At 47.2% G+C, this 284,690-nt stretch overlaps 7 protein-coding genes and 1 long non-coding RNA gene across 20 annotated transcripts; 3 read left to right on the top strand and 5 right to left on the bottom strand.

Annotated features, from left to right (window-relative positions):
• Window positions 1-13,314: 13,314 nt before the first annotated feature.
• LOC141992986 (uncharacterized) lies at window positions 13,315-44,854 on the top strand. Its single transcript, XM_074962327.1, has 5 exons — window positions 13,315-13,409; window positions 33,656-34,099; window positions 35,716-36,045; window positions 36,270-36,436; window positions 42,265-44,854. The coding sequence occupies exons 1-5, from the start codon at window positions 13,331-13,333 to the stop codon at window positions 42,307-42,309; spliced, it is 1,065 nt and encodes a 354-aa protein (XP_074818428.1). The 5' UTR covers window positions 13,315-13,330; the 3' UTR covers window positions 42,310-44,854.
• A 12,906-nt stretch (window positions 44,855-57,760) lies between these two features.
• Window positions 57,761-76,551, bottom strand: LOC141992985 (uncharacterized). 2 transcript variants are annotated; one of them, XM_074962326.1, is made up of 12 exons: window positions 76,457-76,551; window positions 73,905-74,091; window positions 71,700-71,730; window positions 71,067-71,227; window positions 70,352-70,433; window positions 69,590-69,770; window positions 69,336-69,403; window positions 67,723-67,799; window positions 65,582-65,682; window positions 62,318-62,412; window positions 61,368-61,502; window positions 57,761-58,476 (listed from the first exon to the last, which is right to left on the bottom strand). In XM_074962326.1, exons 2-12 carry the CDS (start codon window positions 73,968-73,970, stop codon window positions 58,340-58,342), a joined length of 1,134 nt encoding a protein of 377 aa, XP_074818427.1. In that variant the 5' UTR covers window positions 73,971-74,091; window positions 76,457-76,551; the 3' UTR covers window positions 57,761-58,339. The 2 variants fall into 2 exon arrangements, with proteins under 2 accessions (XP_074818427.1, XP_074818426.1); XM_074962325.1 differs by having other exon boundaries at window positions 57,762-58,476; window positions 71,700-71,733.
• Window positions 76,552-76,868: 317 nt separating this feature from the next.
• Window positions 76,869-183,902, top strand: LOC141992584 (aldo-keto reductase family 1 member A1). 4 transcript variants are annotated; one of them, XM_074961854.1, is made up of 11 exons: window positions 76,869-77,008; window positions 91,552-91,746; window positions 94,173-94,325; window positions 155,840-155,935; window positions 166,613-166,732; window positions 168,680-168,831; window positions 173,221-173,416; window positions 174,761-174,960; window positions 176,105-176,177; window positions 177,795-177,881; window positions 183,732-183,902. In XM_074961854.1, the coding sequence occupies exons 1-11, from the start codon at window positions 76,919-76,921 to the stop codon at window positions 183,795-183,797; spliced, it is 1,428 nt and encodes a 475-aa protein (XP_074817955.1). In that variant the 5' UTR covers window positions 76,869-76,918; the 3' UTR covers window positions 183,798-183,902. The 4 variants fall into 4 exon arrangements, with proteins under 4 accessions (XP_074817955.1, XP_074817958.1, XP_074817956.1 ...); XM_074961857.1 differs by lacking the exons at window positions 76,869-77,008; window positions 91,552-91,746; window positions 94,173-94,325 and adding an exon at window positions 139,635-139,654; XM_074961855.1 differs by lacking the exons at window positions 76,869-77,008; window positions 91,552-91,746; window positions 94,173-94,325 and adding an exon at window positions 149,149-149,455.
• Window positions 101,530-108,190, bottom strand: LOC141992984 (uncharacterized). Its single transcript, XR_012640715.1, has 4 exons — window positions 108,045-108,190; window positions 106,686-106,719; window positions 105,067-105,116; window positions 101,530-101,634 (listed from the first exon to the last, which is right to left on the bottom strand). It is a non-coding gene; the product is annotated as an uncharacterized LOC141992984 (long non-coding RNA).
• On the bottom strand, window positions 132,037-139,410 carry PRDX1 (peroxiredoxin 1). Its single transcript, XM_074962324.1, has 6 exons — window positions 139,280-139,410; window positions 136,322-136,438; window positions 135,329-135,482; window positions 134,847-134,969; window positions 134,302-134,432; window positions 132,037-132,421 (listed from the first exon to the last, which is right to left on the bottom strand). Exons 2-6 carry the CDS (start codon window positions 136,425-136,427, stop codon window positions 132,336-132,338), a joined length of 600 nt encoding a protein of 199 aa, XP_074818425.1. The 5' UTR covers window positions 136,428-136,438; window positions 139,280-139,410; the 3' UTR covers window positions 132,037-132,335.
• A 1,592-nt stretch (window positions 183,903-185,494) lies between the features above and the next one.
• Window positions 185,495-205,721, top strand: NASP (nuclear autoantigenic sperm protein). 8 transcript variants are annotated; one of them, XM_074961850.1, is made up of 15 exons: window positions 185,495-185,767; window positions 191,693-191,749; window positions 192,761-192,871; window positions 193,528-193,608; window positions 194,261-194,370; window positions 195,128-196,102; window positions 198,537-198,619; window positions 200,574-200,659; window positions 200,817-200,890; window positions 202,029-202,217; window positions 202,676-202,842; window positions 203,757-203,813; window positions 203,917-203,988; window positions 204,956-205,084; window positions 205,567-205,719. In XM_074961850.1, the coding sequence occupies exons 2-15, from the start codon at window positions 191,700-191,702 to the stop codon at window positions 205,618-205,620; spliced, it is 2,238 nt and encodes a 745-aa protein (XP_074817951.1). In that variant the 5' UTR covers window positions 185,495-185,767; window positions 191,693-191,699; the 3' UTR covers window positions 205,621-205,719. The 8 variants fall into 8 exon arrangements, with proteins under 8 accessions (XP_074817951.1, XP_074817952.1, XP_074817949.1 ...); XM_074961848.1 differs by lacking the exon at window positions 185,495-185,767 and adding an exon at window positions 187,503-187,639 and having other exon boundaries at window positions 205,567-205,720; XM_074961846.1 differs by lacking the exon at window positions 185,495-185,767 and adding an exon at window positions 188,644-188,753 and having other exon boundaries at window positions 200,583-200,659; window positions 205,567-205,721.
• Window positions 205,033-245,747, bottom strand: CCDC17 (coiled-coil domain containing 17). Its single transcript, XM_074961844.1, has 29 exons — window positions 245,676-245,747; window positions 244,666-244,958; window positions 240,863-241,015; window positions 239,881-239,943; window positions 238,988-239,117; window positions 237,775-237,931; window positions 236,569-236,691; window positions 236,096-236,229; window positions 235,687-235,797; window positions 233,833-234,032; window positions 231,915-231,997; window positions 229,897-230,112; window positions 228,970-229,192; window positions 228,503-228,613; window positions 227,784-227,941; window positions 224,091-224,280; window positions 223,448-223,540; window positions 221,802-221,988; window positions 221,592-221,698; window positions 220,251-220,391; window positions 219,223-219,377; window positions 218,534-218,654; window positions 218,150-218,266; window positions 217,450-217,547; window positions 217,118-217,330; window positions 216,302-216,482; window positions 210,425-210,508; window positions 208,882-208,992; window positions 205,033-205,972 (listed from the first exon to the last, which is right to left on the bottom strand). The coding sequence occupies exons 2-29, from the start codon at window positions 244,864-244,866 to the stop codon at window positions 205,943-205,945; spliced, it is 3,891 nt and encodes a 1,296-aa protein (XP_074817945.1). The 5' UTR covers window positions 244,867-244,958; window positions 245,676-245,747; the 3' UTR covers window positions 205,033-205,942.
• A 10,285-nt stretch (window positions 245,748-256,032) lies between these two features.
• Window positions 256,033-281,944, bottom strand: GPBP1L1 (GC-rich promoter binding protein 1 like 1). 2 transcript variants are annotated; one of them, XM_074961842.1, is made up of 11 exons: window positions 281,503-281,944; window positions 280,422-280,536; window positions 279,178-279,307; window positions 278,521-278,804; window positions 276,970-277,042; window positions 275,410-275,603; window positions 267,044-267,184; window positions 260,634-260,792; window positions 258,189-258,313; window positions 257,199-257,301; window positions 256,034-256,931 (listed from the first exon to the last, which is right to left on the bottom strand). In XM_074961842.1, the coding sequence occupies exons 2-11, from the start codon at window positions 280,479-280,481 to the stop codon at window positions 256,785-256,787; spliced, it is 1,416 nt and encodes a 471-aa protein (XP_074817943.1). In that variant the 5' UTR covers window positions 280,482-280,536; window positions 281,503-281,944; the 3' UTR covers window positions 256,034-256,784. The 2 variants fall into 2 exon arrangements, with proteins under 2 accessions (XP_074817944.1, XP_074817943.1); XM_074961843.1 differs by lacking the exon at window positions 267,044-267,184 and having other exon boundaries at window positions 256,033-256,931.
• Between the last annotated feature and the right edge of the window lie 2,746 nt (window positions 281,945-284,690).

Here is a 284,690-nt window from a genome sequence, read left to right as displayed (position 1 = left end):
GGGGTGGAGCAGTGAGTACCCCCTGGCCCATTGGAAAGTTGGTGCCTGGAGCTCCAGCCCCGGAGTCGGTGCCTGTACAAGGAGCCGCATGTTAACGTCTGAAGAGCCGCATGTGGCTCCAGGGCACAGGTTGGCCACCCCTGCTCTATCTAACTATTTTCAATGTGCCCATCACATGTGACATTATGCTCATCATTACATGAGGAAATGATCCACATTTGTGAGAGGACTTAAAAAGGGGATATTACAGAGCCCCAAGACTGCTGACACATAAAGGAAACTCTTCTTTACCTCAAGTGCTAGAGGCCTGGAGCAGAAGAGTGTGGGTTTAGCTGATGACCACATGTGTACATAAATCAACAGCGACAGCCTTGTCTGAAACCAAAGTTACATGCTGACTATTTGCAGCTCCCCTGGTGAACAGGTCTGAGCGACACTTTTAAAACTCTGGCACTAAAGTCTGCAGAAGGTGAATGGCTTATAGAGCTTTCCATTGTTTCCTGGAAGGAGGAAAACTAAGGTTGGATGGAAAGAGATCAAAGAGAAAGGTCTGCAGAGATCACAGTGCTGCTTTACTTGTAATGATCTTTTGTTTGCATTCAGGAAGAGCAGGCAAGAGTTACACATCCTGAACACACCACTACAGGAAGCTCTGTTCACTATGGGTGCTCCCCCTTCTCCCCCGCCTGCCACCCTTGTGCAGATTGTCCTACTTAAAGATCAAATACTCCAGAACACAGTTCTGTGGTTTGTGGTTTAGGTCTTTCTTCTTTCAGTATGACTGCCTTCCCCAGAGAGATCCCTGTATCTGTCTGAGTGTCACAGCCTTGCAAAGAGCAGGCAACGGTTAACGCACCCAGTGGCACTAAAAACAGACATAAAAAGAACTCTGGTAATAGGAGACAGGAGAGGAACTCCCTGCCTCAGAGCATATGAAATGCACCTGGGAGAGGGGGATGAAAGAAGGACGTTTCTTCATTACAAAATAATCAAATCTCTGACTACCCATAAATTCCAGATGGCTGTTAATATGAATGCATAAGCGGGGGGTATACTAAGCCGGAGTAGGGAAGTGTTATTACTGCTGTCTAAGTGAGACCATTCCTGGAATATTGTGTTCAGTTCTGGTGTCCACAATTCGTAAAGAATGTTGACAAATTGGAAAAGGTTCCAAAAAGAGCAACAAGAATGATTTGAGGTCTGGGAACTGTGCTTTCATTCGTGAGAAATGAAAGAAGCTTAGCAAAGCGAAGATTAAGAGCTGACTTGATCCCAGTACCTAAATGAGAAGAAAATTTCTGATAGTAAAGGGCACTTTTCATCTAGCAGACGAAGGCAGAACAAGCTCCAATGGCCAGAAGCTGAAGCCAGACAAATTAAAGCAAGAGATAAGGTGCACATTTTTAACAGTGAGGGAGTTAACCTTTGGAATAACTTACCTAGGGATGTGGTGATGGATTTCCCATCAGCTGAAATCTTTGCATGGAAATTGGATGTCTTTCTAAAAAGATCAGCGCTAGCTCAACCAGAAGTGATGGGCATGATATGGGACCCACTGGGTTAGGATCTCTTGTAGTGGTCCCTTCTAGGCCTTGAAAATCTCTTAATAGAAGGAGATCACTTCTGGTAATCATAACAGCTACACTCTGTGTATCCTGGAGTGATACCACAACATCCTAATCACTGTAGATGTGATCACAAACCCACTTGCATTAAATTATGCTGCCATGCCTGACCCAGCAAAGCTCTTAAGATGTACTTGAAGTTAAACAGCTGCATAAGTGCCTTGCTGGACGGGGGCCAGAGCACTCAGCACATTGTAGGATCACGTCTATAATAAACTCACTAATTATTATTATTATATTTGATTTGTTTTATCGTAATGCCCAGGAGCCACGGCTCTCCACTCCTGTCTTCTTGCACAAACAGCTCTGACACCTCTGGTTTGTAACCACTGCTGGGTACTTTATTTGTGTTTTACCAACCACTCCCCTCTCACAGTCCCGTGACGCAATTCTATTTACAGAGTCATACAAGCATCCTTACTTTTTGCCTGAGCTCTCACTTTAGCCCACCCCTGCTAGCCTCTCTCTCCTGCATGGCCTTCCTGTGCTCCTTTTCTACTCTTCAGTTAATGGGTTAATTCTTTCCTTAGCTCTCCCCGGGTCAGGCTGACCTAGTAATTAACCATCCTTCAATCAGGAGCTCTGGGAGAAACTAATTGGATTTACAGTGACCAGTGTGCTTCAGCTGTTGGTTCTCAGTACTCTGTCACATAGCCTGTCATGGACCAGGACCCCAGTGTGCTAGGTGCTGTACAAATACAGAACACAAAGACAGTCTTTGCCCCAAAGAGCTGATAAGTATAAGACGAGACAATGGATGGATACAGACCGACAGGGGAGTAACAAGGAAAAAATAAGTGTCTGTCAGAATTACTCTGTACTGGATAGACCTACTCAGCTTGTATCATAGATCCTATACTACTAACAGCTAATGCACTTTCCCTTTAGCTCAAATGATAGGGGCCTACGCTGTTGTACCAGGAAACTCTGAGTTCTATTCCTGCTGTTGCCACAAAATCACCAATGACCACAGTAGTAACTAGTCATCAGTAGCCATGGAGTTGTTAAAATAATGATTATTTTGCATTCATATAACACCTTTTATATAAATATCTGGAATGTATTCCAAAGGTAGGTATGTATTCCCATTTGTCTGGTAGGGAAACTGAGGCACAAAGCGAGGCCATGACTTGCTATCACACAGCCGAGGGGTGGCAGAGCTGGAAATAGAATCCAGGAGTGTTGACTCCCAGCCCCTGCTCTGGACACGAGACCACCTCACCTCCCTTTGATCTCAAGCCTTACTTCAAAAACAGTGTCTCTGTAGCTACCTATATGATGGAATAGTGGCAGCTGAACCTAAAAGGTTGGAGGTTCTGTTTGGGTAAGTTCAGGTGCTTTGCCAGCCTCTCAGGTTTGCAAAGCCAGACCAGGATTCTCCCAAGGACACAGGATTTCCATGGTGGTTCCTGGTTCCAGCTGGGCTGGAAGTACCATGAGAACAAACCTGAGTCCAGGCATTTTGGACCTTCCACTTCCCTGCAGATAGAGAAATCTCACGGTCCCTGCCCTGGTACCAGAAACTGGGGAGATGCACAAAAATGACAATGAATGATGTGAAAAGTTAAGAGAACGTGTTCAGATCCTGAAAAAGGGGAATGTTTGTACTGAAGGCCGGGGTGAGGGTGTCATATTTAATTTGAATTGGTTGCTTGAATGCTTCTCATTCAGATTAAATTCTGCCATCACTCCCCAAAAATGAGGTGTCTGTTTATGTCTGACATAACTGCACCACTAGCTAGGGCTTATCTACATAGGAAAGGTTTACCGGTTTAACTGGTACAATTATACCAGTATAGTTATACCAACATAACTCCCTGTGTAGACATTTTTAGTCCAGTTTAAGAGAGTTCTATTTTTTCAGTTTAGCTTGAGCCAAAGCAACCTAAACGACACCAAAAAAAGCACTTGTAAATGGGAATAAGAATGTCTGCATGGAGACTTACACTTTAAATTCACACCCTACCTTATACTGGGATAACCTCCCCATGTAGACAAGCTAGGAATGAAAACTCATAGAGTTACCTGTGGAATTTGTTCCTGGACTTCTCCACAGAAGGGGACAATACGGCACTCAGATGTCTCAAAAATTCTCCGCAGGTAAACAGGCCCAATTCAATGGAAAAATGTTAAACAGACATTGTAAAGTAATTTAGAACCAACATATATTGCTCTTTGTTATTTCTATTTGGGTAGGCCCTAAGGATCCCAAACAGGGACCAGAATCATTGTACTAAGCAACTTAAAAATGTAATATTTATAAATTCTAATAAGACCAGACACATTTTAATGAAAATTGTTTCTTCCCCCGCAGTGGAAACATATTTTTGGGGAGAAAGAGGTTTTTAAATATCCCCATAGGATGTTTGCAACCAGCACACCACAGCACTGTGTTAGTGAGTGTGCATCACAAAATGAAACTGACTAAAAACAGACTAATCTGGTTTCCATATGACCAAGCTGAGGGAAGTGTAAATAGCAAACAAAAGGTGAAAATCACCTCGTTCCTGTGCAGAGACCTGTAGTGGGACATAAGAGGTGCAGAGGCATCATGGCCTTCAGTGATGAAAATCAACATTTTAACATGATTTTATTATGGGATAATCTTCTGTGTAAGAAACACTGTTAAGGAATATTTTGTTTTTAAATGTAATGGGTCAGATTCCACTCTTATTTACACCAATGTAAATCTGGAGTAATTAAATTGAAGCCAATAGATTTACACCCGGACATCTGTGAAGAATTTGGTCCATGTGATGTGTTGATTGTTTTGTTCGTTTGTTTTGACATTGTCCTTTTACTGTCTGCTGTCCTTGCTGAATATCAAATAGGACAGCATGGGGAATTAAGCCTCCAGGGTTTCAGCAACAGATCAAACTCTCAGGATTTGAAAAGCCTTCTTCATGAGTTCCTCTGGAAGATATTTTTATGTATTCCACATCCCTTGATGTGATTCCAGGTGAGCTTTTCAGATGAGATGAGATTCATTTGCAGACAAAGAAGAATTCCCACTCTGCTTTCAAGTGGTAGACCTCAGAGCTGATGCAACACTTGGTCCTCCTTACCCTGCCTAGTTATCTTGATGTTTGCATGTTTCTAGTTACATGAACAATTCTGAGTTTGTTTGGCAGTTGGAGTTCTTTCCTCTATGGGCCTTCTATAGACTTGGATTTACAGCTCTGATGATAGAAGGTGTAAGCTACCATTTGTTAATTAACATGTTTGAAAAGTCCAGTGTGGGGAAGGCAGCATAGCACATGCTAAGGGTGTATCTACACTTAAAACCAGTGCAGCTGCTCTGCTGTAACCCTTCAGTGAATGCTACCTATGCTGATTGCAGGAGTTCTCCCGTTGGCATAGGTAATCCACCTCCCCAAGAGGTGGTAGCTAGGTTGATGGGAGAATTCTCCTGTCAACATAACGCTGTCGACACCAGGGGCTAGGTCATTTTATTGCCTCACTCAGGGTTGTGGATTTTTCACACCCCTGAGCCATGTATTTATACCAGCCTAATTTCCTAGTGTAGACCACTGTCCCCTCTAAGCTGTGTGCGTGTGCGCATGCACACAGATCCTAAATCCTGCGCACACGGCAAAACACCGCGCGCACAAAAATTTGCACAGAAGCACAACAATTTGCACAGAATTTTTTTTGCGCACACGGCCTGTAAAAAATTAGAGGGAACATTGGTATAGACCAGGCCTAAAGTAGACTTTAACTCAACTGGTTTAGCACATGTTAAAGGCAATGCACCTTGTCTACACTAGACTTTTCACACATATTACTAGTTAGAACATCTTCTAACAACGCTCCTTTTCCCCTAGTTTAGACAAAGCCTAAGATCTGGTCTACATTAGAATTTATATCAGCATAGCTACTTCTGTCAGGGATGTGAAAAACCCACACGCCTGAGGAACGTAGTTATACCAACCTAACCCTGGTGTAGACAGCAATAGGTCAATGGACGAATTCATCCGTCAACCTCACTACTGTCTCCTGGGGAGGTGGATTACCCACGTTGACGGGAGAACCCCTCCTGTCAACGCAGGCAGTGTCTACACTCAAGGGCTACAGCAACGCAGCTGTGCCACTGTAGCATTTTTAGTGTGGACAAGCCCTAAGCATATGTCTACACAGCAAAAAAAAACCCACCTTGCATTAGCGAGTCTCAGAGCCCAGGTCAGCTGACTCGGGCTGGGGCTGGCGTCTGGGCTCTGAAACCCGGTGAGGGGGAGAGGCTCAGAGCCCAGACTCCAGCCCAGGCCCAGACATCTACACTGGTATTTTTAGCCCCGCAAGCCGAGTCAGTTGACCCAGGCTCTGAGATTTGCTGCTGCAGGCCTTTTTTTTTTTCTATTTGCAGACCTGCCCTGGGTAGCTAGAGGTTTGTGGCAGTGTGAGGAAAGCCTGGATTAGAAACAAACAAAGAACTAACTGGGCAGATATATATTAATGGCTAGAAGAACAGGAGTACTTGTGGCACCTTAGAGACTAACAAATTTATTAGTAAATTGGTTAGTCTCTAAGGTGCCACAAGTACTCCTGTTCTTTTTGCGGATACAGACTAACACGGCTGCTACTCTGAAACCTGTCATTAATGGCTAGGCAAGTGGTGTGTTGTGAGCACGGCTTTTTGCTCATTGTTTCCTGGTGTTCCCCCTGGGTGTTTTGTCAGACCCATCTGGTGTCTCTTGTCTTATACTTGTAAGGTCTTTGAGGCAAGGACCACCTGTCTGTGCAGTCCCTAGCACAAGGGGGTTCTGGTCTATGGGTGGGGGTCCTAGGAGTTGCCACAATACAAATAATACATTAAAATGCAATAACATCAGCTGGGTTGAGACAATGTATTCTTGATAGGGGTTAGGATCACTGTATTTCTCCCCCACCCCATTTTATGGGACATGTTCAGGTTAGAAGTCTGAAATGTTGTTACCAATAACACCCAAGATGATCTCGACTGAAGGAGTTTGAAAAAGCAGATATCATTTTGCACCACTTATGTGGTTTATGGTCTGCGCTTTGCTCAGCTTGGGGCAGTGAAATGTCACAGCAGGAGAGTGATATCCATGAGCCAGCTTTGGTGCAACCTCATGGCGTACGTGAGGGCACAAAAACCTCACCCTCTATTTTGAGCTCCTGTTCAGGGGCTAGCCAGAGTCCCAGAGACTCATGTGTTTGCTAACGCTTCCACTGTAAGCAGTGAGGGAAGGATGGTGGCAGGGGGGCATGGCCCCAACCCCTTCCATTAGCCTGCAGAAGAGGCCAGGCACAAGAGTAGGAGCATTCTTCACCCTTCCCAAGGTGGACCTGCCATACCACGTGCACGTTCCAAGAGGAATTCTCGCTGACTCAAAGCCCCCGAGGCTTGGGGCAGAATCTTTCTCCCGTGCAGGGGTCAAACTGGAGGGAAAACGGCAGCGGAAACAGACTTCTCCAAGCTCCACCCATGCTCTGCCATATGAGTCGCCATAGATTGTGCGGATGTTCCAAGGATGGTCACGCAGCTTCTTGAGCTCCACTGGGCTCCCCGAGCCTGGGAGGCCTGAATGTGCCCATGGATTCGGCAGAGCTCCTTGGGCTTGGCAGCGTTTCGATTGGAGGAAAGACAGTAAGTGCTATTATCTCCCCAGCGCCACGTGGCACCACGCTGAGAGGGGAGTTGTAGTGTATGGTGTGGTCTGGGCGCCTGCTCCTCCTTTCGCACACGAGGAATGAAATCGTTAACAGTGTTGACATTTAAACTCTCCCCAGGGATCAGCTGAATTAACACTTCTCTGAGACGAAGGGGGCAGCTCCCACCTCTCAGAGTTAGGGTTACAGGCCCACCTTGATTATCATACACATTGCAATTAGATAAGCTATTACCAACAGGAGAGTGGGTTTGTGGGGAGTTAACCTGGATTTGTGCTGGAAATGGCCCACCTTGATTATCATACACATTGTAAGGAGAGTGATCACTTTAGATAAGCTATTACCAGCAGGAGAGTGGGGGGGGGGGGAGAAGAGAAAACCTTTTGTAGTGATAAACACCCATTTTTTCATGGTTTGTGTGTATAAAAACATCTTCTATATTTTCCACAGTATGCATCCGATGAAGTGAGCTGTAGCTCACGAAAGCTTATGCTCAAATAAGTTGGTTAGTCTCTAAGGTGCCACAAGTACTCCTTTTCTTTTTGCGAATACAGACTAACACGGCTGTTACTCTGAAAGGCTGTCTGTAGACTCATGTCTGCTTTCCTTGCACTCTGTTCACATTCGGTACATTTTCTTTGCAGCTAGGGACTTTTTTTTTCCAGTTGAAAGCTGAGGTTCTTTAGAACAAGAGAGCAGTTTGCAAGAGGGGCCAGTAGGCCGCACTGCCACAAGTCGCTCGAATCCAAACCCTGACCCGATGTTAGTTGCCTCAAACACGTTCAGTTGTTGTCTGTCTCTAGGGTCTGCTGCTGGTGGATTCCTCCATAGCTCTGTGCAGTTGAGGAGGAAAAGCACCACACAGCGGTTCCTCAACTGAACTCCCTTGCTCTTCCTCCCAAAGGGTAGGAGGAAAAGGATACCCTGTCCTGTGGCTGAGCTCCCAGACCTCCTGTTCCCCCAGCCTGCCAGCTGCTTAGCCCAGGTCCAATCCCCTGAGTCATCAGAGCCCTCCAAGTATTACTCTGGAGCTATTCTGTCTGATCTCTTTTATTTAACTGCTTTTATCCATTCTTCCTTTCCCCCTAGGTTACGCAGCCATGAAGAGTCCTTGTGGGGACAAAGATGCATGAAGAGAGATAGACAGAGGCCTTGTAGCCAGGCTCACTGCTTGCGTCACAGTTATCAAAAATAGATTAATGGCATCTCTCTCCACATCAGAGGCAATGACAGAGGAGATGTAATAGTCTGGGAAAATGCAGAGGAAATGCTCTCTTTTGCTCTTCTGTTAGTGACCTGGGAGCATCTTCCCTTCTCTGACAAATTCCTCTCCCTGGGTTGTGATTTGCCATTTATCAAAACTTGCTTGTCTTATGCACTGACCCTGCAAAAAATAATCACCTGGGCTATCTTTTCTGCTTTTGTTATTCTGCTACCAGCAATGTTCCCTTTGCTAACAGAATCCCCCACCTGCGGAGGGTTTATAACTCAGCCATAAACAGTCCCACTTTTGAGTAGCACCCCAGGTTGAAAGCACCTCCAGAAGGGATATGTAGTGCACACAGTTTGGGTGCCACGTCGTTATGTCTGTCTGATCAAAGATGAATCCTGATTGCCACCAACCATTCTGCGATCAGAATGGAGCTAGTAATTTTACTGAGGGCACATGAGGCAGAATAGAATCCCACTCATTCATCTATATAGCTATAGGGCACAGTGAGATTAAGTGACTTGCCCCAGGTCATGCAGCAGCTCAGCGGTGGAGCCAAGAATAGAATCTCGATCTTCTAAATCCCAGTCTAGTGCTTGGAACTGCTGCCCCTTGCCAATGCACCAAATGCTCTCTCTCCCCACTTCTTCCACGCAGCCTCCTATCCTGATCTTGTCCCTGACAATATCTCCATGTCTGATGTCTGAACAGCTGTCCTGTGTGTTGTGGTGCAACCAATCTGTGGCCACTGAGGACTTCACAGTTGTCATTAAGTTGCATTCAGTGACCGCTTGGAATTTCACGACAGCAGTGAGAATAACACTCAGTGTCTTCAGCTCTGCTTGTGGTGAAGGAAAATATCTTGTAACTGTTAACTGTAGGGGGCCTGTGACACACAGCTGAGCCATTCCAATAGCGGCCAGTGTCACATCACTGTATTTATGTGTCTCTGATAGTTACACCTTGGTAAGGTTGTCTCTCTCCTGCTCTTTCTAATTCCCTTGTTCCATGACTTTGGCAGGAGTCAATGCATTGATCATTGCGTGTGTAACTTTATTTTAGAAGCTCCTTCGGAGACCACACGATATTTTTTGCTCTGTATACATTGTCGTTCTGCCTCAAGCTGTGAACTCCAAGTCTTCTGCTAAATGGAAGGACAGACTAGATTCACTGTAGCTGCCACGTTCCTTTGTATCTTCCGCTGATTACTGTGCTGTTTTGTAACATCTAATGATAATATTATTGAATCACAATAACTATCTCTGCACCAGTAATGAAAAATAGCTTTCTAGTGTTTCTCCAGTGATGGAAGAGCAGTAAGTGTCATCACAAAGGTGGTGTTACTTCGGTACAGTAGCTTCCTTTGTACTTTCTGTATTCTACATACTGAGAGTGCTCAATTATGTGTATTAATAATAATTAATAATGAGCAGAACTGGTAAACTCTAGCAGTGACCTGTAGCGGGTCTCCTTTGCACATGTTTTTCAGGATATTTTTTACCTGCCTCTAGGGCACGACAGCAGCATGAGGCTCTCCATAATCTCTGTGCTCTTGAAAATATCTTGTACCAAGTGTCACTGTTTAATTAAAGCAAATGGACTAGTAACCTGGACAACCGAAGGCCTCTATATCCATACGACAGCTGTGACATATATAGTTTCAGTGTCTCCAGAGAGACCACCTTCTTGAGAAGTGAGGAGTCAGGAGCTTGCAAGACCTTGGCACGTATTTGAACCGGGTATTAGAGACAGAAGAGCCAATGGGTTATATACAGTCATCCTTGGCAGTGATTTCCTAGGAAAAATCTGCCCTTGAATCCATCTTAAATCTATCTACCTAGATGTCCTTATGTTGCACACCATGACCACTCAGAATCCTGGGGTGGAAAAAATTCAGATGCTGTCATTCCAAAAGTACAAACTAGCTGCCGGCAGTAGAGGGTCTGCGTACAACACAACGTTGAGCAATTCTGATTACAGCCAGTAGAGGGCAGCGGTGCACATACATGGTGTAACAGGGCAGTTTCCTGCACTATCTGTGGGAGATCTTACCCTATGAAGGTTACGTAAGATTGCGTGTGGGAGGGGAACCAGGGCTTCTCCAGGGACTAAGAAAGTTGGGAGGTGATTAGGCAAATTCACTCAAGCGGTAACGCCTCCAGCGAAGTCCCAGCACCTGGAACGACTTGCCTAGACTGGCTCACACTGGATTCTCCAGAGACCAATAGACAAAGAAATGAGCATTGGACAAATAGCCTGAGTTTAAACTGCATGGGGGCCTGCTTTCTGATCCAGCCAATGGAAAGGACCTTTTGTCCAAGTTGTCCCCCAATTCTTCCTGGAAAGGTCTTTGGCCTATAGAGGCCCCCTAAGACCAATGGGTGACCTCTGGTAAGCTTTTAGCATGCTTATAGGAACTTGTATTGTTTTTTTAAATATGTTTTCTGTCTAACGCTTTTACCTCAGGAATAACTTGTGCTTTGTTAGAAAGGGCTGTGTGGTAACTTATAACAGCTGGCAACTCTGCTGTTCACAAGGTTGCAAAGAGAAAGCAAAGTGCAGACACTGGCCTGTTTACGCAGTCTGGCTTACCGGGAAATCCCAGTGTAGGCAGGGAACCCGTTCAGCCTGGAAAACCCCTGGTCAGGAGGGAGAGAGATGTGGGTCTCTACAGTGATGGGAGTGGATGGGTCATTACACAAAGTAAAAACTATTTCCCCATGCTATTTCCCCCCCTACTATTACTCACACCTTCTTGTCAACTGTTTGAAATGGGCCATCCTGATTATCACTACAAAAGTTTTTTTTTCTCCTGCTGATAATAGCCCACCTTAATTAATTGGTCTCATTACAGTTGGTATGGCAACACCCATTGTTTCATGTTCTCTGTGTATATATATCTTCCCACTGTATTTTCCACTGCATGCATCCGATGAAGTGGGTTTTAGCCCACGAAAGCTTATGCCCAAATAAATTTGTTAAGTCTCTAAGGTGCCACACGTACTCCTCATTCTTTTTGGAAAAGACGTTCACTTATTTTGATGCCTCGGTGGGAATTTGGATCCCCACTTGCAGGTGCTGAGCACTTGTGAAAATCCTGGCTGCAGATAACTAGGGCGTGGGAGAGATCGGTTCCCAAAGGATCTCTCCTATAGGATGGGAGATGGGGTGAAAAACCCTACCACAACCACCTTCTAAATCCTGCCCCAGGGCAGCTAAATGTGTCCGTTGACCTGGGGAATAATCTGGGAATAAAGAGGGCTAGGGGCGTACATTACATGGAGCCCTGTCAGCCGATGAAGATCTCTCTGAAGACGTTGAGCATTCTGTCAAAATGTCGTGCAACAATTATCCTTGTTCCTCTACCCCAAGAAAGGAAGGGGGCCGTCAATAGGTGAAACATCCGCACGCAATAAGGCTCCTGTCTCACCCCTTCACTAAGTGTCCACCCCCCCCCACCTTAGCCAAGCCTTATATAATATAGTCAGGGCCACGGGGTAACAGCTAGGGCTTTCCCCGGCCTCGGCAATTAAGGCAGCTCCGGTCAATGGCAAAGAGCCCGGCCTGCCTGGGGTTAGAAAAGGTGATTGGTGGAACAGCAGGACATAAGCAGTGGTTGTGGGGTGAGGAGGGCAGATCAGGGGGGTGCCCTCTGGGGAGCTGGGGAGAGGAAGATCAGTGCCGGGAAGGCCCCAGCAGAGGAGGGAAGGGGAGCAGGAGGGGGGGGGTGAGGGGCAGGTTCGAGAGAGGAGTCCAGGGCCAGTGTAAACCTGGGGTGAGGGGACAGGGGGCAGCCCGCGGGGCGGGGAGCACGGGGGGGGGGAGGGACAGGGGGCACGGCTAGGGGGGTGGGGAACACGGGGGGAACAGGGGGCGGCCCAGGGAGAGGACGGGGGCGGGGAGCACGGGGGAGGGACAGGGGGCGCGGCCCGGGGGGCGGGGAGCACTGGGGACGACGACAAGGGGCGGCCCGGAGGGAGGATGGGGGCGGGGAGCACGGGGGGGGGACACGTGGGAGGACCGGGGAGCACTGGGGTGGGGGGACAGGGGGACGGCCCGGGGGGCGGGGAGCACGGGGGGAGGATGGGGGCAAGGGAGCACGGGGTGGGGGGGCAGGGGGCGCGGCCCGGGGGCGGGGAGCACGGGGGGGGGACACGTGGGGGGAGAGGGGGGCGGCCCGTGGGGCGGGGAGCACGGGGCGGGGGGGGCAGGGGGCGCGGCACGGGGGGCGGGGGGCGCTGCCCGGGGGGCGGGGAGCACGGAGGGAGGATGGGGGCGGGGAGCACGGGGTGGGGGAGCAGGGACGCGGCCCGGGGGACGGGGAGCACGGGGGGAGGATGGGGGCGGGGGCAGGGGGCGCGGCCCGGGGGGGCGGGGAGCACGGGGTGGGGGGGCAGGGGGCGCGGCCCGGGGGGCGGGGAGCACGGGGGGGACGATGGGGGCAGGGGGCAGGGGGCGCGGCCCGGGGGGCGGGGAGCACGGGGGGGAGGATGGGGGCAGGGGGCGCGGCCCGGGGGGCGGGGAGCACGGGGTGGGGGGGCAGGGGGCGCGGCCCGGGGGGCGGGGAGCACGGGGGGGAGGATGGGGGCAGGGGGCGCGGCCCGGGGGGCGGGGAGCACGGGGTGGGGGGGCAGGGGGCGCGGCCCGGGGGCGGGGAGCACGGGGGGGGGACACGTGGGGGGAGAGGGGGGCGGCCCGTGGGGCGGGGAGCGGGGGGGGCGGACACGCCCCGCGTGTTGGGGAACGAACCACGTGGCAGCCGCCGCCTGCCCCTGACTCAGCGCCGGGCCCCGAGACGCGACGGCTCCGCGCCCCCGCCCGGGTCCCTGTCGCCCCCGCGCCGCCCGCCGCCCCCCAGCCCGGCATGGAGGGGCCCGGCCGCGCCCTGCTCCGCCTCGCCGCCGCCTGCTGCCTCCTCGCCGGGCTGCTGCTGCCGCTGCCAGGTACCGCCGCCGCCAGCCCCCCAGCCGGCCCCCCCCGCCCGGCTCCCCCCATCGCCCGTGCCCGGGGGGGGTACCCAGCCGGCCCCCCCTCCGCCCGGCTCCCCCCATCGCCCGTGCCCGGGGGGGAGACACCCAGCCGGCCCCCCCTCCGCCCGGCTCCCCCCATCGCCCGTGCCCGGGGTGGGGCACCCAGCCGGCCCCCCCTTCGCCCAGCGCCCCCCTATCTCCCATGCCCGGGGTGGGGCACCCAGCCGGCCCCCCCTCATCACCCGTGCCCAGGGTGGGGCACCCAGCCGGCCCCCCCTCCGCCCAGCTCCCCCCCATCGCCTGTGCCCGGAGGGGGGAGCACCCAGCTGGCCCCCCCACTCCGCCCAGCTCCCCTCCATCACCCGTGCCCGGAGGGAGGGGCACCCAGCCAGCCCCCCCCACTCTGCCCAGCTTTCCCCCATCGCCCATGCCCGGGGGGGCACCCAGCCAGCCGGTTCCCCCCTCTCCGCCTGCGGTGGGGGGGCACCCAGCCGGCTCCCTCCCACTCCTTGGCTGGCCGGCCAGGCTCCCCCCACTCTGGCTGGAGGGGCACCCTCTCCTTCTCCCCCGCCCATGGCAGAAACATGGGCTCCAGGGGGCTTGCCGGGGTGTGGGTCTGGGGCCGGTGCCCTCACCAGCCCTGTGGGTCGGAGCCCTAGCCACTGCCTCAGCTCCGGGCACTGCAGCCTGCCACCTTCTGCACAGCTGGGTGGGTGGCTGGCACCCGAGGTCTGCACCGGGCTGGGCTTCCCCTCCAGCGCTGCGTGCACGGGGTGCCAGAGCCGAGTGCCTGGCGCTGGCTCTCCCAACACCTGGGTCCAATCCCATCCCGCAACGCAGGCGTGTACGGGGGTCACCTGGAGAACGTCACCAGGAGGCCAGGATAAGCTCCCTTGGCCAGTGCTGTTCCCCCCAAGCTCCCGCTGGGAGGTTGGCCCAGTCAGTACCTGCTGTTAATGTCTCTCCACCTCTTAGGTGGCCCTGCCATCCTTTGAGTAGATAGGTGGGATTCATGTACATGAGTGGTTTTCAAACTTTTTGGGCTGTGTACACCTTTCCAAATAATGCAGTCTACCACATACCCACATCGGAGATAGGTGTATTGTTGTGACCCTGTGATTAGATTGCAAAGTCTTACTAAATGGAATGCGTTGTCCGCCATTACAGGATTTTGCTTGTGTACTCTCCAAGAGCTTCTGTACCGCTAGGGATACACGTACCCCAGTTTGAAAACTACTGATCTAGATCCTTCTGGGGCTGAGTCTATAGATTTTGCCGCTTCTGCTTTCTGCCCCAGGGTGCTCACCCCTGCCTCTTGCAACTCTTTTGGACTTCTTACAACATACATCAGTGAGTGCCGAACAAGACACTGCTGTTCATGGGGCTGATCAATGCCTGCCGCTTGTTTCCTTGTACACCCCTGTTTGCTTATTCTTAGATTGTGCGCTCCTTGGGGCAGTGGCTTTTTGCTCTGTGTTTGTACAGCGCCTGGCACAGTGGTGTCCTGGTCCATGGATCAGGCTTTTAAATGCTACGGTCAAATACATTGTTTAAAGGGGGATCAACAAAGCTAAGAAAACCTTCATTTGATGCTGAATGCCTCCTAAAACACAGCATATGTGTCCCTTCAGTGCATTGGAAGGGGGGTTGCTCTTGCAGTTAGAGCACAAGGCTGCGGTTGCGTGGTTAGGAGACATGAGTTCTCTGTAGGTCCAGCCAGACCGATCTGTGGGGGTGGGAAGCAGTAACTTTACAGGGCTGAGTCATTCACCTTCACCAAGTCTGTGGATTGAAGGTTCTATAGAAGGGCCGAACAATTAGCAGTAATTGAAGTACCTGCCTCTGCTTGCTGTGATGCCAGCGTGGACCCTTCAGGAGATCCCATACCCACCATTTACCAGCACAGAGTTGGGGTGAAGTAAACCCAGCACTTTGGAAAAGCGACCAGCGTTCTTCGCTCAGAGTTGTATGTAGCTCTTACGCCTAGGGGATAAAAAACAGGAATGCTAATTTTAAAAAAGTGCTCGATGTATATGCGTATTAGAGAGCATTCTTTCATCCTTGCAGTACCTACCAGGTACTCCCAAAACGCATGGTGAATGAATAATAATAATGAATAATCACTGTTAAAAGTTGTATGTTACGGAATAAGTTGACCCCATATCAGTGAGACTACTTAAGTGTTAGGTGAAAGTTTCCATATTCCAGAAGGGAGAATAATTTTTTAAAGCACTGTTTCAGTGGTGGGATTTGCCCTTGTCTGTTGGATCTAAGCATTTAGAGAACTTTCGTTGCCACAGCATCAGAGCCCTGCCTGTGCGTGTGTTAGCGATCAGCAGAGCACACGCTAGGAGCTCACACTGTCGGGGAAGCTAATGATTGGGGGAAGGGTTTGGTCTCTGTGGGCCTTCTGAAAGAAGATGTGGCAGAGATGGAGAAGCATGAGGGCCTGATCCTCAGTGCAGTGAAGTCAGGGGAAAGTCTTCCATTGACTTCAGTGGGCTTTGGAGCTGGTCCTAAGTAATGAATGTGTTGAAATGACAGGTGGCGTGTTTAGCACATAACGCTAAAGGAGGGTATGGATGGGTTGACACATCACTGGAGCGTTCACCCCCCCCCATAGCTGGGCATGGCATAGCAGAGTCTCCCCCATCTAGTGCTCCCCATTGACAGCTGCTATGGCCCTGTAGTGTTCTCATGCCAGCCATCCAGCCAGGTCAGATTTTGACCTCTCTCTTCTGGGCCAATAACCTAGACTCAAACATAACTCTTCACCCTTAGCAGGGCTCACTCCTTGGCAGACTCTATAGGGCTCTAGTCTGCAGGGTTGGTCTCCTGGCGCGGTGCTGAGCAACACCTCCCAGGGCTTTCTCCCTGAAGCCCAGCTCCTAATTCAACAGTGCTTCTCCCCCATCAGGGTGTTTCTGTACCATCTTTCCCTGTGGTCAGCAGGGGAACCCAGCCTCTTCCTCTCCCCTGAGTTCCAGTCCAAGCAGGGACCCTGCAGTGAACAGCTAAGGTCTGCTTCTGCTGCCTCCCTTGACTTCTTCCTCCTGCGGCCTTCCCCACGGCCCCTTCCTGGGCTTCTGTACATCTGTTTCCCTCGAGGCCCTTCCTTCAATCTCCAGCCGCTAGAGAAAGACTATAGGATCCTTTCCCCTCTGGGCTTCTTCCCTTTATGCTCATCACCCACCTTCTCCTGCAGCTGGGCCTCATCTTCAGGTGGGCCTGCCCAGCCCACCCTCCAGGTGTAACCTGGTGCCTTCATTAAGCTCTCTAGCTCCAGTTTAACACTTTTAATGCCAGTGTGGGGTAGATATCCAATCACATGAGGCTTCTTTCCTCCCTAGCCCCTTGGTAACCTGTTTCAAGGTATAAGTGGGTGATCAGCTGGAGATCAGAAAAATCTCCACTTCTGGGCTACAGCCAGGTACAGTATGTGGCATTCTTCATTCTTTTAATTATTTGCTTTTGGCCACTGTTGGAGCCTCGGTTAGTTTGCCTCAGTGTCTGTTTGAATGTGGCAGGTTCTGTGTTCCTGGATCCTTAACCAGAATCTGAGATGCAAATCTCTTGAACTTTGGGGAAGTTCTGGTTAGGTTCCAAACTTCTTTGCAGTTTGGGCCATCTTTACGTCAAGGGGCCGAGCCCCGACTGGTGCCAAGGGCCCTCACCCCCCAGAACTCTCGGATGCTCCGTTTGTCAGAGGAGGAGCTTGTCTCACTGGATCTGCTGCCAGAAGGGATGTCACACCTTTCTCCTACCTCACACTGGACCGAGTGAAAAGCTGTTTGTTACTTACCCCTGCCCCAAATGTGACTTGTGCATCCCGTGCCCCTGCCAAACTGTGCTTGTGCGCGGTGGCTGATGCGAGGTCGCTCAGAATTGAGGCTCCTGGGGAGGAGAAATCTACTGAGGAGGACACTGGGTTGTGCCTTGCATGATGTGGAAGCAGTTGTCGGGGGGAGAAAAACTTCCCCCCATTTACTTTTCACTTCCTGTAGAATTGCAGGGCTATCAGAAACTTGCATGTAGAAACTGCCCTGTTCATCTGAGCCTTCTTTACCCTAGATCTGTGTAATTCTTCTTGTTGGTCCTCACTGCAGTGCCCCCAGACACACCTGGGTGGGCGCAGAGATGGGAGGACGTAGTAACATGGGTTTGGCTTTGCAGTGGGAATATTCACTCCTGGCCTAAACTAACTTGAGTGCTTGGACCAGGCAGCTGATTCAAGTGGATTAATTGTGCAGTGCAGACATAGCCTGACTGTGTAACTTGGTTGACTTAACACACGATCCATGTTAACACCTGCCTCCTAACCATGCAGCTTTGGCATGATTGTAGCACAACGCTCAGGCTGCATCCTGGTCCTAACAGCCCTGCTGCCTTACGAATTCGGCCTTCTAACAGTGCCTGGGTAGTGAGGTGAGAGTGTCCTAGCTCTCTGTGCAAGGGGACAACCTGAAAAGAATCCACTGTGGGAGGCACCCGCAGTCCTCTACCCTTGGCCCCAGCAGTTGAGGCAGTAAAGGAGAACTGCCTGTGTTTTCCCAGAATGCACCAGCACAATTACACAGTGTGGTGGGTGTATGGCCAATGCCCAGTTGCACTGGGAAAAAGTCCTGTGTGCATGCATTGACCCGTATTGGCTGTAACCGCATCAGAGTAGTGTGTCTGGGGGAGGGGTATGGTAAGCTACCAAGCTCCTCTCACAATCCTAGGAATTGTCATATGGGTTTGGGACGGTGGCCATCTAGACCAGTATCTTGTTTGACAGTTGCCAGTTCCAGTTGCTTCAAAGGACCTGCAACACATCCTGAGGTGGACAGTTATGGAATAACCTGTCTGTATAGGAGGCTTTTTTCCTACTAGCTGCTTTCTCAGTTAGCCACTGGTCAGCTTATGACCTGGACAGGAAGGTTTATCGTTACGTCAGGCAAGATTTTTAGACAGCTTGTGAATGAGATAAAGGACGTTCCAGCAGCGAAGGTACTAGTCTCGGATTTGGGGGAAACTATTCAGTTCTTGCTCTGCCACTGATTTCCCGTGTGAGCTTGAAAGTCGGGCCCCGTCTACACATAAACGTTTTGCTGGTATAGCTGCTTTGGTTGGGAATGTGAAAAAATGTCACCACCTGAGGAACTGACACAGCTGTCCTTGCAAAACCCCTAGTGTAGACTCGGTTATATTACCAAAAACCTCTTTTGGCAGTATTGCTTATTTAGTTGTTCATGCAACCATAATTCAGTCCTCTTGTGCGTATGCTTTATGATCCATTCTTTAACTACACAATTGTGTGCTGTTTTTTCCATGGGACCTCTGCCTCATTCATTGTGCAGAATGGACCTGCTCTGGGGTGGAGCAGAGTTGTGCGTGAAGGAGGCTGTTGTCTATAGGATCCCTGCCCCATCTGTTGTGGAAGGTCTGTAGTGATGCGGCAGGGGATGCAGGAAGAGAAAGGATGGTGTCATGGTTAAGGCAGCGGAATGCTGCCCTGGAGAGTTGGATTCTATCCCTGCCTCTGTGGGCCTATGGGATGCTAGTCAAATCACCTTAAACCAGACTTTTCACAGGAGGGCACTAATCGTGTGTTCCTCATTTTCTGGGTAACTGACTTGAGACCTTGGGGTCTGATTTGAAGGACTAAGCAGTTGCAGCTGCAGTCAGTGGGAGCTGTGTTTTGAACACACAAAGTGCTATATCATGCTAGGCATCTCAATTAATTGATATTTTTTGAGTAATCTCTGCAATAGGGATAATAGCATTTCCTCATCTCACAGGGGTTGGGAAAAGTAATTGCAGTGTGTGAAGCACTCAGATGCCATACTGATGGGCACCACAGAAGAGCCCACGAGGAAATGAATAATGTTGTCTTCAGAGCAGGCTTTGAATAGTGTGCAGTAAATAAGGCCCAGGGCCATACATTGAACAATAAGGAGAAAACAATATTGAATAGCTGTTCATTGATTTTGCGCCATCCGTCCTGTGTCCTGAATGAGGCAGAGGTCCTGTGGAAAAAATTATGTCTGATCATGTGATTGAAGACTGTGTCGTAACGCATCTGCACAAGGACGCTGCACGAGCAGCCTTAATTCTGACTTTTCCTAACATTGGAGTTCTTGGCTTTGCAGTGTTCATGTTCTTTTAATGTAGGTTTTAGTGCGTGTCATCTAGAAGTCAGGATTTTTGGAACATCCTTTGAACCTCTTGGCCTTGGTGACCCTGTTTCCACCAAGGAAACTTTCTAAAAATTCCCAGCAGTCGTCACCCTGCTGCCGCTCCACCAGCAGGAGCAATGTTGGGATCCCTCCTGCAGGTGAGGCTTCGGCAGGTGCTAAGTGCTGCTGTTCGGGGTGAAACTTTCTAACGTCCTTAATGCCCATTTGCAGAACTTTTCAGCGAGACTCTGGCTTGTCTAGTCACAAGAGTTTTACTGCTCTAACTGTGTTGGTACAAGGTTTAGCATGAGCAAAATTATACTGGTATAAAAGTGCCTCACGCTGTGATAGCTTATTCCTGTATGGAAAGGAGAATAAACTACTGGTGCAAGGCACCTTAATGTCCAGGTAACTGTGTCCACATTAGGGCTTCTACTGGTTTACGTATTTCAGTTAAGTCCCCCCTAACAGACATAGTTGTACCAGTACAAAGTTTATGTAGACCAGGCCCTGGGAGCTTCTGTCATGTTCCCCCTAGACCAGGGGTCTCAAACTCAAATGACCACGAGGACCACGTGAGGAGTAGTACATTGGCCTGAGGGCCGCACCACTGACCCCCCCCCCCGCTGCCCCGGCCCCACCCCACTCCACCCCTTCCATGAGGCCCTGCCTCTTCCCACCCCTTCCCTGCCCCCATTCCAACCGCTTCCCCGAAATCCTCACCCCAACTCTGCCCCCTCCCTGCCCCCAGGGGGTGCAGGAGGGGTGCAGGGTGCGGCAGGGGGTCGGGGTGCAGATGCGGGGTGTGGCAGGGGGCTCAGGTCAGGGGGTTGGGGTGCAGAGTGGGGCAGGGGGTCAGGGTGCAGGGTGCGGCAGGCGGCTCAGGGCAGGGGGCTGGAGTGCGGGGTGCAGCAGGGGGCTCAGGGCAGAGGGTCGGGGTGCAGGAGGGGCGTGGGTGTGGGAGGGGGCTCAGGGCAGGGCGTTGGGGTGCAGGAGGGGCATGGGGTGTGGCAGGGGGCTCAGGGCAGGGGGTCGGGGTTCAGGAGGGGTGTGGGGTGCAACAGGGGGCTCAGGGCAGGGGGTTTGGCTGCAGGAAGGGTTTGGGGGGGCGGGTCCGGCCCAACATGCACCGGGGGCAGGGCAGGCAGGAAGCGGCCGGGACCTGGGTGGGGGCAGGGGGGCACAGGGGTCTGTGTGTTGCCCTGGCCACAGCCAATGGGAGCTTCGGGGGAGGTACCTGGAGGAGCGGCCAGGGCAACACACAGACCCCTGTGCCCCCCCATCCTCCCCCCAGGTCCCGGAGCGGCGCGGGGCAGGGCAGGCAGGTGGGGAACCTGCCCTGTCCCCGGTGCGTGCCAGGCCAGAGCCGCTCTAGCTAAACGCTCCGGGGGGGGGGGGGGGGGACAGAAAATAACCCTGCGGGCTGTGTGTTTGAGACCTCTGCCTGAGACCAAGCTGAGCAGGGCTACATGGCACTTCTAAATATGGCTGGGGCAGCAGCCCATGTGCCTATCCAAGGACTTCCTACATTGCTAACACTTGTAGGAACGCTTGTACCTCTCCGGTCCCATTCCTGCAGTATAGCTAGAACTCTGGCAAAGTCGGCCTGCTGACAGGTTTCAGAGTAGCCACCGTGTTAGTCTGTATCCGCAAAAAGAAAAGGAGGACTTGTGGCACCTTAGAGACCAACCAATTTATTTGAGCGTAAGCTTTCATGAGCTACAGCTCAAATAAATTGGTTAGTCTCTAAGGTGCCACAAGTCCTCCTTTTCTTTTTACAGAACTGTATCATGTCTGTGGGGGTGGAGGGGCAGAAGGAGAGGCCCCGAGATAGGACAGATGAGCTGTAGCTCACGAAAGCTTATGCTCAAATAAATTGGTTAGTCTCTAAGGTGCCACAGGTCCTCCTTTTCTTTTTGCCGGCTGATAGATATTTAAAGTACTGGAGACCTGCATGCACGCCCATTTACAGACCTCTTTCTTTTGTTAAAATACCAAGGGACTTGGGAGGATCCCTCTGGAAATGTTCCGGCTGCTGCGGGCGATTTGTTATAACTCATCCGTTCATTCTCTGCTGAGAGAGCGAGGATTTGGCCTGCGTTAGCTTCTTTCAATAGTGTCTTTCTTTGCAGCCTTTGGAAATCCACTTCCTTCAGCAGCACTGGGCTTGATTTTAAAAATAAATCTGTAGAGTATTTTGGTCCATGAAGGCAGCTTGTTCCCCCCGCCACCTTGGGCTGTGTTGGGGTTGCTTTGTTTGTTTTGCTCCCAGGATAGAAGTCTCCAGGAGCAGTCTGGGCCGTAGGGGCAGCAGCAATGCATAAAGCTTGGATTGTCACAGCTCCAGCTCCCTCCCATGGGGTCTCATTGATGCCCTGAGGCGAGAGATACGTAGAAGAGTCCTGTGCACAGTACTTAAGGTGGAACGGGCAGCGCTAGCTCACCTTGCCAGCTCTGCAAGGGAGGTGGAAGGCCTGTGATCTACAACAACCTGAGTTTACAGCCCAGCCTAGACAGAAAAGCTTATCTGGGAGGGCGGGAATGTGGCCCCCTCCCCGCCGCCTTGCCCAGGAAGGGAAGAGAGAGAGTCCCGCTCTAAAAACTCCACTTGGGGAGGGTCACTGTTACAGGGTGAGGCTGCACTTTAGATCCTGTTAGTCCCCCTTGAGGGCACCCCTTTGCTGCCTTCCTCTCTCTCTGGGTGGAAACCACATGGTCCTACCACTCCTAGGCTAGCTCTGTGGGCTCCAACCCCCTGTTCACCAACTGTCAAACTGACAGGCCCAAGGGAGTTTGCACCTGCAAGCCTTTTTTCCTCCAGGAGCCTGTGACAGCAGCCGATTTAAGGGACTCAAACAGCGTCTTCAGAACAAAGCCTTGTTCATTCATTCACCCAGCGTGCATGGCAGTCAGAGCAAGGCCGGTCCACCTCTTTCCCCTTAGGTAAGCCTTAGTCGTTCATTGCACACTGTAGAAAGTCCCATTCAGCCGTTCCTTGTCTCCCTAGGCTGCAGTTAGTGCCTTTGCCAGCATCGCCTGCGGAGCAGCTGCTGACCGCCCGCTGAGCCCTCCCTTCTTCCCTAGGCCAGCATCTCCAAGGTTTGCGTGACCCCTCTGAGCCTAGCTTCAGGTCTGGGAAGAATAAACCTTGCTAGTCAGGCAGGGGACATTTCCCAATTAATATCTGTCCCATTGTTTCCTCTGTGACCCTTGGTATTCTCTGGCCTGTGTCACATCTTTGTCATTGATTCGCTTCCTCCTAACTGCCTCCTTTAATTTAGCTCCCTGCCGTCAAACAGGATAACCTCCAACAGGCAAACTGAGGCACTTCAGAGCTAATGCACAAAGCTCCCTCGTTCTCCACAGGGAGCAATAACCTAGTACGTGCACGGGCAGGAGGAACGTTTCTGCAAGAGAGTCTCTCCAGAGACGAGGATAGTAGAGGGGGCCGGTGATGGTGGGAGATGCGAGTGGCTCTGCTGTAACCCCTCTGCCGTCCCTGAATCAATCCATCACGATTTGTTATGAAGGGTGACCAGTGTTTCCTTTAACAGTGAAATTTGTTAGTGCTGTGAAGGCTAGTGCTGTTTTAAAACTAGTCAGCCCCCCTCCCCCGGCGTATGTCTTAGTGAGGCAAGTGACCAGAATTGTCTGGGTAGCGAGCAGTGCTCAAAGATGGAGGAAAAAGGAGCTCGGAGTAAGATTGGGGAGCAGGGACCCCACCCTGTGACACTGCAGGGTGAGCTGAGATGGGCTCCAAGGGAACAGGAGAATTTAAGGGGGGCACCGTGCTAGGTTGCAACAGACTTACTGTGTGATGTTGGGTGAGCCCCTTTACCTCCGGTGCCTCCGTTTGCCCATCTGTAAAAGGGGGCTGTGGGCACTGTAAAGCACGTGAAGATCTGCTGATGAGAAGTGCATTAGTGCCGAGGAGCAGACTGTTTCCCCTGCCTCCCCGGCTCAGGAAACCCTTGGCCACCATTGTGGGAAACACCAGCAAGGCTGCCAATTGCGGGGATCGTTTTTGTGATGTGGACACTTAGCCCCTTATGAAACCACCAGCTCATTTCACACTGGTCCCCAAGCAGCCATCAGACGGTAGTGACCTCTGGTCCTTACCACCCAGGGCTGGATTTGGAGCAGCAGTCAAGAAGTGACTGATGCTGTAGTCCGTCCCCTAGCCCTCTGGATCATCCCATTCCCCTGGTGGGGTTTGGTTTTGTAGTGGGGAGGTGGGTGAGACTTGTACTTGTTGTGGTGCTGGATGCAGAGTTATAGCCGGCTGGCCTCCCTGCTGATGCATAGGGGCCCCATTGTGGCGGTTAGTTTTCTGGTAACACTCCGAATGCTTTCTTGCTGGTGGCTCTGACTCCTGTATTTTAAGAATCAAGTCCAGGTCTCAGCTGACGCCAAGTCTTCTGTCTACTTTTAGATTGATTAAGCTTGCAAGTTGCAACAAAGAACCAACTTTAAAATCCCAGCTGGGTGGGCACCTGGAGTGCAATCTCAGCAGTCCCTTGTGGGGAAGAGAGCCCATTCGTTATGGCTTGGCCCACGGACAGTACCCAGGTGTGAACTAAACAGTCGTGCAAGGCTTGGCAAGAGGAGATTCCCAGAACCCGTCTCCTGTGAGGAGCAGGGCGTCATGCTCTCACGGGATCTTTCGCTGACTGGCAGCAAGGACGTCACTTGAATGAGAGCAGCGCTGAGCCAGGCCTTCCCATCCTTCGTCTCAGCATTTGGTGCGGGGCCTCCACCTGCTAAGCCATTGCATCCTCCTCTGAAGCGATACTTGTTGACCCTCACACCTGTGCTTAGCATCGCAAACAGCTTCTGAGCTTTGCTCTTCCCATGACACCGCCTCTGAGTGTTTCCCTACCTGATCAGACCGCTGGTGTCTCTAGGCTGGTCCCTGGCGCTTGTCTTTTTTTGTTGGCACCCCACTGGAAGGGCTCAGTGCAAGATACCTCCTCCAGACAGGGCTGAAATGCATGTGAGAGGGGAAATGGCTGTCCACTGGCACTCTGCTTCCTGTAGGTGCCGGCTAGGAAGTCAGACTCCTGCTGGCAAGCATGCTGATGTAGGTGCTGGAACTAGGAGTGCTGGGGGTGTGGTAGCATCCCCAGGCTTGAAATGGTTTCCATCATAGACAGGGTTTACAGTTTGGTTCAATGGCTCTCAGCACCCCCACGATACCAATTGTTCCAGGGCCCCTGCGTGCTGTGAGCTTTCCTGGGAGGGTGCGTTAGCACCCGGGGGACCGGTGCTGTTGGTTTTACAAGGCACTACCCTGTCATTGTCACAGGAGACAGTTCCTGGATCTCGACTCAGCAGCTATTGAGACTGTCACATATGTGAACTGTCTCCCTCCCAGGCCTGTTATGCTTGCTCCTTCCGGGCTTGTCATCAAGCCCAGGCACTGTGTCTGGTTCATTAGGACTATGAGTAACTCATTAGCCTGGTCTTCATCTCATTAAATGTTTGCTTGGATAATTGTAGTGCCCATGAATGGAAGGGGCTGGTGGCCTGGCTCTAGGGGTGTGCAGGTTTTTTCCTGATATGCAGCTCTCCGTGTGCCTCCGTCCCTGACCACCCTGCTATTCCAGTGCCGGGGCTCTGAGCAGAGGCGGCCACTTTTACCCTGTGCCTTTGGTTTGAGGGGTGGATTCAGTGGAAACGAGACCGGTTCCACTGAACTCCTCACTGAGCAGGTCACGCAGCCCGAGGTGGTGCATTTCCCCGCTGTGCCAGCTAGTGCCTTCCTGGCTGCAGGCTGCACACGCAGGAAGCCTTGTCTGGGCAAGTGTGGTCAGGTTCAGAAAGTGTCTTCAGGGCTGGAGTATAGGATGCCAGCTAGAGTCGTTTGAACGCTGACTTCCCCTGGTGTGGGGGAGGGCGGGTTGGGGAGAGTGGCTGTGCATTCACTAGTTATACTGAGCTGTATGTTTACCATGGGCTGCAGGAAGTGCAGGGTTACTGACGCAACCTTTAACTAAAGCAGGATTCTCTGACAGAAGAGCCTTAATCCTAGGGCTGCGGCATGGACTCCTTGATCACCTTCTGAGGGAGAAGGCTGTGAAACCCTGCACCCGCTGGACACAGCCCCCAGCTGCCAACGTCTGCTATCTGCCTGCCAGGGACTGGTCAAGCATTCTCTGCCAACATCTCTGCACCCTCATCCCCAGTCCAGTACTCCCACCTGCAAACCCTCGCCAGGAGCCCCTGCCATTGTCTATACCGGCCCCCACTTCCACAGCTCCTCCCCCAGACCGGGGCAGAGCTCCAGATGGAAGGAGAAGCAGAGCTCTGGGGCCGGGGAGGAAGAAGAGGCACAGAGACTTCCTCACACGCCTAGGCTCCTTAATGCCAGCTGCTGATGCTCACAAACTCCTCCAGCACAGCTGCTGCCCGAGGTTTAACGTACTTATCTTGATGCTGAGTGATGGGGTTTCCGCAGAGCCAGCTGCTGTATTCTCACCTGTGCTACAGTGCAGGGGCTGGGTCTGTTCTGCTTCCTGGGCTCATGGGCAGGGGGCTAGCAGTGGCCTGTTCTGATAGATTCCTAGGTTGGGCAGGGGAGCGAGGACCCTGAGAAAGCACTGGATAGTCCTTTAATGACCACTGATCATTGGTCTGGGTAACCAGGAGCATATCAAGCGTGGAGGGTGGGGTGGGGGGGCGAGTTGCAATTGCTAGAAGTCTCGGAGGGAACTCCGTGCATGTGCTGCCCTCCCCCTGCCGAAACCCTCCAGAGCTAAACACCTGGGTACTGCAGATAAAAGAGAGGGCACATGCAGCCTTCGCTGTAAGGCTGCCAATTCAAATCCAGCCCGGGCCAGCAGTGCCTGAAAGCTTTCCCAAAGGTCCCCCAAATCAGGAGCTGTTGGGGCAGGCCCATGCCTGGTGGGCAGGCGTCCCTTCTAACAACCCATCTCAGTTGGTACCAGTTGGCTCCCTTGGCAGAATCAGAAGAAGTGCCACAGAGTGAATGGGTCAAGGAGATTGACTGCCTCGCGCATCCCTGTGCGTGGTCTTCCCAGAGCAGGGCTGAGGTACGCTGGGAGGGGGAGCATAGAGGCAGCTTGCCCTGCCATTGCACGTGCTGTATCTGCTCGGTGGATAAAGAGGGGACAAGCCTGCACCTGTCCCCAGCAGTGATTCCAGTGGGAAGAACTTAGAGAACAAAAGAGTCTCAGAACAAGAGAAAGATGCTCTCAGACCGCTCTATACCGAAGGTCCCATAAACCCATCAGATGAGTCAGTCACCTGCCCCTCGTGTAACAGATACGCATCGGAGTCCCTCCGACCCTTGCTGTGCGTTTGATCCACTGGGGTTGCACCGGGCTGCTGGTGCTTTATTAACTGGAGCTGGAAATATCTGCATGAGGGTCTGTTGGGATTTACTCCCGGTCCCTGATGTTTGGAGGAAGATCCAAGTCTGTTGTCCCTCACTTAGGGAGCTGGGAGGGCACAGGCCTTGCTCGGGGGTTGAAGGGTCCCATGGAGCTGCTAAGTGCTTGTCAGCAGAATGCTGGGTGTCCTGAGAGTCTCTGACAGCGATTGGGTTTAAATCTAGACCAGGTCTCTGCAGGCTGGAGCCAGCTGTGCCTCCCAGGCCGCTCAATATCAAAGGGCTCACGGGGGGACCCTGCTTCCTCGGTCTTCTCAGCTGGGGAAGGGAACCCTGAGTCCAGGCCCAGCTGCTGCTGGCCACGCGCTAGTTTACTTCAGAGAGTGGCTCTTCCAGCTTTGGATCTGGCTGATGAATTGCTCCCGAAAGGGAGCAGGGGGGCTCCTGACTGGGATTCCAAGAGCCGTGGCCTTGTTTCAGAGACGAGGCCCACGGAACTGGGGGCGGGTTCTGGTTCCTCACACAGATGGGAGTCCATCTGTCCCTGTGTGACGGCGACCCTCCCTGTCTTTGGAATGGCCTTGCAGACCTTGGGAGATGGGGGTGAAGCACGCTTTACATTGGACTCTCCAGGGAGGCACAGGCACAAAGCAGAAGCCTTCAGGACAAGGCCCAGCAGCAGCTCTGCTTGTGCCCCTGGTGCAGACTTCTCCAGCCTCACCCAGGAGGCAGTTTAGATCTGGAGCTGGTTACAGATTCTTATGTATTCAGAAACCCCTCAATCACTGAGCCTGGCACGCTGCACAGCTGTGAAGTCTGAGCTAAGCCTTTGCACCTCATGTTCAACTGGTTTCCTGCTTTCTTCTGCTGTACTGTGGGTGTTAGCCTCAGAGCTGGTGTCAGCTCAGGTTAATGCTGGAGATCTAGTATTGTAGCAGCATTGCACCACAGAGCCGTCTGCAATACCTAGATGGCTCTTGGCCTTAGCAGCTAGCCCTCTCCTCTCACCGTGGAGTGGGGTGCATTTCCCACCAGTGTCTGAAACAGGGTGCATTTTTTTTCTCAGATGGTTACAACCCTCCTCCTCTAGGGCTCCTCTTGGTCTGGAAACTCTATCCCCTCTGGTTCCCCAGCCGGAGGTCATTGCAAGGAGCTGCATCTTTGCTTGTGTTGATACGCTCTTTGCCTTTCCTGAAGTGCCGGTTTCCTCGAAGGGAGAGGCTGAACCCAGTAGTGGGAGAAGGGCTCTACAATACATTTAGTATTCAACAGAAAATAGTTGACTGGTCATCATTAGGTTTCAGAGTTAATGTCCAGTGAGATGAGTGGGGCAGCTGTTATGCCGCTGAGCTGTTGCTCCAAACTGATCAGAGGCAGTTTTAAGAAGTGATCACGTTACAGACAGAAATGCCGTAGCGTTGCGTGTCGTAGGTGGGTGCAGTCCCAGAGCACTGCCTCAGGGTCTGGAATGGCCCTGCAGGCACCCTGCCTCAGTTTCCCCTTGAATTCTGAGAATAACCCACTTACACGCACCTACATCCAGAGTACAATATTCCCCCCGCCTTGGGACTATTTGATTCAGATTAACCAGCTTCTCGCTCCCTTTTAGGGTATGTCTACACTGCAGTGTAAGCCCAGAGTTTGAACTCAGGCTCAAGCCTAACCCCCCTTCTGTCTACACACAAATCACTGTAACCCAGGGCTCAGACACAGGGTCCCAGGACCCCATGAGTGTGGAGGGTCTGAGTCAGAGTCAAGCTGGGACTCAGGGCTCAAGCCCTGTTGCTTTGCAGTGTAGGAGCAGCCCCACTGGACTCGTGTTCTTGGAGTCCACCAAGAGTATCCCACAGGCTGTTTCTCCTTTGGCCTCTGGACAGTCGAGTTTTCACTTACTGCACCACGAACAAAGGGCTAGAGCAGCCACATCTTGGAAGGGTGCGAGGAAGTCTGGGACATGGGAAGTGGGACTCGGCCCAATAATGCAGTGTAGATGCTACAGCCCTGGGTTAACAAACTCTGGATCTGCTGCTTGAAGTTATTGCTAGCCCTGGGCTTATGCTGCAGTGTAGACAGACCCATAGATTCAGGGTTTCACAGCCCTCCTCCTTGGGTCTGTGCAGTTCCGGTCCTGGCCCTTCTTGTCCTGTAGACTCTCCCCTCAGGGCCTGGCTGAATTCTTCCTCTTGGTCTCAGGAGCTTCTTCCTTGGCTTAGCTTGGAGACTCCTTTTTTGAGTCACCCACTCAATCAACTAGTCAGTCTCTTGATGCTCTCCAGGTGGGTTTAATAACCCCACCCCTGTTTGTGTTGGCTGGGAGAGAGGGGAGCCTTGCCCTGCCCTCTCTCCAAAGCTCCTGGTGTCAGGCCCTTATGGGAACAGTTGTCTGGGATTGCCCTGTACCTTCCTTCTCCCAGATGCCAAGTGCCCCCAGGACCATCTTCCTCTCTTCCTAAACTACCTCCTCTGGCCTTAATGGCCACCGCGTCCCATTAAAGGGTAAAGGCCGTGCTTTGCTCAGCCAGCTAGGAGCTGGCTGTAACTGTGCACTGGTTAGGAGCAGGATTGAGTTTTTTGCCGTGGGTGGTGCAAAGCCTCTCCTGTCGCTCAGGGCCCAGGGGTCTGCTTCTTGGAGCAGACAGCTCGGAGTTCTGCCCTGGCTGCGCATTGACGTTCCGAGTAGCCTCGGTGTGCACCCCCGGGACAGCTGAACGGATCAGCGGCTCAGGCTACACACAGCTTTTTTTAATACCTCCAAGTGCCCCCTTACGTGCTGCTTCCCTGTACCATGCCCTCTAAACCACAGCTCCGAGGGCAGGTTCCCACTAACACCACGGAGCCCCTCAAAGACGGTTGCACCTTTAAGCTCCCTGCGGGCCATACACCTCAGTGATCTTGCTAGGGCAGCAAGAAGAGACAAAGCCCAGCCCGTCTCATCCAGACCCAGCCCGCAAGTTCCATATTCCCCAGGGAGGCCTGCAGGCAGAGCTCCTGAAGGGAGGTGAGAACCCCTCCAGCTGTTGTGTGTGTGTGTGTGGGGGGGTATTGCTGAGAGCCGTCTGCTCCTTCAGCACAGCCAGGTGGCTCTCTCCAGGGATGCAGACTCTGTAAGTTCTGTGTCCTGGGTACAGCACAACCCCCAGCAGTGACAGGAGGGCCCTGCCCGCCGTGGACGTGGGCAGGGGCTACACAGGGACAGATGAAGAGGTTTCTTGTACCCAAGAAATCTGTTGCACCATGAGACAGCAGAGACCCGCTCCCCCAAGCAATATAAATCTCTAAGAGCTCCCACAGCCCAGCAGCAGCTAAAGGCTGTTAGCGTAGACAAGCCCCTACCTGCACCCCCAACACCTGCTGACTCCCAGGAGCTCGGTCAGCCAAGCCAACACCCTCAGCCCCCGGTGCCAACTTCCCTACAGCTGGCTGAAAAGAAGGGAGAGGAGCTGGTATTTCAAGGGCCCCCAGCTCCGCTCCTTTCCCGGCATGCTTTGCCGTGGAAAGCACGAGAGTCAGGCTGTCCCTTTCCCTACTCCGAGAGAGGCTCAGCGAGCCTCAAGTGGCTTAGGCCTTCCTCCAAGATGTAGAGCAGCAGCAGGGCTGCTCCGCACTGTGCCCTGACTCCCTCCCCCTGTCCGGTCTGAGAGCAAAACTGTTTCCTGGCCTCCCCCTCTCCCTGAAACCAGAGCACCCAAATCTAGCACTGGGGAACTCAGCCCCAGGGCCCGGGAGCGCAGCACGCAGCTTCGCTCCTTCCCGTGGGAGGCAGGGCTAGTCCAGCCAGCAGTGGCAACGAGGGCTGGACAGTTGCGCAGCCAGCACCTGAGAGGCGGGAGGTCGTGGGTTAACTCCGCACCCTGCTTTGGTCCAGGCTGGTTCTCTGAAGCTTGGGCTCTAGGGGCACTTAGCTCTTCTGGCCTCCACCTGGGAGACTGCCCTGTCCTTGGAAAGGAAAAGCCGATCCTGCTCCCTCGGCTCCCCCTTCTCCTGCTAGCCGGCTGGGTGAGCGTCTACACGCATCCCTGAGCAGCTTCCAAACGGGGAACAGGCCTTGTGAGCCCGCTGCAGAGCTGGCCCCCTAGCCCCTCTCCTCTCTCACCCCCTCCCCCTGCCTCCATACAAGTACTACCTGTTTACAGTGCCGTCTCAGAGCCGGTGTGGGTGTGGGTGTGGGTGGGTGATGGGAAGAGCTATTTATTCCCAGGCTAGATGGTTGAGAGCTGCCTAGCATGGCTTCAGGAGCTTCTGGCCTCTTACTCGGTGCTTATGAGTAGGGCGGGGTAGTGGTAGGCACACACCAGCGTGATTCTTGTCAGGGGGCCCCTGGGCTGTCTTAGATCGTCCCACAGCGTGAGCTTAGCGGGTCCATCTGCCAGTCTCTAAGCCCCTACTTACTCTGGTGTATTTTTCACCCCTGTTATTACTAGATCTTCATCCTCTGCCGTGTATTTCCCTTCAGATATTTATAGGGCTTTCACAATCCCATAAATACCATTTCCTTTAGCCTGTATAAATTTAGCTCCATCAGCCTCTCCCTTCTAAGGCCTCAGCTTGGTGCCTTTTGTTGGACACACACACACACACTCTCCCTCTCTCTCTCATGCCTTTTTAACATGCAATCTCTCCTTGCTGCGTCACCAGAACCACTGGCCTCTGTCAAGAGATCCCAACACGATGCTGGCAGCGTTTCTCGGGAGCCAGATTTGTAAGAGAGACATGCTGCGGGGGGGGGGGGGGGGGGCCTAAGCTCTTGAAACCAGCCAAAGCTGGACTGATGCAAACTGCAGTGAGCTTTATCCACACTAGGGGTTTGTACTGGTGCCAGGCCGCTGATGGCTGGAATGAGGGCAAGACCTATGTGAGTATAACTTACACCGTCTGGCCACTCACTATGTACGGTGCACCACTTGGGCTCCCCTCTATGGCCGCAATACTGCAAATATGTACGTGCAGTTAGCATCAGTGGTATTGTTAGGGTGACCAGATAGAAAGTGTGAAAAATCAGGATGGGGTTGGGGGGTAATAAGTGCCTATATAAGAAAAAGCCCCATATATTGGGACTGTCCCTATAAAATCGGGACATCTGGTCACCCTAGGTATTATACATGTGCTTAAAGTTAAGAGCATGAATAAGTATTTGCAGTATTTTCAGAGTCACTGCTGTCCAGGATATTGTCCCCCGTTCTGTAGGTATGGGGTGCATTCCTTGTTCCTAGCTGTGCAACTTTGCATTTGGCTGTATTAAAACACATTTTGTTTTCACAGAATAGCTTCCTGAGTCATCCAGATTGCTCTGTATGACTGCCCTGTCCTTCTCAGCATTTGCCATTCGCCAGTCTTTGTGCTATCTTCATATTTTATCAACAGTGATTTTATATCTACTTCCAAATCATTTATGAAAATATTGAATAGCATCAGGCCTAGCACCCATCCCTGCAGAACCCTGAAACACCCCCATTCAGTGATAGTTCCCCAGTGTTTTAAGATCCGTCAGTCAGTTCTCAGACCATTTAACGTGTTTTGATAATGTATAGTGCTAATATTTTAATAAGAGTGACATGATGCTGAATTAAATGCAGTACAAAACATATTTATTACATCTACACGGTTGTCTTTATCAACCAACTGTATTAGCTTGTCAAAACAAATCTGATTTCATTTTGATAAGACCTGTTTTCTATAAAACCATGTTGAATGGCATCAATTATATTCCCATTAGTTATTTATTGAATCCTGCATCAACTTTTCCATTATTTTGCCCAGGATAGATGACAGGCTAACCAACATATAGTAAACCGGTTCATCCCATTAGCCCTTTTTAAATACAGTATTGGCCCAACATTAGCATTCTTCAAGTATTGGAATTTCCCTGCTATTCCAAGATTTATTAAAATTTAACATTAGTGAGCCAGAAACCTCAGTCAACTCTTTTGGAATTCTTGGATGCAAGGTATCTGGGCCTGCTGATTTTAAAATGTCTATTACTCGTAGATGCTAACATCCTCCCCAGTTACCAAAGGCCTGGAAAGTAGTTAATCATCCTCATATGATCCTCATATTACCATCTTCATCTAGTAGTAATGAACCTCTATCATTGTTAAGATTCCTTTTGTTTGTAATATATTTAGACACCTTTTTAATTTTTCACCCCCGTGTCCTTAGCTTCCCTTATCAATATTTTACCCTTCATAACCTCTGATTTGTAATGATTGCTATCTACTTCCCCTTTTTGTCCTTTTGTTATGTTTTTTTTTTTTAATTTATTTGTACCTTCACCTTCACTTCCCTATTGAACCAGGGTGGGCTTTTTTTTTGTGGTCATCCTCTTTGTTGACACTGGAATTGTGGCTTTTTGGCCTTCAGACACACTCTTCTTACTGAACTCCAGTTTTGAGGTGAGTGTGGAGAAGTTTCAGAGTCACGTCCATCCTGCACAGTGCAATGGGAGCGGGAGGTTTGACAGTGGAGCTGATGCGGCTCCATCTGCTCAGGCATCCTGCCTTCAGTAGAGACCAGTGCCTGCTGCTCCAGAGGCAGGCTTGCTGCCCGGACCCCTTCTCTGGTCCCTGGTGTTTGTGCGATGCTGTATGCAGCATAGGCCAGCTGGGGATTGGTTCCTGCCCTCCCGCCCTAGCCCGCCTACACCCTTGGTCCCCTCTCGTGTGGCATGGACATCGCCCCGTTCAGCATTTCTCTCTCATTCTTTCCTGCACTAGGAGACGGGCAGGAGACCCTGACTGACCAGGCAGTGTCCCCAGCTCAGCCCAGCACCGAGCCAGGCTCATTTCCACTCTGTGAGGCTGATGGCTTCAGCCCAGAGGCGACTGCCCCTCCTGTGACTAGCACCGATAAGGACGGGGCTGCCACCCCACACCCCAATTTTAGCAGCCCCCGCGCTGTCGAGCTGGATGAGTCCATCCCATCCGATCCCAACGCAACCACCACCAAGGGCACCAGGCTGCAGACTTCTGCCCCAGCCGTCTCAGCGGATGCTACAACAGGGCTTCGGAATAAGAACCTGCCGGTGCTCCCCACTCCGGCTCTGGCTGCCAGCACCACAAACCAGCCTGGCCAAAACGGAACCGAGCCCTCCAGCCCCACGGGGCCCACTGGCGCCGCGACCGTGGCTCCAACGCCTCCGCCACCAAAGGACGCGCTGGGTGAGGCTTCTCGCTACTCCGCTGCTCACCCGTGTGTAGGGGGCACCTTCTCCCACAGCACACCCAGCCTGGGGACTTAGGGCCTGGCCCCCTGCGGTGCTGAGTGCCTTTCTACTCTCACTGACTTCGCCTGGAGTCGGGGGCACTCAGCACCTCACAGGATTGGGCCCGTGGTAAGTGAAAGGGGGATCCTGGTGCTAGGGCAAGCGGGAAAGGTTTGCAGCAGCTGCTGGTTCCTCTCTCACATGCAGACAGGGAAGCTGCTCCCTGGCTTTTACCACATCAGCCAGCTGTCCTGCGAGGGGGAGCGTTGCTGCTAAAGGCCCTTACATCTTTCCTCAAAAGTACAAATTAACCCTTTCCTTCCGAGGTACATGCACACTCACCCAGGGGCCGAACGCTGCTCTCCTTTAACCCCGCGTCAATCCAGAGCAGGTCTCGTGACCGCGGTGATGTCACACTGGTATAAGTGAGAGCAGGACCTGGCCCTGCTGGCTTTAAAGCAGTATTACCCAGCTGGTAGCTGAGGCTGGCAGCTTGCCCGAGCAACCCCTAACTTCCGTAGCATGGGATAGATAGAAGCTACCCTCCATCATCAACCCGAACCTGTGAGAAAAATCCCAGCATGCAGTGCGGCTAGGTGGCTCTGAGCAATGGTGGGATCCTTAATGGCGGCAGGGCACAGCTGCCAGCGTAATCTCTCTTCTCTGGCCTGACGATGTTTCCAGAGAGGCTACTGCTGTTGCTTCTTGGCCTCGCGTTAAAGGGGAGGGTGGCCAAGGGCGCCCTGGTCTGCCACGCTGCCCTAAAATCCCATTGCCTGGCATGGGGACTCTCACTGACCTGGTTTTCTGGGCTTTGCTGCTGATTAGAGAGGGGCTCTCAGCTCAGAGACCTTCCCCTCGACACACCCTGGGCTCTGACGGGGCTCTCTGGTTCTGACAGGCTGTGAAATACTTACTGATTTGTCAATTAATCTGTATGGCATTTGTCACTGTGAGCGGCGGGCAGGTGCCCCAGAGGGCAGTGCCCCAGCTGTCCTGGCTCGTAGAGTTTATTCCTGTCGCCCTTTTCAGGGCTATAGCTATCAGGCATGTCTGCAGGCTAGTGGGGATCCCTGCTCTTCCTTCTGGGGCGTTGTCATGGGGATTCCTCTGCTAGGAGATGAGCACCATTGGGTGGCCATGTGGAGGTGATGGGATGTAGCCACGGGGAGGACAAGACAGGGTTAATGGCCTTTTCAGGTATCTCTGAACCTGCTGAAGAAGTAAATTTTCAGGGGTGCTAAAGAATCTTCTCTGATGGGGGAATCGGGCCGCGAGCCTGGAAAGGCTTGAGATGCCCTCCCAAGCCTTGCCCACGTTCCAGGGCTCCAGTTAGTGGCCTTCTGAACAGCTCGACACAGAACAGCAGGGGGCTCAGGGCCTCTCCGCTGCCTCCCTGAGGATCCCAGGGAGAACCTGGAGCAGAGAGCGCTCTGGGCTCATGCCAGGAGCTGGGCATCTCCCCTAGGTGCCAGCAGGGATGCCTACCGCCCTTTCCAGGCCATGCAGGGTGGGGATGGGCAGACGCAGGATTTTGCCTTGTAGATAACTGCCTCTTTTTCTTATGTGCAGCAACAACGGGCAGCTCCCCACTGGAGCCTTCTGCGTTCAGCACCTTGGGGCCCACGACAGGGAACCCTGAACCCACCGCAGAGAGCCCTGAACCCACGCCACAAACAGCCCAGGAGAACGCCACAGCGGAGAGCACCGCAGGGCCCACTACTGCTCCTGCTGCCATGACAACAGGGAGCCCACCTGCAACTACCACCCCCAGCACCACCACGGTGACCCCCAGAGCTTCCTCCACCACCAGGGCAGCCACACCAGCTGTAATGCAGCCGTCAGCCGATCCTGTGCATGAGAAGGCTTCTGTGCTGGATGTGGGAGACGACGATGATCAAGGTAAACGCTCTCAAGGCTCCCACGTGCGCCGATCTCTGCTCTCCCTAACTGGCTATCGAGAGCGCAGCAAGTGCAGGGGCATGGGAGAGGCGTCTGAGCTGGGGGGGGGGAGCCCCGTGTGGTGCGGTAGGGCAGAGCCCAGGGAGAGACGGGGATTGGCTGCTCCAGCCCTGGGGGCCGCCCCAGGACCTGACCCTCTCGGTACCGTCTCCTCCTCCCTGCAGACCTGCCCAGCTCCGCAGTTGCCGGCGCGATGGGGGCCGACCCGCTGGTGATAGGTGTCATCTCCCTGTTCGTCGTCACGGTGGGGATCCTGGCCCTGGTGGGCTTCCTGAGATACCGGCAGCGCTACAGCCGGATGGAGTTCCGGCGCCTGCAGGACCTGCCCATGGTGAGCAACCGGCCGTGCCCAGGGCCTTTGTGCCTGGAGCTGCTGGCTGGCTCCCAGCTGCGTGACCAGGCCACAGTGCAGCTCCCTTCTAGCCCTTGCTAGACAAGCCGCACAGAGGGAATTCGGCTCGTTCCTCTTGCAAAGGAAGAGGCACCTGTGGCTGGGAGGGGAGTGCGGGGTGGGGTCTGGAGAGCCTCCTCCAAGGTTCATTGCCAGGATGATGTCAGGTGACATGGGATTTAGCGACAGGATCCACCTTGCCAGCCCTGTTCCAGAAGACAGACAGACCGAGTGAAGGCAGCCCGACATCGTGTGCCATGGTTCCCTCAGGGGTCCAAGTAGATTCAGTATTCTTCCTCACTCCTGCCCTGATGTGTTATGCAATGTTCCCGGACGGCTGTTAAACAGCTGCTATGTTCCCCCCCCCAGAGGAGGCTGCATTTCCATGGTGGGTGAAGCGAACACTCGATGTAGCCTTTGAGATACAAAGTTCTTCTTCGAGTAGATGCAGCCGTGTATTCCACTTAGGTGTGTGTGCCCCCAGCACACTGGAGCCAGAGAAATTCTCCTAGGAGTGCCCATAGGGGTCAGGCGCACACTTCATGGCCAAAGCCGCTCCCCTGGCTACATGAGGCAGCTCTGCCCTGACCCCCCCTCAGTTCCTTCTTATCCCCCCTCGGCTGGAGTCAGAGCTTAACAGTCTGAACCTCTCAATAAGTTATGCTTTTCCCTTAGATAGATCTATAGATAGATGTATTTGTTTCTTTTCCTCGATGATGCCCTCACCAGGGTTTAAACGTTGTCCTTTGAGGGAGGCGGGGGGAGTGATCCTCACACACGGTGCTTGCTCTGTCTTGGCGAGGCCCCCATTAAAGAGCGTTGTGCGATCTGCACATCGTTCAAGGGACAGGCTCAAGGGGCTCGGGACCTTTGCCTGACGCAGCACCTGCTTCGGTCCCGAGGCGCATGCCGGGCTGGGAGTGCCCGCGGACTCCAAGGGCTGCTGCTTCACATTCCGGAGCAGTTGCCTCCACGAAGAAGCAGAGGAGCCCTTCCCTGTCGCCTGTGCCAAGGAAAAGGTTGCATACCACCAATCCGGACTGCTCCAGATCTCGGGGTGACTCTTCTGCCTCCCCCAAGAAAAGCATGGACTGGCACGGAGTAGGTACCGGCCTGTGGGATGGCGCGAGTACTTCTAACCCTTCTGAGTAGGGAACTTAGAAACCCTGTACCGTTGACTCCGGTTCTGGCCCCTGGGTGTCGATTGAGTCCGGCACCAGTGAGGGAGATGCCAGTACCGACTGTTTCCAGGTCAGCGGCATTCCAGGCAGCTACAGACCGCCTTTGCTTTTCGGTCCTGACCTCCCCTTTGGGATTGACACTGCTTCCAGCACCAGCATGTTCAGTGCCGACAGTACCGCTTCCATGGGCAGTGCCGCTTCCTGCCTCGTTCTGGGCAATGGACGAGTCGGTTACTCGCTTCTTCTGGTCTCGCTCTACCCTTATCCCCGGGATCCCGAGGCTCCCCAAGCTCCGAGTTGGCGCTGTCATCCTCCCGCGCTCCATCACCGGACCGGCACTGGGGACCGCTGACAGACCATTATGGGTACCAAGATTGGCGTTCTTCTCCGGCCCGGTGTCTACTGGCTACCAATGCCTTATCCATGCCAGTGGCCTCCATGGAATCCTTGGGACGCTCCTCCTTTGCGGAGGTCCCACTCTGTCTTGCTTGAAGGCGAAATCACTGGCCAGGCCTGCAGTGGTGACTGTCGATCCGCTGCAGGCCCAGGCACTGGTGTAGCCTCCGTAGTTGTCCCATCCAGGTCCAGCAGCCCTTTAAACAGGATCCAGCTTTGGTTCAGTTGAGGGCTTGTCTCCGTCTCCAGACAATGCTGTGCTGCCTGGCTCATCCTTGCCTTCGATACCGGAGGATTTTAAGGTGTGCCAAGACCTTTTGTGGCATGTAGCTGCTTCCTGCAGTATCCAAGTGGAGTTCATGCAAGAGAACACTCACAAATTGGTGGACATCCTGCAGCCATCTGCCCCTGGGAGACTCATCCTCCCTATCAGCGATACGCTCCTTGAGCTAAGCATGCTGGCTTCGGTATGCCTGTGGCGAAGCAGAATTTGGGCATTGCCGCAATGTCCAGTAATCCATAGAGGATTTGGCCTTTGACGGCCAAACACCATTCTTGGACAAAACTGACAAGATGCTGCACTCCCTCAGAGACTCCAGGATTCCCCTGCGGTCTTTGGGGGCCACTCATGCAGAGACATGCCACACCAGCAGCAGACTTTCACTCCTCCAAGGCACTGGGGCTACCCCAGAAAGGGGCATAGTTCCCACAGGAGGAAGCAGTCAGGCTCAGGGTTCGGCCAGTCCACATGCCGTCTCTGGAACCCTTTGGTCCAGAGCACTCTTCCAGTGGTTGCTCCTCCCTCCTCGTCTACCCCCTTTGGGGACAGGCTGGCCCACTTTCACAATGCTTGGGGCTCGATTGCTACCAATAGCTAGGTCCTAAGCACCGTCATGTCGGGTTATGCTATCCAGTTCCTTCCCACCCCTCTTCAGGGACCGTCTCATAAGATCCATTTTCTGCTGGCTTTAGGAGCAGTGGAGGAGGTTCTGCTGGAACACCAGGGTCATGGCTTCTACTCCCAGTATTTGCTGATACCAAATCCATGAGAGGAGTAAGACCCATCCTCAACCTTCACAGCCTCTACAAATATCTGGTACACGAGGTTCTGAATGGTCCCTATTGACTACTCTCCCTGTATGGTCTCAGAATGACTGGTTTGCTGCTCTTGACCTTCAAGACACCTACTTAAATGTGGCAATTTTGCCAAGCCACATTAAGTTCCATTGGTTTATTGTGATGAAACACCACTTTCAGTGCACAGTGCTTCCATTCAGCCTCTGTTCTGTCCCCCCGGTTGTCACCAAATGCATGGTGGTTGTTACAGCATCTCTCAGGAAGAAGGGAATTCACATCTTCCTGTATCTGGACAGCTGGTTATGGAGGGGAAGTTCTTGTTCACGTTGGCATCACAGTGCGCTTCCTCCATCAGCTGGGTCTCATTCTAAACACTGGAAAGTCAACCTTGGCTCCCACTCAGAAATTCAAGGCCACTGGGGTCCTGTTAAATTCCACGATGTCGAGAATGTTTCTTCCAACCGACCATTTTCAGGCAATTTGCCATCTTTGCCTTAGTCTGCAGACTCAGCCTCCCGCAATAGTTCAAACATGTCTGAGGCTGTAGGGCCACCTGTCTGCTTGCACACAGGTGATCCAGTTTGCAAGGTTACTGTCCTGCTCTTCGCCTTCTAGATAGATTGATTCGTCTTCCTCCACTGGTCCTGGACTCCTTGCAGTCGTGGATGTGTCCAGAGAACATTTGCCAAGGCGTTTCCTTTGTCTGGCTCTTGCCAACTAGGTCAATTGTTACTGACACGTCCCTGATGAGTTGGGTTGGTGCACCTGGGAGCGCTGAAAGTACAGGGACTGTGGTTGGAGCGAGAGACCTCGCTCCATATCAGTGTGCTGGAGTTTCGGGCCATCTACAGTGCATGCTATGCCTATCAAGAGAGATTCCCAAAGTTCCCACAACGATCTATTATGCGAACAAACAAGGGGGAGCAAACTCCAGGTTGTTTTGCCTAGAGGTGACCAGCTGTGGCAGTTCTGTGCTAAGGAGAATGATCTAATAGCCGTTCAGAATCATCTCATGGACTGTCTCAGCGGGTATTTTTCCCTGAATCACAAGTGGTCCTCGAAGACAAGTGTTCTCTGGGTCATCTTCACAGCTTGGGGCATCCCGACAATCAACCTGATCACTACAAGGGACAACAGGAAATGTCATCTATTGTGCTCTCGAGCGGGGCCTTGGGGGACAGGTTCCCTGTCTGACGCTTTCCATCTAGTTGGCAGCTGCCTGTCCTGTATGCCTTTCCCACGATCCTGATCATCCCTGAGGTCATCCTCAAGGCCAATCAGGCCAAGCTTATTCTCATTGCCGTGGCCTGGCCAAGACTGCTGGTTCTCCGACCTTCCTGCATTGTCTATTCAGCCTCCCATACTGCTTCCTCCCCATCCCAACTTACTTAGAACCAAGGCCACGCCTTGCATCCAGTGCTCAGCTCCCTGGATCTCCCAGTATAGGAGGAAAGAGCAGCATTCGGCAGCTGTCCAAGTCCTCCTTAACAGTAGGAGACCCTCCACCAGGGTGGCCTATTCAGTTAAATGGAAGCGATTTTTGGTGTGGTCATTAGCCCGCAGAATCCAACCATCACTGGTCTCTATTGGGAACATTTTGAAGCACCTGCTGCATCTTCAGTCACTCCAGCTTGTGTTTAGTTAATTGAAAGCACATCTGGCAGCAGGATCAGCATTTCATCCCCCTATTCAGGGAAGATCTATCTTCTTCCGTGCCATGGTAGCAAGATTCTTTAAAATTGCTCCTTCATCTACATCCCCCGGTCTGAGAGCCGGTTCCTCTGTGGGACTTTAACTCAGTCGTAGCGGCCTTAATGGGACCTCCATCTGAGCCCCTAGCATCTTGTCCCACCTTTGGGTCAGAAAACTGCATTCCTGGTAGCAAGGACCTCCACAAGGAGAGCATGAGCGTTGCAGGCTCTCCTTATACACAAGTCTCCAAAGACAACGTGACGTTACGACCACATCCAAAATTTCTGTCTAAAGAGGCTTCTCAGTTTCATTGGAACCAGGCAGTACCTGTGTTCCTTCCTAAGCTGCATTCATCTCCAGAGCAGCAATGTCTCCACACTGTAGATGTCAGGTGATGTCTAGTCTTCTGTCTGGACTGGACTAAACCGTTTCGTGCTTCTTCTGCCTGTTTGTGTTATATGCAGATCACATGAAGGGTCAAGTGATCTCTTCACAGATGATCTCCAAATGGATAACACTCTGCATCAAGACAGCCTATGAAATAGCCATTGAGGGGGCAGAGCTGAGGCTATCAGTAGGTGTGAGCTCACTCTACTCGGGTGCAAGCAATGCCCATAGCCTTCCTCAGTGACATTTCCATATTGGACGTTGGCAGGGCTGCTACGTGGTCGTCGATACGTATGTTCACAAACCATTACGCTGTAATTGCATCTTCCAGGGTGGATGCAGGCTTTGGTAGACTCTGAGCCCTACCTCCTGGGGATGTGGGGGGAGGTACTGCTTGTGAGTCTCCTAAGTGGAATACACATCCGTATCCACTCGAAGACGACAAAACGGTTACTTACTGTCACTGTGGTTCTTTGAGATGTGATGCAGGCGTGTATTCCACAACCCACCCTCCATCCCCTCTGCACTGGACTCTCGGGTCCTGGCATTCAGTGCGAAAGAACTGAGGGAGAGTAGCCAGGGGAGGGGCTATGGCCACAAGGCGTGAGTGTCGCCCCCTCGGGTACTGCTAGGCAAATTTCTCCAGCTCTGGTGCGCTGGGCATGCACACACCTAAGTGGAACACGTGGCTGCATCTCATCTCGAAGAACCACAGTTACAGTAAGTAACTGTTTCACACCAGTCGTCCAGCCTAGTGACGCCACAGAGGAACAGCAATATGTTCACCATCCTAGGACCTCGCGGCTTGGGCTGGGAGCGATGTGGTGTTTGCCTTGTGTCCTTCCGCAGAGACCACCCCTCTGTTTGATGAATCCTGCTGGTGGGGGACCTCCCTGGCTGGACTGGTGGTGGCCTTGAGGGGGTGGGATGAGGGAAAGGGAGTCTGGTCCCAGAACAACCCCAGATCTAGACCAGTCCCCCCTTCATGCCATGACGTGACAGATACTAATGTGTGTCTTTCTCCTTCGCTCGTAGGACGACATGATGGAGGATACGCCCCTCTCCCTCTACAGCTACTAGGCAGCAAGAAGAGGACCCTCCATCCAGGTGTGGGGGAGCGCTGGAGTTCCCTGAGCAGTAGGCCCCTGGGGATCTGGTCCAGGAAGATCCCCTGAGGATGGAGGGAAGGTGGCTCTGATTTTGCACTTGACTGAAACACTCATTGCAGATGGGTGGGTTGGTTTGTTTTAAAAACTTTTGTAAAAGTTTGGTTTTAGGGTTTAATCTGAGAGCTGGAGCCAGTTAGAGCCCAGCACTGGCCCTTCCCTCTGTTCTCCGTACGCCGAGTGTCCTGACCCTCCTCAAAATGCTGAGGAGATGAGAGAGGGGCTTTTCACCTTGCATTTTACCCTGGCGGCTGAGCTGATGTTTAGCCGACAATCTCTGGAGAGGACTCGCTTGGAAGTCTCAGAAGCTACTGCTCTCAAAGTGCGTCTTGTGTCAGGAGATGCGGTGTCGGTCCTCACAAGGCAAGCAAAGGAGAATGTTACTTCCCACTGGGAGACGAGGGTGGGGAGCAGACTGGCTCCCTCTTGCTTTGTGGTTTTTTTGCACATGTTGTTCCTATTTCAGCTTCAGCAGTGGGATCCACTCCTGAATTCCCAGAGAATCTAGCAGGACTGCGGTAAACTGCACTCCCCTCCTTGCCGCCCAGAAAAACAGCCCCGTGGCTGCAAGAGGAGAACGTGCTGCTAGGGGCGGGGTAGGCTGGAGGCTTTTCATCACGCTGCAGAGGGAGGGAACAAACGTAACTGGGGCTTGTGTAGCCTTGTCTTGGGTGGGACTCTCCTGTCTGTCTCAAAAGAAAACAAAATCCCTTGTTCTCTCCCTCGAGGCAGCTGCACAAGCCTAACCCATTCCCCGCAGGCAGGCTGGCCCACGGTCGCCTCAGCGTGGGAAGGGAACATGCAGGCCCTTCTCCTGCGTATCGGAGAGTCACTTGTTGCACTTAATACCTGCTCTGAGCTCTGGCGGCCGGAGGCTGCCCTGCCCAGCCTGCACCGTGACTTCCCTCCCCACTAGCGCGAGCTGGGAGCTCCTTAGTTCACCATCGAAATAGCCTTGCCCCTTGGCAAGGGCCTTGCTGAGGCTGCTTGGTGGCTCTCAAGGGCACTTTATGCTCCATGCCCCCGAACCAGCCTTTGCCATTGTTTTGTGCCTTGTCCCCCCTCCTCAGAACTCTCATTCATATAAACGAAGGCCGGTGTGTTGGGTTTGGAGGTCAAGAAATGCTGCTTCCCTGCTTCTCAAGTCCCTTGAACAATCCCAGCAGCTGCTAGCTCTGCCCCTGCGTCTCCTGGGCGCCTTTGCAGCTGCATAATAAGCAAACAAACAGGAGCGGGTCTGGAGACAGCCAGCTGCCTTTGGGCACCCTAGGGACAGACGTTAGTGTGTGGGGTAGGATGCGTCTCTTCCGTGGGTGCAGCTGAAGAGAGGCTGTGTGGTTGTTTTTTTTTCTGTTCTGTGTTACCACCTGTCCCCATTCTCCAACACACACACACACTCACTCACTCACTCACTGGGGTTTCTGGGTCTTCTCTCTTCCCATACAGTGGCTCCTGCTTATTTCTACTTTCTATCTTGTTACGCCTTCTGAAGGCTCCTCTGGGGTCCCGCTCAGCTGGACCTGGGGGCAGCGGTTGGAGAGGTCTCGCTGTTGAGAGTGATGCTGGGATAGATGGTATAAAACAAAAGCCTTGTTTTTCTCAGGTCTCAGCCTGTTGTCTTGGTTCGAAGGCAGCCAGCGCTTGTGCTCCCTCAGGCCAGCAAAGTCTGGGGGAGTTGTGGGCAGCCTGCGTCTCTTCCGGTGAGGCTCCTGCCCCATGAAGTTGTACCATTTTCACAGCCATGCTAGTGCCCACATTAGCTTTCGGGAGGGCCTAGTCTCCCACCAGCAGGACATATAGAAGTCCTAGCGTTGGCTTTAATGGAGATTATTTGGGCCATGCAGCCGGAGAACTGCTAGTCTGGAACCAGGGCAGACGAGCTGCAGAAGGTGACTTCCCCACTCCCTGCATTGCTCTGTGGCTTTGGGAGTAGCTGATGAAGAGATCATGCAGTAGTTAGGGTTTTCCTGTTGGCTGTAAACTTGGGTCTGTTACCTGTGATGAGAGACACCCAAAAGGAAATGCAGGAGGGAATGTATTTGATTTTTTTCCCCCCCTCTCGTTGTGTGAAAATTAGAGGGCAGTTTCCACAGGCGTCAGACTGCCAAGTCGGAACACTTCTGCGCACAGAAATTTCACGGGCGCTGCAGCCTTGTTTCCCTGGTGGGGGGGGCAGGGTGCGGCCAATGTTTAGCACCAACAGAGGCACGGACAGCGCTGATGGAAATAGCGGGACTTCCTCCTGGCTGGAACTGGCGCATGGGTGTCAATGGAGCTGTTGCTGTCGGAACGAGCCGCTCTGCACACAGCTTGAAGGGAGAGGACTGGCTGCCCCAGGCACGCCTGCATCTCTGCCCCCCAGTGGCGGGGGAACAGAACTTGCCAAACACCAAAGTGCAACTTTCTTTGTAAAATATGTTAATAGAGGGTTTTTCTGCAATAAAGTTACAAATGCTGAAGGCCTCATGTATGGTGATTGCACGTAGCTCCAGCAGCTGCTCTGAGTCGATCATCTGCTGCACAGCAAACCCTGGGATGGTTAAATGACATCTCGTCAGGGCAAGAAGAATTGCAGACGGCAACATAACCAATGATAGCTAAGGAAAGTCTCTGACTGCTCTGGTCCCGGGGCGGGGGAGGGAGAGGGCAGTTAGGGAGACTGTAATAAGCACAAAAGGCAGCTAAAAGTGAGTGGAAGTGGGCACCTAACAGCCCCTTGTGCCTTTGAAACTTATCCCTTCGGTATTTTAAAGCAAGGAGGGGTAAAGAGCAGACAGGCATCCAACATTCTAACAGGTTTCAGAGTAGCAGCCATGTTAGTCTGTATTCGCAAAAAGAAAAGGAGTACGTGTGGCACTTTAGAGACTAACAAATTTATTTGAGCATAAGCTTTCGTGAGCTACAGCTCACTTCATTGGATGCATGTAACGAGAGTGATCACTTAAGGTGAGCTATTACCAGCAGGAGAGCGGGGGTGGGGGTGGGGAACCTTTTGTAGTGATAATCAAGGTGAGCCATTTCCAGCAGTTGACAAGAACGTCTGAGGAACAGTGGGGGGTGGAGGGGGGGGAATAAACATGGGGAAATAGTTTTACTTTGTGTAATGACCCATCTACTCCCAGTCTCTATTCAAGCCTAAGTTAATTGTATCCAGTTTGCAAATTAATTCCAATTCAGCAGTCTCTGGTTGGAGTCTGTTTTTGAAGTTTTTTTTGTTTGAAGAATTGCAACTTTTAGGTCTGTAATCGAGTGACCAGAGAGATTGAAGTGTTCTCCGACTGGTTTTTGAATGTTATAATTCTTGACATCTGATTTGTGTCCATTTATTCTTTTACGTAGAGACTGTCCGGTTTGGCCAATGTACATGGCAGAGGGGCATTGCTGGCACAGGATGGCATATATCACATTGGTAGATGTGCAGGTGAACGAGCCTCTGATAGTGTGGCTGATGTTATTAGGCCCTGTGATGGTGTCCCCTGAATAGATATGTGGACACAGTTGGCAACAGGCTTTGTTGCAAGGATAGGTTCCTGGGTTAGTGGTTCTGTTGTGTGGTGTGTGATTGCTGGTGAGTATTTGCTTCAGGTTGGGGGGCTGTCTGTAGGCAAGGACTGGCCTGTCTCCCAAGGTCTGTGAGAGTGATGGGTCGTCCTTCAGGATAGGTTGTAGATCGTTGATGATGCGCTGGAGAGGTTTTAGTTGGGGGCTGAAGGTGATGGCTAGTGGCGTTCTGTTGTTTTCTTTGTTGGGCCTGTCCTGTAGTAGGTGACTTCTGGGTACTCTTCTGGCTCTGTCAATCTGTTTCTTCACTTCAGCAGGTGGGTATTGTAGTTGTAAGAATGCTTGATAGAGATCTTGTGGGTGTTTGTCTCTGTCTGAGGGGTTGGAGCAAATGCGGTTGTATCGTAGAGCTTGGCTGTAGACAATGGATCGTGTGGTGTGGTCTGGATGAAAGCTGGATGGTGGGATCAACCATCAACCTCAGCCTGGACCAATCCACACAAGAGATCCATTTCCTGGACACGACAGTGCTAATAAGTGATGGTCACATAAACACCACCCTATACCGGAAACCTACTGACCGCTATTCCTACCTACATGCCTCCAGCTTTCCTCCAGACCACACCACACAAGCATTCTTACAACTACAATACCCACCTGCTGAAGTGAAGAAACAGATTGACAGAGCCAGAAGAGTACCCAGAAGTCATCTACTACAGGACAGGCCTGGATACAATTAACTTAGGCTTGAATAGAGACTGGGAGTGGATGGGTCATTATACAGAGTAAAACTATTTCCCTATGTTTATTCCCCCCCTCCACCCCCCACTGTTCCTCAGACATTCTTGTCAACTGCTGGAAATGGCCCACCTTGATTATCACTACAAAAGGTCACACACACACACACACACACACACACACACCCCGCTCTCCTGCTGGTAATAGCTCACCTTAAGTGATCACTCTCGTTACAGTGTGTATGGTAACACCCATTGTTTCATGTTCTCTATGTATATAATTCTCCCCACTGTATTTTCCACTAAATGCATCCGATGAAGTGAGCTGTAGCTCACAAAAGCTTATGCTCAAATAAGTTGGTTAGTCTCTTAAAGTGCCACAAGTCCTCCTGTTCTTTTTGCAACATTCTAACGGCATCTTTATACCTTGGTTAGCCCTGGTGTGATCATCTCACTACACTGGTCTCATGGTGTGCTAGCTTGCAGCCGTACAGCGCTAATGGAGACAAGACACACAAGCCCACTAGCTGACATCTTGCAATTGGTTTCCTCCTCCCCATCCCCTCGTGACCCACAATATCCTGGTCACACCTTTGGGGGCTGCTGTGGTCTGCATTACTGAACTCCACGGTCCTGGTATCCCGTTAACTGGAAGCCTTGCCCTGGGATCCTGTCGTGCATGATTTCTCACCAGTTCTCCCATCCGTGATTGCTATTCATCTTGATTTAACAATGGCCCCAAATGAGGCAGTGATGCCAATGCTGCCGGTTGGGCCCAGGAGAGCACTCGGGAGCACCTGGGCTGATGAAGAAATTCTGAGTCTCCTGGGCTCAGGGGTCAGAAACACCCAATTCTCTGACACTTTGGAATGAAGTTGGAGAAATGGCTGCAACAATTCCATTGGGCTTCCAGGTGCCCTTTAAACAGCTCCCTGCAAGCCGCTGCACATAAGACGTCATGCTGGGAATCGGGCTAGTAGGTTTCTAGGGCACAAGCAAGAATAAAGACATTGAGAATGTGAGAGTTAGTGTACGGTGCAGACAGACACCACAGTGAGCCAGAAGTTCTTGCAGGTCCCAAGCCAGCACTTGAATGAACAAACTCAGACCCAGTCTATGCTGGGGTTTGCCCCATTAAATAGCCACCCTTGAAACTGCGCTAAAGCACCCCAGAGCACCGGATGGCTGCTTCTGGCTATGCTTGGGTTTTGCAGCAGGGCAGCTACACCAGGGGCTGGAATCTGGGCAAATCCACAATGCAGATAAAATCTCCGCCCTCCTGAAAGACCTTGGTACTGAACCTTTAACCACAGACTAAGTGCCACAGGGCAGCAGTGGACCAAGCTTCCCTCTTACTACCACCTTAGTGTCCCCCTGTCCTGACCTGTAGGAAACCATCTCCACAAGGCATGGAGACTCTGCCTCTGTGACCCACCAGATTCAGGGCCTCCCACTTAGCATCTAGATAGTTTCTGGTGCTGTGAGCCCCTTGGGATGGATCACGTGGGGGCCTCTTGGGCTTGATTTTCCCCACCCAGCTGAGCAAGCTGTTTGATGATGCCAGCTTCTGTGCATCTCTTTGCACACAGCACAGGCCTTCGATGGCATCCTTGGGTTTGGTTTGTGCACTTTCCAGGCTTCGATATAGTTCTGTAGCAAGGGGCCAGAAATCAATCAGGCCAGTTACGTTTGAAGCTGAAGTGGGGATGGAGCGCAGATAAAAGAGATTGGAGCCTCAGTGACCCACCTGCCTCCCATGCTTGTTGGTGGGAGCTCACTTTCTGAAGGGAGGAGGGAAAAGGCCAACTAGTCCTGAAAGGTGCTTGGTCAAAGGATAGCTCCCTGTGCGGCTGCAGGGCTTGAGATTCCTGCACCAGTGGCCCGTATGATGGGCTGCCCATCAGAGTTTACCAGCTGCAGGTAAGTTTGAAGTGAGCATGTCTCGCCCTGCGACCGTGCAGAAGAGAAACCTGTGAATGAGACTGTAGAGAAGTTGTTCCAGGTGAGCATAGGAGCTCTACCAAGACTTGATGGCGCAGAGAGCAATTTAGCTCCAGATTAGGAAGTCCCTGCAGAGGGCAAGACTGTCTATACTGAGAGGGTCTCCCAAGGGAAATGGGCAACAGCGCTTGAAAGCTTTACAGGACAGCAGGAAATACGGGTGCAGGGTGGGTGACTGTTTTATTTAGGAGTTAGAATGAAGGCTTGAGAGTTTAAAAAAAAACAGGAATGTCCATCCCCACCCCCACCCCCTTTTTTTGGTCTGAAGACGTGTTCGGCGAGTCAGACGTGCAGACAGGAGATCTTCCAGCGCTTAACTGAAGAAACAGGGTGTTGAATCCTTAACAGGGAGAATTTCTCTCTCAAGCAACAAAGCACACTCAGTTTTAAACAGAAATATTCACACGCCCACACCCCCGTTCAGTCTGGTTTCCCTGCCAGGGCATATGTGATGTAATCCTACCAGTTCTCCACCCAGCCATACCAGCTTCTAGGGCAGATTCATAGATTATAAGGCCAGAAGGGACCACTGTGATCATTCACGCTGACCCACATCACCCACGCACCACCACAGGTAAACAGCCCGAACTACTAACCCCTTTCACAAAGGGAAATAAGACCACCCTTCTCTTGTTACCGCATCATAAAGACACAAAAGGAGCACAACCACTCTCCCCCTCCTTTACAGTTCACCATTAAAACAAGGCTGGACGAAGCCCTGGTAACAATTTTCAAATGTGTTAAGAGCTGTTACAAAGAGGAACTGAAGGCAGGACAAGAGGCAATGGGCTTAATCTGCAGCAACGGAGATTCAGGTTAGATGTTAGGAAAAACTTTCTAACTCTTAAGGGGAGCTAAGCTCTGGAACAGGCTTCCCAGGGAGGTTGAAATCCTCCTCACTGGAGGTTTTAGAAACAGGTTGGACACACCCCTGTCAGGGATTGTCTAGGTTTACTTGGTCCTGTCTCAGCACAGGGGGCTGGACTAAATGACATCTTGAGGTCCCTTCCAGCCCTACTTTTCTATGAATAGGCTGTAGGGAACAATCCTGCCCTGCTCAAGGATGGGAGTAGTGACCTAGTGCTGTTTATCCGCTAAATTATAATTAAAATATATTAAAATATATTAAAACTGGGAATTGGTCCTGCTTCGAGCAGGGGGTTGGACTAGATGACCTTCTGGGGTCCCTTCCAACCCTGATATTCTATGATTCTATGATTCTATGAAAATATAATTTTAATTGGTAGATTTGTCTAATACAATTCACAGTTACATGGTTGTTTTCCCTCTCCCGTTTCTGGGTGTCTGTAACAGGGATACGATCACAGCGTATAGCTTATAAAACTCCTTCCAATTAAAAGTGATATAAAATTCAGGCTCTTCGAGTAGCGTCCTGATGGGTGCTCCACTCCAGGCACACCTATGCCTCTCGAGCCCTGGATCGGAGATTTGCTGTTAGCAGTTTGGGTTCTGCCCGTGCACACGGTCTATACAACCTCATGCTGCACACCAAGGGTATACAGATCTGCACGGGCGAACAGCCCACAGTTCCTTCTCTACAGCCTCGGCCTGAGATGGAGCCTTGTGTGTCCCTGAGTGTGTTCTACAGTTGTTCTTTTAGTTTTGTGTTTCTAGTTACTGTTAGTTGTCAGTATAGAATTAGATACAGTGAGTGCTTTGGGTTTTTTTTTCCCCTCTCCTTTTTCCATTTGGACTGGCTGGGCATGCCTGGCTCATCAGGCTTCAAACACTACCTCTCCTGTCGAGAAGCTACCCATCTGTGATGGGCAGTCTAAGTGCATCCGTTGCTTGGGAGAGTCTGATATCTGTCAAAAGTGTAACTTTCGCCTAGCTCTCAAATCTAGAGCACGGACGCATCGGGAGACCAAACTGAGGTTCTGATGATGGCGTGCTCCCTTTGACCTGCTTCCGAGTCAGGTCAGGAGACTCACCCCCACGGCCCCCGTATATCTGTCTCCAGACAGGATCCAGTGCCCCTTCAACCTTGGCTCCAGTCTCCCCTAAGAGGGTGAAGACTTCAGAGGACTCAGGGAAAGCTCTGAAGAAGAGGAGCTCAGTCTCCCACCAGCAGATGGAGGCTCCCAAAAGGCCTTGATCTCCCACTAAGTCTGTGCTGTTGGAGGCCTCAACTTCTTGGTTTGGTACTGTGAAGGCAAAGGATTCTTCCTCTGGTATTGGCAGGACCAGGAGATCCCAGAATGCTTTGGAGAAGCACAGCTCCAGCAGGCCCCTGGTACCACATATGGTACCACGTATGAAGGACAATGAGGTCCAGGACAGACATTCCTCTAGAACAGCACCATCTACATCAGACTTACCATTGATGCTTTCTCACTTGGCACTGTCAGTACTGGGAAAAATTGAAGTGCTGGACACCTTCGGCCCCAGCATCTATGTGCTCCAGGTAACGATACCATCCAACTCAACTGCTTCGTTGCTACCCACAGGCATTCTGTTGCACCAGGGACTTGTCAGGTTTAGACGAGCCAGAGTCGTCACTGTTTATGGGTATCGTCACTGAATGACTATTGGTACCGAGACCCCGGTCTCTGGATTACTGTTGCTTCCCGATACTGCAGTACTCTCCTCCTTTTTCTACTGGGGCCTCCCCACTGGAGGACATTGAGGAAGATGTAAGATGACTCAACAAATTTGCAAAGTCTCAGAAGTTCCGGATGGTGATTCTGGCAGCTAGATTTCCTTCTCTAGAGGCAGGAGATTGTTTTTTGGCCCTTGACCTACAGGACTTCTATTTCCATGTAGCGATTCACCCAGCACATAGGAAATAACTATGTTTTACCATGGGACAGGAGCATTTTTAATACTGAGTACTTCACTTCAGCCTCTCTTCAGCTCCAAAGGTGTTCTCAGAAGTTCTAGCAGTAGTGGCCGCTTACCTTCAGCAAGAGGCAATTTTAGCCTTCCCGTATCTCAACAACTGATGACTCAAGGGCCGATCTTATGAAGCAGTACTGACCTCCACACAGAAATCTCTTGCTTTCTCCTAGGACTAGGGTCTCCAACTAAATGTAAATAATCCGTGTTAGCTCCGGTACAGAGAATACAAGGGGTGTTCGTGGATTCAGCAGCAGCCAGAGCCTTCTTTCCAATGGAGAGATTCATGACCTTGGCAAATCTGGTCATGACAATTCAAGGCAGTCCCAAACTACAGGAGGGAACCATTTATAGCTACTAGCTCATCTGGCAGCTTCCATCTTTGTAACTGAACATGGAAGATTACACCTCCGCTGCTTTCAGGGCTGGTTCAGAAGGACCTATTGCTCAATCAGAGATAGCTTGGACAAAACACATCGTGGTTCCCCTCCAGGTGAAGAACTCCCTAGACTGGTGGAAAAATCAACGTAGTGTTTTTGCAGGCATCCCTTCTATCTGCCCAGCTCCCACAATAACTGACAATGGACGCATCACTGCTAGGTTGCGGAGCACACCTCAAAACCCTTGCAACTCCAGGCAGATGGTCACTTCAGGAAACTGCTTTCCATATCAACCAGTTGGAACTCAGGGCAGTCAGGAATGCCTGTCTTCAGTTCTTACCCCTCATCAGGTGCAACTTAATTGGGATCATGATGGACAATGTGGCTTGCATGTTCTAGATCAACAAATAGGGAGGAGCAAGATTCCCCCTCCTTGTGTACCAGAGCTGTGAAGTTCTGGGACTGGTATATAGCCCATCAGATTCAGATCTCAGCCATTTACCTTCCTGGAGCCCAGAATGTCTCAGATGACATGCTCAGCAGGTGCTTCTCCCAGGTTACGAATGGGGAGTTGGACTCTCAAATCCTTCATGGGATATTCCAAAGATGGGGACCTCCAGAAGTGGACCTATTCACCGCTTCAGCAACAAAAAGGAGGCCTAGGTTGCCTCTACACATTCCCTCCAACACTGCTATTACTAAGCGTGATGAATAAGATCAGACAGGACAAAGCCAGGGTTATCCTTATAGTACCGACCTGGCCAAGACAGGCTTGGTATCCTTACCTGCTTCACCTGCACGTCCTGCCGGTGTTCAAGCTTCCGTCCATCCCTCATCTCCTCTCCCAGGATGCAGCTCGCATGATTCATGCCAACCTAGGGGTCCTCTGCCTACTGACATGGCTCCTAGATGTTTCCCAGGATTAGAATCCACCTGCTCAACAGAAGTGCAACAGACATTACAGCAGAAGAGTCCACCTGGATTTCTTCCCGTCGGAAACGGAAATAGTTCAGCCACGGGTGTCGTCATCACCGTCTTGTGCCTGAACCCTCTTTGCTCTCAGCCATCTTGTCGTAAAAACTTGGAAAATCAGGTTATCAATTCGCTGCATTATGGTTCTTCCGGCCACACTATCAGCATTTTGTCCCCTGCTCGAAGGGTTTCCCCTGTTTGCTCACCCTGTGTCCTCAAGAGTTATTGAAGGGTTAGGGAACCTTTACCTTACTTCTGCGCTGCAGCTGGCAGTGCTGCCTTCAGAGCTGGGCCCTGGGCCAGCAGCTGCCGCTCTCTGGCCACCCAGCTCTGAAGGCAGTGCAGAAGTAAGGGTGGCAACACCACAACCCCTCTACAATAACCTTGCAACGCCCTGTGACCCCTTTTTGGGTCGGGACCCCAGTTTGAGTAACGCTGGTCTCCCCTGTGAAATCTGTCTAGTATAGGGTAAAAGTACACAAGAGACCAGATTTTACCGTCCGTGATGCGTTTTTCACGGCCGTGAATTTGGTAGGGCCCTACTTATCTATGAAGACAGTTTTTGTACGAGCTATCATGTCAACTTACAGGGATGGGGCCCTTGATGGCAGAACCCCCTTTTATGGTATTTTTCCAAGGATAAGGTCTTTTTATGGCCAGACCCTAAATTCTTACCTAAGGTGCTGTCAGATTTACATCTTAACCAGGCCATCCATCTACCAGTATTTTTCCCTAAATCACATAAATCTCAGCGTGAAACCTCCTGTCATACTTTAGGTGGTAGATGGGCATTGGCCTTTTATCTAGATAGGACCAAGCAATTTCAGAAATCATCTACACTGTTTGTCTGCACCACAGAGAGATCCAGGGGTCCACGATCTCTGCAGAGAGACTTTGGAAGTGGATCTCCAGGTGGATCATCGCTTGCTGCGACGCAGACGATGCTCTACCCCCACCCCAGATAACAACACGCTCTTCCAGATCGCACGCAGCTGCCACAGCTTCAAGAGCATTCCAGTCTTGGAGATATGCAGGCCGGCTACATGAGCCACAATGCATCCTGTTGCTAAACATTATGCCTCAGTCCATGCCGTCAGCTCTGATGCGACGCTTGGTCCTGGTGTACTGTCTTCAGTCTGGGACTCAGTTCCAAAGTTCTCTCCTCCCTGTGGGGGACACTGCGCTCAGGAGTCACCTGAAAGTGGAGGACCCACAGGGACACGACTCAAAGAAGAGGTTACTCACCTTGTGCAGTAACTGTGGCTCTTCAAGAGGTCTCCCCTATGGGTGCTCCACTACCTGCCCTCCGTCCCCTCTGCTTTGGACTGCCCTTTGTTGGACGTTTGGCTAGAGAAGGAACTGAGGGCAGTTCGCCTGTACAGCTCTATGTACCCTTGGGGTGACGCTGTATAGAGTGTGTGTGGGGGGCGGGGGGGGGGGGGCGTAAATGGACACTGCGAATGAAAAATCTCCGATCAAGGACTTGAGGCGCATGCACACCTTAAGTGGAGCTCCCGCAGGGACACACATCTCAAAGAACTGCAGTTACTACACAAAGCGAGTAACCTCTTCTTTGTATTGTCCTGTGAGCAAGTGTCACAAATACACAGTCTTCCTCCTGTGAGCAGCAGCCACAGATCAATGCTGAGGGTCGAAACTTTAAAAGCGTTTCTGCCCTATTTACCATGCACTGCTGTTTCGGGGACCAGGAGCTCAAACCAGATTGAGAGGCAAAGTAGGGAACTTTCCTTTTGTTGTTCGGTCCTATGAATGTGTGTGAAATGCAGGACTTTTTAACCACGCCATTAGCAGAGTAGTGCTCTGGGCTCTTACTCTATAGAGTTTTTCCCTTGAGCCTGGAGAATTCCCAGCACTATTTCATATAAGCCCAAAGGGAAATCTGGGGACAGCAGCACTATACTGTTCCCTTTTCCTGAACCCTCTACAAATGTGGGTTCAGGAAAAAAAGATTGCCCAACCTGTGTCAGTGTTTCCCCATGTAATTGACATAACTCTGATCAGTTGCAGCAAGGACTAAGAGGGTTGCTCTTCCCCACATCGCCTGTAAAACAGAGAAGGAATCATTTGTTTATAATCTGTAAAAGGACTAAACCAGTGACCAGGCTGATTTTCCAGCAAGTGACGGGGTGCCAACGCTTAAAACAAAGATGGAGAAATGCAATTGCCTAACAATGGGCCTTATCAGCCCCAGGCCCCAACTCTTATGTGCTGCATTCAGGGTTAGACCGTTAATGCTCACAGATCCTGATCAATGGGAATGGATTTTTTGTTGTTGTTGTTGCATTGAGAATCCTGTGAGCCAATTATGCTAGCGCTGCCCTCTTGTGTCTCCTGCATTTAAGTGACGAGTCCTACTGCCCTGCCACTTTGCTGAGGAGGGCATGCTAGCTCCCCACCTTGGCTACAAGCATCAGCCAGGTCTGGCAGCTGACTTTAGAATGATCTGAGAAGATGGTTCAAGCACTTAGTCCTGTTCATTGTACAATAGGAATCCTGTTTAATGTTGGTTGTGACACCCAGATTGTGATCAGGTCTTCTGTCAAGGTTGATTTTGCAATATCAATAGGCCCTTACTAGAAATAACCACGTTTAAATAAGATGGGGGTCAGCACTGTTCTGATCTGAGCACAGTCAGGGCCTTGGGCTAGCAGCTGTTTCTCTCTCTCTCTCTCTCTCTCTCTCTCTCTCTCTCACACACACACACACACACACACACACACACACACACAGTTAACAATTTTTAGCCTCATTTCATCTGTAATCATTTCCTCACATAGTAGCCCCCTCAATCACAAATCCAGCACGGTGTTGATCACAGATGCAATGGCAGTCACAGCCATAAGGGATTAAAGACACTTTCTGCAGAGCTCCCAGTTCCTCTGAACTTGCAGTTAGATCCAGCCCAGCTCAGGTAAAGGAAGAAGTAAATAAGTTACCCTGTACTTCCTGCAGCTGTAAACCAGGTCTCCCTGTTAGAAACTGCCCAGAATTAATATTTTCTTGCAGGACTGGCCATTTACCAACATCTGTTGACTTAATCTCCCACAGGCTAATTTCCCCCTCCCCCCCTTTTAATCCTCTTTTCTTTTGAAGCACTTTTCCCCTGAAATTGGACACACTGGTTGCCCCGTGCAGTTCTGGCAGGCGAGAGCGAGTGTCCCAGTTCACACAGGCTTTCCCCGGAGCTCAAGGGAGACGAGTGCCATCAGCCCTATTTGATGTGTTCTTAACAACCTGTTGTGTCAGCGCCACAAAAACTCCAGATGCTAAATTACAGGCTGGGCTTGGAACAAGACGAGGCTCGCACACTCTGGAATGCATCCCTCAGTCAGTTTTAAGCCATTAGTGTGACTCAGCGACTCATTAAGTAGTATTTTACGGGACACAGCTATAGACAATTGAAATTAGTGCAGGACTCCTAGGTTCTAATCATAGCGCTGCCCCAACTCACTAGTAAACTGCTCCGTACCTTGGTTTCCCCATCTGTAAAAGGGGGCTGAAAATGCTTGCCTGCCTTTGTAAAGCATCGTGAGCTCCACGGGTGTAAATACTAGAGACATGTACAACACTGTCTGCGCCTGCTTCGGTGGAAGGGAAGGGGAATCAGGCATCTTCCCAAAGGGACTGTGCAGAGCTTTCAGGGAAAATCACCCCATTCGTTTTTCAGGCAGCCTAGTTGTAGGCCAGCTCTGAGACCATCCAGCCCAGGTGCTGGGCAATGCACAATCGTTCCGTAGGGTCTTGTCCAGTTTTAGTTTCTAGAATCCAGGGCCATGAGACAGCACCAAGTCCCAACCAGGCTCACCTCCATCCAGGCAGCCTCTGGTATCCCAACCAGAATCTAGTGGCTGCCATTCACTCCCTGGGGTCCTCCCCAAGGACGCAGAGCTGGGTCCTGGGCAGTTGGGAAGCACCTGCTCCCCATTTAGGAGAAGCTGACTGCTCTCAGCCTAATCTCTAAAGTGGATGTAGCTACCACCATGAGGGCACATTGTATTAGTGCCTGAAGTAACTCCTGCCTTTCCACCCCCCCACCCGTCGTCACTCAGCCAATCCCTGCCTCATTCGCAGAGCTAACCTCTGCTTCTCCATCAGTCCCCGCAGCCCCTTTTCATTTCCATTGCTCCTCTCTGGCCTCCTACCAGGTTGGGAATAAAGTTCTTGTAAGGAGATGTCTAGCACTGACTCCAGTCTGGTGGCTGGGGTCATACCAGAGTCACTTAGAGAGGGACCACTCATCCTGCACCAGCCTTTCTGGCAGCCATCCACTGTTGCAAGATCATGCTAAACATGGCATCCACTCTCACCACAGTAGGTCTCTAGCAGGGTCACCGCTGCCCAGCTTTCCTGGCCCTTCCAGGGTGGGAATTGTGGTTACGCTTCCCCAAGCATACGAACTAAATGGCGCGGGAGCACTTTCTGCCTGTGTCTCTGCTCTGTTTCTCCTCGATGACTCACCTGGCTGCTGCTACTCCCAGTTTAGCACCAACAATGAATTTCATTAACAGGCTATTTATTTCCTTGGCTGGCTGTTCAAACACTGAGCTCTGCCACACTGCACTAAACACCTCCCCCCAAATCGGGGCCACCTCCCTTTGCTACCCACTTTGCAGGATGAGCAACACTGGTAACTTGGGGAAGGGCAGGAGGCAGGGAAAGGTTAGTGGCATCTCTGCATCCCTCCTGTTTCACAGCCCCTTAGGCTCCTCCTCTCGTTCACTAACATTGGACTTGGACTGTCAAGCACACTGACTCTCACCTAACATACACCCTTCCTTCCCCTTGTCCTCCCCCGCCCCCTGCTATAAAGTAACTCGTGTAAAATCAGAGTAATTACTTAGGAAAACTTTATTTAAAACACCCCAGACGTGCAAGGCCTGAAGAATGGGAATTGCAGGATTTTAGGCCGCAGCCTCTCTCCATTTCAGCTGTCGTCTCCTGTATTAAAGCAATTTTCCCTTTATGATTGACATGAAAACACTGTTCCAAGAATGGAGCTTTTTAAATCACTTCAATTACCTGAGTGGGAAGGGATTTACCAGCACCTGGCAAACTCAGCTGCCACTTAGAGGCTTCTTGGCCCTTATCTAAGTAAATTTATGATCACTGACTAGGGCTCTGTTCCCCACCCATGCAGAGAGGGCAGAGCAGGTCTCCATATATGTGCCCAGCACTTGAGCTAACAGAGTTAGAACAAATCTTACAACCTGAAGCTCAGGAATACACAGCCCAATCGGTTTCTTCTGGAGTACTTGAAAGTCAAAGTCAGTGGAGGGTGCTGATTGCCTGATACCAGGCTGTGCAGAGCCCGTCTCCCCGCAAAGGGATCACTTTGGGCCACTGCAACACCCCTCCACCCCCAGCCGCCCAAGTGGCTGACAGTTCAGAAGAGGAGCCTGTCCATTTTGAGATGCCAATTCCCTTTCCATCTTTAATTTTTCTTATTTGACAGAAGGGGGCTTTCTTTGGCTAAGCATTAAAGATCACTCAAATTAAGTTCAGGCAGACTGTCAAACAGGTCACTGCTGAGGTCCTCATCCGACATGCTTCCAGCCTCCTCCTTGGGGTTGCTGTCCTCCAGCTCCAGGCTTGGGGTGGAGAGTTCTTTGGATCCTACAGACACATTGCAGAGGAGTTAGCCATACTCTGAACTCTGAGGCTCAAGTCCTCATTATCAACCAAGAAAAATGGCCCAAGGGTAAACTGCAGCCCCTGATCACGACCTCCCTGTAACTGCAGAGCGAGGACAAAGCTGATCTGCCGCTGGTTCGGAGTCACCAATGAATTCGAAGCAATCTACTCAGGCACATACAAATACAAGAAAACACATTGACAATGTGGGTTTGACTAATCTGTATTGGCATATATTTTTTAATCATGGCCCCTGCCTCTTAGCAGCCTTTGGGTACCCCTACTATAATCCCGACCCTGGCCTCTGGGTGCTACTAGGATATCAATATTTACTACCAATAATATAGGATAACTAGCTTCCTCTTATGAAATTATGCATGTTATCTGACACAGGGCTTTGCTGATCAAATGTTAAACTCAGTCCCTGGCATGTGCCTGCAAGTAATATTGGAGAAGGGAATTTAACCCCTTGATATGTCCTGGGGAGATTGCTTAGGGAACATCCTAACAACTGGACATGTTACAACTGCATCTGCAAAGCAGTTAACTGTAGCAGCTTTATTAGTAAAGACTGACTCAGCGGGATTTGTACCTAGAAAAAACAGAACTCAAGGCAATTTCATGTACCTTAAAGCCCCCATTCACGAGAATCTTAAGCATCTTACTGAAGTAGGGCATGAATTTCCTTTAAAAGAACATTAACCCCTTTGTTCCTGGAGCTGGGAATTCCCCCAAGGCTAAGTGTTAATGCAAACCCAAGGGTCTTTAACATCCTGAAACAAAGTTGAAATCCAAAGGGATATATAGTGTGGAAGATGAGCCTTTCAAAAATCGGTGATTTTCACCTTCCTAACCTCATTGGCTGAGTGTCAGCACCAAACCAAACATGGAGTGACATTAAAAACTGGCCTCCTGGCACCCCTGGGGAATGCTCAGTATAATTATTATTGGTAGTATTATAACTGGCCTCATATTGCAGCTTAATGTTACCCTGAAACAAGGCTGGAAGGGAGGCTCAAACAACGGACACCATAGGGCACCACAGTTTAACCATGATCAAAGTGCTCTGTAGTCCAGTGTCACAGGTCCAGTCAAGCGCCCCTCTTGGCCACTCACCAGACTTTTGTAAGCCTCCAATGTCTAAAGAGAACCCATGTACTGTCCCTATCGTGGGGCTTCTAGGCTCACGCTCAGGGCGCAGACCCACTGTCTAGCACACGATCCTGGGAGCTGTGATTACGCAGCCCATTGCCCAGCCCCTAGGAAACAGTGGTGGCCACTCAGGGTTTTCTTCCTCCTCATCCTCCTCCAACCCCCCTCAGCTGAAACCTTTCCTCTCCCAGAACACCAGCTGTGGGGTGTTCTGGGTCCCGTTTACTTCTCCAAGGGGCGTGTGTTAGGAGCAACAGACAGTGCACAGACACTTTGCAAAGGACTCTGATAGCACAGCTTGTTACTTAACTGCACAAGAAATACACAGATCAATACAAACAACAAACCCTATTTGCATTTCCCTGCCTCAGTTTCCTCACTACTAGACAGCTTTCTTTGGGCTAGGATCAGAGTCCTCTGGGGACATCCAGGGTCCTTCTGCTGCAGTGCCTAGCTTGTGTTCTGAAACATGGAGCCTTCTCTCCCCACCCCACCTCACCTCTCTGACCCTGGCTGTTCTATCTCCTTACCCTCTCCTGCCCAAAACTCCCCATGTGGCTCTCAGGGGCTGTTTAAACCCCCCCGTTCTCACTTCTGTCTTCGTCCTTTCCACTCTCTCCACTTTCCCCACTCCCTGCAGACAAATTGGGGAAAATATCTTCCGGCCTCAACTAACCCATTTTCATTCAGGTGTTTCCAGCTGGATAGGCAGCCATTAAATTCTAGCCACCCACCCCTGTCCCTAGTCTGGAAAGACCTGACACAAGCATGGTGGATACCATATATACATAAAGGCATTCCGTGATACAAACATTTTTTAACAACTTCATTACTGTAATCAATTCATAAGCTGTGTAGATGGAGTCCCCAAATCATCACAGCCAGCATTCTAGATTGCCCGTATCAGATTAGAGAAGAAAGCAGCATAAGATCATAGAATATCAGGGTTGGAAGGGACCTCAGGAGGTCATCTAGTCCAACCCCCTGCTCAAAGCAGGACCAATCCCCAATTTTTGCCCCAGATCCCAGATGGTCCCCTCAAGGATTGAACTCACAACCCTGGGTTTAGCAGGCCAATGCTCAAACCACTGAGCTATCCCTCCCCCCAATGCTTTGGTACAGGGGGGAAAGTGAAGTTCTACAATGCAGACTACAAACAGTCTCGATCTTTAGTACACAACTTGGACAGACTAGACACCAACATGCAAAGGAAAGCCTCTGGGTCACTGCATGCTAGAAGATAATGTCCCTCCCTCCTCAGGACTGCCACTCAATAGTACAGATGTGAGAGGCTGCAGGATGCTCTAGTTTATGCAAAATAATACTTCTGTTTACACAGCACCTTCCACTTGATTAGGCCTGACAACAGATCGACAAGGAGCCCTGGAAAGTAAATCTGTTAGCAAGTGGAGAGCTGGGATTAGAACCAAGAAGTCTGACTCCCAGTCCAATGCTCTGACCATTAGATCATGCTGCCTCCCATATTTAGATGCCAAATACATACACCTAATCTGGGTACGGCCTTCGGGCTCTTGTCAAGTTGTGAGTCTGACCTTAGTATGGGCATTACAAATACTGAAACACTTTTAGGGACACAAAATAGGGACTGGACATAAAAAGAGATTCCCCTCTCCCCCCAAGGCAGTCACACATCCACGTTCCCACTGAAAACAACTATATTAGGGTATCAAGGGCTCCTAAGCCAGCCATACTTCTCTTACCTTCAGGCTCCTTAATCTCTGTGGCACTAGAGAGCTCATCCGAGCTGACATCTGTGAGACTGAGCTCAGAGGCAGAATCATCACTCAGGGAGGAAGAAAATATCTCCTCTTCTCTCAACAAATCATTGCTTTCCACTAAGAGAAACACACCAACAAGCAGGATAAGCTGAGAGCTGAGCTCCAGGTTAAAGACCATAGGCCGGATTCCTCACTATCTTCATAGGCAATACAACCATTCTGGTTTCATAGCATCGTACTCCTACTCTGCACTGGTGTAAATAACGAAGAAAGGGATGGAGAGCCAGGCCCTGAATCATGTAAATCGAGACTGGACGTGCACTGGACACATGCTGAACACGCACTGAAAGCAATGCACTGCACTGAACTCTCCCATCTCTGACTCCGTGATTAAAGACAAACCAAGCAGGATCATAGGTGAGATGAAGGAAACGGAGAAGCCAGCCAGATTCCTGACTATCCCCGACCATAATCACGTCCCAAGGGCAAGAAGTAGTTTATCTGGAGAGGGAGTCCAATAAAGCGACATTACTAGAATTCTTAGGACTTCCAGGCTCTCTGCTGCAAGCCAGGGAGCTGAGCCCCAGTTAGAGCCAGGACTTCGGAGGCTTTCAGGCAGGGAGCCTGGAATCCCTTACAGGGCATGGCTGCCCAGAGTCACAGACCCGGGAAGCCCCTTGCTCCCTGGCCCCCAGGCAGTCCACATGGTGGGGCTACCCCAGGGCCACAGACCCTGGAAGCCTTGGGCTCCTCAGGAGCCCACCAGCAAACCAGGCAGGTTTCCATTGGAACCCTGCTGTGATTTGATGAAAGTCTGTCAAACCCAAGGATGTTTCCAAAAAACATTTCAGGTTCAACAAACCAGCATTTGCCAACAAAACTCTATTTTGTCAGACCAACCAGCTCTACCCAAGAGGACTAGCATCACTTACTCCCATGAGCACTTTCCTTTCCTACGGGCTTAGTGTATGACTTCTCTTCCAAGGGCAGATTTTTCATTTGGTCTTTCAGGTCAGTGACCGTGGATCTGATTGAAACAAAACCAACACCACTGATTAGCTCCAGGGACAGAAACAGCTGCCAGGAGAGAGACAAAATTCATTCTTGGGATTTTCTGCAATGAGGGATTTCGGTAAACTCATGGTTCAAGGTAGATTCAGCTCTGCTAAGCAACTCTTGTATGTGGGGTGTGGGGCATGGGGGGCGTGGGGCATGGGGGGCAGGGAGACCTGAGGCTTCTACAGAAAGGGAAGGGAAAGAGAATCAATATTTAATTACAGGAGAACTGCAATTAAATCTCATTATTGGAGATGACTCACCGAGTTAGCAGAACATCCTCCACAGTGGGTTATTATAGTACAGGAGGCAAGTTTGGTTTCTGATGTCAGAGCAAATTCATCAAGGAGATTCTAATAACAGAGCCATGCTGGACCATGAATGTTTTCACAGATATTTTCCACTAAGAACACTAATGGGTTATTTATGGATTTTGGGGGGTAGGGGTGAATATAAGCGATTAACAGGGGTATCAGAAGAGAGAACAAGAAGTCAGGACACCTGGGTTCCAATCCCAGCTCTGGTACTGTTCCTTTCCTCATCGGTAACGTGAGGGATAACATCATCACATGCACCTCGCTGGGGTGATGGAGAGGAAGGTTGTGAGAATGAATTGTGTCTGAAAAGGGCTTTGAGATCCTTGGCTGGAAAGCACTAGGGAATGCCTAATGTTTTTAGTATCATTCCTCATCAATCTCCCTCAAAGGCCCTGAATCACAAGGAGAGACCTGGACACAGCTCCTTGCAGAGCCAGCCAGTGCTACATGTGCCCATCAGATGGGGCACTGCCGAGTGATGTGAAGGGCTCATCCCTGCAGAGGCCATGCATGCATCTCCAGTGTCCCAGCTTAATTCTATTTGCAATATAGCAGAACCTCAGTTAGGAGCATCAGCATTACAAACTGACCAGTCAACCACACACCACATTTAGAACCAGAAGTATGCAATCAGGAAGCAGCAGAGACCCCCCAAAAAAGCAAATACAGTACAGTGCTGCATTAAATGTAAACTACTAAAAAAATTAAGGGAAAGTTTAAAAAAAAGAAGATTTGACAAGCTAAGGAAACTGTTTATGTGCGTGTTTCATTTAAATTCAGATGGTTAAAAGCAGCATTTTTCTTCTGCACAGTAAAGTTTCAAAGCTGTATTAAGTCAATGTCCAGTTGTAAACTTTTGAAAGAACTAGAACGTTTTGTTCAGAGTTACGAATAACCTCTATTCCCGAGGTGTCCGTAACGTGGAGGTTCTACTGTAGTTATACTCTGTCTTCATAGGCTCCTCCCATCCCATGCATTTTCAGGTGGATAAAAAAATATATGCTTCACATCCTGCCCCAAACTGTGGTAAAGTGTTGCTGTTGGGTGTTAAAGAGCCTACCAGGTGCTAGCCCAGTAGTGACAGCATTGCAGTGGTGGGTGTCACCACGCTGCACACTGTTTGAGATCCTTCAGGATGAATGGCTCTATGTGATACTGCTTGACAGTGACTTACCTGCTACATCTCTAGAGAACACAGGGATTTCAAATAAAGACCTTTCAGGAACAAATATTTAATAAATAGTCCCAGCCCTGCTGTACTGCAAAGGTCTTCAGTATCAGCCTGATGTTAATGAATGGATAGAGTGCTCCCCTGGGAAGGGAGGTCTGGGGCACACCATTGAGGGAACACTGCCTGCCAGCTGAAGGGGTAGTTGGCAGTCCTGTGACACATTATCCCATTGTGGCACCTGGGTGTGAGGGAAAGAGGGTTAGAGACAGTGGCACACACAGAATCCCCAGATACCCCTGGGCCAGCTGGGTTGGAAAGACAAGGACACAATTAAAGGAACAGTAGCACAGAGCTAAGGATCACTGAAGGGTAAAAGCTAACATCACCATCCTCTCCAGGGAAGAGGCCAGAGCATGCAAGGCCCACCTATGTGGAGATCACAGCCAAAAGGTAGAGTCCGTTTCCTTTCTCAGCATGATCCATTGTGGGAACGTGATAGCACAGGAAAGCAAGAGGAGAGCATGGAGACACAGGGAAGGGCAGGGGTTTAAGGGACACAAGTGGGCGTCTCTTCAAGAGAAGAGGCCCCAGGCAGAAGGGAATTCCTGCTGAGGTGCTAGAAAGGGAAAGAACTAAAGGGGGGAATCACCACTTTCTGAAAAGCACCAAGTGGGTTCACTCAGTGAGTGACAGAGAAGGAGCTTCAGAAGTCAGCCAGTGCCCATGGTAGAGGGTTTGTGGAGGGGGAACATGAGCATGCTTGCTTACACGCTATCTATGCACTTGGACTAGAGGGCACAGGAGTGCCGTGATTAGACATGGAGCCTTTCATCTCCAGGTCAACAGTGTAGGGTCAGCCCAGAATAGGAACGGCAGGAAGTCATTCACACTAGGTGGCTGCTCTGTGCCTGTGTGAAGTGAATTGGGGTACTCAGTCTAGTTCCCAAGGTATACGTGTCTCCATCACAAACAGATACCATCACAACTAGTCCCCTTGTTAGCTGCCTCAGCAGAGAGACCAAAGACAGAATGGACCACGGAGCCTGAACTCTCCATCTGCCCCTAGTTGGGGCTCCTCTCCCAGCAGTGGGCAAGCTTGAACTGACCTGCCCATGTTCTGGAACCTCCAGGGCTCACAGTTTGGCACTTTATGCATCTAAAAGGGGGAATGCCTCATTGGCCAAGGTGCTGGATTGCCAACCCTGGCGATGGATGTTGTCTATCCACCACGCAGGTACGGAGATGGCTTCTCCACACTGCCTCAATAACAGGCCTCAATCGTGACCTGCAGAGGCCCCCTCTAGAAGCAAGAGGGGAATTCACCTTTGCCTTCTCTGAGGGTGCAAGCATAGGGTCTGTTAGTGCTAGTTGTGATGTGGACACCTGCCTACTAGCAACTGAGCGGATATTCCCCACAACTCCTTTCACACAGGGGCACCGAGGAGTGGTCACACAGCAGTGCACACACTTGCGCCATTCCCACGTGGTTTGTGGTGAAATATCCCGTGGCTATACAAAGAGCTGCACTTGCAGCTGATGTGCTGAGCTCAGCTGGGTGAGGAATGCACCCCACATTGCCAGCAATGCATGGTGCGTGCACACATGTAGTGCCATATGTCCCACAAGCCCCTTGGAAGGTACATTTCCCCTACTTGATGTGGCCGAGCTCCTGCTGGGTGCTCCGCGTCTCGAACCTGGCTTTGTCCAAGTCATCAGATTGAGCTTTGTGACTGTTCATCAAATCTTCCAGCATCTGTGGATGAGGGGGGACAGTCAGTCACTGCCAAAAGGGCTCCTCACAGACAGCTGCTGAGTCTACACAGCGGTGCTGAGCCCAGCAGAACATGCATGTGTGACTTGCTCTATGTACGGGCCTGGAACAGCTTGGGGAAAGCACAGCTGACACAAACCATGCTATCCATGGCAACGAGCACTTCACCTTTCCTTTACAGTTTGGGGTGCTCAGATCAAGATGGGGTATAGCATACTGGAACCTGTATCCCTTGACCCAGCCTCCTTAATGGAAATTAGGGCTACACTATAGATCTCTGCTGTCCATGCTTGGCCCACAGACTGCATTTTGGCCAACCATAATGTACAAAAACACCAATCAGTTTGAGAATGTGCCACCAGAGTCTCTTGGGCAGCAGGTTATGGGGGCTACTTGTCCACAGGCGCCAGACAGCAGGTGGTTTCTAAAAGGGTTAGAGGACTGCTGCTAGCTGAGAAGTATAGTCAGGTCTGATCATTAGCTCCAATGTATTTTAGGCCCTTCACAACTCTGCCCCTCCCTACTTGTCCATGTGTTTCCCACTGCATTATCCCTTCTTTCCCGCTGCTCTGCCAGCCTCAATCACAAATGTCTTCACACCTTACGCAGGGAATGCCCTCCCTGAAGTGACTCATAAGGCTACTACCTTTTGTTCCAAATCCCTCCAACTTCTGCAGTGACGCCTACAAGAAATCAACCAAGTTCTGATGGCTATGATGGGGACAGTCAGAAACTCTTAGATATATATGCTGGCTTTTTTTTTTTTACCAACATGAACACTTGTATATATTTTGAATATACTCTTCTCCCCCCACCCTTCATATATCATTTGTCTTCTTATATTGTTAGCTCTTTGGGTCATGGACTGTGTTTGTACAGTACCTTGCACAATGGCACTACTGCAATATCAATATCAAATAAAAATAAGTCATCCTCTGCAGACTGTTACCATACTAAAAAGAAAAGGAGGACTTGTGGCACCTTAGAGACTAACCAATTTATTTGAGCATAAGCTTTCGTGAGCTACAGCTCACTTCATCGGATGCATACTGTGGAAAATACAGAAGATGTTTTTATACACACAAACCATGAAAAAATGGGTGATTATCACTACAAAAGGTTTTCTCTCCCCCCACCCCACTCTCCTGCTGGTAATAGCTATCTAAAGTGATCACTCTCCTTACAATGTGTGTGATAATCAAGGTGGGACATTTCCAGCACAAATCCAGGGTTTAACAAGAACGTCTGAGGAACGGAGGGGGGGGCGCTAGTTAAAAACAAGGGGAAATAGTTACCATACTGATCTTAGTTTTCTACGTGGCACCTAGCTACCCATATGACAGGTGTCTTAGAAATACTGTGAGCGCGCCAGTATTGTTTGATAAACACTTAAAATTACATAGGAAAGAGAATTGCTACAGTTGGGCCTCACTGCTGAGTCTCAGTGTTTAATTTCATTAACGTGGCCCCTTATAAACAGGGATTACAATGACCCCTCCCATAATTCCAGGTGCAAACAGGAGTTGGTTCTATCCTAAGGAATAAATACTGAAATCTGAAGCACACTGGAAAACACAGTAATATCCCGGTGTTGATTAATGTAGCACCAGTAAACCTTTTAGATGATGTTAACGCAGGAAGCCTGAGAAATAACAGCTCTGCCATATGGGAACAGATCATCAAATCCATGATCTTTTCTCCAGCCTTCAGAGGAAGATATAAAACTCCCATAAATCTCCTGGATAGTTTTACAATACTACCCAAAGAGAAGATATACTTTCTGCCCCCAACTGGTGATCAATATACGCCAGAAGCATAAGGATCGACAGCCAGTCATTTACTCTAGCTGCTTGCACTGCAGATGCTATTCATACATGTGCCTAACCCCTCTTTTAAGAATTTTACTTACAATTTTCCTATCATCTCGAAGCAGTGAGTTCCACAGGTTATCAAACCATCACATGCTTTAAAAATGCATGTAATGATTTTGCCTGGGGAAGGCGAACCTGTAAAGCTATGTACCTTGCAGTATCGACTTTGAGTTCTCTTCATTTCATCAGTTTCAGACATCTGAGTGACTAGATCCTCCTCCTGTCGGTCTGAGAAGGAAAGCAGTGTAACTTTACCTAGTGAACTGGGTTGGTTCTGGCCAGAGAGCTGAGTCAGAGCAGAATCTACTTCTGTTCTGTGTCTGATTTTTAATAGTTACCTTTGCACTCCCTTTCCTCTGGGCACATTCCAAAGCTCAGTGGGCACCTCTCATGCCAGGGCTACATTCTACTGAGGAACTCATGTGAACAGCAGGAGCAGCTGCCAGATCTCCACGGGACTCATATACAATACCCAGGTTTATTGCTTTCACAGATTTATAATAGGCACAAATGGGGAAGCTGTTATCGACACGAAGCCCTTTACGTACAGTTCTACTGTGAAAATGACATTGGTGGTTCCCTGTTTATTGCCGTTCAATGACTATATTCAACATGCTCAGTTTATAAGTGGTAAAAAAGATGGTTATATTCCTTTCCCCTACTCTGTGTTTTGTCTATTCAGATTGTAAGCTCTTTGGGACAGGGACTGACTCTCACCGTGTGTTTATACTGCACCTAGCACAATGGGGACCTGATCCTTGTTGGGAACTTTCGGCCTTACTGGAATGCAAAAGAGTTGCTGCAGTAAACTCAGCTTGGCATCTGAGAGTCAAGCTAGGTTCCTTCTGTTTCATGTAATTACCAAAGATTCTGCACCTCAAATTCTGCCCTTGGTTACAGGTAAGACACTTAACTGCCTCCACAGAAGCTGCTGCCATATAGGGAGAACAGAATTTAGCCCATAATTGGAGATTCTGTTTATGATTCATGAGCCAGAATAGAACCCAGCTCCCTCTCCCATGGTTATGTCAGCTCTGCACCCCTAATAGGAGTGAAGTAGTTAAAACCTAGTTACTATAAACGGACAATCTGACTGAGTGGTGGCTCATGAGTATGAAGGGGTCATTTTTACACAGTTGCTTTGAAGAGTAGAGCCACAGTTTGATAATCTAGGACCAAGGTATTTCCAGGAGTGTCTCAGGTCTATGCCCAGCCAAGGTACTTGACATCCCATAGCATCCTTGAGAAAGGCCCAATAATAACAATGCCAGCCAGCTCTCACATAGCACTTTTCAGCAGTAGATCTCAAAGCACTTTACAAAGGAAGTCAGTATCAATATCAATTCCCTCCCCCCATTGCCTCTCTAAGGGTAGGGCGGGGGTGACGTTTGAAAAACAGGTACAGAAGTGTATTGCAATGCACCAACCATTCATTGAATGGACCCCATCTCTCAAAGCACCACAATGCAACACACAGAGTCAGACAGAGTTGGGAGACCCAGTGCATGTTCCCCTCCCACAGCTCTGCCAATGCCCTGGTGGGAGTCTGACTGAGCTAGCAAGCCCTGTGCATGCTCCCACACTTCCCCTCCAACTCTGCCAATTCACCACAGCATCTCCATCTCTTCCATTCCTGAGCAAACTGTCCACGACAACAAAGAACATGATGCTCTCAACTGCAGGCTGCTTCCCTCCCGCTTCCAGTCACCTGTCAGGCCCACAGGGCAGTGACCCGCATGGGGAGCAGTCCAGAGCAACACTCACTGAGCTTGTGCTTCAGTTGATCCACCTCTCGCCTCACACACTCATATTCTCGCCACAGGAGCTTTTTGCTAAAATGAAAGAGAGAGAGGGTTACCCCCTGGGGAAAGGTTTCAGAGTGGCAGCTGTGTTAGTCTGTATCAGCAAAAACAACAAGGAGTCCTTGAGGCACCTTAGAGACTAACAAATTTATTAACAAAGGAAGCAACAGCCTTAATTTCCCATGACCCACACAGCTGTAAAGCCCCAGAGCTGACCTCTCATGCACCTCCTGCATGACGCTGGAGCTGGGATACGGATCCGGGGTGCAATCTCCATCCGGCTGGTGAAACACTTGCTGTCGCAAGTTACGAAGCTCGCTCTTCAGCCCTTCCATTCTCCGCCCCAGCAGGGACTCCAAGCCACTCTGAGGGCTGTTATGCAATCGACCAACCTCCTCTGCAACAGCAAGCAAAACAACAGAAAATGGTTAGGCTTCAGCCTGCAACGGGAAGGGTGGGGTTGAATAATACACAGTACAATGGTCTCAAAAGTCAGTTCACTGCTGATGTAAGGCACTGGACTGAGCGCGCAGGGGGGCCTCTGCTGATCCCCTGACATGGTACAGCAAAATCGGTACCAGTTCCAGGGCTCCCTTCACCACTCTGCCAGCACACTCCAGGGGCATGAGGGGAGTCCGGTCTTCATGGCGTACTCTGAACAAGTGATACTCTTGGGTAGAACCCATGAGAGATGTAAACCAAGAGTTCCAACGTCTGAGCCAACAACCTACAAGCATCTGTACCAACAGATGTAAAGGTTGTATTCTGTAAGGGTTAGAGCAAAGGACTATGAGTTGGGACACCAGGTTTCTACTCTAGGTTTGAGCTCTATGTATTCAGCAGAGTAGGGAACTGGACTGTGCCCCATTGGGGCGCTGCACTCACAGCCTGTTGTCTCAACAGGATCCCAAACAGTCAGATGAGGAGCAATCTCTGAACATCCCAGAATGACTGCAAAGCCAAGTGATTCATCAATACCTTCCAGATTATGGATCTGCTGTTGCTGGAGCTCCTTCTCCTGCTTCAGTCGATTTACTGACTGGGTGAGAGACTCAATGACCTGGGGGGAAGAGCAGGATGAGAACAAGTCTCATACGGAAATAATTGAGTGCAGGGAAGAACTCAGTTGTCTTGTGCAAGTCAGTTCAGTTTCAGAAGCTGGGAATGCTGTGGGGCACCTCAAGACTGACTCTAAAAGCAACCACACTCGGCGGAGCAGGATAGAGGGGCTTCCAAGGAATCTCCTATGACCCTCCTGTTGGAAGGATAAAGGCTGTGATCAGGGGCAGGGAGAAGATTCAGTGCTCAAAGGGATACAGGGGACCTCACAGAGAGGAAAGTAAAGTTAGTGATCCTGGGAAGTTACTTTGCTTTAAAGGACTAGTGAAGTGTCCCTGCAGCTTCAGCCATGTGCTGGCAGGAATTGGGGGTGCTGCAGAGGCAACACTCTCTCAAGCAGGGTGATGGGGAGAGAAAGGAACACCTCAAATCTTCATGTGGAGACCTTTCCAGCTGTCCCAAAGAGCAATATCCACTGGCTCAACAGGGAGAGGCTTTTCCCATCGTGTGACAAACAGAGGATCCCCACAGTCCAGGGCATCCAGTGTAAGAAGTGTGTATTTTAAGCTCACTAGTGAAACCTGTCTCTTTCCCCTTAGTAGAGAGGCTAATGTCATCGGCACTTTGGAGTTACCTTAGCTTGCGAATGCAGCTGACTGCTGATGGTTGCAAGCTCCTCTGTTGCCATCCTGCAGCGTGGAAGACTTAGGCAGGTAGGACACGGTTGCCGAGATCCAGCCAGAGACTCATCAAATGCAACCTTCTCAGTGTTTATTCTGTCAAGCAGCAAATCCACTAAGAGATCAAAAGTAACAGGAGTTACAAGGGCTGCAGGGAAGGGAACCCACTTGTTTACCACACTGTTAGACTTGCCTCAGCTAGTGCCAAGACAAGGAACTTGGAAAAGGCCAAACTGAAGTTTTCAAAAGCAGAAACTAGATTCTTTCCTATTTCTGCTTAAATTATACAATCACATGTGGAGTCATTAGAACAGGCAGGTCTGCCCACCCTGGAACCGCTGTACAGGTAACCAATAAGAGGGGCTTGAAATGGCCATTGCGTTGCTACGTGGGTACAGAAGTTGCCTGGATTTTAACCCCAAGGCATCAACAGCTTTTACAAAAGAAAAATAAAGACAGGTATAATCATCCATTTGAGACACAGCAACAACAACACATGATTGTACAACGCAATGGATATTCCTACAGAACCTCAGTGCTATGGTAGCAAGTGCTTTTCGAAATGCTTGAGACAAACAGGTTGTTACCTTTGGAAGAGATGCTGATTGTGTTCAGACGCTGCTGTAATAGAGAAAGAGAAACCAGATTAAGTGGTAAAGACACTAAAGGACAGGGGAAAGTTACACACACAGGAAGAAGTGGTAGGGTGCTTCACACGGCTTTCCACAGTGGATCTGTCTTCAGATAGAAGGAGGATGGGGTCTTAACACCAGAGGACAGGTTAGGAAATGCCCTCATGTTCTCAATGATGACTTCTCAAATCAACTAAATTGCAACAACAGTGATGAGGAGTGGACAGAGGAACAGAAGGGTGAAGTATGTGGGGCAAATCCAGAAAGGAAAGTAGTTGAAACAGGAATGAATTCAGGGAGGTCCTATGGTCTGTTTCAGAGTAACAGCCGTGTTAGTCTGTATTCGCAAAAAGAAAAGGAGTACTTGTGGCACCTTAGAGACTAACCAATTTATTTGAGCATAAGCTTTCGTGAGCTACAGCTCACTTCATTGGATGCATACTGTGGAAAGTGTAGAAGATCTTTTTATATACACACAAAGCATGAAAAAATACCTCCTCCCACCCCACTCTCCTGCTGGTATTAGCTTATCTAAAGTGATCACTCTCCTTACAATGTGTATGATAATCAAGTTGGGCCATTTCCAGCACAAATCCAGGTTTTCTCACCCCCCCCCCCCCACACACACACAAACCCACTCTCCTGCTGGTAATATGGTCTGTGTTATACAGGAAGTCAGACTAGATTTCACAGTGGTCCCTTCTGACTTTTAAATCTATGAAAAATGTTTGCAAAAGACATGTTTTTAATTATGTGAAACAATTACCATATTAGGTACATAAGGATAGTCACAGAACTTGGAAAAATCTAACAGCATTCCTAGAGGTCTGTATGATCTCTAGCCAGACTGAAACTGCAGTGTAAGTGGGTCCCTTCCCCCGTGGCTGATTACTTAGGAACAGCACCAGTAGCTTTAAAACAACCGTGTACCTCTAGCACCCTCTATAGCCCATAATCTCCCATTTTATAGATGGGGAGAACTGAGGAAGAGACTAGTTCAGGGGCTTGTCGAAACAGTAAATTGGGGCAGAGGCGGGAACAGAACTCAGCAATCCCAAAGCACAATTCCCCACTCTAAGCACTAGACCACTCTCCCCCAATGTTATTGCTGCCTTCTCTATAACACAGCCATCTTCCCTGGCTCTAACGATAAAATAATACATCTCAGAGCTGCACATCACACTACTCACAAATTGGCTCCCTTTCATGCCAATCCACGCTTTTATGGGGTGGATATCGCAGGAAGGCCTGACAAAACCCGAGGTACTCATCTGCTGGTCTTTAAAGAAAACCACTTGTATCTATCCAAAAGAGCACACCCCTTCCTCTGAACTGTTATATAATAAAGGTTCTGCAGGGCTGACAGAATAATCCTGGCTCAACAAAAGATCCAACTTTCTTGGGGAAGTCAAGAGAATCTTTCTTCACTGAAGGGACAAAAACGAACTGCACAGAGGACCTTGAGGACGTAATTTCCGTAAGTATGTGCAGTAAACACAGAGGTGGATTTTATTTTGGCAAAGAAGCCTGGATTGTGATGTTTGCAAACAGTGGACACCCATCCAGTTCTAGAAGTTGCTTATTACACAGGAATTAGGTGGTTCCTCTCAGTCCAGTGCCCAATCCATGTTGCATTCCCATTTCATCCCTTTTCTCTTCTAGGGCCTTGAATCACCCTGAGGAATCGTTCCCTACTCCTGGGCATTTACATCCTTGAAATATTTGCAGAAGCATTTCCATTTTCATCCCTTCTAGGGACACTGGAGCCTTGATACCTCCAGTCTAGTACTGAAAAAGACCTGTGTGAAAGTCATTTTTCAGTTGAATCCAACTATCAACGTGCAACATTCAACCAGTCTCTAGAGGGCAGGGAGCTCTACAACAGTTACAATACTAGCCAAAAGAAAAGGAGTATTTGTGACAACTTAGAGACTAACAAATTTATTCCTTTTCTTTTTGAGGATACAGACTAACACGGCTGCTACTCTGAAACCTAATACGAGCCAAAGCAGCTACGGAAACCAGTCCCGGTGACTTCACCTACAGCAACGTTACCAACATAGTTCAAGGAACCAAGGGATCCAGCACTTGTTTAAATAGGACTTTCCTGGAGTGAGAGTCTAAGCCACAAGAAAGAGATGACAATGCAGCTGAACTTGCCTTTATTTTAGCCACGTTGCTGTCTGTTGCAGTCAGTATGGAGTTGAGCTGTGTATCCCAGTTCATGTGGCTGGTAGGCAGGTGCTTTTAACTGTTTACCAATGACAAAGTAACCTAGAATCAGCCCTTGGTGTATAAAGCTGAGGGATAGAGCAGAGCCCAATGTGGTGAAGATAGCTGGATTGACCTGTAAAACCACCAGCATAGAGATTTTTCTCCCTATACAGTCTATGCTCCTATTACAGTTAAAATAAATATACATGTATGGTAAGAGAAATAAATGGGAGGATACAGGACTGAGGGCAAAGTGCAGGGTCTAGAAATCTTGAGGCTCCTACATAATTCACACCCAGAATGGATTTCATAAACTAGGCCTGATGGAGGCTCACTGGTACTGGGACAGGGCAGTGCAGAAGCAGACTTCCATACGGACCATCTCCTAGGGCCAAGCACAGCACCCTGCCATAGCGCTGGTGATGCAGTAAAATACACCCCATCTGCTTTCTCTGAGCCTTAAGCGGACTCTGGGGCAGGGTCATGCCCTGTCCTCAAAGAAGGGTGAAGGAGGTAGGGAAAGCCCAGGGCTCCCACCAGCTGCACTATTACAGACATAGAAATCTGCCAGACAGTTTCAGGGTGTTCTGGGTGGGGGGTGGGTCGCCCCCCCCCCACCATGAGGTGTGAGGTCTCAGAAGGGTCTGGGGAGGTGCTGGGGGGAGGAAGTATGGCAGAGGCATGTGGGGGGCTCTGGAGAGGCATGCGGAGGGGCTGGCAGAGGGGCCTGGTGGATGGGTGGGGTGATGGGAGGTATCAAGGGGGTGGAGTGGAGAGCGTGGTGGAGGATCAGGGTAAGGTTCTCTGGTGAGGTGTTGGGGGGCCTGGCAGGGGGCAGGGGAGAGGGGGCTCCAGGGAGGCATCGGGGGGCCTGGCAATGGGGTGGGGAGAGGGGGCTCCTGGGAGGTGTTGGGGGGCCTGGTGGAGGAAAGGGGTCAGGGGGCTCCGGGGAGGCATTGGGGGGCTTGACAGAGGGGCGGGGAGAGGGGGCTCCGGGGAGCCGTTGGGGGGCCTGGCAGATAGGCGGGGTGAGGGAGCTCCGAGGAAGTGTTGGGGGGGCCTGGCGAATGGGGAGGGCCAGGGGTTCCAGAGAGGCATTGGGGGGCTTGGCAGAGGGGTGGGGTGAGAGGGCTCCAGGGAGGCGTTGGGGGCCCTGGCAGACAGGCAAGGAGAGGGGGCTCTGGGGAGGCGTTGGGGGGCCCGGCGGGCGGGCAGGGAGAGGGGGCTCTGGGGCGGTGTTGGGGGGCCCGGCGGATGGGCAGGGAGAGGGGGCTCTGGGGCAGTGTTGGAGGGCCTGGCGGATGGGCAGGGAGAGGGGGCCCCGGGGAGGCACTGGGGAGCCTGGTGGAGGAGAGGGGACTCCAGGGAGGTGTTCAGGGCTCTGGCAGAGGGGTGGGGTCAGGGGGCTCCGGGGAGGTGTTGGGGGGGCCTGGCGGAGGGGCAGAGCCCCAGGGAGATGTGGGGAGGGGAGGGGCCCTGGGGGGTCTGGCGGGGGGCCTGGCAGAGGGGCGGGGCCCCAGGGCGGGGGGCTTGGCGGAGGAGCAGGGTGCCTGGCGGCGGGGTGGTGGCCCAGGGAGGCGTTGGGGGGGCCTGATGGAGGGGTGGTGTCCCCAAGGGGCTTGGTGGAGGGGCGGGGCCCAGCCCGGGGGGGCCTGGTGGCAGGGCGGGGCCCCGGGGAGGCATTGGGGGGGCCCGGCGGAGGGCTGGGGAGCCCCAGGGGGATGTGGGTCGGGGGCCACGGGGAGGCGTAGGGGGGCCTGGCAGAGGAGCAGGGCCGGGGCGGGGGGCTTGGCGGAGGGGCAGGGCGCCTGGCGGCGGGGTGGGGGCCCGGGGAGGCGTTGGGGGGGCCTGATGGAGGGGTGGGGTCCCCAAGGGGCTTGGTGGAGGGGCGGGGCCCAGCCCGGGGGGGGCCTGGTGGCAGGGCGGGGCCCCGGGGAGGCATTGGGGGGGCCCGGCGGAGGGCTGGGGAGCCCAGCGGAGGGGTGGGGAGCCCCGGGGGGATGTGGGTCGGGGGCCACGGGGAGGCGTAGGGGGGCCTGGCAGAGGAGCAGGGCCGGGGCCCCGGGGTGGGGGGCTTGGCGGAGGGGCAGGGCGCCTGGCGGCGGGGTGGGGGCCCGGGGAGGCGTTGGGGGGCCTGATGGAGGAGCGGGGTCCCCAGGGAGATGTGGGCAGGGTCCCCAGGGAGGTGTCAGGGAACTTGGCAGACGCGTTGGGGGGGCCTGGCAGAGGGGCAGGGCGGGATGCGGGGCGGGGGGGCCCGGGGAGCCTGCCGGAGGGGCGGGGCGGGGGGCCTGGCGGCGGGCGGGGCCCCGGGGAGGCGTTGGGAGGGAGCCTGGCGGAGGGGCGGGACGTGGGGCCCCGGGGGGATGCGGGGCGGGGGGCTCAGCGGCGGCCCCGGGGTCCCTGCGGGAACGCGGCCTAGCGAGCAGGTCTCGGGTCCCAGCGGCGAGACCGGGCTCGGGCCGAGCTGGGCGGGGCGGGGCGGGGGTCCCTACTACCGGTGCCACAGGCTCCCGGGCCCGGCGCGCGGCTCCGACGCCCCCGCGCCCCTTGGGGGCTGCCTCGCTCCCTCCGAGGTTTCAAAACGCGCCCAGCCGCCGTCACCGCACCCCCCTGCCCCGGGGCCTGCTGGGGGATGGAGTCCGCCCTGCCCCCCCGGCCCAGAGAGACACGGCCTCAGGACTACACGTCCCAGCAGCCATGGCGGGCAGGCCGGCCTACAATCCCATCGTGCCCCGCGGCGTCTGAAAAGCGGGCTACCTCTCCCATCATGCCCCGCGCGCGGTCGCGGCGTCCGGGCGGCGGGCAGCTCCCAAGACGCACCGCGCGCAGCCGCAGGAGGAGGCGAGCGTTGCCCGCGTGCAGCCGCGGCGTGGTGGGGAAGGACTTTCTTTCCCATGATCCTCCGCGCGCGTAGCCATGGCGGACGGGAGACTACATCTCCCGTGGTGCCCCGCGCGATGGGCAGCATGGAGCCTGGTGTGGCTGCGCTGGAGAGGCGGGTCCGCGGTTGCCTGTGCGACTTCGGCTTCGAGCTTTCTCCCTTCAAGGTATACGCCGCGTGGCGGGGGCGGGAGGCTGCTATGGCCACCAGGCTCCCTGGGTGGTGCCCACGTGGCCCGCACAGCCTTGTAGTTTGTGACATCATGCAGTTGTCACCGTGACACCATATGGGTACTGTGACATCATGCAGTTGTCACTGTGACGCCATATGGGCACTGCGACATCATGGAGGGGCACCGTGACGCCATATGGGCACTGCGACATTATGCAGTTGTCACTGTGACATTACATCTCCGCGTCAGCCACCTTGTGTGATGACAGGGGGCCACCAGGCCGGTAATGAACTCGGGCTCCTCCCTGGTGCTGCAGGCGCTTTGGGGTGAAGGGTCCCGGATGTATTCCAGACGTGGTGGTATCATTGGCAGTTGCCAATGGGGAAAACGGTGGCTGTCCAGTGGATTTGGGGACAAGTGGGCCACATGGGTCCCACACACGTTTTCTCCCCCCCGCAGGCTGTATTCTGAAGTATAGTATGTTGGTGAACCTTTATGGAAAGTACGTGGTCTAATTCCTTCTTCACTCAGGCCAGGTGCTGGAAAAGGTGGCACTGAAGTGATGAGCAAGATGTGGTAGGCTCTCACCCAGAAATCTTTGTGTACTCCTGAGTCTGTAACTCTTCCTGAATTACATTTTGCTGGCCAGGACATCCAGACATGAACTGAGTTTGCCCCATATCTTGCTGCTTGTTATCCCTTTACTTATTCCCATTGATTATTTTCATCTCATTTCTGCTGTCACATTGTTTGGATCACCTGGGAAAATGAAGTGTCCAGTCTCCTTCAAAACTGGCATGAGTGCCTTTCTATAAAGGCCTGATCCTGTGAGAAGCTGGGTGCCTCTTGAAAGCTGTGTCGGTCCTTTGACTCCCAATGATATCAGTCCTACCATAGTGTAGTAGCAACCTGTCCCCTGGAGGATGTCTGAGAGCTCCAAAGTGTATTGCATCTCCATCCTTTCAGATTATTTCCAAAACTGCCATGTTGTTCTGCGGAGTGCATCATGGGACAGCATTTTATTTGTGGCAGTTGATACTGGTGGGCTTCTGAGAAAGGCCAAGTGTAATTTTTAAAATATGTGGGAGGAAACATTTCTCCATGTATGTTGTGAAATGCATAATCTTGTTGAAAGTACAAGGAAAGAAACGGGGAAACTAGCAACTGAAACATTCAGAGAAGTTGGCTGGAGAACAGCAAGAGCAGGAGATAAATAGTGGAGGAAAGCATGAGAAGGGATTGCATGACTTCACAGATGAGCTGCACAAAATGATACTAAACAGATAATTGACTTCTGTTGAGATTAACATCAAACTGTATTGTCTTGAAAGTTAAATATTGACAATAGTCAGGAAACTGACTACTGTAGAAGTAAAGTTTTTATTGTCCTGAGAATTGAATATTAACCCAGGCAAAGGTGAAACTAAGATTTGCCCCCACAGTCAGTGAATGTTGATCTTCACAGAGAGACAAAGTCCTTATGTGCCCAGGTACGTACATTCTGAAAGCCTTCATCAGAAATCTTCCCACTGAAACTGTGAATTTCTTAAATGAAGCTTTTTTGTAAACTAACATTTTCGGAGCGATGAAGTTAGGTGACTGACAAATAAGACTATTGTTGACTGCTGACAAACCAATCTGTTAGGAAAATCTTTAACTTGTAAATTGAGCTAGTAAGATGTGGGGATAAATGTGGAATGTCAGGACAGACAAGGTGGATGCATAATATCTTTTATTGGTCCCACTGCTGTTGGTGAAAGAAACAAGTTCACTTCAGTTGAACTGCACCTGGTAGCATTTTAACAGCTGAATGATTTACTGGGTAGGAGAGTGTTTCTGTCTTGCTATTTGCAGTGTTCTGTTCTTGCTAGGCAGTTTGGCCTCCTGGACTGAAAAAAGACTAGGAGGTAGGAACTCTTTAGATCTAATTTTGGTTCTTTTACTGATGTGGTCACATCACTTGACTTCCCAGGCCTCAGTTTAACTGTGAAATGGGGATGATAATTGCTTCTCTTCCTGTGGTGGTGCAAGTATTAATGACTGTTTCTGTGCACTCAGAACCATGTTGTAATGCATTGCATGAATGCTAGCGATTATACTTCCATTGGTTTTTCATGTTGCTTACTATTTAAGGCAGGGGTGGGCAAACTACAGCCTGGGGGTGTTTTAATCCGGCCCTTGAACTCCCTCCAGGGAGCAGGATTCAGGGCTTGCCCCGGTCCACACGGCTCCCAGAAGCAGTGGCGTGTCCCTCCTCCAGCTCCTACACGTAGGGGCAGCCAAGGGGTTCTGCATGCTGCTCCTGCCCCAAGTGCAGCCCCCGTAGCTCCCGTTGGCCGGGAACTGAGACCAATGGGAGCTGCAGGGGCGGCACCTGCGGACAAGGCAGCACACAGAGCCTCCTGGCCGCGCCTCTGCGTAGGAGCCAGAGCGGGAAACATGCCGCTTCTTCTGGGAGCTGCTTGAGGTAAGCGCTGCCCGGAGCCTGCACCCCCGACCCCCTCTTGAACCCCAACCCTGATCCTCCTCCTGCCCTCTAAAACCTCCCCGGAGCACCCTCCTGCACCCCCAACCCCTCATCCCCACCCCTACCCCAGAGCCCGCACCCCCAGCCAGAGCCCTCACCCCCTTCTGTCTCCAACCCCCAATTTCTTGAGCATTCATGGCCCGCCATACAATTTCCATACCCAGATGTGGTCCTCGTACCAAAAAGTTTGCCCACCCCTGATTTAAGGGCACCTCCTGAAATGTGCTGAGTGCCTTTGAGGGGGCACTTCATGTCCTTAGCTTGCACTGGCTTCAGTAGGATGACTACACATGGACCCAGTCCCGCTTCCAGTAAAGCCAATGGAAAGAATCCTGCTGACTTCAGTGGGCACTGAAGCCTTTCTGTGGGGGTACTGATGGGGGCCCATATCTATGAAGAGACAGTAGATGGCGTTGCCTCACCAGGCTTTTAGCACTGAGTGGAAGAATGACAGGTTTCAGAGTAACAGCCGTGTTAGTCTGTATTCGTAAAAAGAAAAAAGAAAAGGAGTACTTGTGGCACCTTAGAGACTAACCAGTTTATTTGAGCATGAGCTTTCGTGAGCTACAGCTCACTTCATCGGATGCATCCGATGAAGTGAGCTGTAGCTCACGAAAGCTCATGCTCAAATAAACTGGTTAGTCTCTAAGGTGCCACAAGTACTCCTTTTCTTTTTTCTTTTTTGAGTGGAAGAAATAGCTCTTCTCTTCTATCCCTACCGCTAGAGTCAAAGGGACTGCTCCTGTAGATAAAGCTCATCATATGTTTGTAGGTCCTGGGCCTGACAGAATGCAGGAAATTGCACCTGGTGCTGTATATCACAATTTTTCCAGGGAACTTGGAGACCTTCCTTTGACAGAAAATAAATACATACCCATCCCTATCCCTACAGCCTTTTGCTTGGCACCTGCCCAGGAGTAATGATCTGCACATTGGAACCTACAGATGCCTACAGAGCAGTATACTGCATGGCTAACAATGCAGTTTTAATTTATTATTAATTGTTGTTATTTTATTATTGTAAAAACCCAAACATACAAGATGTCTATGTGTGGGTTGGTCCCCATTGCTCTTCCCTGGTGGAAAAACCCCATGTAGTATTTAAAAAAGATAGTCCTCCAAAAAGGATATTAAGGGACAGTAAGAATGCATTCATCGTACCATGTTATTTCTATACAAGTCGTTAAACTGGTCATGACTAATAACATGTGTAACCTCTTCTCAACACTGTAATAACGTGCAGACCAGCTAATTATTTAAACCAGTGGTTCTCAACCGGGGTGACACATACCTCTGGGTTACGCAGAGGTCTTCCAGGGGGTGCATGAACTCATCCAGATACTTGTCTAGTTTTACAACAGGTGACATAAAAAGCACTAGCAAAGTCAGTACAAACTAAAATTTAATACAGACAATGACTTGTTTATACTGCTCTATATACTATACGCTGAAATGTAAGTACAATATTTATATTCCCATTGATTTTATAATTATATGGTAAAAATCAGAAAGTCAGCAATTTTTCAGTGATCGTGGTTGTGACACTTTTTGTATTTTTAGGTCTGATTTTGTAAGTAAATAGTTTTTAAGTGAGGTGAAACTTGGGGGTACGCAAGATAAATCAGACTCCTGAAAGGATACAGTAGTATGGAAGGGCTGAGAGCCTTTGATTTAAACAAAGGCCAAAACAAAACTGATCTCAGTTTTACTGGTGTCAGTCCAGAGTCCACTGAAATCAATAGCTACTCAGATCAGTGGTTTTCAACTTATTACACATTGTGGGTGGCATATGAGGTGGCATGGACCCTCACTGTGCGGGGCCGGCCAGCTGCCTGCCCTAAACCCATGCCACGCAGCAGCCTTCCCTCACCCAATGTTTTTAATTAGTTTCTAAAATATAAAACCGAAATATGGAACCATCTAGATATTTAAGGGCAACCTCCATTACCCATTACAAAATCAAATGTTAGAGACAAGGTGGGTGATGTAATAGATTTTTGATTAGACCAGTTTCAGTTGGTGGAAGAGACAAGCTTTTGAGCTTCACAGAGCTCTTCTTCAGGTCTGGAAAAGATAACCAGGATGTCACTGCTAAATACAAGATGGGATGGATTGTTAAGCGAAAGGAGTTAAGGTATGTTGCAAGAAACCACTTAAAACGAAGCCAGTGATTAACTCCTCTACAGCCCTAGGACAAAGGAGGGTTTGTAAGTTACAAATTGTAATGAGCCATAAAGTCAGTGTTTCCGTTGAGACCATGATTTTTAGTGATTTATGAATTTAAGTTCCTAGGCTTGTCTTTTCAAGATGTGCAGGTTTCCTTTGAGGGGGCCTGAGGGGTCAAAGAGGAAATAATTGCTTTGTGAGTTGTGTTTACCCACAGATGCTATGGTGTGTTTCTTTTATCATTTTCCTGTGTGAGTTCATGAATTTGAGAGCAGAGGCCATGTGGGAAGGGGGTGGGATCACATCGTCTTCCCCCTCCACCAGATTTGCTGTTTGGCTTCTATTGAGCATGCTCACATGGACTGAGCATGCTCAGTAATACTGCTGAAGCCAGCTGCCTTCACTTTGCGCCCCCCTGACCCCACCCCCACGCAGAAAGGGGTCGAGAGGTTATTGATTGTCTTGTTTCATCCACACAGTAGTTGTTGGGGGCATTTGATGCACTGGATGAGGTACACCACATGTAAGATAGACATACGTAGGACGCGTAGATCTCGAGAGGTGTGTTATGGGGGGTATTGATCATCTGAGCAGTAGAGATCTATCTGCAGGTTTTGCATCTGTCTCCGGGTCTGGTGCCTGTGCTGCTTTGAGTTGGTGTGTCCTGGTCTCTCTCAGACTCTGGTCTCATGACTCCTTACAACAATCTATAATTTACCAATCCTCCTTTGTCCTGTAACTGCAGGGTGTTAATTGCCCACTTTCTTTTAAGTAGTTTCTTGCAATATGTGTTAACCCCTTATGCTTAACAGTCTATCCCTCCTTGTATTTAGTTGTGACACCCTGGCTTCCTTTTCCAGACCTGCAAAAAGCTCTGTGACACTTTCCACTAAGGGCATGGCTCCACTTGCAGATGTAGAGCACTGGGAGTTAAACCAGCCTTCGGAGACCGCAGCAGGGAAAACACTGCTGCGTGTTTAACCTGTCAGCTGCAAGCACACTGGCATGGCCACATTAGCAGCTCTTGCAACACCACAAAGAGCAGTGCATTGTGGTAGCTATCCCACAAGTGCAAGTGGCTGCAGCGTGCTTTTCAAAAGGGGTGTGTGTGTGGAGTGTGACAGGGAGTGTATTGTGTGTATGTGGGGGGAGAGAGACAGTGTGTTTTGGGGGGCAGACAGTGTGTCAGCATGCTGTCTGGTAAGTTCAAACAGCAGTAGACCTCCCTTGCCCCCCCCTAACTTTCTCTCACACACACACTCACAACAGCAGCATTCTACAGTAATGGCTTGCTTTGTCCCGAAGCAGATAAGCAGCCGGCTGTCAGAAACGGAGCTTTGAAAGGGGATATCTGCATACCTGCAGCCAAGTTCAAAACAATGACAAGTGTGGCCACTTGACTTCAGGCGATTATGGGACGTTTCCGGAGGCCAGTCACAGCGCAGTAATGCAACACATCGTCCACATGCCACCCAGGCGTTTCAGCCGGGGCACAGCAAGCTTTATGCTTCTCTTGGAGGTGGATTACCAGGAGCGCTCCAGCTGCAGAGTCCAGGTGCTCTATGTGCCTTGCCAGTGCAGACACCTCAGGAGTTAGGGCACCCAGGGCTGATTTAATGTGCTCTAACTTGCAAGTGTAGCCAAGCCCTAACAGAAATTGGTCCAGCAAAAGATATTATCTCACTTACCTTGTCTTGCTCATATCCTGGGACCAGCATGGCTACCACAACATTGCAAACATACATCAAATACTGATTATTTTAACTAGCCCAGATAGATGTTGGATCAATAGAAAAAGAACTACTGGGATGTTAATCACCCTTATTCTGTTTGTTTTTAATTGTTTAATTATAATTGTTAAAATTAAAGCATAATTTCTCTTTTGGATCTGACAATATCCTGAGAGCACCATACAGGATTATAATCTCAGCTATGACCTGGTATAATAGAGGAAGCAAAAACTTTTTTTGGACTGTTTCTAGTAGGCTACGTTAATTTTGGAACAATAAGAGCTTTATATGTAGCAAATGAAATATTGATGCCTTTCCTAGCTAATCTCAGGATACAATCCTGGTCTGATGGCCAAAAGGAAACAAGGTCTTGTTAGAAGTGATTCTTCTAGCATTTGGAGCAGGATCTGATACCTTCCTACTTCCACAGAAAGACAAAGCAGAGTGAATGGAAGAAACAGGGAACAAAAAGGGCTCTAACTGCCGAACGAAAGAATTGTACCATTGTGGCTCCTTTAAGACACAATTCTCATTATTTCTAGTGACATCTTATTTCTTGATCTCTGCTGCAAAATCAACAACCTTTAGATTCAAATATTTCAGTTGATTTTTCTGAAGTCTCAGTTCAGCATCTTAAAATGACCTGATTTCGGATTAAACAGTGGGACTGACCTTGTAAGGAGGATAATTTACTGTAAATTTCATTTTCTTTCTGGATCCTGATCCTGTGTGGTGCTGGGTACCTCCTGCTCTCATTAGAGTCACTTTCACATTGATTTCACTTGTATTCAAAGCTTCTCAGCACCTTGCAGTTTCAGGCCCTTAGAGAAATATTAATTTCTAAAACCACTACACTCCTTTTTAAATATCAGCCATGGCGTTTGACCTCCCAAGGGGCAAAACTGCAAGAAACTAATAGAGTCACAGGGTCCTATACACAAGAATAAACTTGCTATGTGTAATCAGGTTGTGTAACGTGCTGTTTGTGTATTATGCTAGGATTTTTAGAGTTATTACCTGGCTGTGCTTAGCACTCCTGGGGCTGAGTCTCTGTACTCCTGCTCATATCTCCCTATCTTCTTGGCTTGATCTGCCCCCAACTTCTAATACTGTCAACTGGGCTGCATTATGACCCATCCAGCCATGAAGGTAACTCTTGAAATCTTGGGAGCATCATAATGTGTGATGCACCTAATGTTCCGCTGAGGGATTATTGTGCTCTTGGGAGCATCATGTCATTTACCTTAACAAATAAATGTTCATGCCTGGAGAAGTAAAGCATGTGGCCCATCATGCGATTGAATAGAAGTATCCATTTCTTTCCAGCAGCCTGTCATGGCCCTTATGACATCACAAGGGGCAGGGTGGCTGTGTGTGAGCATGCTTATTTGATCCTTGGGGAAAAAATACAACAATACCCAAATGGCCACCCCCTCAACAAAAGGGATGGGCCACAGAAAACAAGGATCAACCAAACAATGGGGGACAAATAACAAAACCCAAAAGAAAACAAAAAACTCCCATCAGGAACAGGAGTGAGATCACTGGGTCAAAATAAAGGATCCAGCGGGGACACCAGTCCAAGAATCCCAGATAGTGTTGCCCACTATTGCTCCAAGAGAGAATTGAGAGAGACAGTGGAGTCCACTCCAAACAAATTCTGTCCCGGTATGTGAATGGCGAAGTGCTGGGAGATATGCTCCACAGTCACTGACAACACCCCCATCCAGCCTCCCACTGTGTTAGCGAGAATGATGTCAGAGAAGCATGTCTCATTATTTGTAGTAAACTGGCTGGAGGCAGAAATGGGTTGTGAATTCTGCAGCTCAGTGCTGTAATTTGTAATAATCTGTATTTCCATGTAAAATGGTACCACATCCAGTTGCTGTTAAAGACCCATTGACGTCTCAATAAAATGTTTTATTTTGAGATGATTCTGCTTTTCTGTGATACAATTCGTTTATTTTTCCTTTCTTACTTTGTTATTAGGAGGCACATTGGCACACAGGATCTTCATCCTTAAAGAGTTCAGTGACTCATGCTGCTTCTGTGACATCATAGTTTTTGCTATGAAAGTGATTGTCACGAGAAACAGAGGGTTGAGATTTCAGAGGGCAAGTTTGGGCTAAAGGTCAGGGCTCCTGGGTGCTATCCCCTGCGCCTTCATGTTCTTACTATATGTTCTCATACAAATAGCTTCACTTCTTCTTTCTGCCTCCGTTTCCCTATCTATAAAATGGTGACACTGATGCTCACCAGCATCTGTGGGGGACTTGTGAAGCTGAATTAATTGAAGCTTATAAAGCTCTTTGAGATCTGTAGAAGGAAAGTGCTACTGAAGGGCAAAGCATTATCATCATTTTAGTATTCAGATGTAGTAAGCTGCTGGACCCTTGTCTTTAGTGATGAATAATTGTGGGGAGGAGTGGAGCAGAGAAGACATGGCTGCCAGGCATCTAAATCAAGGATCTGATTTGCACTGGCAGGGCTGGTTGGTGAGATTTTTAATGTGCCCATTTCTATGGCAGGGCTGGCCAAAGTGCAGTATAGGGCTTAGTGCCGCGTAAGGCCATCCTTCTTTTTTTTTTTTTTTTTTTTCCCCATGTGGAGGTTGTGACCGTGCTCCCCATAAGGCTTTATGGAAATATGCTTATGAATATACATGACATAACTGGAATATGTTCTTTGCTACACATGCCATGTAACATATCTATGTAAAGGTTGTGATCTACTGAATCTATTAATCCTGTTTGGATGCATGTATCGTTTTTGTATTCAAAGTTATGAATATTGGCCATGTACTGGCTTGATTTCTAAATAACCTTAGTAGAGCATTTGGTCAGTTCCTGGAGAAAGGAATTTGCAAAGTTAAGTGCCCAATCAAGAAGCACTTAAGGAACAATAAAAAGGAGTACTTGTGGCACCTTAGAGACTAACAAATTTATTTGAGCATAAGCTTTCCTGAGCTACAGCTCACTTCATTGGATGCATTAAGAACCTGTCATTAAGGAACAATGCATCTTGGAATGCTCCAATCCACATAAGAAGTCTTCCCAGAGACATTCAAGATACCATGTGGGCAATGGCTTCTGCCCGTAAAAACTGGTTTCAGAGTAGCAGCCGTGTTAGTCTGTATTCGCAAAAAGAAAAGGAGGACTTGTGGCACCTTAGAGACTAACAAATTTATCTGACCATAAGCTTTCATGAGCTACAGCTCACTTCATCAGATTAATGCAGTGCAAAATACAGTAGGGGGATTTTATATACACAGAGAACATGAAACAATGGGTGTTACCATACACACTGTAACGAGAGTGATAGGTAAGGTGAGCTATTACCAGAAGGAAGGGGGGGAAACCTTTTGTAGTGATAATCAAGGTGGGCCATTTCCAGCAGTTGACAAGAACGTCTGAGGAACAGTATGGGGGATAATAAACATGGGGAAATAGTTTTACTGTGTGTAATGACACATCCACTCCCAGTCTTTATTCAACCCTGATGTAATGATGTCCAGTTTGCAAATTAATTCCAATTCAGCAGTCTCTTGTTGGAGTCTCAGAGTAACAGCCGTGTTAGTCTGTATTCGCAAAAAGAAAAGGAGTACTTGTGGCACTTTAGAGACTAACCAATTTATTTGAGCATGAGCTTTCGTGAGCTACAGCTCACTGCATCCGATGACGTGAGCTGTAGCTCACGAAAGCTCATGCTCAAATAAATTGGTTAGTCTCTAAGGTGCCACAAGTACTCCTTTTCTTGTTGGAGTCTGTTTTTGAAGTTTTTTGTTGTTGTAATATTGCCACTTTTAGGTCCGTAATCGAGTGACCAAAGAGATTGAAGTGTTCTCCGACTGGTTTTTGAATGTTATAATTCTTGATGTCTGATTTGTGTCCATTTATTCTTTTACGTAGAGACTGTCCGGTTTGGCCAATGTACATGGCAGAGGGGCATTGCTGGCACAGGATGGCATATATCACATTGGTAGATGTGCAGGTGAACGAGCCTCTGATAGTGTGGCTGATGTGATTAGGCCCTATGATAGTGTCCCCTGAATAGATATGTGGACACAGTTGGCAATGAGCTTTGTTGCAAGGATAGGTTCCTGGGTTAGTGTTTTTTTTGTTGTTGTGTGGTTGCTGGTGACTATTTGCTTCAGGTTGGGGGGCTGTCTGTAGGCAAGGACTGGCCTGTCTCCCAAGATCTGTGAGAGTGATGGGTCGTCCTTCAGGATAGGTTGTAGATCCTTGATGATGCATTGGAGAGGTTTTAGTTGGGGGCTGAAGGTGATGGCTAGTGGTGTTCTGTTATTTTCTTTGTTGGGCCTGTCCTGCAGTAGGTAACTTCTGGGTACTCTTCTGGCTCTGTCAATCTGTTTTTTCACTTCAGCAGGTGGGTATTGTAGTTGTAAGAACGCTTGATAGAGATCTTGTAGGTGTTTGTCTCTGTCTGAGGGGTTGGAGCAAATGTAGTTGTGTCGTAGAGCTTGGCTGTAGACAATGGATCATGTGGTGTGGTCTGCAGGAAAGCTGGAGGCATGTAGGTAGGAATAGCGGTCAGTAGGTTTCCGGTATAGGGTGGTGTTTATGGGACCATCGCTTATTAGCACTGTAGTGTCCAGGAAGTAGATCTCTTGTGTGGACTGGTCCAGGCTAAGGTTGATGGTGGGATGGAAATTGTTGAAATCATGGTGGAATTCCTCAAGGAATTCCACCTTTTCCATGGGTCCAGATGACGACGATGTCATCAACGTAGCGCAAGTAGAGTACGGGCATTAGGGGACGAGAGCTGAGGAAGCGTTGTTCTAAGTCAGCCATAAAAATGTTGGCATACTGTGGGGCCATGCGGGTACCCATAGCAGTGCTGCTGATTTGAAGGTATACGTTGTCCCCAAATGTGAAATAGTTATGGGTGAGGACAAAGTCACAAAGTTCATCCACCAGGTTTGCCGTGACATTATCGGGGATACTGCTCCTGACGGCTTGTAGTCCATCTTTGTGTGGAATGTTGGTGTGGAGGGCTTCTACATCCATAGTGACCAGGATGGTGTTATCAGGAAGATCACTGATGGATTGTAGTTTCCTCAGGAAGTCAGTGGTGTCTCGAAGATAGCTAGGAGTGCTGGTAGCATGGGGCCTGAGGAGGGAGTCTACATAGCCAGACAATCCTGCTATCAAGGTGCCAATGCCTGAGATGATGGGGCGTCCAGGATTTCCAGGTTTATGGATCTTGGGTAGCAGATAGAATACCCCTTCTTGGGGTGTGTCTGTGCGGATTTGCTCTTGTGCTTTTTCAGGGAGTTTCTTGAGCAGATATTGTAGTTTCTTTTGGTAACCCTCAGTGGGATCAGAGGGTAATGGCTTGTAGAATGTGGTGTTGGAGAGCTGCCTAGCAGCCTCTTGTTCCTATTCCGACCTATTCATGATGACAACAGCACCTCCTTTGTCAGCCTTTTTTATTATGATGCCAGAGTTGTTTCTGAGGCTGTGGATGGCACTGTGTTCTGCACGGCTGAGGTTATGGGGCAAGTGGTGCTTCTTTTCCACAATTTCAGCCTGTGCTCATCTGTGGAAGCACTCTATGTAGAAGTCCAGTCTGTTGTTTCGACCTTCAGGAGGAGTCCACTCAGAATCCTTCTTTTTGTAGTGTTGGTAGGAAGGTCTCTGTGGGTTAGTATGCTGTTCAGAGGTGTGCTGGAAATATTCCTTTAGTCGGAGATGTCGAAAATAGGATTCTAGGTCACCACAGAACTCTATCATGTTCGTGGGGGTGGAGGAGCAGAAGGAGAGGCCCCGAGATAGGACAGATTCTTCTGCTGGGCTAAGAGCATAGCTGGATAGATTAACAATATTGGTGGGTGGGTTGAGGGAACCACTGTTGTGGCCCCTTGTGGCATGTAGTAGTTTAGATAGTTTAGTGTCCTTTTTCTTTTGTAGAGAAGCAACGTGTGTGTTGTAAATGGCTTGTCTAGTTTTTGTGACTTGCCCAGGTGACTCCAGAACTCCATCTTGGAGCAGGACTTTGCATAGGAGAGAGGAGGGGGTCTCCACCCACGAGAGAGTCTATTTAAGCCCATGGGAGACCCCTCCATTTGTTGTTCAGTTGGCTAAGGAGATAGCCTCTCCACCCTCAAAGATACCTGAAAGAAACTGGAACAAAAGACGGTAACTACAGGGGGTGTGAGTGATTGCTGGACCCAGACTAGAAGGAGATTAGTCTGTGAAAGGAAACTTACTGGAACTGCTGAGGTTTTGTCTGTATTCAGTTTTATTAGACATAGACTTGGGGTTTTATTTTATTTTGCTTGGTAATTCACTTTGTTCTGTCTGTTACTACTTGGAACCACTTAAATCCTACTTTCTGTATTTAATAAAATCACTTTTTACTTATTAATTAACCCAAAGTATGTATTAATACTTGGGGAGGGGGGGAACAGCTGTGCATATCTCTATCAGTGTTATAGAGGGCAAACAATTTACGAGTTTACCCTGTATAAGCTTTATACAGGGTAAAACGGATTTATTTAGGGTTTGGACCCCATTGGGAGTTGGGCATCTGAGTGTTAAAGACAGGCACACTTCTGTAAGCTGCTTTCAGTTAAGCCTACAGCTGTTAGGAGACGTGGTTCAGACCTGGGTCTGGGTTTGCAGCAGGCTAGCGGGTCTGGCTCAAACCAGGCAGGGTACTGAAGTCCTAAGATGAAAGGGCAGGAAAGCAGGAACAGAAGTAGTCTTGGCACATCAGGGGGCAGCTCCCAAGGGGGTTTCTGTATTCCAATCCATCAAGGTGGCACTTGTGTGCCAAGACAAGGCACTGGGAGCTGCCACCTGATGTGCCAAGACTACTACTGCTCCTGCTTTCTTATTCAGTCAGCTTAGGACTTCAGTGCCCTGCCTGGTTTGAGCCAGACCCACTAGCCTGCTGCAAACCCAGACCCAGGTCTGAACCACGTCTCCTAACAGCTGTAGGTAAACTCGTAAATTGTATACTGGGTAAATTCGTAAATTGTTTGCCCTCTATAACACTGATAGAGAGATATGCACAGCTGTTTGCCTCCTCCCCCCAAGTATTAATACATACTCCGGGTTAATTTAATAAAATCACTTTTTACTTATTAATACAGAAAGTAGGATTTAAGTGGTTCCAAGAAGTAACAGACAGAACAAAGTGAATTACCAAGCAAAATAAAATAAAACCCCAAGTCTATGTCTAATAAAACTGAATACAGACAAAACCTCACCAGTTCCAGTAAGCTTCCTTTTACAGACTAATCTCCTTCTAGTCCGGGTCCAGCAATCACTCAGACCCCCTGTAGTTACTGTCCTTTGTTCTAGTTTCTTTCAAGTATCTTTGAGGGTGGAGAGGCTATCTCCTTAGCCAGCTGAAGACCAAATGGAGGGGTCTCCCACGGGCTTAAATTGACTCTCTCTTGTGAGTGGAGACCCCCTCCTCTCGCCTATGCACAATCCAGCTCCAAGATGGAGTTCTGGAGTCACCTGGGCAAGTCACATGTCCATGCATGACTCAGTTTTTACAGGCAGAAGCCATTGCCCACGTGGTATCTTGAATGTCTCTGGGAAGACTTCTTATATGGATTGGAGCCTTCCAAGATGCATTGTTCCTTAAGTGCTTCTTGATTGGGCACTTAACTTTGCAAATTCCTTTCCCCAGGAACTGACCAAATGCTCTACTAAGGTTATTTAGAAATCAAGCCAGTACATGGCCAATATTCATAACTTCAAATACAAAAATGATACATGCATACAAATAGGATTAATAGATTCAGTAGGTCATAACCTTTACATAGATATGTTACGTGGCATCTACAGCATAGAACATATTCCAGTTATGTCATATATCCATAAGCATATTTCCATAAAGCCTTATGGGGGCACCATCACAGAGGTGACCATAGACCATAAACCCCGACATGAAATGCTCCCTCGTGATTTGAATGGAAGGCAGTGCATTCTGGGATCTGTAGCCTGGGCAGGCTGCACATCTGTATTACGTATGAAGATAGCCGCAGTCTCTTTCATGTTTTGAAATTCTGCGCAGCCCTGGTAGGACAAAATCTAGGTGTCTTTGTTCTAATGGATGTTTGTCTTTATTTGCTGTAGGTTGGGTGGTACAATGCTGTTCTTCAGCCGTCCTTTCACCTCCAGTACTCCGAGGGCGCACTGGCATTCGTTGTCCTCAGCACCCCCTCGATGTTTGACAAAGCCTTTAAACCCTTCGTGAACAAACAGCTGCTGAAAAAAATCAATGACCCAGTGGATCAATGCATTTCTTATCATCTGTCACTTGTGAAGGAGGTAAGAAACTTTGAAAACAGTGTCTTCTTGCTAATGAGAGTGTGGCCTAGTGGCTAGAATGGGAGACTGGGAGTCAGAACCCTTGGGTTTATTTCTGTTTCTGGCTGTGTTCGTGACCTTGGGAAGTCACTTATCTTCTCTGTGCCTCAATTTCTCAATCTGTAAAATGGCAATGATATTGACCTATTTTATGGGCAGAGAGTTTGTGACTGAGGTTTTTTTTTAAGTGCTTTGGGATCCTCAGATGAAAGATGAGAACTGCACAGTATTATTCATGCTGCCAGGCTCACGGTAAGAGTACCCAACAGGGTGTCAACTTCCTTTTCTCTCTTACGCAGCCTCTTTTATCATTACATCCTTGGTGTGGGCATGGATTAAAAACACAAAGCTGTTGTTGGATGGTTTCACGGGTTGGGGTGATGGTGTTCACCAGGTCATACAGAAAGTCAACCTGGGTCTACCCCACCATAAGGAGAATGGACCTGAAGGAGTTGTGAGTGAAAGCGTCAAAAAGCTCAAGGCAGGAGTCAGACATCTGAGAGAGGAAGATATGGCTGACAACTGACACAAGCCTCAATCTATGCTTTGGCGGGGGCTGCACCTCAGTGCTGGAGCTGAGTCGTGGGACTGGATGTCCTTTTCCTTGTGGTACCGGAATCCAACAGGACATCTGGGGCCTGATCCAAAGCCCAGTGAAGTCATTGGAAAGACTTCCAATGACCAGAGGCGGATTAAGGTTTCCTGGGGCCCTGGGCCAAAGCAAGTGGGGTCCCCTCCCGACCCCTTCCTCCTGCGGCCCCACCCACAGCCCCACCCTTTTCTGCTCCTTCCCCAGGGCCTGCCCCTGTTCCACCATCCGCCACCCCCCCCAAACACAGGCACCGTCTGCCCAGTGGCTATTCTACCACTAAATCTGCCACTGACTGCACTGAACTTTAGAACAGTCCCTTAGAGGAGATCATCCTGCTGAACAGATCCTGCAAGTATGTATATAAATAAATACCTCAGTAACTACAGAAGGGAGCTTGCTGACAGAGAGGTCCTCAGAGCCTTTATTTCTACTTCTATAACCACTGCAAACCTGGACTGAGACGCTGTAAATCCTCAAAACTGCATAGGAGTTTTTGGTATTGGTGATACCCCACATTATGACTTTAGAGATCATGGAGTGCCAGAAGATTTCAGGATGGAGACATACAAAAAAAATTAAAACTTTCCCACTGAATATCTCCATTAATCAGACTGCATTGGCTATACACCAGTATCTTTAAACGTAATTCAGTAATACAGTGCTGGAAGACTGCAAGACTCACTATGTAATCCTTGTGTCCCCTTAATTCTCCATTTCTGGGTGGCTAGCATCTCCCCTGCAGGAGCTGACTTCCTTTCAGGTGAGCCCAGGGATTTAGGTTGCAGTTCTTCCCGCAGTTCACTGTGATCACCTTAGCAAGTCTGACTTTAGTCCAGCACCTGCAGACCTGAGGGCAATGACAGTGTTAATCAGTGACCAGCCAGCCTCAATAAAGCACAGTATTTGATCAGAACAAAAGCATTACTGAAAAAATATATGATATAACAAATGGCTTAACCCACATGCTTACCAGGTATCTCCACATAAGACCTTGGTAGATTTCAAAGTACTTAGGTTTAAACCTTTCTGCAGGATCTGCCCTTTGTCACATGTCAGTTCTTGGACGTAGTCAGTGTGACCCCTCAGGTTGGTCACATTATACAATTCTCATTTCTTTGTTTGCTAGCCGCCTTCAATCAGTTAAACCAGGATATGCCATTCCCGGGGGGTGGGGCCTCTCTAGATTTGTTTCCCTGTCCAAGGGTTTGCATTAATTATCCTCCAGTGATTTGAGTTCTAGTAGGAAACGCCTGCAATTCCCCCAGCCCAGACAGGTACATCTTTATAAAGCTAATACAGTCTTTGAGTATTCTGATTCTATAGCTCAGTTCACAGGTTGATAGTTCACTGCATTGCTTGTCCTGTTTTAAAGAAGACATTAATCCCATTGTGCTGGCAGGTTACAATACAAGGTCAGAGGGGAAACTGAGACATAGATATCTTTTCATAAAAATAAATCGGAAGTTTCCCAGTTCTCCAGTGTCCACTAGATGTACTGAGTTCTATCTTGGGAAAGGAAGAGAGGAGGGACATGCCAAAAAACTCCCTTATAAGGGAATGAAACTCATTAATAATGCACCTTTCACTGTAGAGTCAAGGCGCTTAGTATCTGGAAATGCAGGATCACTCAGAAGTCATATACAGAACAGGGTGTGATCCTGCAAGCCCATTGATTAGAAAGGGGGAGTTCAGTAGCCAGATGAGGGAGGGAGCTTCAAACCCATTCCACGAATTTCCAATGTGCCTGTAGCCAACACTTTTCAGTCATTCTGAGCTGATACTTTTCTTCCTCCAGAGTCTCCCTGATCAGAGGGTGGACATCATCTATGATTATGAGATCCTGCCAAACCGGAAGCCCAAGTTTCTGGCCCAGACAGCTGCCCATGTGGCTGGAGCAGCATATTACTACCAGAGGAAGGATGTGAGGTGTGATCCCTGGGGAGAAAAGGTAAGCGATGAATCATAGCCCAAGAGTCCCTCGGGAGCACCTGAATGTAAAACTTTTGTTGACTCACTGATTCCTTCCTCAAGGGACTCATGAGGCATAAATGTGATAGTTATTTGAAGTGTGTCTGCCAAGGAGTCGGGAATTCTTTGGAGTGGTACAATGGGCATAACTAGGTGAAGAGCGATGAAATTGAGCAGAGGAAAATGGAGGCTAAATAGGAGGGGAAATGTCCTGATCAATGAGATTTATTACCTTCTAAGGGAAGAGGTGGAAGACCAATTGCCTGGGACATCTAAATCTAGCCTAGACAAAAGCAGAGGCAAATGTAGCATAGGAAAAATCCTGGCTGAGGATAGGCAAAATGTGCTAGAGAACCAAATAGGCCTTTTCCATGTCTCTGTGCCAAATCCTGCGATCCTTACTCAGGCAAAACTTGCGCTGTGTTCAATTTTTATTTTGCAATTTTAACAAGAGGCTCCCGAGATCCCCCTTCCAGCACATCTATTTGGGGGTGTGAGGGAGAGGGGTGCGTGCACATGCAGGTGTGTGAACCAAGTAAAGGGAATCAAATGTAATAATGCTTCAGAGTATAAGGTTAGGAGGTTTCAGAGTAACAGCCGTGTTAGTCTGTATTCGCAAAAAGAAAAGGAGTACTTGTGGCACCTTAGAGACTAACCAATTTATTTGAGCATAAGCTTTCGTGAGCTACAGCTCACTTCATCGGATGCATACTGTGGAAAGTGTAGAAGATCTTTTTATACACACAAAGCATGAAAAAATACCGGAATTCCTCTTCTCATACAGTACAGCATCACTTGGCCATGTGCATTAGAGGTTCTCTCGAAGTCCCAGAGACTAGGCACTGCTTGAGACAAGGCCAACCCTTAGATCTAGAACAGCACGTCTCATACCATTTCTTTCTTCTTTTCAGAAGATCTATGGTGTTTGTATCCATCCCCGGTATGGAGGCTGGTTTGCTATCCGAGGTCTCCTCATATTCCCAGATGTTCAGGTGCCATTCCTGGAGCAGGTTGCTCCTGTTGATTGTGTGGCCTCGGAGGAGAAGCGAATAGAGCTGCTGGAAAAATTCAATTTCCACTGGCGGGACTGGAGCTATAGGGATATCATTAAAGTGAAGGAACGGTACTCGGAGGAGCAGAAAGCCTACTTTGGAGCTCCTCCAGCAGAAAGATTCAAACTGCTAGAGCTGCAAGGAGTTCTCCAGAGAAGTACGTTTTACTGAGTAACACCGTTCCGAGTGTGGGGCAGGGAATGAACAGAGTGCAGCTCACAGATGCCCTCATCCTCCATAGCAGTTATGAAGGAGTGTGTGACGGTTCAGAGTTGGGAGATTCCATGTGAATCAGTACTGGATTTACAATGGCACCATGGTGCTGGGCCCCCGCTCAAAAGGGGCCCCGGCCTGGCACAGCCCGCTCCACTGGCACTGCGCCCGGAGTATCTGGCTCCTCTCTACATCTCCCCTCCCCCCAGCTTCTCCTCTTACCGCTCGCTCCTCTCAGCCAGCTGAGGGTTCCCCTCCGCCCCCGTCACCAGCAGGCTGCCACCAGCAGAGCCAGGGGCAGAGAGGAGCCCTCAGCTGCTGCCGCTCTGGCTGGACCAGTGAGCAACCGCTTCAGGCTCCGCGAGGCTGGGGCCCGCCTCTCCCTGCCACTCTGTGGTAGCGACAGGCTTGGGAAGTTGGAGGCTGCCTCTCCCCCCCCCCCCCCCCCGCCCATGCAAGGAAACGCTTCCTCCACCACAAGCACCATCAGTGCCAGGCTGGTAGGGTTGGGTGGGGCCCCGGGGGACAGGGCCACTCTGTGCTCCTGAGCTTCAGTGGTCCTGCCCCCTTGCATTGTGCTGGGAGGGGAGGATCCCTGCTCTGCGCTGGCTCAGCAGGGTCTTGGGGGCAGGGTGTGGGGGAGTGGGTCTGTGGGGGGGATGCTGGGATGTGAGGGGGTGGGAGGTGCTGGGCAGTGAGGGAGTTTTGTGTATTTTGGGGTGCTAGGCAGTGGGGATCTGTTGGGGGCGTGTTGTGGTGGGGCTGTGGGGAAGGGTACTGACCAGTGGGAGTGATGTGTGTGTTGGGGTGCTGGGCAGTTGTGGTGGGGCTGAGCGCGGGGGGGTGCTGGGCAGAGGTGTTCAGGATACTGTGCATTTGTGTGTGTGGGGGGTGCTGGGCATAGCGGGTCCAAGGGGTGCTGGGGGGGGGGGCAGCATGGCGCTGCATGGACCCACCTCCACAGGGAAGGGGCACACTGGCAGCACAGGGCTGGGAGGGCCAGTGTGCGTCTGGTGACTGCCAGTTTGTAAACAGTGCCCTTGCCCTGTGCGGAGCAGGGCTGCCCCTGCCGTGCCATGCCCCATTGCCCCTGGCTCCAAGGACTGACCTCCCTTTGCCATGTTCCATTGTTCCCAGAGGGGCCCACAAATGTTTGGAGCTGGGCCCGTAAAAAGTTAATCTGGCCTGCATGCTCCATCTCAATCTAGGAGCCTGCCTCTTGGATCAAGATGGAGTATTGCACGCTGGGGTTTGTGGTTTGGCCCCATCTTTTAGAGGAAGGTGGCTGCAGTCTGCTCCGTGTTATAGCTAATTAGAAATGGATTCCTCTGGCTCCTGCTAAGTTACCATTTGCCCTTCAGTTGGGCAGAGTTCAGGCGCCCGTGAGGCTGGGAAATCCAGGCTGCTCTTTAGAAGCACTGATTATTTGTGTTCTAATAGGACTTATTTTTTTACAAAGCTTAGTTATTTTTATTCTATTTAATAATAAGGATTTACTGAATTGTCTACAATTGAATTGTGAAATGACTTGCCTCTTTGTATGACCTCAGAGGGCAGACTTTTTCAAACATCTCTAGCACCTTTTATTCTGTGATACACTCTCTCAGGGGAGTGAATGTTTTAAAGGGCGCTGTCACTTTCAAATCTAATCTTTCTCACTCAGACTAGGAAAGGGAGCTAGTTTAACTTGACTGGAAACCCCTCTTACTACCACCACCACCACCCTAAAATCACAAACAGACAAAACACTTAACACAAATGTGGACACAGTTCAACACATTTAGTTCAATTTTAGGATCCTGCTTCAGCTGTAACTTCACATGGTGAAATGATGCTAAAGCAGTTGCACTGTATCTATGCAGGTGCAGAGAGGGCTTTTCAATCAAGTTAAGCTAGCTCGGTTAGGGGAAAAAAGCCAAACCTTTTTTCTTCTGGTCTTAGACAAGGCCTGAGTTGAAGGTTTTCAAGTACTTCCCTTGCCACAGCCACATTGGGTGTGCGGGGGGACTCAATACGAAAATGGGAAAGCTTCCTAATTGAATGAGTAGAGGGGTATCCTCAAAGCTCACCATACATGAAATGCTGCCAAATGTAAACAGGCTGAAAAAAGAGAGTGTCTTTGATTTTCTCTGATCTGTTAGTGATCAGAGGTGTTACTTACATCACTGGGTAAGATATCTTCAGATGGACTGTGTCTTTTTACATTCACTGAGCTCAAAGGAACACTGGAAGTCAGGGATTCATTTATTTAGAAGCTGTTTGTGAGGTCAGAACCTTGTATAATAAGATGACAATTAATGGTGCAATTTGAAAGACTGCTTACTTCTTGGGCTCAATCCTGCAAGGTGCTGAGCACCTTCTCTTTTTCTTGACATCAGCAGGAATGTGGAGGGTGCTCTGCACCTTGTTTGTAATTTGTGCTACAGTTCTGCATTGTTTATTGTTTGGTACCCAGACCCTAAGCTGTCCTTCAGTAGAAGACTTTGCCATAGATCAAAATGAGTTTTGCTCTAAATAGAGCAGTCAATGTGCTCACCAGCTGGGTTGCCTGGTTCAAAAAATCCTCTGTCTCTGCAGCTCATTCTGCTTCTTTGTTACTCTTCTTCCTGAGACCCTCCCCCCGCCAGGTCATGCACAGCTGATATTATATCATGTATTCTGTCAGGGTCTGTGCTCAGCCTAGGTCCTCTCACAGCAGGGCTACAAGCGTCAGTGCCTTTCTGCCCTTCTTCACACAGCCTAGCAGAGTTGGAGCATTCCAGTTCCCAACAGCAAACTATGGGGTTGGGAGACAGGGATTCCCAAATTCTAATCCTAGCTCTGCCATCAGCTCCTCTGCACACCTTCAGACAGGTCACTTTACCTTCCTGTACCTGAATTCCCCAGCTATAAATTTGGGAAATATCCCAAGCCCTTCCAAAGGTGAGCGATAATCTTCACCAGTGAAGATTAGCGCTAGTTGTTGAAATGGTACTAACCTTATTTCAAGGTAACATTTGATACACTAATATACTGAGGCACATAGCTTAGCAGTGCCTTGACGAGGATACTGTTACGATAATTTGCTTTATGGGCTTTTATTACAACACTAATTTCTATGAAGTTTATGGGCAAGATTGGAATTGCAGGTAACAAGTTCTTAGGCAGTTTTTTGCATACTCAGCTTAGGCCGAGATTGCGTAAACTATCGTTTGCCTTGTCTTCTGCCTTGGACCCTTCATTACTTTAGCTTTCTACAAGAAAAACAAGGACTGTAGTTGATTGTTACAAAGTAATTGTGGATATACTTTCTGGTGAGCTTCAGGAGACACTAGAAGCAGCTTGGAATCATTCTGCATATTTGGGGTTATTGCTATATTAATATATTTGCATATGTCAGAGAGCAATTTGGCTATGACTAATCATTGTGTGGTTGTGGGATTATGAGTATTTAAATTCTAAATTTCTGACTTCAGAATTACTTATGGTTGAACTGTTACATTTTATTTGTTGATAGGAATACAACTGACTTGGAATATAATAATGGCTCATATTAAAGGAACCACATTAGTATGCAGACCACCCTCCCAGAATAATATAGAATGGAACTAGGTACCACTTTGTGATCAAACTTTGGTTTATTGTTTGAGTTGTTACCCGTTTGCCCATGTTGAACTCTTTGTGTTGAAATTAATTCAATAAATAGTAATGCTGCTATATTCATCGGTATTTTACTTTTTTAACTTATTTACCTCTATATTTTATTTTGGTTATTGAAACTTAGAAATGTCTAAATATAGTCGTGAGTACTGAGCTTAATTTTGCGTAAGCAACACGATACTCAGTGAATTTGTTGGGGAGCTTGAGATGCTTAACCAAGAACTGACCTTTGTGTTTTTGACACTCTGAAAATATTTACACCCCTTAGACGTAGAAGCAAACCGTTTCTAAATGTGAGAGAAAGTAGGAGGTGGGATGCAGGCAAGGTATGACAACAGGCACGGTCAGAGTTTTTTAAAAAAACAAAGTTTGTTCGGGGTATGGCGAGGCGGAGTGGCTTCCCTCTGAACCTGAGGGAGCACTACACTCCCCTGGTGGGCAGAGCCAGCGCAGCCCCACCTCCCATCAGAAGCAAAGGGGCGTGACAGGAAGTATAAAAGGCGGGCCCTGCGGCTCTGTTGGACTGGAGCCACCGGAGGAGGCAAATGTCTCCTGCCCACTGCTGGGGCTGGAGCCTAAGGAGGACCCCTGCTGCGTTGAGGACCTACATGAGCTGCCAGAGCCACCAGGTGACCAGGGCACAGAAGAGCTCCCAGGACAGCCAATAGCAGAGTACCCCGTGGAGATGGAAGATGACCCCGAGCCACAGGTACACCACAAGGGGAGAGTAGGAAGGTGCCCAGGGACACCAGACTGTAGTTTCGTTGTGGTGTTGCCTGAACCCCAATCAGTGTTTTGGACGGATCCCCACTGGTCCAGTGGGACAGAATACACCGTCACTGTTGGGGTCCTGGCCTGGGACCTGGTGGAGTAAGGTGGACCCCGGTGCCCCTGCTCCCCCTCCCCCCACCGGTGGCTACCTCCCCCCACCTTAGGCCAAGAGGCCTGCGTTTGTCTGCCATCTGCCTGATTTAAGACGACAGGCGAGAGACTGTTTGGTGCTCCACCCTGCCTGAGGGCCTGAGCCCTGTGGACTGTTTGTTTGCTGGCTGCCTTAGCCCGGAGGCCTAGGCAAAAGCCTGCTCCATGCTCTGCCTGCCAGAGGGCCAGAGCTGTAGACTGTTTGTTTGCCAGACACAGTGACACAGAGTGGCCTCCCTCTGAACTTGAGCCTGAGGGACCACTACAAGGGCTAAATCTACTTTATTTGTGAGTACCTTACCAGATCACTTGTATAACAAGAAACTAAAATGTCAGTGAGTACCACAGGAGGATTTAATTTTTTTTGGTCCTGTAATAATTTAGAGTTGTTAATGATCCATGAAAGCCTCTAGTACCCAGCAAGATATCATCGATAGTTGGTAACTTTTCTTCAGTAGCTCAGTTGTAATGCTGGAGTCCTGCAGATCTGATCAATAATTATTAGAATTCTAATTTGCTAAAGCTATTCCTGTTCATCTTTGTTATATTTGTCCTGATGCTTTGATTACAGCATAGGAAAATAAATCCTTAGAAGTGCTGAGCACCTAGAACTCCCTTTGATTTAAGTAGGATTGGTAAATGCTCTCCATCTTTCAGGAACTGTCCCTTCAATGTTGAGTGTATCAAAAACCTGACTAGGAGAGCTGCATCAGAGTGCATGCTCCTTGTGCTTGTGGCACTCGTCCAATTCCATGGAGCTCTAGAGGAGAGTGACAGCTCTCTAATCATGAATTACTCAGTCCAACTCTGGATGACTTCAAAGGGAATTGGATTGTATCTTTTATGCCTTTTAGTAACCAATTGATTGAGCATCACTGTTGTAGGTGGTCACTTTCCTTTCCTGCTAGATGGGGGTATAACACCAAGACAGTCTTACAGAAGTAAATAAAAGTTCAATATATATATAGGGGATTAAAGGGAACCCCACTGTGAAACTTTAAGACCTGTAGGGCAGAGTCTGACCTGTTGGGGCAAGGTGAGGAATGAATCATTCTTGGACACCACCATGAAAATGTAGTTAGCTGATTTCAAATGTCAAATTTAATGGAAGCACTTAAAATTCAGTAATGAAAAACACCAAGCCTAGCTGTTCAGTTGTATTTTGTAGACAAATTTATTTTTTCATAACACCTTTTATTTATAAATGTTCATAAAATAAGTTACTTTTTCCCTTTAAAAACAGTCTGAGTATGTTAGAAATGGAGACTGAAAAGATTTAAAAACAGCTGCTTGAACTAAATTCCTTCTTCAGTTTGAAAATAAAAATCTCTTCAGTATATTTCAAACAACCAAAATACTTCTTGTGGGCTTAACTGAATTCAAAATACTTGCACATGCATAAATTCCTTATTTATTCTTCTTTTTCTTTGATATCTTCCTTTTTCTTGTAGCTTCATCATTGACCTTAAAGGAAAAAAATGCAAGTTTTTATATAAGAATTGAATAAATGGTGACAACTATTGATTAGACAGGTGCCTGTTATAAGATGAACACCAAAAAATATGGAAGAAGATAACTGAGGGCCTAGTCTTTCTCCCACTGAAGTCAACCAGAGTTTTGCCACTAACTTGAGTTGTGGAAGAGTAGGCACTTATTTTATGGATTTCGACCAGGGGGCTGGAGATTTCCTGGAGGATTCCCTAATCTCCACTTTCTTACTCCTCCTTGTTGCAGCAATGCTCCCTCTGAGTGAAAATGGCTGTATACCATCAGTGCCACTGTGCGTGTGAGCCAGAAGTGTTCACTTGAGGCAATCGCTGCCTGTAGGGGCTGAGCACTCTCTTTCTACAGTGCTGGACCAAGGGATCGTGGGACCAAAGTCTGGATCCACATGGTAGTTTGACTGGCTTGTCACCCTTTGTCAGAAGCGTAATTTTTATTGTATACAATATTGTATAAGTGGACTCCTCATTATGGTGGCCAGAAACTTTGGTGACTATTAAACGTGGGCTAAATCCTGGAAAACATTCACTGACTTCAAAGGAAGTTTGAGCAAACCCTGAACGAGGAGTTCTGTGTTTGGTTATTAACAGATTTCCCGGCACTTATGAGTACTTTATTTGTCCAACCCCATGCAAAGAGTAGCATTAAGAATAATGAGACTGACAGTTGACTTTACAGACTGTGGTTCCAAATCTGCTTGCTTTTAAATGAAAGGGAGTACTGCCATTAACTTCAGTGAAAGCCAGCCCTAATACTGCAGCCTTTACTCTCTCTCAAATACTCCTGCTGAAGTCATAGTGAGTTCTTACATGATTGGGTTTTGCAGGAGCCAGTCCTTTAAAGTGTGCTGAAATTTTACAGCATGAAGAAATTTTCTATATATATTTAAAATAACAACCCAAAAGAATAGATACGCTTTTAGCACAACATGGCAGGACTGAGTGTTTTTTCCATGTGGGAGACCCAAATACAGGCGGGGCAGCAGGAATCCAGCTTTGCCCAACAGCGAAGCTTGCATATTATCACACACACAAAGAGCTTCCAGAAGGGCATGGAGTTTACTGCTAAATGGGAACAGCAGAAAACCCTCTTTTGGGGATCTGGTAAGTACATTGATTTCAGTTGTCTTCAATTTTACCACCTAATCCTAACTTGCTTAAATTCAAAAAGCATGTATTCACTTGAAAGATTTATGATTTATAGAAGTAAATTTTCAAAGGCACAGAAGTTACATGCACAAATCATGTAATTTCTTAATGATAATTTTGTGTACAACTTCCAAGCTCAGTTGTTAAAGTGATTCCTTCACAAAATCTTTAAGAAACGTCTGTGGAGACCAGCATAATCTATTTCCATTCTCAGCATTGTGATTTTTGACTGGGGCTGGAGCCATGCCTGGAAAAGCTTGGGAATTTCAATCCAGTTTGAGGGAAAATTCCCCCTGATTGGCTGCCTTGTCCACTTTTCAGCCTCTGGGGAAGAGCCTCCAATCAGAACTGTTACAAGAAGCAACCAGGAACTTTTTGAGGAGTGGAGAGGGAGCTGGCAACACTACTCTTATAGGAGGGAGTGGGGAGCAGACAGACCCCAGCAACTCAGGGAGGCCTGGCTCTCTGGGCCTCCTTCCCTGCTGTGAACAATAGATCAGTTTGTTCTCTGCTCTACCCCCTCCTCTCTTCATCCCTGCCACACCAAGCTTGAGAAGGGGATGAAGAGCCTCTGGAGCTGCCCCCTTCCAGCCCTGGGAAGAGAACACTGCTGCAGCTGCTTCCCCAGGTCCAGGAGAAGGGAGGTGAAGAACCTCTGCAGCAGCAGGAGGAGCAGAGGTGGGGGTAAGGGGCAGACAGATACGGGAACTGGAGAGACAGGATTCATGGATGGGTTGGCAGGGGGCAGAATTAATTGCTGGGCTGGTTTAGGGGATGGGCAGATGTGGGAGTAGACAGATTAATTATAACGTTGGACTTTGGTGTGGAGCTTCCAGCTTCTTACCATCAGGTAGCCAGCAAGAGCTCCTGTAGTTGGGTTCAAAATCACCTAACTCAATAAATCTGGGAGAATTGGCAACACTAATGGTCTCCCGCACCTTGTGGGTGGACAGGCTGTGTTCAAAAATCAAAAGGCAGTTGAAAACCGCAGCATAACCTTTTTCTAAATGTCCCTATTTGGGGGCGATCTCATGATTTTTTTGGTATCTCACCCATGATTTTTGAACTTGTGGCACAGGCAGTACTGCACACAGAACATTTGGAACTGAAAGTTACAACACAACTTTACTACAAAAGCTAACATAGTCTTAGGGTTAGATCCTTGCTCCTACTCCAGCCCCTTTACATTGGGGAAAAGGGCCAGGGTGGCATAAAGGGCTCTATAAAAGCCTTGGATCCAGCGGAGGGAGGATTGCCCAATACTGGAACTGTGGAAGGCAGCTAAAAGGCTGACTTCTGGACAATCCAGCAGCTGGGCTAGGGACAGGGCTGGAGCAGGAGGGAGCACTAAGGAGATTCTAGGAAGGCCTTCTACCCATGTGTCATGGAGTCATGGGGTATGGTTGATGTCCCAGCCTGTAACCAGTCTCTGGGGAATGACCCCTTTAGTGGGCCAGGAGTGGACCCAAGGATCCACACAGTTCCAGAAGGGCAGGCCCGTGACCTCCATGACTCCTGAGACTGGTCCTTTAGCACCAGGATCTTTGTGTCTTTCTGTGGCTCCCTGCAGCAAATCCAGCCAAGCCAGAGTCCTGCAGGAGCTTGCACTGTGTCCCTTCAGGACGCGATGCTCTCAGTTAGAAGCCTTGATGATATAACATCAATGATAGAAATGTAGTTAAAACAGAATACAAACATCAGACAAATAGGATTATTCTGCTCAGTTTTTACTATACAACTAATTTCACAATGACTAGAAAACAGTAAAGGCTAAATTCTATGCTGGTACCCAAGGGAAGAGAGGGGTCAAGTGGTCAAGCAGTCAAACTATATGACAGCTCAAGTCTCACTAATCCTCGCAGTGGCTTCTGATATACATGGCCATGGGAAATCTTGACAGGAAAATTGTAGGCTTGTATACACAACACCCCATGATTGCATGCCCATAATGAGTGAAGTTTCAATGACGAGTCAGGTTTGGCCGAAAGTCCAGTCCAGTGAGAGAGTACCCTATTCAGGTATAAGCCAGCACTGCTTACTATGCATACACTGGGCCTTTAAGAAGTAGCAGCAAAGCACGCCTTACAGCATAATGAGCAAGCCCCATGTTGACAACCCATTCTCTTACAGCAGGATAACTATGCTATTATGACTATGTACTTTACAGCATGTTTGATTACACAGAGTGTTTGTGCTTTGGCTTGTATGGGGCCAGGATTTGGCTCTAAATAGACTATGAACATACCTTGTGGTATTTATCAACAAATTCCTCTTCAGATCCTGGTGGTTCATATTCTAAAAAAGACATTTATAAAAATACATTTATCTTTTACTCCAGTGAAATTTATTCTACTTTGTACACTAAAAGTTCTGCTATTCAGAAAAAAGAAAAGGAGTACTAGTGGCACCTTAGAGACTAACCAATTTATTTGAGCATTTATTTGCTCAAATAAATTGGTTTGTCTCTAAGGTGCCACTAGTACTCCTTTTCTTTTTGCGAATACAGACTAACATGGCTGCTACTCTGAAACCTGCTATTTAGAAGAATTTTTTTTTAATTATTTGTATTTGTTTATATTCATGGACATTATGCTCATCACTAGTACATCAACACTTTTAAACTATTTTTGTATTGCTACCTTGAGTCCTGTGAGGTAGGTAGGTATATTATCCCCATTTTACATCTGGATAAACTCAGACACAGAGAGGTAAAATGATTAAGATCACATATGAAGTTTGTGGCAGAACAAGAAACAGAAATCAGGTCTCCTGACTCCCAGTCCTATGCCCTAGACACACGACTTTTTTTTCCTATGTGAAATGCTCTGATATTAAAAATAAATATTGAATTTAGCAAGTTCTTTCAATCAAGAAGCCTTCACCAGGAATTTTCTAAACCGGCAAATGGAATGATATATAATTTGTTATGGTGATCTAGTGGTTGAAAGGTCTTTATTTTTGATTCTGCATCAGTTTTAAGATAATCTTTTTTTTCTATATTTAAAAATGACATCTTCATTATCAACAAGACAGCAGTTCTTTATTACACCATAATTATGATTTCCTGGTTTAATATTCAGATTGTGCTTCCCTTTAGACTACATATATTAAAATATCCAGAATACAGGTGCCATGAATTTTTGAGTGGGGAAAGATAGGAAAAAGTGGTCTTAACGCAACTTCTCCATTGGTGCTGAAGTGTCTCATGGCGTTCTCTAACAACCCACTCTGTGCAACTGTGTATGAGTTTGGCCTGTTACTTCACACAACTACCACCACTACTGTTTCTCCTTCATATGGGTGCTCCATCCACTGGTGAAAGGGGCAGTATTTGCTTTTTTTTTTTTTCTGGTGGCATCATTACACATTTATTCAAATTGTATCATTTGATGTGAAAACATAAGAATCAATGAAAAATTAAAATAAGACCCAAGCTCATATTTCAAACTGTAAATATGGTAAAACTGTGTCCAGCAAGGACTTGGTTATAATGATGGATTTACATTTTCAGTAGCTTGTGTGTATGATGTTTACATGACCATCGGTCACAGTCCTAAAGGTAAAGTAAATGGTGCCAAAAATTACATATGGTTCTATTCTGCTCCCATTGAAATAAACAGCAAAACTCTCATTGGCTTCAAAGGCAGCAAGCGCAGGCTTTAAATCTGTATATCAGCTAAAAACTAGTGTAATCTTAAAATAAGAGAGAAAGAAGAAATGCCTTTTTAAAATGTAAAATAAACACCATTACAAATCTCGACCTGTACATTCAAATGTAACACAGATAAAAAACATAATAAATAAATGCATTGTGCAAAATCTAAATACATGTATTTAGATCTAAACAAAGAACATGGAGCCTACCTGTATTAATGTATTCTCCTAAAGGATCCAGCCTCTTCAAAGGAAACAAGTACAAAGAGACTTTTATTAAAATGCAATATTTGACATGAACCAGGATTAAAACAGGTATCACCATACCTTGTAATTTGAAACATATTATACATGGTATGAGCCTAAGAAGTCCAACAGGAGGTGACATCACTACATTGAGAGTATGAAACCCACTTAGCTGAAGTGGGGGAGGGGGAAGCAATTTAAAACTGTGTTTTTATTTGTACTTGCTAATACCTATTTAACTCAAATACCCTATAAATGTTTGAGAGAAAAAATCTGTGTATTTAAATTAAGCATCCCTGCCTCTTCAATTAAGAGCTGAGAAAGCTCACAATACATGGCTGAGACCTCGGAGTAGTCCTCCAACAAAAACAAAAAAGATAAGGCTTGACATTTCTGAGGTTAGAAACACAACAAACCTTTTTTAAATGTGTAAAAAAATTCTGGCTTTCTTTACCCATCATAAAGAAGAAAAACACCAATTATATAATCAAAGGTTTTTATGAGATTTAGAAGTTGGATTGTAATGTATTTGTAACAAGTAATGAGCCAGAAATGTTGATTTAAAAGTACAGGTGAAAAATGGCATTAAAGGTGAAACAATGAAGTAGTTTAAACTTTTAAGGTGAATAACTCTGTATACAGTATCTAATTATTTATATTACCCTCATCATTGTGCTTATCAGGCTAGTCTACTTATATAATGGACACAAAATCCTCTAGGAGACTCAAGGCCATATTCTCTTTTGAATTAAGGCCTCTTCATGCTACTCTGGCAGTGTGAACAGGCCTCAAAGTAGGGGTAAATCTTTACACTGCCAGAGTGCTGTAAAGGGGCCTTAATGTAAATCGGAATCTGGCCTATAGTTGTGAGGTGCAGTACTGGCTGTTGTGTACTGTATATCTACCTAGGGTTGTCAACTTTCTAACTGCACAAAACCAAACACTCTTACCCTGCCCCAAGGCCCCACCCCTTCTCTGAGGCCCCGCCTCCACCCACTCCAGCCTCCCTCCCTCCATTGCTCACTCTCCCCCATCCTCCCTCACTTTCACTGGGCTGGGGCAGGGGATGAGGGCTCCAGCTGGGGTGTGGGCTCTTGGGTGGGACTGGGGTGCAGGAGAGGGGGCTCAGGGCTGTGGTAGGGGTAGGGGGTTGGTATGTGGGGGGGGGGGTTGGGCACTGGGAGGGAGTTTGGATTCCTACCTGGGGCATGGGGTTGGGGTATGGATGGGGATGTGCGATCTGGGAGGGAGCTAGGGTGAGGGAGGGGGTTCCGACCTGGGGCAGAGGATTCGGGGTGTGGGGTCCAGCCGGACGGCACTTACCTCAGGCGGCTCCCAGTTGGTGGGGCAGCGGGGCTAAGGCAGGCTCCCTGCCTGCCCGCCCTGTCTCCACGCTGCTCCTGGAAGCAGCCGGCAGATCCAGCTTTTAGGCATAGGGGCCAGGTGACTCTGCACAGTGCGCACTACCCACACCCGCAGGTGCTACCCCCTAGTTCCCATTGGCCGTAGCTCCTGGCCACTGGGAGCTGCAGACCCAGTGTTGGGGGCGGGGTCAGCACATGGAGCTTCCCTGATTGTCCCTGCACCTAGGGACCAGACATGCCAGCTGCTTCCGGGAGCTGCGTGGAGTCAGGGCAGGCAGGGAGCCTGCCTTAGCCCTGCTGCGCCACTGACTGGACTTTTAACAGCCCGGTCAGCGGTACTGACTGGAGCCGTGGCACAAGGGTCCCTTTTCGACTGGTGTTCCAGTCAAAAAACGGATGCCTGGCAACCCTATATCTACCACAGCATCCAGTGAAGAAAATCAAACTGTTTCATATTGATGATCATGCCTTCTGTTAGCTGCTTTCCAGAATATATGCATTAAAACACTATGCTACACTGGAAAGCATAGTCTCTTTTTTATTAACAATAATTCATAGGAAAAACAGTAGTAATATTTTCTGTGGTTATTATCCCATGACAGATCAATTGATAATTAAGTTTATAATAATTGTATTACTAGTGGGCTAGAGGAAACAGCTTTTCATGAGCAATTCTATTTATTTTAGAAAAATTTTAAGAAAATGGGATCTTGGAAAAAAATTTACTCAGCCACACCTTGAAAAAGATTCTTTGCCTAATAATTTTTGTGGATGCACATATGAAATATAGTGATGATAAAAAGGAACATGCATTTTTGCTAGATATTTGTACCTGTTCCTTTTCTCTCTCTGCATCTTCTCTACATTCTTTCAGGATACCATGTATATCCATTGAATCTATCCTCTCCTCCTTTTTAATAATCTTCAGCTTTAACATATGGAAAGATGTTTCTATTTCTCCCACCTTCACAAGCACAGGTATGCCTTCGAATAAGATAAACTCTGAGTCTCCCTCTTTAAAGCCAGGAGGCTGGTATTCTGGAGGGGTCACTATTAAAAACAAACACACACCTGAGAGAATCCTCTTGCTCATAAATGCACTACATGAATAATCATTCATCATGATTATTAATAGTAGTAATAGTAGCTCATTTCTAAACATGTGGGCAATTCTATTTGTGTGAACAGTGCTTAATTCCTTTAAACACCAAAAGGAAACAGGTACATATTTAAAAAACACCTATGATTTTCAAATATTTACAATTTAGTTGTCATTTTATTCTGGCATTATGGAGACTGATCAGATGTTTACTTTAAGTACATGTTAAGTGACTAAGGACAAAATGTGGAGTATGAAGATCTATGATGATAAAAATTGAAGGTCATTCCCATGCCTGAAGACTCACTCTCTGATACCTAAAGGAAAATTTAAAACTAATTTTATTAGAGACAGTTCTGCTTTTCATATCATACTTATTTGTAATATAGTAGTGCCTAGAGGCCCCAGTTGGAATTGGCATATCCTTCTGCTGGCACTGTGCAAACACAGAAAGAGCTGGTCCCTACATGGAAGTATTGTATTTGTACTTTAATTGAATTGTCTCGTTAGCACTGACCCCCCCACATGCTAAGGCAACTTCCATCTTTTCATGTACTGTGTGTATACCTGCCTACTGTTTTTTTCCCACTCCATGCATCTGATGAAGTGGGTTTTCGCCCACAAAAGCTTATGCCCAAATAAATTTGTTAGTTTCTAAGGTGCTACAAGTACTCCTCGTTTTTATATTGACAATATAAATACACAAGAGACAAAAGGTGGGAGAAAGCGATGTAAGATATAGGCAAAGTGATAACTGGTACATGTCATATTAATTTTACTTTATTTTTTGTCTTTTTTTTCTCTTTGTGTAAAATGTATGTGTTCCATTCCATTCAGATTTTTTTGTTTGTTTAAATAAAGTTTTACAAATAAATCCCAATACTTGCCATCTGCATAATAAAATAGCTTCATAGTGAGAGAGACATCATAAGGAAGAGAAACAATATTTTCCATCAGAAAATAGAGGTTATGAATTAGAAGAAGACAGGTCCTCTTTATGTCTTCTGTTGCATCATTTGTTACATTAGTTTTCTTATTGCTAGGGGAAAAATAAGTAAGGAGTTGTAAGGATTTATCTGACATTTAAAATTCTTTATATACAGGTTAAAGTAAAACATTCTAGAATACAGATACATATTTTATCATACAGAAGATCACTATTTGCAAGAAGTAAGTCAGGTGTTTCAGTCTTTCTTGAACTGGTGAAATCAAAATATTTGTCACTTGCAATAACTTTAGAAGGGAGAACTAAGTAAATTTACAGTGTATGCTGTAGGTAAGCAGTATGGAATATTGGTATTATTCTAACATTTTTGCTCAAACCTTTCTTACAAATCCCTTTAAAAAATACATTCAATTTGTGTGCATAAATGCTGCTGAATAAAGCACAGATTAATTGTTCAGTGAATCACATCTTAAGATCTTATTTTCCTTTTTTAATGTTTTGTTTGTGTTTCATAGAATTAATTCTGTAGCTATTCACCTGAATACGTCCATCTGTTGTCCCTTTGATGTATATCTCAATTTAAATTGATAAGATTCTATCATGTCCTAAATATGAACAAAAATACGAAATATACTAATTACAAAAGGTAGACTTGATTCCTTCATAGTAGTGTCAGTTATGATCAAGGAGCATTTACTAACCCTTATAAGGTACCTTTAGTGTAATGTAAAACTTGAGCAGCAGTCAACAGATTTATATTTCTAATTTCAAACATTAAAAATTTAAATTGGTTGAACAGAACTTTTTACAGTCTAGACTTTTTAAAAATAAATGTAAAAATAAAATAAGATTACTTTATTTCATAGCAAATTCTTGATTTATAAAACTGGCTGCATAAGCAAATTGATGGGGATCACTGAATATTTCAAAGTAAATGGTTGAAGCTATGTTACTTGAGACATTTAAAAATTTACTGGCCAAAGATCTAAAAAATATACTGAAGGACACAATCCTGCATTGGCTGGTAGATGGACAAGATGACCATGTATTTTTCCCCCATCTATTTGTATTGTATTCTTAGTGTAAGTAACATGTCACTATCGTTTTACTGTTATTTGACTAGATTTATATATTCATAGAGCCTTACATTTGGGTTAGCTGCGTCCTTCTGTACCTGCAGTACATTAAGAAGATACAGCATTTTAAGGAGGGGGGGAGAACAAAAACACATTTTTATTATTCATTTTTATTTAATTTTAATATTTAATCATAATTTTGTTGATACTGCTATAAAAATCAATAAAACATATACATATACTTTTGTGAGTCTCCAGAAGCTCTGCTGTGTTGAAAAATTAATTAATCTAAGTGCTTTGTACATGTGGTGCTAATCTTTCAAGCATAGAAATTCTGATCTGGTAGCACAGCACACCTTTAAATTAGCATCTATTCTTTGATCCAGTCTCCACTTGTAGAAAAACCTCTAACCTGAGGTCAGGAAACCTTAATAGATTGCTCCCACAAAGACAAAGGCACAAAGCTGTACATAGCAGACTTTTTTAATTGGTACATCTTGGAAGAAATAGAAGCATGCCAATAACGTGATTATGATTGGCTCGAATACATTGTGCTAGCAGGTTCTCACTTTTATTTCATACATTGCATAAATGACTATATTAAGCTGAAAGCAACTTATTTTGCAGCCATAGTAGAGCAGGGGAAAAGTCTGATGTCAAGAAAGAGCCACATAATGGAAAATTTGTTAAAGCACAGTAGTTTTCACATTTCTTCCCCTGCCCCCCCGCCTCCACATTCTAATTTCACGCCATTCCTGTTGTTACTGTAATGCCTAGTTACATTAAAATACAGGATAATAAGCTAAAAGAGGTAATTATACTATTGCAGATAATTTTATATTATACAACTGTATGGATTTTAAACTTCCCTTTGACAAGTTCTTCAAGAGATTTTGCAGTAAAAAACAGTAATAGAGAAAGTGAAAATCATACTTTGAGTCTTTACATAACAATATCCAAACAGGGTGTCTCCTTTCTGACATGATAGAACCTGATCCTGCACCCACTAAAACAGGAGAGGAATATTGCCTCAGACTAGTACTATTTTAAGTGGATTCCTTTTACAGGTTTTCACCTAAGTGAACTGTTGTTTTATGAACTATATTTTTGTTTAATACGTTGAAACTGGATTTAGAGAAATTAGAAGAGTAACAGAAACATCTAGCTGCAATATTTTTCGACTGTTGCTTCCTGAGCCAAATTAAAAAGCAAAGTTAAACTTTGTGCTTTTATTGTAAAACTATATAAAACAATTAGCAAGGAAGTTACAAATAAAATCATATAACATGCTGTAGACACATATATACGTACTTACTCCAAGAATCATCATTTGCAGCTATTAAGAAAATAAAAGAAAATGCAACGTTAAAGGTAACTACACAGTTTTTAAATGTAAGTAGATATAAAGAACAATAATTTAAAAATAACCCTTACATGCTCATTATTATGATGTATGGTATTACTATAAATGTAAGGAGGCAATGGGATTGTTATAAACAGATTATTTTCTAACTGAAGTGCATAATTTCTCAATCTCTGATGTATTTACACTGTTTGCTTTGATCATTTTATTTTATCAATTTGTTGGGCATGGTGCATGTCTTGGCAAAAGCTTAAAGACATTCTGAATAGAGAGGAGTGGGGGACAGAGCAGTAGTTAGGGGAATAAAGCAAATTTTTAATCTGGTGACCTATTTGGAGAATTTGTTAAAGTGGAAAAATCCTCTTATAATGAAGTGTTCATTATTATATATTAAAAAATCACTACATCTCAAATCCAGGGCAGCAGCACACTGGCCAGCAGAAGAACCAGACAAACTGCTCTGTTCTGTCAGGGTGCACTACAGAGGAATTGTTCTGCAGCAAACCCAGCCCTATCCAGACCCTCCCGTCATCCACCCTGGCCCTACCACAACCTTCTCCTGGTGTGCAGATCCTCCCAGAACTGAAGTTAGCTCTCTGCAACACAATAGATGTGCATCTTCTGCTTTTCTCTCTGGAATTTTGCCCCATCCAAAGATTTTCCACCACTTCCACTACATGGGACTCTCCACTGATCTGAGGTTATGATTTACTTCTAAAAGTGGAGATTTACTGTAGCAAAAAAGGGCCTGTCTTCACCCAGGAATTGGTCACTAGACCTCACTTCATGCCCTGCCATTACCTGGTGCGATGGCAGTTATGGTTGAGACTTTAGGGTGTGTATACACTAAGAAAATTTGTAACAGCTTTTCAGCACCCAGCATGCCCCACACCACCACCAAAAAAACCCCACAGCTATAATTAAGACAGACTTACATATTTTTTTTCTAATGCCTCAAAGCATCCTTTCATCCTGAAGGAGGAAACAGTTTTAAATGTTTAGATGAAAAGGAGCACATTCCTAATATAACAGTGAGCCTGATCCGAAGCCCTTGCTAAAGATTGTTTTCTCCCATAAACTTGTTTTATAAAAAATAAACTGTTTGGACAGCAAGTCATTTAGTTTAAAATAGTGTATATACTAAATTTAGAAGGGGACAATAAAAAATTGTGTAAAAAGTACAAAAACACTAGGAAAGGTGAGACTACAGATGGAAAAATGTTGAAAATGTTATTTAATAAATATGATAAACACAACATGTAATATATAAAAAGGAAATATGATGTGCTGTTTAACTGTGTACGTACCATTTAACAATTTTGGATACTCTTGGATAGATGCTGTCTTCTCGCAAAACTTTAACACACAGATCTATAGCAAAAATAGAAGAGAAATATTCTTCATTTATAATAAGAGAAATATATGAAAAACATAATATATGAAATAATTATTTCCCCCTACTTTTTACATCCCCTCCAATAAGATTGGGCAAGTAGATACCTGAGGTCTAATCCTGCACTATTGAAATCAGTGGGAGTTTTGCCATTGACTTAAATGGGAACAAGATCAGGCTGCTAGTGAGCTGATGTCAATGCTATTTCATCAAAACTATTTGAGTTCTGTTTCAAAAACATGCACAAGCATTGACATTTCGTAAAATCTATTATCAATAACAAGATTACTGAACACAACTCACTGCATACTGCTTTGTAATTTCACTCCATTATGCATACTTTAGACAGCTGTACAGGCCTCATTGTGAAATCCTTTATGTTTATGTGTTATTCTTGAAACACTGACTTGGGCCTAGTTTACACAGTTTTGAACCAATTAAACTAAATTGTTATAAACTCATTCATAGTGTGGAGCTGTTAGCGTCGATATTATTAGAACAATCCATACATATAAAAATCCAATTATATTAATGTAACTGAGTTCACACTAGGAGGTTTTGCCAATTTAATTAAATTGGTGCAAAACTATATGTAGAGGAGACCTTGGGAACAGGGACACAAATCAACCACTAAACAGCCAATTTCATTAAAGTATTCATGATAGGTGAATACTAGTAAATTTATTTCATTTCCAGTGGCATTCTGCCTTAGAGAGGGATGAAATAATATATTTTATCATTTGCAAAAGTTACATGCTGATATTTAAACCATTCAAAATTTTATTTTTGCACGCCATATTTAGAGAATATTTTTTAATACTGCGAAACACATGATTTAGTAAAATAGTAAGCCTGTAACATAGAAGCTCAGATACAATGGTAATGATGGTATGGGTGGGTAGATAGGTAGATTTGTAGATAAACATTCATATATATTTATATTTCTTCTTCTGATTATACTGTACAAGATATTTTGAAGAAATAAATATTAAAATAAGTACCACTGATTAAAATCAGTTTTACAACAGGCATGCAAATTAGAGAAACAGATATGCAAACACTATAAAAAACAAGATTTGAAATCATTATCTTTGTACCTTCTAAATAATGGGTGCTGTATGCATCTTCAGGGAAAATTCCACGTAAGTAAGTAATAGCTGATACTGCAACAGCCATTATTCTCTTCACCATAACTAGAGATTGCTGATGTGTTTTTATCTCTCTGGGAAATAAGGTAGCCCACTGATTTTGAAAACAAAAACAGTCACTAACATTAATTGCAATAGATATGTATCTTGGCACATGAAAAACTGTTATTTAATTAATTAATATAAAGTTCAAATTAAGTTAAACCACAGAGATAGTGTATTACTAGCATGTCACAATGCTGAAAGTAGAGATGGATCTGAACTAAACCTCGGTATGAACATCAAGGGGACTTCAGGGAAATTCAGATCCAGATCTGTATCCATACTGGGATGAAAGACAACCCCGGATCTGAATGCTTTTGAACTGTGGGAAGGATCAGGTCTGGGAATGGGTGACGGGATGGATCACTTGATGATTATCAGTTCTGTTCATTCCCTCTGAAGCACCTGGCATTGGCCACTGTCGGAAGACAGGATACTGGGTTAGATGGACCTTTGGTCTGACCCAGTATGATCGTTCTTATGAATACCAATGGCCAAGCATTATGCTCTCATGTGGTTTTACCCCACTGTAGACAGCCACACTGGTCTCGCACACTGCCAAAGATGGGTGAATTGGGCACAATGTAGTTAAATTAATTCCCACAATAATTAATTTGATACAAACACATAAATTTAGTTCTTACCCCACAAGTGTCTTTTTTCTTGGCTGTTCTGAATTTCTGTATTGTAGCCATTCACAAATATCCTACTAGGGTGTCTAAACATACATAGTTATTCTAATTTGTTAATTTGTCAACTATAAAAAAAAATCACTCTAATCTCTTTTTTTAATCAATTCAAGATTTTGATATTGCTTCCAGTAAGTAACTACGTACCAAGATTAACAATATACTAAAAACCTGTAATCAATGGATAATTACATATTAAAGCCATTACTGTAGGACAATTTAAAAATATGGAACCTAATGTCAAATAGGGAAAATATTGTTTACTCATAGACTTTAAGGTCAGAAGGAACCATCATGATCATATAGTCTGATCTCCTGCACATTGCAGGCCACACAATCTCACCCATCCACTTCTGTAATAGACCCCTAATCTCTGGCTGAGTTACTGAAGTCCTCAAATCATGATTTAAAGACTTCAAGTTACAGAGAATCCACCATTGACACTGGTTTAAACCTGCAAGTGACCCATGCCCCATGCTGCAGAGGAAGGCAAAAAAACCCCAGGGTCTCTGCCAATCTGACCCGGGGGGAAATTCCTTCCCGACCCCAAATATGGTGATCAGTTAGACCCTGAGCATATGGGCAAGACCTAGCAGCCAGACACCTGGGAAAGAATTCTCTGTAGTAACACAGAGCCCTTCCCATCTAGTGTCCCATCACCAGCCACTGGAAATATTTGCTGCTAGCAGTTGCAGATCAGTGAATTGCCATTGTAGGAAGTGTCATCATACCATCCCCTCCATACACTTATCAAGCTCAGTCTTGAAGCCGGTTAGGTTTTCTGCCCCCACTGCTCCCCTTGGAAGTTTGTTACAGAACTTCACTACTTGATGGTAGATTAAACCTTCATCTAATTTCAAGCCTAAACTTGTTGCTGGCCAGTACACATATTTTATGTATAAAAAGTTATAGATTACAAATAGAGTTATGTATAGGAGAGATTTTTGTCTGTTAATTGCTAATCAGACTGACACTGGAATAAATTTGAGCAGTTAGTGAAACCCCCCTCCATAAAAAGATGAATTTCCCTACGGCCAACATTAGGAGGAAAGGATTTAATTAAGTTTAACTCAGTTTTGTGGGGGGTGGAGGAAACAGGGGGACCACCATAAGAACGGCCATACTGGATCAGACCAAAGGTCCATCTAGCCAGTATCCTGTCTTGAGACAGTGGCCAAGGCCAGGTGCCCCAGAGGGAATGAACAGAACAGGGAATCATCAAGTGATCCATCCCCTGTTGCCCATTCCCAGCTTCTGGCAAACAGGCTAGGGACACCATCCCTGCCCATCCTGGCTAATAGCCATTGATGGACTTATCCTCCATAAACGTATCTACTTATTTTTTGAGCCCTGTTATAGTCTTGGCCTTCACAACATCCTCTGACAAGGAGTTCCACATCATTTATTTTATGGAACATCCCTTATTTCCCCTTTTTAAGCAACAGTGATGGAAAGGATCACAAATGGTTGTTTTTCTGTTTTTTGTTTTTTTTTACTGTGTATAATTTTGTACTACCAATACAACATGAGAGAAGTACTGTGTCCTTTGTCTTGTATATTTCAAACTATTCACCCTGGCAAACTGAACACTTTATTCAAGCCTTTAGAGAAACCTCAAATCTACACCAAATTTTCTGCTGCATTGAGATTTTTTTTTTAACTTTTTGAGTAGTTAGCACCTGGTCCACTAAGGTAGGTGGGGCACAATATTAAGATATTTGTTGACAAGAGAAAGGTATTAAAGAAAGTTATGCTTGGTCCACAGTGTGGGTAAAAAAGCAGTGTCTATGTGGCATTTGGGGTTTCTTTAAAGGTTTGTATGGGGGTTATTTAGACTTGTAAACTGTCCTTCACTGTCTATACTATATGAGTTGCACTGTATGTAAGAGATCAGTATGACTGCTCAGAGCTCAAGTATGAAACTGCAGAAAAACCTGAGAGTCTCTGGATTAAGTTTAGAAGTGTGAGCAACAAGGGTGATGTCGTGGTGGGAGTCTACTATAGACCACCGGACCAGGGGGATGAGGTGGACGAGGCTTTCTTCCGGCAACTTGCAGAAGTTACTAGATCGCACGCCCTGGTTCTCATGGGAGACTTCAATCACCCTGATATCTGCTGGGAGAGCAATACAGCGGTGCACAGACAATCCAGGAAGTTTTTGGAAAATGTAGGGGACAATTTCCTGGTGCAAGTGCTGGAGGAACCAACTAGGGGCAGAGCTCTTCTTGACCTGCGGCTCACAAACCGGGAAGAATTAGTAGGGGAAGCTAAAGTGGATGGGAACCTGGGATGCAGTGACCATGAGATGGTCGAGTTCAGGATCCTGACACAAGGAAGAAAGGAAAGCAGCAGAATACGGACCCTGGACTTCAGAAAAGCAGACTTTGACTCCCTCAGGGAACTGATGGACAAGATCCCCTGGGAGAATAACATGAGGGGGAAAGGAGTCCAGGAGAGCTGGCTGTATTTTAAAGAATCCTTATTGAAGTTACAGGGACAAACCATCCCGATGTGTAGAAAGAATAGTAAATATGGCAGGCGACCAGCTTGGCTTAACAGTGAAATCCTTGCTGATCTTAAATACAAAAAAGAAGCTTACAAGAAGTGGAAGATTGGACAAATGACCAGGGATGAGTATAAAAATATTGCTCGGGCATGCAGGAGTGAAATCAGGAAGGCCAAATCACACCTGGAGTTGCAGCTAGCAAGAGGTGTTAAGACTAACAAGAAGGGTTTCTTCAGGTATGTTAGCAACAAGAAGAAAGTCAAGGAAAGTGTGGGCCCCTTACTGAATGAGGGAGGCAACCTAGTGACAGAGGATGTGGAAAAAGCTAATGTACTCAATGCTTTTTTTGCCTCTGTCTTCACGAACAAGGTCAGCTCCCAGACTACTGCACTGGGCAGCACAGCATGGGGAGGAGGTGACCAGCCCTCTGTGGAGAAGGAAGTGGTTCAGGACTATTTAGAAAAGCTGGACGTGCACAAGTCCATGGGGCCAGATGCGTTGCATCTGAGAGTGCTAAAGGAGTTGGCGGATGTGATTGCAGAGCCATTGGCCATTATCTTTGAAAACTCATGGCGATCAGGGGAACTCCCGGACGACTGGAAAAAGGCTAATGTAGTGCCCATCTTTAAAAAAGGGAAGAAGGAGGATCCTGGGAACTACAGGCCAGTCAGCCTCACCTCAGTCCCTGGAAAAATCATGGAGCAGGTCCTCAAGGAATCAATTCTGAAGCACTTAGAGGAGATCAGGAACAGTCAGCATGGATTCACCAAGGGCAAGTCATGCCTGACTAATCTAATTGCCTTCTATGATGAGATAACTGGTTCTGTGGATGAAGGGAAAGCGGTGGACATGTTGTTCCTTGACTTTAGCAAAGCTTTTGACACTATCTCCCACAGTATTCTTGCCAGTAAGTTAAAGAAGTATGGGCTGGATGAATGGACTATAAGGTGGATAGAAAGCTGGCTAGATTGTCGGGCTCAACGGGTAGTGATCAATGGATCCATGTCTAGTTGGCAGCCGGTATCAAATGGAGTGCCCCAAGGGTCGGTCCTGGGGCCGGTTTTGTTCAATATCTTCATAAATGATCTGGAGGATGGTGTGGATTGCACCCTCAGCAAGTTTGCAGATGACACTAAACTGGGAGGAGAGGTAGATACGCTAGAGGGTAGGGATAGGATACAGAGGGACCTAGACAAATTAGAGGATTGGGCCAAAAGAAATGTGATGAGGTTCACCAAGGACAAGTGCAGAGTCCTGCACTTAGGACGGAAGAATCCCATGCACCGCTACAGACTAGGGACCGAATGGCTCAGCAGCAGTTCTGCAGAAAAGGACCTAGGGGTTACAGTGGACGAGAAGCTGGATATGAGTCAACAGTGTGCCCTTGTTGCCAAGAAGGCCAATGGCATTTTGGGATGTATAAGTAGGGGCACTGCCAGCAGATCGAGGGACGTGATCATTCTCCTCTATTCGACACTGGTGAGACCTCATCTGGAGTACTGTGTCCAGTTTTGGGCCCCACACTACAAGAAGGATGTGGAAAAATTGGAAAGAGTCCAGCGGAGGGCAACAAAAATGATTAGGGGACTGGAACACATGAGTTATGAGGAGAGGCTGAGGGAACTGGGGATGTTTAGTCTACGGAAGAGAAGAATGAGGGGGAATTTGATAGCTGCTTTCAACTACCTGAAAGGGGGTTCCAAAGAGGATGGATCTAGACTGTTCTCAGTGGTAGCAGATGACAGAACGAGGAGTAATGGTCTGAAGTTGCAGTGGGGGAGATTTAGGTTGGATATTAGGAAAAACTTTTTCACTAGGAGGGTGGTGAAACACTGGAATGCGTTACCTAGGGAGGTGGTGGAATCTCCTTCCTTAGAAGTTTTTAAGGCCTGGCTTGACAAAGCCCTGGCTGGGATGATTTAATTGGGGATCGGTCCTGCTTTGAGCAGGGAGTTGGACTAGATGACCTCCTGAGGTCCCTTCCAACCCTGATATTCTATGATTCTATGATACTATCTTACTATACACTATCAAGTCAAGTTCAAGGTTTCAATCCTTATTTTAAAAGTGCTCAGCTCAGTGGCCTGGGCCCAGCATAGCTAAAAGACCACCTAAAGCTTCAGGGGGAAAATTCTGGAAGACAATGCTGCTCCTCAGGTACAAAGGAACTTTTTACCATATGGGTAAAAGGCAGGTCTGTGCTTTTTTAGGGGCTAGACCCCCCGCACTGTGGAACAAACTTCCACAGGAACTAAGGACCAACATAAACTTTGCCACCATCCACTCCCAAGTGCCAGGTGCATTTCTTTAGCCTAACTTCTCTTCACACAAACAGCGTGGACACTTAAAAAAAACCCCAAACCCTATCAAAACAAATCACCCCACTGTGCATGCAATTCTCCCCCTGGGGCGAGGATGAAAGAACCATAACTAAGTTCTGGATGGTGCTCAGATATTACCGTGATAAGGGCAGTATGTGAACATGTATTACAAAGAAACAATAGCTTTCATGTGGGAATCAGCACCATCTACATCTCTAAAACCAAAGTTAAATTGAATTAAATCTTGGCCTGCAAATATTGGGAAATTCACCTGATTTAATGGGGGGGGGGGCAGGGAAGGGGGAGATGTAAAGTTGTAACTGAGGTTACCAAGGTCTGAGCATCTGAGTGAAATGTAACATAATGAAACTACAGGCAAAATTAAACTACAATCCCAGGTGACCTTTTCTAAAGGCCTCACTGACAGACCAACACACATTAGCTGGGAGGAGCGGTTTGGCTAGCGCCTTTAAACGGGGAGCCCCGACCTCCTGATAAGCCGCGAGCTACAACTGAACACACCCCTGCAACGTGCCCCCAGGGGTGTGACCTGCTGCAAACGTTCTGCAGCCAGAGAGACTCTGGGAGGGGCCCTAAGGGGCAGCAGCTCGGCGGAGGGGGGCACGCGCGCCGCCCTCCCTTGCCCTAAGGGCTGCAAGGCGCGCGCCCACGAGCCGCTTCCAACGGCTCTTTAACGGCCGCTGGGACGGAGAGCGGCTCGCGCCGCAGAGAAAGGGCGGGAAGAGGTGGAGGTGCTTCTCTCCCTCCCCCGCAGCGAGAGGGGGGAGGGGAAGCGGACGCTTCGCCTCAGCCTGGCTGCGGCTGCTGCTGCTGCTGCTGGTCGAGCCCGTGAAGCTCCTGCCCTTTCCCGTCAAGGAAGAAGAAAACACACCAGCCCGAGACTTGCAACCAAAACTGATTAAAAATAAATCTTTTATTTAGCGGAGGGAGAGCGGCTTGAGGTCAGAGTGAGGCGCTTCCGCTCCAAGGGGGAAGAGGAGGAGCATTAAAGACCTTCCCTGTGTGCCGTGGGCCCCTATAGCCCCTCTGCTGCATCGGCCCTGCGGGACAGTGGTTCTCAATCGTTCCAGACGACTGTACCCTATTCAGGAGTCTGAGCTGTCTTGCCTACCCCCACGTTTCACCTCACTTAAATCAATTTGCTTACAAAGTCAGACATAAAAATACAAACGTATCCCAGCACACGGTTCCTGAAAAACTGCCAATGTCCTCATTTTTACCATCTAATTATAAAATTGATCAATTGGAATAGAAATATTGTGCTTACATTTCAGTGCGTTGTATATGGAGCAGTATAAACAAGTCAGTGTCTGTATGAAATTGTAGTTTGTACTGACTTCACTAGTGCTTTTACGAGCTCTATCGTAAAACTAGGCAAATATCTAAGTGAATTTTACCTCCTAGAAGACCACTGTGTACCCCCAGGGATAACTGGTTTAGACCCACTGTTCTAGGTCAGGAGAAGGGTGTGTGTGGACCTGTGGGTTGATCCTTAGGGGGCATGAAAGGGGGATGAGAGATGAATTCAAATAAATGTGAAGAAACATATGCCCCTAAACGCTGTAATGGATTAATGGTTAGTTTTCTTTATACCATTAAGCCATTAAAATAAAAAGTCATGAACACTCTGTCACAAGCATTCACATAAAACATACAAATATTTCCCCAAGAAACCTTCAGGACATTCCAGTCTCCACTCCAGCTATCTGATTCTACAAAGTTATTTATTAAGCACTATTGTCTCTTTCAAATCAAGAATCACTGCTTGGAATTAGGTATCACTCATCCATCTTTGTGTAATTGATGCTACTTCTACAGAGTTAAAAGAAATGAGAATCTGATTCTGTGAAGTATTTTCCATAAAAATTTACCCTATTTTCTTGAAATAAGGAGCAAGTTTCTAAAGGAGCTTTTCTGAAAAATATATATAGGCTGTGATTTTTCAGATGTGTGAGCACTTGCAGTTTCTATTTACTACAGCAGGATTTGTGTGTGCTTAGAACCTCTGATATTAATTCCTTTTAGGTAGTTCTAAGTCATAATTCCATCTGCTTCAGCAGTAATATAACTTGTTCTACTGCTTGAAGATCTAAAGAGTTGCACTGTCAACTCTTCAGATCAGGGATTGTCTCTTCATAAATGTTTGTACAGCAAGCACTAAGCACACCAGGGCCCTTAATCCCAAATGGCAGATCTGCATACTACTGTCAAAAGGAAAGGAGTACTTGTGGCACCTTAGAGACTAACCAATTTATTTGAGCATAAGCTTTCGTGAGCTACAGCTCACTTTATCGGGTGCATACTGTGGAAAGTAGAGAAGATCTTTTTATACACACAAACCATGAAAAAATGGGTGTTTACCACTACAAAAGGTTTTCTTTCCCCCCACACCCCACTCTCCTGCTGGTAATAGCTTATCTAAAGTGATCACTCTCCTTACAATGTGTATGATAATCAAGTTGGGCCATTTCCAGCACAAATCCAGGTTTTCTCCCCCCCCCACAAACCCACTCTCCTGTTGGTAATAGCTTATCTAAAGTGATCACTCTCCTTACAATGTGTATGATAATCAAAGTGGGCCATTTCCAGCATAAATCCAAGGTTTAACAAGAACGTCTGGGGGGGGGGGAAGGAAAAAACAAGGGGAAATAGGTTACCTTGCATAATGACTTAGCCACTCCCAGTCTCTATTCAAGCCTAAGTTAATTGTATCCAATTTGCAAATGAATTCCAATTCAACAGTCTCTCGCTGGAGTCTGGTTTTGAAGTTTTTCTGTTGTAATATCGCAACTTTCATGTCTGTAATCGCGTGACCAGAGAGATTGAAGTGTTCTCCGACTGGTTTATGAATGTTATAATTCTTGACATCTGATTTGTGTCCATTTATTCTTTTACGTATTCTTTTACGTCCAGTTTGACCAATGTACATGGCAGAGGGGCATTGCTGGCACATCATGGCATATATCACATTGGTGGATGTGCAGGTGAACGAGCCTCTGATAGTGTGGCTGATGTTATTAGGCCCTGTGATGGTGTCCCCTGAATAGATATGTGGGCACAGTTGGCAACGGGCTTTGTTGCAAGGATAGGTTCCTGGGTTAGTGGTTCTGTTGTGTGGTATGTGGTTGCTGGTGAGTATTTGCTTCAGGCTGGGGGGCTGTCTGTAGGCAAGGACTGGCCTGTCTCCCAAGATTTGTGAGAGTGTTGGTTCATCCTTCAGGATAGGTTGTAGATCATAAATAATGCGTTGGAGGGGTTTTAGTTGGGGGCTGAAGGTGATGGCTAGTGGCGTTCTGTTATTTTCTTTGTTAGGCCTGTCCTAACTACTGGACATTGACTACTGTCAAAAAAACCCAAACCTTATTTTATTGACAAGTTGACTACCAACAGCTTTTATCTGAAAATGTGTGCAGGTTAGACTTACTCTGGGCATCAGTCAGGACTGCATAATGAAGGATCCCCCACAGGATCCCCCACTCCCTCAAAAAAAAAAGCAGGACAATTTTTGACTTTTAATTAATTTACTCATGCTAGAAGAGGTACAACCAAGAGAGGTAATGTTGGTATTGCTTTTCAGTCCCCTTGAATTAGGGAGGGTGTGTGTGTGTGTGTGGGGGGGGGTTGTACATGTGCCATGCATAGCAGTTTGTTTATGTACAGTGGAATGTCTGTTGAATCCTCCTGAAAGATCTTGATGAAACCTTCCTGGAAATACTCTGTAATCCTCTGCCAAAGGTTTCTAGGGATGGCTGCCTTATTTCTTCCTCCGTGGTAGGACACTTTCCTATGCCAGTCAGAGATAACTTCAGCAGACACCATTGCACTACACAGGCTAGCAGCATATGGGGTCTGGGTGGCTTTGGGATGCCAACAGCAGCTGTGCTCTTTGCCTTTGTTACCAGTAGGAGCAAGATATCAGCTAAAATCACCACCATCTGTGGAAAATGGTACTAGTATTCAGTGTTAATGCCCTATGCAGGACCCGATCTAGGCACCAGCAAACCAAGCACATGCTTGGAGTGGCACTTTTCAAGGGGCGGCACTCTGGCCTTTTTTTGTGTGTGTGTGTGTGTCTTCGGCGACACTCCAGATTTTTTTTTTTTTTTGCACTTGAGGGGGCTAAAAACCTAGAGCTGGCCCTGGCCCTATGCTACTAGTTTCATGCAACTGAGCAATTCCCTCCTCATTGTCCTAACCCCCCACAGACCATACTCAGTGTCCAGTGCTGTGACTGACATCATGCAAAAGCAATTCCCAGTGGAAGTGAGAATGAGCATGAAATGCTTAAAACTTTAGAGGAGCAAAGGGAATGAATTCTGCATCTTAAGTATTTACATAGTGAATATAGTGACAATGGTACCTGTGTGTGTTTTAGCTGAAGCTGCTGCTATTGCAGCCTTGAGGGTTTCCCCTTCCACACCAGTGGAATACCTGACCCAGATGAGGGGGAAAAAGAAGAGGACTTGGGATGACATTTTCAATGAGATCCTGCAAGCCAGTGCTACAGACCATGAGCATAGGGCCTAGAGGATGAACACTGGGGACAGCCTGGAGAAGGAAAGGGTAGAGAGGAGAGAGATGCACCACGATATAATGGGACTTTTCAGGCAGCAAGCAGATGCTGCAGACTCTGGTGGACTTGCAGGCTCAACAGTCCTGGGCTCATCTCCCTCTATAGCCCATTGAAAACTCAATCTCAAGACCTCCCTACATCCCTTCCCTACAACATTCCTTGTGGCATCAGGGCTGCTACACTATCCCCTTGTGGGAAGACTACACTAGAAGGACCACATTTCAAGGGGTTCTAGATATTATCAGAAAGGGGTTTTGTCTTCAGTTCAAGGCCCTTCCTACTACCCATGTCTCCTCAAGGAGGTACCCCCTTCTGTGGGAAGCTGTTGAAGCCAGAGCTGGACTCTCCTACATCTCAGACTAGTGGAGAAGTTTGTCAGAGTTCAGGGTTAAAGAGTTTTGTTTCCATTATTTTTTCAGTCCATTCTGGACCTTTAGCATTTCAACAAGTTTATCCTTCATTTCAAGTTCAGGATGGTGACTTTAGCCTCCATAATTCCTGAGTTAGATCCTCAAGACTGGTTCATGGCTCTTGATCTCCAAGATGCCTATTTTAATATAGCTCAAAGAAAATCCATCAGATTCCTGTTAGGAGAATCTCACTACAACTAGATGATGCTGCTCTTTGGCCTTACCCCAGCACATAGGGTATTCACCAAGTGCTAAGCAGTCATGGCAGCTCATTTAATGAGGTCTACTTATATTTCAGCAACTGGGTGATGCAGGGAAGATCACCAGCAAGTGACCAACTCAATTCAAGTAACCTTAAAGTTCTTTGCTACACTTTTCTCAGAGAAAAGTCTGCACTTTACCTGAAAGTGTAGAGTTCATAGGAGCCATGGCCAAGAACATTGCTGAGAGTGTTTCAGGCTTCCAAGACACATGACTCCATGCACTTATGTGATGCAGTTTGCCAGACTTCACTTACATTAGGCAACAGTGGGTGAAATCAGTTTCCCTACTAACCAGACACCATGTGGACCTGCTGGTCATGGTCAAGAATTCCTCTTCTTGTTAAACTGGTGAAAAAAACCCACTTGAGGTGTGCAATAGATTACCCTTCTCTGCACCTTCACCTATCAAGACTGTGCTGACAGTCCCACTCAGCTGGCAGCTCATCGGAGCACCTTAAAACTAAGGGCCTATGATCCCTTCAGGAGGTTTGTCTCCACATCAACATCCTACATCTCAGAGCCATCTGCCTGGCATGCAAAGCATTTCTATCTCCACTCCAGGAATCCAAAGTCCAAGAAACAATACCATAGCTATGCATTATGACTAGGGCCCTACCAAATTTACAGTCCATTTTGGTCAATTTCATGGTCAAAGGATATTTTTTAAAAATCATAAATTTCATGATTTCAGCTATTTAAATCTGAAATTTCAGTGTTGTAATTGTAGGGTTCCTGACTCAAAAAGGATTGGGGGGGGGGGGCTGTAGTACTGCTACCCTTACTTTTGCACTGCTGCTGGTGGAAGCGCTGCCTTCAGAGTTGGGCGGCTGGAGAGCAGCGGCTGCTGGCTGGAAGCCCAGCTCTGAAAACAGAGCTGCCGCCAACAGCAGCGCAGAAGTTGTGGTATGGTATTGCCACCCTTACTTCTGCACTGCTGCCTGCAGAGCCAGCCCACTCTCCGGCCGCCCAGTTCTGAAGAGAGCAGCGCAGAAGTAAGGGTGGCATGGTATGGTATTGCCACCCTCACTTCTGCACTGCTGCTGGCAAGACGCTGCCTTCAGAGCTGCGTGCCTGGCCAACAGCTGCCACTCTCTGGCCACCCAGCTCCCAAGGCAGGGCAGAAGTAAGGATGGCAATACCACAACCTCCCTAAAATAACCTTGTGACTCCCTGCAACTCCCTTTTGGGTCAGGACCCACAATTTGAGAAATGCTGGTCTCCCCCAGGAAATCTGTATAGAGTAAAAGCACACAAAAGACCAGATTTCACAGTCATGACATGTTTTTCATGGCTGTGAATTTGGTAAGGCCCTAATTATGACAACAGAAAGGGAGTAGTGATGTCATCTCTGCTTTGTCAGGAGGGCATTTGGCTCTGGATTTATTGTATTCATTACCAGATAACATCACTGGTCTTGCATCTTCCAAGTGTTCAGAACTCTGGTCCATCACCTCAGCAGACTGTTCTCAGACAAACATGAGTAGTCTGTCAAAAAGGGGTCTTCAATGCCTAGCACAATGGGGACCCATTCTTGACTAGCCCTTACTCTCGACTACAGTGGTTCTCAACCTGTTTATCATTGTGGGCCACAGGTTGAGAACCACAGCACCTCCCCCCTGCCAACCACCCGCAGTCCCCTATGCCCAGCACCCCTGCCCAGAGTAGGGCCAGGAGCAGAACCCGCCATGTGGGGCTGGGTAGCAGCCAGACCGCCGACCCCGGCAGATGGGGCCAGGCAGCCAGGACCCAAGTGCCACAGCATGTGGAAGGGCAGATGGGACCCTGGCACTGGGCCAGGAATAGAGTGCCTACTGTGGGCTGGCAGCCAGGACCTGAGAAAGGGGGCCAGGAGCGGAGCCCCACCTAAAACCTGGGGTGCTAAAGCACCTTGGAAAACCCCTAGTTCCCAAGCCACCCCCACTCACTGTCGAGAGGCCTCCCACAACCAACCTGCAGACCAACTCTTGTGGCACTCACCAGCCCGTTGCTGGCAAGAGCACTGGTGCAGGCTGCAAGACCCTGTCTCCCCCTCAGCTAGCCCTACCCACTGCCAGACCAGAGCAGCAAATTTTGAATTTTAAGCACACAGCTGGGCTGCAGTTGTGTGTTAACTGGCCACCTGCCCAATAAAAAAAGACTCAGTGTTGCAGAACATCTCTTGCAAGTGGGGATTCCCCACACCTGATCTACTTATCAGATATCAGATTTGCCAAGCATTTTGTTCTAGAAAGGTTTCAGTCTGGGTTCCCTTTCTCACCCCATGGAGCAGGATGAACATATACCTTCCTGCCAAACCCCACAATACTAAGGAAACAGACAAGGTGCAGAATTGATCATCATGATGGCCCCAGCATGAGCCAGTCAGTTTGGTATTCTGATCTGGTGAGCCCCAAGTGCAGTCCCTACCCATGTTACCTGCTCTGCCCAACAGACTTGCATAGAGGGTTGCCAACCCTCTAAAGATTAATCTTTAATTCCTGGAGACTCCAGGACAATCCTAATTAAAGGTTATATGATGTAATGAAACCTCCAGGAATACATCCAGCCAAAATTGGCAACCTTACTTGCAGAACAAGAGTCAGATCCTATACCCGGACTCACCCTCATTACATCTGATAGCTGAATAGCTTATTTGGTTAACACCAGTCAGCATTAAGACTGAAGTTCAGAAAATACTACTCCACAGCAGGAAAGCCTCAACTAGTTTGACTTATGAAGTTGAGTGGAAGAGGTTTTCTATTTGGGCATCTCATCACCAGCTGCCCCCCTTAACAGAGCCCATCTCAATTACCTTGGACTATTTACTAGCCTTGAAACAAACGGAGCTTTTTATTAGTTTGATAAGGGGCCATCTAGCTGCAATATCTGCATGACATCCTTCCCACCCATGATATTGTATTTTCCCCACCCTCTAGTGGTAAGGTTGCTCAAGGGTCTCTTATTTTCCAACCCCAATTGAGAAGCCCCTGTCTTTGATCCATTAGCAATTTGTTCCCTGTACAGTTAGAGGGTTAGCTACACAGCTGTCCTCTCTGAGTACATCCTCCCCTTGGTGTCAGGCCTTATGCCTTTACCCCTCTGGGATGGAATAATGCTGTTCTCCCACTCTTAGATTTGACCATGGGCTATAGTACCTATTCCTGGGGGGGGATTCTGCACCCCTGCAGGGGCACAGAACACATATGGCCTGCATTTCTGTGCCCCCCCACATAGAAAAATGCAAAAACAAAAAGTCTGCTGGGGCATATGCACCTCTTCCCCAGCAGTGTGTTCCAGCATGCCTGGAGCAGCTTCAGAGATGAGGGGAGAGGGAGTTGGGTGCGCATGCCTGTGTGGTTGAGTGGGGCAGGGCAGGGCTAGGCACATGCAAGAGACACACACTATCCCTCTCTTGCGACTACAGCTTGCTGGCATAGAAGGGTAGGGCTTTTTCTTATGCAGAGGCAAGCTAGAGGGGAAAAAAAAAAAAAAGTAGCAGCCTAGTTAACTGTTCCCATTCTCAGTCAATTCCCCCAGAAGCATAAAACCTGTGAAAGTTAAGGCCCCTACATTGTCAGAGTGATGTAAAGGAGCATTATAATAAATGACAGTAAGGGAATCCTCAGCTGGGAAGATCTATATGCTCTCTCACTCTTTCTTTATGCCACTTTGGCACAATGGGGTTAGATTATAGCTCAGGATTTATTTTGCTTTTTTTTTTTTTTTTAAAAAAAAAGTAAATCTTTGAGGGCAAAGAAAACATTATCCTGACATTTTATTGACTGCTTGGTAAATTAGAACCAAGCACTTCCCAAAGTACTCAGCCAGGTCCAGGACAATTAGCAAAACAGTATGACTTTCATGTGTGAAAGTCTAAGCAATTTATGAGCAATTTAAATTGACATTCTACTTTTTTTTTTAAATTGCTGTTTGGTGTTCTGTACTGTAATTTAAATGAAAATCCAGCATTATAACTGGAATGAGGGTATTAGTTACCAAGTGTTTAATTTAACTTTAACTATTCAGCATTTCCTAAATACATGAGTGATTTTCTCTTGTAGTTTAAATAAATTACCAAAACAGTTGAAACTGGTGTGATTATATTGCATTATTTTGACAAATAAAATATGCAGAATTTACTGTTTTGGCACAGACTCCCCCCCCAGGAGCAAGTACCCTGTTGATCAATCAGGCTTAGCCATCAGGTCTGACTAAAAAGAAAAGGAGGACTTGTGGCACCTTAGAGACTAACCAATTTATTTGAGCATAAGCTTTTGTGAGCTACATCTCTCTTCATCAGATGCATTCAGGTCTGACTAGGTTCTTCTCTTCAAGAGTTTGACTAGTGGTGACTAGACAGCCTTCTTAAGCCAAAGAATCAGAAAAGCAACTTAAACAAATAGTATATACTCATGTCTATCTTACTTAGAGCCTTACTATCCTGTGATTATGGGGCAGGCAAGCCTGGCTTCTTCAAACAGAAGAGACTTTTCACCCCAGCCCTTGCCTGTTCCCCCTCCCCTTCAATAACAGGAGTTAGAGACTTTTATCTGGAGTTCTAACTCTTTCTAGTCCTTTTGACTCAGTATTGGTAAACCAAGTTTTGTAACTGATTGGAACCTAGAGGTAGGCTCTTTACAGCTAAAATTTTGGGTATTGCCATAACCTTTAAGTAGTTACCGAATGTCATCTTATCTAGAGCCATTATTTTGTTTTCCTAAAAGCCAGCTGATTGAACACACAGTATCAATACTGTATACATCTAAATAACCAGAACATAGATTTATAAATTACATAACAGCCCCACCACCAATCCACAAAGTTGCCTTTTTGGTAGCCATTATCTCAGTTCAAAGGGTAGGGGAGATTCAGGCCTGCATGGCAGGTGCCGCTTATACAGAGTTTCATATGAACTCATCCCAAATTCCTGCCCACAGGCGTTTCAGAATTTCACATTAACCTCCTAGCTTTCTTCCAAGCCTAAATTTCATACACTTATGTAGTAAAACAATCCTACTATCTCTTGAAGAAAGCAATTTAGAGAGAGACCTGGATTGCAGCCTTGATGTTAAAGATCAGTGATATCTACACCTGTTCTTATACAGTTGGATGTTAACATGCGAGCTAGCCAGATCAGATACTAGTCAAATGAGCTCTAATGCCCAAGTGTATTGAGGGACATTCTTCAAACAGCAGCTGAAGCTGCATATATTTCCAAAGTTATAGGGCAGCTATGTGAAGCTCAGTCCACTTTTACAAGACACATCAGATGTCTATTTTAGAAAGACTCTTACTACCCACCTCCAAACAAACAAGAAATGGTCTATGACCAAGAGGGATCCATGGACAGATGTGGATTGTTATAGACAAAACATCTCCAAAAAACTAGTGTCTGTTGGTCATGTATGGATCCCACAACCTCCCCTGCCCATTTCCTACTCAGAGTCCGAAAACACTGGGTTACTATATTGGCAAAGAAATGATTGGGATTGCTCTACTTTTTATACCCTCAGATAGTGAGGAACACAAGGACAGCTAGGATGTAGGCCCCGACAGACACTGCTGTCTAAAAAAGGATCTCTTCTCATGTGCACCAGAAGTGGTATGGGTGGACAAGACATTTTTACAGTAACTGATTTTTCAGGTAAGTTAACTGGTCTTTCCACTCCTGGCTCTGGTGGGGAGTGTGCTTACTGGACAGAGACTTGGCTGGGGAAGGGGACTGAAATGAAGCCTAGAGGGAGGACTGGCTAGGTGCAGAGAATGGAATGAGGAGCCAGGAATGCGAAACAGATAGGATTGGGATAGAGAAAGGGATGGTGTCCCTAGCCTGTTTGCCAGAAGCTGGGAATGGAACACTTGATTACCTGTTCTGTCCATTCCCTCTGGGGCATCTGGCATTGGCCACTGTTGGCAGACATGATACTGGGCTAGATGGACCTTTGGTCTGACCCAGTATGGCCATTCTTATGAGACAGTTAGACAAACTGCATTTAAGAACCTGAATGCTCATTTGCACGATGGACCAAAGGAAAAGTGTTATTTTCAGAGTTGCTTCATGTCCCTAAGTCACTGCTGGAATCCTTAAAGAAACAATACACTGTTTTAGTTTTCAGGAGTTTAATAGTTACAAAATGTCAGACAGCTGTTCTACATGCAACACTTACCCAACCACTTACACTGCACTGGTCATTGAAGTCAACAGGGCATGATACACAAGTATTGATCATTAGGATTCTATATCAAGGTATTGTCAGTAAGACTAGTAAAAAGGATGGTTGACACCTACAGACAAGACTTCTCTTGACTCACAGTATACAATCTTTAAATAGTCAGAAAATTCAAAAAATACTTGACACTTGTTCTTTTCCTGAAGGCAGACTAGTATCCTCAGACTAACAGTAGAGCACAGGCAGCAAGTTTACTTCTGCTTGGAAAAGAATTCTTTGCTTTTCTGAACATCAGGTTTGATGGTTTCACTCCCAGGTTTCCAACCAGCTGGGCAAACTGAAAGAGAAGTTTTATTAACTGCTTGTAGAAGTTTCTGTAAGATATGTTTTTACAAGAGAACAGAGCGTGCCAGCAATTCATAAGACTGCAAATATACAATATGATTACAGCAATAAGTAATTGTCACTGCCGTTCACCTTAACACTTGATTCTGTTTTACTTGTATTTTGTGCTTCAGTTATCAGTGCCCAAGGAAGCTATAGACAATTTTATTCTGGCATTTCCCCAGCTTCTGAATGCTTTTATAGCTATTTGCGGACTCAGGAATCCTAGAGGGAAACATACTCTAGTGGCTTTAAATCCTTCTGCCCCCAGTCCCCATCTGTTCCTGTCCTCCCCCACCTCCAACTCCCAGCCAGGCTGCTTCTTACTTCACTGCCTCGGCATCACCAGGGGACAATTGAGTACACAGGACAGTCTCCCTGCTCAGTTCTGGTGCCTGGCACCAGTGGCCAACAGCAACTAGGAGGAGCAAGTGCAGGTAAAGTATTGCTCAGTCTCTGGAGATGGCATACACCCAGCCTGGTCAGCACATAAAAACAGTGCTGCAATGGCACATGCCCAGTACAGGCATAATCTTTGGAGACTTCAACAATAAGCTTGGAGCCTGTGCCAACTGATTTTTCAGAGGCTTCTAACTTGGACAGTAATCCACTCAAATTTGGTCTAGTGGAAAGACAGCACATCCCTTAAATCAGGGCAGGAACACTGGCAAATTGAGTCTGCCCAAAAGCATGGAAGCACTAGTGCTTAACAAAATGGCTGGAAGAAGTTACTATGGGCAACAGTATTTTCCCCTAGTTTTGGTCTCTGACCCATTTAGGAGAATGGTTTCTAAGAAAAAAGATTCAGCCTGAGGGAGACACCTGGAATGAAAACGCCGAATGGGTAGTTGAAGTTCAGGAATTCTAAGCAACTTAAGACAGTCTTGTAACGGAAAGTGTTACTTAAACTACCAATTCTGTCCATAATTAAAAGTGGATTAAGCAGTGAGCCAATGTTTGGTTAGAAATAATTGCGCTGATTCAAGACTATTACAGTGTCAGCTACCAGAATAGCAAGTTCTCATTAGAAGTTCTTTAATAGGTTTGTTTCAGTGTAACAGATTCCAACCTCCCGCACCACAGAACTTACGGACAGAATGCAAGAGGGAGCCCTGAGCTGCTAGCCAGTTGCTCTTCTGCCCTTCCTAATTTGACTTGCCCCATGACTACAGGGAGAGGTGAGAAGCAGAAGCATGGAGAGCTGCCATGCCCATCTGCCCAAGCCTTCCCATAGGATGCTTTATCAAGCCCAGGGAGAGATGCAGCCTGCCCAGGAATTTACTAGGGAGCCACTGTAATATTACCCAAGTCTTGCATAGTACTTTTCATCCATAAATCTTTTCAGTTGCATCTAGTCCATCCCTGAAGGGCACGAATATAGCCACTGGTTAGGTGTACATTTGTTCTTCAAATGGCGGAGTGTATAAGCCATTGAACTAGATCAAGCAACTGCTACCTGCTTACATAGCTTGATGTTACTGAGTAAGTGCCCATTACCAGAATCAGTCATATTTTTAAGTGATGTTTGTACATTACATGAAGTAATGCTTAATAGATTAACTAAAATAGGGGTAGAACAGAATTGTGTGCATTTTTACAGATGAATGAGAAAAATCTCTGTAAGACAAGGTTTCTTTGTTTTTGGGTGCATTTTGAGGTTACCTCCAACTAAGTAAGTTTCTGCATAAGCTTTATGCAAAAACATGCAAGTGCCTTGAGTTTGCCAAGGCCCTGGCTATGTGGCATTGCTTTTCCAGTTGGTAAGATTATTTCCCTTTACAAGCGGAAAAGGGGTACTTTAAATACTTCAGGCAAACTAATGCAAGAGCTTACCTTCTCCATGTTTATCTGTGAACTGGAAAGCCTGGACTAATCTGAGAGTTTCATCAACTGAGCGGCCAACAGGGAGATCATTGATGGTAATTTGACGCAAGATTCCCTTATCATCAATAATGAACAGGCCTCTGCAGAAGAGCACATAAAAATTTTGAACACAAAAGTCAAAACAAAGAACAGACTTTGAAAGAAAGATTATGCCTTCAGCTCTGCAAGTATTTTGAGTGAAGAGTGGCAACTAGCTAGTATGCTGTCCAATAGTGACATGGGTTAGGAAAAGGAAGGCAACTTTCAGCTAAAGAAACTAAAGTATGAGCGAGTGCCTTTGGCAGCCAAGCATGGCATGTTTGAGAAAGCTTAGAGAATTTTAGTTTGACTGCAGGGAAGAAAGTAAGCTAAATGAACTTTAGCTTGCAAGATCTCCCAAGTACATGCAAGTTTTATCAGTTTTTTTGGTAAAGACACTCTAGAAGTTTTTTTTTACTTCTATTTGAAGTAATCTGATCACAGCAGTCATGAGGATAGCCTGCCAGCAGCCTTACCTGTATGCAATACCTTCATCTTCTTTTAATACGCCGTACTCTTTAGCAATGGTGCGTTTTGTATCAGAAACCAGTGGAATGTTCATGTTACCCAATCCACCCTGCTTCTTAGGAGTATTGATCCTGAAGAGGAAGAGGAGTATGTCAGGAAGGAGAGGACACAGCAGTTCAGGAAACTACAGGAGTACAGTGTACCTGTGCTGGAATACCTATGCCTTTTTGCAGAATTAATATTGCAATTAACTGCATCATTAATGTCTTGGGGAAAGGTGGCAATTGCAGTAATTTAGCAATATTCTTAGGTCAGATGCCAGCTCTATTAATTGGTATTGATCGCAACAAGACACTTCTGTTATACAATTGCTACTTGCTAGTCTCGCTGTAGATTTGAATATAGCAGAAAAGTTACGATAGATTTTTTTTTTTAGTATACTCTGTAGAAAAACTAGCATAAGTCACAAGCATTAAAGATGGATGCTTACCAGGCAAGGTGACAGAAGTGAGAGTCAACAGAAGCTCCAATTACTTGACAGTTAAGTTTCTTAAACTCATCAGCCCTGTCACTGAATGCAATAATCTCAGTTGGACAAACAAAGGTGAAGTCAAGGGGATAGAAGAAGAAAACAACATATTTTCCTAGGGAAAAATAAAGACAAAACCACAAATTAGTCCTTTGGGCAAGTTAGACTTCCTTAGATAGTTAAAGTAGTCTCAAAATCACAAACATACACAAAGACCCTGTGTATTCCACTTAACAACTAGGTCAGGACTGTTTTGTCTTTAGAACAGGAGGTCATCTGCTTTAGTTATACTACTAGCTTCCATACAGAAACTGTATATTTGTTGGCTACAAAATGTTCAATCCCACTGTAGGATGTACTATATCATTAATATTCTTGGTGCATTGTTATTAGAGACCAAGGAGGACTGAAGTGTTTTATGGCTTTAAAAAGAGTCTTGCTCTATTTTTCCCCAAGGCAGCCAGTTTTCTAGTGCTATAGAAGAATACTGCTTCCAGCTAGCTAATGAAGATGGGAAAGCATTACATTAGTTCCATTTGAAAAACAAAAAAATTGACTGCACCACATAATATTTGAGATGTTGCATCAGCTCCTTGTCTGGAGTGATAAACAAGCCAAACAGGTCTGATCCAATAGATTTTAGAGTAAATTAAGCTCTCATTAAAGTTTAGGATTCACATTTGCTACCCACCAAGCAGAACATGGGCAAATACTGCCAGATTCCTCACAGCTTTCCAAGTGAGGACTGAGGTGTACTTGTAATAACCCTACCATGCCAGCTCCAGACTTCTCAATCAAATCACTGCACAAGTTACATTCTAAGTGGGGAATTTAAAGGATGACCACCAACGCGGACTTTTGAATCAATCCAAGTCACCAGAAATGAAATGCGGTACACATGTAGATTCCTTACTTCTCTCTTCCACAAGTGCAACTGTATACTTTTAGACTTACCTTTATAGTCAGAGAGGGTGATGTCTTTGAACTGCCCATCAGGCATCACAGCTGTGGCTTTGAAGCTGGGGGCTGGTTTCCCAATAAATGCATTTCCTGCAGACATCTTGATATGGGCTAGAATATTAGAGACATGTTAGACAATGTAGCTTTTCTGAAATGTAGCATTGTCAACCCAAGGAGCAACATGCAGTTTTGCCATAATAATCCAGTGTTTTTTTAAGACTGGAAACTTCTGTCATTAATATTGACCACAAGTTCAGCGAGTAAGTTTAGTTTGCCAAAGCCTCTGGTGCCTAGGTATCACATAGCTACACTAAGTAGGATCTTAAAAAAAAACATGTCAGTATTGACTACTGACATTACAAGTAGTCACACACACACACACACACTTTAGGAAGAGGAGACAAATGCAATCCACATATCTAAGGCCAAACTGAGTTCATACAACCTTAATAAGATTCCATGGACTAGAGTTGTTCCTCTTCTGCCCTCTGCCTTAAGTAATTTAAAATGTATCATGCACAAAGTTAGCATATTAACTTTGAATTCACTCAGCGTCTCACTACAAAATTCAAGATCTGAAAAGAAGCTGGCCTTCTGCAGTTGTGCTAGTATGCAGCATGACTCAGAGTTAACAGATCCAACCCACACAAGGAAGCCTCTGTCTGTTCCATGTTCAGAATAGATACATGCAGTTCAAGACCTTGACCATTCCACCATGCTATTGGTTTGATAACAAATAAGTATTGCCAGTATGCCTAGGAAGACTATGTCCTTCCTCCAGTTAGAGTATATCAAAGGTTGTTATAGTGTAAGGTTAAAAGCTTCCATTTTATTTGTTAGCGAAAAGGGAGCTGTGTGTGTGTAAACACCCCCCCTGCAAACTACTCGAAAATTTAGGAACTCAATCATTTTACAACACAATGGATTTCAGTGTTACTATGACTGTTTATTAATTCAGACTTAAGCTATTTGTACCAGTTTTAGCTAATCAATTATTTTATTGTAGTGCTGAATTAGCAAGTTTGTGATTAGGAGTGCTTTCTCAACACTACAGAGCATTTATATTTCTTAGAGGTTATTTAAGATTGTGTAAGGGCAACAACGTCTCTTTTGTTCAGTCTAAGGGAGATGGCTGTGTTGCAGAATGGTCAGACTCCACTTCAGTTATTTCAGAAGTTAGACACCAGATGCGTTTTGTTTGATGCTTTTAAGAGCTTCATGCCTGTGTAAGGGAAAACATTTAAAGCTCTATGCACAAAAGCAAACTGCTTTAGTTTCAGTAAAGTTATGTTAGACTATATCTTTAAGAAAATGGCAAGTTTTGTATGAAATTTGTTAGGCACCGTTGTTGCCAAGAATTAATACTCAAGTGAGAAAACTGCATGATGATTCCCCACAGCATAGTTTCTACTTTGTTGTGAGTCTCTGCCACAGTCTAGTATTATCACAGCACATGGCAACTAACCACAGAAAACTATCTGGCATACTCTAGCTAAATTTGACAGCATTTCCTGAACACAATGTGGTGAAGACACCCAATGCTCAATATTGTGTTATTTCCTTTCAATTTATAAACCATTAAAAGCAGCTGACCTTTGCTCAGTCACCTGTCAGTGATTTAAAATGGCATCAAATACAGTTTAATCAGCTCATAGTTAATCTTCAAGTCCCCCTGTAGCTTCAAAGGCCAGCTGAAACAATTGGGTCCTGCAGCATCCTCTAAAGACAACAAGTTCAGGCTATTTGAACCAGGGGTGGGAGGGGAGTCTAGAAAAAATCCCTGCCAGTCCCTTCTCCCACAGTGATACCAGAATGGAAGTAGAGGTGCTGATACTAGTCACAATAGTGGTACTGTACTATTTTCTTTTTTTTACAATTTGTTAAACAGATGAAACTTTTGTTCTACCATGCCTAATAAGAGGACACAGTTGTGCAATTCTGAGGCTACTGAACTAGCTTCGCTTAACATGGCTCTCTGAACCTTGCTCTGGAGCCAGCTCACCCCCACTGAGGAACTCAGCCCACAGAAACCAAACATGGCATTAGTCCTAACACTAGATAGGGCCGGTTCCCTCCACGCTCACCAACTTCGAGATAACCTCCATCCAAACCAGATTTCCCCGAAGTTAGAACCCCAAGGGTCCAAACCAGAATTTCTTTGCTAAACTTCTGCCATTAAAGGATTAACAGCCTGCTAGGACATTGGTCTATCCAGCCAAGAGAAATTGGGATTACAACATGCCATTTCAGGGCCACCTTAAGAGCATTTGTTTCCCCTACTCTCCCTGTAAGAAGAGAAGCTGCCAGCATCACAATCCGCTGATGGCGATTACTAGAGAAATCCCAAAGCTGGTTCCCTTAACGCTCCTGCGCTTTGCTCCCAGAAAAAAGGAGCGTATTAGGAGCAACTTTCGTTTCAGGGAGCCAGATTTATTCAGCTCCCGGAGGTCACGCTAACAACAGATTTTCAGATTGTTCTAGCTAAAGTCTCTTCCCTCCTCCCCCTTAAAGGCAAAAGGGACCTGAAGCATAAAAGCATTTAAGCGTTAACAGGCTTGGTTTTCCTGGCAGAAAAATTAGTTCACCATGCTCTGCCCTTCTGCTACCCCAGGTGCGGCACAGAACAGACGATCTGCAAGCATTTCGTCAGGAAGGCAATTCAAGCCAAGCACAGAACACACACACACCCCATTTCCCTCTAATTTACAAAGTCCCATTTAGGAAGAAAAAAAAGTCAGAAAGCTTTTACCCCCACTCCCACCTGCACAGCACCACACAGCTCGAGTCTGTATATTTTTAAGCAATCCTCATTTGTATGGAGGGAGCCAAGGGTAGGTTTACCCAAAAAACGAACAAACCCACCCAAATCTATCCTGCAGATAAAACATGTTATACCATAATTTAAACTTTGCTACGGGCAGATAACTGAAGCTTGCACCGACAGACACTTACATAAAGGAAAGGCAGGCTCCTCAAACGCCACTTCTCACACACACAGAAGCAGACTCCCAAAACTAACTAAACTGCCTGCAAGCAAGGTCTGTAGCTGTGGCTTTATAGCCTCCCGGATCTCGCGAGGAAACGGGGCAGGGTGGCGAGGGGGGAAAGAATAAAGGAAACTCACCCGGCCCCTCCTCTTCTGTCTCCTTTACAGATGCTATGGCTGCAGCGCCAGCATGACTTTGCAGATTTACACAGCTCCCTGAGTGTTTCACTAAGGGAAGACATGCATGAGGTTATGTAGAGACGGAGGCAGCCTTAGTATCCCTGGTGTTGCAAACTGAATGAATTTGAAGAAGTGGCGATTTCAGTCTAGATACTACAGTGGTATGTGCTTTAGAAATGTGCAGTGTAATAGTAATAAATGTCTGATCAATTTATGGGAAGGTGGTTTCAAATGGTTCTTAGAAAGCCATTGTGAGCTTCCATTGCAAGAGAAAGAGATCATTAAAAACTGTTTAACTTGAATTTATAGTCTAGTTAGCTAGTAGTACTTTACCACTTGTGACATGGGAGATGAGGAGGAAACATTTTAGACTTTGGGGGAAAGTAAGGTTTATGGGGTTTAACTGTACCAGTGAGGTCTGTGGAAGTTTTGCCATTTAAAAACTTATTTAAAAACAGAATTGGGCCTATATTGGAATTCTAGTATATAAAATATGTTATAAACATATATATATATATAGAGAGAGAGAGAGAGAGAGAGGACTAAATAAATCATAAATAAATAAATATATATATATATATATATATATATATAGGACTAAATAAATCATTCTCACTATATTAATGCAAGCAGTCCCACTAGCTGTATCTGGTAGCCTTTTCCACCTAATATTTCTTGCCTCTGTTCTCACTGGTACAGTATCATCAGTGGAAGCATTTTGTTTTCAGTTTTGTCACTACCCCAAATTAAAGGTGATCTCCGAGCTCTGACAGGGACACAGAGCAGCCCTCTGCTGAAAAAAGTTAAATCTTCCCTTGGATGGGGTTTGATCTAAAGTTCATTGGATTCAGTGGAAAGACTGTCACAGAGTTCAATGGACGTTGCATCAGGCCTGTGAAGCAGCTATTTTCAGGGACGTGCAGAGGAATTTCCAGGACTAAATGGCCTGTGTAAATGTCTACAAGTATTCTGAAACATTGGATCCAAGAATATATCAAACTGACGTTCTGTTTGGTTTAGACACACAACTGAGTTTAATGTTAAAATTAGGGCTATCAAGCGATTAAAAAAATTAATCGCAATTAATTGTGCAATTACAAAAATAATTGCATGATTAGTCGTGCTGTTCAACAATAGAATACCATTTATTTTAAATATTTTTGGATGTTTACTACATTTTAAAATATATTAATTTCAATTACAATACAGAATACAAAGTATACAGTGCTCACTTTATATTAATTTTTTATTACAAATATTTGCACTGTAAAAAAAACAAAAAAAAATTATTTTTCAGTTCCCCTCATACAAGTACTGGAGTGCAATCTCTATCATGAAAGTTGAACTTACAAATGTAGAACTATGTAAAAAAACCTGCATTCAAAAATAAAACAATGTAAAATTTTAGAGCCTACTACTCCACTCAGCCCTACTTCTTGGTCAGCCAATCACTCAGACAAACAAGGTTGTTTACATTTGCAGGAGATAATGCTGCCTGCTTCTTGTTACAATGTGACCTGAAAGTGAGAAGAGGCGTTCGCATGGCGCTGCTGTAGACAGCATCACAAGATATTTACGTGCCAGATGCACTAAAGATTCATATGTCCCTTCATGCTTCAGCCACCATTCCAGGGGATGTGCGTCCATGCTGATGACGGGTTCTGCTCGGTAATGATCCAAAGCAGTGCGGACTGACGCATGTTCATTTTTATCATCTCAGTCAGATGCCACCAGCAGAAGGTTGATTTTCTTTTTTGGTGGTTTGGGTTCTGTAGTTTCCGCATCAGAGTGTTGCTCTTTTAAGACTTCTGAAAGCATGCTCTACACCTCATCCCTCTCGGATTTTGGCAGGCACTTCAGATTCTTAAACCTTGGGTCGAGTGCTGTAGCTATCTTTAACAATCTCATCTTTGCATTTCGTCAAATCTGTTGTGAAAGTGTTCTTAAAACGAACATGTGCTGGGTCATCATCCAAGACTGCTATAACATGAAATATGTGCAGGATGCAGGTAAAACAGAGCAGGAGACATAAATTCTTCCCCCAAGGAGTACAGTCATAAATTTAATTGACGCATTATTTTTTTAATGAGCATCATCAGCATGGAAGCATGTCCTCTGGAATGCTGGCTGAAGCATGGAAGGGGCATACGAATATTTAGCGTATCTGGCATGTAAATACCTTGCAACGCCTGGCTACAAAAGTGCCAGGCGAATGTCTGTTCTCACTTTCAGGTGACATTGTAAATAAAAAACAGGCAGCAGTATGTCCCGTCAATGTAAACAAACTTGTTTGTCTTGGCCCTGGTCTACACTAGGAGTTGAGGTCGAATTTAGCAGCGTTAAATCGATTTAACCCTGCACCCGTCCACACGACGAAGCCCTTTTTTCCGACTTAAAGGGCTCTTAAAATCAATTTCCTTACTCCACCCCCGACAAGGGGATTAGCGCTGAAATCGGCCTTGCTGGGTCGAATTTGGGGTACTGTGGACACAATTCGACGGTATTGGCCTCCGGGAGCTATCCCAGAGTGCTCCATTGTGACCGCTCTGGACAGCACTCTCAACTCAGATACACTGGCCAGTTACATAGGAAAAGCCCACGAACTTTTGAATTTTAATATCCTGTTTGGCCAGCGTGGAAAGCTGCAGGTGACCATGCAGAGCTCATCAGCGGAGGTGACCATGATGGAGTCCCAGAATCGCAAAAGAGCTCCAGCATGGATCGAACAGGAGGTACAGGATCTGATCGCTGTATGGGGAGAGGAATCCGTGCTATCAGAACTCGGTTCCAGTTTTCGAAATGCCAAAACATTTTTCAAAATCTCCCAGGCCATGAAGGACAGCGGCCATAACAGGGACCTGAAGCAGTGCCGCATGAAACTTAAGGAGCTGAGGCAAGCCTACCAGAAAACCAGAGAGGCGAACGGCTGCTCTGGGTCAGAGCCCAAAACATGCCGCTTCTATGATGAACTGCATGCCATTTTAGGGGGTTCAGCCACCACTACCCCAGCCATGTTGTTTGACTCCTTCAATGGAGATGGAGGCAACACGGAAGCAGGTTTTGGGGACGAGGAAGATGATGATGATGATGAGGTTGTACATAGCTCACAGCAAGCAAGCGGAGAAACCGGTTTTCCCAATTGTCTGCCCTTGCTTTCACGGAAGGAGGGAGGGAAGGGGGGCCTGGATATGTACCCAGAACCACCTGCGACAATATTTTAGCCCCATCAGGCACTGGGATTTCTACCCAGAATTCAAATGGGCAGCGGAGACTGTGGGAACTGTGGGATAGCTACCCACAGTGCAACGCTCCGGAAGTCGATGGTTGCCTCGGTACTGTGGACACACTCCGCCGACTACATGCACTTAGAGCATTTGTGTGGGGACACACACAATCAATTGTATAAAAACGCTTTCTACAAAACCGACTTCTATAAATTCAACCTAATTTCATAGTGTCGACATATCCTTAGTGATTGGCAGAATAAGATGTAGAACTGAGTGGACTTGTAGGCTCTAGGGTTTTACATTGTTTTGTTTTTGAGTGCAGTTATGTAACTAAAAAAAAAAATCTGCATTTGTAAATTACACTTTCATGATAAAGAGATTGAACTTCAGTACTTGTATGAGGTGAATTGAAAAATACAATTTCTTTTGTTTATCATTTTTACAGTGCATATATTTGTAATCAAAAATAATAATATAAAGTGAGCGCTGTGTACTTTGTATTCTGAGTTGTAATTGAAATCAATATTGAAAATGTAGAAAAACGTCCAAAAATATTTAATAAATTTCAATTGGTATTCTATTGTGCGATTAATCGCCATTAATTTTTTTTAGTTAATCGCGAGTTAACTGCGATTAATTGACAGCCCTAGTTAAAATGTTACAGATAAAACCTCAGCAATTACAGTGCTTGCTTTAATTATACTGCTAAATCCAGCTAGCAGAAATGTTTGTTCCTTGTCTGCACTGCAATTTACAGTCACGTTAGCTAACTCCTTAAAACACATTTACAAATTCCCACCTAGAGTAACCCAAAGAGGTTAACAGCAGGGCTGCCTGCCAGAGCAGTCTGGAGTGTTGCTCTGGAGAAACCCAGGACTCAGTGAAGCTTTGGCACTGCAGATATAACATTACTGGGCCAGCCAGCCCTCCTCCCCCGAAAAGAGGAGCAGGGAGACTGGTCCCTCCCTGCTGCCACAGCTGGAGCAGCCCAAACACTAGGGCTATGTCTGCACTACATAGTTTTAGTGATCCAAGTTAAATCGGCATACAGCCACCGCAGTTTGTATATTGTTTGTGTGCATGCATACTTGGCTCTTTGCATCGGTGCTGTGTGCTCTCACCAGGAGTGCTTGGATTGATGCACAGTGCAGTGTACCATGGGTAGGTATCTCAGTGAGCCACTTGGCACTGTTCGGCACGCTGTCTTTTGGGTCGTTTTGGCAAAGCATGGTGGGGGCATAAATGTTCAACTTCCCGTAATTCAATGTTCTCCATCCCATAATATCATTTCTATCCCATAGTTTTCACATCTATTTTCAATTTCCCACACACCCACCCTGGACTTATTTCTGTCTGCCATCTCTCACAGAATCATGGAGCCTCCACAGCTCTGTACTATTGCCATGAGCATAGCAAGCACAGGATGTATTTGCAGAACTGCAGAGAACACAATTTCTTTGAGGACAGACTACTGTGGCACACAGTGCAAACCAATTCAGGATTGTTGGCATTCACAGAGCAGCTACAGATGGTGGAACACCATTTCTGGGCCCAAGAAGCAAGAGCTGACTGGTGGGATAGCATCGTAATGCAGGTTTGGGATGATGCTCAGTTGCTGCAGAACTTTCAGATACGCAAGGCCACATTCTTGGATCCGTGTGCTGAGCTCGTCTCACCATCCAATGCAGGGACAACAAACTGAGAGCTGCATTGACAGTGCAGAAGTCAGTGGCAACCATAGGCACCGACTCCGTGGGTGCTCTGTGGCTGGAGCACCCACGGGGAAAACATGGTGTGTGCTGAGTACCCACTGGCAGCCCCCCTATCAGCAACCCTCCTGTCCTTCAATGTTTGCTGCCTGCTGGCAGGCCCCACTAATCAGCACCTCCTCCTTCCTCCCCGCATCTCCACCGCGATCAGCTGTTTTGTGGCGTGCAGGAGGGAGTGGGAGAAGTGAGGGTGTGGCGCACTGCAGGGAGGGGGTGGAACGGGGCGGGGGTGGGAAGGGGTGGAGTGGGGGCGGGGCCTGGGGCAGAGCCGGGGGGTCAAACACCCCCCTGGCACATTAGAAAGTCGGCACCTGTGGTGGCAACCACACTGTGGAAACTTGCAATGCCGTATTGCTACCAGATAATAGGAAGTCATTTTGGAGTTGGCAAATTCACTGTCGGTGCTGTAGTCATGCAAGTGTGCAGGGACGTTAGTTTTCTCTTGCTATGCAGGACTCTGACTCTTGGCAATGTGCAGGACTTAGTGGATGGCTTGACAGCTATGGGGTTCCCAAACTGCAGTGGCGCCATAGATGGCATGCACATCCCTACTGTGGCATGAGAGCACCTTGCCACACAATACAACAACAGAAAGGGCTACTTTTCCATGGTTATGCAAGCACTTGAAGATCACCAGCAGTGCTTCATTGACATCAGTATCGGCTGGTCAAGGAAGGTGCATGATGCTCACATCTTTAAGAACACAAGACTGTTCAGAAAGCTAAAAGCAGGGACCTTCTTTCCTGACCAGCGGATTACCTTTGGTGATGTTGAAATGCTTGGGGAATCCTGCCTACCCCTAGCTCCCATGGTTCATAGAAATATTCCAATGTTTATAACTACCTGTTGTGTCCTGCACAGTAGTTGTGAAGCAAAGGGGGAGAACTTGCCTCAAGAGTAAAGATAGCGTGGCCGTCGGCTGAATTTGAACAGCTGGACACAAGGACTGTCGGACGAGCTCAATGCAGAGCTATACGGCTTAGGGAGACTTTGAAAGAGCACATTAACAGTGAGCCACAGTAATGTGCTGTGGTGTACTGTGCTCAACCTGGTGCTGCAGTTTGGGGGCCTGTTAGGAATTCCGCGGTGCTTGCTGCGCATCTGTGTGTATGTCACTGTAAGCGCAGCTAAGGAAGTGTTGGGTTGCTTGGTGTACATGTATGACTACACTGTTTGCCACCGATCTGCAGCCAGCAGGCATTATGCACCATGTGTTGTAAACTAATAAAGATGAATCACTTTCAAAATAAGAGCTTTATTCAGTTATGAAAACAGCACCTAACAATCTGAAGGACATAATAGTAAATAGAAAAGGAGTACTTGTGGCACCTTAGAGACTAACCAATTTATTTGAGCATAAGCTTTTGTGAGCTACAGTGATTTTCCACTGAATGCATTCGATGAAGTGAGCTGTAGCTCATGAAAGCTTATGCTCAGATAAATTGGTTAGCCTCTAAGGTGCCACAAGTTCTCCTTTTCTTTTTGTGAATACAGACTAACACGGCTGCTACTCCGAAACCTGTCATAATAGTAAATAGATTTTTAACTTCAAAAATTTTCAGACCCTTAATAAATAAACAAGGGACGGGAACATTGATGTCCATTGTAGCTACACATACATCAGCTATGGCTCTTGCTGGTCAGTGTATGTGAAACTGTGGTTATCCATGCGTTCCCCCAGTGTGGAGTGGTAGGGATAAGCGTGCTGGCTCTGAGGCCACATTGAATGGCAAGGGAGGTGCAGGGAGGCACTATGCTGCAGCACTCCACCAACTGCAGTCAAGCCCGGGATTGTTGAACCTAGAGGTCCACAAGAGGTCCACAAGTCTGCAGATCTGCGTTTGCTAATGGAGAAGCTCCATTATGTCCTGGGGCATCTCCCTCTACTTTTCCTGCTGGGACTCCTGGGCATTTTTCCTGTCCACTCTTTCCTCCTCTGTACAGTCTGCAATATTCACTCTCTAGGCCAGTGGTTCTGAAACTTTTATGTTGGTGACCCCTTTCACATAGCAAGCCCCTGAGTGCGACTCCCCTTATAAATTAAAAACACTCTTTTATATATTTAACACCATTAAAAATTCTGGAGGCAAAGCGGGGTTGGGGTGGAGTTTGACAGCTTACGACCCCCCACGTAATAACCTCGCAACCCCCTGAAGGGTCCCGACCCCCAGTTTGAGAACCCCTGCTCTAGGCCCTCTGCTAAGAGAAAACTCCCAGCCTACCTGTAGAGATTTTAAGGTAACAAAGATGAAAAATATTATCATATGTTGTCATATTCTCAATCTGATAGGCATTTAGCTACCACTGATGGGCCTCAGACTCAGTTAGGTCTAGTAATACTACCTTTGCAAACATTTTGAGAAATTGAGCTCTGAAATTCAGTCTGTGAAATCACATAATATACTGTGTATTTGTAGGTTTCAGAGTAACAGCCGTGTTAGTCTGTATTCGCAAAAAGAAAAGGAGTACTTGTGGCACCTTAGAGACTAACCAATTTATTTGAGCATAAGCTTTCGTGAGCTACTGCATCCGATGAAGTGAGCTGTAGCTCACGAAAGCTCATGCTCAAATAAATTGGTTAGTCTCTAAGGTGCCACAAGTACTCCTTTTCTTTTTGTGTATTTGTACTTTTTTCTGCATTAGCTCAAAGTGATAGATGTTTGATTTTTTAAGTTAGATCAGAATGTCCTGTGTTCCTTTCCCTGTTCTGCAAGTATGCTTTTTAATTGGCAAATGTTATGTCTGCCTGAATGGATCATTACAGCCCTTTATGACACAAATTTTAATATATTTTCTTCCATTCTCTTGTCTACTTCCTATTTAATTACTGGGCATTTAGTTCAGTGGACTAGGCCTCAGGAGACCTGGGTTCTAGTCCCAACTCGGCCACTGGCTTGCTGGATAACCTTGGGCAAAACACTTCACCTCCCTGTGCCTGAGTCCCCTGTCTTTAAAATGGGGATAATGATGCTCACCTCCTTTGCCAAGTGCTTTGAGATCTTCTGATGGAAAGTGCTATATAAGAGCTAGCTGGTATTATATATTTGTTGCAGTTTTCATGCTTAAGGCCACATTATTTAAGCAGCCTCTACAGCCTTAAATTGGTCATGTTCTTGGCAGTGACTGTTAATAGTTTCAAGAAAAACAGGAACTTTCACTACCTTCTCTTCTTGCACTGTACTCTTTCCTTTTTTTCTTCTCCCCCCCTGCCTTGTTGTCTTTCCTTTTTTCTCTCTAGTCTCTGCTCCCTTACTCTGTTTGGTAGAGACAGGATGCAACATGGAGAAGGGTGATTGTGTGAGTGGCCAAAGGTGATTTTCCTATATCCCTGATCCTTATAGGTTTGAACCAACTGAGAACAGCAAAGATGAAAAAGACTGCAGCAAAATGGCATTTTGGTAGACAATAACACCTGCTACACAAAGTCCCTGTTGTAGATATCAGTTTGTGTTTCCATTATAACTCTACTTTACTTCCCAGATTCTCATGCTTTCTAAGTTGGTTGTAAAAATGGAAACCTGTAGTACAAAGTCACAGTTGAATGTGATTTTCCTCAGTCATGGCCATATTTAGTTATACAAGTACAACAAACATAGGAATATTCCACACTTACAGGAACAGATCCTGCTTCCACTGCATCAATTAAAGTTTTGCCATTGACTGGAGTGGGAGCAGGATCATATCTACACAGTATTAATCTATATACACATACCCAGGTTAACCTTGATTTAAACCTACTTGCTTAAATAAGGAAACACATATTTGAGAATGAGTGTGTTTGAATAAAAGCTGTCTTTGTTGTCCCAGTACACTTCCTCCTCTTGTTGCACCTTCTAATGCAAACATTATTGCATGAAAAAGGGTGAAAAAAACTGACATTGGGTTTTCTCTGGAATGCTAATATTCAAAACTATGGATTTAAATAGTGTAAGAGACTTTTGGTGGGAGGGAAATATCTCCCAAAAGAGAAGGACGAGTTGTTGGGAGAAAAAACAAAGACTTTGATGGAAAATATATGCTTGAACAATGTTCTCCCTTAGGGAAGTCTATGGTTCATCTTCATTTTTAAAAAGCCCTCCTTTTAAATAGATTGGAGCAGTTTGTTACCCTGTTGAGATCATTTTTAACTTTTTCTATTAATCTGAAAATCCAAGCTGTTGAAATGTACCACTATGAAGTGTAAGGCAGAGACAAAGAAATAGCAGAAGACAAGAGGCTCTACATAGAAATGATTAACAAACAACATAATTAAATTAACTAAAACTAAATGATCCAAAGTCCATCCAGCAGTCCAGTCCACTATACCACTTCTCTTGTGATGTGTGTATTCTCTTTTTAACCCTACTGTGATGGAATAATGATTTCCCTGGTTGTTTGTCATAGGGGAGCAGATCCTATCAACCTTTAGTCAGGTGTGTAACTCCACTTATTCCAATGAACTGAGTGATGGACATTTTAAACAGTGAGGAGGAGGAAAAACTGACAATTTTTCCATCAGCAGAGGAAGAAATTTTAAAAAGCAAACTCCTCCTTTACAGGAGAGAGTAGCTTTCAATACAAAATCCTCCCTCACAAAATTCTACATGCAAAACCCTCGGTGGCAAGAGAAAAGCTATTTTAATTTTAACTCCAGAATAATGGGAATCTTCCTTTCAAATGAGAATGAATCCGGGCAGGATTTTGCCACTTAGGGGCTCCCCCTTTCTCAATTTCGGAGCTACCTTCTCCATCCAACACCCCCAGCAAGCTTCCAAAGGCTGCCGTGGAAGTTGTGCTGCACTGAGGACTTTGCAAGCAGAGGAAATATGGTAACAAATGTGCATTCTGCAGCCCCACGTGGAAGGGGAAATCTGCTGACTCTGACTGCGTGGTTAAAGTTCAAACCCGGAAACGGAAATGTAGAGCGGAGAGTTGTTGTATTTTGAACTCCTGTTGGGAATAGAGAAAGTGGAGTAACGGGTGTGCGGTGAGTTTCCCGATCTGATTTCCTAAAGCTGTTTTAATTCCCGTTTCAGTTTAACCCAATTTGCATGAGACTGGTCTGTGTATCCCCCGCGGCGCGGGGGGACGATTTGCAAAAGCTGTGGCTGTCTTGGGCTAAATGTCCCTTTTCCATTAGCTTTTGTCGCTGAAGTTGGTGGGATGATCGCTTCATTGAGTCTATAAAAGGAAGGGGAGAGGGATGCATTGTGCTGCCCGGTTTGTGCATGTGGGTACCTGCGGTTAAACTTTGTTCAAAGGGTAGTTTAAACTAGAGTAATGGCAAAACTGGAGAGCTAACCTCTGAGTTAAAAGAAAAGGAGGACTTGTGGCACTAACAAATTCATTTTGAGCATAAGCTTTCCTGAGCTACAGCTCACTTCACTGTAGCTCAGGAAAGCTTATGCTCTAATAAATTCGTTAGTCTCTGAGGTGCCACAAGTCCTCCTGTTCTTTTTGCGGATACAGACCAACACGGCTGCTACTCTGAAACCTCTGAGCTGTGGAGTAAGAGGGACCCAGTGCTACAAAACTATGGCACCTCTGATTAGAAAAACAAACCAAACTCGTGGACTTCCCACCGGCCCCTAAAAGAAGTGAGATGTAAAGGAAGGCTTTTAATTTACATCTCTCGCTATTAGTCATTATAGACTCCGCCCTTCCCCCCCAAAGCTATTCACGTTACTTTCCCATCACCTTTGACTCTCACTCCATTGACTTCAGGTTTCCTTCCCGTGGCCCTACACACATGCACAGAGAAATGAACCCTGCTTGTCATACCCAAGTTTAACCGTGGTTTCTTAATTATATACTAATTTATTGACAGACTCTGCCTGTTTCATTTTTGTCTTCATTGCTACAAAAACGGTTCCATATTTTTATGGCAAAAATAACTGCAGGCTGCTGGATGTCTTTATGCGTTTCTTTACAAACGGCACTGACTTCAAAGCAAATCACGTGAAGGGAGACATCTGGACAGAAAAATATTAGACTTTAACTTAGGCTTTTTCCTCCCCTTCCAGACTTTCTAGTTCTGCCACCTCTGCACCATGCAGTGTTAACATAAAACTGTATTTATGTGGAGTAGGATACTTTTGTACTTGTGTGCTGTCAACAGTTACTGATTATGTGGGCATACCTTGCCCTCTGGGTTAAAGTTCTGAGTTCAGGGGGAATGTGAATTGTATTTATTAAAATGCAGCTCAACTAGAATGTTACTTATGCTACCCACCAACACAGTTAAAATTACACACAACTCTGATTATACCTGGGTGTAAATAGAGAATTCTTTCCTGGGTATCTGGCTGGTGAATCTTGCCCACATGCTCAGGGTTCAGCTGATCGCCATATTTGGGGTCAGGAAGGAATTTTCCTCCAGGGCAGATTGGAAGAGACCCTGGGGGTTTTTCGCCTTCCTCTGCAGCATGGGGCATGGGTCACTTGCTGGAGGATTCTCTGCACCTTGAAGTCTTTAAACCATGGTTTGAGGACTTCAGTAGCTCAGACATAGGTGAGAGGTTTATCGCAGGAATGGGTGGGTGAGATTCGGTGGTCTGCACTGTGCAGGAGGTCAGACTAGATGTCATAATGGTCCCTTCTGACCTTAATATCTATGAATCTGTCTTTTTTATGTATTTAGGTGATTAAAACCAAGTTCTGCTATTCAATTCCCATTTACTCTGAGCTGTAGATGTATAAAGGCAGAGTCCAAGGAGCAGGACATAGCAAAACATATCTTCTTTCATCAGTGTCCCAACACTAAGGGTTCTACGTTGGGAAATTGACTGGAACAGCTATTGCAGAATAGCCACTGTAGAATAGTTTGTTCCAGAATAGCTATTCCAGTCAATTTCCCCATGTAGATGCGTCTTGAGCTGATACTACATACTGTTCATGGATCTTTACAAGTAGATTATCTAGTGTGGGTATAATGCAGTATTGTTGTAGTTGTGTTAGTCCTGGGATATTAGAGAGACAAGGTGGGTGAGGTAATATCTTTTATTGGACCGACTTCTGCTGGTGACAGAGCTTGTCTCTCTAGTGTGGGTAGAATTTAATTCAGGAGCGGCACTGTGGAACCAAGCTAAATGGCTGATCCCAGCAAAAGCTGAGGAAGTTAGCAGGCTTTGGAATGCATCCTGAAACATGATTTCCTTTAACAGTTCAACCAATAGGACATGTTGCAAGACCTTCCTCTTTGATAAAAATTTTCCACCATCAGCAACATGCTATTTACGTGCCTCCTTTCTCTGCCCCAAAATCAAAGTTTCCTATAACCAGAAATTGTAGAAGAGCAGAAAGACTCCACAAAGTCCACTAGGAATTTTGCTATGCCAAACTTATACCCTCAGAAGTGCTTGGATACTATAGTGTAAAAGCACAATAGATAATCCTAAAATCTCTGTCCCTCCTAAATCAAAAACACATCTTGCACAATTGTTCCTCTTTCTCCAGCAACAGAAGACTACTACTCCTAGATGAAGCGGTGCTAAATCAGGCCTCTGGCCCTGTCTACACTGACACTAATAGGTCCTGCATGTAAAGTACAGATGCAAGGTGTTTTATCTAATCACCAAACTTTTATTTCCAATAGAGTCCATGTTACAATTCAGCTTTTGGTGGGGTGGGTCACTCTCTCTTGAATTTTAAGGAACTGTGTCCCTTTCATTGGATCTCTGCCAGTAACTACAAAAATTGAATAGAAAGAACAGGTGAAAGAAAAAGATATTTTTAATAATAAAATAACAGAAGTGTGGTAAGGAACTGCTGGGTCTTAGCTCCAGTTTGCATATTGTTTTATATTGTTCTATGTTGCATAGTTATTAAAAATTCATAGCTCTGCCTGCCTAACTTGTAAAACTCCTCATTGTCTTGCTCTGTCCATTGAGATGAGCTTTTCTAGATTCCATCTTTCTGAAGAGTCTCCTCCCTGTCTCCCATCTCCACAGCAAAGGAGGCATAAAACACTGCCAGTCTGATCTGGTAGAGTTTTATGCTTGCTCTGCACGGGTGCAAATAGCTACAGTTGGGTACAAGTTGCAGGGCAATGATGAATTGGAACCTAAAAGTTTCAGCTCTGGGTCTGTGGAACACCTTACAGAATAAGTTTGTATAACAAGATATGGTTCTGCTATCATGCTGGTGAAAATAGGGAGTAACTCCATTGAACTCAATTTGGTTATCAATACCACTGTGAGATCAAAATGGCACTTTCTGCTTTGGATAGAATGATAGGACTAATTATGCATCTAACTGGGTTGCACAGCCTGCATCCTGCCCAGATTTCTTCATCTCTCTCTCTCTCTCTCTCTCTCTCTCATGCGCACACTTACTCTTAATCAACACCCTATGACCCCAAAGTTTTCCTCCCAAGGTGTACAAAGGGGAGAAGGGAAGGTATGATGTGAGTGGGCTTCCTTGTGTCTGTTCTGGTCCCCAAACTACAGCCCAAAGCAGGTAATTTGGACAAAATCAGTTACCCCTCCCCAAATGCACAAGTTATGCACCTGGACCAGTTGGTGGCAAGCTGTTAAAGCAGTAGGACTACAGGCTGCTCGGGTGCATAACTTCATCTTCTGAATAGGTGAAACGCCATATTTTTGGCTGCTGTAGGATTTGGCTTAAACTCTGCAGAAGCACTTTGTATTTAAGCCTGAAAAAATGGCTCTCTAGTTTCCTTCTACCTTTACTATTCTTACTACTAATTTCTGGGATGTTATGGAATCTCTCGTCACCTGAGCTTGTACTCAGTATAGGTGGCGCCAGGTTGCTGCATTGTGTACTCTGACACCCTAGGAAACCTGAAACATGATGTGTTGGAGCTTAAAGATGTGCATTCATTTTTTCCTTTTTAGTGCATGAAAGTGGCAAATACAGTATATCTTTCCATTTGAAGGCCTCTACTTAAAAAGACACCATGAGCAAATTTATGGCCAAAACTGTACACTGCTATAAACACTGATGTAAAAGAAAAGTCCTCCCGTGGGGAGAGGGGGAGAAATCTTTTCCAGTAAAATCCTCCTTTATAGGACAGTAAATCCCTTCTTGCCTGTGTAGTGGTAATGCATTTCCCTATCTGTATCAAAATACAGTGCAATACACATTGTTTCCTTGCTGTCTTTTACTTCCCTGACATAGGAGTTAAGTGCTTTCAGCAACTTTCAGGATTGGGCCTTTCATCATTTGGGAGGTCATAGAAAACATCCTCCAGTTAGTCTGCATGCAATGCTGTTAGGCCTCTGTTTGTCTGGGGTGTGAGAGACAGGAACCATATCTCTTGTATGGGCTGAATTCATGGTTTTTAAAGCAGTATAATAGCTTTATAAATTATGGACCCAGTCCTGTAAGCCTTTACTCATGTGAGTAGTCCCACTGAGTTCATTGGGATTAATTGTGTGAGGAAGGGTTTGCAGGATGAGACCTGTAATGTACATTTACATCCATATTTATAATCAGGAGATTAATCTTAGGTGCACTGAGATATTCATTGCCAAAGGTGGTGGTCTCCCTGAAGAATATAGTGCAGTAGAGAAATAAATCTTTTGACTTATACACTGTAGTTCTTAAGTTATATAATTTTTGCAGCTCTGCAGCTGCCCAACAGATGTAAATCACATTGAGGAGAAAGGACAACAACAGGGAAAGGATAATGTTTTATTTTCCCTAGACCCTTTGGGAAAGATTTTGATCTCCTTTATGCAAGCATACCTACACTGGACTCAGTGGTGTTATTCTTGATTTACACTGTCGTATGCATAGAGTTTAAGGCCAGAAGGGACCACTAGATCATCTAATCTGACCTCCTGTAGATCGCAGGCCACCATCACTACTAGCACCCGTACACTAAATCCAGCAACCAAAAATAGAACTAAAAATTACAGACCAGAGGAGACTAAGCTATTGTAAGAACGGCCATACTGGGTCAGACAAATGGTCCATCTAGCCCAATATCCTGTCTTCCAATAGTGGCCAATGCCGAGGTGCTTCAGAGGGAATGAACAGAACAGGCAGTCATTAAGTGATCCATCCCCTGTCGTCCACTCCCAGCTTCTGTCAATCAGAGACAAGGGACACCCAGAGTGTGGGGTTGCATCCCTGACCATCTTGGCTAATAGCCACTGATGGATAGTTTTGGCCTTCACAACATTCCCGTGGCAACGAGTTCCACAGGTTGACTGTGCATTGTGTGAAGAAATACTTCCTTTTGTTTGTTTTAAACCTGCCATCTATTAATTTCATTGGGTGAACCTTGATTCTTGTGTTATGTGAAGGAGTAAATAACACTTCCCTATTTGCTTTCTCTACACCAGTCATGATTTTATAGACCTCTATCATATCCCCTCTGAGTCATCTCTTTTCCAAGCTGAAAAGTCCCAGTCTTTTAAATCTCTCCTCGTATGGAAGCTGTTCCATAGCCCTAATAATTTTTGTTGCCCTTCTCTGTACTTTTTTTCCATGCTAATATATCCCTGTGAGATCCCTGTGTAACTCTTTGTAGTCTGCTTTGGACTTAACTATCGTGAGTAATTTTGTATCATCTGTAAATTTTGCTACCTCACTGTTTACCCCTTTTTCCAGGTAATTGATGAATATGTTGAACAACACTGGTCTCAGTACAGATCTTTGGGGACACCACTATTTACCTCTCTCCATTCTGAAAACTGACCATTTTTTCCTACCCTTTGTTTCCTATCTTTTAACCAGTTACTGATCCATGAGAGGACATTCCCACTTATTCCATGACTGCTTACTTTGCTTAAGAGCCTTTGGTGACGGAGCTTGTCAAAGACCTTCTTAAAGTCCAAATACACTATTTCCAATGGATCACCTTTGTCCACATGTTTGAGCCCTCTCAAAGAATTCTAATAGATTGGGGAGGTATGATTTCCCATTATAAAAGCCATGTTGACTCTTCCCCCAACAAATCGTGTTAATCTATATGTCTGATAATTCTGTTCTTCACTATAGTTTCAGCCAGTTTGGCTGGTGGTATTGATGTTAGGCTTACTGGTCTGTAATTGCCAGGATCACCTTTGGAGCTTTTTTAAAAATTGGTGTCACATTAGCTATCCTCCAGTCATCTGGTACAGAAGCTGATTTAAATGGTAGGTTACATACCACGGTCAGTAATTCTGCAATTTTACATTTGAGTTCCTTCAGAACTCTTGGGTAAACACCATCTGGTCTGGTGACTTATTACTGTTAAATTAATCAATATATACATGTGCCACATGTAGAGAATAGATGGGAGGGAGACGTACAGTGGTGCAACATGAGAACGGAATTGGGACCTTTGGGTTTTCTTTTTTGCATAGAAAACGTAAGTTGTTGCAACTTTGTAATTATAATGAAAAATTAACTTTTGCTTTAGGTAAAAATGTCTTCTACATGTGACTTTGTTGTGCTCCACACTGGGCAGAAGATGCCTCTTATAGGACTGGGCACCTGGAAAAGTGAACCTGGCCAGGTAAGGCTTGCGCTTGCTATAAACTAGTGCTATGACTTCAATCTGTATTTGTGCCTTATGCGCATATGAAGCACTTTGATTTGATAGTCTTTCATGTTTATGCAACTGAGCAGACCCGCTGAAGTTAATGGAACTACTTGCGTATGTGCGAAGCATGTATGAACATGTTTGCAGAATTGGGGCATGAGGTCACAATTTGGCACCCCCTCCATCCCTGTTCAACAAAGCTCTTAAGCATTTGATTAATTCACATTGATGTCAATGTACAAAAGCTGTTGCTAATTTCAGTGGAACTTCTGCATGTGCTTAACGGGTCTGCTAAACTGAGGGTTAGAGAAGAAGGGTGGTTATTGGCTGAGGTATAATACTCAGGAGATCTGGCATCAATTCCATGTACTGTTACAGACTCCCTTTGTGAGTTTAGGCAAGCCACTAACTTTCTGGCCTGAGTTCCACACCTGTGAAATGGGGGTGGTAATACTTACTTTCTTCCACCTTTGTCTATAATTCTTCTGGTCAGAGACTGCCTTTGGTAGAGTATATGTACAACAGCTAGCACTGTGGGGTCTCTAGGCATACTGTCACCCGACTGGTAGTAATTCTTTGAAAGACAAGTTATTAAAATATCTGGACCACTGCATGTCAATACTGTAAGTGTTTGTTTTGTGGCTGCTGCTGTTGTGCTAAGATCTATTGGACTGATTCATACTATTAAGAAACAAGTGTGAGAAAACTGCAGCTATGCTTCTCTTTGGGAGGGAAAAGTGGAAACTCCTCCCCAAACCGACATACCGTGTTATTCTTCCATACTGAGAATAAAAGCAAAGAGAAGCTATTAAAAAAACTGAAAATCTTCCATTAGGAGCCATATTATTGTCAGGCTCCCTCTCCAAAGAGTTAACGTGACAGCATAATAAGGTTAAAAGAGGAAGCAGAAGAGTTAACATGAAAGCTAAGCCAACCTTTCTAACAACAAGAGTGAATGTACAGATCTGCTTTCCAGACACTTTGTGGGAAGCAAAGATTCATAGATTATAAGGCCTAAAGGAGCAATGTGATAATCTAGTCTGAACTCCTATATAACACATGCCATAGGACTTGCCTGAGCTGACTCCTGTTTGAACTAGTGCATGTATTTTTGGAAATATAGCCAATCTTGGCTAAAAAGATTCCAATGGTGAAAAACCCACCGCCTTTGACAAGTTGTTTTAATAGTTAATTACACTCACTGTTCAAAATGTGCCTTATATCTAGTCTGAATTTGTTTAGTTTCAACTTCTAGCCACTGGATTTTGTCAGACCTTTGTCTGCTGAATTGAAGAGCCCTCTGACAGATTTCTGCCCCCCAGGCATGTAGGCGCTTGTAGACCAGGGGTGGTCGAACTGTGGCTCATGAGCTACATGCAGCTCTTTTACAGTTAAAGTGCAGCTCGCAGAGTCCCCCCAGACCCTCCACATTCTCTGCCTACCAGACTGTGGGGGCAGGGAGCTCAGGGCCTCCACCCTGTGGTGGGGTGGTGGATCTAGGGGCTTCTGCCAGAGGCGACTGGTGCTTGCTGTGAGTGGTGGGGGGGGGGCAGGCACAATTTAAAGGTTCGCCCTCCCAACAGCTTGAGTCATGCCCCCCGCCTCCCGGCACACAACCCCTCTTGCCCTAAGTGGCCCCTCCCTGCCGCTCCCAGATGTTTGCCGCTGGCCCGGAGCTCCCAGCTTGCTGGCAGGGAAAGGGCCAGGTGGCACCATGTGACTCAGCAGGGCCAGTAAACCCTGGCAAAAGGGCACGCACCGTCACATGCCTCCCCATATGTTGCCTCTGGCTTCTGCCCAGCGGGTAGGGGGGTCTCGGGGCTTCAGCCCCACAGGCAGGACCGGCTCTGGGCACCAGCAAAGCAAGCACATGCTGGGGGCGGCATGTTTCCAGGGGTGGCATTCCGGCCATCCTTTTTTTTCGGGGCAGTTGCACTCTCGGAGCTGTGCCACTTAGATGGGGCGAGGGCGCCGCGCCCCCGGCCGCAGCGGGAGGGGAAGCCCCAGCCCCGGGATACTGAGCTGCTGGGGCCCAGCCGCTCCCTGGGGAGGAGAGGGCGAGTCCTGCCGGGGAGCCAGGGCTGCGCTGCCTCATCTGCGCACTGGCTGCTGCGCTGCCTTGTGCCACCCCTGATATTGGGGGCTTCTCTGTGTGGCTGGGTGGGGGGGAGCCCCTGTAGGTGCTGGGAGAAGGTGACATCACTCCCTCCGCTTCCAGCACCGCCTGCAAGCCCCAGCCCCACCAGGTCTTGGGGCGGCAAAAAACCTAGAGCTGGCCCTGCCCACAGGGCATGCCTGCTGTGGCTCAGAGCTTCAGCAGAAATGGGGCTGAAGCCCTGAGCCCAGGCAGGCACCTCCTATGGGGCTGAAGCCCTGAAACCACCCTCCTAACAGGAATCTTTATATCAATTTCTCCATTTTTTTAAAACCTTTTTTGCTTCCATATCTGCCATTTCATTGCCAGGCATCTCACCATTTGTTGGAATCCATGCTAGGTCATGTCTAAGCATACTATTTCTGTTGCCAAAAACAATGTTTCCTTTATTAGAATCATTCCTGCTTTCTAAGGTGTCCCTTTTAGTTGCCACTATAGCTGATAATGAAGGTAAAAAGAAAACAGCTGTGGTAGACCATACATCCCTTATCCAGTTAAATGCTAACATTTATTCCCATCAATTCAGCTGTCATAATAGATATCCCTTTAGATTTCTTAACTCCAATCTCAGGGATGCAAAAGGCTTCTCCCACGCCTTCCTGTTCTGATAGAAGAAGCAGAATATATACAGCCCTCTTTCCCAGAGCAGGTCCTAGTTGGTTAGGAGAGAGGGGAGCCTTGCCCTGCCTTCTCTGTAAGGCTTCTGGTCCGAGGCTCATTGAGGAAAACCTGTTCTACTATTCCCCTAACAGAAACTATTCCCCCAGGACTGCTTCCTCTCTCCCCATATCTGCCTCTGCCATTTTCCTAGTACATCAAAACTCTCAAACCTTAAAAGAGCCATGCTACAGAACAGGGATTGTCTCTCACCCCCCAGGTCCCACTGCCCTTAAAGGGGACAATCCACCCCTGTTACACTTATGCAATATCTCTTTGTCTGAAGAGCTCAAACTGCTTTACAGCTGTCTTGTCAGGTAGCATTTTAGCCATTTTACCAACTGAAAAAGTGACAGCATAGAGACTTGCCCATGACCACTTAACATCTCCGTTGCAAAGCTGTGAATCAAACTCTGTTTTCCTGACTTCCTATCTTATGATCTAACCACTAGACTCTACTCATCCCAGAACAGATATAAGAGATTTAGCAAAGTACTTTGAGTGAAAATTTGGGCATCCCGATCTTGGCTGTATGTCTCTAAAGGAACTAGGATTATTTTTGGATTGTAAACTTTATCTGGTGGTGCTTTACCCAAAGTAACACCATCCTATTAAATCCTTCAGTATGTTTCAAGTACAGATTTCTTGTGATCCCAGCTCTGCTAATCTTTCTAGTCCTTTCATTTCTATTCATCGCACGCTGTCCCTGTACCAGCCATGTGGTGTTTCATAGACAAATCTTAGTTGTACAAAATGAAAGTGAAGCTGTAATATATAGTTCTGAGCTTGTTTACTGTTTTTCAGTCTGGTTTTTAAATTCTTTGTTGAAAAATGCAAAAACGTGTTGCTTCTCTTACCTACACAGCCAACGACTGGGGGTGAATTTGGTGTTTTGTGATGTTACCTTAGGAACGAGATGAGGAGATATTTGAGCGGAAGGGAGCACAACACAGTAGCGTCTTATGAAATGACAGCAGGAATGAGATCAAAGATAAGTCTGTTCACCCAGTAGCATCTATCACGAAGAACATGAACAGCGTGGATTTTAATATGAGTGCCTGAGTAGCATTAACCCTTTCCTACCTCACCCTAGTCTTTCCTTTGGCCTACAGTTCTGACTGCTGTTGTAGATGTTGATGAAGTCTGGATGTGTGCATATTTGATATATTTGTCCAGGATAGTATTAGAAGAGGTCTCTCTTTTCCATCACAGATGTCAGAAGGGCACACAGCACTGGCAGCCAACTGACGGTGAATGAGGCTTGGTAGGGAGAATGGATCCCAGAATGAAAGAGGTCAGCAAAATCTTGAGGCTCCTGGAGGAAAGACTTCTTTGCAAAAATGATAGTCACTTAAAATAGATTTTTAAATTGTTTTCTTAGATTTGAGCTAGGCAAAGCTTTCAACCAGAAGTATTCTGTCCCAGCAAAAGAACAGACCAACCCGCACTGAGTGGGTTCTACAGGGAAGGCATGGCCTAAGTGGGACTGAGAAGCATTGTTTCGGATGGGAGATAAGAAATTGGGGGAGCCAGAGAAGGAAATATGTGCCTTAGCCAAGCTGGCTTTCTGTGTGGTTTAAAACCTATCACAACACCAGTAGAAAGCCTGACTGTGTTTTGGAAATGGCTTCTCTAGACTATTTGATTGTCTGACAAGTTACATTCATCATAACATGGTGAAGCTTTCTATAAAGCTACTGTACAATAGTCACCTCTATCACTCTAGGCTCTTATAAGTATGTTTCACTGTGGTATCTGAGCACCTCTTAATTATTCCTTTGTGGTCTCACTCTGTCAGCAAACTGGAAATTCTAGTCACTCAAACAAGCAGTTCCTCCCAGTTAAAGTGTGCGTTAACTGTGGCAGAAGGGGGAAGGATTTGAATTAAATCCATTTATGGATAGGAGACAAATCTTTGTTTTTTGAGGTGTTCTAAGTTGCCACCCCTAGTTGGAGCTCTTAGGGTCCATCTACACAGCAATTAAACACCTGCAGTTGACTGGGCCTCGGGCTGCAGGGCTATAAAGTTGCTGTATAGACGTTCAGGCCTGGCCTGGAGCCTGAGCTCTAGGACCCCATGAGGGGGAGGATCCCAGAGCCCAGGCTCCAGGCCTAACATGAACGTCTCTGTGGCAATTTTGAAGCCTGAGCCCGAATCAGCCATGGGTCTTGTATTCTGGTGAAGTGGTAACCTTAGTTTCCTCATCTGCAACAAATGAAGGAACTCTGATGTAATAATGCAGTGTGACCAGAAGCCTGCATCTGACAATCATGTGGTCTTCACAATCAGTTTCTCCTTCCATTTCCCATCTGTGAGTAAGCTCGAACTCCAGGATTGCAGCAACCCTCCCTGGATGCAGAGAGACTGCCATAGCTTCCTCTAGAATCTGTCATCTCCTTTCTGAGCATTGGTCCAATGAGGGGGCTGAACGGTGGTGTGATATTACAGGAAAGCATTGGACAGCCCCTTCATGATGGCTTGGAGCAGTGCAGATGCCTGGTTACCACTGTGATAGGGGTATATAAATACCTACATAGACTTCACCTTGCAGTGGGCTGAATAGAATTGGTGAATTGCAAATATGACAGTGGATCCTGTAACAAGTCTGGACTCCTGAGTTCTGTTCCCAGCTCTTCCACTGACTTACTATGCGACCTTGAACAAACCACTTAACCACTCTGTTTTAGCTTACCCATTGCAAAATGGGTTTAATAATATTTGCTTATCTCCCTTGTGGTATGGATAGGTTTTTGAGATCCTTGAGAAAGTAAGAACGGCCATTCTGCATCAGATCAATGGTCCATCTAGCCAATATCCTGTCTTCTGACAGTGGCCAATGATAGATGTTTCAGAGGGAATGAACAGAACAGGTAATCATCAAGTGATCCACCCACTGTTGCCCATTACCAACTTTTGACAGACAGAACCTAGGGACATTTCAGAGCATGGTTTTGCATTCCTGCCTATCCTGGCTAATAGCCATTGATAGACCTACCCTCTACGAACGTACTAGTTCTTTTTTCAACCCTGTTATGGTCTTGGCCTTCACAACATCCTCTGGCAAAGAGTTCCACAGGTTGTGTGTTGGGTGAAGAAATATTGCCTTTGTGTTTGTTTTAAACCCGCCACCTGTTAATTTCATTTGGTGACCCCTAGTTCTTGTGTTATGAGAAGGTGTAAATAACACTTCCGTTTTTACTTTCTCCACACCAGTCATGATTTTATAGACCTCTATCATATCCCCCCCTTAGCTATCTCTTTTCTCAAGCTGAAAAGTCCCAGTGTTATTAATCTCTCCTCATATGAAAGCTGTTCCATACCCCTCATCATTTTGTTGTTTCCTGCAGCAAGGGGAGGTACCCAGAGGTGGGTCTGATCTCCCCCTGAGAGTAGCTATGCACAGGAAGAGTAAGTCCTGTCCTCCCCAGCCTGGGGCCTAGCAGCTGGAGCCCAGGGAACAGTAGGAGCCCCTGGCTGGGGGTCGCCCAGTCATCTTCCCCCCAATAGCTAGATTTCACAGGGGAGGACTTATTTCACTATCCATGACACATTTTTATGGTCATGAATTTGGTAGAGCCCTACTTATTGTCTATTCCTTTCCTAATGATTCCCAGCATTCTGTTAGCTTTTTTGACTGCCACTGCACATTGTGGATAGTTCTCTGAAAACATCCACTCAGTGGCTCCAAGATCTCATTTTTGAGTGGTAACGGCTAATGTAGACCCCCGTCATTGTATATGTATAGTTGGGATTATGTGCATTATTTTGCATTTATCAACAATGACTTTCATCTGCCATCTTGTTGTCCAGTTTTGTCCTTGGGCAAATAGCTACCTTTACTGCCACAGGTAGCCCATAGTTACAAGGTATTTGACCCTCTAAATACTCCTGTCAAACCTGTTTCTCTGGAATGCTTGTTACTCTGACAAAATGAGAACTAACCCTGTTAACCAGTTTTTCAATCAGATTAATTTGTTAATATTTGTACAGGGCTTTGAAAATATAAAGCACTCTATGGAGGCAGTGTGGCCTAATAGATAGAATGTTGGACTAGGACTTGTCAGAGCCAGGAATAGAGCCCAGGTCTCAGACTGGCCTCCTGGATGACAGCAGGCAAGCCACTTCACCTTCCTGCACTATACTTTCCCCCCCTATAAAATGGGGATGCTGCTGCTTACTTTGTTGGTAAAGCACTTTGAGATTTACTGTTGTAGAGCTGTATAACAGCTTGGAATTATTAATTCTACTACTAAGTATTATTCTTATTCTCATACCTCGTTTTCAGGTTAGAAATATCTTCACTCTCGGATTCTTTCAATAAACCTCTTTAGCAGATCTGGAAACCTGGTTAGGATGCTTGCCTTTGTGTGGACCAGTGACTCAAGCAGTTCAAATTGGAAAACTTTAGTAGCTCTCAGGACAGGGAACACACATGCAAATATCTTAACTAAATCTATAAGCCTTGTGAAATGACCAGTCCTGGTTTCCCAGCGTTGGAAATTTAACTTGCACATGTAGGCAGGAGACGGCACCCCCCTGTTTAAGCTGTCTTGTGAAGGCATGTCAGAGCTTTTTGTCCTTAGGCACTGCTCACTGAAAATCACTTTGTCCATGAAGAAAAGGAGGACTTGTGGCACCTTAGAGACTAACCAATTTATTTGAGCATGAGCTTTCGTGAGCTACAGCTCACTTCATCGGATGGGGGTTCATGTGCTGGTTTGGATGTGACTGTCACAGTTTCAGGGTTAACTGCATCTTTGACAACCCCTTCCTCCTGGTTCTTCCTTGAGGGCACCCACTTTTAAGGTTTCAGGGTCCCAGGTGTCACCTCTCTTGGGAAGAGACCCACATCTCTCTCCCTCTAGACCAGGAATTTAGGCTTGCAGTCCTGCACCTCACTGTGATTTCCCCAGCAGGTCTGATCATGGTCCAGTGCCTGTGGTTAACTTTTCTCCAGGGGCTACAATGATATATAGAGAGCCCTGCACAGATACAGTATTCGGATCCACATCCATTCGAATTCCACAAACATGGTCTGCAGATATCTGCAGATTTGCAGGGTTCTAAACATATATCATTTTCCAGCCAGCCTTCAAAGAGCAAAACACATGTATTCTTAGGGTACAGGCATTACAGAGAAAACATATAAAAACAATAAACGTTCCTATATGCAGGCTAAAAGCTTACCAGAGGTTACCCATCCGTTTTATGGGATCCTCGTAGGCCAAAGTCTTTCCAACCCTTCAGCAGGATTGGGGCTCCTGGGACAAAAGTTTGCTTGTTTGCTGGATCAGAAAGAAGGCTCTGTGTCAGTTTAAACTCAACCTCATTATATCAAAAGCGCTTTCTTTGTCTGATCCCTGAAAACCCAGTTTGAACCTGTATATGAAAGCCTCCCCGGGAGTGGTACCTCTCTGGGTTTGTTTAGACTTTCAGCAACTGGCCTTAATCACCCCCCTTTCCCCCGTTATTTTTAGTTCCCGGAGGAGCTGATGTAACCTCACACAGATGGAGTAGGACACAATCAATCAGTGGCCCGCAATTATACATAAATTTCATACAATATGATGATCTCCAAAGATCCTGCATGCAGTTGTAATATCTGTCAGTGGCACTTTTACAGAGAGCTTTCAAAATCTAGCCTTCTGTATCCTCATTCTCCTGAACAATTACTGACACACATCTATCTTCCTGCTCTTTATCCTTCCATCTTAATAGAAACCATTGCCCATGGGGACAGGGAATGGATTGGAGCTGTACTATAGAACATGTTTAAGTTCCTTCTCGGAGCAGATGCTTTTGCTCCATGGCTTCCTGTGATCAATAAGTCATTATTGTTCTGTTTTCTTTGGGAGTGATTGGACTGCATAAAACATTAACATGTTGAGTGATCTCATAACCCAGGCATTGTTTGTAGTAACCATTTCAACAGAAAAGTATTTGTCATAGTGAAAGTAAAGCCTATAAATCCTGTCCGTGTTGAAGAAGGAAAAACTTTTCTTTTGTCATAGTGACTAAGGCAAATTTGCTCTTCAATGCAGATATTGTCTTAACTCACCAAAGAACCTCGTCAAAATATCCCGCATGTAGCTTCCCCTTTCCTTTCAACAACTAAAAGAAATAAAATCTAGCAGGAGCCAATAGATCTACTCCATATTTGATTTATCTTTTAAATCTATCTTGTAAACCACAACGTTTTATTGTCTTTCCTCAGTATTAATTATTCCACCTGTTTTGAAATGGAAATTGCAGGTGCTTTGATACATTAGTTAAAAGATCATCCAGTTTCATTGTTTCTTCTTTAACTGTCTCTGTATCCTGTGGAAATTCTGTTTTTACTCTTCCTACAGGAATACCACCTAAGAATATTTTTGTAATTTGTATTATGGTAGCGCTGGGAGTATGTCTACACGCAAGTGCAAGAGTGCTTCCCAGAGTGGGGGAGCCAAACTTGCGCTAGTTCTGCTTGAACTAGGATGCTAAAAATAGCAGTGTGGTCTTGGCAGCACAGGTCAGTCACCCGAGTACAGTCCTGCCCGACCCTCTGGGTACGTACTTGAGTGGCTAGTCCATGCCACTGTGGCCACACTGCTATTTTTAGCATGCTAACTCAAGTGGAACTAACCTGCGTCTGTTTACCTGCACTGGGAAGCACCCTCCCAGCTGCTGTGTAGACCTTTCAGTGAGCCCTGAAAAGATATCAGGACCCCATGTGCTAGACCTTATGCAAATGCCTTGCAAGAGACAGTCCCTGCCATGAAAAGTTTACCATCTGCACAGACAAGGTAGCAAAATAACAATACAATGAGGGAAGAGATTAACTTCCTCTGTTCCCATGGGTGGAAGCATATCTCAGCCACAAAAGCCTGTGCTAGCACAGGATGCTAACTCTTTCCACACTGATAAAATAGACCCAGTGTTTAGGTCTAGGTCATCCTAAAAGACAGTATATAACTACTGGCCAAAAGGTCCCCAGTGGGCAGCTAAGATAAAAGATGACTCTGTATAGGTCTTACCTTCTCTGCCCATGGATGGGCCATCATTATTTGTAGCAGTCACTTGCTGCTTATAGAATAATGGGGTTTGAATTTTTATTTTTTCTTACCCAAAAGCAACCTGAGAAGTCTGGAGAGTGCACTCTACGGGCTTGTCTCTAGGCTTACTACACTCCTAAGGCATGCCCTGCAGGTGTGTGAGTGCTTCAGTGAGGAGACTTTGTTAGTGGAGTGGCTTTCATTGTTGTGGAGTAGAGGAGAACATAGGAAGTGAACAAAACTATAGGAGATCTTGGTACGTGCATTGGAACAGATTACATCTCAATAAAGTAACCTTTCATTTCAGAAATGAGGTGTGAGGAATTTAACAAAACCCTGTACTCTAATAATTTTGGAAGCCCTGTACGCTAATAATTTTGGAATTTAAAACCTAACTCTTTCTCCGTGGATTGTGCTTACAGGTACTGGATGTAAGGTGGCTGGGAATATACCAGTAGGAGCTTCTAGAGCTTCTTGGCACACAGGGAGAATATGGCAGTTGTACCATTCCTTAAGAGTGACCTCCATCTTTGGCCAGTGAGCTCTACATGCCTGCATGGAGGACCAATGCTTTCCTGTTCCATTTGGAGTACCTAACAGTGCTTGCCTTGCATAGTCCTTGTACTCAGATGAACACAAGGGCTACAGAAGGCTTCTTGAGTATTTCTCAACTTGTCCGGCTCTTGCATCGAGGCACATCTAGTTCTTTTTTTTTAAAAAAAATGGCTTTTTCTTCAAAATAAACCAGACCGTCCCTTCCCATTGGTTATGCTGAGTTAATCTGTATTTGTTTCTGATTACAGGTGAAGGAGGCAGTGAAGTACGCTCTTGGTGCAGGTTATCGTCATGTTGACTGTGCTACAGTTTACAGCAATGAAGCAGAGATAGGTGAAGCCTTCCAGGAGAGCATTGGGCCAGAGAAGGTGAAAAAGGAACGGTGAATGTAAACTGGATTGTAAATTGCAGCTCTACCCTGAAAAGTAACTCTGTAAAAATGGCATTGCAAGGTTCTGCATATTAATGTATCCTTGTTATTTCTGCGTTAGGTAGAATTTTCTCTCCCAGATCTATGCTGGTTTTGCAGGCCAGACTTCAGTAAAATCTTTTCTCACTAAAACAGATGATTGATCAGAATGCAAACAGGGAACCTGATGAGTAAGAAAGAGCCTTTTTTTGCTCTGCAGTTGCTTTTCAGGGTCCCCTTTAAGGTGTCCCAATTTGGGCACGCAAAAATAAACATGCCCAAAATCACTAGTTACTTCTGAAAATCTTGGTCATAGTTTTTAAAAAGTCACTTGAGCTCGTCTGCCTAGATGCAACACAACATGGGGGAATCTATATGTGAGGCCTGGTCTACACTAAAAGGATAGGTCAATCCAGCTACATCAGTCAGTGGTGTGAAAAATCCACACCACTGAGCAACATAGTGTAAGCTGACCTAACCCCCACAGTAGACAGTGCTAGATCAAGTCGATCTAGCTACTGTCTCTCAGGGAGGTGGATTACCTACGCCATTGGGAGAACCCCTCCCATTTCAAGTGTATACAAGCCCTGAGTCTTAAACTCAGCACCTCACTTCTGGAGCCAAGAGGAACTGGGGAGGGCATATAGAAAAAGTGTGCTCAGCCTGAATGGGGAAGGAGCTCCTCCATGCTTTTTTTTGGGCAACCTCTCTGAAGCATTGATTTAAGTATTTTAAGTCCACTTCAGCTGTCCTCTCCAACTTTTCTCCCCCAGCTTGCACCAACCCTCCTGGTGCAAGATAGGCAGGAATAATCAATACAGGGAAGGACAGGAACTTCTACTAGCCAGTGTGCATTCAGTGATACTTTTTAAAATGCTAGAGTGGTTTATAACCAGCACTTTTAAAAATCTGTTGGTTTTTTTTAGATTTTTCTCTGAAAACCATAGGTCAAGCACAAAAATAACAGTGAAATTGATATGGAAAAAACAAACTAAGAAAATTGTAGTTATTGCTTCTATGTATCAGTTTCATATTCTCTTCAGAGACTGTGGTGAAATCCTGGTCCCGTTGAAGTCAATGGCAAAACTTCCACTGACTTCAATGAGGTCAGGATTTCACCCTTTGTATACAGTATGTAACGTACACATTTTCTATTTATTTATAAACATCAAGTTGCTTAACCTTATACCTGTTTAATATGTTGGGCTTTAAGCAGCAGGACAGAGTAGTTGAAACACATTTCTTGCACTTGCCAAAAAACAAACAAAAAAGTCCAAGTAGGAAGATTTATGAGGTTATTTTTATTTTTGTTGTTCTTTCCATGAGTAGCCCTCTTGGTAAATAATATGTCATGAGCACAGCAAGTTACAGAAGCTAGTTGGGTCTGTCTCATGGGCATGATTCATAAAACAGAAATATAAATAAATAACAATTTACATTTGCGTTAATGGAATAGTCTATCCACATTGGCCATGTGTAGTTAAGTAATGGCTAATCGGACCAATTTGTGTGTGGGAATAATTTTTGTTGAAATTAGTTTAGAGGACACTATTTAGATTAGTGATGGGAGAACTTAGAGACATTTTTGTGGTTTTGCAAAACTTCCATTAAGTTTCAAAAAGTATCTGGAGAGAGGAGGGGAGGCTGTGAGATATTTTAGAACTTTATTTTTCAATGTAAAAATCTATTTCTCTTTCCATTCTGCATCCCATGCATTCTAAAAAATCTAATTAATAGGTTCTAAATACTCCCTTCTTTATTTTAATTACACTCTGGTGGTTGTTTGCCTTAGGAGTTGGCTAAGGAGTCACTGGCCATTCCTTTTCTAACTAGTGCCTTTGACTGTATTCAGATAAGCCTTTGATGTGAATCTGTGCCCATATTTTTTCCTCTCTGTCTTTAACAGCCTGTTAAGAGGCAGGAGCTATTTGTGACATCAAAACTATGGAATACCAAGCACCACCCAGAAGATGTGGAGCCAGCCTTAAAGAAATCTCTGAAAGATCTGAAACTGGATTATCTGGATCTGTATCTCATGCACTGGCCACATGCCTTCGAGTGAGTTCTGCATGGGAGGAGAGCAGGAAATATAAAAGTAGTGCAGACCATCTGTTTATAAATGGAGGCTAGTTACTGTGCAGCTGTGAATTTCTTGCCACAGATATTGCCTGCAAGGTATTTCCTGACGTTGTTAGTAGGGTGAGCTTGAAATATCTAGTCTGGGCCCCTACTGCTCTCCCTCCAAAGGTGTATGTGCATTTTGCCTAAGGACGAACAGACAAAGGATGTTTCCGGTTCATCCCAGTTCTTTGCATTTGAACTGAGTTTTAGAATTAGTAAAATCTGGAAACCATCTACAAGGAAGATAGATATCTCCTCCTGATAATTGTTCTCATTAGTTTGCAATTATAAAGCTATAAATAGTGCATTTAAACTTGAAATTAAGTCTTATCTGATTTTTAAACCACACTAAATGTGAGAGCAGTTAGGGAGCAGAACCAGTTTTCAGAGAGGCAGTGGAATCCTCATGATTACTTGATATGTACTGTCACAGTTCCCAAGATAACTGCACCTCTGATCCCTGCATTGCTTCTAGGAGGGCACCCCCACTTAGGTCTCAGGCCTCACCTTGTTCGGGATGACGCCTAGACAGGGGATTTGGGCTGCAATTCCCTGTGATTACTTTAGCAGATCTGACTGCAGTTCAGCACCAGCAGTCCTGTTCTTTCAGGGGCAATGACAGGGTCAACCAGTGATCAGCCAGCCTTCATAAAGCAAAGTATTATTTATTCAGAATAAAAGCATTACAGAGAAAACATGTTAGAAACAGTAAATGCAGGTTTTGGTTTACCAGACAGACATCCATCTTCCACATGGAGATTATGATAGGAACAAAGTACTTCAAAGTCTTCCCACCGGGCCTGTCCCTTTTGATCACAGTGTCATGTCAGTTCTTGGATTGAGTGAGAGTGACACCCCGCACCCCGCCATTCCTCCCACCCCCAAAGTCAGGCTGGTGACTTTATACAGTCATAATTCTTTGTTCGCTGTCCTTAACCAGTTCAGACTAATATATGCCATTTGCAGGGGGCGGTGAGGGCGGGGGACTCCTCCAGATTTGTTTACACTGCCTAGGAATTTGTATTAATTATCCCCCAGTGATTTTAGTTACTGCAGGAAACTCCTGTAACTCTCTAATGGAGCTAAACAAATCCTTGACCCATAGAGATTACATAAAATATCTATAAAGTTGGTCTAGTAGCCTTTGAATATTCCTTGTGTCCATAATATCTGTCACACCTCCCAAATCACAGCACTAGGTGGCCTTGGGATCTGAGTGAGTTAGCTAGAAGTGACCTAACTAGGAGTACCAGGATTAATGAAATACATCCCTGCTGGTGTAAACTGGTGTAGTTACATTGACTTCAGTGGAGTTATGTCAGTTTATACCAGCTGAGAATCTGACCTGTTATGAAGGAAAAATCTTCCTGAAGGTAAGATCTGTTAGGGTTTCTCTACATTACTGCGCGGGGTCGATCTAAGATACGCAACTTCAGCTATGTGAATAGTGTAGCTGAAGTCAACGTACTTATATCTACTTACCACGGTGTCTTCACTGCGGTAAGTCGACAGCTGACGCTCTCCTTTGGATTCCGCTCGTGCTTCCCGTTCTGGTGGCGTACCAGAGTTGACGGGAGAGCGCTCAGTGGTCGATTTGTCGCATCTATATTAGACATAATAAATTGACCCCCGCTGGATCAATCGCTGCCCACCGATCCGGTGGGTAGTGTAGACAAGCCCTTAGTAGTGGAATAGTCTTCCAGGGGAATGGTGAAGTCCCATCAGGCTTAAGCTTGGGCTTAAGTCATTTAATACTGGACTGGATAAAACACTTACATATACGCTGTAGGGGCCAATCCTATAGCTGTAGAAGGATGGACTAAATGTGACCTGCTGTGACTTAAGTGTGAGCCTCTGTCAGACCATCCTCTCAACAGGCCAGCTCTCTATCAGATTCAGAGGAACTCAAATTCTTGCCTCCTGGGAGCGCTCAAAGAGGTGTTTCCATTTTTTAGAAGTGTCATGTGACCTGAACTGGACAACAAGTACCACATTGTGAGTGATACAAAAAGGACTGTTCAGCACTAAATATATCCCTTTAGGTAACTTATGCATTAAAGGTTCTAGTCTCTGAATGATCAGATGTAAAACAAAACTTGCCATATGGGGAAGTTGAGCTGAAGGGTTGTACTTAAATGGGAACTGATGCTTGCAGTTAGAACCACAGTGTCTGTGGGTCTTGAGGACGAATCTTCTCACCCCAATACACAAAAAGCTAGAAGTGAAACCATGTTTCAGGAGCATTTCTGTTGACATGTGATCCTGTTTTTCCCCTACAGCATCTCATAAGGCTGTATTCTAAATTATATTTGGTGCTCAGTCTACCCACGCCCTGAGCAAGAACCCTCCCACTCAGCCTGATGCCCCTGATTCCTCAATCCCAACTCCTGCCATTTTCACAATCCCAACATTTTCCTTTCAACTGGGAGAGCGTAGGAAAATGTGTGTCTCCAAAGACTGAGGCAACAGCAGTGCAGCTGGTCAGAGATGCTCCTTAAGTAGCTTGGTCAGCCCCCATCCCATCTTGCGTTGCTCAGAATCCAGTTGTATCCCTCCCACAGTGCACCGTTGTGCCACCAGGCCAGCTGGATTCTGTGTGTGTTATATGTGTTGCTATGGTTAATTGGAAACACTCCTAACCGAGAAGCAGCAAGGTGTGATTTTTTTTTTTTAAAGACATATTCCCACTGGGAGCTGAGCTCATACCCAGTGCTGACATTGCAGTACAATGCCAGGGAAAGGGAATATTGGACTATTCCAAGCGCCCTCTTCTGGATGAATGTAAAACCAACGTCCCTTCGGTAGCAGGTTGGTTCCAGATGGAAGTTTAAAATTCCTGTAGGAATCTTCAAAAACTATGAAGGGATTACCTCTGTCCTGGCAAACATTCCCTCTTTCAATCCAATATTTTCTAAGGTCAGAGTCTATGGGTGAATCATAGAATATCAGGGTTGGAAGGGACCTCAGGAGGTCATCTAGTCCAACCCCCTGCTCAAAGCGGGACCAATCCCCAAATAAATCATCCCAGCCAGGGCTTTGTCAAGCCTGACCTTAAAAACTTGTAAGGAAGGAGATTCCACCACCTCCCTAGGTAATGCATTCCAGTGTTTCACCACCCTCCTGTGAAAAAGTTTTTCCTAATATCCAACCTAAACCTCCCCCACTGCAACTTGAGACCATTACTCCTCGTTCTGTCATCTGCTACCACTGAGAACAGTCTAGATCCATCCTCTTTGGAACTTCCTTCCAGGTACTTGAAAACAGCTATCAAATCCCCCCTCATTCTTCTCTTCTGCAGACTAAACAATCCCAGTTCCCTCAGCCTCTCCTCATAAGTCATGTGTTCCAGTCCCCTAATCATTTTTGTTGCCCTCCCCTGGACTCTTTCCAATTTTTCCACATCCTTCTTGTAGTGTGGGGCCCAAAACTGGACACAGTACTCCAGATGAGGCCTCACCAATGTCGAATAGAGGGGAACGATCACGTCCCTCAATCTGCTGGCAATGCCCCTACTTATACATCCCAAAATGCCATTGGCCTTCTTGGCAACAAGGGCACACTGTTGACTCATATCCAGCTTCTCGTCCACTGTAACCCCTAGGTCCTTTTCTGCAGAACTGCTGCCTAGCCATTCGGTCCCTAGTCTGTAGCGGTGCATGGGATTCTTCCGTCCTAAGTGCAGGACTCTGCGCTTGTCCTTGGTGAACCTCATTACATTTCTTTTGGCCCAATCCTCTAATTTGTCTAGGTCCCTCTGTATCCTATCCCTACCATCCAGTGTATCTACCTCTCCTCCCAGTTTAGTGTCATCTGCAAACTTGCTGAGGGTGCAATCCATACCATCCTCCAGATCATTTATGAAGATATTGAACAAAACCGGCCCAAGGACCGACCCTTGGGGCACTCCACTTGATACCGGCTGCCAACTAGACATGGAGCCATTGATCACTACCCGTTGAGCCCGACAATCTAGCCAGCTTTCTATCCACCTTATAGTCACCTTATAGTCCACCTTATAGTGAACTGTTGCTTGAGTGTATAATGATGGTCATGATCTCATATAGTCACTGCATTGTAGGTAGATAGCTTTGAGTACTCTACAGTAAGTTACCTTGACTAAGAAAGACACTGTATATCAACCAGTTTTTCATATGGTAAATAAGCATATTGGAATCTGAAGGAGATGTAGGCTTAACTCACACAGTGCCTTGTAAAGCATGTATTGGACTTCTATGAGTATTTTAAATAATATTTATTTTACTGGCCATTTACTATAATAAAAATCTCTGTGCACTGTGTTTATACTGTATCTTTGCAATGTTGTAGACGAGGAGATACTCTTTTCCCAAAGAACCCTGATGGCATGATGCGTTTTGACTACACTGACTACAAGGAAACTTGGAAGGCTATGGAGAAGCTGGTGGAGAAAGGTCTAGTGAAGGCCATTGGACTGTCCAACTTCAACAGCCGTCAGATTGATGACATCATCAGCATGGCTGCTATCAAACCAGCTGTAGTACAGGTGAGACAAACACAGGCGAGTGGGAATGGGCCTCTGTGTGAAAGGGTAAGGTCTGTGCAGGAAAGGTACATTAGTGTCTACTATTCTTTATGCAGATCCTGTCCATATGAGGAGTGAGCTCATATGACCACAAATAATGTGCATGGTGGTGTATGACCATAGGGGCAGAGTTAGCCCTGCTAAGGGCCATGAAGAAAGGCCCTCCCTCAGGTAGGAAAGTTCCAGAACATTTAGGTCTTTTTAGGCCAGAACAAACACCTTAAACTCAACCTGGAAGCCAATAAGCAGCCAGGGCAGAACATGAACACTGGTGTCAAGTATTCATGATGAGAAATTCCATTAAGCATGCAGGCTGTTGCATTCCGCACCAGCATTACTCTGAGTGGGGTTATGGGGAGAGTGCATTGCAGTAGCTTAACCTTGAGATGAGAAAGGCACGGATTGTAGCAGCAAGAGCCTCTGGGGAAGAAAAAAAAAAGTCACAGCGTCCTAGAGGGACATAGATTTCAAACTAGCCATCATGGCCATTGCAGTTACGTTCATTTAATAGCAGCTGGGGAATCAGCAATTTTCTGATTGTGATCACTCTGTAACAAATAGCCATCACACCCTCACAATTCGAGGGGTAGTTACAATCCCCCAGGTGCTATCTAAGAGATGGGAATGAAGCCATGGAATGGCAATCTTACCTACTCCTGCTAGAGTGTGGGGGCAAGTCAACATTGCCTCGTAATCAATGCTACTGAAGGCAGTTGATCTAAAAATATGGAAAAATTATTCTAAAAATCTGTTTAGAATACTGACCCAATGTGGATTAACCTGACCAGCTGCATTCCATTATACTGAGTGCTACATAAACAGGCTAGCTCAATAAATGCATTTTAGGGCATGATGGGAGTTCTTAGTGGATCGAGTAGTTTCTCAGGCTAAGGCAAGAAGTTTGCAATTCAGGGAAAAAAGTATTTCCAATTGGCCAAATCCTCGGTTACATGTTGTACCAGGAGACAGGTTGTTGGGACTCTGAGTCAGTCTGAAGTCAAGTTCACATTTTGCACAGAGAATTCTAGTATCTTCATACAAGGTAGGTGAGGGTAACTTGTAGAAATTCCCATCTGCAGCTACCTTCCCTTAGTTAGCTATGCAACCTAATTCCTTTGCCATAACCTGCAAGGTGGCTTCTCATTCCTGCTAGCAGTAAATTATTATATCATGGGAATCCCAACAACCGAAACAGGCTTCAGTCCTCTTTTTGTTCTGTTGTTGTGCACTTAGACTCCTGTTTTGTTGTTGCCTCTTTTTATTGAGGTTTGCTCACTGTGTATTCGCTGTGTATTGCTTTAACAGATAGAATGTCATCCCTACCTTGCTCAGAATGAGCTATTAGCTCATTGTAATAAGCGAGGGCTGGTAGTAACGGCATACAGTCCCCTTGGCTCCCCTGATCGAATGTGGAAGCACCCTGATGAACCAGTACTTCTAGAAGAATCTGGAATCAAAAAACTGGCAGAAAAATATGGCAAATCACCTGCTCAAATCCTCCTCAGGTACTGAACAGTTCTGAGAAAGGGTGGTATTCAGCACTGTCCCTACTGACACAAGTGGCACACAGGTAAAGGGGTTCTGACTGAGACAGTATTTTTATTGTCAATAGAGTATTATAGCCATGGAGAGCCCTAAAACATAATTCCCTACTAGTTCAGCTCTCTTCCACTTGGCAAACCATTATTTTCTCCTCTATTTCTGCTGCAGCACAAGCCAGCCTAGGGTTTTGATTCTATACATTGCTGAGGACTTTGTAAGAGTCATGGTAGTTGTCAATGGGGGGCAAGGGACCTCAGCAACATCTGGGATGTGATCAGCATCTTGCAAGATGGAGTTAGTGGTATGCTTCGTCCATTGTCGTACCCATCTTCAATCACAACAGCACAAATGTGGGGTTGGAGTTGGTGAGTCAGCTAGTAGAAGAGTAACAGCTGTGTTAGTCTGTATTCGCAAAAAGAAAAGGAGGACTTGAGGCACCTTAGAGACTAACCAATTTATTTGAGCATGAGCTTTCGTATGAGCATGAGCTTTCGCATGAGCATGAGCTTTCGTATGAGCATGAGCTTTCGCATGAGCTTTCACTTCATCGGAGTGAGCTGTAGCTCACGAAAGCTCATGCTCAAATAAATTGGTTAGTCTCTAAGGTGCCTCAAGTACTCCTTTTCTTTTAGCTAGTAGAAGGTGGACGAGAGGAAGAATGATATTCTGCTCTAGGACTAGAGAGAACTGGAGTCTCTTCTTGGTTTTCCTTGTGCAAGTTATTGGGGCCAAAATTTTCTAAAGGGTTTGACAGTCCAGCTTGAGACATCTTGAGCTTGTTTCCCTCCCCCCCGCCCCCCCCCAAAACAAAACAAAACCAAAAACATGATCACCTGCAGCTCTCAATGAAGTAGTCTAGTGACCATTCTGTCTTGCTCAAGATTGGTGTTGGTGGATTCTAAGGTAAACCCATGTCCAGCTTACCTCACAGCCATAAAGTGCCCAGAAAGGGGTTGAAGGTGCAGGGAGTAAATATATGTAAAATACATACAGTGCCAAGTGAAAGAGGGAATTGTTTGCTTGGAACAGATGTTTCTGTCCACCCCGCCCCTACCCTTGGGTTGTATGTGTAGAAGTTGAGGTTTTTCTTCCTTCCCTGTGTAATAGGTGGCAAGTCCAGCGTAAGGTGGTTGCCATTCCCAAGAGTGTCACTCCTGCCCGCATTCTGCAAAATCTCCAGGTAAGAGCTCTTCCCCAAAAAGGAGCACTTTTATTAGCAACGCAAACGCTTAAGAAATGTCTTTCATGAGGGAGAAAAAATATGTTAGTAACTGCACAACAAAAAAAACCAGGGTGCTCATCCCAAGACTCATTACCAGCTCTACAGTTACATACATGTGTGTACACGCAGACGGGTGGGAAAATTTTTTGGAAAAAAAAACTCATTTAAGTTTCGAGTGACACAAGGGTTTGATCATCCACTTCTTGTTTTTAGATGAAAATCCCTTGTCTTTCTTAACTTAGCACAGGAGTTTGCCCTTATCTTAGATAAGTAAACAATAATTTGTCTTAAAATGGTATTGGCAAAGCAGTTTTTGGAAAGAACTGCCACTCTTTTGTATTATTCCCATTCAATGACTGGGGTGTCTCTGCAGTCAGCTGCTGTTCTAATTATATTCTTTAGCAGGAATAGGATTAGTGACGGTAGAATTTTAAAGAAACTCCTTCCTGAGATACAGATGAACCAATTCACTTCACTTTAGAAGTCACTGGAAATCAGAGTTTTAAAGTTATTTTGAGGTAACTCTGTCTGGGTCAGATCTTGAGATCTTTACTCAGCCCTTACTCAGGCAAAATTTCTTGGGAGTTTGGCTGGATAAGATTAAAAGCTTGGGCATAATTCTGCAACTCTTACTTGAATTAAGCCAGATTCTGCCATCCATTACACTGGTATAAATCTTGAGTAATACCATTGGGTTTAATGGAATGACACTGGTGTGGACATAGAGTAACTGAGAACAGAATTTGGCCCATTGAGTAGCGCTTATTCACAGGAACAGTCCCACTGATTTCTACGGGACTGCGCCTGTGATAGAATGCTATTCAATGTGACCAAGAGCTGTAGTATCAGGCCCTGGGTAAAGACATCCAGATTTAGCCCTGGATCTAATTTTTTTTCAAATTGCTACAAGGCCTGTTAATGAACAAATGTAAAAAATACAGGACCAATCCTGACTCGGTTCTTAGTCTTGAGTTTTGCTTGAGTACAAGCTAAGTAGAAACTTCAGGATTTGGCCTGTTCAGAGAGATTTTCCCTTGATCTCTAATTTCCAGTGGGAAATGAAATCTCTGCATCAGGAGGCTGTCATGATTACAGCTGCCAGTATGATACTTAATTCTTTTGTAATACTCCTTCAAACACAGTGTTTAATCATTTGCCCTTTAAAATTTAAATACAGTGATTAGAATTTCTAATATTACACTGTGGTTTTTCCTTTAAAGTCCAGACAAAAGTATTCTGTAATTACATTTTAAATTATTCCAGTCTAGAGAGAGAGAGAGTGTGTGTGTGTGTACGTACGTATGTACGTACACGCACTGTTGCAGGGCCCCAGGTCAATGCTTCTCGGTGTTGCTATTTCATTCTGTGTCTTTGTATACTGAGGCATGCAGGTGCAAGCCTCCCTTATTTTCAAGCCATCCCCCTCGTTTGTCGGGTCTCTGAAAGAGATCAGGTCAGAGAGAGGTGGGCTGTAATTGTTACAAAGGGAACAAAACAGGGTGGCACGGTTCGGGGGCTACAGACACTGGCAACCACAGTCCAAGAATAAAGCTTTAATTTTTGTTTTTGTTTTAGGTGTTTGACTTTAATCTCACAGGAGAAGAGATGGATCACATTGGAAGCCTTAATAAAAACTGGCGATACATTGTGCCAACGGTTACAGTAAGTTTCTCTGGCTGGGTCGGGGGGGGAGAAAGTGTGTGCGCGTGCGTGTGTGTTTTTTCGTCTTGGTGCTCTTCCTTTCATCATCCCCTGCCAGAGCTATCAGTGGACAAAACATTGCATCTTATTAGGGCAATGAAGCTGGAGATAGACTTTTCATAAAAGATTGGTGAAGGAATTGTAGATGAGGCACATGAGGGAACTGGACAGTTATGTTAGTAGCTGTGTTGATTGTATTAAAGCACCTTTAGCTTGTCTCAAGATGCTCAAAGCCCAGGCACAGCCAGCTGGTTTGAAAAGTGCTGAAGGGCCAAAAGGAAGAGGATGCTGCTCTCTGCAAGTAATGCCCAGAGAGGGATTTGTTGAAGAAATGCTCCCTGCCTCCTGGCCCTCCCTCCCTCTCACCATTCCTTCCTTCTCCCCTGTCACTGACACCAATGATTCTCCTTTGCTCTCTATCTCTAACCCTTTTATTGCCCCTTTGACTGGATTGCATCCTGTCTTCTGACCTTCTCTCATTCCTCCTGAGTCTCTCTTCTCCTCTGGTTTGTTCCTCTCAAAATACAAGCATGTTGTGGTCTCTGCCATCCTTACAAATACCTTCCACCCATCTCCCTAACACTTCCAAACTAATTGAACACACTGGCACAATCATTCCTTTCAGTTCTCTCCTCCAGCTCCATCTCGGAAGTCAGGCCAGAGGGATCCCTGTCTGCTCCACTTCCCCGAATCTACTCTCACCAAGGTCTCTACTGACCTCTTCCAGGCCAAATCAGGCTGCCTGTACTCAGTCAGCTTTTGACACTCTTGATCATAGCCATCTAGAAATCATAGAATATCAGGGTTGGAGGAGACCTCAGGAGGTCACCTAGTCCAACCCCCTGCCCAAAGCAGGACCAATCCCCAATTTTTGCCCCTGATCCCTAAATGGCCCCCTCAAAGATTGAACTCACAACCCTGGGTTTAGCAGGCCAATGCTCAAACCACTGAGCTATAAATCTTGTTGTCCCTTGTCCTTTTGGCACTGTTGTTTCCTAGTTCTCCTACCTCTGTGGTCATTCAGTGTTTCTTTTGCTAAGTCCTTTCCCTCTTTTCTTTGGGATTGTATGGGCCTCTGCCCTTGAGTGCCCCCTAGGGTGACCAGATGTCCCAATTTTATAGAGAGAGTCCTGATTTTTTGGTCTTTTTCTTATATAGGCTCCTATTACTCCTCCACCCCCATCCAAATTTTTCACATTTGCTGTCTCGTCACCCTAGTGCCACCATCTTCTCCCTCTGTAGCCTTTGGATGGGAGATCTCCCATTCTGGACCTGTTGCCCTTGAGCCCGTCCCATATTTCAGTCTGTGTCTGCCTCCTCCTGGAGGCCTTTCTGTCAATGAATAACATGGCCAAAACTGAACTCGTCTTTCCTCCCAAGCCCTCCCTCTGCTCCCATTCTGTATCCGATAACACCACCATTCTCTCTGTTTCACTCAGAGCCAAACCTTGGTGTCATCTCATTTCACCCTTTCTCTAGACGGACCCACATTACGGCTGAAACACTCGTCCATGCCCTCATCATCACCTGCAGCTTCCTCCTCCCTGACACCCACATTGCTCCCCTCTAGCCCATACAAAATGCAGCCACGAAGATTCTCTTCCTTGCCAGCCACTTGGAAATGATGCAGATAAATCAAGTGGCACATGCCCTCTGGTGTGTCTAACCACCCAAGATTTTTTTGGAGACAGTAGTGTCAGGATACAGCAAGCAGATACGGTAGATCCCTGTGCCAATGTGGAAGCTGTCAGTCGTGCCCTGTTTCCTCATGCAAATTCACAGCAGTCCCTCTTCGGCACCTCTGCCTGGAGTTTGGTTTTGGAAATGCTGATTTGACAATAATCTACCCCTTTATGGGGGTTCAAGACAGCGCAATAAGGTGACAAAACTGTGGTCCAAATGACCACCTTGAGTTTCACAGAGCCAGTTTGAGTGCTTGAATGCCAAATCAACACCTGGACTGCCCCTGCCACAGGGGAGCGCTTTATGGGGGAGGAAAATTGAACAAGGATTCTCCTGAGAATAGGAATAGGCAGCACTTCTGCCTATAGAAGCCCCTAAGATCCGGTTAGCGACCCTATGCCTCCCTACTAGTTCTGGGGTCTTGGGTGTCTCTCTGGCTTCCTGGCAGCAGGACTCCATACAAACCATGCTACCAGAGAAACTCCGGTAGCTGGCTGACCCTGGGAGTTCTTTGAAGTGGGCATTTCGCCAGTGCAGGCTGCATTAACCTTTTATTTTACGGCTTTGAGGGCTTGGGGAAAGCAGCGTGTCTCCCCTGTTTCCCTCCTCCCCCAGTTTGGGCAGATTCATTGCATGCACATGATATACACTTGTCTGACATCAAAAGACAATGTTATAGTTACAATTTTTCAGTGCTGTAGGGCCGAGGTTTTCAACTGTGGGGGTGCTAACAAAAATATGTGTGTGCCCATAAAACCCCACATCTATGCACATGAAGACTCGTTTACACTCAGATGAGACGTGTGCACTTACCTACCAGCTTGCCTGGACAGATAGCTGTTTGTATGTGCATATGCAGAGTTTGCAGGCACACCTGTTTCTGACAGAGGTCCTTTCTAGTTTTGATATTCATGCTGCTGACAGAACTGTTGACTAATCAATCACAAAATATGCTCTGAATAGGTACCTGGTAGCTGGAATAATTCAGGTGCCTTTGTTGTATGGAAGAAACTTATCAGCATCATGGTGATTCACTGAGCAGATAATGAGACAAAAGAGGGTAGTTCAAAGTGCTAGCTCACCAGTTAGGAAGAGGCTAAATGCTGTGCAGCTGGGCTTCAAAGATGCAAAATGAAACAGGAAAAAATGAGATGGGAAGTATTTTAAATAGGAATCTATTGCCACTGTGTCTGAGCGGGACCCTCTGTCCACCCTTTTTTATGGTTTTAAGAAGTGTTTCTTGATCTCCAAATACCATTTATTTAAAAATAAAGTGCCTTTTAAAAATCTCATGTATCTAATCTATACTATCTAGGTTTTTGAGCATGGCATCTGAGCTCCTAAAAATCACACTTGATGGGACATGCATTTTTCTTGCTTTACCACATTAGCATGAAACCAGAGCAACTAATTGGATATATGGACCAAGGATAAGATTACAAAAAAATCTGAAGTTTGACTCTTAAATCCATATTTAGGTGCCTAAATAAGTGGTCTGATTCCTCTCCCCCCTAAAAAAGGCTAGTATCAGCACCTGTTTCAGGGGGAAGGAGGGTGTGTGTAGTCATAACTGGATACCAGTGTCGAGTCAATACTTCCCTAAAGAAATCTCTGACAAAGGTATACATTTAGGCAGAGCTCTAGATGACCACAAAGCAGGAAGGCATGATTGACAGCTCTGTAATGTGCATGGTGATCTGTTATATTGAATAAGTAGCTGCTGTTGGTTTGGCGCATATTTGATTTTTATTTCAAGGTTTCTGTGGAAAGGGCAGTTGGTAACTGTGATGAAGCGGGACTGTTCTTAATGTTTCCTCTAAATATTGTGGGGGTGCCTCAGTTTCCCCTATCCAGTTCTTAAGTATCTAGGTGGAGGGATAAGGGTGTATGATCGTTGCAGAGCCCTAGAGGGAAGGTGTGTGCAGGCCTCTGGACGCAGAGAATGGCCAACACCCTGTTTCCTGGCAACTGATGGCCTGGGCCCTTCCCCCCTGCAAGGTGAGAGCTAAAGGGTTGGAGAAAAAGGAATCAGGTGACCTCCTGGCCCGGGAAAGCGACAAGCCCAGAGGAGGGGGGGCTGGAGAGAGTTTCAGTTTGGGGCTGGCTGGGGACATGGAGTGAAGTGCAGACGTGGTTGTCTGGCTCACTGCCCCCCAAAATGGACCCAGCTGAGGGGTCCTGTTCTCTGTACCTACAAGCTCTGTTTTAGACCATGTTCCTGTTGTCTAATAAACCTTCTGTTTTACTGGCTGGCTGAGAGTCACGTCTGACTGCGGAGTTGGGGGGCAGGACCCTCTGGCTTCCCCAGGAGCCCGCCTGGGCGGACTCGCTGTGGGAAGCACACAGAGGGGCAGAGGAGGCTGAATGCTCCAAGGTCAGACCCAGGAAGGTGGAAGTTGAGTGAGCTGTGTGTCCTGCAGACAGGCTGCTCACAGAAAGAAGACTTCCCCAGAGTCCTGACTGGCTTCGTAGGGAGCAGTTCCAGAGCATCGCCCGGGGACTCCGTGACAACTCTCTGTGTCCAGACCCCTGCACACACCTGCCCTCTAGGGCTCTGCAACGATCATACACCCTTATCCCACCACCTAGATACTTAAGAACTGGATAGGGGAAACTGAGGCACCCCCACAATATTTAGAGGAAACATTAAGAACAGTCCCGCTTCATCACAGTAACTACCGCTCTTTAACGTCCCCTCCAAATACCAATACAAGGCAGATGCTCCCCTGCAAAAACCCCTTGAGAGCCAGAAACTGGGTAGCGAGTATTTCCACCACTTGTTTTTTGTGCAGCCAGAGAGTTGTACAAAGAAATAGAATGGAACGGAACCTGGCTCATAAGGCGACGTGTGCACTGCTAACAAGCATACTTACCTGCAAGAAGTGCTGTCTTACACAGAGCAGCCTTGAGAAATGGGGGAGCACGGAGGAAAGGAAAGAGATGAGTGGAGAATGTGAATTTCTGGAAGGTGTGGAAGAGTTGTTGACTTTCATGTCCAAGGAGGATCACTTTTAAGATAGTAAAAAAGAAAAAAAAGGAAGCACAAAGATCCCAAGATTGCTTAGTCCATGGAGAGTTCGTAGGATCTGACTCAGCACTTGGTCACACTTTTATATATTTATAATACACTTTTATATCTGAAGATTAATCACATGTAAAACTCTTAACATGTTTCCATGCGCTGGTTAGGCCTCTGCTTTTTAGTCACTGTTTCCAGTGCCCTCTAGTGGCCCGGATGAAGAACAAAATTGTAGCGCACACTGTAAATAATTCATTGGGGATCCAAGCTGTTGGTTTCAAAAGAGTAGGTGGAAAATTTACTAGTAGATATGTTTAAAAATCCCTGAGATGTTTTTTCTTGCTGCAGTCCTAATCCATTTCTCTCTAACATCAGCTGGGTATGACTGTAGCTTCACAGAAGGAAGCGTTAACTGACTGGCAGGAGCTTGGTACCTTGAAAAGTGCATCTCCTCCCTATGGAAGCTTTTTGGTGCCAGGGTTGAATGCCACCCGCTCAAAAGCCTATATTCAGTTAGAGGACATGGATGAAATCCTGCTCCCAATGAAGCCAAATGGGAGTTTTTCCAAGACTTCAGTGGAATCAGGATTTCCAACTGTATGTTTAGTGACTAGGAGTCAGGACTCCTGAGTTCATTAACCAACCCTGCCACTGCCTCACTGTGTGACTTTGAGCAAGTTACTTAACTTCTCTGCCTCAGTGTATCCATCTGTAAAACTGGCATAACCACACTTTTCTCTATGGTATCTCAAAGGAGTGTTGAGAGTTAGACCAATAATTAATGTTTTAAGTGCTTTGCAAAGTACTCGCATTGTAGCAATTACTAGATAAATGTTGCAAATAAGAAGCCCTAATTGTTCTTAATCCAATTCCTCAAGCCCTAGCCACTGAAAGTGATACTTGTTGCAGGCTACAGAGAATTCTCTTGGAAAAAGATGATTTTCTAGTAGTACTATGCCTTGGGGAGAAGGGGGAGCAGTGATTGTTAAAGATATCCTTGCTAAGGACTGGGATGTAAAGGAAACTTGATTCTGCATGGTTCTGTTTTTAATTTCAAGCAAGAACTGGATTTTCATCTTTCTGACTCAGATTGTCTTTTTATTTCACAGGTGGATGGAAAACTAGTAGCAAGAGATGCTGGACACCCCCTTTATCCTTTCAATGACCCCTATTAACTACAGTAGATTGGGCATTAGAATAGGACTCCATGCACTCGTTCCCACAGTAGTTGTTGCCATTGTTTATCAAAAATCTTTCCGAATAAAATCTGGTGTTCTAAATATTAGGCTTCTGTGGGTTTTCCTATAGCATAGTATATTACATATAATGCATCCTCTTCCTACAGATGATGTAATACCCACATCAGCGCTCATGAGGCTTATTATAATACACTGCATGCTCGCTGCTATGATGTTCATGCTGGTATGATGTTCATGGGGGAGGACGAGGGACTCTATATCATGAAAGATGACCGGACTCTGAAAATGTAAAACTAGGATAATACACTAGTTTTGAACTGGGATATGTGCATAAAACAATTTTTAAGTCTTTAGGCCAAGTGTGTGGATTAAAACTGAAATAACGGGGTTTAGTTCATATAATTATCTTATTTCTTTGGGGCTATACAGGGGCCTGTAAAATCACTCTTCCTTCCCTGGCTTCATTTGCCTGTTATGGAAAAATAAATGCACAGCATGGCTCTAGTTCATCCCCATTCCTACTTGATGCTCAGTTTCAAATCTAACAAAAGTTCCAGTTGTCCTGTCCTGAAAGCTTCCCACCTCGGCAGCTTCTGAAGGAACTTTTCTGGAAGCTTTGCCTATCTTTTCACCTAACCCAGACTCAGCAGCAGCTATCCAATTCAGTTTTTTGGGAGGATACTGGATTAGTTCCTAATGATACCACAGGTGCAGCTAGGGCCTGTTACAAGGTCCCTTCCAGCTTCTTTACTGAGTACCAGGATGCTCTAACCTAGAAGATGCTGGACTGGGAGTCAGAAGAGCTAGGTTCTATTCCTGGCTCTGCCACTGTCCTCTAGCATGACCTTGGGCAAGTCACTTCCTCTCTATGCCTCCTTTTTTGTCCCCCCCCCCCCCTTTGTCTGCCTTGCATGTTAGCTCTTCAGGGTAGGAACTATCTATCTTCACAGGCCTCCTATAATCTCTGTGCCAGCACTACTGAATGCTTCTGCTCAAACCTCCCTAGTCCCAGGAACGGCCTGCAGAACTTTCCACCCTTGCAGCTTATCCCTGAAACTGAACAGGGCTCTTCCTTTCAAGACTGTCTCTGGAAGTCTATTTCCTTCTTCAGATGTTTTATTTTGGGCTGGTTATCCCATTTCTCCCTTCTTGGCTCCCAAGATTGATTTGTCTTTTCACTCCAGCTGCTATCCTACTCCTAACCAGGCCAAGCTATCCCTTGTTCTCAGTTCTACAACTGAACTACTTCATTAAAAGGGCTCAGTCGCTGTGGACAGGATCTCTAGGAACTAACAATATTTAGGTTTTTTTCCCTTATCATTTGTACGGAGCAGCATGGTCTTACGAAGTAAGCATGGGACTTGTATGCAGTAATTCCTTACTCTCTAATACCATCTGACACTGATTCCTTCTATAGCCATAGTGCAGTCATTTAACTTCCCTATTTAGTTCTGCCATCTGCAAAATGGAATTAATTTATAATGCCAGAGACAGAGCATTATAAAAGGACATGTTGGCCTGGCTTGTCAAAAGCCTTAAATTTTTGATAAAAGATAATGTTGGGTTTAACAAATTTTGGGGTCACACAAATTCATAGATTTTTAGGCCAGAAAAGGTGGGAAAAGGGACCATTATGATCATGTAGTCTGACCTTCTGCATAACAGAGGCCATTAAAGTTTCATCCAATGATTGCTGCATTGAGCCTAACAGTTTGTGGTTTAACTGGAACGCATCTCTTAGCAAGACATCCAATCTTCTTTAATGTAATTGCTAAGAAACCAGACATTTTCTTTAGCAAACAATTGTAGAAGTTGAAGATGAAGCCATACTATTCCTGTTCTGTGTCTTCTTGACTTCAAGCATCTCTGTTTTAATTATTGTTCTAGGTTAATCACACATGGATAACACATGGATAACTATTAAAATGTGTACTCATTGCTGATTGGTAAAGTACTAATTTCTTTTATTGATTCTTCTCTTTGCAGATATTATAGTTGAAAGCACTATGTATACTATTCTTTAAACACTACTATCTTTCCAAGGAAAATGGTTTTATCTACATGTATTCTTTCCCTTTTTTTGGTAATTGTATGCTCTTAAAGAATTTGTTCAGTGTTTATGGCTTGACCTAGATGTAGAAAATTGCAAATACCAGAAACCCAATTAAATCATTTTTTAAAAAGCTATTACCCCCACTAGTATCAGGTGCTTCAGTGGAAAATGCAAGGAATACCATATTAGATAACTAAAGAATAAGCAGCCCATAGCCAAATTTCTTCCTAACCCACATCCGCGAGAGATTAGTTTATACCCTAAAGCAGGAACGCGTGTATTGATTGATAAATATCTGTGAATGTTCTCTGTTCCTTTTTTGAATTGTACTAAATTGTTGACATAAATTATACCTTGAGGCATTGAGTTCCACATGTTAATTATGGATTGTTTGTGTTTAATTTTTTTCCCTTTGTATTGGATTTAAATTTTCTGCCCTTCAATGTAATTGTTCTTGGATTATGCAAAAGGATAATTAAGAGTGTGTCCTACTCTTCTTCTCTATCATTCACAATTGGTCTACGTCCATCATGTCTCCTCTTAGGCACCCATGCTTTACGGCTTTAATTGTCTCCTTGCACCTAAAAACTCCAAACCTTTCCAGTCTCTTACTCTTCTCATTGGGAAGTCAGTGCTTCTAACCCTTTCTGTTGCCTGTCTCTTATTTCTAAGCTATCCTTTCTGAGATAGGATGACCTGAACTGGACACAGCATTTCAGAGAAAGATATAGCATTGATTTATATGATGGGATTATTTTAATGTTCAGCTCTATTCTTTATGCTTCTTAAAACATTGTTTACTTTTTATGACTGCTGTGGCCTATTGAGCAAAATATTATTGGTCTGGGGTAGCAGGAGGGCTCTTCAGCTTGGGAAAGGTGGGGGTATATACTTTGTCTAAAGGGCAGTACCAACAGTCCTGGCGCTGTCCCTCTGAGGAGTTAACACCCCCTTAGGCTGGGTAGCACCCACTCATCTGTTTTAGCTCGTTTTAACTGCGCACACCTCACTTCCACTTTAAAGAAGCATTGGAAGTGCTTGGGCTTGTGCTCCCACAGCTGGTGGAGCCCGTTAGAGGCCGACGTTTTTGGGAAGTGCCATGGGGCAGCAGCAGATCCCCTTACGGGGGGCCTGCAGCAGGAGGGCCTAGGCCAGTGAAAGGGGGTGTGCAGAGTGGACGCGAGTCCCACCATAGGGGTTGTGTTGAAGGAAAGTGCACAGTGCAGACCTCAGGAGCAGGGGGCCTGGGGTGCAGGCTCCCAGTAGGGACTGGGCCTGCACGGTGCACTGTAGGGAGGCCGACGGTGGAGGCCGCAGGGAAGATGGCGGCGGCCGCAGCCCCTCTCTTTTCATCGTCCGTCCCCACAGCGTGCCAGCTACTGCAGAGTACCCCCCCCTTACGACTACGTTTCCCAGTATGCTCTGCGGTCTATGACTACACTTCCCAGCAAGCTGCGCGCCAGTCTCCAGACTACCTTTCCCAGCCGGCCGTGCGTCGGTCAGGCGGGGGCGCGCATTAGGGACTACGTTTTCCAGCATGCCGTGCAATCCAGGTTCGAAGGGGGCCGCGCTCGACGGCCGCGAAGGACGCTGGGAGCAGCAGTCCGCGGGGCTTGCGCGCGCCGCGAGGCGGGTCTGGGGCGTGTCCTTGGGGTATATAGGCAGCCGGAGGGGCCGGGGGCTGCATTCTGCCGTCGTCGCCCCTGTCAGGCTCCATGAAATCTGCTGCCGCCTGTGCTGAGCTCGCCCCAGGCCCCCCGCCTAGGTACCGCGGCACGGGCTGGGCGCGCCAGGCCGGCTTCGCTGTGGGGGGCGGGCCGAGCGGCGGGGGGGCTGGTGGGGGGGGGCGAGTAGCGTGGGCCGACCCGCAGGGCCGCGGCTCCGCGCCGCTGGGGCGAGCAGTGACGGGGGCGGCGAGGAGGGGGGACGCTGGGAAAGGCTGGGACCCGGCCCGGTTCCCCTCTGCGTGCCGCCGCCCCCCCCGCCTGGCGCTCCGTGCTGCCCCTTGCCCGGGCGCCGCGCGGGCCCGTTCGGAACGCTGGGGGATCCCACGTGACTCGCCCCCGGCCTCCGCCATGTTGGTTGGGGGCAGAGGAGCCCCACAAGGCAAACCTGCAGCGGCGCTGTGGGCGGGGCTATCCGCGTCACGTGGCCTCGGCTGCTGCCTGTGAGCGGCCGCCGTTGGGGTTTGGCGCCAAACAGGGGGCGGGGGCGGACCGGGGAAAGGCGGGAAAAGGGCCTATTGTCCCCATGAGGGGCGGTGCCTCCTGAGGGAGCGAGGCCCCGCCCCGAGCGCGGGGGGGTGTGTGGTGGAGGGCAGTCACTCCCCCCACCCCCGAGCGCTGCGGGGGGGGCTGGGGCCGTGTTGGGGGGCGGGGAAGGTGGCTGCAGTCACCCCGCCCCATGGTGATGTTTGTGTCCGGTGGCAGTGTGTGGCCGTGATTGCTCCCCTCAGCTGGGGGTGGGGGGAATGGTACTGTTTCCTCATGTTGGGTGGGAGGCCCCATTGTACCTGCGTCGTGTAAACGTAGCCATCAGCCTTGGCTGTGGGATGCCAAGTCTGGCCCTATGGCTTCCACTCCTGTACCAGGCCTGGCTTTGATAGGAGCCTGGCTGTGTGACTTGCTCATTGTGAAGATGCCTCAGCGCTTGGCATAGCCAGGCGAAGGGGTTGGGGGCTGTATAAGTGATTAACACCAGTGGGCTGAGCCTCGGATACCCCTTTATATGGGGTACCTATGATCCCTTTTCTAGAAGTCAGGAGTTCGGAAGGGCAGACTTTAAATGATCCCAGGCCGAGGCAAAGTAGGATTTGGAGTTCAGGGGCGTAGGCACCATACCCACAGGCCACACAGACATCTCTGTACTTGCAGCCCCAGGTACGGCTGTAGTTCTCTACAAAATAACTACCCTAACTTGTACAGCATGGGTTAGGAAGGCTGGTTTAGTAGGTGGGGCACTGGAGAGCTGAGTTCAGTGTCATCTCACCTAAAAATTTCCCATCTGACCATATATGAGTGAATGTGTTCTGTGTTTCCATTCCCCATCTAGACTAATACGTCCTTATCTCTGTGTTGGGATGATAAAGTCCAGTAATAATTGAGATACTGTGGTGATGAGAGCTGTATAAGTACCTAGATAGTATCCTGTGTCACTGAAAGGGTTGTCTACATACAAATTTGTATGTAATCTGAATTGGCTTCCTAAAACCAAATTGGTTATTTTGGTGCAACTCTGTTTGTTTAGATGGGTTTCAGAGTAGCAGCCATGTTAGTCTGTATTCGCAAAAAGAAAAGGCATACTTGTGGCACCTTAGAGACTAACAAATTTATTTGAGCATAAGCTTTCGTGAGCTACAGCTCACTTCATCGGATGAAGTGAGCTGTAGCTCACAAAAGCTTATGCTCATATAAATTTGTTAGTCTCTAAGGTGCCACAAGTATGCCTTTTCTTTCTGTTTAGATGCTCTCCTTTGTTTGAAACCCATGAGTGTCAAACCACAAAACTGCACTAACTGCTTTAACTAGTTAAAGAAGTATGGGCTGGATGAATGCACTATAAGGTGGGTAGAAAGTTGGCTAGATTGTCGGGCTCAACGGATAGTGATCAATGGCTCCATGTCTAGTTGGCAGCTGGTGTCAAGTGGAGTGCCCCAGGGGTCGGTCCTGGGGCCGGTTCTGTTCAATATCTTCATAAATGATCTGGAGGACGGTGTGGATTGCACTCTCAGCAAATTTGCGGATGATACTAAACTGGGAGGAGTGGTAGATACGCTGGAGGGCAGGGATAGGATACAGAGGGACCTAGACAAATTGGAGGATTGGGCCAAAAGAAACCTGATGCGGTTCAATAAGGATAAGTGCAGGGTCCTGCACTTAGGACGGAAGAACCCAATGCACAGCTACAGACTAGGGACCGAATGGCTAGGCAGCAGTTCTGCGGAAAAGGACCTAGGGGTTACAGTGGACGAGAAGCTGGATATGAGTCAGCAGTGTGCCCTTGTTGCCAAGAAGGCCAATGGCATTTTGGGATGTATAAGTAGGGGCATAGCGAGCAGATCGAGGGACGTGATCATTCCCCTCTATTTGACATTGGTGAGGCCTCACCTGGAGTACTGTGTCCAGTTTTGGGCCCCACACTACAAGAAAGATGTGGATAAATTGGAGAGAGTCCAGCGAAGGGCAACAAAAATGATTAGGGGTCTGGAACACATGACTTATGAGGAGAGGCTGAGGGAACTGGGATTGTTTAGTCTGCAGAAGAGAAGAATGAGGGGGGATTTGATAGCTGCTTTCAACTACCTGAGAGGTGGTTCCAGAGAGGATGGTTCTAGACTGTTCTCAGTGGTAGAAGAGGACAGGACAAGGAGTAATGGTCTCAAGTTGCAGTGGGGGAGGTTTAGGTTGGATATTAGGAAAAACTTTTTCACTAGGAGGGTGATGAAACACTGGAATGCGTTACCTAGGGAGGTGGTAGAATCTCCTTCCTTGGAAGTTTTTAAGGTCAGGCTTGACAAAGCCTTGGCTGGGATGATTTGATTGGGGATTGGTCCTGCTTTGAGCAGGGGGTTGGACTAGATGACCTCCTGAGGTCCCTTCCAACCCTGATATTCTATGATTCTATGAACTAACCTGTGTTTTAAATTGTGCAGGTAGGTAAAGGTAAACCGTGTAGCCAGGCCTAAAGAAAGGCACTGAGCCTAATTGAATTGTGTATAAAAAGCAGTATGCCTTCTTAGCAAATCTCCACTTAGAAAGTGCTGTCCCCTCTCCTTAGGACATACTCTGGCTATTAGGACTCGGCTCCATGTGGTCCTGTTGGGTGATGGTTCATGGTAAAGAGGGCACATTTTGTAATCCCATCTTCATTTCACCAAAGGCCTCCACCTTCACTGAGCCAGAGGTAGGAAACAGGCTGCACTGGCTACCCTAAATACTGTGCTCTCTTAAGGGCCATTGTCACATTAAGTTCTTCTGACAAAAACCTCAGATTATTTAAAGTGAAAAGCGTTTTTTTGTGTGTGTGTGTTGTTTTTTAAATCTATTCGCCATCTATACTGTTACACTTGTAGTTTGGGAGGGGAAGTGAACTTTCAAAGTGAGAACGGCACTTGAGTCCACTCTAAGATGATGCATGGGAAAACTTAGTGACCCCCCCCCCCTTTTTTTTTTTTTAAAGCACTAGATGAGATGTTTCCTAAACTCCAGAATAGTGGTCCTGTGGGCTAGAGCTAGCTACATGATGCTGGCTTCCTATTTTCAGCTACAAAGCTACCTTAAGATAGGTAAAACATACTCATTATTTCCTATGTAAGCAGTTGCTGTGGTTGACCTGAGTGTTATGCAGTTGATTCTGAGTGGGATGGGAGGTGTTCATGAATGGGTGAGCTAGCCAGCAGTCCAAGACTACTACCTCTGTCTTAAAATTAGGGCTGATCAAAATCTTTCAGTCAACTTCTTTTGACAGAAAACTGGGTTTTTAACTAAAGAAACACTTCTGTGAAAAGGATCTGGTTCTCCCTACTTATTTTCTTATTAGACAACCAATAATTTTTGTTTGGGGGGGGGGGACTGAAGTGTTGGTTATTGATGAAAAGTCAATTTTCTACATAAATTTTTGATCCGCTATAATTACAGAATGGTCCACAGTGTAGACAAGCTTGCAGATACCTATTCTGGAAAGTCAGAAGTCTGAAATTGTGCACTAGATTTCTCATATTACTGATTCTGGAAATGTGAACTTCTAGTCACTTCATCACCATTTGGTAACACCATGTACAACACTGCAAATCCATTCTAATTGCTTGTTGAATCTTCAGTTGTAGAATGGAAGAGGAATTGGCTGCTCCCTCCACTTCTGCAGACAAAACTGATAGGTAAGGGATTTGTGAGTTAGCAGGCTAAGGTTGGCAAACAAAAAAAATAGGGTAATTGTGGATCTTATTTCAAATTAATATTTAAATCTGACATTGTGCTTAGCTCTAGATATTAAAGGCTATAGATGTCTCATGTTGCCATACAAGAAACCACAGTTTAGGAATACTCTTCTGCTCCCCCTCTCTGGGCTAACACCAGTTAAGTCCTTATTCCAGAAAAACACTGCATTAACAGCCTGTGATTCCTTCCGCTGGTAGCTGTAGCACAAAATTTGCTTTAGGCATGGCTGCATGACAAATGTATGGGGGTTTTTTAATGGGTGGTAATAGGCCAACATTCCACTTTTATGCAGCTGAGCTTCCTGTCTTCATAGATCATAGAATAGAATATCAGGGTTGGAAGGGACCTCAGGAGGTCATCTAGTCCAACCCCCTGCTCAAAGCAGGACCAATCCCCAATTTTTGGCCCAGATCCCTAAATGATCCCCTCAAGGATTGAACTTGCAACCCTGGGTTTAGCAGGCCAATGCTCAAACCACTGAACTGTCCCCTTCTTTCTGCAGGACTTTATACAGTTTTCTCTGTCACCTTTTCAATGTAAACTCTTCTCATGTTGGAGTGTTGTATACAAGCCTCTGACTTAGCTGAAGACTGAAAGTTGGCTATTAAGCAGTCTTTCTGGGATCTGCTTCTTGCAGTTAATGGTTAAATTTATTTTAATGTGAGAAATGGAAAAATCTTTGTCCCCTTAGTGCTGGTGCAGATGAAAGTTCTCTAACCGTAACTGAATAATCGTGGGGGGGGGGAGGCTCGCTATTTAGTGCTTCTGTACACGTTGCTGGTTGGTGTTTGACTCTTGGTGGGAAGAGTTTGAAGGCTGGATTTAAAGATTCTGGGAAATGGAATTGTGTGAACAGCAGGGGGCTACAAACCTCCCTCCAGTTTGTACACTTGGAGATGCTCTCCCAACTGCACAGTGTCTAACCCAGCCCGTGTTCTGTAACTTTACAGTATGGATGTGGATGGAGAAGCCAAAAAACTGCTGGGCTTAGGGCAGAAACACTTGGTATTGGGAAATATTCCGGCAGCTGTTAATGCATTCCAGGAGGCTGCTAGTATATTGTAAGTAACTGAACACATTGCTTTTTACTTGGATTCTCGTTTTGGGCACATCACTGAAGTGAATCAAGCTGAAATGTAGATACTTATCTCAGGCTTAGACAAGCTGTCTTTATAGGTAGTCTGCAAGTATCTGAATATAATTACCAGGAAAATTGAGGATTGTACCATGTCTATGTAGATTTCTTTTGAAATAATACATTTGTGCTGCTTAGGCACTTAACTATTGGAATAGTGGCCTACAGTGCCTCAAATCAACATCTCAAGAAACCAAACCAGCCCATATATTGCAAAATAAGGAGTGTTCTGCAATGCAGATCTCATAAGTCTAACCACTAGAGAAACATAATCTATAAATTGCAAACAAAGCAGAGGCAAATTGCTTAGCCTCTCGAGGAAAAGAGCATTTAGAACAGAGGACAGTCTTGAAAACCCACAATCGGGTGCTCTGAGCAACCAGAACTTTCAGTAAAAACCATTCCAGTTATCAGAAGGGAGAGAACTGACATTTGCCTAAGGGTGGCGGTCACGTGGGAGGTAACCACTTGGAAATTGACTTTCCCACCCCGAAAAGATTTAAATGTTGCGTATCTGGTAATGTAAAGCTATTTCAAAACATGGTGCAAATGAGATGTATTAACTTGTATCTTTCTTTGTAGGGGTAAAAAGTATGGTGAGACAGCTGATGAATGTGCAGAAGCTTTTTTTTACTATGGAAAATCTCTCCTGGAGTTAGCAAGGTATACTAACAAAGACCCTCTAGCTGGCTTGTCAGTCCTCTGAATACATAGTATCCCTCTTCCTAGATTTTGACAGTTTAAGATGATATTTTAATTTCTTTATAAAGGGATACAAGTGGCGGAGTACTTTGATAGAAGCAACTGAAAATTTTAGTTTGGAGCCTTTGGGATGAAACAACAGTTAAATGTAATTGCCTTTCTTTAAAAATAAAAATTTAAATGGGGTAGCTGTACCTTACAAGTGGGGAATGAGTATTAGAATAAGGGGGTAGGTCACTGATAGAACACTTGAACTCAAGGAAAAATAGGAGAAATATAATATGGAGGACAGGGCAGGCAAAAGGGAACTGTTCTTACCTAGATCACTAGCAAAAGTCTAACTGGAGTCATAGGGCATCAGTCCATCTATCCGAAATATTTTTAGAGCATCATCACCATGTTCTCTTGCCACACAAGTATGGCATGATGCTCAGTATCTACTGAAATCAAGAGTCTGGCCTGGAATAGGAGGCTTTTGCAGGCTAGAACGGGTATAGTAGAAGACCTGTAGGTGGGAGAGGTGCTAGGTAGAGCAGTCAAATGGTATGTTCCTTTGAGCGCAAAATGTATTCCTTGGTGCTTGTGTGCAGCTGACTTGCTTCTATTTTTCTAGAATGGAGAATGGTGTATTGGGAAATGCCTTGGAAGGAGTGCAAGTGGAAGAAGAAGAAGGCGAAAAAGCAGAAGATGACTCAATGGTAGAAAATGCTGATAACATAGATGGTATGTAGAGTTATCTAACATGCCATAGAGATGCCAAGCTGTATTGCCTTGTGTAAATATTGGACCTGGATTCTTTACTTTACTTCCCTAGATGATCTGAAACTTTGTACCAAAACTTTTAGCAGGTGGAAGAATCTTGTTCTATAAATTTCCCAAACCTAGCTAAAAGATTTTTATTTTGCAAGAAACTCTTCGTTCACACTAGCTTTGAGTCAAGGGGTCACAAAATTTGTCAACTGTGAAGCATTACACTCAAACTTCCTTTCCTGTTCTAAGCTTTCCAGCCAGCTAGGACTGCTTTGTGCACTTGCAGCAGTACAGTGGCATGTGGTATCATTCGCTTAAAGTTGGTCATAAGGGGAGAATTTATTTTGGGTCAGACTCACCAAACTGTCCTCACTTTAAAAGTTCAAGGGCAGTTTTCATTCTATCGTACATTGCAGAGGATTATTGCACAAGGAGTTTTTATCCATCTAGACAAATGGATTTAACTTGGCATCTCTTGCTCAGCTGTGACTAAAAATGCTAATGCATAAAACTGTATATTGCTTGAGTGGTCACTTACAAGACTGTAGGATCTCCCAGAGTTTGTTGCTTGGGACCCAGCTTCTTTAGATTTCAAAAGGAATTGAGTTTAGGAACATGTGCTACACACACACACGTTGGAGGGTCTGAGGGTGGTATTTTCAATTTCCATTAATGCTTTTATCACTAAACTCGAAGAAATGTTTATGCTTCATCTTCCTTAACTATGTAGAAGAAGCAAGGGAGGAGTTGAGAGAGCAGGTATATAACGCCATGGGGGAAAAGGAAGAATCCAAAAAATCTGCAGAAGAGTCTCCAGTACTGAATGAAGCTGGGAAGGAAACAGAAGGAGAGGATGTGGAGATGGGAGGTAAAACAAGAGAAGAGGAAGCAATTGCTGACGTGGAGACGAAGCTTAAAGAGAAGGCAGAAGAGCAGGTAGAGGCAGATATGCAGGAGAAGACAGTGGCAGGAGAGCAGGTGGCAGAAGCCATGGAAGAGCGGGTAGAGGCAGCCACGGAAGAGGAGGCAGCGGCAGAAGCCACGGAAGAGCGGGTAGAGGCAGCCACGGAAGAGGAGGCAGCGGCAGAAGCCACGGAAGAGCGGGTAGAGGCAGCCACGGAAGAGGAGGCAGCGGCAGAAGCCACGGAAGAGCGGGTAGAGGCAGCCACGGAAGAGGAGGCAGCGGCAGAAGCCACGGAAGAGCGGGTAGAGGCAGCCACGGAAGAGCGGGTAGAGGCAGCCACGGAAGAGGAGGCAGCGGCAGAAGCCACGGAAGAGGAAGCAGCGGCAGAAGCCACAGAAGAGCGGGTAGAGGCAGCCACGGAAGAGGAGGCAGTGGCAGAAGCCACAGAAGAGCGGGTAGAGGTAGCTGTGGAAGAGGAGGCCATGGCAGAAGCCAAGGTAGAGGCAGCTACAGAAGAGAAGGCAGTGGCAGAAGCCACGGAAGAGGAGGCAGAGGCAGAAGCCATGGAAGAGAAGCTAAACAAGTCAAAAGAGGCACTGGCCTCAAAAGAAACAGTGTTTGCAGCTGGAAATGCCACTACACCTGCAGAGGGCAAAGAGCCAGCTAATGAAATAGAAACTGAAGAAAAAGTTGAAGTAGCTGTTAAGGTAGAGAAAGAGAGAGATGACCTGATGGAAGAGGGAGATGGTGCTAAGGTAGAAAAAGAAGAGGAGAAAGATGACCTGATGGAAGAGGGTGAAGGTAACAGGGATAGGAGAAGTACTTGTGGGTGGATTACTTGATGGATTTGACTTGCTAACCAGGGGTTAAAAGTTACATTTCCATTCAGAATTTTCTGTTTGCCATAGACTAATGGAAGGTCTCAAACAAGGGGCACTTGGATATTAAAATCCTCCAAGTAACTGGCTTCAGTTAAGTTTCAAGGAGCAGTGAATAGTTTTAGTTTCTGTCTAATGCTTAACTAACTGCAAAGCAAAATCTTTATGTGGATATCATTTTGGGGGCTGTGGCTAGCTTCAGTGGTAATGTTTGGAAAGCAATAACTAGGCTGGTAGAGAATACTGAATGGATGTCCACTTGCATGTATCTGGGTTTATTGCACTAACCTTCAAATAATTTGAACCACGAGTTGCCTCTGGTCCTAATTCCCATTCTAGACAGTGGGGCAGTAAAGTAGAATCCACTGAATTGATACATATAATGGCACGTCTCCTTGTTATGAGAATTTGAACTCTTTTGTGGAATCTCAGTGACTAAAGAATGAACTTCATTGTGAAACTTAAATTTAATATGATAGGCTTTAAAATTCCATTGTAAATTGGTGCTAGCTAATACAAGCTTCTTCCTAAGTAGCTTTTCATGTTGTTCTGCTTCATTTAATAGCTGCTTAACTAGCCTAACACACCAGAAAACAAACTCCATATGCTTTCCAAAATAACATACACTTAGACTTTAAGAGGCTATAAATCATCACATAGTATCTTGATTTTCCAACAATCGGAACGACTGCATGCTTGTGCCAGTTGAGCTATTCACAGCCTCATTTAATAGTGACCGAATATCCATGCAGTCTCTTAATTTCCTTAGCAACCTCTGGACAATACTAAAGGCATTTCTCATGTTGAACATCACAGTGGAACTGTCTGTACCAATCACAAAGAATGTAATGTAGCTACACTGTAAAGCAGTGGCTCTCAACCCTTCCAGACTATTGTATGCCTTTCTGCAGTCTGATTTGAATATAAATATTCTACTTACATTTCATTGTATAGTATATAGAGCAATATAAACAACTCATAGTCTGTATGCAATTTTAGTTTGTACTGACTTTGCTAGTGCTTTTTATATTGCCTGTCATAAAACTAGGCAAATATCAAGATAAGTTGATGTACCCCTTGACCTCTACGTACCCCTAGGGGTATCTGTACCCTGGCTGAGAACCACTGGTGTAAAATATCTTCAGTTACCATACATTGTGCAGGTAGACCCTTGTATTCTTTCTCTTGCCTCAGACTCAGTCTGTACCCACAAGAAAAATAGTTCTTAACTCTTATTTCCCAGATGATAAGAAAAAAAGCACACTGACGTCCATTTATTAACTTTGGAAGTGCTTATTTGACGACCACATCGTGGTCTAATAAATGTCGTGTCCTCCAGCCTCAAGTTTTAGTCACGTTTGCAGAGGTAAATTATCTAAAAGTCTCTTATTAGGAAGCTAAACACCTGGTATCTTTATTCTCACTCTAATCAATTACATCTCATACATAGAAACTTGGTCTGTTTTTGCAGCAGGTACGCCATTACCAATGTGGCTGTTGAATCTGGCTCTAGTTATGGCAGTTACCAAGTTACCACAGTTGACCTCCCACACCTATGTTCTTTTTGTCAAAAGTAACTGGCTTCCTCAAGAAAAGTAAAATTTGACCAGCTCGCAGGCTGGTTCCAGCTTCCAAACAAAACAGAACCTTCTTTTTCCAGATATATTTTGTATTTGCCACGCTGGCATAGGACACCAATCCTGGTGTATAGCAAGCTTTCCCATCCACTTCCCTTATGTATCAGATGGCTTGTGCCCAAAAGTAAATGCTGGCCGCCATCCCCCCGCCACTTCCCCAGGTTCCCTCCCCCCCGCCCCGATTTCCCATTGCTAGGATTAATTATGTAACTCTACATTTAAAGCACTTTGCTGCCCCATAAATTCACAAGCTGAACTGGCACTGCAAAGTAGCAAGTTGTCTGAATTCATAAGCAGTTTGCATTTGAGTTTTAGACACAGCTACCACACATGGGATCAGAAATACTATCTTGCTGAAAACATTTGTGACTTGTAGGATGACATACCAGTCATTGGGTGACTGTTTATAACTCCATTGACTTCACTGGGAGCTCCCATGGAATACATCCAAATTTAGCCCTAAATAAACTTCCATTCTAGGCAGCACTAAGTCAGAAGATTTAATGTTAAACTGCTACTGTAGAGCTGCAGTAACTAATGTTTTGAGCGCGGTGGGTAGTGCAAAGGCTGCAGTGTCACTTTGACTGTTCCAGAGTTGCACATAATACTCATCACAAGAAAGAGGGGGATGCTCACCTCTAAACAACTGAACCAAGCGAAATAGATTGTTTAACAGGTATAGCAAATATCCTTATTCTCCTCCACAAACTTTCCTTGCAGAAACAGAAGGATCAGATGAGGAAGATAAAGAAAATGACAAAACTGAAGATAATAAAGAAAATGACTCGACCGTTGAAGATAAGGTGAGCTCTTTTGACTTAGATTGATGTGTTCTTCCAAATGAATTGAGAACTAATGCTTATGGCATTGGTTAGATCCAGGCACAGGAGTGTTCTATTCCTGACCTCAGGTCCTCCTCATATTCTGGTAATCCTAAAAGAAAAGAAATACTTGTGGCACCTTAGAGACTAACACATTTATTTGAGCATAAGCACCTTTGCAGACACTTCACAGTGAAACTATTACAATAGGTATATTTCTGGTAGTCTTGGGTATCAAACTGTCCTCACTCATGAGCTAATGCCCCCAAGGTTATGGTATTACACTTGACCTACTTTGCCTTCTCGGTCCTTGCCTGACTAATACGTTTGTGAAGTGTGGCTGTGCTGTTACGCGTTTTTCTCTGGACCAATAACTGCACTCTGGCAGCCAGTGCGGATACAGATTGTACCAGACTGCAGTAGTCTCACAATGACCATACTTCAGCATCACTATTCGCAATACACAGCTTGTAACACCCATCTGATCCTTCACTAATCTGTTAAAGGATTATATCCCCCTCTTTACCTCCACACCTTAATGATTTGAGGTAAAGTGGATTTGACAGGGTTGGGAAGGAAGGAAGTAGTTCTAGCAGCTCATGGATGAGCCTCTTTGGGCCAGTTGCAGCCAGTCAGCATAGGGATATGTATAATCACTAGCTCATGGGGACACTGTGGCTTTCCTGCATACCAGTGCAGGGATTGCATAATTTGAATTTTAACTATGGTGCTGTAGCAATTCAGCACACCTATGCCCTGACTTAAAGGACTTGCTTAACATGGGGTTTCTCAACCCATGGGTTGAAACGCAAAAATTGGGTCACCAGAATGTGTCAGTGTCACAGAACTGTCTGGGCTCAACTCTCCACAATAGGTGTTGTGATCTGGTGCACTGGGTTCCAGCATCACTCAAGTTTGGCCCCTCTGTCACAGTGATACGGTCAGACCAAACCTGAGCAAAGTCGTGACTTCCTAGAGTGGGGAGCAGAGCCCAATCAGTCCGACAGGACACAAGCTGAGAGGGAATGATTGGTGTCGTGTTCTCCAGTAATACTGTCTGCCCCTGGGCGTGTGTGTGTGTGCACTTTTTTTTTTTTTTTGGAGAGTTATTGGCTCACCATACCTCTGCCCTCCAGTTCCTTCTTCAGACCCCCTAAGTCCTTCACGGAACCCCTAGGCCCCCTGATCTCCCCCTTATCTCTGGGCCTCGTGGGCCATGTTTTGACAGAGATGTCTTGGCTTGCTTTACCCTCCCTCCCCAGTTGGTGGGGTTTTTTGCCTGTTCACATCTGGCCAGAGCATGTGGAATCTTAGCTCTGAGCCCCCTGCCAGATGGAACCCTGTGGGGCGAGTGTGCGGTCTGGGGGCATCTTAGGTGTGATAGTGGTGCCTCTGGGTTGTGACAGGCCATCAGGGTTGACAAATGGGTCCTGACCCAAAAAGGTTGACATCCTCTGGTTTAACGTACACCATGTTTTAGCAGACCACTACACAACTGCATTAAATAGAATTTCTTTACCCCATTGTGTTGGTATTGCCATTTGGGTCTAATGGATTACCTTGCTTTAACAACCTTTATTGAGATTTCGCTTTAGCTCCTTTATCTTCTAATTCCTGGTCCTCTTACTAGTAGTATCTTAAAATTAAATTGTTCCAAGGTAATGTTGGCAGAGGTTTTCAGTAGTATTCAAATGACTGTAAATAAACTGAAGATGTGAGATGTAGTCTTAAACAGAACCTGAAATCAAGAACTCAAATCTTGAGTCTCAACTAACTTGAAAATAGACTACTTTATCATCTTGGGACAGTGACAAACGAAACCACTTACTATGGCTTTAAACTTTAAATTCATGATGAGCACCTTTGCTACATTGTTACACATGTCTTCACTGAGACAAGTCTTCATTTTTAAAATAAAATTAGAATATAATTCTAGTCTTTTCAGGAAAGTGAAGAGGATGAAGTTGGAAATCTGGAGCTGGCTTGGGATATGCTGGAGTTGGCAAAAGTAATCTATAAAAGGTAAAACTTTACACGTCTTGATTTGAGTCTGTTAAAAAATAAAGGAACTTACAGGAAACCACTGGGGAGTTGGCATAATAGAGGTGCACTAGATAAAGAGGTGGAAGCCTCTGATCAGGGTTTTTATAGCAAACTAACTAAAGTTTTCTTGATTTAGACAGGAAACAAAAGAAGCTCAGCTCCATGCTGCTCAGGCTCACCTGAAACTAGGAGAAGTTAGCATTGAATCTGGTAAACTATCTGTCTGAAATTTGATTGTACATAAAGTGCTGCAGTATTAAACTGGCTTAACTTCTTGCTAACTTTCACCCCATCTCACCCACCACATAGTTAGTTATTTAAAACATTCAGAGTTGATTCAGATTGCTGGAGAGAGAAGATAAACTTCAGACCACATGGGGGAGGTGCCCACAAGTTTGAATAGTCTTGGGATAGATAAGGGAATAAGCCAATTACCTGCCAACTAAATTCTTGAGCAAAGTGGGGGAAGGCCATATTGAGCCTCAATTTGCTTTCATTGCTGGAATAGGAATAAGGCTTGTACACTATAGCTGCTCTTGAATGTGGCTCAAGAAACTCTAGGAAATGGAGAACTTTTTCACCTTCAGTAGTAGGCCAGAAGCCCCACACACCAAACTGCTGTCAGAATGAGATGGGGGAAGAATACAAATTGAGAGGATGTTGGGTTCTAGAAATGGACAGACTCCCTAAAACACTCAAGTTGGCTTCTCGGTGTTCTTGAATGCAGTTGCTTAATCCTGAGACTTTTGCCTCATCTTGAAGTCTGCCTCTCCTCTTGAAACAATGTAGTTCTTTATCCTCTTTGCCCCTGTTTTCTGTTTGACTAGAAAGTGGTTTCAGACTGAATTCATCTGGGAAGGTTCTGTGGGTTAGGACTGCAAAATTAGGGTTGTGCATATGCCACCTCCGTAACATCAATGGGGGAATTGCAGTTTGAGGGTGGAATTATCCTTGAGCAGCTTTATTTCTTAATGTTAAAAGGTGCACTCTTGGCCAATAGTCTATCAATGGTATGTAAAATAATCAGAGTAAGAAACTGAACACAAATACCTAGTCTGCTTTTGTCTCACTTTCCCTGTTTCACCTGTATGGAAGACACTTTAAAAGTAACTGTCTAAATCACTGCTGAAATGTGGGGAGAGGATTGGGCAGGAAGTATAACACTAACTCCAGTTGAGCGTCCCTTTAATTGTTAGCAGTTGCCTCACTGAGTGATGCTTTCAGTTCATGCAGAATCTGAGAGCAGTCTATGGAATAAATTAGATGGGGAGACAGACCGGTAACTTTTTTTGTTTGGCTTGATACTTATTAGTTGTATTTGTAAAGGTTTATGGTTTTTCTGTTGTAGAAAACTACGCACAAGCTATAGAAGAGTTTCAAGCATGCCTCGCCTTACAGCAGAAGTACCTAGAGGCCCATGACCGCCTGCTAGCAGAGTCACACTACCAGCTGGCATTGGCCTATCACTACAACAGCCAGTTTGATGACGCAATTCTGCAGTTCCGTGAATCGGTAGAAGTCATTGACAAAAGAATGGGTAAGTAGACTTGCTAAAATTCTAGCTCAGTGGTTCTCAAACTATTGTATTCATGAGCCCTTTCACATCACAAGCCTCTAAGTGTGACCCCCCCCCCCCTTATAAATTAAAAACACTTGTTTATATATTTAACACCATTATAAATGCTGGAGGCAAAGCGGGGTTTGGGATGGAGGCTGACAGCTTGTAAACCCTCCCTCCCTCCCCCCCCCCCCCCCGTAATAACCTCATGACCCCCTAAGGGGTCCTGACCACTGTTTGAGAACCCCTGCTCTAGCTAGCAAACTGGTTAACTGTCATAGGAAAGCTGGATTGAGCTGACGTTAGTAACATGGAAGCACACTACTCTCCACAGTTCTCTGAATGGTCTCTAATGAAGGCAGAGTAGCTCAGGTGCCCATGCCTGTTGCATTGTTGGTTTAATAAACTGCTGACAACTTAAACCTGTATTCCTCTAGTGATGCTGACTGAACGAATAAAGAAAGCAGAAGGAGAATCCACTGAAGATGAGAAGGAGATCGAAGAATTAAACGGACTACTTCCTGAAATTAAGGAAAAGATAGAGGATTCAAAGGAGTCTCAAAAGAGTGCAAGAGTAGCTGAACTGGCTTTGAAAGCAACTCTGGTTAGCTTTTAGTTTAATTACTTTTCTAGTAAGTTGCCATTAACTAATGGTGTAGCTGAAGGAGAGCAGAAGAGCCCACAACAGCAGGGTTGGCTGTACTGGTCTAGAATTAGTGATGGTCTGAAAATGACTTACCTTCCCCATGACCAGAAGCTGTTAAATCACTCAGAATGAAATATGGCTGACTTCCCTTTGACTTTGAGGGGGAAAGCATTGGACTATCACGTGTTGCCACTTTGCTTTTCCCTCTTGATTAAGCTACCTCTTATTGGACAATCAGCTGGCTCTCAACAAAGAGGCTAGAGGAGACAGTGACATCACATGCCAGCTGTTTAGCACTAAATAACCATAAGGGCAATGCTTTTTGGCAAGGGTTTGGGTTTGGGTTTTTTGGGCCAGATGGCAGTAGACTTAGAACTGGGTTACAAATACAGCCTAGTTTTGAGAATCCTAAATTTGGTTTAAGTCTGGTTCAGCATCTGGTGGTGGCATATATCCTGAATAGTTGTATAGTGTAGCCAACCTTTCTGAAGGTGCTTCTACACTGAAGACCTTTCTAAGGCAGTTAAGTTCTGCCTGTCTAACTGATAGGCAACCTGTTTGCTCACTCACTGTGAAATATCAGTTTGTTGGGTTGGTATAAACATCCACAAACTGGGTGCTTGGTACAAGAAACAAAATAACCACAACTGAAGATTAAGTACTTCATAATTTTACAGTCAGAATTGATTTGGTTAATGTAGATATAATAAATCACATCAGAGAGAAACTAAACAAACCTATTAAACCCTAACTTAATTCATGGTATAGCAGGAACCATGGATTTGTGCGGTAAAGTCCCGGCATGCTGTGGAGCTCAGAAATACAGCTGGAAGCCAGTACTTGGTTAATCACTGTGGCTTCTTTCATTTTAGGTTGGAGGCGCTACCTCCAGTTTTACACAGAGTGAAGAAAGCTGTTCCATTTCCACGGTAAGTGAAACAACTCTGAGTTCAGGCAGACATTGAAGTACTACTCAATTGGAAGGTTTTAACGTTTGATGTCACTTACATTACAACCTCTATCTTGTAATAGATCCCAGTAAGAAAACCAGCTGATGGAGCATCCCAGTGTGTTACAGACATCTCTCATCTTGTCAGAAAAAAGGTGTGTCCAGATATATAGCTATTTGGACAAACTAATATAAAACTACCACTGGCTTGCACTGTGTCTCATTTGATTTCTTGGCTAAACAAAGCCTTTAACGATCACTGTTATGCACAGAACAAATTATTTTTAAAAAAAAAAAGGAATACTGCATAAAACTCCTTTCCCCTGGGAGCCAATCAGTCTTCCTGGAAAGTAGCTTTTGATGGTTCCTTTGTATGCTTTACAGCACTCTGCTAGATCCACACTAGTTTAACTTCAAAGCTGAATTGTGTGGGTCATGTAGGCACTTCTTAAATAAGTGCTCTACTATGTTGAGGCCCTGCATGAAGGAGCAGGGTAGGCCATAGATAAAGGGCAAACAACCAGGCTGGGTTGGGTTCCCGTATTTCCAAGTGGAAATGGAGCACTGAAGTTAAATAACAAAGTAGCAAAGCCAGTCTAAATGTGTAGTATTCATACTTCTAGTAAAATCTGACTTATTGGAGTAACCTTAAGGGAAACTAGTGTTTGGTTGTAGTTTAACATTCAAGTGTGTTCTCATTAGTATTTTCCTAATCTAAATCAAATTTCACAGCACTTTTCATTTGCCTACTGTATGTACTGTTATGACACACTATGGCTGTCTGCATTTTGTCACACCAGCATCTTTCAGAGCAAGTTTGAAACATCTGCCCTCAGCTTTAAAGCTTAGATCAGATGTCATGGGTACTAAAAACAAATTTAATCTAGAACTAGGATGCTTTTCTGCCAGGTCATAATGAAATGGGCAAAAATGAAGATAGTATCAGAACTCTTACTGTAACTAAACTCTTACGCCTAAAGCGTCAACTGAATCCTAACTCCTGACTATTTGGTGTGACCCCTCATAACTAAAAGTTGAATAGTTAATGGACAGTGACATCGACGCTAATTTTCTTAAGTCTTAAATTTGTACATAGTGAAGACTAAACAATTTTGTCTTCAGAGGAAACCAGAGGAGGAGACTCAACAGGGAGACAATGAAGCTAAGAAATCTAAACCAGAACCGGCTGTCAATGGTGGTGGTGATGCTGCCCCCAGTGGAAATGAGGTTGCAGAAAAAATGGAAGAGGAGGTGGGCAGTTGAGTCAGAATTCTGTGCCATGTATATTTCCTTCTCTGTTCAGGCATACCTTTCATGCCTGGTACATCTAATGCTTTATTACCTTCTGGTTTAAGACTCTTCTATAAGGAGCTGGGGAATTTGCCCAGTTCAGCAGAGTGCATGTTACACACAAGATGTTTAGCCCTTAATCATTTGGAAAATAACTTGGAGTTCAGTGTGTTAAATTACAGTTGAGCTAAAACACAGAATTCTCCTTTCTGCTAAAGTATTGGTGTGCAATGGAATAAAGCCTGTTTGATTTTAAGTAAAAGGACACTCAGGCTATGAAACTGTCTATAGAGTAGTGCTTGGTTTCTGTAATTACCGGTGAAATGTAGGTAATCAGTCAGTGCAATTCTCCAAGCTATCAATTCATGCACCAACTGGTAAAGTGTTAACTGATGTGGAACATATAAGACTGGCTCTTAACAAAATTCATTCCTCTCTTTCAGACAGAGAAAAGGCCACAAGTGGAATCAGGGGCTGCAGTTGAAAGTACAGTATGATAGGTCTTCAGCATGGACCACTCCTCTCCTCCCAAGGAGAATGGTTTTGTATATAGTGTATTTTTTCACTTTGGCAACTTTTGTATGACTTCAATAAAGATTGTAAGCAAATGTTTCAGATTTTGCCTCAGTAAGGGTGAGTCCTGTTCCTGGTACTAAGCACAACAGTACAGATGAACAAATTCTCATCTCTATAGTATTGTGAACAAAATGTCCCAAGGACCTTTACCCAGCTACTTGGAGACTGCAATGAAGTAAATGGCATGTCACAGGTGTCTTGCTTGGCTGATTTTAGAAAGTCAGCTATCTTCTTCTTGGAGCATTAGATTTGATCTAGAATTAACAGTTGGGCCTGAAATAAGGAGAAAACGGAGGCAATAATTCTGTTAACAGTCTGTAGAGTTACAGCTGTCCCTCTAGATAGAGACAAAACATAATGTTTAAAAAGGCACAGGATACCTCTAGAGTTGGGTTCTTTACTACAAGAAGGGATCGGAAAAGCAAAACATTTTGATTCTTACTTTACTAAATGGTGAATGAGGCCTTTCTTAGTTGGATGGAAATGCAAATTAACACCATTCTAAAATGGTATTTCTATTATTTAAAGAAGCTTTAACTGTTCATAATATTTAACGTCTTATCAATTTATATTAAACCAGTTTATTAAATTAAAGGAAGTGTTAGCTGTAATAACCAGAATCAGCTCAATTCATTAATGTCCTCTGAGATCATTCTCTATCTAGTTTTTATGCGTAGACTAAAAGGAGAAAACAAGTTTCCTATTTTTTCAACTCTTTGATTTCTTAACTTTTAAATGAACTAACTAGTCACTGAAATGATTCTCTCTGCACTTGAAGAGGCTACTGCTGTCAAAAACTGGTTATTGCACTTCAACAACTTCTGGCTCCAGGAGCTTCTACCAGTTCAGTGGTCTGACTTTCTTTAAAACTTGGCAGCAAATGTGTAGTATATTTTTAATCTAATTTTAAATCCTTGTGTCCTGTTGTGAAATATTAGTGGTGCACTTCATATCTTGTCCTCTTTGTGAAAAGCAACCAGATTATAAATTACTCATGGGAACTAAAAGTTGGGGAAACCCCTGGTGCAGATTGAGTAGGTGTGAGAAGAAGGGAGTCTGTCTCCATTCTGCAAGTAAGAGAATGTGATGTTACAAACACAAGTGTAGGTTTAGTTTTGTCAATTAATAAAACTATAGGGTGAGAAGGACCACAAATTATGTAACTCTACCTCTAGTCTAACCCCCTGCCAAGATGTAGGATTTGTCTCAGCCATCTGTCTTGGATAATTATCCAGCATCTTGTTGAAAACCTCCACTGAAGGAGCTTCCACACCTTCCCTAAGGCAGTTTGTTCCATTGTCCAGCTGTTCTTACAACTAGGAAGTTTTTCTTAAGACTTAATCTAAATGTGCTGTGCTGTAGTTTGAACCCACTGCCTCTTGTCCTGCCCTCTGTGGCAAGAGAACAATTTTTCTCCATCGTTATGGCAGCCTTTCAAGTAGTTGAAGATAATCATGTGCCTCCCCCTTATACCAAACTAAACCTACCCAGTTCCTTCAGCCTTCCCTGATATGGCTTGGATTACATACCTTTTATCATCTTTGTCACTCACTTCAGGTCCTTTCCAGTTCCCCTACATCCTTTTTGTACAGCAGTGACCAAAGTTAGACACAGTATTCTAATTGGGGCCTGACCAGGGCTGAATAGAGTGGTACTGTCACTTGTATGCTATGCTTCTCTTAAATCAACCCAAAATTGAAATGTTGGATGTGTGTTTTTCACAACAGCAGTGCATTGATGACTCAGGTTGGTCTACCATGACTGATTCTTCTCAGCAGTGGTGCTGCCAAGCCAGTTATTCCACATTCAGTGTATCATAGAACTGGAAGGGACTTCAGGAGGTCATCTAGTCCAGTTCTCAGGACTAAGGATTATCTAGACCGTGCCTGACACATGTTTGGAGATTTTTAAGAGCAGGTTAGACAATAATGGAGATTCTACAACCTCCCTAGGCAATTTGTTCCGGTGCTTAACCACACCGACAGGAAGTTCTTCCTAATGTCTAACCTAAACCTCCCTTCCTGCAATTTAAGTCCATTACTACTTGTTCTATCCTCACAGGTTAAGAACTTTTTTTTTTTCTGCCTCCTCATAACCTTTTGTGTACTTGAAAACTTATCTCCCCTCTGTCGTCTTTTCCAGCTTAAACAAAGCCAATTTTTCCAATCTTCCCTCAATTCATTTTCTAGACCTTTAATAATTTTTGTTGCTCTTCTCTGGACTTTCTCCACTTTGTCCATATCTTTCCAGAACTGGACAATACTCCAGTTGAGGCCTAATCAGTGTGGAGTAGAGTGGAAGAATTACTTTGCAGTCTTACTCACAACACTCCTGCTAATACAGCCCAGAATGATGTTTGCTGCTTTTTTTTTTTTTTTGGGGGGGGGGGGGGGGGCAACATTAGCAATTATCTTTGAAAAGTCGTTTGAAAACAGGAGAGATTCCTGATGACTGGAAAAGGACAAATATAGTGCCAATCTATAAAAAGGGAAATAAGGACAACATGGGGAATTACAGACCAGTCATCTTAACATCTGTACCTGGAAAGATAATGGAGCAAATAATTAAGCAATCAAAGGCCTGGTCTACACTGGGGAGGGTTGGGGGGTGAATCTATTTAAGTTATGCAACTTCAGCTACATGAATAACTTAGATTTCTCCCCACCCCCCAACCTAGTGTAGACCAGGCCTTACATTTGTCTTTGCTGAATGTCATTCTGTTGGCCATAGCCTAGTTCTCCAATTTATCAAGCTGCCTTTGAATTTTAGCTCTATCCTCCAAAGAGTTTGTAACCCCCCCAACCACCACCACCACCTCTGTCATCTGCAGATGTGATCTGAACATGGTAAGAGACTGTGCTGATCATTAATAAAAATGTTAACCACCACCAGATGCCCAGCAGATTCATGTGGAACCCTACTTGCGACCAGTTTCCAATGTGACATCATTCCAATAGTTACTCTTTGTGTGTGGTTGTTTAACCAATTATGGATCTATTTAATGTAGTTCTACCAAGCCTGCATTTCTCCAGCTTGCTTATGAGAATGGCGGGGGAGTGTGTCAAAAGCCTTGCTGAAGTGCAGGTATATTATGTCCACTGCCTTCCCCCTATCCACCAAATCAATTAGATTGTCAAAGAAGGAAATCAAGTTGGTTAATACAGTTAACATAGCTTTCTTACCTGTTGCTGGGTTTCTGCCTTCTGTGGCATTAGATCTGTAACTTTAGCACCACCAGGCTCCTTCTTGTAGAACTCTATGCCTTCCATGGGGAGGTAGGACTGATTGATGCCCTGAGGTTAAAAAATAGAAGGTTAACACAGTGGGGACTCTTAAAAGATTACTTCAGTTGTGCAGTGTTTTTGAACATTTTTGATAGCAGGGAGGGACTGGCTTGCTTTCTAAACTCAGTCAGGGAGATCTCATGCACCAGCACTGCTCCAGTGACCAGTTGTTTAGAAACACTGCTCAGGTACATGTAAAACAGTGTCTTCCTGGGGTAGTGATGAGGTACCTAATCTAAGAGTCCCAAACAGTCAGTGGTGCTGGATCTCAACGGTACTGTCTTGGAAACTAAGGTTCAGTGTTTACTTCTAGACCAGGTAACTAGAAAACTCTAGCCAGACAGATGTGTATGTATACAACCTCATTAAATTATTTAAATAGGAATGCAAGACGGTGTTCCCTCCCTTCAAAAGCCTGGTCCCTTTACAGGAAGTCTGACTTTTTTTCTAGGCATTGTCAATCAACTCTTCCCTCCAGAAGCCTGCTGATGGGGGGCTAGTCAAGTTAAGTACCAAGCATAATACAGCAAGAAATTCTTCCACTTTATACTTTAATTTCACCCTCCATTTAGCTATATAGATACACACACACACACACACTCACCCCAAAATTCCTCTACCTCCCTATTACTGATAGAAGGGGAGGAGGGATAATCAGACCTCAAGTGATTTTTAAAGTCATAGTGTGTGAGACAGTAAAACTTGGGTGTTCAGGCTCCCAGGTTATATGCACTTTAGCCACAGTCCTCTTTCCCTCCATTAGGTGAAAGTAGAGGTAATTACCCTTCGAACATTACAGGATGTGTAGTAAACAACCTTGTGGAAGTTCCCTTCAGTCTATTTTTTTCACTCTGCTATTGACACTCCCTATAGATGTCCTGCAATAACCAGCACTTGCAGCTTTTGTAGCAAGTACCTTCCATTGGAGTCAGATATTGTGAAGTAGTGGGGTCTATTCCTTCATGTGCATGCCACTGCCATTAGTAGGGGTGAGTTGTGGCTGTCTGCTTAGAACCTGCAATGTGAATAACTTGGCCACTAGTGTGGGAACCCACCTGTGCTCCCTCTTCAATAAAATCCACAACTAATCCCCTCCATCAGTGTTCCCATGCTGGTGCCGATTCTGTAAGCACCGCTCTTGCAGATACTGAGCAATTAGAGCAGTGCTACTGGGCAGTGATGTGTTGTTAGCAATCCTGTTCTTTAGATAAGACCTAAAATGGGTTTCCTGACCACCTGTGAGCATTAAACATTGCTTGGCACATGCTCCCCAAAGTGGTGGTACCCTGGTTTCCTGGACAAATTTCTACACAAGCAGGGTCTGCCTCCTTATGTTCATTGGTAGTAGCAAAGGTGAGGAAACCCTATGGCCAAGTGCCAGTTCCTTTCAAAGGAGGACACCTGCCCCCCTCCACTAACACCATCGCATCATAGTGCTCACCTGTTTGTGGGGCAGGCTAAGTTCTTCATCCCGCCTACCATCTGCTATACGGACAACCACAGATGCCCCTCTTACCAACTGAATCTGTGAGATGGAGAACACCTGTCAGCCTGGCGTTTGGGGATAACTGAAGAGCACCCACAATTGGAGTCAGATTTTTAAAACACAAAAAAAAAAACCCTTAGCTGATCTGACTGTGACACTGACAAGGGGAATGACTTGGCCTGGTTATGGATTCTGCACTCAAAAATCGTCTCTTTGCACTCCTGATAGTTACAAGCGCTGCACTATGTTGACCTGGACAGACACAGTGGCCTAATACTTTAGGCTCTGCACCAAAGCAGTTGCACCCGGGGAAATCCATTTTGATTTGCTAAAGGAGGTTACGACACTTGTGCAAAAGTAGGTATAAAATGTCACTAAATCAGCACTCTCTTGGCAGCCCCCGAACAGCATTTTACACAGCTGTGAGTGACATGAAGTGGAAGGCAGTGCAGGGCTCCATCCAAGTTCTGGCATGGGACTCCTGGCTCGGCTGCATATTATGCAGGAATTTAAGAAGGATGTCTATGCTCAACTCATTGGTACCTCTTAAAGTGCCCCACCAGACTTTTTGTACGTAATTAGTCCCGTTCGGAGACCGCGTTTCTCTATAGATATGAGGCATAAAAAGCATTCAAATTTGGGACAAGCCTAGAAGCATTTGGCCCGAGGTGGACATGTATCTGTGTTGTACTTGCAAACAGACTGGTGCATCAATAGACATCAGACCAGAATAAAGTTCAGTGTTGGAGGAAAGATTAAAGGGAAACAGCTTCTGACCTACAGAAGAAATACTTTTTTTTTTTACACTTTGCCAAGTGGGGCTATACAGCATACTACACTAAAACCACTTGGGGGGGGCGAGTGGAGGGAGGCCCTTGATTCCTCCAAGATCATGAGCAGTTTGACAATAATACTCATGTTTCAGGGTAAGGGCTCTGCAGGATGGGTGAGGTAACATTTAGTCTTGATGATTTCACTCCAGAGAGCTAAAGATGAGTTTTCTACTTGCCTGCACTACAAAATTCAACCTCGAGCTGAGCACAGACGGGTCTGTCGTGCCTGTCCAGTGGGGAACAGTTCTATTGTGCAGCTGGCACGCACAGGACAGTGCTGAGGCCTGGAGCGGAAAAGAAGCCAGCTGGCTCATGCCGAGCTCCATTAGCTCTGCAGGACTAACACGATTTTTACTCCTCTAAGGCCCTCGTTCTGACCCTATTGACATCAAGGGGAATTTGACCGTGCAGTGTGGCGGGTCAGGAGGGGTCATTTTTCATCCCAGCCTTAACACTGTAGACTCCTGTCGCTATTACACAGTGATTAAAAACACAGTGCACAGGCGTGGCATGATTTACTCACCACTTTCCTGTTTGCCAGCCCCTGCGTAACGCTGGCGCACGGCCCCTGGGATAAGGCGGTCACAATGTTCTGTTGGAACATGAGCAACACCCACACGTAGCTGAAGAACTAGTCGTCTGCACCCACAGCTGCAACTGCAACGTGTTGCCTCCCTCCCCACCCCCGTCATTTTCCCCAGTGGTGGCACAAGAGGAGTCCAGTGGGCAGGGAGCAGCCAAAGATGGGACCTTTGGCCAGAGAACTTCTGAGATGGGACTTTCGCTGCACTGTGCTGATCGGCTGTTTCACCTCAGTGTCACACCTGTATGTGCCCCACCTGCCCTGTCCCCTTCACTTAACGTCACATCTCTTTCCATTTAGCTGATCTCCTCCAAATTAACCCCCGCCCCTTCACTCCAAAACCCCGTGGCACTAACATACCCTTTGTTGCCATCACCCTGTTCGCTCGGCATGTGTTACACCCCTTCCCCGTGTCGGCTACTAGAGTATGTCGACACTGGGATAAAAATCCACAGCCAGCCCAGGTCAGCTGGTCTGACAAATTGCTGTCTAGACCTTTGGGCTCAGGCTGGTGCCTGAGTTTTGGGGCCCTGTGAGGCGGGGACCCTGCCAGCTGTGGGTTTATCATCCCTCTGTAGATGTATCCTTAGAGTGTGAGCTCTTCAGGACAGGGACTGTCTGCTGCTTTGTGTCTCTACAATGCCCAGTGGTGTCCCACTCTTGGCTGGTCCTTGGGCACGACTGTAATAAACATGACTAATAATAATCCTTAAAGACTAGGGCACTTGAGCTGATGATGCTGAGTAATAAGGGACCCTGAGCAGCAAGGGAAGAGGAAAGGAACCCTTCTCTCTGTGCAGCACTTGTCATCCCAAAGGTGCTACAGAAAAGCATGAGGGCACACAGGAGAGCTGCATTTGAACGCCATTGGGTCTCTGATGAGAACTGGTCTGTACCTGGCTGGGAGCCCCCTGGTACAGGGGCAGCTGATAAACATCAGTGTTGCAGTAGCCACTAGAGAACACTTGGAGAGCAGCCCATGCTTCACTCCCCAATGCATAGTGCAGCCTTTCGCCCTCTTTCCTCATGATTCCTCTCTGCACTGGTCTGGGGGCTGACTTTTTGCCCGGAGTGTCTGGCTCAGGGTTCACCAGGACTTCGTGCAGGTGGATAATCACCGTTAGATACTCATTGTAAATCCTCTGGGGAAAGGACTGGAAGGAAACAAAACATTAGCTGTGGAAAACTAAAAACTGATCAAGAAACTGGAGACCATTTCGTGGGCAGAGGGGAAGCTACCACTTCATTAAAACAAAACACTTCAATGCATAACCTAATGGACCAGTGGCTTGAGCAGCTGGCAGCGTGGATTCTGACTCACTATGTGGCTGCTCGGCTTCCGTCTGCCCTATCTGCAAAATCAGGATCCCTTGCTTTGGAGTTGCCCCTTGGTCTGACAGGGACCGAGTCTAGTGCCCTTCAAAGCCTGTATCTCCAGGTTCTCTCTGCGAGCAAGGCAGCGTTTTAATGTGGACTATGTTGTAACGTATAGTTAAGATGTTAAGTTGCAGGTGGGCTTAGAGCCTCACCAGCTACATTGTACCAGGACAACCAGCTATCTCAGCGGTGGCCGACCTGGCCCCGGAGCCCCATGCAGTGCCTCAGAAGTTAACATGCGGCTCCTTGTCTAGGCACCGACTCCGGGGCTGGAGCTACAGGCGCCAACTTTCCAGTGTGCCGGGGGGTGCTCCCTGCTCCACCCCTGGCTCTGCCCCAGGCCCTGCCCCCCCTGCACCCCTTCCCGCCCCCTCACCTGAGCCTGCCGTGCCCTCACTCCTCCTCCAGAGCCTCCTGCACACCACGAAACAGCTGATCAGCTGATCGGGAGGTGCAGCGAGGGAGGTGGAGGTGCTGGGGGTGGGGGGGCTGCTGACGTATTACTGGGGCTCTTTGGCAACGTTCATTGGTAAATTCTGGCTCCTTCTCAGGCTGGCCACCCCTGAACTATCTCAACCCACCCTATGGGTTCCTATGTAAATGAGAAGCACCTGCAGAAAGCAATACCTTGAATCCATCCAGCCACACAGGCCACTGCTGGTAGCTGTCAAGGTCAAGCTCCTCTACAAAGACAGGACGATCGTATTTTAGCCAGGGTCTCCCAAAATAAAAGGCCCCAGGGGGATTGAAGCAGAAATGAGCCACTGTCAAACCAGACCAGGGTAGATTCTTGGCACCATCCACTGCAAACTGGAACAACCGTGAGCAAAGAGATCAACAGCCAGGGACATTTGTAATCAAGAGACTGTTTGTGGATGAACTGATACAGCTGCATACCATGACTGGATGGTCAGAACTGCCGCACAAAACCAGGAGTCTGACGGGGGGACGTGGAAGGGAAACACCCCTCAAGCTGTACTGTCAATTCCGGAACAATTGGATGGTTCCGCTAGATCAGGGGTGGCCAAACTTTTTGGCCCGAGGGCCACATTGGGGTTGCAAAACGGTACGGAGGGCCGGGTAGGGAAGGCTGTGCCTCCCCAAACAGCCTGGCCCCTGCCCCCATCCGCCTCCTCCCACTTCCTGCCCCCTGACTGCCCCCCTCAGAACCCCCGACCCATCCAACCACCCCCCCCTCCTTGTCCCCTGACTACCCCCTCCCGAGACCCCCGGCCCCCAGGATCCCACCCCCATCCAACCCCCCCATCCCCTGACTGCCCCAAACCCAGTCCACACCCCCACCCCCTGACAGGCCCCCCAGGACCCCACCCCTTCCTGGGACCCCCTTCCCCTTATCTAACCCCGCTCCCCACCCCCTTACCATGCCACTCAGAGCAGCAGGTCTGGCAGCCATGCTGCCCAGCCAGAGCCAGCCGCATTGCCAGCATGGCGGCGTAGCTGCGAGAGGGGGGGCGACAGCGGGGGAGGGACCGGGGGTGAGCCTTCCCGGCTGGGAGCTCGAGGTCCGGGCAGGACGGTCCCATGGGCCGTAGTTTGCCCACCTCTGTGCTAGAGTGACCAGAAGTGGACTCGTTAAAGACACTGGAAATTTTTTTTTGGGGGGGGGGGGGGGGGAGGCGGGGAGGAGGATAATAAAATCTTAAATTCTCTAGAAAGCGGCGGGGCCCCAGAGCAGGGTGCGTGCAGTGTGTGTCTGCGTATCACCCGGGACCAGCTCCATCCTAGCCCCATGTGGAACCTACACAAAGGCAGCAGGGTGTGGAACGAAACCCTTTGCAGGGATAGTGGTCACACTCTCCCCTGGTGCCAGGAGAACAAGCTCCTCCACATTCCATTACCTAGGTGGGGCCCAACACCTGTTCTCCGACTGAGAAACACACAGGCTCCTTGAATCACCTGCAAAACAATCCTGACCTCAGCACCAACCTCTCTCTTTATAAGCCCAATTCCAATGTCCACTAGGACACGATACACTCAGTTAAGACTATGATATGCAATTGGACCTGCAGGGGAATTCAGGTAGGCAGCATACAACTACCTGAGTTAGAATTTTGGGGTTTACCCCTCTAATCTTGCAAAATTGCCATGGGCTCTTCAACTCCCCCAAGTGATCAGCACCCTGGTTTTACATCTTATCCAAAAGACAGGGCTGATCACTTCCGTCAGCTCTCACAAGCTAAGCAGCATCAGTTCAGTACTTGGATGGGAGAGTGTGATTCCCTAAGTAAGCACTAAATCAATGCACTCGCATGGTGCAATGTCTACTGATGGACTGGTAGTTTGGCTGCAGGACAAGGAAAATACATGGCCAGTTCCTCAATTTTTCTGAGGCTCAAATCCTTCCACTCAGGCAGTAACTGGGGAGCGTAGATGGGCAACGTGCAACCGTGAAATATTTACTGCTGCCTCAGGTGCTATGTTTTTAAGTCACAGCCACAGCAGAACCTCAGAGTTACAAACCGACCCATCAACCACACACCTCATTTGGAACTGGGAGTACACAACCAGGCAGCAGCAGAGACAAAAAAGGGCAAATACAGACCAGTGCTGTGTTAAAGGTAAAATACTAAAAAACAAAGGGAAAGTTAAAAAAAAGATTTGACAAGCTAAGGAAACTCTTTCTGTGCTTGTTTAGTTTAAATTTAGTTCACAGCAGCATTTTCCTTCTGCCTAGTAAAGTTTCAAAGCTGCATTAAGTCAATGCTCAGCTGTAAACTTTTGAAAGAACCAGAACTTTTTGTTCAGAGTTACGAATAAAGTCCATTCCCCAGGTGTCCGTAACTCTGAAGTTCTACTGAACTTACTGTTGCACCAAATCTGTGGCCAGCTAGGACTTCATGGCAACAACAGAGAGAGAACTCAGACCCTCCTGCTCAAAGACACAGGAAGCTCTCCGCTATCCATGACTGGTAGAGGGCCAATGATACACAGTCAAGTATTTCTTATTTCACCTGGAAGAGGACAGGCCCACACACAGGCATTAGCCAGTATGTTTCACTATACCCCTCTGCTGTTTACCTTGATGCCGTATGTAGGGAGGTATCGAGAGACATAGGTAAGGTTGAAAGGCTGAGGGCTGCTGTCCATCGTCCTGGTCAGTCTCTCTTTGATCCAAGCAGAGATCTCCTCATTTGTATTCAGCTCCAGGCCTTCGTTTCCAGCAAGCTGAGGGGCAATCTCCCGAACCAGCACTGCAGACCTGAGCACGGGGTGGGGGGAAGTGAACAGAAAGCCACGATGACGTTGAACAGAGGCACAGCGTCGGGAAAGGCTTGCAGAGAGAAGTGCTCCATCCATCTGAAAGCAACACCCCACACCTCTCACTCAGGCCCAGTGAGACGCACTGGGAGACAGATGCTGCCTGGCTGGAACCATCCATGGGGGTGACAAAAGATGACACCACCCAGTCTGCTGAGACAAGGTCCAAGACTGGAACTGCAGAGGGGGCCGTGGGCCAGGGTGCAGGTCGAGAACAGCAAGTGTGACGCTGAGCAAGAACGAGATCCACCGGGAGAGCTGGTGGGAGAGCGTCTCAGGACTGAAACAACAGAGGGGAGGCTGCGGGTCAGGACGGAGATGTCTCGGTGGAGCTGCGTGGGGGGAGCCCAGGGTAGGAGGGGCTGCAGATCAGGATCGAGGGGCGCAGGCAGCCGCCTGTGGGGCACCCTCTTGCATTCGAGCTGGTGGCGCACAGTGCTCTGAGCCACGGGCCTGCTAGCACTGCTAAGCCAATGCCCCTGCCGCCCCTGAAAGGACCAGGGCAGTAAATTCACCCACACGATTAAGCCCAAATAAGAAAAGCTCCTTCCTCTCAGGCCCCCAGCACCTGCTCACCTGTTTCCCATGGCGCTGTAGAGGCACCTCTCTCCAGTGGTGGGCACGACCGAGCCTGAATCATAGACCCCGTCTGAATAGTCAGGCCTGGGCTGGAAGAGGCCGAGTCTGACCCAGTCTGCTTGGGGAATCAGGCTTCTCTGCAGGGTTTGGTGGCTGGAGTCCACGGGGGCTCTGAGCAGCCTGACGAGCAGGCTGGCACATGGGACGTACCTGTGGGGGGAGGAGCGGCACGGGGTCAGAGTCTGCACAATCCACAGCACAGCAGGGGCCGTTACAGAGCCGAGACGCAGAGAAGAAGGGCGTGAGCCGGCCGGGAGCCGGGGGGTTACCGTCCTGCGGAGGTGAGAGCGCCGACAGAGAACGGCTGGTCCGTGGCAGGGCCACTGTGGTACACGCGAAGCTGGTGGGCACCCTCGTTCAGAGAGACCTAACCAAAGCAAAAGCTGCAGGTCACTTGATTCACACTCCACTGCTAGCCACAGCTTCCCCCTCCGGAGCGGGAGGAACCCACGGCTGCCCCCATCACTTTCCTGGGCAGACCCTGCAGGGCATGGACTAGCGAAGTGCACTTCCTCCTAAGCATGTTCCAAGCCTACAGCTGATCTCCAGCCCCTGGCCTGGCCAGCCGAGGTCACCGGGTTCCTGGTTTCAGCAACAATCCAGCTCGCCCCGATCCCCCCTCCCCGCCCCACGTCGCCCCACCCCAGAGGACGGGGGAGCTCACCCGGATACCCCCCCACCTCGCCCCACCCCAGAGCACGGGGGGAGCTTGCCCAGATCTCCCCCTCCAGGTCTCGCCCCACCCCAGAGCATGGGGGAGCTTGCCTGTAACTCCCCACCACAGAGTGTGGGATACTTGCCCAGATCTCCCCGTCCTGCTCTGCCCCAGAGCATGGGGGAGCTCGCCCAGATCCCCCCCACCACAGACTGTGGGATAGTTGCCTGGATCTCCCCACCCTGCCCTGCCCCAGAGCGCAGAGGGGCTTACCAGATCCCACTGCCCTGTCCCCAAAGCGTGGGGGGGCTCACCTGGATCCCCTGGGAATCTGCCCCAGGGGCTCTGTGCGTCCCAGATTCCACAAAGAGATTGAGAGCTGCCCAGCCAATCAGGACGAGCTTGAAACTGAACCGATCCAGGGAGTAGAGCTGTAAGAATCAAAGGCAGCTCAGCATCAAGTCAGAGCCCCCCAGGGGAGACCCTGCACCTGGACACAGCTGAGCCAGCACCTTGCACTTAACACCTCGCAAACTCAGTATGGTCCCGTCACTTGCAGGGGAAGAGCAGCTCCCCTCTCAGAGCGTCTCCCCTCTCCCGCCCCACGCAGCCACGGCTCGCCATCTCCCCTCCACAGGCGGGGTCTCTACGTGGCTCGCCATCTCTGTGTCTGTCATCTGCCTGGCTGCTGCACAAACCTTTAGCAAGAGTGCAGCGGAGGGCGGCACTGCTGGATCCCGGATCTGCACGCTATAGTTGTAGAGTGGCTCGAAGATATGGCTGCTCAAATCAAGGCCCGTGGAAATGTCTGGCCCGATTCTGAAAGGAAAAGGTGGGGGAGAGAACATAAACCAAAGATCAGTGTCTCCCAGGAGAGAAGTTTGGGGCCGTTCCACTGTTCTCCAAGCTCAGGCCAGAGGGTCTTGACGTGCTGCACTAGGACCCCTTCAACCCTTGTGTATTCGGGACTGAGATCCATCTTGCACCGGTTAGACAAGCCACCCTGCACCTGCTCAGCGGAGTGGGAGCAGCGTGTCTGTGTGCAAACGCAGGTGTGCATGGCGGAGCTGGGCTGGCATGCCCCATGGGGTCCCCAGAAGTCTCCACCTCATGACCCAGCACTTGCAATGTCAATAATTCACAGTGATGAAGGTATGAGACCCTCATGCTACACAGAGCAGAGGTAAATGTGGATCTGCATGTGCACTAAGGTACACACATTTTCATTACCATTCCTGGCCTGCCTGCACCGCCCCAGGCCCTGGTTCTGATCCAGAGCACATGGCTTGTCATTGCCCTGCTGGACCCAACAGCTCTAGATGACATATTGAGAGAGAAGAGGAAGCCCCGCCCTCCTGGTGACAGCCCGTGAATCGCTCCTCCTTACTGGTTGTAGCTGCTGTCAAAGATCCGGCCAGTGACCCTAGTGATGGTGACGGCATCGGGCAGGAAGCGGGCCCCGTCGATGTACAGGTCGAAGCCGTCCGTGGCGATGAAGGGCTCCGAGGCGGGTGTCTCCCTGGTGTGATGGATGAACGCCGCCTGCAAAGACAGCACCAGATCTTATTGCAGAGCCGCGTCGGCAGCCAGCTCGGGCGTGGAGGTGGGTCCCGTTCTTCGGGCAGGGGGTGAGATGGGGCCGTCACGGCCGATTACAAGATCCTGAATCTCGGTAGGGGGTTAGACGAGATGACCCGTCTGGCTCTATGGTTCTGTGAGGACAGGTGGGGATGCTCCGAGCCCAGTGAACCTAACAAGCCCCACATCTCCCGTGCGTGGGCGCAACACAAAGTGAAACCCGGGGCAGCCTCAGGGGGCACTGTAGTAAAGGCTGCGCTGGTCCACCTGGGAGAGGGGGACGCGCAGCCCACTTCACTCCTTCCCTGGGTTGAACTGAGGGGACCCCCAGAGGAGTCAGTCCAGAAGGACGCCCCGTTCAGGGCTGAGCATGCCGGCTCCAACGCAGATCCAAGCAGGGCAGCATGTTTCCCTATTATTAGGGCCCACTCCATGAATGCTCTATTCTCAGTGCGTCTCCTACCCCTGCTATGTGCCATGGGGGTTGCTGATTTGGGGCTGAAAGCGCCTCTCACTCAGAGCCAAGCCCTTGGGAAAACAGGGAAGCCCAAGCCCAGAGGCGTATCAGAAGCCAGTGGGCTGAAGGCTGCTGGTTGGTTGCTACTTGCTGAGGCCCCAGTGATCTCTCCCAGCTCAGCAGATGGGGGGTGCGGCGTGGGAGTCTCAGAGCAGGTCAGGAGAGCGCCGTCTAACACGAGGGTACCTCTCCAGCAATCATGCCAAGGGCAAGGCTCTTTGCCTGCCTCTCAGGCCTGGCCCTGCCCTGAACCCCTCTGTGGGCAGGTGAGACCCAGCCCTCCTGCTTTGCTTGGAGATCCCAGGACCTGGGGTACTCACCCAGGGCCAGTCCCGCGGCTGGCTGAGAATGACTGGCGACTCGGGTGGGAAAGGCTGGTCCGGCTTCTTGTCACTGAACACGTGCAGCCTCCCGCTGGCACTGCCGTACGGCGGGAAGCCCTGGGGCTGCCGCTCCTCAGGCTGAAGTGGGCACCATGCCGCGCCCACGGAGACAAGGTGGGGGGTACGGACATCAGTCAGGGTGCAATGCTGGCTGGCCCTGGGAGGTGGGGTCTGAGCTGGTGCTGAGCAAGGGGATCAGGATGTCCCTTCATCACAGCCCTGGCTGGGACGCGGCACAGGCTGGTCCTGCCTTCTGTTTAACAAGAGCCCTATAGCCATGCTTCCGCTAGCTCCTCCCACAAACACGCCGAGCCAGGTCCTGAGCCCGACATGTCCCTGCGGCACCAGGGCAAAACATCCCTCCTCTCGCCACCAGACCACGGCACAAACCTTCCTACATTTGCACAGACTCAGGCTCAGCCAGTCAGACCATGAGCTTTCCCTCATCCGGGTTACACTGTAACTGGCCCGCAACGAGGCAGGGGGGTGATGGAATCCACTGTGGGGAGCTTATGGGGTTCAACCAGTGCTGGAGACAGAAATCCAGGACATCATAAAGAAATGAACTTCCAGGCCGTATTCCCAACACTGTTCCTGTTCTCTCAACTCACTGCTTAACTAACCCTCCAAAATGCCAAAAGGTGATGCAGTAAGCCAAGGCATTGCAACATCTCTGTGCTGATGCTCTCAGAGGAGTTGGGCGCAGCATTGCCTAGGCCTGGAGCCAAAAAAGACATTCCTAGATTTGTTTCCATGCCACAGTGTTTGCTCCCCAACAGCAACCAGGGAACAACCTGGAAACTTCAACCCTGGCAAATTTCAGCCCTGAATGGGATGGAATGGAGAACTGGAGAAATGCATTACTTAACGGCGCTTTAGAACGGCCTGCTCAAGAAGCCTGGATTTGGATCAACAACATAATGAAAAAAAAAAAAAATCAGGGAATCAAGGAGGGACCATTTTCGTGCCAGGGGAAAGCCCCCACGCACCTGCTGTGCTTTCCCATTGCAGTAACCAGTTGCTGGTGCAGAATGTGCATTGTCCATGAAGGTCCCATAGGGCATCACTTTATATATCCCCCATAGACAGCCACTGTTCACAAAGGGCCTGCTCATGCAGTCCTTACTCAAGCAAGTCAATGAGAGTTTTCCCAGAAGGAGGCCAGCAGGATCGGGCCCTCAACCGCCTGCCTTGTTTGTCCCATTATTACACTCGATGGGGTTAAGCCCAGGGCCATCATGTCTGCTTCTGTTGGCCCAGCGCTGGGAACAGACTTACCAGGACTGACAGCGCACGGGCAGGAGGCACAGGGCCATGGTACAGGGTCAAATCATGGGGCCCCGTGTTCCAGGTCACTGCTCCTAGGCCCCCTTTCCTCGCCACATCTGTAAGGACAAGACGTAAATAAACTAACTTCACTCTGTCTCGCTGGGAACAGAGCCCCCAAGCCTCAGGCTGGCTGGGACACCAGATACACGGACGGCTTACCGGAGCCAACAGGCTTGGTCAGTCTGAGGACACCCCAGGCTGCCAACCACGCGTCAGTTCCCAGCGGCCGCTGCTGCCCACTCGAACCCTGGTCCCATGGGGTGGTGGCCACCCCTCCACTGGGCCAGTGGTAAAAGTGGACAATCAGGATCATGTCCTCCTTCGGCAGCAGGTCCAGGAAAGTCACCTGGGGGAGAGAGAGGGGCTGCGTTTACAGAAACCTCCCTCAAGTGGGCCAGGAGTCTGTGCCTGTCTAGCGTAGATGCTTACACAGCTGTGTCCGAGTGCCCCACAATCACTAACGGACTTCCCCTCATGCCCCTGTGAGGCAGGGCAGGGCTGTTCCTGCCATTGTACAGCAGGGCTCCTGACACACAGAGAGACGAAGGGTCTGGCCCAGGGTCATGCAGGGAGTCCATGGCAGAGGCGTGAATCGAACCCAGAGCTCCTGAGCCCCAGACTGGGGTCTTAACCACAGAGCCACGTCTCCTCCATAGCCACTGCCCTGCCCCGGCTCCTCACCCAGGAGCTGGCGTTCTCCAGCCTTCCCAGAAGTGCGTCTCCTGGGCCAGCTTCTCGCCAGCCCTTGCAAGGCTCTCAGAACGCTCCCTTCTGCAGGCTACCCGGGAAGACTCTGCCCCCCATCCGCCGCCCCGCTCACTGAAATGTCCCAAGGGCGCGCTGGGCTCGGCGTGGCCATCACCCCTCAGAGAGAGGGAGCTGCCACCTTCCTGTTTGTGCCCTGCTGGGCCTAGCGAAGGGCAATGCAATGTCCCGGCCTCCATGGCACAGCGACTCAAACGCAGGGTCACAAACGTCCCCGCACCGTGGTTTAGCATCGCACGCAAAGCTGCCCTTGGGGGCTGGGGAGAAGGGTGTTCCACATGCCAGGGCCCACTGTGTGGGTGCCACCCAGAAGGAATGGGCTCCTGGGCAGAGGAAGCAGATGTCTGTCCCCCTGTTGCAAAGACACCCCGACCTGCTGCAGGAACCAGGCTTCAGGATCAGGTGCCTTATTTTTGGTTCGTCATTAGAGGGAGTAACTCCAGTGCACACGGCTGGGTCTCTCTGCACCCTGCGTCAGGGATCATGCGGTGTGCTACGGGGCACTAAGGGGAGACTACAAGCAGCCTGTGGTTTATGAGCAGGATGGACTATGCAACGGAAGAGTAGGGCAAAATTGCCAGTAGTCTGGCGGGGTTATGCATTAGGGGACTGTGGGTGTTCTGTGATCAATGGGTCAGACAGGTGCACTATGGGTACTGGGCATGGGGAATTATGGGTGTATTGTGAGCAGGCTGGGGCAGCGATCAATATGCAAACGTTTCCTTTTGCTGGCTACACCCACCAGGTGCTGTCCCGTATAACGGGCTGCCCCTGTGCAGCCCAGACGGAACTCAGACTCCCAGACACCCCACACGCTGGGGCTGACTGCTGCGGCCAGGGAAGGCAAACAGAGCTGTACCCAACTCTCCCCGGGGGGGGTCCTTTTAACTTGTGTCACTGATTCTGGACTCAGCGGCTTGGACCCATCTGGACCACGGATCCCCTGCTCTCTCTGTGGCCAAGGACTCAGGGCAACCCTGTGAAATCCTCACTTTGGGGATCCCCCCCTTGAGCAACACCCCAAAGTTCTGTTACGCTACCTCCTGCTCCCCGAATATGAAGTAGCCGAGTTTAATGTTGGATCTCACGGGGGTCGTGTAGCAGGTCATCCTGGAGTTCCTGGTGCTGATCACCTGGACAGACAGACACACAGATGCACAAACCTATTAACAAGGGGAAGACGTCAAGTCCTGATACTCCAGACTACGGAGCAGGTTTTCACTGCAGAGCAGCAACAGGGATCGATTAAGCAATAGCTCCCTGCAAGTGATCTGCTCCCATCTGAATGGTGGAGGGACCAGAGCAGGGATGAAATGGGGCTGGAGCCCAACGGACCAGGGTTCTGGTTCTTGTGGGGGTGGAACTGCTGTCCCCTCTATGCCCTATGGTGGCAAATGGGCTCGTCTGCCCTCTTCAAAAGGCCTACAGCTAGCAAAGCGCAGGGTGCCCCTGAACGGCCCCACCTGACGTGGAAATAATCCCTCTCTTCAGCACCTTCCTCTCTAACCCCGGCCCAGGGGCTGGGGGGTGCAGTCGATTCATTCAGACTCACCGTTTCCCCATGCACAACAGCGTCGGCTCCTGGTGGGAGTCCTTCACCAGCTGCTCCAGGGGGTTGGGGATCTGGCAGCTGGTGCATTCACCCTGGCAGTGACCATGTTCAGATGCAGAGGTGAGCCCTACCTGCCCTGTTTTCTGGTGATAGCCGGTCAGCCTGAGGAGCCCGTCTCCCAGTGGGGCGCCTTTCACCCGGTCTATGATGAACCCCAACCTCTTCCCCACGTCATCATTCCTGGGCTCTCCCTGCTGGGGCTGTGTCCTGCGTTCCTGGGCCTCCGTCAACTTCCCGTCCCGAAGGGCTGCTCCACCATGCCTGGAAGGGTTCGGCCCGATTACTGACTGCTGGGCCCTGCAGCAGCCTCGCAAGGGCAGGGCTGGCTCAGCAGCGGGAATTGGGGGAGCCCCGCCAAAAGCCAGGAGGGCACAGATGGAGGAGAGACCCAGTGGTGAAAGGCCCCAGCCCCCTTCCCTGTCTCACTTCAGGGCCTGGAGAGCTTGGGTGGCCATTCTCCCTTGGCCCTATGCTCTGGGCCGCCTCCCCTTACCCAAACGGGACCAGCACAGGCCAGTGCGAGAGACGCCGGCCTTGTGGCCTGCAGCTGTGCGACCTGGGTCCTGCAAACGCCAAACCAGGGGAAGGGGCGGCCAGCAGCCAGACTCCTCGTCATCCCCTCCAGGGCTGTACCTGGGGGGCACCCCGTGTCACCTGTCGAACTACAGGGGCAGGCTTCGCACGGGGCTGAGCTCTGAGCAGCAGCAGCCCCACAGAATGACCCTGCTACAGCGCGGCCCGTTACTGCCCCCGCACCCGCAGTGCGGAGAAAGACAGGCAGCCAACGGGGAGAACCAGACAATCCGACAGTCTTTACCTGCAAGGGCCTTGGAGTAGTCTGTGATCCCCGAGCTTCTGGGGTCCTGCCAGGACCCGGAAGTGGGGGGAAGGGAGGGGTAGGAAAGGGGGATGGGAAGAAGGGAGCGGCCGAGCTGGCTGCAGTACAGTGTACAGGATACGCAGGGGCCGCAAGGGTGTGTGCCGGTGTTAGGGCACCTGGCGCTCTGTCCTGTGCTTCCCTCCCTGGGTCAGCAGCTCGTAGGTGGCGCAGGGACATTAAAGAGAAAGCCAGGGACCTTCTGCTGGCAGGGCATGGCCAGGCCCATCGGGATGGCACCAACCCCTCGGCCTGCTGAGGGCCAGCGCTGCGGGGCAGACTCGGAACGAGGGACACGCAGGCTGCTCTGTAGGATGAGGGGCTCATTGAATTAGCACCGGCCACATTTCCGGCTTCATCACGTGGTGACAATTTATACAGCCCCTTCCATCCCAGGCAGGACAGAAGGGTAACCGGGCGGTTCCTTACGGAGCCAGGAAAGGGCTGCCCCCGCCAATGTCGGTGGGAAGGACCAGGGCAGCTAATGAGACTCAGCCCATGTGCACATGGAAGGACAGGGCACTAGCTGCTAAGCTACAAAGATGACCTGGGAGAAGGCATGCGGCAAAGGCAGGGATGGTTGCAGTACGGGAACCCTGAAATCAGGGACAGGGTCACCCTGAGCAGAGAGCCCGGGGAGGAGAAATTAGCACGTCAGCGTCAGACAGAGACACACCCCGGAGAATCAGAAACAGCTTTTGTTAAGCAGTGACAGCCAGGGCCAAAACCACCAAAGGTGAGAAAGAGGAGCTGGACTCTCCCCAGGCTGGGATCCCACAGACCCGGGACCCCTCGTTACTGATATTATTCACACGCCCGTCAGAACATGCCTGGAGGCCCACATGGAAAATCTATGCACACAGCCAACGGATAGGGTCTCCCTTAACCTAATGTCCAAGTGACCCCACAAGCCCCTACCTTCAGCTCTGCTATCCCCAGGAGAAACCTCTGGGGCTTCGCCATGTGCTGGGAAGGCCAATGAACCTGAGCACTGTCAGAGCAAGCGAGGGGAGCAAATTCCAAAGTGTGGGTGGGGGAAGGCTCGACCCCACCAGAGGAAAATGCCTGGATGTGTAGAGCCAGGAGCTATGCAGATTGCTCATTAACACCAGCAGAGGATCTTGCAGCTGATGTTGACTGCTCAGAATGCGAAAGCAGCCTGAACTTGGGATAAAAACCTGGTTTGCAGCATTTGCAAGCGGGTAATGAATCTACAGCTCCTTCTTGAAGCATGGCTGCCCCAGGCCAGGCCTCGTGCATTTGCAAGCACTGCTTGGTATGCATGGTCATAGAATCACAGAAATGCAGGGCTGGCAGGGACCCTGAGAGGACATCCAGTACAGCCCCTGCCCTGAGACAGGGCCAAATAAACCTAGACAGTCATTTGCACCTGCAAATTACAGAACGTGCCCATCATGCCATGTGCTAACCCTGTCGGAGCACAGAATCTGGGCCGGACCCACAGTGTGTACTCAAGCAAAGTTTCCAGCCGCGGGTGTTTTGCCTGCAGTCGTGAGTGCTGGGTTTTAGCCTCTATCATTTACACGTGCAAATGGCTGAAAAACTGGGCACCTGGATTTAAAGGCCTTTAAAGAAAAAAAACACCAAAATCCTCATAGTGTGACCCCAAAAAAGGACATATTCAAACCATTCACAGAACACACAGTCCAAAGGCCCAGAACCTCCTGCCACTGCATTCAAAGGCAAAACTCTGACTGACTTCAGTGGCAGCTGGATTGAGCTGTGAACCCTAAAAAATTACACTCATTACCCTGCAAATACAGAGAGACTCATGGGTACAAAGATTCTCCATGTTACAGGCGGAAGGATACAAAAAGTAGTCCCCCCCCCCGAAATACTGGCTGAAAAGTTTCTACCATTCCCTCCCTTTCGCCCCCTTCACCTGCACTCTGCCCCCTCCCCAGCACTTCCTCTCACATTTACAAAACCAGCCCACCAGAGAAACGTTTCCTTCTCCTGCCTCATATGTAGAAATGCCTCTCTCCTTCCACCCAAAAATCCCCCCTGCCTGAGGTAACTAAGGGCACGTCTACACAGCAAAGGCGCTCAGAGATCAGGTCAACTGACCGAGCTCAAGCCGCAGGGCTAAAAGTAGCAGTGTAGACATTTGGGCTCAGGCTGGACCCCGGACTCCAAGATCCTTCCTCCTACCTGGGTTCCAGAGCCTGGGCTCCAGCCCCAGCCCAAACATCTGCACGGCTATTTTTAGCCCCACAGTGCAAGCTCAAGTCAGCTGACCTGGGCTTTTGCTACCAAGGGGTCTTTTTTGTTGCGTAGACGGCGTGACTTTTTAAGTAGAGGGATACAAGAAGTAGTCCCATTACAATTCCTAAAACTGTTTTTCTGCAACACGAGGCATGCACAGAACCTAGAGAAGCATGCCATGGGCCCATACCTCCTGCCCTTTGTCCATCTCTGTCTATTTGGTTTCTAAGCTCTCTGGCCAAGGAACTCACTCTGGATACATCTGTACAGCACCTAGGACAACAGGGCTCTGATTGCCTGGGGCCTGTGTACCTTACTGTAATACAAATACTCATTTTTATTACTAAAACTTGTTTGGGTTGGTCCCATAACTGACCGATGAGCCTGCCACCTGTGAGTAATGCAGATACCCCAAAGGAGTGCTGATGAAACCCTTTTCACCACCCCGTAGTGCCATGTATTATACAAACCCACATATGCGCATTTACACACACACACACACACACACACGCTTCTTGGGCTATGTTTATGCGTCTTTTCATCCCTTTTTAATACTACGTTTTGAGCATTTCTCTGACTCAGGGTTAGGGGAAGGGAAATCCCATTCCCGGAGGGCTACTCCTGGAATGGGGGGGAAGGGCTGGAACATCCCCTTTCTCACCTTTGACTAGTTTTGTGCTGGACGGGTGGCTCCTGAATAGGAGGCGGGTCAACAAAGCCAGTGTAAGGAGGAGCAGAAAGGTACAGGCTGGTGGGGGCAGGGTGGAAAGGGCGTTGGGTTGGAAGGCTGCCTGCAGGGGGTGCTGTGTGACGGGACACCTGTAATCAAGAGAAGAAAGCACATTAATTACAGAAAACTGCCAGGATGGAGGGCCCGCTCCTGCTACAGAAATAACTATCTATTGGAGCCGTCGCACAGACAGGAGGGGAGAAAGCTTCCTGGGTGACGTGATGCCGTTAGAGGACTCACTGGGCAGCCAGGGTTGAATCTCCGAGCCCTGGATCAAAAAGCAGGAGCTGAGCAGAAAGACCCTGCTGGGAGACAGAGCACCTTGCTGGGCCTCAAATAGCAGGAGGCTTTGCGCCGAGTCTACCCTCCGACACCTGCCCGAGAGCAAGCCCGAGGCACATGGACACAGGGTGGAGTCCGTGCCGAGTGCCTCTCAGCGCGCGGGCAGAGCTAGGGTAACGAAATCCAGGGGGAAAACTCGCCATTGCAGGCCGGCAACAAACCCTGTGACCAGAGCACTTAGTACACTTCACAGGAACCCAGTTGGAGGAGACGAGCCCTCAGGGGCATGAGTTAGCTTCCCGCTCCAGGCTAAGCAGGGTGCTGTACAGGCCAGTGCTAGCATCAAATGCACAAGGGCTCCCGCTCACCGTGGGAGGGTACTGGTACATGGAGGCGTTGCCAGGATCGATCTCGGCCATCGACTGCACGTCAGCATCTCTCGCATTCACCACCCGAAGGTAAAGCTCCGTCTTGCCAGCCTGTGGGAGGAGCCAGAGGTCAGGTCTCAGGAGGGCGGGTCTGGGACTGGAGAGGTATTATCACTCGGCTTTGGGCAATGCAAGGCCTGGAGTAGCCAGGCTGTTCTGCATTTCAGTGTCCACCATGTTTTGCTCTAGCCCGGTCTTAAAAACAGGGCTAGTGTTTGTTTTTTCCACACTTGCTGAGCCCGGTAAGGGCTGGCGGGATTTTGCTGAAGCTTTAAGCGAATAGCTAACTGACCTCGAAGGTAACAGCACGAGAGCCTCACCCCAGAACGAGGAGGGAACGACCCAAAGCGGGGGAAGGGCCGGTGTCCTGGATCTCAGGAAGGCCTAACAGCCTTGACTCTGCTCACCTGAGGGATCCCGTTCAGCTGCTCTGTTGTGAGGCCCGGCTGCACCGGAAGCAACCGGACCGGAATCTTCCATCGCCCACTGATCAACTGGAGGAGCTGGTCAAAAAGGTTGATTTTGGCCCATCCTCGGGAGGCCAGGCACTGGATCTCCTGCCCGTAGGCGTCGAAGCCCCCAGAGGCCTGCAGCTCCATCACCAGAGCGATGGAGGTTGAGGGCCGGACTCTGGAAGACACAGACGAGGGAAGCCAAGTTATGGACGGAGGTGTCACAGAAGCGGGTAGATCTCTCCTCCTCACCGCAGCCACTCCACAGCCTCCCTTCGAGGAGCTGCTCTCTGTGCATTGCCTGGTTCAGAGCGTAAGCTCTCTGGGGCAGGGACTGGTTCTTAAAGTGCCACACACATTTACCAAGCAGGGGGAACAGTTTCTGGGTAATGGAAGTTGTCCACAACATCTCGAACAGCATTAATCAGCTCACTTCACACATGGCAGGGGCTCTCAAACAGGGACTGAGCCCCCCTCTCTCCGCCCCAGGTCAGCAAAGGCATTCTAGCAGCTCTGCCTAGGAATGCTAACCTAGCCCAGCATCAGGGCGGCAGTGCCACGTGGGACGAAGCTCGGGCACCCCTCCTGTAGCCCGCTGTGCAATGCTGTACAAAGGAATGTAGAATCTGCTGTAGCAGATCAAACCACTGGCCCATCCAGTCTGGGGTGCTTTTTCCAACAGTGACCAACACCAGATGCCTCAAGGGAAGGGAAAGCAGATGACACCCAGCTGATTTTGCAGTGCTGTCCATAGAGGGAAAGTGTTCCTTGTCCAGCTGTTCCCAACCACCCGTTAAAGAGACATCCGGGGTAGCAGGGCAGGAAGAAGAGGGTTAAATACATGGAGGAAGAAGGCGGTAGCCGTTTGCCAACACAGCTCACCTTGGGACCGGCTGTTTAGTTGATAGGATTGCACGGTTGCCTCTCTGCCCGTCTACTACATACGATGGGGACTGGCCCATTTGGCAGTAAGCGACAGGGAGAGGGGTTGGCTTGCCCATCTCCTGCCCGTTACGGTAAAGCCCGGCCACTAGGCAAACCTGGAAGAAGGTAGGGTCCAAGCCCAGCAGGAAGTCGTAGAATATCACAAAGCCGGCCCTGTGAGGGAGGGAGAGGAGGCAGAGAGACAGGTGATGAGAACCTTCTGCACTGCACAAGCATCAATAGATGGGGAAACAGTCAGCATGGATTCACCAAGGGAAGGTCATGCCTGACTAATCTAATCACCTTCTATGATGAGATTACTGGCCGTGTGGATGAAGGGAAAGCAGTGGATGTATTGTTTCTTGACTTTAGCAAAGCTTTTGACACGGTCTCCCACAGTATTCTTGTCAGCAAGTTAAAGAAGTATGGGCTGGATGAATGCACTATAAGGTGGGTAGAAAGTTGGCTAGATTGTCGGGCTCAACGGGTAGTGATCAATGGCTCCATGTCTAGCTGTCAGCCGGTGTCAAGGGGAGTGCCCCAGGGGTCGGTCCTGGGGCCGGTTTTGTTCAATATCTTCATAAATGATCTGGAGAATGGTGTGGATTGCACTCTCAGCAAATTTGCGGATGATACTAAACTGGGAGGAGTGGTAGATACGCTGGAGGGCAGAAATAGGATACAGAGGGACCTAGACAAATTGGAGGATTGGGCCAAAAGAAACCTGATGAGGTTCAATAAGGATAAGTGCAGGGTCCTGCACTTAGGACGGAAGAACCCAATGCACAGCTACAGACTAGGGACCGAATGGCTAGGCAGCAGTTCTGCGGAAAAGGACCTAGGGGTTACAGTGGACGAGAAGCTGGATATGAGTCAGCAGTGTGCCCTTGTTGCCAAGAAGGCCAATGGCATTTTGGGATGTATAAGTAGGGGCATAGTGAGCAGATCGAGGGACGTGATCGTTCCCCTCTATTCGACATTGGTGAGGCCTCATCTGGAGTACTGTGTCCAGTTTTGGGCCCCATACTACAAGAAGGATGTGGATAAATTGGAGAGAGTCCAGCGAAGGGCAACAAAAATGATTAGGGGACTGGAACACATGACTTATGAGGAGAGGCTGAGGGAACTGGGATTGTTTAGTCTGCAGAAGAGAAGAATGAGGGGGGATTTGATAGCTGCTTTCAACTACCTGAGAGGTGGTTCCAGAGAGGATGGTTCTAGACTATTCTCAGTGGTAGAAGAGGACAGGACAAGGAGTAATGGTCTCAAGTTGCAGTGGGGGAGGTTTAGGTTGGATATTAGGAAAAACTTTTTCACTAGGAGGGTGATGAAACACTGGAATGCGTTACCTAGGGAGGTGGTAGAATCTCCTTCCGTGGAAGTTTTTAAGGTCAGGCTTGACAAAGCCTTGGCTGGGATGATTTGATTGGGGATTGGTCCTGCTTTGAGCAGGGGGTTGGACTAGATGACCTCCTGAGGTCCCTTCCAACCCTGATATTCTATGATTCTATGATTCTAAACTGAGACACAGAGCAGCGCCCTAGCTACTAGGCCACACTCCTGAAGGCAGATGTTAACTGCAGTGAAAAGCTCCTGGGTATCTGGTGGAAGCTCCCCCTGCTAGTGTGGGTCATTTGCCAGCAGCAGCCTTTGAAGAGAGCTTGTTCCAATGACCCTACTACACAGAGGAAGCATTTGATGCCTGGCTCCCCACAGCTGGGCTAAGGCCAGAGGTGGAGAGCAGCAGCTGCAGTTTTCCAACGGGGGTTGTTAACAGTTCTTGCTGGGGAGACACAAACCAGCTCTCTCGTGCCCTGTTGCCTTTCTCCGGCTGAAGCAAGCTGGTTAACATGTTCTCAACCCCCCAGGGCAGCTCATGATGGCCAGTTCCCAGGACACCTCCTACAAAGCAGAGTGGGAATTGCAGCAAAGGATTATGGGACATAGGGGTGGCTGGCCAATGACAAGACACGTACGCTGGGTCATACGGAGCAGGTCCCAGGGCGTCCGGAGGGTCCAGCAAGTGTCTGCTGAGATGGGTCTGAGGCCCCATTCGCTCCTGCAACAGGCAGAAATAGCATGAAGAGCTTCCAGACTGGCCCCCGTGCATCACAATCAACAGCGCGGAGCAGCCGTTCAGCCAGACACCGGGCCGTGACTGCTAGACCTCACCTGCTGCCCACAGAGCCCCAGCCCTGCCGCAGGGCGACTCGGGGTCAGAGAAGGAAAGACTGGTTAAGTACGTGATCTAGCGGGAGGCGATTGCACGGTCTCCCACAGCCCAGTCTGGGGCTGCTTTGACAAAGCACCTCTACATTGCAGCAGGTTTCTCTCTCGGATGGTACCGCTCTGGGCCCCGATTCAGCAAAGCACTTCAGCACTCACGTAACGGGCAGTCAGTAGGACTACTCACCTGCTGAACATTAAAAGCTCACAATTAAGTGCTGACTTGAGGCCACAGTCACAAAAATGACACGTGGAAGTAGGACTCTCAGTTCCCAGCCCTCTGTACAATTCCAGAGCCAATCAGCTCAGCGTTACAAATCAAAAGATGCTTTTCCTAACCCCCTCGTTGCCACAAACCCCACCTGACCCTGAAAAAGAAGCTGGAGTCTCTCTTGCTCCAGCATTGTCTGTCTCCATCTGACCGATGTGCTCATACAGTGCCCATCACCATTGCACCTGGGCACCCAGCAGCAAAGACTCGCTCGTTGAAACGTGGTGGCTGGACACGGCGATGCAGCCCAAGGGAGAGGGGAACCCAGCTCGCTTTGCTGTAGCTGCACTGGCTCTGCGGGGCTGGCAGCAGGAGAAAATGTCTTTGGGTCAGGGATGCGCAGGGAGCAGGCAGGGTGGGTGGGACAATGACAGTGCCACATTTCTGGCCATGCAGATGTTAACCTGCCATGTGAAGACCTGGAGACAAGTGGCATGCTGTGCACACGTGGGGTTCGGGGGTAGCTGTCAGGGTCACAACAGACAGACACCTGGGGGTCCACAGCTAACCATCCACCAGGTGCTCTGAATGCACAGTCGCACCCAGCTTTCTGCGAGGGATTTTGGATCATGCTGTCCAGGCAGTATTTCCTACAGTGAGCAGGACTGTAATTACAGCTACCATTAGAGGGCACTCAAAGCACCGTGGGAACTATTAGCACATGCTGAGGTCTGGGCACTTGGGAGCCACACAGAAGACCCACAAAAAGAAAAGGACGACTTGTGGCACCTCAGAGACTAACAAGTTTATTTGAGCATAAGCTTTCGTGGGCTAAAACCCACTTCATCAGATGCACGCAGTGGAAAATACAGTTGGAAAATATATACACACACACACACACAGACACACACACACACAGAGAACATGAAACAATGGGTGTTCCCATACCCACTATAAGGAGAGTGATCAGGTAAGGTGAGCTATTACCAGCAGGAGAGAAAAAAAACCTTTTGTAGCGATAATCAGGATGGCCCATTTCCAACAGCTGACAAGAAGGTGTGAGTAACAGTAGAGGGGAAAATAAGCATGGGGAAATAGTATTACGTTAAAGCTTATGCTCAGATATATTTGTTCATCTCTAAGGTGCCACAAGTCCTCCTAGTTCTTTTTGCTGACACAGACAAACAGGGCTGCTACTCTGAAACCTGTCACAGAAGACCCGGTACACCTGGACGTGGCTGGGAGGTTATGGTCTTCAGGAAGCCAGAGCAGAAACAACCTGGGAGTTGGTCTGCACACGAGCTTTTCTTTAGTCAGGAACTGGAACACCAGGAGGGGACCAGATCCTGGATTATTTCAGCCCCATAAGTGCCTCCTGGAGACATTAAAAGTCAGCTACCAAGGCAATAGGAGACCTTGTGGGCCCCGCCTCCCATCCCCAGGGAAAGGACTCTCACCACGAAGGGGAGCTCACGCAGGCCTGGCAGAGGCAGGGGCGGGGCCACTGGCGGCGGGAGCATGGGTGGCGACCTCCTCCCAGCCCGTCGGGGCTGCATCCTCTCTGTGCCACGTCTCAGCATCCCGATCTCGGCGTGCAGCTGAGCCGTCTCCATGGTGTGCGCCCGCTGCTGCTCTGCCAGCTCGTTGTCCAGAGCGCCTGGGGGAAGGGAGCCAAAAAGCAGAGGGGAGGCACACTGCCAAGCAGCCGTGCAGCCTGAATGCAGGGCACCATAATGGGTCCTGGGCCACCGGGAAAGGGAGGGAGGGGAGCAGGCAGCTCAGATGCCCCGCTCCCTGCGCTGGCTCCCCATTCATCTTCACTGGGCTGCGCTCTGATGGATTCCTGCTCTCCCCACCCTGCCCCCAGGGTACTGCAACCCCAGCAGGCACAGCACCCAGGAGCACGCTCACAAAGCTGGGCGCAAGGAGTTCTTGGGCAGAGCTCCCAGCTGCAGGAGGTCAGGAGCACAACTCAAAGCTCATCTGTTGGCATCCGCCTTTCCTTGACCGAGGAGACAGCAACTCTCTGGCCAGCAAGTCCTTCCTCCCCTTAGTTCTCTCCACTCAAGGACAGGGCGATGTTCGAAACTGAGCAGAGGGGTGCAAGGAAAGAGACCTATGGGGATATCACTGACCCTTCACGTCCTCACACCCGGTGAGCCCATGTCACAGTGACTGGGGCGGCAGGGATAGGGAAAGATAAACAATAACGTATGCGCAGGGACACCCATCCCAGCCAGGCACCGGCCCTAGTGTAGATGCCTGCAGCTTCCCTTCACTGTCACGGTCGTGAGCGGCCCACAAGCTGGCGCCCTGTCATAGCATCAGGGGCGATGGGCAGGAGACAGGAGAGCACAGCGCCCACCGCAACCAATATCACCTCCCTCGCCTGACATTGGACAGGGCCATCGGGCCAGCAGCTCCCGCGCCAGGGCTGCTGTTCATTAAGTTAGCTCTTGGTTAGTGTTTTATGAGACGTGTAACTGGAAAACATCTGCACTGCCCTATATAGCTCCCGCCAGCAAGAGCTGTGTGCAATAATTACCATAGCTTATTTAATGACCCCCCACCATGGGTCTTTGGCAAGGACTGACCCTCCGACCTTCAGCACCAAAGCACAGGCCTCCACCACTAGAGCTGAGGGAGTGACACCAATAACTAGCAGCAGTAGTAGGTTCTTTCCCTCTGTGTGGTGTCTGCAGGGGACACCACATGCATCCCAGGATGCATTATTGACAGCCCCCTCCCCCAGCGCGCTGTGGTATCAAAGCATCAATGCCGGCACCACACAAGGAATGTAGCAGCGGCGACCAGAACACCCTCACTCAGCCGGGTGCTGAATCCTGGGCCCCTGGCAAGGGGCAGGTTGGTGTCACGTTCGGAAGTGATGGCTAATGTATTTACATATACACCCGCAGCCGCCAAGGGAGGGGGACACAGACCACACCGGGCCAAGCCCGGGCTGGTGTCAGAACGGTGCAGAGGGCTGGCTGACAGCCCGGGGGAAAGGGCAGCACGTTTCCAGGACACCCTGGGATTGGTACGGTCCTGGAAACGGAGCTGAACTAGGTCACTCTAGCTGTGCAGCCTGCTGCGGCCTCTGGATGGAGGCAGAGATGCGGCGTGACCCGGCAGCTCTTGGCCACAGTATCACGGAGGTGACTGCTGCCCTCTGGCAAAGGTACCCCACACCCCACTGCACTGCAGCCGCTGTGAGGCCACCAACAGCCGGCCCCGTTTAGGCGCTCTCAGGGATCCCGCTGGGCCACGTGCTCCATGCTGCGGAGAGAGGCTGGACATGCCCTGCTTACCGTCATCTGCCCTCCTCTTATCCCTCTGCATCTTCAGCTTAAAGAGCTCGTCCTCCAGCCGCTGATTCTCCAGCTCCACCGCCAGCAGCTCTGCGTCCAGGCCCCGGTGTTCTGCGATCACAGCAAGCGGAGACACTCACAGTTACACACGGGAAGAGCTGTGCCGGGGGCAGGGAGGGACTTGCACCTTCCACTGCCAGGCGCCAGCTGGGAGGATTCGAACTCAGACCCATGTCCTTGGCTTGCATGCCGGGTAGGAGTGTGGCGGCCTCTGAGGTTAGTGCTTTGCAGCTGTTCTGGTGCACAGTGACGTTAATGCTGCACCTGAGTGTGCTAATCCCAGGCTCCCAGACACCTGGAACAAGCCCCACCCCCAGGGGTCCCTGGGGGAGGGGCAGGAGGGACTTACTTTTCTTCCGCTCCTTGTGTTCCTGCTTCCCGGCCGCCCCCTCCAGTGCCGTGGCCTCCACCTGCAGGTCGTACATCTGTGCCAGAACGGCAGGGTTGCTCCCTCCGCCCTGCAGGTAGGCCAGGTGCAGGGCTCTGAGGGGAAGCAGAATGGAGTCAGGCCCCTGGCAGCCTACGTCTGAGGGAGCCTCTCTCAGCCAGGGGTGACTGAACCTCATGTGCACCCCCACCCCAGGCCCAACACAGTCCTAGTGGAGAGCTGCTAAGCTGGAGGGTCTAAGGGCCAATCCGGCCTGGCCCCAAGATGCTGGGCTAGACGGGACCTAGAAGGCCATTTCCATCTCTCCATCCTGAGATCCACAGCAGGAGCGGCCCCATTTAACTGCAGCAGGGTCTCCCCAGTTACAGAAGTGCAGTGTCGGCCTGGGCCCCCGCTGCTTCGGTGGAGCCGCTGGCAGCGGGGCTTGTGCGCACCTTATTTCCGAGGAGAGGGGCCCAGCAGCCGGAGGGAACGGGATGAGACTGATGGAGACCTTCCCGCCCGCCTTCCCCGCGGCCTCGGCTGCGTTGGTGCGGCTGTCTGGCTCCAGCCTGCTTCTGCAAATGGAACCAAAGCAGGGCGGGGAGTGAGATCTACCTGGGTTGCCGCTCCCCATCAGCATTTCCCCTCTGGCCCCTGTGCTTCATCTCCTAAATCAAACCTACGGCAGGAGCTGCCCCGAGACAGGAAACACGGTGGAGCCCAAAGGTCCCTGGGATTATCTCGGAGTCTTTGGCGGACAGGAGAGAAGAAGCCAGCATGGCCGAGAGACACCTCCCTCCCCGTCTGTATTATCATTAGCTTTGACCTCAGTTGGCACCTGTCCCTTCACACGCAGGCCCAAGGCCATCTCCTCCTCAGCTTCCACTGGCTGGAGCAGCCCCCGTGTGTCCCTTTCCGTGTATTTTCAGATGCCAGCTGGAGGGTGAGGCCCCCTCCTCTTCTGCTTTCAGCCTTGTGCCTGAGAGCTCCCCTCCTTCACCATGGAGATCCCCTAACTCCACAGCTGGGCTCAGACCGACACCTCACACAGCTCTTCAGGCACCTCAGGGCCCAGGGAGCATCCAGGGATCCGGGCACCCACCATCAGCATCTGAGTCTGGAGCCTGGGCCCCGGAGCTCCGTGCGCCTGCTCTCTGGAACTGAGTTCGACTTGTGACCGTCCCTTCTCCTGCACTGTTTAACTCTGTGGAGCATCCTGGGGCCCGGTCAGCTCCCAGGGGGTCTCTGTGCCAGACTGTGCTGACAGATCACAGCATCAGCCCCACTCCCCTCCCAGCCTCTCCCCAGGCTGGGTCTAGGGTGACCAGATGTCCCGATTTTATAGGGACGTCCCAATTTTGGGGCTCTCTCTTATATAGGCTCCTATTACCCCCCACCCCCTGTCCCGATTTTTCACATTTGCTGTCTGGTCACCCCAGCTGGGTCCCTTCTGAAGTGGTATCCTCCTTCCAGCGAACTCCTGCCCATCCACGTGGTAGCAGCACAAGCTCTTCCTTCCACCGGGAAGCGAGAGACACACCTCCTGCCAGGCCCGGGGATCAAGAGACCAAAGAGCAGGGCGTGGTGGGGGACTCCCCCAGCTCCACAGCAGCGCCATGCTGCCCCCACACTAGGCTGGGGGGTTGCTGGGTCCTCACCTCGAGGCTGCAGCCTGCATGAGCCCAATCTGGTCTTTCAGAGCATCCAGCACCAGCTGGTTCTTCCCCTCCTGGGCCTTCAGCTCCAGCAGCAGATGCTCGATGTACGTGGTGGAAGAGTTGCTGACGGCCAGCTCCGACAGGCGCCTGCGGATTTCTGCAGGACACACAGGGATAGCCAAACCGCACAAGACTCCAGTCAGTCCACCAGGATCCCCGCCTCTCTGCCAGGCCACATCACACACACAGTCCGGTCTCCCTGCCTCCCACCTGACTGGATATGGCGCACCTTGGCCATAAACCTTGGCGCGGTTTACCCCAATCCCGGACACCTGCCCCTTTTGCGGCGTGAGGGAAACCCTGGCGCACGTCTACCTGGAGTGCGCCAGGTTGCAGCCCCTATTCCGGCTCCTCACCAATATTTTGTTAAGGTTTTGGTTGCACTTTTCTCCTCACCTTCTTATTTACGCACTCCCTGTCCATGGCCCCACTAAGTCGCGGGACCTCCTGGTCAACCTCCTCCTGGCCCTGGCTAAAGTGGCCATCTATAAAACCAGGGTGAGGAGGTTGGCCGATGGAGTCTCCTGCGACTGCGGGGCCTATTTCCGATCCTCAGTCCGTTCACGCCTCCGGGCAGAGTTCCTCTGGGCGGCGTCCACCGACTCCCTTGACGCCTTTGAGGAACGGTGGGCGCTGTCCGGGGTCCTCTGCTCAGTGTCCCCGTCCGGTTCCCTTTTTTTGACCCTCTGACCGCACTCCCGTTCCTGTTCTTCATTAGTTGTCCCACGTAATCATTTGGTTTCTAGGTCCTGTGGATCCCCCCCTTAGGCTGGGGGGGGGGGATCCTTTAGCAGTGGGCGAGCTTTGCCCGCCCACTTCCTGGATCCCAATAGGACCTGACTGGATATGGATCTCCCTCCAGCACATCCCAGGACGCTGAAGGCAGCTCTGGTTGCTGGAGACCTAGCTGGGGTGTGTGACCCTAACCAGTGGGTGTGGGCTTCTCCCATGCATTTAGCAACATCCCCCTCTTCTTTGAGATGCCCAGGCTACTGGGAACCGTGCGTCAGCCCATGTACAGTGTCAAGGCTGCCTGTCTGCATTCGCCTGCCTCCCGGGATACTCCAGACTCGCTGCCCCACTGCTAATGGGAACAAGTACGAAGGGGAGAGAATTCAGCATAGGGGCAACATGCATGCTCCCCTCCTCCTACCCTCTCCCTGCTGCTGCAGATGCCGGTTCCTGGCCTGGATATCAGCCACCTGGTGCTCGTGCGCCTTCGCTATCTCCTGCAGCCGCTCCCTGTACCCCTGCTGGTGGGAAATCCGACGGCTGGCGTCCTCCTGGAGGACAAGCAAAGCCCACAGGAGCAGAAGGCACACCACCACGAGAGCCAGTTCTAGTCAAACTCCGTGCAAGGGTGGAGGAGCCCATGGGGTGCTGAGGACGACCCCATTCTGGACAAGCTCAGAAAGCCCTCGACTGGCTCAGCCAGGGAGGGGCGACAGATGTGCTGTCTGCCCAGTTCACATGTAGAGAGTCAGGCACCGGGTTAGAGGCCCAGATTTTGACAGGAGGAGGCTGGGAGCGAGGCGGGGGGGTCCCAGCTCTGGAACTGCTCTCCATGCTGAGCCAGTAGCGTCAGGGTTCAGCATGAGGCTCACCCCTTCAGCTAACAAGGCGAGACAGGACGCACTGGGGCAGTTCTAGCAACCTGTGGGTCTCGTTAAATTTGCAGAGTTGCCAACTCTCACCACCTGGGGATTTTCTTAAAGCCGAAAGCTTTGCCCTGCCAATAACCTCCTCTCTCTCACACCCCAGAGTGGCTTCAGCACCATCCACTGAGAGAAGGCTGTTGGGTCTACAAAACCCAGGATGATGGTATGTGTTTATGAGCCACATCTGCTGGCCCCCTATCTTTTAACTAGGTACATATGTACAGTGACTTCAGGCCTCTGCAGACCTGGGCAGGATCTGACCCAGTGACCAAGACTTCTCTCTGTATCCCAGTGTCCAAGGCGTTCCACCCTCTTCTGCACGGGTTCTAATTGCCTCCCATTCCCTGCATATTTCTCAAATCACAGAGTTGCCCTCGCTTAGTTTTACCTCTGGCTTTAAGGGTTGGAGAGTAGGGACAGTGTCCTCCAGAGACATCCTCAGTTTGTGGAACTGTTAAAAGAAAGAGAAGTGATCATGTCCTGACAGACATTCTCTCCTTCTGTATCAGCACAATATAAAAGCTAGGACAGGGACCCAGAGGTAGCTAGGGGTTGCTGATGCATTAACCCCTTCAAAGGTTCTGGTGACAGAATTAACTCAGCTAACCCTGAAGACCCTTTAAAGGTACAAAATGAGTGACTGAATCTTGCACCACACACGCACCGCCCACTGTTATCTCATGTCCCTAGAAATGTCATGGGTCTTTTGCTAGCTTTTCAAATCACGCCATGATTTTCCTGGAACCCCAAAATATATCAGCTAAGAAGCCAGGGCCACACTTACGGACGCAAAGTGTAGCAACCTGCATGGAACTCAGCGGGAGGAGCACAGGTTGCAGGAGGGAAGAGTATGAAGAAAGCACCAGGCCGTTAGTCTGTGTGCACATGGCTGCAATACACTCGCTGCAGTTGCAGCACCTCTGTAAATAGTGCTCTTAATAAAGAACTAATTTAGTTTTACACACATGGCGTCCTTTCATGATATTACCCGGCACACAGCACAGGAAACACAAAGGGTCACTCCCGCATTCACCCGGTGCTGTGGCATGCAAAGCAGTAACGGGGACTCCTGGGTTCGTGCTCCCCTCAGTGCCCTGCTTTTTAACAGCCCTTGAAAATGCACGGGACTCAGATATGCATCGCTGGAGCGTGTGGAAAGGGGCAGCAGCCTCCCTCACCCATACAGGATGCTCAGTTGCCAGAAGCGTCCGTATCCCATTCCCTGATTCTGTCTATGGGCCCGTGAAATGGGGATCTATGGGCTGCACGGAGGAGCCGCGGTTGGGGACAGCGGAGGGTGAGGACCCAATGTAAAGAAGCAGGGAACTCCAAATTCCAGCACAACAGTCACCATCGCTTGCACTCAGTACCTCCTCAGCCAGCTTCCTCAAGGCCTGGCTCTCTGAGGGGCTCCCTTTAAGCTCATAGCCTCCGAGAAGGTTCCTCTCACGGTGGCTCAGGAAGTCCTGCGGCTGCTGCCCCAGATGGACTCTCCTCACCCGCGGGCCGCTCAGCTGCCGCCGCTGGACCAGGAAGCAAAGGACCACAGCGGGGGTGAGCGACAAACACATGGGCCCATTAATGTGGGTGGGGGAGGGGGGCCGGGGGACATGGCCTGGAGCAGCAGGCCTCAGACTAAGACCTGGGGAACCCCTGCACAGTGCCAACAAACTGGGTCTACCACCTCCAAGACTTGGCTCCGTGCAGCTGTAATGGATTCTTAGACTGACACTGTACTTCAAACCAGGGGTTCTCACCCTTTTTCTTTCTGAGTCAGGAGTTTTCAGGAGTTTTGCCACTGACATCAATAGGGCCAGGATTTCAGGCAAGGGATACATGCACCACGGTCTGAGAACCGCTGCCTTCCGCTGCTTTGGAAATCTCCGGCTTCATTTCTGTGTGGCCAGCTGCATGTGAGGATGATCCCCGTTCTCACCTAAAGGGGCCTCTGCTTTAGCCCAGAGCTGGGACAAAACAGCTAAATCTGATTACCTGCCCCACCCCACCCACCAGGCCTCCTCCCAAAAATGCAACACACCTGGTTAATCCCCCTCTGCAATATCTATATGCCTCCAAGTGGCTCTCCAGGACAAGGGACGGGCTGAATCTCCAAGTGATAGCCACATGTCCTCCTGTGCTGGGATACACTGTTCGCAGCAGGAAGTGGAAGCTGTATGGGGAAAGCTCTGGTGATGGGACTGGGTGGCAGGGATGAGGTGCTGGGCTCAGCCTCTCACAAGAACACAGAGCATCTTCCAAGCCCCCTGTGAACATTCATCAAGTCTCAAGGCCCCACAGCGAGGTGGGCAACTACCATTATCCCTGCCTCACAGGTGGGGGAAACTGAGGCACGGAGCGGGTAAGTGAGTCATCCAAGTCCACAGAGCCAGTCAGTGTCAGAGCCAGGATTAGAATTTAAGCAGCATCCAATTACTATAGCGATGGGTGCCAGCACAAAAACCCAGTGAGACAGATAGATCTACAGAGCTCACGGCTCAACGCTCAGACCACTAGACCGGGCTGTCTCTCTACCAGCACCTCTCAGCCTGTGGGGCTGTGAGCAGCACGTATCTGGGGAATGGAGGTGGTAATTCTATAGCTTGTCCAGGTTGTTTTATTGTGCCCACCCAGCAAGGTACCTGAGCACCCCACAGCTCTGAATCTTGGTGCTGTCTGCCCGGCAGGGACATTACAGAGCCCATGGGGTACCCGCTGCAGAGAGAACAGTGTCTGGAGAGGAGTGTTGAATTTTGGCAGCATGTACTATGTAGCCACCACTCGGCACCCCAGAGGTGGCTGCATTTTCACAGAGCTATAGAGCACTTCAGGAGGGAAAGCCCTGTAGAAATATAAGCTATTACAACGGAATCAGAGGGGGGAGGGATTATTTGCATCCGGATCCCTTCTGGAGTCTGTCCGGCTTATTTGTTGCACCCAGCCTGTGGAATTCAAATGCAGGAGGCTTTGGGGAATGGACGGGGAGTGGGCAGGGCTGGATTACCCACTTGTTCGCTTACACGCTGCCATCTCCTAGCAACTCAGCAGACAAGCCCGGTGCAACACTAGGTTTCCGTTGGGGAGTGAACAGCACTTTCCAAGGCTGGTTCATGCCAGGGTTCACACCCACTGCCAAGTGCTGAGCTGAAGAGAGCTTCTCTCTCTTCCTAACGGCTGGGTGCAACACAGGGCCTCCACGGGCTGCCTGCTGGTGAATGCACCATCCCCTCAGCAGGGGAGAGAGAACACACTGAGGGGATGGGAGGAAACCCTCTCCCAGAGGTCCCAAGCTGGGTGGGGTCCCCCCATTGTGCTAGGGGCTGTACATACATACAGTGAGGCAGCCCCTGATTACATTAAGACCATAAGAATGTTCAGATGGCCCATCTAGCCCAGTCTCCTGTCTTCGAACAGCGGCCAGTGCCAGGTGCCCCAGAGAGAATGAACAGACCAGGGAATCATCAAGTGATCCAGCCCCTGTTGCCCATTCCCAGCTTCTGGCAAACAGAGGCTAGGGACCCCATCCCTGCCCATCCTGGCAAATAGCCATTGATGGACCTATCCTCCGTGAACGTAGCTAGTTATTTTTTGAACCCTGTTATAGTCTTGGCCTTCACAACATCCTCTGGCAAAGAGTTCCACAGGTTGACTGTGCGTTGTGTGAAGAAATACTTCCTTTGTGTTTGTTTTAAACCTGCTGCCTATTCATTTCATTGTGTGACTCCTAATTTGTGTGTTATGAGGAGGAGTAAACAACACTTCCTTATTTACTTTCTCCACACCAGTCATGATTTTATAGACCTCTATCACGTCCCTCCTTAGTCGTCTCTTTTCCAACCTGAAAAGTCCCAATCTTATTAATCTCTCCTCACATGGAAGCTGTTCCATACCCCTAATGATTTTTGTTGCCCTTTTCTGAACCTTTTCCAATTCCAGTAGATCTTCTTTGAGATGGTGTGTCCATATGTGCACGCAGTATTCAAGGTGTGGACGTACGATGGATTTATATAGAGGCAATATATTTTCTGTCTTATTCTCTATCCCTTTCTTAACGATTTCCAACATTCTGTTTGCTTTTTTGGCTGCCACTGCACACTGAGTGGAGGTTTTCAGAGAACTGTCCACAATGACTCCAAGATCTCTTTCTTGAGTGGTAACAGCTAATTTAGACCCCATCATTTTATATGTATAGTTGGGATTCTAAACAGATGAGAGAAACCAATGATCCAGAACTGTTAGAATTAAATCAAGATGAAAAATTACCTGAAAAAACAACTGAGTGTGTGCCCTTTTTTGGTTCATTATGATTTATCCCCAAGCTTTGGGGGTTTGTTCCCTAATGTATGAAGATCCCACCCCCTTCCAGAAGTGCGTGCTTTTTCCTGCTTGCTTTATACATTAGAATTTCAGGTCTTTTCTGCCCTGGAAACCTCTATGGATGACTGGGTTTATGACAGCAGGATTTCTGAGAAAGAAGAACCTGACAGAGGGCGAGTGCATTTTAGCCAGATTGTTTCAAGCTCTTTGGTTTTGTTAACTCCTATTTAACTCAAACATCTAGCAGACAAAAGTCTCTTTGCTAAGGATTGAGCACCTCCTGTCTTTCGGTTTAGGGCTAAGAGAGTTCCCAGTCCACTTCTCTGCATCAGCCAAGATGTTCTCCAGCATGACAGGGAAGGAAAGACTTACCATTCCTGATATTTCTAAGGAAAACAGGCTTAAAAGAAAATTCTATTCTGGCTTCTTTCTACATCTCAAAGCAGGGGGAAAAAAAAAAAAACGGGAAAGGGGGGGAGGGGAGGGGAAGAGAACAAGCCCATTGGAAAGAAACAAACCAAGCAGTAAGTGAAGTCTATGAAGAAGCCCCGTCCAGCTGGTTGCACCGTGCTGAGGAAGGGACTTGGGAACCTTCCTTCTTTTCATGCTTGGGGCCTACTCCAAAGACATTTCCCATGCTGCATGCTGGGAATAAAACCTCCCAACACTCCCTCCAAGGCACTTCTTTGCCATATTTCTGGGGTCTAGCTACCAGTGGGGAGGCAATGAGCAGCACTGCTGGCAGGACAACCAAGTGTTCCCACACCAGGCAGCAGTCAGAGTCTGCCCTAGGAGTGGTGCCTGGTTAGCCGCACATCCCTGCAGACCAGCCCTTGATGCAGGAAAGGGCTTAGATTACCGTGTGGTCTGGAGTCTCTGTGTTCCTGGGCATCTTCCTCCCCTGCAGGTCATGCTGCTCCTGGTGTCTGGCATGGAGAGAAAAGGAGTCACCTGCTGCCTGACTGCCAATGCAGAACTTCTCCACATGCTTGTCCAGCAGATGCTTGGAGCGGAAGCCCATGTCGCAGCTCGGGCAGCTGAAAATCCTCACGTCCGTCATGCTGCATGGGAACAGGGGTCCCAAAGTGCCTGGTTCTCCTAAGGGGGGTTTCCCCCAGGTCCGCCGGTCACAGTTGCTCCAAATACCTAACCCTGGAGCAGAGTCAGATAAACAGATGATGAGCCTTTAGATGGCAGTTTCCCTCCTCAAGGTAACTCGCTAACCCTCCCCAACAAGATGCAGCTCAGCGTCATCATAATTTCCCAACCTGCTCTAATTATTATCCCCATTTTAAGGATGAGGAAATAGAGGCACAGAGAAACCAAGGGACCACAACGGGAGTTGGTGTCAGAACTGGGATTAGAGCTTGCGTGAGCCTGGCTCCTAGCCCCAAGCTCAGTCCACCAGACCTCGCTGCCTGAGACGGGGGGCACCAGGGTGTAAAAAGATAGACACGCACTGGGACAAAACAGAAATAAAGTTACTAGGGACACTCCCCAGTTTGGGGCTGGGGGAGAGACCAAGCTTCCCTCTCCCCAGTTAGATGCTGCAGCCATGTCCTTGCCCAGGATGCTCCAGCAACTGGGGCAAATTAACATTTATAGGGCTTCAGGTTTCCTAGGTGTCTAATGAACCTGCTCTCCTGCTCTCCAATTTCCTAAGGGTGGGGGAGGGATGGGACGACTACCCCCTCCCCCTTATTTTTTGGTCTTGCTGCATCAGGCTGGGAGTGGGGGAGACCAGCCCATTCTTGCCCTGGCATGGGGCACAGCTGCCTGCCAACGCCTTCTACCGAGCCCCCAAGTTCAGGGGCAGAGACTCATCGGCCACATGGCTCCAGTGAGATTGCGATTCAATCAAGGACTGACCTGTTCTGCGGCCGAGTTGGTTGTAAGGGTCCCATGCGGGTACTGCCGAGCTCTGGCTTCAGGGCTGTGAGCTGCAGTTGCTCGACTGGTAACCGGGGGTGGTGCCAGCCCAGCGGTGCGAAGGGGGAAGGGACAGGAGCTGAGGAGCCAGGCCTGTTAGCAACGGGAGGATTACCATGGCTGTGGCCTGTTTGTGTTTGGCCAGGCGGCCATTGGTAACAGGGTCACTGGCAGAACAAGAGGTTCCTAGCATTGAAGGGAGACGAGCTGGTTTGACCGTCAGAGCAACACAGGAGAGAGGGACAAGACACACAGAGCAACAAGCCCCACTAAGCCATCTTTTAAGGACTCTTTATGGGGGAATTGCCTTTCAAGGGCTCTCCCTTAAAGAACTGACAGCCTGGCAGAGGCTGGGAGTGAGAGGATGATGCCTGCTGCATTGTCAACGAAACCCAGACGCCCTGAAATGAGAAAACCGTCCCTGCTCATTGGGTAGAAGGGCTGCCCAAGCAGGTGCACAGACAGTGCAGCCTTTGGGGATCCCAAAACAAAAGTACAGAAGAGAAAGTTTAATAAAACCCTTGCCCAGCCTAAGGGCCACCTTAGGAGGAGCTTGAGGGACACAGCGCGGTTCCTCTTAATGCAAGCAGCTCACGAAGGTGAGTGATCCTGCCAAGGCCTGGATGTGACTGAACCAGATTCCCAAGAAGAGGACCCTCCCCCCCGAAAAAGCATCACAGGAATATTTTGGCAGAGCACCCATTGCATGGAACGACACCAAACGACACATTCTGTTACACCCAGGCTACCTTGCCGACTCCAATGCAGTGCATACTGAATTTCCCATAGCCTCGTGCAACTTTGCAAGAAAGGTCATGAGAATTTACCAGCACCCATGTTTTTAGTGATGAAAACATAGTACTTACCCAGCCACACAAATGACTTGCCCTAGCTCAGGAGGAGAGCAACGTTTTGTAAAGCTGGCATAGTGCAAAGAGACGCATCTGGAACAAAATCCCCAACTATCAATGTCTCATTTCTTTAGACCTCAGCTTCTTTAAGTCCTGCATCATAAACAGCACTTGATGTGATTAGTAAGGGGCACAGAAGTGCTGTTCTCCAGCAGTCGGACAGCGAGACTCTTTGTAAAGGAGAGGGGAGTGCAGTGACCTTCTCTGCACCATGGCACTTGCTGACATACCGAGTTAGTGGGGAGATGTGATGAGAGGCAGGAGTTAGGCTTCCCGTCCTTGTTTTAATGGGAATAGACTTGATCATTAGATATTTATAAATGATCCAACCAAGACTTCCCTTTATCCCATCAGGCCTTTAACCTCCCCTATAGCCCTGAGGCTGTTAGCTCCCCTAGTGAAGTATGCAGAGCCAAGAAGGTTTTTATTTAGGAGAGGTTCCCAGTGCCTTTACGTGGGCAGCTGCAGGCCCCTTGCTCTGCAGTTGCCTACAGCAACGCACAACGCACTGAACCTGTTTTCAAAGCCAAGGAGGTAAAACAGGACGACTGGCTGAGTTAAAGGGTCACTTCAGCAGTTGAGCTGCAGGGGGAGCGTGGAAGTGCAGTGAAGAACATACAGGAACAGCAAAAGTTACCTGCTAGTAATGAGAATGCACCAAGGGAAAACCTTCATGGAGCTGACATGGCCTCAGATTCCTTTACACATTGCTGAATGTATGAGAGAGAGATCAACAGGAATCCAACCCTCCCTTTACAAACCCCCTCAATGTCTCTGGCAATCTGCTACTCGGAGCTATACTGGTTGAGCTCCCCTGTAGATGTCCAATGTCATTCTTCATTGCCCTCTGCTAGATTTAAAACATTGTTTGCAAAAGTTTGAGGGCCTGAAGATAACACTCTAAACACAAAGAAAAGCATGCAAGAGCCTGGCCCTGCTGCCCCCTTTCTGTCCCCCAGAAGTTATAATTACAGTTGTTCATAACAAAATCTAGTCACTGCCCTGCAATGCCTCAGCTACTCGTTAGCAGGCTACAGAAGTCTGTATGATTGAGATCAGTACCAAGAGCTCTACAGAATTGTGAGCCTTTGACTCAGCTAATCAGGAGAAGGGGGCTTGTTGAGCCTGCAAAACTACCCAGGATGGATGGAGTTGGTTTGAGGTGAACTCACTCATCCCTCTGGAATGCTCAGTGCATCCCATCTTCTTTACTTCAGACTAAGTTCTAAAGAGGTATCACCTTTAGGATTTGCGTACTGTACACAACAGCCCAAACCTTTCCTTGGAACAACACAATAATTCATCTAAGAAGCCAATGCTACTAGTGAGAAACCCAGCATCCTCTTCCAGTGGTTGGAATTCTTACTAAACTGCTATCCTTGTACCCTGTTGTATTTGGTATCTACCTCTGGCTAATGGGTTCCTGATAAGCCTAGACCCTGCAATCTGGCTGCTGGGTTGGCAAATCAGCTTGTGCAGTAACTGAGGTTCTTGGAGATGGTTGTCCAAAGTGAGCCTCTGCAGCTGACTGCTGTTCCAGGGCATAACGTTTGGTGAAAGTATGGGGCAATGCCCATGTAGCTGCTTTACAAATGTCAGTGACGGGTACACGTTTGAGAAAGGCTATGGATGTGGACATAGCTCTAGTGGAGTATGTGCGAAGTCCAGAAGGAACTTGCAGATTGTAATTTTGGTAACATATTTGGATACAATTAGAGATCCATTTAGAAAGTCTCTGTTTGGAAATGGTTTGGCCTCTTGATCATTCTGTTGTGGATACAAATAGTCTGGACGATTTTCTGAACGTTTTTGTTCTCTCTTCATAGAATGCCAGCACTCTGCGGACGTCTAGCGTATGAAGGGACACATCCCTGTTATTGGCGTACGGCTTGGGAAAGAATACAGGTAAGTGAATGGGTTTGTTGAGATGAAAGGAAGAAGCGACCTTGGGTATGAATTTAGGGTGTGGGTGTATGATGACTTTGTCCTTGAGGAATGTGGTATAAGATGGGTGTGCCATTAGGGCACCCAACTCTCCCACTCTTCGTGCTGATGGTATAGCTACTAAAAAGGTGACCTTCATGGATAAGTGTAGGAATGAGCAGATCAATAGTGGTTCAAAGGGTTTGCCCATCAGGGCACGTAGAACAAGGTTGAGGTCCCACATAGGGGTCTGGTCCCTTAATGTGGGATAAGTGTTCTCTATACCCTTGAGAAAGTGCTTAGTCAGTGGATGGGTGAAAACAGTGAGTCCGTCCACCTTGTCATGAAAGGTGGTGATGGCTGGTAAGTGTACTCTCAGTGACCTAGTTGAGAGGCTTGACGTTTTTAGTGTCAATATGTAATCAAGGATATTGGGTAATGGGGTCGATTGTGGAATGATTTGCTTGTCTCAGCACCAGACGGAGAATCTTTTCCACTTGCGTGCATATGTTTTTCGTGTGGAGAGATGTCGGCTGTTAAGAAGAATGTCTCGGATCTTCTTGGAGCAGCATGTTTCAAGTTCTGTCATCCCTGGATTAGCCAGGCTTTAAGACGAAGTGTTGGAATGTTGGGGTGATGGAGGCGTCCTCTATCCTGGGTCAGTAGGTGAGGAAGGAGGGGAAGGGTTCGTAATTTGACACGTGTAGGACATGACTCAACAGGAGGATCGGGGGGAAGGCATACAGGAGTGGGGCCTCCCAAAGAGTTTTGTCCCAGTTTCGCTTGGGAGCAGTATTGTGGGCATTTGGCATTGTGGGTTGTGACAAAAAGGTCTATTGAGGGGAATCCCCATTGTCGGACTACAGTTTGCAGAATTTGTGGGTCTAGTTCCCACTAGTGTGTCCATAAGAAGTTCCTGCTGAGGTCTCGTCTGCTGTGGCATTCTGGTTTCCAGGTAGGTAGGATGCTGTGATGTGTATGTTGTTGGAGAGGCACCATTGCCAGAGGTGAACTGCTTCTGCGCAGAGCAGGTAGGATTGGGCCCCTCGTTGGCGATTTATACAAAACATAGTCGCCAAATTGTCTGTGAGAATCTGGACAGTTTTGTTGCGGATTGGGGGAGAAAGTGATGGCAGGTGTTTTAGATTTATTTGGAGATTTGACTCCTCTAGGGACCATCGGCCCTGGATGATGATGTCGGCCAAGTGTGCCCCTCACATCCTACCAGAGGCGTGTCTGTGGTGATAGTGACTGATGGGGTTTCCCTCTGGAAGGGAACGCCTGAGCAGACCTTTGTTTTGTCCACCATGTGAGCGAGTCTTTCACTCTGCTGGGCATAGTAAGCCGTCTGTTGATTGAGTCTCTGTGAGGAATGTAGACAGTGTGTAGCCAGGTTTGTAGACATCTCATATGCAGCCTGGCATGTTTCACAACAAATGTGGTAGCCGACATGTGTCCGAGAAGTTGTAGGAACATTTTGGCGGACGATTCTGGGCTGTGTCTTACCGTTACAGTTAGGGTTAAGGCAAGAAACGGTGGTTGGGGTAGCCATGCTGATGCCGTGACACAGTCGAGATGTGCCCCTATAAAGTCTAGTTGTGGGGTTTGGGTCAGGGTGGATTTCTGTAGGTTGGTTTGTAACCCTAGGTTTGTAAATAGGGTTAGAGTGGTGTGAATAGCCTGGACTGTCTTGTCTTATGTCGGTGCTTTTAGCAGGCAGTCATCTAGATAGGGGAATGTGGTCACACCCTGCTTGCGAAGGTGTGTTACTGCAACGGCCAGTACTTTGGAAAATACCCTTGCAGCCATGGAGAGGCCAAAAGGAAGTACCTTGTATTGGTAATCCAATAGGTTGCCCAGAGTGAATCGTAGGAATCTCCTGTGCGCCAGGTGGATAGTGACATGAAAGTAAGTGTCCTGTAGGTCGAGGGTCAAGAGCCAATCTCCTTTCTCCAAAGCCGGAATTATGATTGCTAGGGTTACCATCTTAAGCGCTGCGTTCTCACTAACTTGTTCAGTTTGCACAAGTCCAGAATGGGCCTCCATCCGCCTGTTTTCTTCGGAGTGAGGAAGTAATGTGAGTAAAACCCCCAACCCCTGTGCTGAACCGGTACTGGTTCCATGGCACCTAACTGCAGGAGATGGTTTGTTTCCTGCTGTAATAGGTACTTGTGAGATGGGTCCCTGAAGAGGAATGGGGAAGGGGGGTGGGTAGGTGGAATAGAAAGAAAGGGGATGGAATAGCCCTTCTGTATAATTTCCAGAACCCACTTGTCTGAGGTGATGGTTCTCCAGACTGGGTAAAAGGGTGTAAGGCGGGCCCCAAATGGGCTGGAAATTAGAGGTGACTCTGGAATTGGAGAATGTGGGGTTCTCGTGTCCTCGACCAACACTTCAAAACGTTTGCCTAGAAATGGGTGGCTGAGACGTAGACAACTGCTCCTGTGTCCGACGGCGTCTCGTCTGGGGCTGCTTGTGGCGTCGGTCATAATGTCGTTGAGGCTGGGTGTCTGGGGCAGGCGGAATAGTTGGTTATAGAATCTGCCGTTTCTTTTTGTTTGCAGGGACATAGATTCCAAGTGCCTTTAGTGTCACACGGGAGTCTTTCAGGGTGTGTAAGGAGACGTCCGTGCTCTCTGCAAACAATTTTTACCCCTCAAAAGGTAAATCCTCTACTGTCGCCTGAAATTCCCGGGGGAAGCAGGAGAGATGGAGCCATGAAGCCCTCCGCATGACAACGGACGGGGCGATGGAGCAGGCCGCTGTATCAGCAGAATCCAGAGAAGCCTGCAGGGTCGTTCGGGCAATGAGGAAATCTTCAGCTATATCGGCCTTATATTGTTTTTTTGTCAGCTGGGATGTGCTCAATAAAAGGTGACATTGGAGAACAAATGTTGTGTGTGTACTTGGCCAGTAACGCAGAATAGTTTGCTATGCGAAACTGGAGGGTCACCGATGAATAGGCCTCCTGCCGAAGAGGTCTAGGCATTTCCAGTCTTTATCACAGGGGCTGGTCTTGGTCTGATGTTGCTTCCCCCTTTGATTAACTTCCTCTACCACCAATGAGTTTGGGGTAGGGTGGGTAAACAAAAACTCAGCTCCTTTAGCTGGCACATAGTACTTCTTGTCAGATTGCTTACAAGAAAGTCAGGCTTTCCATATGGAATCTGCCATATGGTTTTTGCTGGATCCATGATGGCAGCATTTATGGGTAGTGCTACCTTGGCTGATAGAGAAGCTTGCAATATCTCTCTCAGCTTATATTGAGGCTCTGGTAACTCAGCCAGTGAGATGTGTAATGAATCAGCTACTCTTTGAAACAAATCCTGAAAGGATTTGAAGTCATCTCCTGACATGGGAGGAGGCGGCATTATTGTTTAATCCAGAGACTAAATCGGGATGTGGGTAGTGGGACAAAGTTCCTCCCCTGCCTTGGTGGGTCCTGTGCTTATTGACGGATTTGCTCACCTTGGAGCTTCACAGCAGCCCTCACTTTGGCTGTTTTCGTGAACCCACAGTCCAGGTCAACTCCTCCTATGTCTGACCAGGAGTTGGGAGGTTTAAGGGGAACCTGGGCCCGCCCTCTACTCCAAGTTCCAGCTCAGGGCCCTGTGGACTGCAGCTGTCTACAGTGGCTCCCGGAACAGCTGCGTGACAGCTACAACTCCCTGGGCTACTTCCCCAGGGCCTCTTCTCAACACCTTCTTTATCCTCACCACAGGACCTTCCTCCTGGTGTCTGATAATGCTTGTACTTCTCAGTCCTCCAACAGTCTGCGTTCTCACTCTCAGCTCCTAGTGCCTCTTGCTCCCAGCTCCTCACATGCACACCACAAACTGAAGTGAGCTCCTTTTTAAAACCCAGATGCCCTGATTAGCCAGGCTTAATTGATTCTAACAGCTTCTTGATTGGCTGCAGGTGTTCTAATCCGCCTGTCTGTCTTGTTTCCAGAAAGTTCTTGATTGTTCTGGAACCTTCCCTGTTGCCTTACCCAGGGAAAAGGGACCTACTCAACCTGGGGCTAATATATCTGCCTTCTATCACTCTCCTGTAGCCATCTGACCCAACCCTATCACAGTAGGTGGGAAGGTGTCACCCTCGGGCCTGTCCGCAGATTCTTCAGCTTTCTCCTTCAGCAGTTCTAGGGAAGCTGGAGCAGACGGCAGAGGCAATCGCTGTCCTCCATACCTAGGTGGATTGAATGGCTGGGTGTTTTGGGTTCTGTATAATGTCCGAGGTCCCAGTATGCCCATTGCAGGGGGAGGGCCATGGGAGGGAGCACCCATTGTGGGGGTTGCCTACCTATGCCCTGTGGCCGCAAGGGTCCAGGTTTGGGAGAGGAGTGGCAAGGCGTACCCACTCCTGTCTCCACTTCCTCCTCTTCATCACTAGAGAGAGGAGGGGCCGAGCCAGCCCATGCAGTGATAAAGCTTGGCCCTGACCTGGCCAGGGTGCCATCGGTACCAAAGAGCAAAGTTCCTGGGGTGGAAGCAATGAGTAATGTGTGTCTCCCCCAGACAACAGACACCCTGCAAGTGGCCATCTGTCACTTGTATTGAGAGTCTGCAGGTTCAGACAGCGCTTGAAACCTGGAGAGTCAGACATGTCCTAGAGCAGGGGTTCTCAAACTGGAGGTCGGGACCAGTGATGAGCTGCCAAAATCTTAACCACCAGTTCCCTCCTCAGCCCATGAGGGGTCATGGCCCACCCCCCGGGACCCCTGCCCCATCCAATCCCCCGCGTTCTTTGATGCACCCTCCCGGGACTCCTGCCCCATCCACCCCCTTCCCTGTCCTGACTGCCCCCAGAACCGGGCAGGAGGGTCTCGTGGGCCACCGTAGTGGGTGCCCACCCTGCCCCACCCCTAAGAGCCAGAGGGACCTGCTGGGGGGCGAGGTGGGGAGTCCCAGCGGTGCTTACCTGGGGCAGCTCCCAGGAAGTGTCCAGCAGGTGCCTCTGGCTCCTAGGAGTGAGGTAGCGTAGCTGGGGGGGAGCAGGGGGAGCAGCTGCTCCCCCCACTGATCACATCAAAAGTGGCGCCTTAGGCACCGACTCAGTGGGTGCTCCGGGGCTGGAGCACCCACAGGGAAAATTTGAGGGGTGCACAGCACCCACCAGCAGCTCCCTGCCCCGTGCCTGGCCCCAGCTCACCTCTGCCCCGCTCTGCTTTTCCAGCCCGGCCCTGCTTCCTGCCAATCAGCTGTTTGCGCAGGAAGCTGGGGGAGGGCTGAAAAGCAGGCAGCGGTTTCACACTCAGGCCCAGCTGATTCATGGGAAACCGGGGTGGAGGGCAGGGGGGTGGAGAAGCAGAGCGGGGCAGCACGTTCAGGGGAGGAAGTGGAGCAGAAGTGAGCTGGAGTTGGGCAGGGAGCTGCTCTGCACTCACCAAATTTTCCCTGTGGGTGCTCCAGCCCCAGAGCACTTACAGAATCAGTGCCTAAGGCGCCACTTTTGGCCAGTTGTTAAATTTAGAAGCCCTTTTCGAACCGGTTGTCCCATTAAAAGGGCTTCTAAATTTAAACCAACCGTTCCAGTGAACTGGTGCAAACTGGCTCCAGCTCACCACTGGTCGGGACCCCTCAGGGGGACACAAGGTTATTAAATAGGGGTCATGAGCTGTCAGCCTCCAGCCCAAACCCCACTTTGCCTCCAGCATTTATAACGGTGTTAAATATTAAAAAGTTATTTTAATTTATAAGGGGGGGGGTCATTGCACTCAGAGGCTTGTTATATGAAAGGTGTCACCAGTACAAAAGTTTGAGAACCCCTGCCCTAGAGGCTAGTTAAATAAAGAATGGGAATAGTCCCAGGCTAACGCCTCTTCAGCGACCGCCCGCTGATGCGGGGAGAAAAAAAAAAGGGGATTTTTTTTTTTTAAATGTGAAAACAAAAGAAAATAAGTGGAGAGATAAACAACGAAGAAAATAAGCTGAGACAATGGCAGAGATTAAAGGAATATGAGAGTAGATAAGGGTGCTGCTCTCGTTCCGACTGAAACCAAGGGCGGTAGAGAAGGAACTGGGTAACGGTTGGCTGCGTGCGGGGGGTAGCTGCTCGGAGCCGCGCGAGACCGCTGCCGCGCATGCGCAGCCAACCGGGGCACTGCTACTACAAGTCTCCGACCAGAAGTGCAGGGCACCAAGACACCAGAAGTGGAGCTCCCACAGGGACAACTCCTTGAAGAACCTGTTGCTTCTTCGCTTTAACCTGTTCCTAATAGACTTAAATAAGCCTGCTGTAAGCCAAAATAAGGTCCTACACAATCTTTCGTGTCAGTTTAACAAAATGTGAAAAAAATCACACCTCAAGTTAAACTGGTACAAGCTTTCACGTAGACAAATCCCAGGAATGCAGCTCTCAAATCACACCAAAAGGAATTGGTCGATTTGATAGTGATTTAAAGACTTCCACTTTGTTTCAGAAAGCAGAGTCAGATGGACCCTACAAGACTGATGCTTAGATAATAGGGGTAAAAATGTTTTTTTTAGCCCTCCTCTTATTAAATTAGATCATTTTACTGTTACAGTTTCAAAGCAACAATGTGAACCCACTGAGGCCCAAAATTTGAAAATCAATGCAGTTTAGGATACATTGGAAAATGTTATCTGGGTTCTAAGTAGCTATTAAAAGTGAATTAAAAGACCTACCAATGCATTGCTAAATGTATTAACCTTTTACCATTTTCAGTCTGACCAGAAGCTGTTTTAGTGGGATGTATTAAAAACCTAAGGTGACATCTGGGCCCCACTGAAGTCAAAGGGAGTTCTATCATTGATTTCAATGGGTCTAGAATTTCACCTCTAGCATACAGCTTCATCTAACTGATCTGCAACCACATTTAACAAGTTAACATTCCGGCTGATGGTTTGCAAAGTTACTAGCATACAAGCTGAAGTTAAAGGGACGCTCAGAGTTTAGACCATGAACAGATTGATTGTAAAATTTGTGTTTACTCTAATAGAAATGTTTTCATAATTTTTAAAAAAAATATTTCAATTAAAAGAGCTTCATCTGGATTGAAAACAAACAGCATCACTGCACTACAGCATGAGAAACTGGAAGAGAAAAATGACCAGTCTAGCTTCACTGTCTGTGTGGTCTGAAGTGGAGGGTGGGGGAGAGGGTGAGGAAAGCAAACTGCTTTTAATACTGTAGTAAAAAATAAATTGGATCTCTCTCTTTACATGCGTTTCAAAACAGATAAGGGCTAACTATGACCTCACTACTCTCCCTTTTAAAAAAAGAAGTAGGTTAGCTATTGGATTATGAGCACCACAGAAAACAATGTTTTCACAGTGGCAATAAACTGGGGGGTGGGGTGGAGGGTGTGAAACAAAGTGTTTATTCCCTGGTGCTATTAAAACCCCATAGTTCCATATTCATTTGTGGAAAGATTTCCTTCCGTAAGAAAGACGACTAAAATTGGCAAACTGATGCAAAATATTTATTCCAAGTTAGTTATTTTTTGATGCAGTAGTTTTTTCCCCTCATACAGACTCAATGTGATAGTCACTTTTTTAAATCTGTAAATAATGTTATCAAAATAATCTTAATCTTTGAAATCTCACAAAAAATTTATATTTTACAATCCACCCTGAATATCAAGGCTGCAAGAAGAAGAACACAAACAATTCCTATGTCCAAATATTTTACAGCTGTACCCATAAAAGAAAACCACAAACGCCTGGTTAAGTGATGAAGCTCCCCGAGCCGCAAAAAAAAAAAAAAATAAAAAAAAATAAAAAATAAAAAATTCATGTTATTAGCATTAATTTAACACAATTAGAACTTCAATAGCCATTTTGTCATTGACAATGATTGTTTTAGCACATTGTTACCGCGCAACATCATGTAATGCAGGCGGCATTATTAGAAGCTTGTTGTTGCAAAGATCAGTCACCTGTATCCTGCTTACAAGACTGAACTTGTGCATTGCCTGACGAGGGATTCTCATCACAAATTTGCTAGCTGCACAAACTTCTATTAAGCAGAAGGGCAAAACCAAAAGAAAAAGCTAAACAAGCCAATTTCTCTCTTCTTTGGGATACAATTATTTCCCTTGTGCATGAAGTATTCAACAACAAAAAAACTGAACAGACTGGAGACAGAATAAACTCTGTTTAGTTTATGCAACCCCGAACACACGTTGAACTATGAACTGAGTTTATTGGGTTGGTTTTATTTATGTATTTTTTTAAATGTTTTGTGCCCACTTTCAGGCATCGTCATCGGACGTTTCGCTGCTACTGGTTTCTGTGTCTGAGTCCTCCAGCTCTGTCTTAAAAGTGCTTCTCCAGTGGGAGAACAAGCTGGAGCTGCGGCCCTGAAGAAATCCATTCTTCCCAAATCCATTTCTTCTTAGCTACAAGCAAGACAGATAAACAGATAAAAAAAGCTAAATTGTGAAGAGAAGAGTCAGTGACAATACAGATGTTTGTCAGTGTATATATATATATATATATATATTTCTAGTGGGGACAATATGTTGGTAAATTTTCCCCACTAGACAATCACTTTAAATCAATACACAAGTTTTATTTAGTTCTTTGTAATTTAGAATAACAATCTAAGATGTGTGTGAAATAGGTGAGGAAGAAGCGCCATCATTATGGCAAGGGCTGTAATATACCTGCTCTGATTTAACTTGGAACTCTTTGAGCTCATCCTCAGTGAGGGGAAGGTAGTTCTCATCATTTTCAGGATATTCCTGCCATCCCATTTCTTTCAGTAACCTGATTCATGAAAAAAGGGGGCAAGGGGTTAAAAAGAAACAAAAAAGCAAATGGAAAAAAGTCAAATTTTACCAGGTGCACGATAAAGTGAGATTTTTCTACTGAACTGCTACGATCCCTCCAGGAAGGGTTTTCTAGTTTTAGAAAACACTATATAAATATATATATATAATACTTTGCATTTAGACAGATAAGGAAGGTGAGAAAGGAGGCTAGTGATTTACCCAGGTACACTGAGAAAGTACGCATGGCAGCTGAGAAAACACTAGAACTCAGGATTTCCTTATTCTTAGTGCCCGAATTAAACAGCTAGATCACACTCCTCTTGCTCACACAGCCAGAATGCATATTTAGATATGCATGCAAGTATTTCTTCCCACTTCTCATAGCTTTATAGGATTTGGGGCAATTTCTTATCAAATCAGCATACTGACAAAGCACAGAAGCATTCCAAGAAGAGTTGGGAGGAGAGATGTGGTGATGTGTTATCAACTTCTGCACCACCACATCTGGAAATCCCTTTTGCAGATCAAGCAGAACAGCACTTGAGATTCTGCCTGGCCACCTGGTGTGGGAAACACCTAAGCCAGGCAGCATAAATGACTTATGGATGCAAAGCTAGAAGAGTGCTAGAAGGTTAATTACAGAACTTGGGTGAAATCTTGGCCACATTGACTTCAACGAGGCCAGAATTTCACTCCGGCATTTTACTTTCTGCTACACTTTCTGCCAGCCCCGGTGCTGTAAGGAAGTCACACACCTGCAGCTTTGCATATGCAAGATTATTATTTTCTGGAGAAGAGAATCTAAGCACCTGTCTTTTCCTCACATAACGTGACAAAATGATTTGAGAGACACCTTCAGCCCACGTTCTGCTGTCACCTCACCTGTGTTCTGCTTCCAGTGAATGCGACAGGTTCTCCCCTTCCTCCATCAAAGGGAGAGAAAGGCCATTCTGATGGCAATTCTCTTCCCAGTTTTCCTTTGGTTCTGGTGTGCTGCTGCCCTCCATCTAAAGGAAAAACGGAAGTCAAATCACATCACTGAGACACTGATCCTTCATGCGTACATCACAGTTGAAGTCTTGAAGCTAGTGTTCTTGAGTGGATGACTCCAGAGAGAATAAAACCCTTCACCATAAGTCAATGCTTCAGAGCATGAGTTGGTAATAACAGAAAGCAGTTGCCATCAGACATTGGTGAGGTGAGAGGTGCAAAATGAGTTCGGTGGGCTGCAGTTTAATTTTTAAGGGACAAACGTCCACACCACAATACCACCATTATGGATTCAGAGATGCCAAAGACTATACGAGCCATGGAGACTGCACTCTGACCCGTGGAGGTGTCCTCCTACATCAGGCCAAACACTGGTAGAGCAAGGCACCATCCTACTGGTTGTGCAGAGAGTTCAATGTGCCAGGTCTGTCAAGCCTGCACTTTCACCAGGGCATTTAAACTACTCTGGGTCCAGTGCAGATTTTCTCAACTTTCAGTTTGTTGAGCAGAATGTAAACGGAAGTTGCAGTGTTTTTAACTATGCTACCAGAACTAAGCTACATAAATGGAAATTTCAGTCCTGCAATGATATTTAAAGAGTAAACACTCTTCTAAAATATTGTTCCTTCCCATTCTTTAGAAAGCCCTCTGAGAATCCTGCCAATTCTTACCAAACATTGCCCTTTTCCCTTTGCCATATATTTTAATTGTCCTCCTGCATTTCTTTAGGTCAGTCTTCTTCATTGCAAGGCCCACGAGCCGGTGGCAGCTCCCATCTACCCTAAGTGTGACTTGCTAAGTTCCCTCTAAGCTGCGTGGTCACACAGCAGGCTATAAATAGCCATGCAGCAGCTCTAAAGGACCGCACAGCAGGGACCTGGAAAGGAGAGAGGTAGGGGGTGGATGGGGAGCAAGTTGGGGCTTGCAGGGCTGCTGTGGGCCTCTCTCCCGGCCCCAGAGCTCCATGCTGCCTGCTGGCAGGGGGGGAAGAGGGGCCCCTTCCCCAGAGCTCGGTGCTGCCTGCTGGCAGGGGGAGAGATCTTCCCCAGAGCTAGCTGCTGCCAGCAGGGAAAGGGTGGGGGGAGGAGGGGGAGGATTCCTCTCGCCCCAGCCCCGGAGCAGCCTGCCTGCACCCCAAACTCCTCATCTCCAGCCCCACCCCAGAGCCCACACCACCAGCCAGAGCCCTGACCCCCACCACACACATCCCAACCCTCTGCCCTAGCCTTGAGCCCCCTCCTGCACCCTGAACTCCGCAGCCCTCATCCCAACCCTCTGTCCCAGCCCTGAGCCCCTCCCACACCCCAAACCCCTCATCCCCAGCTCCACCCTAGAACCCTCACCCCCAGCCAGAGGGATGAAAAGAAAACAAAGGAACAAACTGACCAACCAACATTTGGACTGCCTTACTAGGACTGCGATGACAGATTACAAATAGGGCATGAACAAAATCAAGGAGGAACAGGAACACTTTCACTCATCCAGTTTTTAAAGTAAGTTTTCCATTATTCTGCTCTTTAAGTTTACTTGCATAGATGCCTTTTTAATTCCATATATTTTCCTCGTTATTATTTTATAAAAAGAGTATCGTTTTATTGTACAAGTAGACTTCATTTTAGTTGCATGAGTGGCTCCGTAACATTACATCATTAAGGAGTAATAAGCACTGTGTTAATTTACTAGTTGATGTAGCTCTCACATTAAAGGTTTTTTGCCAAAGTGGCAAAGCGAAGAGCACTGCTTTAGGTTATGGCTTTTCTTTGTTTCCCAGCGCACCATCTGTACTGATATGGCAGCACAGATATGAGAACAAGTGCTCATTCATTAACAGCTACAGATGATCTAGCAGAGGCAACATGAGAGCTCAGAATATTTTTGTTTAGGATCTACAACAACAGTTACTTCTCTGACCCCATTCTGGAGAGGAGTTTTCCTAGGGAAAAATGTTAAAACATTTTAAAACACAGATCAAAAATAAAAGGGCATTTTAAAACAGATAGTTGGCAGGAATGCACTCTGGCACATAGCAGCAGCCTAGAATGGAAGTGATTTGCAATTCTCTCTCTTGTGGCTACTGCTCAGGAAGCAGGATTTAAGCTACTTCTGACAGTCAGGAATCTCCTTAGTTCCAGTACCAGAAGCCTACATTTCTCAGTCAAGAGAAGGATAAGTTCTACTCCCAAATGCCATGTGGCTACTTGGCAGCCATGCTATCGCTGTGTAAATATGAGGCGCCAATTTTTTTTTTTTTTTTTTTTACACATACTGGTATAGTTTCTATTTGAAGTCCCTTAAAATACACAATTCCCAGGAAAGAGAAGTGGGCAGTCCTCTTACATCCTCCAACTTGTCACATTCTCTGTTCTCTGTGATCTCTCCATTCCTGTCATCTTTCAATGCCTTCAGGAATTCACTTTTCTTATCGGCGGTGCGACGCATCAGCTTAGTCAAACGTGAAGAACTGATCTCAATGGGAGGGGTGGTGCTGGAAGGACTCTGGAGAAGTAAGGTGGAACACATTAGAGAACTTACCAAATACCAATTGAAGAAAAGCTGGGTCTGAGACCTGTTCAGGGTTTTTGTCCACACCTTTTAGTACTTTATCTCCTGAGCTGACTGGCAATTTCCTACGAGTACTCAGTTCAGATTTTTACCAGAGAACTTGGCTGCACTGTTCCAAATCCACGCCCTTCCTCCTCACCAACCTGGAACGAATGTCTCCAACCAATTCTTACTTTCTTCTGCTGTTGCAACTGTTTCTTCATCTCCATTAACTTAGACAGTCATGAATTTAACATGCTTGTTCTGCTCCTCACATAATGCGCTTCCTGGTAATGTGAGCTACCTCACAGGCTCCCCGTTCAGTTAATTCCATCTCTGCTCTTGGAATGACGCAGGAATATACTGCTGATTCCTGCCTATTAGCAAAATCATTCTGCCAACTCCTGTTTTCCATGCCAAATAAAAAGTCTATCCAATTAAATTAAACAAAACTGATCTCCCGTGGTCTTCAGCAGTATTTATGACATGTGGTGGTATCCAATAGTATGGCAGCTAGCTTTCAATGTAGTTAACCTGTTTCATTTTTATAGGTGGGATTTACAATCAAAATAAATTGGGGTTCTAGCCTCCTGACTTCCCCTCTGCCTGGTGTATTTGTCTGTGGTATTCATGTCTGGTGGTCCTTGCAGAAGACAGGAATCCTATTCTCATTAGTCTTGACTCTCCACTGAAAGGAGAGGTCACAATAACACATCTTGTACACAAAACAATCCCTTTCCTTCACATAAATTGTGAAAGGAGGGAAAGAGAAATCAAAGCATGTAAGAGAACCGAACAGGTGCATATTTAAATAGTTCCTCATTGCAGGAATTGAAAGAGTCTTGAAGCAGCATTTTAGATGTTTTTCTTGGAGCTGAAGTGTTGCCTACAGACAATCCTTAGGACGCCAAAGAAAACTACTTTGCAAAGTATGCTTACAGTACAGCATACAATCCCTCTGAGCAGAAAAAAAGCAAAGAAAATGGATCTCAAAATATTCAGCTGCTTGGATTCCTTATTCCTAAATTACATGTAATGCGAAGATGAAAGGAACCTCTCCTGGAGAAGTGTATGCTATAAACCCTGGCATCATACAGTAACATTCACCAGGCAGTTATTCCAGACAACATCTAGTACACCACTGAGAGGAGCAAACAGGTGATTGTGAAACTTCCAAAGTTCGTCTGAGTGACTGTCAGGATAAAATGAAATCCAGAGTAGTATTTAAAATTCTCAGCGTGGTAATTAGTGTGACTGTCCACGTGACAGACTATAACTGATTGAACAGAAGAGAGAGACTAAGAACATTTGACATTTCTAGTTGACTGGAATACCCATTTAACATGACAGCCAATAAAACTTTTAAGCTCCATGCTAGAGCAGCCCTTTTCAAAGACACCTGTACAGAAATGCCAACATACCAAGAGCTCAATTTTACAAATTTTAAGGGATGAGCAAAGCAGCTATAACCAGTTTCTCAAATTCTCCACCTTAACTTTGACTACACAAACCTTTCAACAGATTTATAATAAAACCAAAATAAGTGCACACTGCTTATTGATTGATTTATTTTACAATCATTCTTCCTACACTGCCTCTTCTAAGTCAGAAAGGAAAGACAGGTGTGTGGGTCCCAGTATCTAACACCTCGAGGTATCTGAACCCAGAGATCTCATATGAAAGAGTGAGGCCTGATATGCTGAAGTAATGAGTTTTAACAATGACAAGTTCATTTTCAGTACTTTGCCTATAAGATTGTAGCATATTCTCTTAGGGGAAAACAGTGGAAGAGCCATCCCTTAGGTTTTTAAAAGCAGACTGCATAAAGCACTAAAAGTGCACTTATAGGGAAGAATCTTACACTAATCCTCAGGGAGATCTCGGAGGACTTCTCTCTCTAATTCCCAGGACTCTATGGTAATGTCAGTGTTCTACTTTCACACAGCTTCTCATTTTCAGAACATTTTACAAATACTAACTGATCACTCTTCAACACCTCTGTAAGGTAGTTATTATTGCCATTATACAGATAGAGAAAGAGGTAGAGGTTAAATTACTTTTCCCAGGTCAGTGGCAGAGGTTAGATTAAAATTCATGGGTCCCAGTCCTGTGTTTAGTCTAAGATTTAAAAACATTGTTTGACAAAGAAGCAGGTGAAATGAAAGTCTAGGCATTACAGCTGCAAATGCTCAGTTGTAGCTTGGACAAACTTAAATCATTTCCAGTTTAACTGGATATAGCTACTGACGTTATGGGAACACAGGATGGAGCGACTTTCAAACGAGTTTCTTCTATTAAAATCTACTAACCACTCAGACAAGGCTGGTGGAAGTTCAACAAAGAGTGGAACTTTCATAGCTTTTAAGTATTACTGGTCTCTGTAGAAAGACTGAATTACAGGCTCTCTCTCTTGTCAGGTTAATACCCTACCTCAGGGGTGGGCAAACTATGGCCCGCAGGCCCATCCTGCCCAGCCCCTGAGCTCCCAGCTGGGGAGTCTTGCCTCTGGCCCCTCCTCCGGCTATTCTACTCCCCCACAGACATGCCGCCGTGCAGGCAGCACGGCTTGCACCCACCCACCTCCCAGGCTTTCAAAAAAGCCTGACTCCTGCTCTGAGTGGCCTGGTACGGGTAAGGGGGGAGGGCAGTCAGGGATGCGGGTCCTGGAAGGGGGTGGTCAGGGACAAGGAGTGGGGGAGGGAGGGATGGATGGGTCAGGGGTCCCAGTGGGCCTGTCAGGGGGTGGGGGTGTGGATAGGGGTTGGGGCAGTCAGGGGACAGGGGGGTTGGATAGGGTGTTGGGTCCCAGGGGGGCGGTCAGAGGACAAGGAGCAGGGGGGGTTGGGTGAGTCAGGGTTCTGAGGGGGGCAGTCAGGTGGCGGATAAGGGGTGGGGGCCAGGCTGTTTGGGGAGAGACTGCCTTCCCTACCCGGCCCTCCATACCGTTTTGTAACCCTGATGTGGCCCTCGGGCCACAAAGTTTGCCCACCCCTGCCCTACATCCTTGCTGGCCAGAGACTGACAGCAAGAGCAGCCTAGGACAACAAATTACAGAGGCTATATGCAGTACTTATGGTACTGGATAACAAGTGCATTTAACTTTGTTTTGATATTACTTACCTGAAGGTGGAAGCTTATCTGAATTATGTATTTATGTTCCAGTAGTGCCCAAAGTGTGCTAGGTGTTGTACAGACATAAGGGAAAACAAAGTCCCTACCCCAATGGGCTTACAATCTAAAACAACAAAGAGGTAGGGTGAGGGGAAAGAATACAATATAAAAGCAAAGTTGTCAAGGAGATGACTGGCAATTTTGTTATTTCCATGGGGTTTTTTTATTACATAAAAACCAGAACTACTCATCTATATACCCCTTATTAGTCGGCTATTTCCTCATTTGGAAACCTCAATTTTGTTTCTCTGGAGTCTGGACTTTGACCAAGAAATTTGGACATTGACCAAGAAATAACTGACTACCCCTGGTGTAGGGGTTCAAAAATGGTGAAAGTTCAGAATGAATAAAAATCTATACAACTTCAACATCCACGAAGATGACAAAACCTTCCCAGGAATACTTCTGACCTCAAAACAAAAAGATTAAGAGAGACAGCAGCCTCACACGTGAAAGATTCTCACTTTCGTAATAGCAACACTTCTGCCGAATATGCAGGGGGGCATTCACCTCTGGTGGAGTAAATACATCCCCATTGTTTATTAAAATTAAAGAACAGTATCAAGATATGACTTGTTTAACTTCTTCCCCCATCCCAAATTATTTAAACTGAAAATTTAAAGATATAGAAAATCATGGCCAAGTAGTGACTAGCAATTTTGAGTGTGTAAATCTTTAGTACCCAACTTGACACCTTAAAGAGAGCAGATTTTCAGAGGATGGAAAGGTGGCATTCTAAAGATCAGATCCCTTTTAGGTCATTTCTTAAAATCTTGTTTAACTTTTCCATAATTTCTGTTGTTTACCCTTTGGTAATTTACTCAGTTTGGACATAAAAGCGACTAGCTTAATTTTCTGATTTTTACACACTAACACAAAGCCATAGTGTTTTGCTTCCCAACAGTGCAGGGGAAGTTTTAATGTAAAATTGTTTAAAATTAATGGAAATGCTTCTTTATTAGGATCTGTAAGTAATTCTTAGCCCAAACCCAGCATTTTGGATGTAAACTACTTGGAAAGCAAGTCCCTTTTAGAGTCCTATCACCGACACAAGTAAAGGGCAGAAGAGGCTACCATGAATAGACTGGTGAAATTCTAGTAAATGTTAAGTCCAAATAATTTTCCAGACACTTAATCTATAAATTAAGACAACCTTATAGATGAATACTGGGGTACATTCTCCACCATCAACACTGAAACACCAGAGTAGCTGAAGAGGAGCAGTACACACATCTGTACATCCCAAACCTTTTGAACTGTTCCCAGAGCTCACCACATGCATTGCTAGGAAAGAGCTGTGAACTGGAAGAGCAAGAACACAAGACAACCTAGCACCACCCTATTTTAAACAGTGGTATGGAATTCAGGTCTTGTATGGTGTAAATTCTGGTGTGCACTAGTGTGCCATGCACTAACCGGCCTGTGGAGACCCTGCTAGCACTGAATCATAGAATCCTATGACTGGAAGGGACCTCAAGAGGTCTTCTAGTCCAGTCCCCTGCACTCAAGGCAGGACGATGTATTATCTAGACCAGAGGTGGGCAAACTATGGCCCACGGGCCACATCCGGCCTGTGGGACCGTCCTGCCTGCACTTGAGCTCCCAGCCAGGGAGGCTAGCCCCCGCCCAGCCACTGTCCCCCCTCCCCTGCAGCCTCAGCTCACCGTGCTGCCAGCGCTCTGAGCAGCGTGGCTACGAGCTCCTCCCGGGCAGCGTGGCAGGCTCCAGCCAGGCAGCACGGCTGCCAGTCCTGCTGCTCTGAGTGGCATGGTAAAGGGGGTGGGGAGGTTGGTTAAGGGGCAGGGGGTCCCAGGGGGCAGTCAGAGGACAGTTGTACTGGGGGGCACGCAGTCAGGGGATGGGGAATGGGGGTGTTGGACAGGTGTGGGAATCCCAAGGGGCCTGTCGGGGGACAGGGGGTGGATAGGGGTCAGGGCAGTCAGTGGACAAGAAGCTGGGGGGGGGGGGGGGGGGGAGTTTGGATGGCTCAGAGGTTCTGAGGGGGGGCAGTCAGGGGGCGGGAAGTGGGAGGGGGCCAGGCTGTTTGGGGAGGTACAGCCTTCCCTACCTGGCCTTGCATACCGTTTTGAAACCCCGATGTGGCCCTCAGGCCAAAAAGTTTGCTCACCCCTGATCTAGACCATCCCTGATAGGTGATTGTCTAACATGCTCTTAAAAACCTCCAATGACATTGCTCTAAGAGTTCCCTAGTGTGTGTTAATGTAGTCCCCCATTTTAAACTCTTCTGAAATGTATTCATGTTGGGGAACTTTTAGTGTGCACCAGCAGGGTCCACATGATCTAGTTAGCGTGTGACACGAACACTCTAGAATTTACACACACCCCCCCCATGTGGGCTAAGAGTATGTCTTCACTAGCAGTGTTATGCTTTCATGTGGCCGTCTAGTTGTGGCACCAGAGCTGGGAGTGTGTTCTCCTAGCACTGTAAAAAAACCCACCTCCACGAGGGGAACAATTCCCAGTGTTGGTGCACTGTCTACAGTGCCACTTCCCAGTGCTGAAACTTGCAGCGCTCGGGGGGGGGTTTTCATACCCTTGAGTGAGAAAGCTGCAGTGCTGTAAAGTGGCAGTGTGGACAAGGCCTAAAGCGTTCTGTAGAGAAGCCCTCAGCATTAACTTTCAGTTCACAGCTCTCACATAGCAGGGCTAGTGTCTGCACTCTGATAATGCAGCTGATGGTCTGGACATTGTTTCTAGGCATGCCCAGTTAGTTCCCATGGTGCTCTTAAAATGTAAAAGCAACCATACCTTGTATGATGGTGATGAAATTACAGCAGACCTAGCCAAAAACTGCCAGCAGCACACACTACATCAAGACAGACAGACTTCCAAGAGCATTCCCATTAATGTACAAGGGGACTTAGCTCAACATGCAAAGACCATACAAGTGATTGAGTACTCTTCAAGTGTTCAGAGCTGTATAATATGAATAGAAGAGCTCTCATGGTACTTAAATTATAGAAAGAAACATTAGTTGGAAAAGGTCCAATTCTATCCCCAACCCAACCCCTTACCTCTTTGGGAGAGGTGAGAACTGAGCCACTCGCCAGTACCGCTGGTTTGGTTACAGACACCGGACTGGTAAAGGCAGAGTCACGGCTGGAGGAAAGCGAGCCTGGTTTATGTTCACTTCTGTTAGCTTTCCATGGACTTGGCTATATTGAAGAGAACACAGTACACTAGACAGTAATGGTATGGCACAAGAATGGGTTGCTTGCAAGTGGTAAAAAAATCATAAAGCAACATCAAATTGACTTAACAAGGTGTCTGATTAATTGAACAAATTATCTTCTCCTGCTCCAAAAATGGTCTCAAATCCCTCATCTTGATCCTGAAAATCCCCCATTCCTGCCCTGCTGAACCACCCAGCCCACATCAATACCCTGTGACTACTTCACAGCTATCACTGTTCTAGCAAAGGATTGGTTGGGACTATTATGAACATCACTAGTTGGAGGAGTCACCATGGAGAGATGCCATGTATCCCACAACTGTTCCCAGCACAGGAAGTGAGAGACCATAATAAAACTCAAATTTCTTACACAGTGCTAAATACCACCACCAAATATCTTGCAGCACTCAACAGGAGCTTCCTCTGGCCAAGGGGAAGAAGCTCTAAGACATGAATGCAAGACAGCAATTGCCATGTTGCAAGGAAGATACTCTTAATCCCCATGGAAGGGTAAAGGAACAAAATAATTTGACTGCACCCTGTTTAACAAGACACAGAAATCAATGGATATACTAAAAATCCAGACAAGAAGCCCCAAAACTTACCGAGTGAGAAGCCAGGTGACTGGAGTACAAAATCACGTAAACCAGCCCATTTTCCAAGCCAATCCACATGTAACTACGCAGAGTGGGGCAACTTCACCCAACTAGTATCCACCATCAGGATATATCTGCATCTATTATTTGGTGGCCAAGCAATAATGGCAGTTGCAGAAAGCTGCCTCATGATAAAGGTCTTCTACTTGGAAAAGTATTATCTTGGACCTCTCAGCCACCAAGGACAAACTGTGCAACAACAATCCCAAAATGAGAGGTATGGCACCAAGCAGCACAGGAACAAGCGAGATGAGGAATAATAATTTTTTTTTTAATTTTACAGTTTCATTTTAACTATTCTGTATTTCTGATATCAATGCTCATCCAGGATGTATCTGGGATTTAAGTTAAATATGACTCTAAAATGGATAACGTACTTTGCAGAAAAGGACAGCAGAGGCCACTGTTTCTCCATATTTCCTCATTTGTTACCTTGGTGTATTTTTCTTCCTTCTTATATTGTGCTGACTCCTCTCCCTTGCTCCCCCACCAGTAAAAATCAAATCCCTCTCCCCATTCCCTAATCAGAAGGGACACGATGCTGGAGGTGGACAGCCATCGACATGCCACTCAAAACTGAGGAAGGAAGCCTGGGCTGGCACACTGAGGCCCGCAGCCCTATTATACTTTTGACTTTTACAATGTCCAGCTACATTAGCAGCCCCACAAAGAAGGGCAGGAAAGAGATTTTCAAGGAGCCACCAGTAGTTTTATTTGCTATGCAGCGGTATGCTTGCCGTGAGTCAGGGGAAGCTGCATCAACATGGGGTCCTGCATCTTCCATCTCCTACTTGATCACATCCTCTGCTTTTGGCTCCGCCCGTCATTGACTAGTCTGATGTCTCCCCCACAGGTTAGAAAACGGATTTAGATTGTAAAACTTCCTGGGGTAGAGATTGTGCCTTCATTCCTGAATAACCAGAGTGTACTTCTTGCACTACCACTTAATTTACAGTAATCTCTTAAATAGGAACCTCAGAAAATGGCAGTCACCTCAAAATGTCAATTTTTGCTCAAGAACCAGAAGGCACAATTCTCCAGTTTGTATTGATGATGAGGAGTTTCTGTATGGAAGACCATAAGCAGATTCACATTATATAGAACACTCATCCCCCACCCCAAAAAAACTCAACACTGGTGAAATGGATTTCCACCTTTTTCACAGCTTATATTTCAAATCGAGTTCCTGTCAAACTCTCAAAAGCCAAATGTAAATTGTCACAGCACCCCACTGGTGAGGCACAACACTAAATTTGGGGTGTGGGTGTTCGATTGTAAGCTCCTGGGGACAGATATCATATTTGTGTTTTGAGTTTGTACAGCACTGAGCACAACGAAAAGCCCTAGTCGTAGACCAAGACCCAGGCACTACAATAATAGAAATACTTGGAATGCTCACAATGACACTGAGGCCCATTGATGCCAACAGGTTCATTGCTCTTTACAAGCAACTACTGTCTCAGACCTGACAAACTCACTACATCTAATATACCACTTTCACAGTATTTATTAATGAAGGGTAGCATGTGAGGTCTGTACTAAAAGCTCTTAAGTTATCAATACTCACTGCAAGATGTGTACACAGGTAATATTTAAGGAATAACCTAACTGAATTGAAAACTATGCCTTATGGTCCTGGAGTAAAAAAGTCTGTCACCAGAGAATCATGTGTTTTGGTGATGGTCCATTCAAGCAGTTGTCGTCCTCACCAGTCTCTGGTCAGCTGGTGATGTAATGCAAGGTTCAACTGTCTACCTTTGTCCCATCCCAGAAGAGTTGGAAAACTATCAAAGCCAACTGCAATCAATCAAAATCACTTGGCGGTAAAAAGGAACAGTGTCACAGACAGGGGATCACCGGACTGTGAATAAAGACAAAAGACAGATTCACTATATCAAAGGGTGGAGAAAGATGCACTGAATCCATTCACTGAGGAGACATATTGTTGAGCAGGGACTGTTCAGTGAAAGATTGGATTCTGGTTCTTGGGAAACCAGTCAGCTCTGCAACAGACTGAACGATGTGAGGAAAAAGTACTTCATTAGATAGAAAAGGTAACTATTAAATGTACACTCTAGTTTGAATTTTATGATTTTGTTTTGTATTGTAAACATTAGTTTCCATCACACACTCTTTTCTAGCGGAATTTATACTCTCTCATACTAAACCAAAACAAGGTTTATAGAAGTGTTCAATGCTGTGTGTTACACAGGAGCTGAGATTTAAGGTAAAGCAGGTAAACTGGGGTACACTGTTCCTTTGGGAGCAGAGAATCTGGGATTTCCATGAGTAGCCAGCGTCAAGGGCAGGATACCACAGAAGAACATTTCAAGGGGACTGGGGTGCACATTTTGTTAACCTGCAAGTCAGAGGCAGGACTGCCCTAGCTCAGAGTGTGCTTGAGGGGCTGACAGGCCAGCAGTGTTAGGGAACTGACACCCAGCTACCAGAGGCGAGACTCCCTCTCACTGGAGGCAGGAGGTAACAAGGTGACTCTCAATCCTGGGTACCCTGAACACTCATTTTTGCATCATTCTGCACAGACTATTATGGCTGTCCCCTGCTGAGACAGGATGCTCAGAGGCTGCTAATGATTATTCATATGGCTTCCACCAAGAGGCAGTTCAGAGAGAAACCCAAAGAAAAATCCTTCTGGCTAGTTTTGGGGGGTAGGTGGGGTGGGAGAAGGTGTAAGTGCAGAGCAAGCACTCTAATGATTAGAAGGTCAACAGAGGCAGGACTTCTGGGTTATGTTTATAGGCGTGACACCATCTATGCTGCTGTACGCCATATTCTAGATGCATATCACACTGACAAATAGGGTTTTTGCCCTTATTCTAGGAACTACACCTCCCTGAGCAGTGGTCAGTTGACCTCACTATATCTACCTCATGGTTTAAGGCCAGCATAGCTGCGATGCTCAGGGATGTGAATTTTTCACTCCCCTAAGCAACGTAGTCATGTTGATCTACATTTTTAGGGTAGACCAGGTCTAACACAGTTCGACCATGGGCAATTAATCTATCTGTGTCAGTTTATCCACCTGAGAAATAGGAACCTGTGGTACTCATTACCAGAAGATGTTGTGAAGGCCAAACTATAACAGGGTTCAAAAAAGAATTCGATAAGTTCATGGGAGGATAGATCCATCAATGGCTATTAGCCAAGATGGTCAAGGATGCAACCTCATGTTCTGGGTGTCCCTAGCCTCTGACTGCCAGAAGGTGAGAGTAGACGACAGGGGATGGATCACTTCATGATTACCTGTTCTGTTCATTCCCTCTAAAAACCTGCCATTGGCCAATGTTGGAAGGATATTGGGTTAGATGGGTCATTGGCCTGACCCAGTTTGGCCATTCTTAAGTTGGAATAAACTCCTTTCAGTGCCGCTGAGCCCGATTTAGCGCAGCTATAGCATTTTTCATTCCGTTGTGCCAGTGGTAGCTTTTTTAGTCATACAGGTCTACAGAGCCTTATGGATATAACCCACCCACCTACCCGCCCTGCTGCATCTTTGAAAAAACAGTTACTGAACAGGATAGTAACCACTGTTCTTTGAGATGTGTTGCACACGTTCATTCCATTCTTGGTGTCAGTGTGCCCAGCATACGGCTGTCAGAAACATTTCCCCTCAGCAGTACCCATGGGGTGACTCAAGCTCCCGCTGCTGCCCTGTACCACTGTGTGCAGATATAAAGGGCAGAGCTGTCCCCAGGGCCCCTCACTTCCTTCTTGCTGGAACTCCAATGCAGAGGAGCAGAAGAGGGTGGGTTATGGAATGGACATGCACAACAGGCTAGTAACTGTTTTCTTCTTTGCGTGACTGCACATGTGCATTCTACTCTTGGTGACTCAAGCCATCAGAACAGGAGGTGGAACAGGAGTCTATTTCAACGAAGACTGAAGAACAACTCGTCCAACTCTAGCATTGTCTCTGGAGTCTTAAGCCATAACATAGCGGGAGGCAAACATGTGGACAGAGGACCAGGTTGCCACTCTACTAGTGTCCGCAATTGAAACTTGTGCCACAAAGGCTGCTGAGGCCAACTGCAACTGTCTTGAATGAGCTGAGACTGTCAGGTGGAGTGACATTAGCCAAGTCATAACACGTGCGTATACAGGATGCAACCCAGAAAGAAATTCTCTGGGTAGAGACTGAATGGCTTCTTACTCTGTCTGCCATTGCTATGAACAGATGGGAGGATATATAGAAGAGCCTGGTTCTGTCCAGGTAAAGTGCTGAGGCTCTCCTGATCTCTAAGGTATGCAAACACTGTTCATCCCTGTTCGTATGTAGCTTTGGGTAAAATATGGTCAAATTGTCTGATATGGAAAGAAGAAACCACCTCTGAGACAAACTTTGGATGAGGATGCAGCTGAACTTTGTCCTTAAAAAAGATCTTGCATGGATGCCCCAAAATTAATGCCTGTAGCTCCCCTACTCTTCTGGGAGAGGTAATCACCACCAAAAATGCCACCTTCATTGATAGATGCAGCAGAGAGGAGATAGCCAATAACTCAAATGGGGAACTCGTAAGTCTTTACAATACTAAGTTTAGATCCCAGGGGGAACTGAGTCTTGCACCTGAGGATATAATTTGAATAAGCCTTTTTTTTTTTAAATGGACATCATTGGCAGAGCCCTGCACGGATACAACATTTGTATCTGCATCCGATCCGCAAAAATGATCCATGGCTATAAAGCAGATATCCACAGATTTGCAGGGCTTTAGACATAAAATCTGGATTTGCATCCATCCACAATCGGAAAAATGGTGAGCGGATGCGGATATCTGCAGATATAAAGCTGATAACCACAGATTTGCAGGGCTCTCGTCATTGGAGAAAATAGAGCAACTGTCCACTTTAGAGCGAAATGGTGAAACAGCTTCCAGATGTACCCTGATGGAACTAACCACCAACCCTTGGTGTTTTAGGTATAATAAGTAGTCCAGAACATGTTGATCTTCCATACTGCTGAGACCAGATGGAAAAATTCTTCCATTTATAGAGGTGCATAGCTCTTGTAGAAGGCCTTCTATTATTTAGTAGGATCTCTTGAAAGTCTTTTGAGCAGGCCTGCTCTCTAGTACCTAGCCATGAAGCATCCATGCAGTTAAGTGAAGGACTGTGGGCTCAGGTGGAGTAGGTGACTGACCCTAGGACAGTGGTTTTCAAACTTTAGGCTGCATACCTCTTTCCAAATAATGTAGTCTACCACATACCCATCTGAGATAGGCAGGTGACGTGTGGGGGAGGGGATGCCACGCAGGGTCACTGTGAACTCATTGGGTCAGAGACCATCTTTTATACATGTTTATACAATGCCTAACATGATGGGGCTCTGATCCCCAACCTGGGACCTATATGCATTACCACCATAGAAACAGCAAATGATTTCTAAACTGGCTAAATAACTTTACAGACATTCCTCTGAATACTACAGGAATAAGGCAAGAGGTACACTATTAGCCAATTAACCCACGTCTTTGGCCACAGAAGTCAATCAGGTACAAAATCACCCACGCTGACATACCCTACTGCAATCTTAAGGAAGATCTATGATTCACGGAATGGAAAGGAAAACTGGGATGTCAAAAATCAGCATTTTGACAAGTAGGTTTAGTTGACTGGTTTATGTACCAGAATCACACTGCTACTTTACATCAGTCAAAACAATTGCTTCATTTCCCCAAGTGCTCTTCTAAAATTCCATTTATCAAGGGTATACTACAACTAGTTTATGAACCTATTAGGCCATATCACATCAGGATCACAACACTAACAAAACCCACAAAGGTTGGGATTTTCAAGTGCCTAAAGGAGCTAGGTGTTCAAACCCACTGAAATTCCATGCGATTTGGACACAACATTCCATTAGGCCCCTATGAAAATCTGAGCATAAGATACCATTTTCTAGGCACAATGAAAAGAAGCTCAGCGTCTGGATAAACATCCAGTCAGTAAAGCCCGATTAAACTGTGCTATAGTCTCACAAGGAGAAAGACCCATCACTTAGGACATTTAGAATTAGGCAAAACAAATGCACTGGAGACTATACTGCAGGGAACCACCACATTCTGGAAGGGGGAACTAGATAATTGATTAGCTTTTAATCTTCAATATCTGTGATTCTATGCAATAATGCACTACTGCAGGATGCAGTCATAATATTTACATGCACTTAGGTACTGAAAACACGGATTTCAATCTCATGATTTACAAATCTTAAGAGTAAATTTGTATAGCACCATAATTTGCAAACCCCACAATACATCATTGCTTGCATACAGCGCTAGCAGTTATACATTTCTGCATTAAATAAAAGATCACTGTGCAATGAACAAGCAGCAACACAATCTAGTTGTTAAAAAGGCTCTGAAGTAGAAGGCTGAATAGCTAAAACCTGTTCAATACACCAAGTCATTGCAGCTACAGGCAAGGCACCCAACCATATCCCTAAGTCACCCAAACTGTAAAACTGAAAAAGCAGCAACCGGAAGCTCTCTGAACACCAGAAACTCCATCTTGTTTGAATTGTCATGGGTGATTCCACATGTGGGCTGACTGCCTAATAATTTCTGATTCTACAGGTAAGGAATTCTTTACAAACGGAATTTTATAAATAGTTGTGATTCTTACAAAGCCCGCCAGTCAGGCCAGCACTGGTGTGCTACCCCAAAACAAGCCGTAAGACCAGAATTTTTTAGAACTGAAAAGTGATAGTCATTCTAATCATGAAGGTTCTCTCTGGTGTCTGTGGGAGAGGAGGGACCAACTGAATTTTAAAGAGGACCTAGAAAGGTAAGAATTGTGTTCATGCCTTCTGCTCCTTTACAAATCTCTGAAAAAGGTTTTTAAGGAGAGTTTTCTTTTGATTGTATTTCATAAAGCTTAAAAAAAATCTGCTCTTCTGTATCACTGGAAGTCTTCTTGGAAGATACACAGCTAGAATGGAACTTCTCAACCAGGACAGATAATCTTTTAAAGATCTTTTCTTCCAAGTGTTTATCAAGCATTTTAATTAATGAGGCGTTACCAGCCAAAAAAAACAAACAAAACAAAGCTCTAAAAATTATGAATAAAAATCATTTCCATGATTATGTTTCACTTCTCTGATACTACTTGGAATGTCATAATCCTACAAGTTCCCCAGGTATCTCTATACCAGCCTTCAGGAAAGACAGTCAGTATAAAACAATCCCAATACAAAACAATCAAGCAGAAACTGAAAACCTGAAAAACCTTTTCACCTTTTTGTGTGTAACATAAAGAAGCTGAAGTGCAAAACCCTATATTTCTTTTGTAGGTTACCTTTAAGGCTCAACTACTATGCTGAAGGATCATGTTAAAACATGACTCAGTCTGGTCTTTGAAGACCGGCCCAAACTGTATTTTAACCATGTTAATTAATCATATTTCAACTTTGTACAGATTTACAACTGTCATATGAACAACTCATTCACTCTTCTCTGTTACTAGTACTTTTTCTACATAAGGGAGAGAATGCCCCTTCAATACACTTTAGTAACTCAATTGGAAGCCCTTGTACCTTAGATGGAGGAGCTGCAGGTTTAGGAACCAGATTTTTGTAGACACTTGGGACAATTGTGGTGGTCTTGTTGCCATTTGCAAGGTGAGGAACTGGTGACGTAAATGCAGCTGAGAAGGCAGCAGCAGGATCCTCTTTTGAAACCTTTTTGATGACCAGCATCTTGGTAGGTTGTTTGGCACTAGGGGGGTTTTCTACAAAAACAGAGGGGAACAAGACCTCAAAAAATAATTAGTATCTCAGTAATTCCACAAAAGTTGACTCTACCTCAGCTCCAATTCGACCTCTTAGAGTCTAAGATGCTGAGAGAGTCTTATGCTGCTGCTGCTAACAGCTCCTGAATTCAAGTGAAGAGGATATCAGACAAAGATGATAAAGTCCAACATTTTGTAGGCTCCTCCTGATTTTGAAAAAAACTGCCTATGACGACATCGGCCTGAGATTTTAACAGCCTCTCAGACTTTGCTGAAAGAGGGAACCAGCATGGGTAATCATAGTTAAGTTCTGAATAACTACTGAGTAATTTTAGGTTAGTTCATTAACAGAAATATTTAGTGAAACTCATGCTTTAAGGTTCAATGTTTTGCAACCTGCAACCAACAACCATTAACACCACATTCTGGTGGAGCGAACAGAAGGTCTCAGTATACTTTCTTGAAAACTAATGTAAACCGCTAAGTGTTCAAACAGCTTTTTACTGCTGCAAATCTTGTATTACATTTGGGTGGGCCAGTAAAGATCTGAACCAAACACTCAAGAGATTAAAATTACATCTAGTACAACATATTGCTCAATGTTTTAGGATACAGCTAATAAATAACTGGTTCACAATTCTATCCCACCCCAAATTAAACTCTCTAGTTAGAGTTACAGGTTCCAACTAGTGATTAAAGAAGCATTTTCAGGCACTGATAAACAGGCACTGCATTTCCGTCGGTCTAGCTTTTTCAGTGGTGGGAACAAAAATGTCATGTATAGTATCCAGGAATTTAGAACTATTTTCTTTTTTATTAATTTGAAAAAAGAAGCCAAACCACAAGAACACAGCCTTGTATATTTGTACAGTATTGCTGCATATCCAGTATAAATATCACCTCAGTAACACTTAAAATCAGGGAGCTGTGCTCCCTCTAGTCCTCTCAACCCTATTCTGCACTTCTGATTCTGCATTTAGCAATGCAGTGCCAAGTATTTTCATGATCATTTCATTCCAACACTCCACACCCATAAGCTTAGAGAAGCTGTGATCTTCCCATGGAATTAGCAACAATTATAGACAAGTGATATTCCTGTACATAGTGTGTGCCATTAGCAGGAAATGGAAGAGAAGATTCTCATAACAGCAGCAAGTGCAGCTCTAAGTATCAGAAAACAGATTCTCTCTCTCCTCAAACAAGAAAGGAATGAAGGGAGAGAAAGAGGTAGCTGCCTACTTCAGTTTAATCTTCCTTTAAGATCTTCCCTTATGTGAAAAACTAGAGTTTCAATATATTGTTCAATTCTTCTGCTTTACAAGTTGTCATCTGTTTTCTATACAGAGATATAAACTTGTCTACATACCCCACACTCCAGAAGGTGTCCCTAAAGGTTTGCTCTGGTTATTCTGTTTTCCAGCTTCTGGATTCAAAGATGGCTGTAAAAACATAACCCAGTTGGACACATTAGAAGATCGCACATACTACTATTTATCAGAAGTAGAATTCCCATAGTACCTAGGAGCCATAGTCACGGACCAGGACCCTTTTGTACGAAGTGCTGTGCAAACAGAACGAAAAGACAGTCCCTAGCCCAAAGAGCTTTACTTTCCTTCCCCTTCAGAATGTGTTGGGAATAGAGCAATCAAAGATAGAACTCCTATTTAAAGAGTTTCTAATGTGTAATTAAGAAAGTGAGAGATTCTATAATTTGATATTAATCAGTGGCTCAAGGCACCATGTCATATCCAGGACCCAATTCCTCATAACTGTACTCACTTTCATGTATTTTGTATTTGATATTTAGGCATTAACAGTTTTACCAATATTACACTGACACCAGATGTATATAATCTCTGTGGTGAAGATGAATTATATATTTACAGGCATAAAAACTAAAAGCTCAATTTAAGTTACGTTAAAATAAATTCCAAGAGTCGAAATTTTAGGCTGTTATTTCACCTGAAGGATGCAGCCCTTTGTAACTCTACCTTTGATTGAGGGTCAAATCCTAAATATTACAATAGTTGAGAAATGAGTTGGGGGAGGAAAGGAAGTAAAAACAAGGTACCCGATAAAACACCCCCTGTCCATTCATCTATCCCTCTCTCTTCCCCTCTTTTCACAATAAACTGGAAATTCAAAATCACCAACTCTCCTGCTCTTTTTGATAGACTTTTTATGCATTGGCTACTATGCCAACTAGAAGACAAGCCTCCAGTCGTGAACTTCTGGAAAAGCTAGCACTCCTCATTTAAAAGCTGGAAGAAATTACCATCCAATCTTAATATGAGTACCAACTCAGATCCAAAATATTGCCCAAATATTTTTAATCTGTTATCTATCAGTTTTAATGCTTCATTTTACCAGGTCTTGTCAGTTTTACACTAGGAAGCTGTGTGAGGCTGCCTGATGTGCCCAACGCACACAGGAGTGCCCCAAAATTGGTCTTTATGGTTCAAATCTTCCAAAAGAAACGTTGCCCCTTTTTCCAAATATATATGCTTACAGGTACTATATTCTCAGTCAAGATATGAACATACTTCTGTGTGACAAGTAGTTCAAACTGATTTTACCACTATTCTTTTCAGAGAGAGTGTCACCAGCTGTATTGGGTTTGGCTGATTGAACAAACTTGTGCATCACAACACTGATATAACAGATTTAAAATAACCTGGCAAAAAGTAATGACATGTCCAAAAAAACAACCCAATATATGAGGGCCTCAGGAATACAGAAAAAAATTAACATTCTGCAAGCACTGCTTGCAGGACAATTCCATTAAACCTGGAATGACCCCCGAAAGTATGGGGTGGAATGCAACTCTAAATCCTTTCCACCAACCAATGCTAATACAAAGAAACCTAGAAAGCCATTTCTCACAGCTACCTCCAGTAGTGAGAAACCACACACTTACAAAGTCGTCTTCCTCAAACTGCAGCTTCTCTTTTTCTTCTCTCTTCTCTTCTCTGGCCTCAACGGGCACCTTTTCTTGAAAGGCAGAGTTCTTCCGAGAGTGAAAGTTGCCATTCCAGTGGCGATGGACTCCAGTTCCTCCACCACCACGCTGGTTCATACCATCATGGCCCCGTGAGGGACCATGCCAGCCAGGCTGATTGCCAGAAAGCCCAACATGAGCTCCTTTAGAAACACCGGAATCTACAGAATCATGGCGGAGCAGGGAAGGCTGATGCCAGCAGTCTAAACAAAAGAAGGTAAGTATGCAAATAAAAGTAATATAGCAAGAAGAAACCAGGACTGCCCTGATATTTCTGGTATTGGTCAATGCTCTCTAAATAACTATTAGGCTAACCTTGCCTCATTTCAGAGAGACTGTCCGTGTGCGTAAGTAAAACAGTCAAACTGCAGAAAAATTTAAAAGCCACATACAACTTCCACAGAAACCCCAGGAACACGGAGAGTTGGCACATAAGGGAGAAGTGTTAGGATAAGTGGCTGTGTGTGTTATAGGGGATGTGGTTTTGCAAACTTACTTTATATTCCAAAGGTATACATTCTGCATAGATCTGCATTCAATATTTGGATACAGAGTGAGTTCTGATCCTCTACTCACCTCCCGCAGTTCTGAGGGGGCCATTATTGAAAAATCCATCAGAAGAGTTGTGTCGTCTACGGCTCACACCAAAGCGGCCCTCACCCCGCGAAAGATGCTCTCCATGTTTCTCAAAGGTGGCTGCAGGGGACTACAGAACCAGATTAAGTGATTTAGGTCACCCAAAGAGCCTGCTTGACAAGCAATGATGTCTTGTATGAAAATAAAAAGACATTCTCTGCATTAGCTTTCAGTAATTACAGCAACAGGCTGGCTATGTGTTGCTTAGCTGACAAATATGGAAATATTTAAGTGAACTCCACAAAAACAGCACATGTGACTGCACGTATCACCCTACATAGCATCAAAAGGATGCTCATTCATCAGCTTTACTAGCAGTCTTTGAAGTCACATGCAACACCTTGAAGAGTTCGTTTAAGGAATCTTACCAATTTCCCTACAGTTACCTTTCCTATTTTGAAAAGATTCTAGGGTCACATCAAGGTTCTGCACATTTCTAAATTATTTTTGTCTCCTCTGGTTTAAACATGAAGCTGAAAGCAGTTTTCTTACCAAACTGTTTTCCCTCCATTAATCTGATTTGCTATTACAAGGTGCTCTAAACTACTAGTGCCATGCGTAAGCAATGCAAGTGTTTGCTTGAGGTCCCACGCAGACTTTACACCTCTGAACCAGCCAGATCTACCCCTCAGATCCTGCTGTCAGAGGGTGAGAAATCACAACCCAATTCCCCCCAGTTTTGGGATTTCATATACAAGCAACTCTAAATGGGAATTAGAAAATTCTGAGATGGGAACCAATGGCTTGTTATTGGTGCATTGCTCAGGAGTGCAACATTATTTTGAAGAGAAAAAGAATTATGCTGAATTTGTATATAATTATGAAGAGGCAGGTAGTCCAATTTTCAGTGCTACCAACTTTGGTAGTATCTCTTTAAATAATTCCCCATTATGAGATCTCAATGCAAACTGACGTTAACATGATTTATTTACTTCCATGTTTGTGCACACTAAGGAAAACAACCCGTCTCTCTGGAACAGAGGTGGTTAATTGGCAAAGAAAAATCAACAGAGGAAGAGTTTTTGCCTGTGTCTTAAAAAGCTTCACACAGGTATTCAAGAACACAAAGAACATTCCAAACCAGGTTGCAGGCATTCAAGCTGGACAAAATCCAGGGCCAAAACTTGCTTTAGGCATTAAAAGGTAATAGGCTTCTGGTTGGGTAATCTGAACGCAAGAGTTACCTTGGCTGACTGTGGCGTTGAGAAGTTAAGCCAGGCAGGAACAAAGTCATGCTGCGCCATTTAGGTCCAGTGTCTCCCTTCAATAAAGCGAGGCATCAAACCTCATGGCCAGGATCTACAAGTGGAAAAAAGAACAACTACATCTCCGGTCTGACAGCCCTTGCTGTAGAATTGTGTGGAATAATTGCTCTGTAACATTTAGGCCCTCCCTAGTGAACAGAAAAAAACAAGTTGCAATCTTTTGCTGGGCTTAAATACAATTCTTACTAGAAAGCTGCCAACATGGTCTCCTGGGCCAGAATAGATAAGGCCTTTACAAGTCCCAAATACTTCCTGTTTACAGTATCAACTTTAGCAATGCGTCTATGAAAGTCATGATGGGACTGGTCAGGAGGTAGAAAGGAGACAGAGCAAACATGCAATGCATAAAGACGTGAAACAATCGAATTTATGGGCTTCCTTTTGCAAATGCTCATTGCCTTGCAGTATGGCCCTGTGTGCACTGTATGTTTTTCTTCAGAAAGTGAGAGGGTAAATATGGTAAAGATGTAAAGTTGCTAACGAGGGCACCAGAGAGATAAGAGTTCAAATTAGTCTCTTAGGGCAAGTCTAACCTAACTACCCCTCAATCTTAAAACCGTCTTAAGGCCCCATTATTCTACGCACAGTCCATAACTGTAGTAGCTGATGTGATGAATTCCTGACAGTGAATGGAAAGCAAGAAGGACAAAGGTAGGACACAAGCTGGTGGCAAGGAAGACTCGAGTATCTGTAACTGCACTTTCATGAGCAGTAAGAGCTTTACGACAGATACTAGTAGCGGTATGTAGGTGAGGAATTCAAGTTTGTGAACCATGGAAAAGTTAACTTTCCAAAGTGTGGTATGACTCCCACCTTCAAGTACCCTAGGAGTTATCATCCAACTGCTCATTCAGAATTAGAAGATTACATGGAGTATTGCATTTTGAGGGGGGTCCTCTTGGTTCCCTCCCTTTCCTCCTTATTTTCACCCTTTCATGGTGTTGTGCATGAGCCAAGATTTTGTATGTATATATAGAAAAAAAGATGTGCGATCAACTACCAGAGTTTGGCCTCTGCAGTCCAATTTTCTCCTTTATTTCTGTGCTTCACTCTGACCTTCAGGTTCCTTCCTTCTCCAGGATGCAGTTATGTCAGATCTGAGGCAATGGTGCGTCTCTAAGCAGAGCACGAGAAGCTGCACTTCGTGCTGACTGCACCCTTCACCCCCTCAACTGCTCATCTTAATTTCTCTCTCCACTCACACTACAAAAAAAAACCCCTAAAAAGGTAATTTACATTTAAAAAAGCCACAGCCACGTTCACCTCATTAAATTTCCTCTTGTTGTGGTGCTATGTAACTCAGATTTTACATTACAAAAGCAGTTGTTGGGTCTGCATGACAACATTCAGAGCAACACCATGGTTAACAATGAACATACACACCCAAATCTGTGGGATTATTCATTGTCTGTAGCACATGAGTTTCAAAGCTTGGATGGGGGGGCGGGGGTGGGGGGAAGTGGGAGGTTAAGTTATATAAAAATGCTTCTCCCAAATTCTGGTATTAAATGGGAGACGTCTGCCTAAGCATATGCTCTTAAAATATAAACTTCATTTTCATCACATGTACAGTTGCTAAAAAATCCACGGTGCCAATGTTCTTAAAAATGAGCAATGTCTTGAAATACTTTTCACTTCATGTAACTTAAGTTCCCCTCCAAGAACCTAAACGCTACTTGATGTGAAGCTGAATGGCAGCCACAACTGTTTCCGTGTCTTTGCTGGTCACCATTTATGTGCTGAATAAGTAAAACTGAAAAGAGCCAAGTCCAAAAGTACTCTCTTCTCTTTAAGCTTCTTCTAGACTGGGTGCTCCTTTTGAAAGGAGACAAATTATTCAACAAGAGTTTCTTGTTTTACTGCAGAGTTCACTTCCGGGTTATGGTACTCCTCTTCCATCAAAAAAAATGGTGGAATACAGGAACTGTAATCACTACAAAAGAAAAATGAACACCCATCAATAGAAGTAATAGAAATGTGCAATAACATATGTCCAAGTAGAAGAACTCAAGGCAGAAGTGCAGCAAATTTATTGCAAGTGCCCACAAAAATAAAAAAGCAGCAATTGGGTTTGAGATTTCTTGTCCAACTACAGAAAATCAGAATTTTTTGCAATGGTTACAATTTCCACCTAGTCACCCCATAACATTTATAGGTAACGGAGTTTCTCAGCTCTAACCTGGACATTATCTTTGTCCACCAGATCCTCAGAAACCTGCAGTGCCGCCCCACCCTCTTAACCATACTTGTGGCTATGAATGGGACACAGCTACAGAGGCTGGGATCTCAAGTAACTGGTTCTTGTGCAGCATAAAAAAAAACAATAACCCTTACACTACATATCTGAGATTCAGCCAAGTATTGACTCACCCTCCATCTATCAATACTGTGGCAGGGGCAGAAAAGGCTAATCACTCCACATGCCTCCTCCCTCTTGATGCCCTCAAGATACTTCTCAACTGCTCGAGTCCAGCCAGGAGGCTATTCCCTCTTGGTTCCCTGACAGCAGAGCCAGGCAGAGAGGCAGAAATCTCTTAACAGAACGTGAGACCTATCAAATAATCCCCCTTCATCATCAAGTTCAAGCTTCCTATCTGTGTACCTTAAACCCTTCCAACTCTGCCCCTTCCCTACTTACGCTCCCACATCAAGCCATCCCTTCAGCAACGCCAACCTTGAAAATCTATTTGCCTACTTATCCCACAAATATAGCTGTGCTTTCTTCCGTGCTGCCCTTCACGCATGGAATGCCCTTCATAAATTATCCTGTAAAACCACCACCTTCTCCCCTTCAAATCCTCTTCAAGACTCACTACTGTAGTGAGACCTACAAGAAACCAGCCAACTAATGTTGACTAGGCTGCAGGACAGTTAGAGTTAGGGGATATCTTATTTAGAGATTGATCAAAACTGAATTCAGAACGACCCAGCAGTGCAACAATTAACTTCTATGACTACATGACCTCACCATTACCCTTGTCTTTCCTTCTGCTTGCTTGTTTCAATCTATCTTGAAGCAAGCAAGTATAAACTCTTTGTGGTAGGGACATGTCCTTCTATTTGTTTATATGGAACCTAGCACAAGGAGACCCTGATCCTGACTGGAACCTTTGGGTTCCACAACAATATAAATAATACCCACCTCTTCTTGCTTGGGATTCCCAAATCAGAGAATAAAAAGGTGAGACAATAAAAGGAAATTTCAATCCACAAATTGAAAATTATCCACACACATGAACAGTTAGTCTAACAGGCCACCTGCCAGGATAACTCGGTAAAATCATCCCAAACGCTAAAAAGAACACGAGCAATCTCTTACCAGGAACCCCAAGGTCACTGGGACAGTAGTAGTTAAGGATTAAACTTATGCTCAAATCTCTGGAACCGTAGCAACAAGAAATAAAAATCTCACAGAAGTTTCTCAAGGCAGCAACAGGATGGATGCATTCATAAAACAGAAGCAACAGTGATGATGGCCTAATGGGAGCTTCCTAAACACCCTGCCCAGATGCTCAACAGTAAAGTCACCCCAAAACAGCAACAAAAATGCTGATGTACCAATAATTGTTGATTATGAAGTGTAGCTTTATCAATCCTTCTGTCCATATACTTATACAAAACGAAGGTAAGGTATCAACTGCTTCAGAGAGAACAATTTTTCTCCCCACTCTTCTGCACCCAGCACTGGAACCAAGCTCGCATGGTAGTGACCTGCTGAGACTGCCAGCTCTCTACTCACCTCCCTAAAATAGTAATGTGAGGTAAATGGGAGGAAAGGTGACAAATTCTATGAAACTCAGATGTGATTCAACACCACTCATTACTTTATTTTGAAGAGCACATTTATTAAAAGGGTGAACTGTGTAGGAATCGTTTCACTTATTGACTAAAACAAGTATTAATAGATAACACCTTCTAATGAGCTTTGATAATAAAATCACCCTGAATTGGAAGGGAAGTGGGTGGAAAAAAAAACAAAAAACAAAAAAACCAGAACCATCCTCTGGATCTCAGTGAAATTTATGTTGTCCATTTGTTTACATGGGGAGCTCTGAGACAAGAATCTTGCCTGGCTAGGTGCCTTGAAAGCCACCAAAGCATACCGGTTCATATTTCACAATAAAGCTTTAAGTTACCTTTCAGGAGAAAAGCAAGTCAGCAGAAATTAAACAGAACCCTGATTCTTCT

The sequence above is a fragment of the Natator depressus genome, chromosome 8, assembly GCF_965152275.1.
Source record: "Natator depressus isolate rNatDep1 chromosome 8, rNatDep2.hap1, whole genome shotgun sequence".
In the NCBI taxonomy this organism is placed as follows: domain Eukaryota; kingdom Metazoa; phylum Chordata; order Testudines; family Cheloniidae; genus Natator; species Natator depressus.
The sequence above is the reverse complement of the archived record's forward strand: the minus strand, read 5'-3'. Positions and strand labels throughout refer to the sequence as shown.

Excerpts from the sequence above, each read along its gene's own strand:
- LOC141992986 (XM_074962327.1), top strand. The coding sequence starts at position 13,331 with ATGGAGGGGCCCGGCCGCGCCCTGCTCCGCCTCGCCGCCGCCTGCTGC. Across the intron at positions 13,410-33,655 it reads GCTGCTGCTGCCGCTGCCAG|GAGACGGGCAGGAGACCCTG; the intron begins GTACCGCCGCCG and ends TTCCTGCACTAG. Across the intron at positions 34,100-35,715 it reads GCCACCAAAGGACGCGCTGG|CAACAACGGGCAGCTCCCCA; the intron begins GTGAGGCTTCTC and ends TCTTATGTGCAG.
- LOC141992985 (XM_074962325.1), bottom strand. The coding sequence starts at position 73,970 with ATGAACTGGGATACACAGCTCAACTCCATACTGACTGCAACAGACAGC. Across the intron at positions 71,228-71,699 it reads AATCAGCATCTCTTCCAAAG|TGGATTTGCTGCTTGACAGA; the intron begins GTAACAACCTGT and ends TTGATCTCTTAG. Across the intron at positions 58,477-61,367 it reads AGAGATTAAGGAGCCTGAAG|GATCCAAAGAACTCTCCACC; the intron begins GTAAGAGAAGTA and ends ATGTGTCTGTAG.
- LOC141992584 (XM_074961854.1), top strand. The coding sequence starts at position 76,919 with ATGGGCAGCATGGAGCCTGGTGTGGCTGCGCTGGAGAGGCGGGTCCGC. Across the intron at positions 91,747-94,172 it reads ATCTGTCACTTGTGAAGGAG|AGTCTCCCTGATCAGAGGGT; the intron begins GTAAGAAACTTT and ends TTCTTCCTCCAG. Across the intron at positions 168,832-173,220 it reads CACTGGCCACATGCCTTCGA|ACGAGGAGATACTCTTTTCC; the intron begins GTGAGTTCTGCA and ends GCAATGTTGTAG.
- PRDX1 (XM_074962324.1), bottom strand. The coding sequence starts at position 136,427 with ATGTCTGCAGGAAATGCATTTATTGGGAAACCAGCCCCCAGCTTCAAA. Across the intron at positions 134,970-135,328 it reads CACTTCTGTCACCTTGCCTG|GATCAATACTCCTAAGAAGC; the intron begins GTAAGCATCCAT and ends CTTCCTCTTCAG. Across the intron at positions 134,433-134,846 it reads GATGAAGGTATTGCATACAG|AGGCCTGTTCATTATTGATG; the intron begins GTAAGGCTGCTG and ends GCTCTTCTGCAG.
- NASP (XM_074961845.1), top strand. The coding sequence starts at position 188,659 with ATGATCCCAGGCCGAGGCAAAGTAGGATTTGGAGTTCAGGGGCGTAGG. Across the intron at positions 196,103-198,536 it reads CCTGATGGAAGAGGGTGAAG|AAACAGAAGGATCAGATGAG; the intron begins GTAACAGGGATA and ends CTTTCCTTGCAG. Across the intron at positions 202,843-203,756 it reads TGGCTTTGAAAGCAACTCTG|GTTGGAGGCGCTACCTCCAG; the intron begins GTTAGCTTTTAG and ends CTTTCATTTTAG.
- CCDC17 (XM_074961844.1), bottom strand. The coding sequence starts at position 244,866 with ATGACGGACGTGAGGATTTTCAGCTGCCCGAGCTGCGACATGGGCTTC. Across the intron at positions 239,944-240,862 it reads TGAGGAAGCTGGCTGAGGAG|TTCCACAAACTGAGGATGTC; the intron begins GTACTGAGTGCA and ends TTCTTTTAACAG. Across the intron at positions 239,118-239,880 it reads TCCAACCCTTAAAGCCAGAG|GAGGACGCCAGCCGTCGGAT; the intron begins GTAAAACTAAGC and ends CTTGTCCTCCAG.
- GPBP1L1 (XM_074961842.1), bottom strand. The coding sequence starts at position 280,481 with ATGGCGCAGCATGACTTTGTTCCTGCCTGGCTTAACTTCTCAACGCCA. Across the intron at positions 279,308-280,421 it reads CAACGCCACAGTCAGCCAAG|TCCCCTGCAGCCACCTTTGA; the intron begins GTAACTCTTGCG and ends CTGGTTCTGTAG. Across the intron at positions 275,604-276,969 it reads GACACCTTCTGGAGTGTGGG|AAAACCCCCCTAGTGCCAAA; the intron begins GTATGTAGACAA and ends CTGTTTTTGTAG.